At 46.4% G+C, this 205,111-nt stretch overlaps 4 protein-coding genes and 1 long non-coding RNA gene across 7 annotated transcripts; 2 read left to right on the top strand and 3 right to left on the bottom strand.

The window, feature by feature from the left end:
- Positions 1–1,911: 1,911 nt before the first annotated feature.
- VILL (villin like) lies at positions 1,912–61,156 on the top strand. The gene is made up of 20 exons (XM_081163561.1): positions 1,912–2,070; positions 24,071–24,150; positions 34,155–34,229; positions 37,099–37,295; positions 38,841–38,949; positions 39,783–39,893; positions 40,230–40,429; positions 41,513–41,591; positions 41,757–41,855; positions 43,418–43,571; positions 43,879–43,979; positions 45,890–46,027; positions 47,847–48,005; positions 48,918–49,097; positions 50,984–51,129; positions 52,408–52,552; positions 54,555–54,743; positions 56,035–56,106; positions 58,736–58,987; positions 60,483–61,156. Exons 2-20 carry the CDS (start codon positions 24,073–24,075, stop codon positions 60,594–60,596), a joined length of 2,598 nt encoding a protein of 865 aa, XP_081019687.1. The 5' UTR covers positions 1,912–2,070; positions 24,071–24,072; the 3' UTR covers positions 60,597–61,156.
- Positions 61,157–63,390: 2,234 nt separating this feature from the next.
- PLCD1 (phospholipase C delta 1) lies at positions 63,391–124,242 on the bottom strand. 2 transcript variants are annotated; one of them, XM_081163608.1, is made up of 15 exons: positions 123,898–124,242; positions 94,024–94,188; positions 83,515–83,743; positions 81,291–81,420; positions 79,916–80,147; positions 78,900–79,101; positions 77,389–77,533; positions 75,978–76,127; positions 75,534–75,662; positions 74,842–74,986; positions 72,755–72,871; positions 70,743–70,921; positions 70,464–70,596; positions 68,712–68,861; positions 63,391–67,318 (listed from the first exon to the last, which is right to left on the bottom strand). In XM_081163608.1, exons 1-15 carry the CDS (start codon positions 123,929–123,931, stop codon positions 67,227–67,229), a joined length of 2,232 nt encoding a protein of 743 aa, XP_081019734.1. In that variant the 5' UTR covers positions 123,932–124,242; the 3' UTR covers positions 63,391–67,226. The 2 variants fall into 2 exon arrangements, with proteins under 2 accessions (XP_081019734.1, XP_081019733.1); XM_081163607.1 differs by lacking the exon at positions 123,898–124,242 and adding an exon at positions 104,660–104,975.
- Positions 124,243–127,597: 3,355 nt separating this feature from the next.
- Positions 127,598–175,956, top strand: DLEC1 (DLEC1 cilia and flagella associated protein). Of its 2 annotated transcripts, XM_081163464.1 has the most exons (39): positions 127,598–127,688; positions 128,722–128,862; positions 132,021–132,177; positions 133,094–133,204; positions 134,587–134,786; positions 136,502–136,725; positions 138,205–138,286; positions 139,359–139,446; positions 141,503–141,676; positions 144,191–144,327; positions 144,447–144,539; positions 145,689–145,779; positions 147,688–147,850; positions 148,052–148,244; positions 149,275–149,333; positions 150,673–150,844; positions 151,684–151,777; positions 152,520–152,650; positions 152,937–153,095; positions 153,233–153,372; positions 154,623–154,773; positions 154,860–154,970; positions 156,451–156,569; positions 156,826–157,017; positions 157,488–157,555; positions 157,739–157,890; positions 158,827–158,936; positions 159,756–159,826; positions 162,688–162,875; positions 166,630–166,797; positions 168,112–168,234; positions 168,911–169,005; positions 170,261–170,345; positions 171,218–171,412; positions 173,013–173,174; positions 174,204–174,357; positions 174,762–174,882; positions 175,714–175,861; positions 175,900–175,956. In XM_081163464.1, the coding sequence occupies exons 1-38, from the start codon at positions 127,626–127,628 to the stop codon at positions 175,835–175,837; spliced, it is 5,061 nt and encodes a 1,686-aa protein (XP_081019590.1). In that variant the 5' UTR covers positions 127,598–127,625; the 3' UTR covers positions 175,838–175,861; positions 175,900–175,956. The 2 variants fall into 2 exon arrangements, with proteins under 2 accessions (XP_081019590.1, XP_081019589.1); XM_081163463.1 differs by having other exon boundaries at positions 175,714–175,956.
- LOC308569767 lies at positions 171,663–173,015 on the bottom strand. The gene is made up of 2 exons (XR_014000828.1): positions 172,558–173,015; positions 171,663–172,236 (listed from the first exon to the last, which is right to left on the bottom strand). It is a non-coding gene; the product is annotated as an uncharacterized lncRNA (long non-coding RNA).
- Positions 175,957–176,647: 691 nt separating the features above from the next.
- Positions 176,648–192,727, bottom strand: ACAA1 (acetyl-CoA acyltransferase 1). The gene is made up of 12 exons (XM_081163799.1): positions 192,511–192,727; positions 191,515–191,608; positions 191,231–191,288; positions 189,714–189,793; positions 188,686–188,728; positions 185,576–185,674; positions 184,732–184,812; positions 182,407–182,597; positions 180,915–181,094; positions 180,254–180,309; positions 178,872–179,017; positions 176,648–177,129 (listed from the first exon to the last, which is right to left on the bottom strand). Exons 1-12 carry the CDS (start codon positions 192,697–192,699, stop codon positions 177,054–177,056), a joined length of 1,293 nt encoding a protein of 430 aa, XP_081019925.1. The 5' UTR covers positions 192,700–192,727; the 3' UTR covers positions 176,648–177,053.
- Between the last annotated feature and the right edge of the window lie 12,384 nt (positions 192,728–205,111).

Below are 205,111 nucleotides of genomic sequence, written 5' to 3'. Positions count from 1 at the left end.
TATATATATATATATATATACACAAAATGAACAAATTCCTATGCCCCACAAATAACCCAGAGGTGCATCTTACATAAAAGGACACATTCTACTCATGCAAAAACACGCTGATTCCCGGACCATCTGTGGGCCATATTTAGAAGGCGATTGGGCCAGATCCGGCCCCCGGGCCTTAGTTTGCCTACCCATGGTCTAGGCACTGGTGGCTGGTCCATTAGGAGTAAGTCTGCTCTTAGCTACTCCCTCATCTGCCTGCCTTAATCATGGCATTGTAGAGTTGCAAGGGACGCCTGGGGGTCATCCATTCCAACCGCCTGCAATGCAGGGATCTCAACGAAACATCCATGGCAGATGGCCATCGAACCTCTGCTAAAAAATACCACACCGTCCAGTGATGGAGTCGGCTCCACTGTCAAAAACCTCTTCCTGTCCAAAAGTCCAGGATCTTGGAAGCAAATGAGAAGGGGGAAACTGCCCTCGTTTCTCAAATTCACTTGAGCGCTAGAATAATGCACAGGCCTGCTCCCACAAGAGCTGTTTCACACATTACACAGACACAAACGTGGGCACGCTGCTGAGGCAACTCATTGCAGGAATCCAGAGTCACCTACCACCTTGCGATGGACGGATTCTATCCATTTCGGCTCCTCTCTGCTTTCCGATCTTAAGTCCGGCACATCTCCAGATCCTTTTGCAAAACGAAGGCAAAGTCGTTCTTGCAAAAATGGCGAGAAGCCAAGTTACAGGGAACCAGGCAGAGGGCCGTCTCGGTAGTGGCACCCGCCCTGTGAAACGCCCTCCCACCAGATGTCAAAGAGAAAAACAACTACCAGACTTTTAGAAGACATCTGAAAGCAGCCCTGTTTAGGGAAGCTTTTAATGTTTAATAGACTATTGTATTTTAATATTGTGTTGGAAGCCACCCAGAGTGGCTGGGGAAACCCAGCCAGATGGGCGGGCTATAAATAATAAATTGTTGTTGTTGTTGTTGTTGTTGTTGTTGTTGTTGTTGTTTAGTCCTTTAGTCGTGTCTGACTCTTCATGACACCATGGACCAGAGCACGCCAGGCACTCCTGTCTTCCACTGCCTCCCGCAGTTTGGTCAAACTCATGCTGGTAGCTTCGAGAACACTGTCCAACCATCTCGTCCTCTGTCATCCCCTTCTCCTTGTGCCCCCCCAATAATATTTATTGAATTTCATACAAACACATAAGTTCAACAAAACAAAAATAAGAAAAACAATAAGAAAAGAAAAGAAAAAGAGATAACATATTACAAAGTTCACAGATAATACCCAAAAATAACACCACATACACAAGTACAATAGAACTTAATTAATCAGTTAAACTCCAACTTCATAAACATATTACTTGACTTCCTCAAATCTTTTCCATCTGAATTTCCTTGTAATTGGATGTAGCAGTTTCCAATATCATCATTCTCTTAAAAAAAACAATATTCAGGTTATAATCAAATTTCCTAACTTTTCTTATCATTCTATTTCTCATTTATTTATTTAATCCTAGGCCTAATTGGTTCTTTCAAGTAATTACAAATCTTTAATATTAGAATATTTATTCAAATAGTCTTTGAATTTCTTCCACTCTTCTTGATATTCCTCTTCTTTCTGGTCTCGGATTCTCCCAGTGAGAGCAGCCAGCTCCATAAAATCCATCATCTTCATCTGCCACTCTTCTACCTTTGTTAATTCTTGTGTCAGAGAGAGAGAGGGGGGTATGCCTAACTGTTTTGCCCAGTCGAGAGAGCAGCAATAGCCTTGGTTTCATTTGCTTGCTCTGTGGAGTGCTGAAACTTTCCGTCGAAAGCTGTTCCTGGCTGCAGACTGCTGCTCCGCCGATTCTCATGCGAGAGGATGGGTGTGACTCGCTGGGAGGCTGGCCTCCAGCGCCGTGCTTAAATACACTATTGAATTACCTTCCTCTTTGCCATGCCCCCTTCTGCCAGAGGGAGCCCAGGAGGAGAGCGAGTGTGTCAGGAGCCGGCGATCTGCTCAGTGGTGCATTTGGGGTGGCAAGAAAAAAAAAGGAGGAGAGACTCTGGATAAGAAGGTAAGTGGAATCTCCAGAATTTCTTTGGCAAGGGGCAGAGCTGCGTGAGTTTGTGGACCTGTTTGGCAGCCCGTTTGCAGACAAAGCGTAGTTAAAAGTCGCCTACGATTGCCCCCTTTGGAAGAAATGGGGCCTGTTTTAAAGTCCCTGCTGAGGACAGGATGACACAGAAACTCACAAAGTGACTTTAGAAGCAAACCGGTTTATTTGGATCGAATCCAATCCAAGGGAGAAAGGGCTACTTCTTCCCAAGTGTTTGATTTGAAGGCAGCATTTAGATCTGTGCTTTCCCACTGCATTTATCGGGGTTGCCATGTTTCCTCGCCGCAGGGCTCCTATGCTTCTAAGAGTAGCGTGCTGTCAGGCCGAAATACGAGAGGTGCGGCCTGGGACCTTTCCCAGCGTGGCAGGGTGTGTGTGTAGATTTCTTCTTCCCGTGGTGTCGCTAATAAAAGGGGGAAGGGGTCAACTGAATCCCATTCGGAAATATTTGCAGAAATTACTGTTTTTATTACACCATTGGAAATCGCTGTTCTATGGCCTTTTGCTGGGTGGTAGAGGAAAACCTTTTCCAAACCGAATACATACATAACATATTTCCAAGACAATAGCTGGCTTTTTCTTCCAGCGCAGTCTAATTGCTTTGACTTTCACACAACAAGTAATTATCTCTGTTTTGTTCAGCGTCGGTGACTCATCTGACTTGCGGCAGGAGCTGGGTTTAATTTAAAAGTTGTTCTGTGCACTTCTTGTTTCAGCAGGCAGGAAGGGGGAAGAAGAGATTGTCTAGATTTTCTCAATTGATAAAGGATTCCTGTAGCCCAAGCAACAGATCAGCGAAATATCACAGCTTGCCTTGTGTCCATTTTAAAAAAATAATGAAATAATTTGGCTGCATACACACAAATACAAGGACCCCTGTCGCCTGGTTTTTCTACAATGCTTCCTCTTCCCTCATGCGCCCTATTAATTTGAGATGCAAAGCAGCCCCAAGAAGACCTGGAATTTTATGTGACGGTTTACTTCAGAGTAACACTGGATGGTATCTTAGAAGGGGCGCTGGGCTATATTTTTAAGGCACTGCTAGCCGAGAGCGCAAACTGTTTAATGTAGAAAAGAGGAAGTTGAGTGTATTTATTTCCGAACGTGGGAAACTTTGCTAAAGATAATATTGACAAAAGGTGCAATTGAACTTATTTTTCCACGTAGTAACAAAGGCAGAATTGGGCAGGGAATCAGTTGCAGACTGCTGGGGGGCAGGCAATATTTGTTAAGCTGTTGCCCTTCCAGTGCCACTGAATTCCTGGCCAAAATGGCGACCATACATCCATATGCAGTGTTGGGCCTGAGAGCCACACTCATTCTTAGCCAAGCTTCCAGGGGCCTCATCTCTGCCACACCCAGGTAAGCAGCAGGGATGCTGGTGTCAGGTTGACAGCTACACAGCATTGCCTCACCTTGTCAGTCACTCCTGCGAAACTCTGATGGGGAAACCAATCCATTGCACTCTCTCTATGCATTCTCTCTCTCTCTCTCTCTATCTCTCTATCTCTCTCTCTCATTTTGCCTGCCTCCTCCCTAGACCATCTTCATAATATTTCTGGAAGCATTTAAAGTGCTTAAGGGTGTTGTTCTTTTAAAATGAATTTTGTTATAATTTGGGCCAGTTCCAGTGCCTAAGGGGTCCAGTATGATGGCTCTGACAAGAGTGCCGGTGACTGTTGCAGAACCAAAAAGCACTTCCTACTACAGCCAAGTAGGAATTTCATAGAATTGTAGAGTTGGAGGGGGCCGCAAGGGTCATCTAGTCCAACCCCCCTGCAACACAGGAATTTCAGCTAAAGCATTCCTGACAGATGGACATCTAACCTCTGCTTTAAAAAACCCACCAGGAAGGAGGGCCCACCACCTGTTGAGGGAGTCCGTTCCGCTGTTGAACAGCTCTTACTGTCAGAAATTTCTTCCTGAGGTTTAGCTGTAATCTCCTTTCTTGTTACTTCAGGCCATTGGTTTGGATCCTACCTTCTGGAGTGGGAGAAAGCATTGATGATGATGATGATGATGATGATGATGATGATGATGATGATGATAGTAATAATAATTTATTATTTATACCCTGCCCATCTGGCTGGGTCTCCCCAGCCACCCTGGGTGGCTTCCAACAAAGTATTAAAATACAGTGGTCGGTTAAACATTAAAAGCTTCCCTAAACAGGGCTGCCTTCAGATGTCTTCTAAAAGTCTGGTAGTTGTTCTTCTCTTTGACATCTGGTGGGAGGGCGTTCCACAGGGCGGGCGCCACTACCAAGAAGGCCCTCTGCCTGGTTCCCTGTATCTTGGCTTCTTGCAGGGAGGGAACTGCCAGAAGGCCCTCGGCGCTGGGTCTCAGTATCCGGGCAGAATGATGGGAGTGGAGACACTCCTTCAAGTATACTGGGCCAAGGCCATTTAGGGCTTTAAAGGTCAGCACCAACATTTTGAATTGTGCTCGGAAACGTACTGGGAGCCAACGGGAGAAGACATTTCTCTCAGAGAACGCCTGAGAAATTTATTTGCAGACTTTCCCCTGAATATTCTCCATTTCTCTCCACCCCTTCACAACATCCTGGAACATTGTGGAGGATTTGAAATGGGGGCAACACAAGTTGTTGTTGTTGCTGCTGTGTGAGAGAGAAAGAGAGAGAGAGAGAGAGAGAGAGAGAGAGAGAGAGAGAGAGAGAGAGAGAGAGACTGTGGAAGTTCTTGCCACTGTTGATGTGAAGCCCCGTTTCTGAGAATTTCCCCTCTTCTGGAGAAATTTGGTGAAATTGTTCCTCACCACCAGCATCCCTTCTAGTTCCTCTGCCCTCAAGTTGGAGGGTGAGATTTCAAGAAGCCATTGGCACAGAGCTCCCTCTTCCAGCACATGGCCTGCAACACAACCTCCTCCTTTTTCAATAGCAGAATCAGGCTGATTTTTGCTCCGATAAGCCCCAGGGGAGAGAAGTAATTCGCAGGGCCTGTTCTATCCCGTTCCTGCTGGTTCTAGGCAAAGCGAGGTGGACTCCCCTGCCCGCCACAGCTCAAACAAGTGAGCCCTTCTCCTCCCTCTCTTTCTCTGCCTCGCTCCCTCCCTCCCATGACATTCCTCCCCAAGGACTTGGTGGCAACGGTTGCTAAAGCCTTCCCAGGCGGCTGTGTGGAGACGTCTGCAGGTTTCAGAGCAGAGGTGATCCTTTTGCTTCCAGGCTGATTCCTCAAGGAGAAGAAGGGCGGGAGGCATTGCCATGGAAGACAACAGCAGTTTCCAACAGTTGGGAAAACTCTGGCAGCAAGTGATGAGAAAGGCAATCTGATGTTGCAGAAATTCAACACATTTAAGCATAGGAGCCCCTTAAAAATGAATCTAGCAGCCCTACAAGGATACCTTGTTGTTGTTTAGTCATTTAGTTGTGTCCAACTCTTCGTGACCCCCTGGACCAGAGCATGCCAGGCACTCCTGTCTTCCACTGCCTCCCGCAGTTTGGTCAAACTCATCCTGGTAGCTTTGAGAACACTGTTCAACCATCTCGTCCTCTGTCGTCCCTTTCTCTTTGTGCCCTCCATCTTTCCCAACATCAGGGTCTTCTCCAGGGAGTCTTCTCTTCTCATGAGGTGGCCAAACTATTAGAGCCTCAGCTTCAGGATCTATCCTTCCAGTGAGCACTCAGGGCTGATTTCCTTAAGAATGGATCGGTTTGATCTTATTGCCGTCCATGGGACTCTCAAAGGACACCTTACTGGGCAGCAAACAAGTCATTTGTATTTTATTCTCTCTCTCTCTCTCTCTCTCTCTCTCTCTCTCTCTCTCTCTCTCTCTCCTCTCCTCTCCTCTCCTCTCCTCTCCTCTCCTCTCCTACACACACACACACACACACACACATGCATCCATCTCTGTCTTATTCCACCTTTCTCAACAGTTTGCAAACATATTTATTGCTTATTCATTTTTATAGAATCATAGAACTGTTGCAAGGGACTCCGAGAGTCATCTAGTCCAACCCTCTGCAATGCATTGGTGGTCCTCCAACCTCTGCTTTGAAACCTCCAAGGAAGGAGAGTCCACAACCGTCTGAGGGAAACGGTTCCACTATAGAACAGCTCTTACTATCAGAAAGTTCTTCCTGATATTTAATCGGAAACTCCTTTCTTGTAGCTTGAAACCATTAATTTGGATCCTGCCCTCCAGAGCAGGATAAAACATGCTTGCTCCTTCATCCATGTGACAGCCCTTTAAATATTTGAAGATGGTTGTCATATCACCTCTCAGTCTCCTCTTTTCCAGGCCAAACATACCCAGTTCCCTCGACTGTTCCTCATCAGGCTTGGTTTCCAGACCCTTGATCATCTCTGCACACTATCCATTTTGTCAACATCCTTCTTAAATTTTGGTGGCTAGAATTTTTTTGGTGTCTTTTATTCAAATTGGTTCTCAAAGTTGCATACAACTGGTGGTGGTAAAAGGAGTATATGTAGCAATTAATAATAATAAACACAGATAAACTCTCTGCAGCTCCTCCTCATCTGGCCAATGGCTAAGGGCACGCTGCTTATCTTCCGGGGAGGCAGGGGGTGTGACCTTCAGCCCCCTGAAAGATGGCAGAAGCCAACAGCGTTCTTCCCTCTAGTTCTACAGTTCCAGGGCAATTTGCAATTGTAGCTGAGCGCTCTTTATGGTCAGAAGCGGTGGAAGCAAGTTCACCGCAGCTGCTCCTTCTCTGGCCAAGCTGGTGTCCCACTTGTTGAGCTAGTCTTCCTAGGAGATAGAAGGTGCAATCAGGCCGTTGGATGAGGCCACGATGTTCGGCTTTCTGCCCCCAAGGCAAAATGAAAGACAGCAAATCAAACAAACACCCACACCCTCAAATGAATAAAAGTGTGAAACGGTAAATCAAAAAGAAGGAGCTGGAAATCAAAAGGCCAGAGTGTGGAAGGGCATTTGTGACAAGGCAGAATCACAGTAGGCCTGCGGTGGCTACCCTAACTCCCACTGGGTTGCATCGTTGTGATTGTGGGTTCAAATTCCACCCTCCCCCAAACCAGGGAGTGAGGAACCTGTGGACCTATAAAATAAAAAAGAAGGGACATAATTAAAGGTGTCTTCAGAAGTGTCCAATATTGTGATGCAGCAGCCAAAGCCATAATTTCTGCCCCCTTTTCAGATCACAGAATTGTAGAATTGTAGATGTTCTACTGCAGTACCTTTTGTGCTTTGCTGACGTTGTTTTCCATCTTCAAAAGCTGGGGTGGGGTGGGGAAGCCAGGCACCTGCCTCACCTTAACATCGATACCAGGAAAGGTCCTAGAATAGATAATTGAACTGCGAACTCGTAGAAAAGAATGTTGCGATGACTAAGAGCCAGCAAGGGTTTCTCAAAAGCAAGTCATGCCAGACAAAGCTTATTTCTTATTTTGAGAGCGTTACAAGCTTGGTGGATCCGAGGAATGCTGTGGATGTAGTATGTCTTGATTTCAGTAAGGCTTTTGACAAAGTCATCTGTGATCTTCTTGCAGAGAAGCTGATATAATGTGGGCTAGACTATGTTCCTGTTAGGTGACTGACCAAACCCAAAGATGCTCATTTAATGGCTCCTTGTCATCCTGGGAAAAGTGACAAGTGGGGTGCCACAGGGTTCTGTCCAGTGTTGTTCAACATCTTTATAAATGAATTTCATGAAGGAATAGAGGAACTGCTCATAAATTTTGCAGATGACGCTAAACTGGGAGAGGTAACTAATATTACAGAAGAAAGAAAAGAGCATTCAGTAAGTCCTTAACTGATTGGAGAACTGGGCCCAAAGTAGTAAAATGAATTTCAGTTGGGACAGGTGTAAGGTTTGACAATTTGGCAGGAATAATCAGATGCACAGGGATGCGGGTGGCGCTGTGGGTTAAACCACAGAGCCTAGGGCTTGCCGATCAGAAGGTCGGTGGTTCGAATCCCCGTGACGGGGTGAGCTCCCGTTGCTCAGTCCCTGCTCCTGCCAACCTAGCAGTTCCAAAGCACGTCAAAGTGCAAGTAGATAAATAGATATCGCTCCGGTGGGAAGGTAAACGGCGTTTCTGTGCGCTGCTCTGGTTTGCCAGAAGTGGGTTAGTCATGCTGGCCACATGACCCGAAAGCTGTACGCCGGCTCCCTCGGCCAAAAAAGCGAGATGAGTGCCGCAACCCCAGAGTCGGTCATGACTGGACCTAATGGTCAGGGGTCCCTTTACCCTTTACTAATCAGATGCACAAATATAGGATTGTCGTAGTACTGCTCTATTCTACCTTGGTCAGGCCACACCTGGAATACTGTGTCCAGTTCTAGGCACCAAAATTTACGGACGTTGACAAGCTGGAACATGTGCAGAGGAGGGCGACCAAGATGATCAAGGGTCTGGAAACCAAGCCTAATGAAGAACGGTTGAGGGAATTGGCCTGGAAAAGAGGAGAGTGAGAGGAGATAGGATGGCCATCTTCACATATCTAAAGAGCTGTCACATGGATGATGGGGCAAGCATGTTTTGTCCTGCTCTGGAGGGTAGGATCCAAACCAATGGTTTCAAGCTACAAGAAAGGAGATTCTGACTAAATATCAGGAAGAACTTTCTGACAGTAAGAGCTGTTCAGTAGTGGAACGGTCTCCCTCAGGAGGTTGTGGACTCTCCTTCCTTGAAGGTTTCAAAGCAGAGTTTGGATGGCCACCTGTCATGGATACTTCAGCTGAGATTCCTGCATTCCAACTCTCCAATTTTATGATTCTTTGGTACTGCATGTTTCCATTTTAAGTACCGGGGAAACACAGGGAGCCATATAGGTCAGTCGCACCCACCTAGCATGGAATATGTTCACAGGAGAAAGTAATTCCGAGTTCCACCCTATAACTGGTTACATATTAATGTAGATCTTTTCAGTCGCTGCAGGAAGGTGGCGGCTTACTATAGCACGTCAACGATTGATGCCTGGGGTGTGTGCGATAGACTGTGTTGGTGTGACGGCGTCAAAGAAAAGGCGCCAAGGGATGTCTCTGTTCAGGTCATGGATAATTTTTGCCCAATAGCTGCACCAAAACCATGCCTTCCAATTTCTTGAAAGTTCTCTTCCCCAGCAAAGAGGGCTTCTGTTTTCCTTCCTTTTTCTCAAGCCATTTTGGAATTTATTTTCCGTTCTGGCGGCTGTGGGGTCACGCTGACCTTATGGCTTCAAAGTGTCTGAGGGTGATATGTGTGGTTTTCTTCTTCTTTCCACCGAACATTTCTCCAGCGCTTCTCAGCATCCCTGACTACTCATAATCCCTGAACTGGAAAAGCCTTGTGGCAGAATTTACCTCAGGGTGATTTACCCTGAGCTTAACTGAATAGTGGCAGAATTTACCTCAGGGTGTCTTTCCCTGAGCTTAACTGAATGGTTGAGAGCTGGGTTGGAAGGAAAGGGTCCGGCTACTAAGTACCTGAGGTTGGTACGTTGCCTGATTTTGGCCACATCGGCACTGTACACTTAAAACAGTTTTATACTACTTTGAACAGTCGTTCGCTTCTGCCAAACAATCCCGGAAACTGTAATTAGTTAAGGGTGATGAGAGTCGTACTGTTTTAGATGTATCATGCAGGTGAGACCTTTGGGGTTTTTTATGGCAAGTTCTTCTTTCTACCTTTTGAGAAAAGGGATGGGGAACCTCAGGGCCAAGTGTGGCCTTCCAGAACTTTCCATCTGGCCCTCAGAGCACTCTCCTCAGGCAAATCCCAACTCGGCTTCACACCTCCCTTGAGTGTGTTTTCCTGGCTTGAATGCCTCCTTGAACTCTAATAATGCCTCTTGCTCCCCTCAGTGGAGGACAGAGGCGGGTGTGTGGGTTCGTTTAGAAACTAGCCTACTGTACTGAGAAGAAATAGATATCCATTTTTGCCCCTAGCCTGCCTTCCACTGGCGTGTGGCCTGTGGTAAGCTGCCCAGTAGCGAATGCAGACCTCGGGGCTGAGAAAGGTTCCCCACTCCTGTTTATGAAATTAAAATGAACAGCTTCCAGGAGCGCAAGCCTGCCTGGATTCCTCAGGTGGCACCATGGTTTTCTTTGGAACTGGAGCTTGCTGGGAAGGCTGTCGAATGCAGTTTATCAAGAAATGATTTGCAGGCTCTAGCTCTTGTTTATTCACAGGCCCAGAACTGAACTGAAGGGTTCAACCAGCCTGCTTATATAGAGCTCCACTACGATGCAACAGTAATAACTTTCTGTAACTATCCAATCACTGAACGTCACTTTCAATTCCTTATTTGCATATGTGGACCTGAGTGGAAAACTATCTACAGTATCCCCCTGCTGGCCCAGGGTGAGAACTTCAGTACATAACAAGGGCAGTTGCCCTCAGGTCCTACATGTGGGCTTCACTTTGGCCACTGTTCTAGGCTATACGGAGCCCCCTTTGGCCTCATCCAGCTTCCAAGCCCTTGCTTCTCCACTTTCCTAAGCAGGATAGGGGCAAGAGGAGCTGCTTTGTTTACACAGCATTTCCCTGTTGCGTGTTTTCTGGAGGGCTCCGCTGTCCTGTTCTGTTTTCTCTTTCGATGCCAGAGGATGAGCGCTCGTCCCCACAGATTGTGGCGCTCCTCAGTTGGCAAGGCCGTGTACAATTCATCCCAATGTCTGCTGTGCTGTGGATCGGGAGACTGGGGCCGTAAACGTGTAGAAGAATGGATGGGGATGGGGGCTTGAACCCCACTCCCACAAAAGTTTGAGAAATAAGCATGTGAAGACAGGCTCCAGCGGATTGCACAGACGAGATCAATAGTGGGTCCATCGGTCAAGAAGGCAGTTTCTGCGCATGCTCTGCTTTCCTTTTAGGAAGCTGAGGGGGGGGGGTCTTGTTGTCTGGGCAGGCCAGGACCTCCATACACACTGCCCAGGCTTGCACCCCAAGGAGGTCACTAACACAGCAGTTTGACTTCACCCCCAGAGGTGCACTCCATTGTCTCTTGAGACAGACAGGTGCCAGCAACAGAGAATTTCTGCTTGGAAACTCAGCTGTTAAAAGCCCCAGTTAGTGAACCAGGTCTGAAGCCGGTTGAAATTTGTGACATTCTCACTTTCATTGATGCATAGGCAGCAGCCAGGCAGGGCTGGCCAGGGATTGTTTCATGGTGTTTTGGGCTTCCCTTTGTTTATGTCTAAATTCACCGCCCACAGGCACAGCTGAACCAAGGACAAGCAATTGACCTTCTAAGACACTGTGCTAGTCTTTTGGGGCTTATTCGACAGTTCTTTCTACTTGCTTCAGATCCCTACTCTGTAGCATACCAGGGCATCAGGCGCCAACCTTTTTGGACCAAAGGACACATTATGAATTTTGAGAGTGCTGTGGGCTCCAGTCACAAAATGGCTGCCATGGGGGGCATGACATAACACAAAATGGCTGCCATGAGGGCATGCGGTAACACAAGATTGCTGCTTCTCCTCACCCCACCTCTCCCTGGACAACCTCATGTCTTCCTGAGGGTGCCAGTGAAGACCTTTGTGAGTGCCACGGTGCCGACGGGCACTGGGTCGATGACTCCTGAAGCAAGTGTTGTTGAATTGAGCAGGCCTTGGCTCCAGAGCATTTTTGCAGGAGGGATTCATTTACATACCCCAAATGCAGTTTTAAAGGTAAAGGTAAAGGGACCCCTGACTGTTAGGTCCAGTCATGGCCGACTCTGGGGTTGCGGCGCTCATCTCACTTTATTGGCCGAGGGAGCCGGCGTACAGCTTCCGGGTCATGTGGCCAGCATGACTAAGCCACTTCTGGTGAACCAGAGCAGCGCACGGAAATGCCGCTTACCTTCCCGCCAGAGCAGGACATATTTATCTACTTGCACTTTCGAACTGCTAGGTTGGCAGGAGCAGGGACCGAGCAACGGGAGCTCACCCCGTCGTGGGGATTCAAACTGCCGACCTTCTGATCGGCAAGCCCTAGGCTTTGTGGTTTAACCCACAGCGCCAGTAAATGCAGCTTTGCACACTATTAAATTGCTCTGTTGTCCTGCTGCAACAAATCCACATGGGGAAGAGAAAAAAATGGCTTTTGTGGTGCGAGCGGCGAAATGAAAAAGTGAAAAGAAGAACAAATGATTAATGGAACAATGCACACACACCCTACAAGCAAAATCAGGACAAATGCTCATTGTCATATATACTCTCCCCATAAACAAATTAGAACAGATAAACACCAAACACAATCTAACCACCTCATAAGCTTTGTGCAAGCAAATCAGGAAGAATTCTCGATAAACAGGTTGCCTGCAGGAGTCCTGTGTTGATGATCCGGTTCTGAAAAAATCCAGAATGTGCATTTAAGGTTAACTGAGGGAGCAGCATAAGGTCATGGGGTCAAAGGCTGGTTTTTGTAGTGGGATCTGCTGGTAGCCTGGCTGGTTAAAGAATGATGGGATGCCTACAGGAAAAGGTCCAAAGTTCGGTGGATGAGCATGTGGTTTATGCAATGCCCAGCTTCAATCACCAACATATCTGGGGTGGACAACTTGGCGCTCTCAATATATTGTTGGACTATAACTCTCATCAACTCCAAGAGCCTGGCAAATGACCAGGACAGCGGGAATTGCAGTCCAACAACATCTGATGGGGAACCGAGTTTTCCATCCCTGACTTTAACAATCCCAGGTTGGTCAAAAACAAAATGGCCTGTCGTAAATTTGTAACATGTGAGCAACAGATAAATACGGACATGGATATGAACATGTCCAGAAAGGAGCTCAGCTTGTGCTGAATTATTTCCTTTGACTGCTCAAACCGATACTGATGATTATATATGTGCCTGTAGTCTCTTTGATGTTGTATGAAATACAGTGGTGCCCCGCAAGACGAATGCCTCGCAAGACGAAAAACCCGCTAGACGAAAGGGTTTTCCGTTTTTCAATGCACTTCGCAAGACGAATTTCCCTATGGGCTTGCTTCGCAAGACGAAAACATCTTGCGAGTCTTGCGATTTTTTTCGCTCCCCCCCTTTTTCTAAGCCGCTAAGCCGCTAATAGCCTTTTAGCCGCTAAGCCGCTAAGCCTTTAATAGCCGCTAAACCGCTAATAGCGCTAATCTGCTAAACCACTAATAGGGTTGCTTCGCAAGACGAAAAAACCGCTAGACGAAGAGACTCGCGGAACGGATTATTTTCGTCTTGCGAGGCACCACTGTAAGGTTCTCTGTCTGTGAGTGGGGAATCTAATTAGAAGCCGGCTGGTGTCATTTTAACCCGAATGACTGCCCACCAAAACCAGGAAGTGGCAGTTCAAAAAACGTGCCAGTTTTGGTTGTTGTGTAGTAATTGTCCATTTCTTAACATGCCCGTTCCAAACCAAGCCATCAAAGACCACAACTCCCTAGTGTTACAAAGACTTGAAAAGAGAGTTGAGAAGGGAAGACTTTCATTCTCTCTCTCTCTCCAGTTTTAAGAACATTCAGAAGAATTCCTTCCCCACCACCACCCAAAATATATTTTAACTTAGACAATGTCCTAGTCTGGGTTGGACGGGATGCAAATTCTTGTTGCTTTGTGACTTCTCTTTATGCCCATTTTCTTGTCCTGTTTTCCAAAATAATCCTTACTTTGTTTTGACCCAGGCATTGAGAAACTCTCTTGCCCCAAGCGACAAAGTATTCTAGCTGCTTAGAAATGCCTAATTCCTGATATATATAGCAGAGGGAAGGTTAAATAGTAGCTGGAAAGCCTACTTTGTATGGAATGACAACAATTGTATTTCCAGGACCTCCACTCATCTGGGCACTGGGTATGACATTATTGACCCCAATAAAATATTGGTACCAGTTTTTGCACACAGAAAAAAACTAACTTTTAAAAAGTATAGTTAAGGGTGACAGGTTTCCGTCAGTGTGGACTTTCACATGCTCAGAATCTGTGGAATAATCTGGGTAACAAGCAGAGAGTCCTGAAGTATTTTGTAGACAGAAGTAATTAGATCACCATATCTTGGCTTAATGACCCGAAATATGAGCAAGCCTTTAGGTTGTGTGTGAGGCCCCTTCCTTTCTTGCAAGCCACAATTCAGCAAAGTTATCCATTTTATCTGAACTTGGAAACAAACCAGGATCCTAAACCAACTTCAAACCCTGGTTAAGGATATGGGCTTGTTGTGAAGTTGGTTTCTCAGTTAAGATGAAACAGGAAACTGTGGTTGGTTAGAGACTTCATCGTTGCATTGTGGTATTCCACATGGGGGGGACAAAGGGGCTGTGGGCAAAGGACTCATTCATATCTTGGCTTATAAAGCTTAAATAAGATCATCTGAAGCAGGTCAGAGTTTTACCACACCACCATCAATATTGGAGCTGTATAATTTATTTTATTAGATGCAGTAGTTGGATGCTTGAAACCAGTATTGTAAACCAGGGATGAGGATAGAATCATAGAATCATAGAGTTGGAAGAGACCACAAGGGCCATCGAGTCCAACCCCCTGCCAAGCAGGAAACACCATCAGAGCACTCCTGACATATGGTTGTCAAGCCTCTGCTTAAAGACCTCCAAAGTAGGAGACTCCACCACACTCCTTGGCAGCAAATTCCACTGTCAAACAGCTCTTACTGTCAGGAAGTTCTTCCTAATGTTTAGGTGGAATCTTCTTTCTTGTAGTTTGGATCCATTGCTCCGTGTCCGCTTCTCTGGAGCAGCAGAAAGCAACTTTTCTCCCTCCTCCATGTGACATCCTTTTATATATTTGAACATGGCTATCATATCACCCCTTAACCTCCTCTTCTCCAGGCTAAACATGCCCAGCTCCCTTAGCCGTTCCTCATAAGGCATGGTTTCCAGCCTTTGACCATTTTGGTTGCCCTCCTCTGGACACGTTCCAGTTTGTCAGTGTCCTTCTTGAACTGTGGTGCCCAGAACTGGACACAGTACTCTAGGTGAGGTCTGACCAGAGCAGAATGTACTGTTGGCTCATGTCAAGTTTGTGGTCAACCAAGACTCCTAGATCCTTTTCGCATGTACAGCTCTCAAGCCAGGTGTCACCCATCTTGTATTTGTGCCTCTCATTTTTTTTGAACCTGTGGCCCTCCAGATGTGGCTGTACTCTACTTCCCATCAGCCCCAGTCGGCATGGTCAGTGGCCAGGGATGATGGGAGTTGTAGTCCAACAACATCTGAAGAACCACAGGTTCCTCCATCCTACTGTAAACCATTGGAACATAGGAAGCTACCTCAGACCATTGGTCCATCCAGTGCAGTGTCGTCTACACTGACAAGCAGTGACTGTCCATGGTCTCAGGCAGAGGGCATTCCTTGCCCTACCTGGAGATGCTGGGAATTGAACCTACATTCAAGGCAAATGCTCCTCCACTGAGCTATGGCCCTTCAGAGATCAAGGGAAGACTAGGCCACAACCTAACGTATGGCCTTTATTATATTGGAGACTGTTCAGAATTGGCTTCCCCTTCTCCTCTGGTTCTGAAGTGGTATGGCCTCCAGGGAGGACTGTACCACACAATATTGCTGAATGCCTTTCTCCTCAATGGAAAGCCAGTCCTTAAGCAAACAACTCTCTCAGCTCTGGGTTTCGTGAGGGGTTACGGACTCAGACCAGTTTCCTCTCGCCTCTGTTTACTTGCGTCTTGAAATTGCAGGCGTGACTTTCATGTGAGGCAACTCTCTTCCCCGTATCCCTGGGCACAAAGAGCCAGCTTAGGAGAGGAGGGTGGGGAAGGGTGGGGCTTAAGCCGAGGAAATTCTCAGGGATTTTAGTTGACAGAAACCTGACAATAAAACTGTGAAGTCGGCTGCACCTCGCTACACAGTTAATGTCCCGTGGGCAGCCAGAAAGAAAGACTGCAAGGTGTGTTGGCACCTTGAGTCCAGCAAGCCAAGCAGAGCCAGCCACACCTCAGGGTCAAACTAGATGTGAGATTCAAAAATGTTCTACAGCCCCATCTGCACATTTCTAGCAGTATCACTGGGGGCCAATTTTAATCCTCAAGGGCAAGTTTTAATAGGGTAGACTGAAAGCGATAAGCGTGCTTGAGGCTGTTTTACTGGAATAGGGAGGAGAGGGGGAAATAATTAAAAGAGGCATTCCCTGCGGAGTACGGCAGGCAGGCTGTGTCTTCATGTCGTCTAAGGCCACATTCACAGCATACATTTAATGCTCAGCGACAGGGCTTCCCAAACTTGGGTCTCCAGCTGTTGCTGGACTACAGCTCCCATCATCCATAGAGAGCAGGACCAGTGGTCAGGGATGGTGGGAATTGTAGTCCAACAACAGCAGAATTCTCAAGTTTGGGGAAACTGGCTCTCTGATGCCACTTTAAACAAGCATGGCTTTCCCCCAAAGAATTATGGGAGTTGTGGTTGGTTCAGAGTTGCCAGGAGAGCCCCTAATCCCCTCACAGAACTACCAGTTTTAACAGGCAATCCCTTTTCCCAGGGAACTCAGGAAATTGTTGCTCTGTGAGGGCAATAGGGGTCTCCTGAAAACTCCCAGAGCTTGTAACTATCTACAACTCCCATAATTCATGATGGTTTAAAGCAGCATCGTAGTGCTTTAAGTGTATGGTACAAGCGTGGCTGTTTAAAGTGGTGTGATACTGCTTGAAACGCTCTGCGCAGATGCGGCCTAAGTCTCTGAAGAACAGCGCAAGAAGTTGAGGGATTCAGTTGGTTATACAAAGAAGGGGAAGCAGTTTGACCACTCTCTCCCCCTGGGAATCAGAATCACACACGCATTTAAGCTGACGTTTGCCCTATGTTTTTTGTGTGTGTGCAACCGCATCTAATCTTGCCCCTTTCTTAAATTAATTTCCTAGTGTCTGTCCTTCTTTTCTGCAAATCTACCAAAGAACAAAATAAAAATAAAACCCAGGTTAGGGGATTTTCTCAGGACGGTGGAGGGCGGGTGTGCTGTGTTTCATTGGTGAAGCGGTGGTGGCATTCACCCCTCTTCTTCTGCTCAAAAATGGAGGGGATCAAGGGGCATTGGTTGAGGTGGGGTGTGTGAGAAATGTCTCTGTTTTCATCTGAGGAATGGTATGGAGTGTATGATTTGAATGCAGAAGAGCCCAGCTTCAATCCCTTGCAGCTACAAGGGCCAGAGATAGGAAGATAGGAGATAGGAAGGAATCCTGTCTGAAATCCTGCAGAGCACCTCCCAGTCAGCATAGACCAGGCTTCCTCAACCTTGGCCCTCCAAATGTTTTGTGACTACAATTCCCATCATCCCTGACCACTGGTCCTGCTAGCTAGGGTTCATGGGAGTTGTAGGCCAAAAACATCTGGAGGGCCAAGGTTGAGGAAGCCTGGCATAGACCAAGTGCAGCCAATATAGCACCCTCTGGATGTTGTCAGACTACAACTCCCATCATCCCTGACCATTGGCCATGTTGGCTGGGGCCATTGGCGCCATCTCTGGGGAGGGCCCTGGGTGCCAAGGCACCCACAAACTTTTCACTGTGGGTGCCCGGCTGGGCGACCCAATGTGTCTTGCATGTGATGTCAGATGCCAAGGAACGATGGGGCCCGTCACACCATGTGACATCATCAATAATAATATACAATAATAATAATTTATTATTTATACCCCACCCATCTGGCTGAGTTTCCCCAACCACTCTGGGGGGCTCCCAATCGAGTGTTAAAAACAATACAGCATTAAATATTAAAAACGTCCCTAAATAGGGCTGCCTTCAGATGTCTTTTAAAGATATGATAGCTGCTTATTTCCTTCACGTCTGAAGGGAAGGTGTTCCACAGGGTGGGTGCCACTACCAAGAAGGCCCTCTGCCTGGTTCCCTGTAACCTCACTTCTCACAATGAAGGAACCGCCAGAAGGCCCTCAGAGCCGTACCTCAGTGTTCGGACTGAACGATGGGAGTGGAGACGCTCCTTCAGGTATACAGGACTGAGGCCATTTAGGGCTTTAAAGGTCAGCACCAACACGTTGAATTGTGCTCGGAAATGTACTGGGAGCCAATGCAGATCTCTCAGGACCTGTGTTATGTGGTCCCGGCAGCCACTCCCAGTCACCAGTCTAGCTGCCGCATTATGGATTAATTGCAGTTTCCGGGTCACCTTCAAAGGTAGCCCCACGTAGAGCACATTGCAGTAGTCCAAGCGGGAGATAACTAGAGCATGCACCACTCTGGCGAGACAGTCTGCCGGCAGGTAGGGTCTCAGCCTGCATACCAGATGGAGCTGTTAGACAGGTGCCCTGGACACAGAATTGACCTGCGCCTCCATGGACAGATGTGAGTCCAAAATGACTCCCAGGCTGCACACCTGGTCTTTCAGGGGCACAGTTACCCCATTCAGGACCAGGGAATCCCCCACACCAGCTGCATTGTGCTGCATTGGGCCACGTCGCACTATGTGACATCACAGGTCAAAGTGCATGATGTCACACACGCACGCCAGGAACCCCAAATGTGGGGTGGAACCCGGCATGCTTGGCTGGGGCTGGTGGAAGCTGGAGGCATTTGGAAGGCATTGTGTTTGCTGCCCCCTTGGTGCAGTCAATACAGAGATGGATGGTCCACAGATTTGAACTCGGTGCAAGGCAGGTTCCTGTAGGTGGATGCAATGCTTTTTCTGGGGGTACACGGGGGTACACATAGCCCTAAACATTGAGTTGGATTTGTGGTGCTGCAGAGGGGTTATTTTATACTTGTTGGTGCAGCATTTTGACCAACAATTGGGAAACACTGGCCTGCGAGCGCTCCAATTGGAGAACAGCCTTTACCAAAGGTGTCATGAGCTTTGAAGAGACTCGAACTCAGGACACAATGGAGGAACGTGCTAAGAGGAAGGCACACTTGGCAAACCCTGACAGTGATCAACTCCCACCCGGGAACCAATGTCTCCACTGTGGAAGGACGTGTGGATCCAGAATTGGCCTCCACAGTCACTTATGGACTCATTGTTAAAACTGTGTTTATGGAAGACAATCTTACTCGGCTACGAGGGATCGCCAAAGAAGAAGAAGAAGACCCCTAAACATTTTGTGAATCTAAGTTTGGCCTCATTGAAGGGCAGTATTTCAATATGCTTCTTGGGAGAAAAGCAATGACAAACCTAGACAGCATCTTAAAAAGCAGAGACATCACCTTGCCAACAAAGGTCCGTATAGTTCAAGCTATGGTTTTCCCAGTAGTGATGTATAGAAATGAGAGCTGGACCATAAAGAAGGCTGATCGCCGAAGAATGGATGCTTTTGAATTCTGGTGCTGGAGGAGACTCTTGAGAGTCCCATGGACTGCAAGAAAATCAAACCTATCCATTCTGAAGGAAATCAGCCCTGAGTGCTCACTGGAAGGACAGATCCTGAAGCTGAGGCTCCAATCCTTTGGCCACTTCATGAGAAGAGAAGACTCCCTGGAAAAGACCCTGATGTTGGGGAAGATGGAGGGCACAAGGAGAAGGGGACGACAGAGGACGAGATGGTTGGATAGTGTTTTCGAAGCTGCGAACATGAGCTTGACCAAACTGCAGGAGGCAGTGGAAGACAGGAGTGCCTGGCGTGCTCTGGTCCAGGGGGTCACGAAGAGTCGGACACAACTAAACGACTAAACAACAACAACAACAACAACAGCAAAATGAGAATACCCCTAAATATATATTTTTTAGGAAAAAAGCACTGGGTGGATGAAACCTCAAACCACAACAGCTTGTCACTGATGAGTTGATTAGTTCCTCTGAAATAAGGATCAATGTCAATTCCACAGAAAAGGAGAAGTGAAGAAATTGTTTGCAATGATTCAGAGACAGTGTGTCTTCCTCCCACCTATTTCCTGTTGCAGCTCATGCCAGGAAAACGGTTTGACCTTCTGCCTATGCTGTTTGGAACATGGGAGCATTACTGGCTGTCATTTCAAACACCTTAACAAAAAACCAGGAAACAGTGCAAGCAGGAAGGATAGACTCAGATCAATGCCGAATTTAAATGTGCAAAGAATGCTGATGTGAAAATGAAATGCAACGGAGTTTCGTGTGTCTACCTGTTTGTTTGCTTGACGACAAGCAAATCTGAAACAGGTGACAGGATCAACGGAACTGCATTAAAATAGAAGCTTTTAAGGGGAAGGCTATTAGGGAGTCCAACTTTTTAATCTGAAATGCTTCCGGTCTGCCGTGAGGAATTTCAGCTTAGAGAGTTTTCTGGAACTATAAAAATTCAGGATAAATGATTTGCAATGCTACTCACCCTTAGCTGCGGATCCGTTTGCTTCAGGATGTTGTTCTGCATGCTGGCTTTGGGAAAGGCTGACAAAAATCTTGGAGAATCAGTGTGCTGGTGGCTATCGGCTATTCTCTCTAAGTTTGGAGCTTTCAAATGCAATGGCAGTATACCTCTGGCAAAAGGATGGGCAAAAGGATTGCTTCAGCTTACTGTAAAAATGCATGTATCAGGGAAATTGCATTTGAAGGGTGTGTGTTAGGAGAAATTTGCATTAAAATGCTAACGAATTTTCAAGAGGACTTAAAAATAAATAAATCAGCACTTCCGGGTTGGCGCCATCGCCAAATGGCGGACTCCCTCCGAGCTCCGGAGGGAGTCTGCTCGGCAGGGGCTGGGTCCTACCGCGCCGGCGACGCGGGGACCCTTAAAAACCACGGGCCACGGAGCCCGTGGACATGGGTGACTCGGCTGGCACCATTAGCGCCCTCCCGACTCGTGAAGGAGCCTTTTTAAAGGCTTCGGATCGGGTGCCGGGGAGCGGCGTGGTGCTTTGAGTCCTCTGCTTTCCCTGCCGAGCGAAGCCGCATGCCATTCAACGGAGAGCGCTGACTTCTTCCATTGGAAATTCGGACTATTAACAACAACCCGTGAGTAATTGGGAAACCGGGTTCAAAAGGAGAAAAAAAAGGATTTTTTTTCGGATTTGGCACGAGCGGGGGTGATCTAAAAAGGAAGTCAATCCCCCCCCTATTGTAAACATTCTAAAACAAGGACTGGGTAACCAAGGTCGAAAGAGAAGTATATTCTTGATAAAAATCATTAATTCCACGATGGGAAATTATAAGAACTGTGCTGGAGGAGAAGAGTGGAGGGTGAGAAGGAAAATGCAACCCCCCCTGGGAACCGGGGTGATTCGCAGAGCCTGGTGAAGAGAGACGGAGACTTTGACAGCTGTCAAAGTAGCTGTCAAAGCTGGAGAATATAAAGAGGACTTTGTTATGAGGACTTTGCTGGCTAATTTTGTTACAATTTGCTACAATATGGATATAAACTGTCGGAAAATAAGGAACAACAATTTGACTTTTGGACTAGAGGATACAAAGTTATTACAATCCCCCTAGAGGGGTTTCGGGACATTACAAGAACGGTCGTAAGTGGAAAAATACTCCTGGATTCGCGTTATCTTCTGGGAAAGCTGCAAAACTGAAATAGTATTTTGTCTACAGAGGTGTTTACATTAAAGGAGACAATAGAATTCTCTATTGAAGAAAGGAAGGGACTGGACATAAGTTTTTGTTCCTGAACAACAAACCTCTGTAGAGATACCAGATTTCTGAATTAGAACGTTTTAGCAGCTGACCAGGACAAGAAACTTGAGAAAGTGAGGAATAAGAAGAACAAAGGACTGACTACGACACGGAAAGAACAATGGGAGGAGTGGTAAAGATCAAGGAAATTTAAGGCCTCTGTTAGATTGGACGTTTGAAGTTAAATATTATTAAAAATAAATAAATTAGAAGAAAACCGGCAAGATGGAATTGGGGAGAAATTTGGCCATGACTTAAGACCTCCAGGCTGATAACATATAGATTGATGGACATGGGGAATTCAAACCGGGAAAGGGGGGGGGAGATTTGGAATCCAAAGGCTGTGTAACCATCTTTTGAATCTTTTTATATCTTTTACTTTCTATTTCTTTATATAACTTACGTATGTCATTTTATTTTGATTGGACGTGTTTAAAAAAAGGGAATTCGTGGAAGGAACTGGGGTGGATCTTGGGGAAAATCTTTTTTCTTTTTGTTAATGATGTGGGATGGTGGTAAGATTTGTACAATTCAATTTGGATAGTGGGTTAAACAAACTAAGTTTCAAACTGAGAGCTTGTAGAACCAAATTATTGAAAGGGGAATACAGTTGGGAGGGGGAGGGGGGAGTCCCAGAAAGTAGGCAATGAAAGTAAGGTTCTAAGTATCTTTTTTTCTTTTTCTTTTTTCTTTGTATTTCTATATTTCTGGAAACCTTAATAAATATGATTTTTTTAAAAAAATCAGAAACGGATGCAAAAGTTTGGAGAAGGGAATGCTGGAAAAATGACCTTCTAGGAATCTATTCTTGATGTATTGATTAGGGAGGTCAGGTGTTCAACTGGCCCTTGTTCCGGTGTGTTTAACGGTACAGTGGTACCTTGCTTTTAAAGCAGCTTAGTTTATGAACAACTTGGATTAAGAACGCTGCAAACCCAGAAGTAGGTGTTCTGGTTTGTGAACTTTGCCTTAGAAGCAGAATATGTTCTGCTTCCTGTTGAGTGTGTTTCGTTTGTAAATTGAGTCCCCTGCTGCTTATCAGAGGCTTCCTATTGTTTCTGTCGGCTGTTGAGTCCTGAGTAGCCACACAACACAGAGGTGATATTTGGAGCTTTTGTTTTTGCTAAAAAATTTGCATTTTTGTTTGTGTGGCTTTTTTTGTTTATTTGACTGTGACTTGTTTTTGTGACTGTGTGGAACCCAGTTCAGCTACTGATTGATTGTGTGACTGCAGAAATGGATATAAGCCCCAAACAATGACTATAAGTGCACGTAAGGATTTTTTTTTGGTCATCTACAATACTGTCTTATTTATTTTATAGTACAATACATTGATTATTGCTTTCTTTTTATGGATCAATGGTCTTGTTAGATAGTAAAATTCATGTTAAATTGCTGCTTTAGGGGCTGTTTTTAAAAGTCTGGAACGAATTAATCATTTTGCATGACTTTCTATGGGAAAGCAGGCCTTGGTTTTGGAACGCTTTGGTTTTGGAACAGACTTCCGGAACGGATTAAGTTTGGGAACCAAGGTACCACTGTAGTTTGATCCGCAGCAATTTGCAGCTGATCATTCCCCCTGCCGCCTGCTAGAAATGTTGGCAACAGAGCTCATGATACTGTTTGCCATTCCTGCATAAAGGATGCTAAAATAATAAATAATAAATAAATTTTTTTATACCCCGCCCTTCCCGGTTCAGAAAATCAGGCTCAGGGCGTCTAACAACAAATTTAAAACAATCGATGCAACAAAAAACAGCATAAAATACAGTATAAAACGTGAATAACAATAAATTCAGAATTCAAAAATCAACTTAGGGGGGAAATCCATCCAATAAACATTAGATGATCACCAGGGCTAGCTGGCTAAGTTAGTCCTATTTGGGCCAGTGAGGAGACCAGGGGAGAATTAGCTGTGGGATCTTCATAAAAAGGGGAGGGGGAGGGAAGGAAGGGGAACAAAAGATCAGGCTAAGTTCAAATTGAAAGCTAGGCAGAATAGCTCTGTCTTACAGGCCCTGTGGAAGGAAGTTAAATCCTGCAGGGCCCTGGTCTCATGGGACAGAGCATTCCACCAGGTCGGAGCCATCACTGAGAAGACCCTGGCCCTGGTGGAGGATAATCTGACTTCCTTAGGGCCCGGGACCTCTAAACTATGGTTATTCATGGGCCCCTACTAATGGAATAAATTGAACTGGATTTCCCCCCATCATTTATGCATTTATGTAATTATTTTACTGCGTTTATATCTCACCCTTTTTTTCCTCCAAGTTGCTCAAGGTGGCATCCACACTTCTCCCCCTCCTCATTTACTCCCCACAACAACCCTGTGAGGTAGACTAGGCTGAGAGACAGCAAGTGGCCCAAGGTCACCCAGTGAGTGTTGTGGCCAAGTGGGGCTTTGAACCCTGGTCTCCCAGATCCTAGCCCAACACTCCAACCACAACACCTTGCTGCCTTTCATTTCATCAAAATATGTCCTTTTAAAAAAGAAAACCTTCACCTCCTCTTTTTTCTTTTTTTCAGTAATGATGGCTGACGCTGAAGCAGACGTGGGACTCCCCAATATTGAGAGGAAGCCAGGCCTCCAGATATGGACCATAGAGGTATAGTACAGCCAGCATCCTCCGTACACTGCCTGTATTTTTTGCAGGGTGATACAACACGGTGTCTACTCCTCAGGCTGTTAGTATTTTGCAGGAGAGACTGAGACGCATAGCAGAAATTTCAGTTTGTGCAACTGAAGCGGATCTGAGTGCGGGCTTTTTGCGGTTAGGAAAGCGACGGGAGAATGCCCTGAGAAGTGTGGAATGAACAAATGATTTATGGGAAGATGTAGAAACACCTCACAGGCAAATCTGAAGACATCTGAAGGCAGCCGTGTTTAGGGAAGCTTTTAATGTTTGATGGACTATTGTATTTTAATATTTTGTTGGAAGCCGCCCAGAGTGGCTGGGGAAACCCAGCTGGATGGGCGGGGTATAAATATATTATTATTATTATTATTATTATTATTATTATTATTATTATTATTTTATTGAGACGAATGCTCGTTGTCATATATACTCCCCACAGACAAATCAGAACGAAAGCTCAGTAAAGTCTAACTGCCGCGTAAGCTTTGGGCAAGCAAATCAGGATAAATGCTTGATGAAAAGGTCGTGTGGCAGAGCTCCCCTTTTCATTTTAATTGGGTTGTTAAATTATACATTAATTAGCTGCACATACTGTCTTGCCAAAGGCAAGGTGGTTCTTTTAAAATGAAATTCAGAAGCAATACACAAGTGAGTGAGAAGATGAAAGGCTTTATTCTAAAACAGCAAGCAATGTATACATACCAAGCACTTAAGCACTTCAATCTGCCACTTGGAAGCCCTCAAGAAGCGAAGAAGCGGCTTCCCCAGGTAGCCTCCGTTTGCACGGCCAGGCGGCCAACGAGTCTGTGCACAAGCTTTGAAGAAACTCTGCCCAAACCATCCGATTTTATAGATAGCCACCCCCTGCCAATGCCTCACTTTCTCAAAACAATGTCCAACATCAAAGAAGGTACCCAGAATTATCTGCCACAACTGATTAAGGCAACTGTGTGTGGAGTGTCACCTCTTGCCAATGTTCTCAAGACATCTAAGACTGTTCTCACACCATCGAAAAAGTTCACAAGAGTGAGGGAGGTGGAAGGAACAGAGGCAGGAAGGAGTCCTTGTCAGATAGCTAAACTCCTCAATACATTTTGTTTTCTCATACACACATATTGAATAACACAACCGTTGTGATTGCACATGTAATCATACAAAACAGGACTGTTATTATGAGGATTATACTGTCTGCCAATATGCTTTTTACTGTGTTTTCAACTATGTTTTATTGTTGATGTTTCATAATGTGTTTTTAATGTTGTACACTTCCCTGAGATCTTTTGGTAAAGGGCAGTATATAAACTGTAACAACAGCAGCAGCAGCAGCAACAACAACACCTTTGCAACAGGGAAGTGAGAGCTGGACCATAAAGAAGGATTGATGCTTTTGAATTCTGGTGCTGGAGGAGACTCTTGAGAGTCCCATGGACTGCAAGAAGATCAAACCGATCCATTCTGAAGGAAATCAGCCCTGAGTGCTCACTGGAAGGACACATCCTGAAGCTGAGGCTCCAATCCTTTGGCTACCTCATGAGTAGAGAAGACTCCCTGGAAAAGACCCTGATGTTGGGAAAGATGGAGGGCACAAGGAGAAGGGGACGACAGAGAACGAGATGGTGGGACAGTGTTCTCGAAGCTACCAGCATGAGTTTGACTAAACTGTGGGAGGCAGTGGAAGACAGGAGTGCCTGGCGTGCTCTGGTCCATGGGGTCACGAAGAGTCGGACACGACTAAACAACAAAAGTGACCTTTAGGCTAACCTGACTGGTGAACAATGTGTTGTTTTGGTCCTTCTCCAGCTTGTTAATCTGGTGTGGGGAAGCCGCAGGTCACCAGATGTCATTGGAGGAGAAAGCTATTCATGGCCTCTAGCCATGATATAAGGTTGCAAGCGAAGTCAGCCGTGTTGTTTTGGGGCAATTTCTCTCTAAAAAAAAAGCTCACTTATTGAAATATGGCAACCCTATAGGATGGCTCTGCCTCTACAACTGGGGGGAGCAATGCTTCTGAATGCAAGCTGCTGGAAATTTCAAGAAGGTGATGTCTGCCAATTGGTGAGAAAGAAGATGAGCATATTATTACAACTCTTCCAAAAACGTTTTTCTTACGCCTCCGGATAAGGAAACATTTAACATGGACTTCATGACAGCTTCACTCCTTAGCATTCCTGCTTGGCCACAGCCTAGGCATGTGCTGGCTAGTCAAAACCCTGAAATGCATATGAGCTCCATGTGAATTGGCTCCGGGTTCGAAAGCTGCCTCCTGGGAGTCTGTTCCCAAGCTGCCCAGAACAGCAACTTCATTCTTCCCAGATCATCTGACTTCGTTTCCTTGTGCCTTGGTGCAAAGGCTAGCAGCTCCCTAAAGAATTCTGCAAACATGGCCCAGGGGAACAGATGGCTGGAGATGGACCTCAGTCCTCCATCTCTGAAATGGTTTTTTTTTTTAAATGTCCAGCCTCGCAAGTGAGTCCGCAAATTTACTAGTCCTCAATCATTGGCCTAGGTTGGTCAGATTTAGTACATTATTGCACTGAAATTAACTCTCGCCTATAGACTTCCGGGGGCGGCGCGAAACTGTAATGGCGGTCCTCTTCGTTCTCTGAAGAGGGGCTCCGCGGAAAAGGGTCGTTCGCTGCGGCATAGCGACGACCCATCAAGATAAACCACGGGTAGAGTGAGCCCGTGGCCGTGGGACTCGGCGGGCACCAGAAGCTGCTCTGAAAACACAGAAGGGACCCCGTAAGGAGACCCGGAGTGAAGGAGGGGTAGCGGTGCTGTGAGTTCATCGCTCTTTCCGCGGAAGTGAAGCCGCGCGGCTGTTACAGATGAGCGCTGATCCTTCTTCCTAAAATCAACACCAAACTGCAAGTAACATACCCGTGAGTAAAGGGGTTTAAAATTTGGTAAAGAATTTTGTAAATTCGGCTGAAAGCGGGAGACGAGAAAAGGGAAGTCCGTCTTCCGACATTGCTGACAAGATCAAAGCAAAGCTTTAAAAAGCGGAAAGCGCTTGAAACGGGACTGTGGGAAGCTTTAACTTTTTCGTGCTTCCAGACCTGCTTGTTTTTTTAATCTGAAGGTGGAAATGGACATTGACTAAAAGAAGTAGTAAATGGGGACTTTCCTCCTGTCTCTTTTCTTCTTCGGGCTGTATTTTTAAGGAGCCAGATCGTCGGGCTGCCAGAGAGGGAGACTGTGTCAAACTGCGGAAACAGTTGTAAAAACTTTGCTGGAGCGCAACTGTTACATTTGAGCAGAAAAGATTGGATGGGATACTGTTGCAAGCACCTTTTGTGAAACTTTGTTGAATTATAAAAGGTGCTTTGGGAAACTTTGAGTTTCTGAAGGGACTGTTGGACTATTGGATTTACTGATTTGAAATAATTTGGAACTTTAATGGCGGATTACTTCCTTCTTTGTCTTTGAAACCTGGTGGCACTCCCCCTACAGGGCTTTCGGATTATAAAATCCTGGGAACTGACTTTTGTTTTGAATTCCACTTCACTGGTTGTTTACTTCTGAATTTGTCTCTCCCATGGAACAATAGACAATCTGACCTTGAACACTGACAGATGTGTAATGAGTGGTGCAGGGAGAACAAGAGCATCTAAAGCTAAGGAATCTAAAGAGGCTAAGGAAAAAGAAAAAGAAAGAAAACCAACACAATTTGTACAAACAACACTGACCCAAGGACGTCGATCGTCGGTTCCAGCTGTACTGGTGTCTCAGAGGGAAGGGGAAATAACCGAGAAGTCCACTGAAGAAGATATGGCAGCAGGTGGGTCAGATACATTATTAAAACAAATATTGGAGCAACTATCAAGTTTAAACCAGAAAGTGGACGACCAGTCTTTGAAAATAGATAAAGCGACCTCCTCGATTCAAAAATTGACTGAACAAGTTTCCCAGCACACGCAAGCTATAGAGAATTTGCAAGGAGCAACAGCGGAAAACCGGGAATTAGCTGGAGAAGCAATTCAGAAAGTGGGAGCTTTACAAAAAGAAGTTGAAGAAATTAAAGGAGAAGTCAAGCCCCTGCACAAACAGGTGGGTGAACAACAAATTTATCTGTCAATGGTGGAGCTGAAAAATCGCGAGAGCAACATCAAATTGAGAGGCATCCCGGAACTTGAGCAAGGAGACCTGATTGGATACTTGACGCAGGAATTTACGAAATTCTGGGGTTTAAAGGAAGATACAGACTTCAGGATTGTCTCGGCATATAGACTGGGAAGATTGGTAAGGAAAGACAGATCCAGGGACTGCTTGATAATTTTAAGATCAAAGGAAGAGAGAGATAAGATCCTAGGTCTTCACTTCAAAAAAGCAATTGAAATTCAAGATAAAAGGGTGGAAATTTACAGAGATATTCCGAGACAGTTGTTGGACCTCAGAGCCACCTATACAGAACTAGCAAAATTGCTGAGACACAACGCAATTCCCTATAGGTGGGAGTTCCCACAAGGATTATCCTTTACCTACAAAGAAAGGAAGGTCAAAATTAGAACACCTGAAGATAACCAAAAGTTCCTTCACGACCACGGAGAAGATCTCCAAAAAGGAACAGATTGGCTTCCAACCCTACCAACACCAATACTGCCTGGAGGCGGGCTAACGCCTGCACCCTCGGGATCTGAGCAAAAGGAAGGCACCTCACCCTAAGAACATCTTAATTAGAACAGGATGTCTCTGCAGCTACTTAGTTGGAATATAAATGGCGGGAATTCTCCGGAAAAAAGAAGGAGGATATTTCATATCCTAAAAAAAGAACAATTGGACGTAATATGCCTCCAAGAAACACATGTGACTAGGCTCCACAGGAAAGTATTAATCAATAAAAGACTTGGCCAAGAATTTATTTCATCTGACAAAGTTAAAAAAAGAGGCGTTGTAATTTATGCAAAGGAGAACCTGTCACCAAAATTTCTATTTAAAGATGATCATGGAAGAACTCTTGCAATTGAAATTCAAACACAAGGAGAGAAGATTTTGATATTAGGAATTTATGCGCCAAATGATGGAAAATCAGAATTTTACAAGAAGCTGCATGAGACATTGATGGACTATCTGGATTATTCTAACATTATCGTGATGGGAGATATGAATGGGGTGGTGTCAACAAATATGGACAAATCCCAAAATCAAAACTTAACAACAGACGGCAGACTTCCTAAAACCTTTTTTGAAATGACAGACAATATGGACTTGATTGACATCTGGAGGACAAGGAACCCCTTGGGTAAAGAAGGAACCTTCTTTTCTGAGGCCCATCTGTCATGGACACGAATCGACCAAATTTGGATATCTAGAGGGATGGCACCGAAAACAAGAAAAGTGGAAATCTGCCCAAAAACCTGCTCCGACCATAACGCCTTGAAAATGGAATTGAGACTTTTCCCAACTGGATCCTTCAGATGGAGAATGAATGACACCTTGTTGAGAGATCAAGAGATTGTTAAGAAGGCCCAAAAAACCCTAAAGGACTATTTTGAAATAAATTTGAACACTACGGTGGAGAAAAGAATAATCTGGGACGCAAGTAAAGCTGTAATGAGAGGGTTTCTGATACAACAGAATACAATAAAGAGAAAATTTTGGAATGGAAAAAAGGAAAAAATTCTAGAGAAAATAAGTGAAGGAGAGAAAAAGCTGAGAACCAAACCAAAGTCAAAAGAGGTGCTAAGAGAGATCAAATTCCATCAAGCACAATATTCGAAATTGATCAATCAAGAGATTGAATGGAAAATTAAACAAATGAAGCAGAGATCGTTTGAATCAGCAAACAAATGTGGAAAGTTGTTAGCTTGGCAGTTGAAAAAAAGACAAAAGTTAAACACGGTTACAAACTTGGAGATCCAAGGAAAAATAGTTCAGAAACCAGAAGAAATAAGAAAGTGCTTCCACAGATACTTTAAAGAGCTTTATGCACAGGGGCCTCAGAAAGAATCAGAAATAGACCAATTTTTGAGGACAAATGGACTATCTAAAATAAGTCAAGATAAAAGATCAATTCTCAACAGCAAAATAACTCAACAGGAAATTGAAGGTGCCATTCAAAATATGCAACTTGGCAAATCTCCAGGCCCGGATGGACTCACCTCCAAATATTATAAGACTTTGAAGGACTTCTTGATACAACCGTTGTTGGAGGTCTGCAACCAGATTATGGAGGGGAGGAGGGCACCGGAAACGTGGAAAGAAGCATTCATTACTTTGATACCCAAATCAGAAAGGGAAAAGACCCAGCTTAAGAATTACCGTCCCATCTCACTCCTGAATGTGGATTACAAAATATTTGCAGACATTTTAGCGAATAGACTTAAAAATGTATTAAATGAAGTAATTCACAAGGACCAAGCAGGCTTTCTCCCTGGTAGACACATGTCTGACAATACTAGGAACATTATTGATATATTGGAGCTGTTGCGAATTAGAAACACAAGGGCAGCCTTAATCTTCATTGATGCGGAGAAAGCCTTTGACAACATTTCTTGGATGTTTATGAAGAAAAACTTGAAAGGGATGGGAGTGGGACGGGGGTTTGAAAATGGACTAGAAGCAATTTATTCAGAGCAAAAAGCTAAGCTGATAGTGAACAATGTGGTATCGGAGGAACTCCAAATTGAAAAAGGGACACGACAGGGGTGCCCTCTATCCCCTCTGTTATTTATCTCTGTTCTGGAGGTATTGCTGAATATGATCAGGGAGGATCAGTTGGTGCAGGGTATAGTGGTCGGAGCGAAACAATACAAACTGAAAGCTTTCGCAGATGACTTAGTCTTGACAGTACAGGAGCCAGAATCTAGTACAAAAAGAGTTTTGGAACTTATCTTGGAGTTTGGTCGGGTGGCGGGATTTAAGCTAAACAAACAAAAAACTAAGGTTTTGGTCAAAAATCTGACACCTACAGAGATAGAGGGGTACCAGAAAGAGACAGAGCTAAGTGTGGTTAAAAAAGTGAAATACCTGGGGGTATCCTTGTCCACTAAAAACTTAAACCTTTTTAAAGATAATTATGAAAAATGTTGGTTGGAAATTAAAAAAGACTTGGATATTTGGTCAAGATTGAAACTTACCTTGTCAGGCCGAATCGCAGCCATAAAGATGTGTGTTTTGCCAAAAATGTTATTCTTATTTCAAACCCTTCAGGTCGTGGACAGAATGGAATGTTTTGGAAAATGGCAGAAGGACATCTCTAAGTTTGTCTGGCAGGGCAAAAAGCCCCGAATAAAATTTAAAATACTAACTGACTCAAAAGAAAGAGGGGGGTTTGCCCTGCCGGATTTAAGGTTGTACTACGAAGCTGCAGCCTTCTGCTGGCTGAAGGATTGGTTTCTGTTGGAAAACACCGATGTCCTAGATCTGGAAGGGTTTGATAATGTGTATGGTTGGCATGCATACTTGTGGTATGACAAGGCGAAGGTTCACAAACTGTTTAAAAACCATATTGTCAGAAAATCAATTTTTGCCGTCTGGATGAAGTATAAGGACTTATTAGAAAGTAAGACCCCGAGGTGGTTATCACCAGTGGAAGCCAAGATCTCTAAAAAAAGGCCCAATATGGAGGCCTACTGGCCAAAATATTGGGAATTGATTGAAAGAGTTGGAGATAACTGGAAGCTCCAAAGCCAGGACAAACTAAAAAATAAGGTGCGAGATTGGTTACATTATGCTCAAATTCAAGAGGTATTTAAAATGGATAAAAAAGTGGGTTTTCAGTTGGAGAAATCGAAACTGGAGACGGAGTTACTAGAACCAAAGACTAAGGTACTTTCGAGGATGTATGACTTGCTGCTTAAATGGAACACACAGGATGAGACAGTTAAATCTGCTATGATAAAATGGGCACAGGATGTAGGACATAACATTATGTCTGAAGACTGGGAAAGGTTATGGAACACCGGTATGAAATTCACGGCATGTAGTGCCTTGAAAGAGAACATTATGAAAATGGTATACCGGTGGTACATGACTCCAGTCAAGTTGGCTAAAATATATCATCTTTCTGATAATAAGTGTTGGAAATGCAAGGAGGCAGAAGGGACATTCTTTCACCTCTGGTGGACCTGCCCGAAAGTAAAGTCCTTCTGGGAAATGATACATAATGAGCTGAAAAAGGTATTCAAATATACCTTTTCTAAGAAACCAGAGGCCTTTCTTCTGGGCATGGTGGACCGGAAGGTGCCAAAGAAGGATAGAACCTTGTTTATGTATGCAACCACAGCAGCAAGGATCCTTATTGCAAAGTTCTGGAAGACACCAGATTTACCCACACTGGAGGACTGGCAGACGCAGCTGATGGACTACATGGAGTTGGCAGAAATGACTGGCAGAATCCGAGATCTGAGCGAAGAAACAATGGAGGAAGACTGGAAAAAATTTAAGGACTATTTGCAAAAATACTATAAGTTGTGTGAATGTTAAGATTGTGCACGATTAAGAAACGTCAAGCTTCTGCAATTTATCTAAGTAAATGATAAAGTAAGTAATGATGAAAAAACGAGATAAATTAGAAACAAAATATTATGTTTATTAAAAGTCTTGAAAACAAATTACAAACTTTCGAAATTGGTAACATAATAAACTCAAAGGTATAATAAGATGTGAAACAAGATAATAAATTGCTGAACTGGTTAGAATAATGAAAGCAATGTTGAGAGGATGTGAGGAGGTCTAAAAGAAAGTGAATTTGATGATATTTAACTTTTGTCTTCTTTTTTCTTATTTTTCTTCATATATATATATAAAAAAATGTTTCTTGTATATTGCTATGTAAACTAATCTGTTAACCTATGGAAAGAAACGCAATAAAAAATTTTATAAAAAAAAAATAAAAGCTCCCCTGGAGCAGGCTTACAAGTTTGCTTTCCTGACGGCATGATAGCCACCCTTTGGAATGGGAAGGTTTTGGGCGAAGGTTCACCGTTTAGATTTCTGCCTGTCACCCAGCAGTTGAAAGCAGTTGCACTCTGCCAGAAATAAAGATAGGACTCGTTGTTCTGATTCTGGAATCGTTTGCTATGGGATTTTTATTTGCTTTTTTTATTATTACATTTCTATACTGCCCTTCGTCTGAGAATCACAGGGCGGTTTACAACGTAAAACGGCAAAAATGCAGAACGAAAAACAATACTCGCTATGTTTAAAAGGCTGTGGTGTTTCTTTTGTTTATTAAATTTCTAGTTGACTTTAAGTTGTCTTTGGTTAACTTTGGCCCACTATACCAAAGTCTTGCCAGATCAATCCAGAATGCTTTAAAAAAGGGAAGAATCTGGGCTTGCCATTTTACAGGCCCAAATGTACAAGAACACCTGCCTCCACCCTTTCGTGACCTAGGCTGAAGTCGGAGAAGTCAGTGCGTCGTTATTTCCTGCTTCTCTGCCGAACAAGTTTGTCCAGTTTTGCAATTCGGGCTAGAGGTGAAGCGGAAAACTTTTCACGATGAATTAAGCCGAGAAGGATGTGTGAGATCTTCCAATTGTGTATGTTGAGCCTCCATTTGCGGAAACTTTGGCAAGGAGGGAGGGTAGGGTTTGCAGAAAGGTTTGCTTATCTATTTCACAAAAATTATACACCCCTTGATTGTAGGTGGGGGACTTCGAAGCAGATTACAAAAAGATAAAACAATAAAATCCATAAAATTTTACAGCCATACTTTAAAGCATTCAAAAGTTGAAATACTAACACAGTTTAAAGAACTGTCCTTGCACATAAGCTTGAGACTGAAGTATTCTAAAACACAATGAATCACTAAAAACAACCACAACTGCTACTGTTATTTAAACATGTTGGCTTCCTTGTGTTCACATTATTTTATACAAATTCTTTGTGGATTTATTAACCTTTTCTTAGCCATCTCCCCACCTTTTGGCGGTAGAACTGAATCTCCTACAGTGAACGCTGTCATCCCATCTCTGCATATCTTCTTAACTGGATTTTTATGCTTCTGTTGTTTGTTGTTGTTATTTTAGAAAATGAAAATGGTGCCTCTTCCTGAGAAAGCCTACGGGAGCTTTTTTGAAGGGGACTGTTACATCATCTTAAACGTAAGTAGCTCTGCTAATGGTGCCATAGGGTGGGAATGAATCATACAATCACAGAACCCTAGAGTTGCAGGGGATCCCGAAGGCCATCTAGACCAACCCTCTGCAATGCAGTACTTTCATTAAATACATATTTTGTTATGTGCAAATGGCTTTAGATACCTGTTGGGTCCATAAATTACCATATAGCATATGTTCAACACAAAAAACAGTGACAATTTGTTGTTGACAAAGGACAGCTGGACATATAAAGGACCCCGTTGCCTTCAGTAGCTTAGGGCCTCATCAAACCTAAATCCATCCCTGGCTGGTGCTCAGCTTTGAAGCGACTCTGGGGTTGCAGCGCTCATCTCGCTTTAATGGCCAAGAGAGCCAGTGAACAGCTTCCGGGTCATGTGGCCAGCATGACTAAGCCGCTTCTGGTGAACCAGAGCAGCGCACGGAAACGCCGTTTACCTTCCCGCCGGAGTGGTACCTATTTATCTACTTGCACTTTGAGGTGCTTTCGAACTGCTAGGTTGGCAGGAGCAGGGACTGAGCAACAGGAGCTCACCCCGTCGCGGGGATTCGAACTGCCGACCTTCCGATTGGCAAGTCCTAGGCTCTATGGTTTAACCCACAGCGCCACCCGTGTCCCTATATAGAAGTTAATTTTAATATGCTATTATTGAATATGTATGTTATTGAATATTGTATACCCAATGTATTGGAGGGTTTCACTGTTTGTGTTTTGGTGGCTGATAAGCATTCTTTTAAAAAAAGATCCCCCTGGAAACCTTCGCCATGTTTTCATAGTTCCCTGGATCTCACCATAGTCAGAAAACAAGGCTCCATTTCTCAGTTTCTCTGTGTTCACGGCCAAACTGTCTGCGTTCCCCTCCTCCCTCTTGCCCTCTGGACATGAATTTGCTCTCTTGCCATACCAATCGCTATGGTAACCTCGCCGAGGAGGTGTTTGGCAAATGTTTACTTTGTCGGAGAGCAAGAAGGTGCCAGAAAATGGGTTGCCGCGCATGTTGGGGCATGTATTGCGTTTCCACTGCTCCCTCCCCCCCTTCTTCCTGGCAGTGCGCTATCTCTCAAGACCGTCTTAAGGGTGCTGCCAAGGGGGGGGGGTCACCCATGGCGGGGGGGTCACCTTTAATACACAGGCTGGGGAGGGGTTTCACTTGACAAATCACGTATGTTTCATTGTAGCCGCATTCGCACCTTACGTTGAAAGCAGCATGATGGCATTTTATTTTATATTTTCCACAATTGTAACAAATATAACATAGAAAAAAGAAAAGGAAACACACAAAGAAAGAACAATACAATGTTGAACAGAAACAAAAACAAAATGGGTTCTTAAATGCCTGTCCCTTAAAAAAAACCACCCAATTTCTCTTACATTGTTAATTGACTTCCTCAGATCCCTCCCTTCTGAATTTCATTATATCTGCATGTAACAGCTCTCCAAGAACATTCTTAGTTAATTGCTGGAATTAATTTTAGTTATCTTATTCTCATTTCTTACCATTCTAAATCTAACTTACTTACAATCAAATCGTAATTTAATCCTGGTCCTATTTGGTACTTTCAAGTGACTTCTAATTATTTATATTACAATGTTTATTCAAATAGTCCTTAAATTTCTTCCAATCTTCTTGATGCATGGTGGCATTTTAAACAGTTATGATCCACCACCCCCCCCCTGAAAAGTTCTGGGAACTGTAGTTCGCTATGGGTGCTGAGGGTTGTTAGGGGACCCAAACAACCTACAGTTCTCAAAGTGGGTTTAGCACTCAATCCCACATCACAAGGAACTCTGGCCTCTGATCACCTCAAAACCTCTCTCATAACCACCTCCAATATTTTATTGCTAAATGAGATTTGCTTTCTACTCGTTTCCGTGTCAGCTAGGGATGGGCGGGCGAGAGAAGTTCAACGCAGTTTCCCTTCAGAGACGAATCTATCATATTCTCATCTCCCGAAGCAACGTGAGAATCGAAGGCATCCCTTCAAAATTCGCAGCGACGTGAATTTTGCGGTGCTGTTCTTCCAGCCAGCGTTTACAAAAATGCATATATTAAGGGGAAGCGTGTGTAAAGATGAAAATATCCATGACAACAACATACAGAGATGCGCTGCATCAGGAGAAAGCGCTTGCAGAAAAATGCATGCGCCAGACAGAACAGCAAACCAGAATGTGTTTATTAGGGAGGAATTTGCACCAAAATGCTCAAGAATTTTCAGGAAGATTTGGGTGTTTTTTTAAAATAATAATAATCACAAATTCCTGTAAAAATGTGGAAAAATGAATTTAAAACTGGGAAACTGAGAAACTGAGAGAACTGAAATGGACATTTGTTGTTGTTGTTGTTTAGTCGTTTAGTCGTGTCCGACTCTTTGTGACCCCATGGACCAGAGCACGCCAGGCACTCCTGTCTTCCACTGCCTCCTGCAGTTTGGTCAAACTCATGCTGGTAGCTTCGAGAACACTGTCCAACCATCTCGTCCTCTGTCATCCCCTTCTCCTTGTGCCCTCCATCTTTCCCACCATCAGGGTCTTTTCCAGGGAGTCTTCTCTTCTCATGAGGTGGCCAAAGTATTGGAGCCTCAGCTTCAGGATCTGTCCTTCCAGTGAGCACTCAGGGCTGATTTCCTTCAGAATGGAGAGGTTTGATCTTCTTGCAGTCCATGGGACTCTCAAGAGTCTCCTCCAGCACCATAATTCAAAAGCATCCATTCTTCGGCAATCAGCCTTCTTTATGGTCCAGCTCTCACTTCCATACATCACTCCTGGGAAAACCATAGCTTGAACTATACGGACCTTTGTTGGCAAGGTGATGTCTCTACTATGCCCTCTTTAATTCCATTTATTCCATCACAGAACACGAAGACACGTTCCGGATTCGCCACGGACCTGCACTACTGGATTGGGCGCGATTCCTCCCAGGATGAACAAGGCGCGGCTGCTTTCTACGTGACTCAGATGGATGACCTGCTCGGCGGGAACCCCGTCCAGCACAGAGAAGTGCAGGGACACGAGTCGGCAGCCTTTAAAAGTTATTTCAAGAACGGCATCATGTGAGCGCTGGGGAAAGGCTTGGGGAACCCACTCCATTTCAATGGGGCTCCTGTGGGGAAAACGGATAGACTCAGGCAACAGGCTGCCTCCTTTTTAAACCTCTTGTTTAAAAAACAGCCAGTGTGGTGTAGTGGTTAAGAGTGATAGACTCGTAATCTGGTGAGCCAGGTTCGATTCCCCGCTCCTCCACATGCAGCTGCTGGGTGACCTTGAGCTAGTCACACTTCTCTGAAGTCTCTCAGCCCCACTCACCTCACAGAGTGCTTGTTGTGGGGGAGGAAGGGAAAGGAGAACGTTAGCCGCTTTGAGACTCCTTAGGGTAGTGATAAAGCGGGATATCAAATCCAAACTCCTCTTCTCTTCTTCTCTTGCACTATTCCCATATTCAAAAGTCCTATGAGCAACAATAAGGACTAGTAATTTTTATTTTTAAAAGGCAAGATTCTAACAACAGCAGACAGTGTAGAACCGAGGCTCACTTCTTCCTGTCCACAGCTTCAGCCTGCTGTTCTCCCACAGCAGGTTTGGGGAAGCTTTGGCCCTCCAGATGTTGCTGAACTCTCCACCCTAGTTGTTGGCCTTGCTTGCTGGGGCTGCTAGGAGTTGTAGTTCAGCCACATCTGGAGTGCCACAAATTCCCTGTGTCTTGCTAGGACTACTGCAATGTGCTCTACGTGGGGCTATTTTTGAAGGTGACCCGGAAACTACAACTAATCCAGAATGCAGCAGCTAGACTGGTCACTGGAAGTGGCTGCCAAGACCACATAACACCAGTCCTGAAAGACCTACACTGGCTGCCAGTACGTTTTTGAGCACAATTCAAAGTGTTGGTGCTGACCTTTAAAGCCCTAAATGGCCTCAAAGGCCCAGTATACCTGAAGGAGCGTCCACACCCCCATCATTCTGCCCGGACACTGAGGTCCAGCTCCGAGGGCCTTCTGGCGGTTCCCTCACTGTGAGAAGCCAAGTTATAGGGAACTAGGCAGAGGGCCTTCTTGGTAGTGGCACCTGCCCTGTGGAACGCCCTCCCACCAGATGTCAAAGAGAAAAACAATCATCAGACTTTTAGAAGACACCTGAAGGCAGCCCTGTTTAGGGAAGCTTTTAATGTTTAATAGATTTGTGTATTTTAATATTCTGTTGGAAGCCGCCCAGAGTGGCTGGGGAAACCCAGCCAGATGGACGGGGTGTAAATTATTATTATTATTATTATTATTATTATTATTATTATTATTATTATTTAGAAGCTACTGTTCTCTTAAGGCCTTTGGGCACCTGCAGGAATTTTTCCTGGGAGGGTCAAAGTAAAAGTAAAAGACTGGAATAAGGAGCAGGTTAGTTTCACACCTGCAAAAAAGGTGAATAATAGTGCCCTATATATTTTACCTTCCATCTCAGTTTTTACAAGTGCTAGGAACTTACTCTGTAAACTGGGGAGCTGGATATCATGGTTCTCAACTGCCCACTTGCTCCCTACCCCATGGGCACACATGCCCCCATTCCGCCCCCCCCCCCAATTATTAAAACCTCCTTATCCCCAACAGCTATAAGAAGGGAGGAGTTGCTTCCGGGTTCAAGCATGTGGAGACCAACATGTACAATATCAAACGCCTCCTTCATGTCAAGGGGAGGAAACACGTCTCGGCTACAGAGGTAAGGAGCTGAGCAAGAGCCTGGAATTGGTTGCCATTTGGATGGTGGCAGAAATTGCCCCTGTTCGCTTATTCACCCACTTCCAAAACAGATCCAGTGAATGCGATTGCTATTTGCTGCTGTTGTTGTTTTCACTCTGCAAGTCATATGCGATTGGGGGCTGGGGGGGGGGGAGAGAAATCAGCATTGTGCTTCCTTCCCATTAAAATGAAAGGCGCAGAATTCTTTACATTATCCCACACCACTCATTTTGGTGCAAAGAAAGTAGCTGTGTAGAAATTTGCCATAGAATAAGGTAAAGGTAAAGGGACCCCTGACCATTAGGTCCAGACGTGGCCGACTCTGGGGTTGTGGCGCTCATCTCGCTTTATTGGCTGAGGGAGCCGGCGTACAGCTTCCGGGTCATGTGGCCAGCATGACTAAGGCGCTTCTGGCGGACCAGAGCAGCGCACGGAAACGCTGTTTACCTTCCCGCCAGAGCGGTCCCTATTTATCTACTTGCACTTTGAGGTGCTTTCGAACTGCTAGGTGGGCAGGAGCAGGGACCAAGCAACAGGAGCTCACCCCATCGCAGGGATTTGAACCGCCAACCTTCTGATCGGCAAGTCCTAGGCTTAGTGGTTTAACCCACAGTGCCACCCGCATCCCAATTTGCCATAGAATACAATGAGAGAAATGCTTTGTCAGTAGTCAAATTGCAGCAGAACAGAAAGGGCACTGCCTGCGACAGATACAGGAAACCGATGCCTTCTGACACCCCTAATCGCACCACCCTGCGTTCTTTCTTGTGGCTTCTTGTTTTAAAAAATCCCTTTTCTTTTTCCTCCTGACAGGTAGATCTCTCCTGGAACAGCTTCAACAAAGGCGACGTCTTCCTGTTGGACCTCGGCAAAGTCTTGATTCAGTGGAACGGTCCCTCGTGCAACGTTGCAGAGAAATCAAGGGTGAGTGTTGGAAATCAGAGTGGCATTAATTCTGGCGCAGTTTTCGAGAAATGGCAATGCTTAGGTCCACTTGTAGAACATGAGACTCTTAATCTCAGGGCCGTGGGTCGGAGTCCCACGTTGGACAAAAGATTCCTGCATTCCAGGGGGTGATGAGTGTTGAACTACAATTCCCATCAGTCTGTGCTATCTGGGGATGATGGGATTTGTAGTCCAAAACATCCGGACTCCCAACTTCTAGGGGAGGCTGGAGGAAACAATACAATGTTAGATTGACCAACGGTCTGATTCAGCATTATGCATATTGATGCCTCCGTAATTCTCCCCATCTTCTAGGGCATGGTCTTGGCGCGAAGTATCCGGGACGGTGAGAGGGGGGGCCGTGCTCAGATTGGCGTCGTCGACAATGAGAAGGACTGCCCAGACCTCATGCAGATCATGAAAGCGGTGCTGGGGGAAAGGCACGGGGAACTGCGGGAAGCATTGCCTGATGAGAAAGCTGATGAACTTCAGAAAGCCAATGTCCGCCTTTACCAGTAAGTCTTGGGGAGTTATTTCTCAGTTTCTTTCTCCCTCCCTCCCTCTCTCTCTCCAAAAAAAGGCAGATGCCAAAAATTGGCCTGTTTTCTTCAGGCTTGGGAAATTTAAAATGCAACTCCCGTTGAATTTGAACCCCCCCCCCCAAATTCTGTGATGGGAAAAGTGATGTAGATGTCTCGAGGACCTCCTTTATATCACCGTAAATACCAGCTAACGATTAAGGTCACGTTAGTCGCTGATAAAGTGCCTTAAATTTGTCCATGCTGTGTTCAAATATAAGCTTGCAATCTAACAGGGCGCAACACAAAAGGAAAAAGCTGCGGGGAGGGAAGAGGAAAGCAGATGTTGAAGCTGCTGCTCTTTCACTGGCCAATGAGTGGGACCATGCTGGTTTCTCCCTTGTGGTGAGGAGATATGCGACCAGTCGTAGGAAGTCGAATTGGGCTTGGCAAGTCCAATGGAAGGAATCAAGGGCTGGCTTCACCTGGCATAACTGTATAGAGTCACAGGGGCCAGATGGGGAGTGTTGGGGGGCCGCATTAGCCTGAGGATAACTGGATAACTCCCCAAGGAATGGGTGGCATTTAGGCCTTTAGGGCTGAGGGCAAGGACTGTCTCCCAGCTCTCAGGCTCAAACCTTGGACAAGTCCTTAAGGATTCCTCAGTCCAGTATACCTGAAGGAGCAATTACACCCCCATCGTTCTGCCCGGAAACTGAGGTCCAGCTCCAAGGGTCTTCCGGCAGTTCCCTACCTGCGAGAAGCCAAGTTACAGGGAACCAGGCAGAGGGCCTTCTCGGTGGTGGCACCCGCCCTGTGGAACGCCCCACCCACCAGATGTCAAAGAGAAGAACAACCATCAGACTTTTAGAAGACATCCAAAGGCAGCCCTGTTTACGGAAGCTTTTAATGTTTACCCGACCACTATATTTTAATACTTTGTTGGAAGCCGCCCAGAGTGGCTGGGGAGACCCAGCCAGATGGGCGGGGTATAAATAATAAATTATTATTATTATTATTATTATTATTATTATTATTATTATTATTATTATTATTCCTACTGTCCATTTCCTCCTGCAGCGTCTATGAAAACGGGAAGGATTTAGTAGTTCAAGAAATTGCTACCCGTCCCCTGACTCAAGACCTCTTGCAGCATGAGGTAAGGTACTAAATAGTCTGTGTTGAATGGTTGTTGTGACATCCTCTCTCTTTTGGTCCCCCTGTGAGAGTATCTGTCAGTTTAGCAGATATGTGCCCTGGTCTACAAAGTCCTGGGTTCAAATCCAGTGAAGGTTCTTGTCACATACCCCCTTTATTTTAACAGGACTGTCACATTTTGGACCAGGGAGGTTTTAAAATTTACGTCTGGCGTGGAAAAGACTCCAGCAAAGAAGAGAAGAAGGCAGCGTTCAGCCGAGCAGTGGTGAGTTGGGCGTTCAAATAGCAGTGCAAAAAAAAATATGTGGGTTTTTTATTCCGCTTAAAAAGGGGGTGGGTGGGAAACTCAGTCAGATCACGACAGGGACATTCGGACACAAAGCGGGCGGAAACAGCTAATGGAGGTGTCTTGGCATGGACAGAGTGCCAAATCTGAATCAGGGAGAGCTGGGTTCAGGTCTCTGCTCACGAGGCCAATACCTGAACCCACCTTGGAGGGTTCTTGCAAGGAATGTAAATATAATTAGGAAATTATTAACAATGGGCATTATAATTATTGTCATGCCCTAAAGAGAGAAACACAGAGTGAAGTTTTGAACCTGGCACATGTTTGCGTGGCGAGTTCCTGCCCCCCCCCAGTGGAAATAAAGTCACATGACACAATTATTAAGGTTAATGGGCTAATTAAGGCCACAACTTTATTGGTTACAGGTGATGAGCGGTATTAGCTTAGGCATTGGTCATAACAGACTATATCTGGCTTCAGCCCATCCGCTTGAAGTCTGGGAAGGGTTAACCACCAGTAGGGGGAGTCCTGCTGATGCAAATCAACTAGGAACTCCCCCGGGGCCACCGCAAGGGGGCGTGCCTTGGGCCCTCACCTCCATAGGCTTCGGACAGGGCCACGCCCCCTGGAATCCTTTAACGGACTACCCTTCAATATGTGGGGCAGGTGATGGCGCTTCCTCCCCTCTTCCATCTACAAAACAATACCAATGCCTAACCACCAATACCAAGAAAGTTGTGATGATTTGCTACGAGGCAGGTGAAAACGAAGTGGCTGGTGCCAATTTGCCAAGTGGAAAAATTCCTACCAGGCCCCTCAATGGCGACCAACCAAGGTCCATAGCAAGGTCAAGGAATGAAAGCCTTAAAGGGCGGGAGGGTGGGAAACAGGAACAGCTGGTAGGCGGGAAAAGAGGGAGATCCCCAGCCGCACCTGCGTTAAATAGAGCAGGCCATGCCCCCAGAGCCAGCCGATTGGCTGGCTGGGGGGTGAAACGGCCAGGGATTCACCCAATCGCGCAGGGGCTGGGCTCCAGCCCTGCGCACATTGTGGGGCCATGACACCCGCAATGCCACCTCCTCTGCAGGGCGGAAGTGGCTTTGGCAAATTAAAAGTCAATGTGCATATGCTAAATAATAGCTGCATCACTTGTCTTGTTTTTGAGAGTCCGGGCAAAGGGCAAAAAGTTCTATAGGACCTGAAAGCTCCACCCCAAGTCCTTGTTCCAGCCTCCATTGCCCCTTCATTCCTCTGGGGAATGCCCATGCCCTTAGCTGCCCTTAGCAGCCTTGAGGAGTAGAATAGAAGCACTCTTTTTAAAACAACAACAACAACAAGGCAGAATGCTAATATTCCACTAATAATATAAATTCTTCGCCCAGTACCAAACATATGCATCTGCTTTGCAGTAACAGCACTATAGGATATGAATGTTTTCGTGACCATCTCTGCACTCCGCGGGTGACTAAGTTATAGATTTGCAGAATTATTTCCCTTTGGTGATTTGCCAGAATTGCTCACACATTCTCGGGTCCTTCTAGGGTTTCATCCAAGCCAAAGGGTATCCCCCCACCACGAACGTAGAAGTCATGAACGACGGGGCGGAGTCGGCGATGTTTAAGCAACTCTTCCAGAAGTGGTCGGAAAAAGACGAGACTCAGGGACTTGGCAAGACCTACAACGTTGGCAAAATTGGTGAGACAGAAACACCCAAATCTCTTTCCTTCCGGTAAAGGTTGACATGATGTTAAATGCGTTTTTGCACTTAATGAGCCGGGTTTTTTATATTTAAAAAAAATGCTAATTGCTCCAGCCTTTTGGGGGGGAGGACAGTGATAATTAGGTCTGGGTCGCTCAGTTGCTTACAGCATGGTGCCGATAAGGCCAAGGTTGCAGGATTGAGCCCAATAAATAGGCATGTCCCAGTCCTTATGACATATATTGCTTGCAGTGAATGCGGTTCAGTCAGGTGAGATAACATCTCTCTGTGTTCTATACGCAGCCAAAGTGGATCAAGTCAAATTTGACGTCACTCAGTTGCACGCGAGACCGGAGTTGGCTGCTGAACAGCGGATGGCCGATGATGCCTCTGGAAACGTAGAGGTGAGTTCTTCTCCGCCCTACCTTGGTGCCAGCTCCAGATTTTGGAGGATATTGGGCAAGACATCATTGCCATTGATCACCAGCTGCCATTTATCTCATATTTTTGTATTTATTCATCCATTGCATTTATATACCACCTTTATCTTCCGAGGATCTCAGAGTAGTGTCCGTGGTTCCCCTCTTCCCCATTCCATCCTCACAACAACCTTGTGAGGTAGGATAGGCGAAGAGATGGTGACTGGCCCAAAGCCACCCAGCATCCACTCCTAGCCATCTCCTCCCACCATTGTCTGGGCCAGTGCCGGGGAGACAGGACATGCAAGCAAGTTGCGATAGTGTGATGGCCTGGGACTCGGGCTCAGACTCGGAACCAGAGGAGTCTCAGGCCGCAGCAGATCCTTTGCCTCAGGCATCACCTGAACCAAGTCTGGGGCCTGATTCTGAAGAGTCCCAGTCTGCACAGGCTCCCCTGCAACAAACACCAGCTGGGCCGAGTCAGGGGCCTGATCCTGCCCTGGCTCCAGATGCAGGGATGACCTCGTTGCCTTCAGCTGGGCCATCACTTACAGCTGCTCCACTACCGGTTGGGTCAGGGGAGGCTGAGGCAGCCCCTGGGTCTAGTAACCCACCGACGTCTCCCGAGCTGCAGAGACTAAGGTCTGAGAGAAGGAGAGACCTGAGTACTCGCAGGAGGAGCACTCACCTTCAGGCGAGACAGGGAGGTGAGTCACCAGGGGATCAGGACCGGCCGCTACCCCGACAATGATAAAAGGCTGTCGGACCTTGCCCCAGGTTGCGGGAGCAATATTGCTGTATGCTAGATCATGCCTGAGATCCTGTACCTGTCCTTGCCTGGTTTCCTGCCGTGGCCCTGTCGGACTGACTCCTAGCAGAACCTTTGGATTCTGGACCGGTCCTGGACCACGTTTCACTGGTTACCCCCGGGCCCAGCACAAATAGTCACGAAGGAGGAGGGCCAGGGCCAGAGGATATTTGTCCATGGGTCTGTTACTGGGGTGCTGCAACCTCTGCGGGCGCCTGGCTGGGTTAATAGCCTGCCTGCAAATTTCATCCAGTTCTTCCAACGACAACAAAGAAAAACCACCACAACTGTAACGATGCCCAACACAGAGACAAAATCCTGCACCTGTTTGACCAGATAGTAGCAGCTTTCCTTGGGCATGAGAAGAAGCAATAGGCAGGAAGGGACAGCCATTTCGACTCACTGCTGTTTTCACCAGCTGGGCCAAGAGGTCGTCAGTTCTACGTGCTCTGGGACAAGGTGAAGTGTGGCCATCTGCTGGGGGCAAGGGTGAGGTATCAGCTGGGCCCCCATGATGAAGCTGGCATATGGCTGGGATAGCTCAGTTGGTAGAGCATGAGGCTTGTGATCTCAGGGTTGTGGGTTCAAGCCCCACACTGGGCAAAAGATTCCTACATTGCAGGGGTGCATGAGATGACCATCATGGTGTTTTCCAGCTCTACAGTTCTGTGATATTCCTGTTAGGCCTCAGAAAGCCAATGGCCCACTTTGTAAAGTCCACCTGCGTTCTCAGAGCCACCTAGGCCTACTTTGTCAACTGTAAGCAGAACCTCGCAACATTGAGACTTGGATGCCCGAGTTCACTTGTTTTCCTCTTCCCTCCCCACCCTTTTTCCTTTTGTGCCATTTCTTTTTTTCCGATTGTAAGCCCCAGGGACAGAGTCTGTGTAATTTCTACTGGATTGTATGCTGCTGTGGGATGTTTTCAAGCCAAAGAGCAGGGTCCTGATGCTTTAAATAAGAAACAAATAGGCACATTTCTGAGAACGAATGTTGCTTTAAATTAGCCGGCCCAGCCTTTTCTAAGCTGTGCACACCACCTCATCCCCACAACCCTGAATTCTTAACTTTGTGCTTCTCTCCATAGGTGTGGAGGATTGAGGATCTAGAAATGGCCCCGGTTGCCCCCAGGACCTACGGGCAGTTCTATGGCGGAGATTGTTACCTCATCTTGTACACCTACACAAAATTAGGCAGGCCTCATTACATCATCTACATGTGGCTTGTAAGTAATGGCTGAGATCAAGAGGTGTGGTTTCATTATTTGGCAGTGTCCTCTGAAAAGGTGAATTGGGCCCAGTGGAAGGCTGGTGTTTTTACATCTTAAGCCTCCTGTTTTCTTAGTGACTTTCAGAATCAACCTACAGCTTAAACTCAGGAGTGCAGAATGCTGGAGGCTGCTTTGGCTCCAGAGTGTAGCATACAGTTAAGGCTACCAAGCTGCCAGAGAGAGCAGGAATTCCTCAATTTTTCATACTGTTAAACTGTCAGGTCCAATCAAATTATTATTATTATTATTATTATTATTATTATTATTATTATTATTATTACCTCGCCCATCTGGCTGGGTTTCCCCAGCCACTCTGGGCGGCTCCCATCATCATCATCATCATCATCATCATCATCATCATCATCATCATGTAACAAAATTTCAAACATTAAAAACTTCCCTAAACAGGGCTGCCTTCAGATGTCTTCTAAAAGTCAGATAGTTGTTTATTTCCTTGACATCTGATGGGAGGGCATTCCACAGGCTGGGTGCCACAACTGAGAAGGCCCTCTGTCTGGTTCCCTGTAACCTCACTTCTCGCAATGAGGGAACCGCCTGAAGGCCCTCGGACCTGGATCTCAGTGTCCAGGCTGAACAATGGGGGTGGAGATGCTCCTTCAGGTATACTGGGCTGAGGCCGTTTAGGGCTTTACAGGTCAGCACCAACATTTTGAATTGTGCTCACAACGAGTTGCATTTAACATAGCACTAAGCAAATTGTTCCGTTAAGTCCAAATATTTCTCCTTGCATAACAGAATGCTATCCCCCAGCCCCCTAAAGCTGTTCTGGGGGTCCCTCAACCCTCCAGAGCAGACTTGGGGATGTTGCAGTGGGCAGAGGCAAGGGGAGAAAGTCCTGTTGCACTTGTACTAATCTTTGCACTAGCACTTGCAAAATTATTCAGTTGAGTGCGCGTAAAACCAAGTAAATAAAAGCCAGAATCAATTTTCTTTAATGCAGTTAAACCAAGGGATGAACTGTGAAATTGTTCTAACTGTATGCCACAACTTTGCAGCAAATGCTTTCTTAAGACCCACCCAAATTATCCGGGATGCACCCTATGGTACAGAAATGACCTTATATCATCCAGCTCTTCTTCCTGCCTCAAAGACCAAGTCTAGCCCAAGCTAAACCAACTATTAGACACCCCACACTTCCCGGAGTGAGTCCTCTTGCGGTGCTGGGCAGTTTTCTTCCCTCTGGGGTGAGAGTTAAGGGTGTTGGATAATTCTGTTGAGAACTGAAATGGGGACAGTCTTCCTCACTAGGGTGAGATGTGTCCCCCCCAATTTTATTATAGTAATTGTTTCTACATTTGCACCTATTGACACAAATTTCACTGTGCAAATTGATTACCTCTCTTCTTTTTTTAGAGGGGCGGGTGACACATTCCTTCGTTGGTGGCCATGCCTAGGCAGGCCACCACCCTAAAGGTTGTCATCTAGTTCCCTCTAAGTCAGGCTTCCTCAACCTCGGCCCTCCAGATGTTTTGAGACTACAATTCCCATCATCCCTGACCACTGGTCCTGCTAGCTAGGGATCATGGGAGTTGTAGGCCAAAAACATCTGGAGGGCCGAGTTTGAGGAAGCCTGATCTGGAGGGCTGAGGTTGAGGAAGCCTGCTCTAAGTTGTATTCTCCAAGCTTTACAAAGCTCACGAAACAGCCCTCCCTCCCTTCACCTTCTCCGGTTTTGCTAGCCATTTTGGGTGACTCCTCCTCGGGTCTGAACAACACTGCATATCTGAGGGTGTCCCCCCTTGTTCCTCTTCAGGGCCGTCACGCCTCGGCGGATGAAATCACTGCCTGCGCCTTCAACGCTGTGGAGCTGGACAAAAAATACAGGGATGAGCCGGTGCAGGTTCGAGTGACGATGGGGAAGGAGCCGAGACACTTCCTCTCCATCTTCAAGGGGAAACTGATCATCTATGAGGTAGGCTCTCCCGGTCCAAAGCCCACACCCATCAAGGGACCTCAGAGTCTCTTATTTCTCAGCCTCCCTCCATTCCCCCCTTCCTCTCTCTCTAAGGAGAGTAAAACTCCACATCTTTAAAACAAAAGTGGCTATAATACTATTTCCCCACCCAACAGGGCCTTCCTGGGGGTGGCTCCACAGTCGTAGAACTCTCTCCTTTCTCATTTGCTTGGTCCTTTCCAGGAGGCCATAATCTATTTAAAGTTGCCGGTCTTTAACACACTTCAGGCCAGCCTTTCTCAACCTGTGGGTCCCCAGATGTTGTTGAACTGCAGCTCCCATCACCCCTAGCTAGCAAGGGGTGATGGGAGTTGTAGTCCAACAACATCTGGGGACCCACAGGTTGAGAACCGCTGCTTTAGATGATCCAATACAATATTTCCATGTGTTATGTGTTCCTCTTCCAGATCATTGCGGAAAAGCAGTGGCTCAACAAGGAATTGGGCAGATCTGTCCATTTCCATATCTCATTTTTCCAGTCTTCTGTTTCCCCCCATTTCTACATCAGATTATGATACTCTTTTTACAGTGCATTGTGAAAATTTCACCAAAAGTTCATGTTAATTTCTCTTAACGTGCAAAACCTTGCCCAATGTGCACGTTGGTGCAAGGAACCTTTTCTGATACAATCCATTTTTGTACACCTATTTTTACTGATATCTGTATTTGTTGTATGCACTTTCCCCTGGTGTACACACTTTCTTGTGTACCCCTCTTGGCTGGAAGACTGCATCACCAGAAATGGGAGACATGTGGATTTTTTGCACAATGGTTCAGGAAGTGCAAATTTAGAAGAGTTTGCATTAAGATGCAAACCAAATGGATTTCTCTCCTACCCTCCTGCTTCACAGACTGCTTTGTTTCTTCCAGGGAGGCACAAGTCGTGCCCAGAAGAGCGAGCCGGAGCCTGCCGTCCGGCTCTTCCAAGTGAGGGGGACAGATGAATTCAACACCAAGACCGTCGAGGTCCCAGCACGAGCCTCCTCGCTCAACTCCAACGATGTCTTCCTTCTCAGGACCAACCAAATGTGCTACCTGTGGTGTGGAAAGGTAGGTGAATTTTAGGGCGTACGCTCCAGCGTACGCCAATCTTGTGTTCCCATCCCCTAAAACTCCCACCATCCCCAGCAAGCTTGGCCAGTGTCCAGGGATGATGGGAGTTGTAGTCCAACAAAGTCTGGTGGCCCAAGGTTGAAGAACGCTGCTCCAGATGACCTCTTTACTGAGCCTTCCTTGCGCAGTGCTTATGTGAAGACTAGGTTGTATTTGGTCTTCCTTGAGAATTTGTTCCGATTTGTTTGCAGGGAGATTATTCAGACAATGGGCACTCGCAGGATGTTTATGCATTCATTCATCCCACCCTTTCCTGATGCATTTTCCCATTACTTTCCTAACCGCAAAAGGATCAGTTTCCTTTTTTTGAAGTACCGTATTTTTCGCTCTATAAGACGCACCAGACCACAAGACGCACCTAGTTTTTGGAGGAGGAAAACAAGAAAAAAAATATTCCGAATCTCAGAAGCCAGAACAGCAAGAGGGATCGCTGCGCAGTGAAAGCAGCAATCCCTCTTGCTGTTCTGGCTTCTGGGATAGCTGCACAGCCTGCATTCACTCCATAAGACGCACACACATTTCCCCTTACTTTTTAGGAGGGGAAAAGTGAGTCTTATAGAGCAAAAAATACGGTAGATTTCTTGCACTAGGGCAGTGGTTCTCAAACTTGTTTTTTCTCTGGGCCACGCTTTCAGAATAAACATTTGCTCGTGCCACAGCGAATTTTTCTATCAATAAGAAATACGCTGGAAAACAAAAAGAAACAACTTCCAGCAGTGCTTGATTTGTAACATGGAACATAACTACTTTATATTATGATCATGGGTAAAGCAATGCAGCTACATATTCTGCAAATTAAAAAATATGTTGATACTATATTGAAATGTTTGAATGTTTCTGTTATTGTCCTTTAACCTTTCCGCCATTCTCTCCTGCTCCACCTTTACCACTACACTAGAGTGATAGAGTCCTTTAATCCACTTTAATTGCTCAGACCTACATTTCCCAGTACAGTGGACGCTCGGGTTGTGACCGTGATCCATGCGGGATGCACATTCGCGACCTGCAGCATTCGCGACCTGCAGCAGTGCATCTGCACACATGCAGGTTGCAATTCAGCGCTTCTGCACATGCGTGACTGCCGAAACCCAGAAGTAACCTGTTCCAGTACTTCCGGGTTTCAGCCGTCCGTAACCTGAAAAAACGCAACCTGAAGCGTCTGTAACCCGAGGTATGACTGTATACAGAGGCACACTGACTGTCAGGCTTCGGGGAATTGGCTTCCTCCCCCATGGCAGTAAATAAGAAGATCAAACGAAAGGAACGTCTTACCAGTTACAGTAGATTCTTTACTAATCACAGTGAGAGACAAAAGAACACGTCACCCTAGAAATGGCAGTGCTCCCAATTAAGGCTACCTCGCCTCCCGTCCCTTTAAATCTACATCAATCCTATGTCTTGTAATCTGAATTTGTAGCCTCTGTGCTTTCTGTTCTGAGACTTTCTGAGCGCTTCTCAACCTTGGGGAGGGCAGTGGAGGAATGCTGTCCAAAGACTGTGAATCCGTTAACCCTCTCTCCCCCAGTGTTTCTTCTTCTAGCTGTTCCCCATCCAGTATTTCCCAGCTTCTGCCTTCTGAACTATGCCCCTCTGCAAACCACTGCTCCAAATCTATGCTGTCTTCCTGCTCCTGGGAAGATCCATGATTCCTCCTCAGTGCAGACTTCCTCAGGACGGTCCCTGACACTGACTGAGTGCAGAACCCCCAGTTGTGTGGAGCAGGGCCACAGACCCTGTTGGTCCCAGATCCACAAGTGTCCAACCCTCCCTCTGGCATTTTGTGCCGACTCCTCATTTGCTCTGGTTTTGTGCTGCCTCTCCAGGGATGCAGTGGGGACGAGAGAGAGATGGCCAAGAACGTGGCCGACATTATCTCCAAGAGAGACAAGCAGACCGTGCTAGAGGGCCAGGAACCAGCGGAGTTCTGGGTTGCGCTTGGAGGCAAAGCCCCCTACGCCAGCGATAAGAGGTAAGAGATGCCTGGTTCTGTAATCTCTTCAGAGAATGGGTGTGGATAAATCTGAAAAGAACATCAGGTCCGAGGTTCAATTCCCGACATCTCTAGGTAGGAGTGGGAGAGACTCGCTGCCTTAAACCCTGGAAAGCCTCTGCCAGTCAGTGTAGACAACACCAAGCAAGATGGTTGAAGGGTCTGACTCAGCATAAGGCAGGTTTCTGTAGCCGCAAATGCCCACCCACAGACTTGAGGTTAACACAGCTTGCCAGTGGCAAGACAGGAGATAAAAATACATATAAAATAGGAGCGTATGTGTGTTTCGGTGTGTGTTTTTCACAGCTCATAACGCTGGGTATTCAGAGTAATATGCAGTCGTACCTCAGAAGTCGAACGGAATCCGTTCCGGAAGTCCGTTCGACTTCCAAAACATTCAAAACCAAGGTGTGGCTTCTGATTGGTTGTAGGAAGATCCTGCAGCCAATTGGAAGCCTCGGAACCCGCATCAGATGTTCGGGTTCCAAAGAACGTTTGCAAACTGGTACACTCACTTCCGGGTTTGCGGGATTTGGGAGCCAAAGCGTTCGATTCACAAGGCGTTCAACTTCCGAGGTACGGCTGTTCTTTTCCCACCAAGCCCTGACGCCTTTGCAGAAGGAAACGAAAGGAAGTCATTTGAAAGCTCTCATTCCGATATCTAAGTCGATGTGTCAAGGGCATAGATAATTTGGTGGCGGGACACACCCACCCACACCAACTTTGTCACCTCTTATTTTTATTTTATTTTATTTTACAGTGGTACCTCGGGTTACATACGCTTCAGGTTACATACGCTTCAGGTCACAGACTCCGCTAACCCAGAAATATTACCTCGGGTTAAGAACTTTGCTTCAGGATGAGAACAGAAATCGTGCTCTGGCGGTGCGGCAGCAGCGGGAGTCCCCATTAGCTAAAGTGGTGCTTCAGGTTAAGAACAATTTCAGGTTAAGAACGGACCTCCGGAACAAATTAAGTACTTAACCCGAGGTACCACTGTATTTTAAAAAACCCTCATGGGACAAACGCTTCTTTGGATCGCTGAACAACATTAACCTTAAAACATACAAATCTACATCCACCGTTAGGAAGTTGGCATCCTGAATGGTAGCGGTTTAAAAGGCCGACAGCTCACTTTCTTCCCAATTAGGAGTTAGGAGCCTGACCTCTAGTGGTTAGAATCGGCGTCGGGTGTTAGAAAGGGACGCAGCCTCATCTCACGCAGAGTCTCTCCCTCCCCAATGTTGCGTCGTCCAGGTTCCAAGAGCAGTTTGCCCAGTACCAGCCCCGCTTGTTCGAGTGCTCCAATCAGACGGGCCGGTTCATCATGACGGAGATTGTGGATTTTTGCCAGGATGACTTGGACGAGGATGACATCATGCTGCTGGACACCTGGGAGGAGGTCAGTGGAGATGAGCTATTGCTTCCGCAGAGGAGTTTTCCAAGCGTTCTGCTGCCACTGCGGCAGGTTTGCATGCATGCCTTGGGCAAAGCCTCCCTCCAGAAGGAACAGGGTGTTCTTCTCAGTAATAAATACCCGTCGCTCGTTGAATGATATTGTCTAGAACAGGGATGGGCAACCTCATCTGGCTGGAGGGGCCAGATCCTTATCTTCCCTACTCCCTTTGCACCCACCTGTCCATCACTTGGTGTCACAATGATGTCATGCAATGATTGCTGGAACTTCAGGGTATTGCAATGAGACCTGTGGGGTGATTGGAAGCACCGTTATTCAGCAGGCTTGAAGACTCCAGCCATCAGCTGGTGGTGGTAACTTCAAGCCTGCTTTCTGCAGGTGTCGGTTGATCCATGAGGAACTTGGTCCTGCAGCTAATTCTCTTTTTTATATTACATTTTTATTAAATTTTCTATTTTTTTAAAAAAAATAATTTTTATTACATTTTCAATTTTTCGTAATCACAATATCCATACATAAATCAATAGGCTCAAACATTGCTCTATCCACGCATTGACCTCCTCCCGCCCCTCTTTCTGACTTCCATACGTATTTACTTTATTCTTACCATTTCTATAGCCACTTTTTTACCTTCTCTCTTATTTTTATATTTCCCCTCATTAAATGTAAATCAGTTCCTTGTATTGTCATTACAAAACATTTCAACTCAAAATAAAAATCCCGGAGTCGTGGAGGGAGGCCTATATTACCTTAATTCCTAAACAAGGTACAGACTTAACCCAAGTTTATTAAATTTTCTAATTTACATTTCAAAATATTCATTTAAACAACCTTAAATCAATGACTTCCCTTCTTCATTTCCCGGAGTTCATTTTGCATACCATACATCCCTGTATATTTTACATGAACTAAACCATTCGGTAATCCATTGTTACATCCATCAAAACTCATTTACACTGTTGAATTTACCTTAACGCTCCCAGCATTTTTAAATAAACACAATTTTCACCCAAATAAACACAATTTTCACCCAACGTAATTTCGTTGTCCCCGAGAGGGGGCAATGACAATAAAGATATTATTATTATTATTATATATTCAGTAAACATTTTCCAGTCTTCTTTAAACATACATTCTTCTTGCTCTCTTATTCTGTAAATTAAATCTGCAAACTGTGCATATTCCACCAGCTTAAGTTGCCATTTTTCTTTGGATTGGACCTTGCTCGTTTTCCATTTTGGGGCTAACAACACACGGGCCACAGTAGTAGCAGACATAAATAACCTTTTTTGACACCTGGGAATTTCCCTCTGAATTATCCGCAACAGAAAGGTCTCTGGAAAGTTACTTTTAAACATTATTTTTTTCAGTTCATTATATATCATTTCGCTGCAGCTAATTCTCTACCTAGCATCACATACTACATCTAATAATAATAATAAATTTTATTTATACCCCACCCTCCCCGGCCAGAGCCGGGCTCAGGGCGGCTAACACCAATAAAATAAAATCACAGTAAAAACATAATAGGGGGAAAAGAGAGGGGGGGAATTAAAATACAGGTTAAAAAGCATTTTAAAATGCAGCCTCATTTTAAAATAGCTGATAAATCAAGACCATAAGGGGAGGGAAACATAAGGGTCAGACTGAGTCCAAACCAAAGGCCAGGCGGAACAGCTCTGTCTTGCAGGCCCTGCGGAAAGATGTCAAGTCCCGCAGGGCCCTAGTCTCTTGTGACAGAGCGTTCCACCAAGTCGGGGCCAGTGCTGAAAAGGCCCTGGCCCTAGTTGAAACCAATCTAACCTCCTTGAGGCTCGGGACCTCCAAAGTGTTGTTATTTGTGGACCTTTGCAAGACATCAGGTGTGTGGTAAGTGGGCCTGGTTAGGGGGAACAAGCCAAATTGGGGCAGAGTTTCCCCAGCCTTTTTCTAGCGGGGAAAAATGACTCTTCCTCTTTCCTCTCCATCTCCCGTTTTCCGCCTGTAGATTTTCCTTTGGGTTGGCAAAGCCTCCAACGACTATGAGAAGAAGGAGTCCATGACCTCAGCCAAAGAGTACCTGAAGACCCACCCAGCGGGAAGAGACTTGGGGACACCGATTATTGTGGTGAAACAAGGTCACGAACCCGTCAACTTCACGGGCTGGTTCACCGCTTGGGACCCGTACAAGTGGAGTGTAAGTAACCGCAAGTAAAAACATCTCTTCGCTGAGGCCATAGTTTGGTAGCCTGTTTTTAATTCCACAGAAAGTTGCGCATTTCAAGAGCTCTTTCTCGTTCCACCAGGAACTGGGCTGCTCTGCCTCAGCTTCTGTGACACCTGAGCAGGCAAGCCAATGAGAGCCAGCAATTTGGTGACTCCTCCCTCTCAAGCGCCAGACAAGCGCCATGACAGCAGAGCAACACGTCTACCATTTTGCTGCTAAATGATGCTCACTCAATGTGCATGTTCACTAGAACAGGAGTGGGGCAGCTTTTTTGGCCTAGGAGCTTGGTCCAAAATTGGACCGCACACTGCAGGGCAGTTTTAACAGATGGGCAGCGCTACCTGCCTGGTATCATATGGTGCAGTGAAGGCTGGTTCATCAGGGCAAATGGAGCACTGTGCTACCATCTTCTTTGGCGATCACTCGTAGCTGAGTAAGACTTTCTTCCATAAACATGGTCTTAACAGTTAGTCTGTAAGTGACTGTGGAGGCCAATTCTGGATCCATATGTCCTTCCACAGTGGGGACATAGGTTTCCGGGCAGGAGTTGATCATGGTGAGGGTTTGCCAAGCATGCCTTCCTCTGAGCACATTTCTCCCTTTCATCCTGAGTTCGAGTGTCTTCAAAGCCCATGACACCTTTGGTAAAGGCAGTTCTCCAGTTGGAGTGCTCTCAGGCAAGTGTCTTCCAGTTGTTGGTGTTTATACTACGGTTTTTTTTAGATTTCCCTTGAGGCTGTCTATAAACCTCTTCTGTTGTCCTCTGGCATTATGCTTTCCATTCTTAAGTTGGGAATAGAGTAGCTGTTTTTGGAAGACGATAATCAGGCATCCGCACAACATGACCAGTCCAATGAAGTTGATGTTGAAGAAACATTGCTTTGACACTGGTGATCTTTGCTTCTTCCAGTACAACTTCAGCTGCTTCCACCTGCCTGCCTCCTTCCTTACAACCAGCCCAGAAGGTGCCCCTGTCTCTCAACTTCTTCCTCCTTAGTCTGTGTTGCCTTTGCAGAACTCAGCAAGAAGGAAGGGGACAAAACTAGAATTTGTTGGCTCTGCCTGCCATTGACTCTGGTGCCACCTACTGTCGGCCTCCTGCCTTGCACCCCATCTGCCCCAATGAGCACCAGGCACCACTGCTTAAGTGCCGATTTGGAAAACAAGGTCTTGTGTCATAGTTGCAATCGCCTTGCTCTTTGGGTAACTAAGGCTTCCTCGCAGATCTCATAGCAGCAATTTTTCTTTCCTTTCCTCTCAGGATGGCAAGTCGTCCTACGAGGAGATTAAGAGCAGCTTGGGGAAAGTAGCCACCATTTCGGAGATCACCATGGTGAGTAAGCCCAGGGTGGAAGCTGCAGCTTCCTTGTGCAAACGTTGCATCCGTCTCTTTACAGCAGGGGCCGGAAACATTGTCAATCAGTGGGCGGGGCCGGCCACTTGTCAATCACCTGACATCACAACAGTGTCAGGTGACCGGAAGTAAACCTCTTCCTTTGTGGGCACAGCTTGAGTTACGACTACATAGGAAGGTTCTTTGCATGACTGGCTTGCATCAAGTCCAGATCCCAGCTGGCTTGCTGTGAGCACCAATTACCGTATTTTTCGCTCTATAAGATGCACCAGACCACAAGACGCACCTAGTTTTTGGAGGAGGAAAACAAGAAAAAAAATATTCTGAATCTCAGAAGCCAGAACAGCAAGAGGGATTGCTGTGCAGTGAAAGCAGCGATCCCTCTTGCTGTTCTGGCTTCTGTGATAGCTGCGCAGCCTGCATGCGCTCCATAAGGCGCACACACATTTCCCCTTACTTTTTAGGAGGGAAAAAGTGAGCCTTATAGAGCAAAAAATACGGTAGCTGGCCAGCGCTTTGAGCCAACCTGATTCCGTCAGGGTTAGGCTGTGCTAGGGGGTTCCCCATCGACAACTCCACCATTCCGGCTCTCCCAGCAGCCATGTGCCATTTTAGGGGGTGAAACTTAAATTTTTGCAAATTTCTTTTCTTTTTTTCTTTTTTAATTTTTTTTAAAAAAGTTCTTTTTTCTCATTACAAATATACTTATAACATACAATTTACATAACGTCTCTCCCTCCCTTCCTTTGGACTTCCCTCAACTTCCATTTCTGATTTATTATCCTCATTATTATATTCTGCTATTTTCTACAAATATAATATTTTTCCGTTTATTACATTATTTATTCCCTAGCCATAAAGTTGTGAATGTTTATTTAAATCCTACCATCAAGTCAATGTTCTTTCTTTGTTTCTGAAAATATAATATAAAGCGTTCCCACTCTTTTTAAAAAAAAATTGCAAATTTCTTCAGTGAAGGGTCCTTTGCGTGTAAGGAATTCAAATTTGCTATTATTTTTGTGACTGGACAACATTTAGCTCGGTGAGTCTACATTTAATGAAGAAGCCCATAAACTGCCTTTGGAAAACCAAATAATTTTAATTTTACCTTCTGAAAATGTCAGGTAACGCTAAATACTACTACTACTGCTGCTACCAAATATGTAATATACCTGCAAGTACTTGGCACTTTTAATGATTTCTATGCAATTTTTATGCACATTTTACTTACCGAGCAAAACTAAATTGTGCTAATTTAACCGAAATATATTTTGAATCCCTAAGCCGTGTTACTTCTTAGCATGCCTTGTTTTTGGAATTTGAAAGTTGAGAAATTCAGTATGCGGCCCTAACGCTGTACAGCTTGATCAGTGTTAATAGCAATACTCACTTGCCAAGGAACCATCAGAGGCACACTTTAAAGGTTCCCAGTTGTTCATTGGCTGGATGGGACAGGTGGGTGTGGTTCTGAGGAAATGACCTCATTGGCCGAACAGATCCCCTTGCCGGGCTGATTTGGCCCGTGGCCAGCGGTTGCCCACCATTCCTTGACAGCCTGAACTTGTGTAAAGCAAAGGGGGTCTTCATGTAAGTGCCCAGTGGCACTCAGGAAGCAGAAGGTTGCAGGTTCAACCATCATCTCCAGGTAGAGGCTGGGAGAGCTTCCTTGTCTGAAACCCTGGAGAGCTGTTGCCAGTCAGTGTAGACAACACTGCGCTAGGCGTGGCTCAGTACAAGGCTATTTCCTAGGAGCAAAAGGGTGCTGCAAGAAGCTTGAACTTCACTGCCTGCCAAAGGCTGGCCCTCACGTCCTGCCGAAATCTGAGGGCCGGCCGAATGTGGTGTAGCCTTATTAAACTTTACCGATTGGTGGGCTCTGCATTGCTCCCGGACGGGAGGAAGGAAGTCAAATGACACTGAGGGTTGGCTCAGAGAAAGAGTTCTTTATTTCTGCTCTCCGGAGCAGCAGAAAGGCACTTGTGTGGTCAGTCCACAGCAAGTCCAAAGAAATGAGAAATTTCATGCAATATATATATCCTCCAGATACCCTCTCCCCCCTTCCCCAGGAATCCAGCCAAGTCAGCTTGTACACGCAGGTTGACATCACAGATGTTCTTGCTCCAGTACTCTTAACCATAAAAGGGTTTTCCTTCCTGTACTTCTGACCATAAAAGGGTATTCCTGTTCCTATACTCTTATCTTGGAGCAAGAGGTCACTAACTCCAAGAACACACTCTGGCGCTGTTCCCGGACTAGGTCTGTGCATCAGAGTGTGGTAAGATAAGACCCAGACATGTCATCCCTACTCCACTGGAACAGCCAAGGTCGTCCATTGCCGTGACTGATAAAGGATAGAGTTTTGTTTATACAGCTGTGTTCTTGTTAGGCATTTGCTCAACAGCTCAAGTTCATGCATTTTAGAAATGCTCTCTTGGAGAAAGAAGAAAAGGGGGGTTTTGCGTCCCGTTTCAAACTGACTGCATAGAAACCCATTCCTTCAGTGGCAAGGAACTTCTGACTGGCCAATGCTCCTTAGCAAGGTGTGCTTGCCCCATGTGAAATGTGCAGAGTGTCCTCCTGATCACGGGCTTTTCCTATATTTTTGCAGGACCTTAAAAATGCCAACGTGAACAACAGGAATGCCAGCAGTAAGCCTGCCCCCAATTCAGCCATTTCGGAGACTGAAAGGAGGTCACCAGTACACCAGCCGTCCTCCAGTAATGGTGGTGGTGGTGGCAGCTACAGCAACAACAACCCCACCTCCGTGGAGACCAATGGGACTGGCGCATATCACAGAGATGCTTTGATCAACAAGACGGTAGATGACCTTCCAGAGGGAGTGGACCCCACCAAGAAAGAGGTAGGTGAACACACACACACCGAATATTGTTTACCTTGCCGATTGAGCGGCGCACTCCCTTGTCGTTTCTCACACTGTTTTCACCCAACCACTGTGGCTAACATCGCTGGCACAGGAAGCAGCTATGTGAAAAGGGCAGCTCGCATGAACAACACAATGAGGCACTTAAATGACACATTTGAGTGCAGTCAGGAGAGGGTGTTGGGAATAAGTCGCACAGAATAAGGGAGGTTAATGTTTTATTAAAAGGAACAAGGTCTGTTTGGGAGCGCCAGGCCTAAGGAGCACAGCAATCAGGTAGGTCTTGCGCCTATGAGAGCCAGTGTGGTGTAGTGGTTGAGAGCGGTGGACTCGTAATCTGGTGAACTGGGTTCGCTTCCCCGCTCCTCCACCTGCAGCTGCTGGGTGACCTTGGGCTAGTCACACTTCTCTGAAGTCTCTCAGCCCCACTCACCTCACAGAGTGTTTGTTGTGGGGGAGGAAGGGAAAGGAGAATGTTAGCCACTTTGAGACTTCTTCGGGTAGTGATAAAGCGGGATATCAAATCCAAACTCTTCTTCTTCTATGAGTCAGTTTGGAAACCAAAGGTCCCCTGGTCTTGCATGCAAGGGACATTAGGACGTCAGAAGATGCCTTGCTGTACCAAGACAGAGGCCTTTTGAGTCCAGTTTCCTGTTTCCTAAGCAGCCATCCAGTTGCTTAGGGAGTGCACGGTCCTTGTGATTGGTAGCCACGCATAGCTTTATGGCCACATACCTAATCCTCTTTTAAAGGCCCCTGAGCTGGTGTTTAGGACGGTGAATGTGCCACAATCCTTGGTATGCGACAGGCTGAAAATTCCTGCCACCCGCTTGATCTCAAGAGAGGTTAAAAAGTGGTTGGACTGCAGATTGACCCTAATGTTGGTAGTTTCTCACCCCAAATGTACCATATATTGGAGGCAAGTACGGTATGTTAGGAGGACCTGATATGTGTCTCTGCTTTCTTTATCCACTAGGTGGTGCTGTGTGTTATTGTTATTGTTATTATTATTACTACTACTACTACTATTACTACTACTACTATTATTATTTTATCATCATCACCATTATCATCATCAGTGCTTTTTTTCCTAAAAAATGTTTAGGGGTACTCTCATTTTGACTCAAGAAAACCGCCATTTATAGTTCAATTGGGGGAAAATAAATACAGTAAATGGACAAAAGTACAAAGATTCACAAAATGTTTAGGTGTATGCGTACCCCTGCATACCCCCAGAAAAAACCACACTGATTATTATTATTATTATTATTATTATTATTATTATTATTATTATTATTATTATTTCATTCATTCAAGTTGTGTACCACCCTTCCTCTGCAGATCTCGGTACGGTTCACAACATAAAAATACAATATTATTAGAAAATGCATAATAGAAGCAAGAACAGAACAAACCAATAACCCCTCAGGCTTCTCCCCTCACTTGTTTCCCTTTCCTCTCACTCTCTTTGCAGTACTACCTGTCTGATGCAGATTTTTATGACATCTTTGGGAAGACCAAGGATGAGTTCTACCAGATGCCCAGGTGGAAGCAGCAGAATGAGAAGAAACAATTTGGACTCTTTTGAGCGAAGGAGCTTTTGGCATGCACACCTGCCTGCCGGCTGGCTGGCTCCTTAGAACTCATTTTGGGATAACTCCACAGGTGTGGTAGGAAGTGAGCCTGGATAAAAGGTGCTTCCCTCCATCATCGCCCCCACTACCAAAAAGGACTATTTAAAGAAACCTCTCTCTCTCTCTCTCTCTCTCTCTCTCTCTCTCTCTCTCTCACTCACTCTCTCTCTCTCTCTCTCTCTCTCAAGCAGTTTTGTCAAAGAAAGGCTTGGTAGATTATTTCCTTCCCCCTGCACCTGTGCCACTGAAAACGGCAATCTCTTTTGCCTGCCAAGCTTTTTATAATTTATCTGCGCGGGGAGAAAGTTCCTTACATTTGATGAGCTTCGAAATCCAGGGATTCCACATGAAGTTGTAAGCTTCAGGCAATGTTGAAGGGAAAAGAAGGACTGGCCTCTAGGGCTGATTCTGGACTCTTTGGAAGTTTGGAAGGGGGAAAGTCTCATTCTCTCTCTCTCCCTCTCTCTCTCTCTCTCTCTCACACACACACACACACACACACACAGAAATATACTTGGAGTCAAGAGTGACTTTCATGCTCTTTATTCATCTCATAGTGGTGAGGAGGAATGGAGGATCCCCCACAATATCTGCTTTATATACGTATAAGCTTTCGTGTGCATGCACACTTCTTCAGATACACTGAAAAGTGTATCTGAAGAAGTGTGCATGCACACGAAAGCTTATACCAAGAACTAACTTAGTTGGTCTTTAAGGTGCTACAGGAAGGAATTTTTTTATTTTGACTATGGCAGACCAACACGGCTACCCATCTGTAACTGCTTTATATACATTATTTACACAATGGGCTGCACGTGATTGGCTAAGTCCGGGATTCTCCTGTAGGCCAATCAGGTTGTGGATTCACTTCCACCTGGAGCTGGATTGGGTGGCTCCTGCGGACCAATCATACTGCTGCATTGTTCTAGGACCAATCAGACTGCTGCATTCTGAATCCTATTGTTCTAGGACCAATCAGACTGCTGTATTTTGGATCCTATTGTTCTAGGACCAATCAGACTGCTGCATTTTGGATCCTATTGTTCTAGGACCAATCAGACTGCTGCATTTTGGATCCTATTCAACTCAGTACATAACACATATACACACACCCCTTAGTTATGCAGCAACTGGCCTCCAATCTGAAGGCATGGAATTGAATAGCCTGACCCATCCTCTCCTCCTCCTTTGTAAAGCAGTGCTGAGTGCAGTTGCCTCAGGCGGCAGAAGCCGAGGGGCAGGCAGCAACAGGAAGATGTCAGGAGGACAGACCCCCATATGTTGCCCTCTGGTACAGTGGACGACAATTTCCACCCTGTTGCCCCTGTTGAAGTTCATTCTGGTTGGCTTCTATACATGGAATTGAGAGGACAGCGCCATCTTGTCCTTTGCCTCAGGCGGCCATGTTTTGGGCTAGTCCTTGGGCTCGCAAGGACCCCGAAGCATCCGTTTGGGTACCACTGGAAACAATTCTCACTTTTCTTTCTTCTCTCTCTTATGAAGCCAGGATTGGGAAGAAAGGCAGCACACCAGTGGCCTCATCTGGGGCCAGGGGAAATTGTATCGCTCAAGTTTTGTTGTGTTTTTGGAGCAGTTAAGGGATATGAAGAGGAGGGAATCCCACGTGAACTGTCTGGGGTCACAGTCTTGACTATAGTTGCTAAGTTTATCATTGTTATACTGCCAGTCAGGCTAGGATGCTGGTGAAGTAACTGCTCTCATTTCGCAGGCAAATAAGGATGTGGGGTATTTGGGTGAATATCACAATATGACTATCAGGATATGATCAAGCTTCCTAAAGAGTCTTAAATAATGAGAATTGTAGATCTTGGGCTTAACGTTTGTGGTACCCTAGATTGCTCCATGAATGTTTATGGTACCCTAGAAATGTAAGGTTGCGCCCTGAGGGCTGTAACTCCACACAGCTTTTCTCCTCAAGGATTATGGCACCTTTTCTCATCCAAAGGCCTTTCAGAGACTACATCCAGAAAAAACAGCACTGGTAGCAAAGGAATTCACACATTCCCCACAATTTCTATCACACCCACCTGTGGCCATTTCACTTTGTTCATTTCCGTGCCATGATTTCGAAATAAAACGAATCACAGTGACCGGTGGCGTACGTTTTTCATAAATCTACATGCGGTAGCTTCATTCGTGACGAAATCAGCAAGTGAAACTGGGACGCTCCTGTTTTGTCTTCCTTTTTGCCCCCAAGAGGAAGGAATTGTGGTCAATCCCACCATGGTTTATCATGTAGTAGAACTCCTTGAATAGTCATTTCCCAGTCTTGGAACGGGAGAAGGAACCAGTGTCTGGGTAGGAGACAGAAAAGATACATAGAGCCACAGTAGTAGTCGCCTACCTATTTTGGCCAGTGGGCCATTTGGATTCTTAAGACGTTGCGGTGGGTTTCAGTAACAAAATGGCTGCCATCAGGCATAATACAAAATGGCTGTTGTGTCTGAAAGAGCAGAAAATGCTCCCGCCATCACTGGGGGGGAAGACTTCATTGTCCCCTGCCATGCTTGCTCAGAGAGCAGTTTCTTGAACCTCTCCTCTGATCAGAACAGATGGGGAGGGCAGGTGTACAATCCTGCCATTCAAGAAAAAGTGAGCATTTGGGGGTGGCAGAGTTCAAGGTAGGAAGAGCTTGAGCTAATCCAGTTTAGTTGGCCATGTGCATTTACACATCAGGTGAACCCAGTAAGAAAAATAAACGGGAAAAGATGAGGCAGAGAAACACGATTCCTTTTTTCACTTTTCATTTTAATCGCAGTTAAAAAATATATTATTTATATCATACTCTTGTCAACCCTCTAACTCTGTAGCTCTATATGGCATTTTTAAATTTTAAAAAACCGCAGTATAAAAGTCAGTTTTGTTTGCAGAATGATTGGGTTATATCTCGCTAAGCAGTACTCGAAGGCAGATCCGCTGAAATAAAGGGGCTTTCATTAGCTGCGTTCGCCAATTCCAATGGGTCTACTCAACAGTATGACTGACATGGGATATAACCCATTTAGGCAAGATCCACTGTCATGTCAGGGCAAGAAGTGGGAGCATTGGTGTTGTTGGGCAAACTATTTTTGTCGTGTAAACAACAGGAGCGCAACAGTACAAGACTGCAAATGATAGGCTGACATTGTGCATTGCAAGTTGGACTAGATGAATTGGCCTTTTCTATCCAGATGTTTTGGACTTCGGCTCACATCACTGTTGTAGTCTAAAGCACCTGGAAGGCCACAATTGGAGAAGGCTGATTTTTATTTATTTCTTGGATGGCAACTCTATGATTCTATGTCTTACACAAGCCCAAGATCCCCATTGGATTCAGCTATTGCATTATGACACAGTCAGGGCTCCACTTATGGAATATCTGTTAAAAGTCAGCTACAGTTGCATCTCAACCATCAACGTCTCAACCATTATTCAAGTTTACCACCCCGTGATTGTCTTCTACACAAACAGAATAAGGCTGGGGCAGTTATAAGGTCCCAATCCTTTTTTTAAAAAAAGTGCTAGACCAGGACCTTAAAGTTACTGCAATAAGGCATTACGTGGCTTTTCCATTGCAAAATCCCAGATGGAAGTGTTGGGGGGGAAGGGGCGACACCATTCATCATAGCGCCTTGAGAAATGAGATAATGTTCGCCGCAAGAAAGGGAAAATGGAACGGCTTTTAGAAACCACCTTCCCGTTTAATAAATTTGCAGTGCGTTTCATGAAAGTGGCTCTCAGGATTCCACCCCTCCCCCAAATTTTATATATATATATATATATATATATATATATATATATATATATATATATATGGCAAAGCCTAACCCAAAACAAGAGGCTATGTTGGGTTAGAGGCACATGGATTTCCATGACACAGGATGAGTTCCTGTCTCACTGAGGCCCTGCTCTATAACAATGCAGACCCCATTTTGTGGATGAGAGGATTGGGGGTGGTGGCCATTTTGTGAGGAGGCCGGCCAAGTCTTGAAATTCGCACTGAGAGGTAGCGAAAATGGTTGAGGAAAGAAGCCGGTGCCAACTTTGCTGACAAATGAACACCTCGATCCTGACAGGTGATCTACCCTGAGAGAGCAACTCTCCGCAAATCGAGGAATTCAAGTTGAGATCACAGATTCTCTCGGTCGGATCACTTTCAGGCACATCTGCTTTGATGTGGAACTGCAAACTGGCCAGTGCTGTTGACCAATTCTTATGTCTTGAAATGAAATCAGGGGCCTTTGGCATTTGGCAAAGCCCCACAGCATAGGCACCTAAGTCTGAAGCAAGCTTTGGGCCTGTTCTCATGAGATAAGATTGCGTTTAAATGAGCCTTCAGCCTCCGCAGATTGTTTAAAAGGATTCTGCTCAGTGAAAAAGCAAAGGTTCTCCTCTCTTTTCAATCTAAAGTGAGTTTTAGAGGCTGGGACCACATATAAAATAAGAGGATTTGGTACGACATTGTCAGTAGCATAGCATTTTCACAATTTGCTATAGATCACAGTGTAACGTGCAGCAAAGATCCAGAGCCATTTAAAACTCGTAGATATCACTGGGAGAATTAAGTGCATTTTTAATTCTTTCCCACTGAAATCTACAGAACGCTTAAAAAGCATTCGGCTTTAGGTGGGTTGAGGGATTGGATTTTGTAGTGTATCTCACATGTAATGTAAAAGAGGCAGAACGGTGGCACAACAGGACTCTGATTCAAAGCTTTTTGATGTGAGGTTATGTAAACTCTCCAAAAGATTCCATTTCACGGAAAACCTTAGATACAATTGCATCATGTTCAAAAACAGTAGTAATTCAGAACCAGCTGGGGGAAACCCAGTATTTGAAACAACAGAATTATCATATTTTATATCAGTCAGTTTCTTTCAAGCGGCTGAATTTGCTAATGTTGGGATAAATTTCCACAGGCAACAATCATCTTTGGATAATGGCCTATGAGACTGATTAAACCCCAGTCTATATCCTCACCCCCTTCAAATTCAGAACAGTTTCCAAGCTACTAAGAAAAGAGAGGGTGTGACGGTACAATGGACCTGCTCCTTGGCTGCTTTCGCCTAAAAATAATGTAATAATTAATTCTAAAAAGACTGAACAAAATTACAAAATTTACAAAAAAAAAGTAGCATCTAGCAAATTCACAACGTGATGATAGATGCCTCAGCTTCTAAAACTGAAAAAGCCCAATACCCTGACACTGTTTTGGGAAAGTTCAAGGACAGTGCTTACGTCTTAATGTCTAAAAAAATTTAAAAATCACATTTTTACAGTTATGAAATCCGGCTGGGAGTACATTGCTAGTCCACTTTAGCGCAGCAGAAACACAGAATGCAACACTGGCCCCAGAAATCAGCTTCTTGAGAATCTCTTGTTTCAGTCAATGAGTAAATTATGACTTAAAAGGTGAGCGATACCTGGTTAAATTTCAGAGAAGTTGCAAAGGAGGGATTTGGGCTGCTGCTAGAGGTAGAATTAAACATTGCGCAAGTCTGCTTGATTGGAATGATTTACACAGCTTGCAGCACCCAGCAGCGGAATGTGTGCTTTCTTAAAACGATGTGTACATCGTTCAACGGCTTTCCTTAGCTTTCGAAATTGCATCGGAAATCGCCTTTACGCTTTTAAGCTTGCCTTACTTATCATGAGGACTGGAAACTTGAAAAAGTGAAAACCCTGAAAGGTGACGTCGGGAAGAACTGGCGCCTTGCTGCCCGAGAGCACAAAGGAAGTCAGTAACCATCGGACATAAGGGAGGAAACAGAGGCATGGAAACAAGCGGAAAGGACACAGAAGTGCAGAAGCCACATCTCGGATCTGACTCAGAACATGCCTGAAGCCAGTGCTACAGTCCATATGAGGTCTTCAGAGACAACAGAGGGGGGACAGTGGCCAGTGTGTGGACCTCCCAGCCTTAAAGGACTGAAGTAACAATCTCCTGTGCCTGTCCCTGTCTCAATTTTCGTGCTTCTCTCCATGATTGAAAAGCTAGCTCTTTTTCTCCTTTCTCTCAGAAACAGCAGCTAGGATAAGGGGTCAGCAAACTTTTTCAGCAGGGGACCGGCCCACTGTCCCTCAGACCTTGTGAGGGGCTGGACTATATTTTGAAAAGAAAATGAATGAATTCCTATGCCCCACAAATAACCCAGAGATGCATTTTAAATAAAAGCACACATTCTACTCATGTAGAAACATGCTGATTCCCGGAGCGTCTGCGGGCTGGATTGAGAAGACGATTGGGCCGAATCCGGCCCCCGGGCCTTAGTTTGCCTACCCATGATATGGAGGATAGCCCAGCTTCCCAACCACAACAGAACATGGCCTTTTACAGGCACTTGGAGCAGAACTTATCCGTGATGCTTTCTGAACGCAGCAAGGCGGTTTGCGCAACGACCTCTGCGGTGGTTGGCTCGACTCATTTGTCCATTTCCTGCTCTCCGGGGATGTTGTGGGGATTCCACATCGGCTAAAAACCAGGGTAGTGTTTGAGATCTCTCTCTTCCCAGCTTGGTAGGCAAGTTCATTTGGAAAGGGAAAGCAGGGACCGGTCCCTTGAGCGGTCCGAGAAAATTGTCCTTTTAGTAAGCATCCGTAATATTGATGTGTACGAAGAGTGTGGCAGAAGGGTACTGGTCTCCGTTCTTCGTCAAGAGATGAATGTGGCGATAGCCTGGAGGTTATCAGAGAGAAAGAGAGAGAGAGAGAGAGATTATATTGTGGTGTTCTCTTTCAATAGCTGGCACTGGGAGTGGCAACAATCAGACTCACACATGCCAGGGGGACTGGAGGACGCAACGTAGAGATGGGGGAGAAATTCAGTTTTAACGTGGCCTAATTCGCTCTTTCCAAAACACAACAACTTGAAAAAGCAGATAGCCTTTGAAACCTGTACATCCCTGAATTCTGCGCTGCAGTTCTCCAGCAACAAATCTGCATATATTAAGAGAAAGTGTGCTATAAACTGGCTTCTCTGAAGGTGGCCAACTCCTTCTCTTACACGTGTCACCAATAATAAGTCAGAAAAGTGTGTCTTGGAATTATCAGGAATTTGGGAAGCGCTGCCTGATCTGGGCAGTAGAGGGCGCTGTGGTCCTATAAGACACCTGGGAGGTTCGTAAACAGTGTGGTGTATCTGTTGTTGCAGACCCCTTGAAATTAACGAGCCCAAGTTAGTCATGTTAATTAACTTCACTGGGTTTACTCTGAGTGGGACTAGTGTTGGTTACAGCCCTATCCCCTGAATTTCAGCCCACAAGGCAGCCCCCAACAGGGCTTATTAACCAAAAAGGTAAAGGTAAAGGGACCCCTGACCATTAGGTCCAGTCGCGGATGACTCTGGGGTTGCGGCGCTCATCTCGCTTTACTGGCGAGGGAGCCGGCGTACATGTGGCCAGCATGACTAAGCCGCTTCTGGCGAACCAGAGCAGCGCACGGAAACGGCGTTTACCTTCCCGCCGGAGCGGCACCTATTGATCTACTTGCACTTTGACGTGCTTTCGAACTGCTAAGTTGGCAGGAGCAGGGACCGAGCAACGGGAGCTCACCCCATCGCGGGGATTCGAACCGCCGACCTTCTGATCAGCAAGTCCCAGGCTCTGTGATTTAACCCACAGTGCCACCTGCGTCCCCGCTTATTAACTACAAACCCCCAAATTTGGGATTCCTTCCAAACCTGTGTCAAAGTTTTGCAATCATTTTGCAGTGTTTTGCAGCAAAAAATGCCCCACGTTTTGCAGCACGCCCCCCCAACTGAGTAATTGCTACATCAAAGCGGGGTTCAAACCTAAAAATCCAACATTGTTTGATTCACTCCAAACTGGTGCCAAAGTTTTCACTGCAAAATGACTGCAAAACTTTGGCACAGGTTTGGAGAGGATGCAAAATTTTGGGGTTCGTCGTTCATGAAGACCTCCCAACCATATTGAAAGAGACATTACACTTAAAAAGGAGAGAGAACTTTAAAAAAACAACAACACCCAGTTGTTAGCTGGCCCCAGAAACTCCCTGTTACTCTAAGCTTTGAATGAAGAGTTTGTTCTGAAGGTTAAGATGGGAAGACTCACCTTGCTTCAAACTTGTGAAGGGAGCTGTGAATTGCCCAATAAAGTCATTTTTGGTCGACGCGTCAAAGTCTTCCACCATGAAACGAACCAGAGCGAGCTGAGGGATGTCGATGTCAAACTCAAACGCTTCATCCCATCTGGGGTTAAAGCCTGGGGGGGGGGGAGAGTGTTGGATGAGGAAGAAAGAAAAGACAAACACGGGCAACACAGAGATGTACAAGTCTGAACAGCTTTCCAGTAGGCTAGATCCGTACAAGATAGAAAAATCTGGCCTCATCTTTGATTGATAGAAAAGATGTTCAGAGACTCGTTTTTCCTTTCTCTCTCTCTCTCTCTCTCTCTGGGCTGCATCAACAGAAGCAAAGTGAGCCAATCAAGAGAAGTAATAAAAAGATAAAGGGACCCCTGACCATTAGGTCCAGTTGTGGCCGACTCTGGGGTTGCGGCGCTCATCTCGCTTTATTGGCCGAGGGAGCCGGTGTACAACTTTCGGGTCATGTGGCCAGCATGACTAAGCCACTTCTGGAGAACCAGAGCAGTGCACGGAAACGGCGTTTACCTTCCCGCCGGAGCAGTACCTATTTATCTACTTGCACTTTGACGTGCTTTCGAATTGCTAGGTTGGCAGGAGCTGGGACCAAGCAACGGGAGCTCACCCCGTCGTGGGGATTTTAACAGCCGACCTTCTGATCGGTAAGTCCTAGGCTCTATGGTTTAACCCACAGCGCCACCTGCGTGAAGTAATAGTCCCACTCTATTCTGCCTTGGTCAAACCCCACTGGGAGTTCTGTATCCAGTTCTGCGCACCTTTCTTGTAGCTTGAAGCCATTGGTTCGGTTCCCACACTCCGGAGCAGGAGGAAACAAGCTTGTTCATCTTTCACGTGAAAGCCCCTGAGATATTTGTTGACTAACATATCTCCTCTTCTCCCTGGCGTGTAAGCTTTCCACATGCCAAGGAGATCGTGCCATAGTGGGAATTTCCAAAACAGCAATCCCCTTCACCCCAACTCCTTTGCAAGGTGATGTAGCCTTTTGAGAGGACTGTACCACATGCACACTTGAATCGGTTTTCAGTTGGGCTGAAAGCCAAGCAACCCATCGCCCAAAGTTGGGAGACTATACAACCAAGGCTTTTGCCAGCTATTGGTAGTTTTGGATTCAGGCTCCCTCTCCCCTTCCAGGAAGCAATGAAAGGCCCTTTTGTAAGGCGTCCTGGACAAAGAAGAACAGCTTCAGCTTTTTCCTTCACCGGAGAACAAATGAACAAAGCCGCTATTGAATCTCCATTTACTCAGCTACAGCAAGAATAAAGACCCTCTCCAAGCTAGGAGCCAAGGGGTTTGTCAGAGTAGCAGCCCAGAAGGTATGGCGGCCAAAATCTTGGTCCTTTTTCAATCGCTATGCAGCAGAACCACTGGGCTGGACTTTAAGCTCATGGTTTCTAAGTGCCTTGGTGTCAAGGACTGGTTGGATGCAGAATAACGGTGGGAGGAACCAGCTGGGGAACCCCTAATGGAAGAAGGCTCAGAGCCCGGGGAATGGTGGTGGGATGACAATGAGCAGTCAGAGGGAGAAGACTGGGAAGAGGAAGTGTTGGGAATGGAAGAGGTAACAGGGTTTAGTGAGCAGGGAGAGTCTGGGGCAGAGAGAAGTCCAGAATGAGAAGCAGAAGCTGAAGCAGGAGAGAAGGAGGCCAAGAGGCAGTGATGAGTTCAGCTGGTGAAGACTCACAAGTGTCTCCTCCTCTTACCATTGTTGTCAATGACGGTGGTTTGCTTCTTCTCGTTGTCCCTCTGGACGCCGTGGATCTCAACTATCACTCTGGGGTCCACAATGGAGTTTTGGCTCTTGTTCACCTTGGGCAGTTGCTGGCCTGTGATGACCTGTAAGAGAGAAAGAGGGGGACAGTTGTTGGGTCTTGAGTGCCCATTGTGACTTGGAAGCCTTCCAGGGGACAATAAGGAACAGCGCTGGGGCACCAACTTTGGACTTCAGAGAAATGCATGTAATCCTCGTTTCCAATTCCTACCTTCACCTGGAGTTTCTTCTTGGTGCACCACGGCCCTTCTGAGACGGCCTTGGGGTTGAACCTGCACTGCTCATCCCGCAGAAATTCCGGCTTTAGGACGTACCCACAAAAGCCGTTTTCCTGGAACCGGCCTTGGTAGACATCCATATCGGTTCCCTTGGACTGAAAATTCAAGGCAACTGGGGAAGGGGGGGAGAAATACGTACAATTAATTGGCAAATTATTGTTTTACAAGCCAATGCTTCATTTAGGTGTGTATGATCATTAGTAGCTGTCAGGGAACTGACATCGGAGCGAGAGGCGAAGGGGAGGCTCCCAGATGATGCTGGCGAAGGACCCAGCAGCAGGGGGAGAAGCAGCTCAGTAGAAGGGGAAGCCAAACAGCGCAACACCGGGGATAAAGGGGGGCAGATGGGGGAAGTGGAGAGAGGGCTCCAGGACTCTTCCCTGGACATCAGTGAGGAGAGCCCAGGTCCTCCGCTACCCACGCCTTCCCTGCGCAGAAGACTCCCGCGCAGTGAGAGGAGGAGGAGACTGGGTGTCAAACAACTTTTATGTTGGAAGAGGTTCAAGAAACGCCCACTGACGGATTCTGCCAGTGACTGAGGCAGCCATGATGAGAAGGGGCTGTGCAGTCAGAAATTTTTAACAAGGCAAATTAACCAAGAAAGGCACCAGTTTACGCACGAGTAACTCATACCCATTACAGTAGCCCTTAACCCGTTGAATGGGGCACAATAGCAGATTTACAGAACATTGTCATCTTCTGGAAATGGAGTCTTGCTTTTGTTTGCGCCATGGAGAGTTGTTGTACAGCTTCCAGAGAATGCTGAAAACGCACCTGTTTATTCTGGCTTTTGACACTTGAGGTGTACCATATTTTTCGCTCTATAGGACGCACCGGACCATAGGAGGGGGAGAACGGGGGGGGGGGGAATTTCTCTAAAACAAGGCGCGTTCAAGGTGCATTCAAGAGCAGGTCGGGGAACAGCACAAAGGCTGCACACAGCCTTGCCGCTGCCCCCCGAGCTTGTGGGGCTGGTGGGGGGGGAGCGCTGCTTTCCCCCACCGCCAGCCTCAAAAATCCCTGAAGCCTTTAGAGCGCAGCGGGACCTCACGTTGCGCTCCAAAGGCTTCAGGTTCCTTTTGCTGACCCAAAGCCTTTGGAGCGCAGCGTGTGTTCCCACTGCACTCCAAAGGCTTGAGGCTTCGGGGACAGCGTTTGTAGCCTCTGCAGGGCAGTGGGGTGCCTTCACCCCGCTGCCCTGCGGAGACTTTGCACAGCTAACCCCGAAGCTTTTGGAGCGCAGCGCGGTGTCCCGCTGCACTCCAAAGGCTTCAGGCGGCTATCCCTGAAGCCTGGAGAGTGAGAGGGGTCAGTGCGCAAAAGCAACGCGAAGCCTCCGGAGCGCAGCGGGAGCGCTCCCACTGTGCTTCGGAGGCTTCGCGTTGCTATCGCTGAAGCCATGGAGCCGGCATTCGCTCCATAAGACGCACACACATTTCCCCTTAATTTTTGGAGGGGGGAAGTGCGTCTTATAGAGCGAAAAATACGGTGACTATCTGAGAGGTAGTTTAGTGAGCGGAAGTTATAGGTCTGGATATGAATGTAATTGACCAATACCATTTATGAAACCACACGCCTATTAAACTGCAATAAATAAACAGAAGTTTATGTTCCAATTTAACCCTGACTGGACTCTGTATTGTACCAGGTAGGGCCTGGGTGGTGGCAGCAAGAAATAAAGTGATGGCACAGGGATCAATAGATGGTGAAATGTCCAGGGATCCTGTGTGATCGCCACACGCACCTCATTTTTAGGACTGTAATATGTTTTGAACCAATTTTAATATTGTGTTTTAATGCTGTAACCACTCTGGGGACTTAAAGGGAAGGGCAGGTGATAAGACAAACAGACAGAAAGACAGAGATAAGATTACTTCACAGCCCCCTTTCACCCCCAGTTATTCACAACTAAATAAGCCATGTTGATTTTAACAACCCAATTTACCAATTTGGCACCCCACATTCCACATGTCAACAGGGTTGAAGTTAGACGAATCCGTCCTCCATCCTGCAGGGTAGATTCTGCTCAGATGCCTGATGTTGTGATGGATAAAGTCGGTCCCTGGAATGAGAACAGAAAAAAAAATGACAATTTCTTTCTCCTCCTCTAATCATAATGGAACTGCGGGAGAGCTGGGGTGACCCAGAGAGACAGATTAGGGTTGTGAGGGCGGAAAACTCTTCTTCGTACAGTGGTACCTCTGGTTACGTACTTAATTCGTTCCGGAGGTCCGTTCTTAACCTGAAACTGTTCTTAACCTGAAGCACCACTTTAGCTAATGGGGCCTCCTGCTGCTGCCGTGCCGCCGCCGTGCGATTTCTGTTCTCATCCTGAAGCAAAGTTCTTAACCCGAGGTATTATTTCTGGGTTAGCAGAGCCTGTAACCTGAAGCATATGTAACCTGAAGCGTATGTAACCCGAGGTACCACTGTACAACACATAATTAAGGCTATCACACATGAGGCTCCAATAAGTGTTGGGAATGTAAAGAAGGCACTTTTTTCATATGTGGTGGAATTGCAGAATGATTGAAAATTATTGGGATATGAGTTATAATGAAATTAAGAAAATATTTACGATAATGTTTGCTAAAAGACCAGAAGCTTTTTTATTAGGCACTTCGGGTCAAGATCGGACAAGAGGAAAGAAGAAACTTTTTAATGGATGCTACGGCTGCGGCTAGGATGCTAGCGCAAAGATGGAAAAGTGATGAAATACCAACCAAAGAAGAATGGCTACAAAAACTGGTGGCATATGCGGAAATAGTGAAGTTAACAGAAAGCATTAGAAATAAAGACAATAGAGAATTTTTTAAAAGATTGGGAACCATTTATGTTGTATTTACAGAAACAATGTAAAGAAATGGACTCACTAGCAGGGTTTGAGTAAACACTTGCAATTAACAAAAATAAATACAGAAATTTTAAAGATGATGTTAAAATGATAAGAGATAATAACTAATATAAAGAATTTATATGAAGATATAACAAAGCAAGCAGGGGGAATGAATATGTAAAAAACCAGAAGAGGAAGTTGAGGGAAGTCGGGGGTGGGGAATCTGGGGAATGTATTTCTTTGATTCTGATAAATTGAAATGTTGTTTAAAAGGTAAAGGGACCGCTGCCCATTAGGTCCAGTCGTGACCAACTCTGGGGTTGTGGCACTCATCTCGCTTTATTGGCCGAGGGAGCTGGCGTACAGCTTCCGGGTCATGTGGCCAGCATGACTAAGCCGCTTCTGGCAAACCAGAGCAGCGCACGGAAATGCCATTTACCTTCCCACCAGAGTGGTACCTATTTATCTACTTGCACTTTGACATGCTTTCGAACTGCTAGGTTGGCAGGAGCAGGGACCGAGCAACGGGAGCTCACCCCATCGCGGGGATTCGAACCGCCGACCTTCTGATCGGCAAGTCCTAGGCTCTGTGGTTTAACCCACAGCGCCACCCACATCCCTGAAATGTTGTTAGCATGATAAAAATGTAAAATTCAATTAAAAAAATTATTTAAGGCTATCACACGTGAATGTGGCCACCAGGATCTGACAAAACAAATATACCGAGCATTATTAGTGACGCTGGCCAAACAGCTTCCAGATTCAGCAGCGGTATACCTGTGAATGGGTGGTGCCGGAAACGAGAAATAGGGGGAAGGAGTGGTTTGGCATGCCCTCCTTGTAAGCTTATAAGATGGGGGAGTTCAAAAGTAGGGGAGACACCCCCACAAAAAAACAGCCCAGTAAGGACTGAGCATGATCAATAGCCATGGAATGCTGGCTGGTTATTAGCAGGGAATAAATAGAAAATTGGGGGGGTGGGGGGTTTGGAATGGAATTTCCTTGACATGGGCATGGCTAGCTGGCTGGAATGGAGTATCCTGGGAATGGGAATGGCTGGCTAGCATCGTGAATAGCAGCGCACTCCACACTGCAGCGTTTTACTTTAGGTCACATACGCACACCATGTTCTTGGGTTATGTTCAGTCGGTGGATCTCTCTTTTGAGCACACCAGATGTGGCAAGGGGCTACTTACCAGATTCCTGGGCCAGCTTCAAAGCTTTGCTTTCGCTGAAGGATGACATTTCATTGCAATCGGTATTATTGAAACCTTGGAAGTGGACACTTTTGCAGTAGACCACCGTGTCAGATAGCTCCTGGGCAAGCTTCAGTTTTTCACTCTAAAAAGGGACAAGGAACAAGGTAGAAAACTGAGAATTCATCATAGTTTCAGGGGTGGGAGGCAGGAAGTGAAACAACCCACCGGCCTCTCAATCTCCATGGTTGTAGACGGTGCTCGTCTTACTCAGAGTAAGGTAAAGGTAAAGGGACCCCTGACCATTAAGTTCAGTCGTGACCGACTCTGGGGTTGCAGCGCACATCTCGCTTTATTGGCCGAGGGAGCCGGTGGTTGTCTGCAGACAGTTTTTCCAGGTCATGTGGCCAGCATGACTAAGCCGCTTCTGGTGAACCAGAGCAATGCACGGAAACGCCTTTTACCTTCCCACCGGAGTGGTACCTATTTATCTACTTGCACTTTGATGTGCTTTTGAACTGCTAGGTTGGCAGGAGCAGGGACCGAGCAACGGGAGCTCACCCCGTCGCGGGGATTTGAACCGCCAACCTAGGCTCTGTGGTTTAACCCACAGCGCCACCCGCGTCCCTAGCAGTTGCTAAGAACACGCAAAATCAGGGCCTGGAATTGCTAACATGGCCCACGAGGCTCACCGTCCTTTTCCTCTCCACCTCAATCTTCACAGTTTCGTCTTCCATTTCAGCCGCTTCATCCTCATCAGAGACTTCTTCCGTCTCTGGGCTCAACTTCTTCCCTTTCACGAGAATTTTCCCCTTTAATTGCTAGAGGAAAAAGGAAAAGGAAAAGAAGAGATATAACAGCGGCAAAGGGTGCAAATGGTGGAACAGGATCAGTATCTCTGGCCCTCCAGACATGGTGGGACTCCAATTCCCATCAGCCTCAGGAAGCATGGCCAATGGTCTGGGAAGGACCATTCTTCTATCATCCCAAACCATCAGTCAATGCTGTCTGGGGCTGAGGGGAGTTGTAGTCCCACAACAGCTGGAGGGCCACAGGTTCCCCACCCCCAACTTAGTTTGTCAACCAAGATGGCAGCTGCAGCGTTTTACGTGCTGATAAAACGCAGCTGAACTCACCTCCGGCGAAGGGAGCTCGGAAGGATTGGAGTCGACTGGCGCCACCAACAGCATGTCTTCCAAGATGTTGTGCATGTGGTACGCCATCGTTTTCTGCTGCTCAAGACTACAGTGGTTCTCCAGGGATATGATGACAGGATAAGGAGAGGTCTGTAGGGGTGGGTGAGAGGAAAGTGACATTAATACATGAATAACTGCTGTTTTCCTCCCGTACGAGTGACTCCAGCCCTTGAGCTCTTCAAGAAAGGTCCTGCTCTGCTGGGTGCTTGCTTCTGGGGAAGTAAAATTGAGGGGCCCACAGAGCAGGGCCTTCTTTTAAAAAAATAATAATAATTTAAACGTTATTAATTTTCAAGAAACATTATCCAAACATTTGGTCTTCCCCCTCCCCCAGAACACAAGTCTAAGGCAACAGATGTCTTAATATATCTATGGCATGGGTAGGCAAACGAAGGCCCGGGGGCCGGATCCAGCCCAATCGCCTTCTAAATCCGGCCCGCGGACGGTCTGGGAATCAAGGTGTTTCTCCATGAATAGAATGCGTGCTTTTATTTAAAATGCATCTCTGGGTTATTTGTGGGGCATAGGAATTCATTCATTCCCCCCCCCCAAAAAAATATATAGTCTGGCTCCCCACAAGGTCTGAGGGACAGTGGACCGGCCCCTGGACAAAAAGGTTTGCTGACCCCTAATCTACGGTATATGCTTATTTGGTGGTTGCCGGACATCAGGGTTTCCATTTGTCATATTTTAGCAAAATCATCAGGATCAGTTGCACCATTCTGGGTGTGTGCTCTCTCAGTTAGTTTCTCAGAAAAAGCAATTGCCCCAGATTGCAGCAACACCAGTGCCGAAAAGCCTCCCCCAAAAAGCCCATCGGGTTCCTGCATAGCTTGACTTTAGGCATGTAGGTTTTTTAAGCAATAAATTCACCCGGGCATTTTAACTGGGACTTTAAAAAAAAATGTTGCTATTTTCATTTCTTGCTCGCGGCATGTCTCAAAGTGTCTTGCAATGGTAAAGGTAAAGGGACCCCTGACTATTAAGTCCAGTCGCCGTCAACTCTGGAGTTGCAGCGCTCATCTTGCTTTATTGGCCAAGGGAGCCAGCGTACAGCTTCCGGGTCATGTTGCCAGCATGACTAAGCCGCTTCTGGTGAACCAGAGCAGTGCATGGAAACACCGTTTACCTTCCCGCCAGAGTGGTACCTATTTATCTACTTGTACTTTCGAACTGCTAGGTTGGCAGGAGCATGGACCGAGCAACGGGAGCTCACCCCGTCGTGGGCATTCAAACCACCGACCTTCTGATCAGCAAGTCCTAGGCTCAATGGTTTAGACCACAACGGTAGAAAAGGCATAAAGAGATTTAAAGCTAGGGTGCTGGCTGGGGGGAGAGGAGTTGCCCTTACTTTGAAAGCGTAGTTCTTGATGGCTTTGATAGCATCGCAGAAGAGGATCTTGGAGGTGAGCGTGTAGCCGTGGTAAATGACAGGCTCTGAATTAGGCCCGTCCCAGCAATCCAGCTCTATACACCGGCAGCCTTTGGTCAGGGCTCTGCAAAGAAAACATCACAGGATCTGTTGGGAGTTGTTCAAAACCAGATTCCCAGAAACAGTGAAAGGAGGAGGTGCCCATATATGTGGAGCTGCCTTATACAAAGTCAGACCCATGGGCTCCATCTAGCCTACACCCTTTTGCAAATTAATTGAAACAAAGCATGTTTTCTATCTTACTCATCATCCTGTACTCAAAACAAACACAAAAAGTCAATTGATCATTATGGTGCCGGAAGCCAATAGAAGGAATGATGTGCTTGCAACAATATACTGAGGTTCTACGAAGAGAGTTATTCCAGAGCTGGAAAAGAGGTATCCTGACGGTAGTGGGATATTGCAGCAGGACCCAGCCCCATGTCACACATCGAAAGTGGTGAGGAAATTCACGACAGAGCAGCATATACAGGTACTTGATTGGCCAGGGAATTCCCTAGACGTAAATCCCATCGAGAATTTGTGGGCTATATGCAAAATTCGCCTCCGTGCTGTAGACTGTACGACTATGGAGTAGCTCATTCAGGTGCTGATTCAAGTGTGGTACAGGGATCCGAAAATCAACAGTGGCTGTTCGAAACTAGTAGACTCCATGCCAAAATGTGTTCAAATGCTGCTTAAAAATAGCAGCGGTCATATCCGTTACAGATGTATGTATATGTGAGTTTTGTACATGTATATGTGAGTTTTCTACAATAAACTACATTGTGTCTTTCAGTTAATGTGCACAAGGGTGTAATACTGTTGACACTGACTGGCAGTAGCTCTCATCTAGGGTCTCAGGGAGGGAGTCTTTCCCAGACATGTCTGCAGATATTGGCGACTTTCTCCATACAAAGCAAATGTTTTGTCACTGAGCAATGGCCAGAACGATGGCTGCTTCTCTCCCAAGACCTGCGGTTCCCAGAATGGTTTAGCAACCAATCTCTCCTCCCAGGGAACTCTGGGGATTGTAGTTCTAGGCGGGGGAATAGGGATCTCCTGACAACTCTCAGCATCCTTAACAAACTACAGTTCCCATGATTCTTTGCGGGGGAAGCCACGACTATTTAAAGTGATACCGCTTCAAATGTCTTGTGTGTCTAGGACCCAAGGCTGCTCACAAATTCTCCCCTTACCCCAGCCTTTGCTGACCTGATGGCTTCCAGATCTTTCGGACTACAGCTCTGAAACAAATTGTTTGCCCGGCATGCTGAGGAGCACCGAGTTGCTGGGACTGATGAGTGCCGCCCTTTTTAACTTCCCACAATGCCTTGGGTGATGCTGTGCCCTGGGGCACTGTGGGTAATTAAAATGGAAGCACCTCTCCCAGGCCCCTCTGACAACTCTCTTGGCTCTTCCATCAGAAGAGGGGAGATGATGCGCCACACCTGATGTAAGCCTCAGTGCTGCTGGGTCCTCTCAGCTGATCCTCCATGAGGTAGGTGTTGTGCGAAGACGATATGTAATAGTGGCTCAGCGGCTGGGTCATGTCCTGGTACACGGGGATGTGAGCTTGATTGAATACGTTTCCGTGGGGAGACAGCAAATACATCTGGAAGCCATCTTTGGTCATGACATTTTGTCCCTTGACTGTAAAAAAAAAGGGGGGAGTACAATGGGGAGAAGAAAAGGACAAAACTGAGAATGGGGCAGGCTGTGACTAAATGGCTTTTTTTGGGGGGGGGTTGCCAGCTTTTAGACATTGAATATTCAGTTTTAATTCTGATTTTCAGAAATTAAATCGTATTGTTTTCCTTTATTGTATTTATGTGAGCTGCTTTGATAGTGTTGCTGGTGAAAATTGAGAGAGAGAGAGAGAGAGAGAGAGAGAGAGAGAAAGAAAGAAAGAAAGAAAGAAAAAGTATAGCAGGGGTCAGCAAACTTTTTCAGCAGGGGGCCGGTCCACTGTCCCTCTGACCTTGTGGGGGGCCAGACTATATGGGGGGGAATGAACGAATTCTTATGCCCCACAAATAACCCAGAGATGCATTTTAAATAAAAGCACACATTCTACTCGAGTAAAAGCATGCTGATTCCTGGACTTTCCGCGGGCCGGATTTAGAAGGCGATTGGGCCGGATCTGGCCCCCGGGCCTTAGTTTGCCTACCCATGAACTATAACTCAAATTCATTGGTTTCCTATAACTCAAATTCATTGGTTCTGACCCTACCCTCTGGAGCGGGAGAAAGCAAGCTTGTTCCACCTGCCATGTGACAGCCCTTCCTATATTTGAAGATGGCTACCACCTCAGCTCTCAGTCTCCTGTTCTCCATTCTAAACATATACCCAACTCCCTCAACCATTCCTCATAAGGCTTGGTTTCCAGATCCCTCATCGTCCTGGCCTCCCTCCTCTGCAGGCATTCAGTGTAAATATTGTCAAATCCAAAGGGTTACCAACGTACCACTTCCGTTGGGTTCGTATCTCTCTATCAGAGAAAGCGCCAGTTCAGGCCCTGCATTCTCCTCACGCTGTTCTTCTCGAAGGAACCTCACCAGATCCTCCAGCGACATCACGCCCTGACCGTTGGAGTGTTCAGAGAAGATCTCGTCGATCTCGCGCCGTTCGGTCAGTATCTTATAGAATTCCTCGATCTCGTCGTCTTCCAAAGTGTCCGTCTGGGATTTGTCGCATTGCTGTGAACGCAGAGAGAAGAGGTAAAAACCCTTCTTCTTTACGGGTTGAAACCTGAACCAGGGCTAGACAATGCAAAACAGATACGGGTCATTGGAAAAGGTCAACTTTGCAGCCTAGCATGGAGTACATGATTGGCAGATCTCGCCGACGTACCGGGCCTTTTTCTCTCTGTTTTAGGGCTGAATCGGACTTGGCTAAATAAAGTTGGGAAGGAAGAGTGGATTCTGGGAGCTGGAAAAGGGAGCTGCCATTTTGAGGGCTTCAGAATAGAGAAGAGAGATTCTCTCAATTTCGGTTGCCCTCAGTTTCTCATTTTTTCCCAATCTTAAATTCAGTTTCCACATTTCCACATCACTTTGTGCCACTGCTTCTTAAGTCCTCATGAAACTGCACTAGCATTTTAACATACATTTATCCTAAAGTACCTATGCACATTCAATATGTGCGTGACCGCACACACATGCATCATACTGAACCCAGAAGTGACCCAAAAACGTCACAACAAGGGGAGGAATTGAGTGTTCACAGGCTTCTCCAATGATATTTCAAATATACGTGATTTCCCTGACACATGCGATGCCTCAGAATGTAACCCCTGCGTAAATCGGGGAGGGGGTTGCCTGCATTTTTGTATGCAATCTTGCCTAACATACACATTTCTTGCATACTTTTTTGTATTTGTGTGTGTCCTTTTCACTAGCCATATGCATATTTTTTTTGCAAACTGCATTGCAAAATTCAGACAAGTGTGAATTTTGAAGGGCGGCTGTGTCAGTTTGGTTTGTGCATTTTTCTAGAAAGAATTCAGTAGGTTTGGCTTTAAAAGTGAACCAAACTGAATTTCTGCTCCATTGCTATTCGGTGTGCTTTAATCCGCTTTAATTATGCAACCCAAAATTTCCAATATTCAACTGAATCCCTCCTACAAAATTGTGAGAGTCAGGAATACACACACACACACACTGGTCTAATGAATGAAAATCCTACCCTTTCCATATGTTTTACTCAAGAGGAGGTCCCACTGGATCCCATCAGGCTTCCTTCCAGAGAATGTCCATAGGATCGGGTCCCGACCGTTTCATGAAACACCACTGCCTCATAACAAAATAAGCTTGCAAGCGGGCGAATTAAATTCTCCTTACCTCAAAGATATTCCGGGCATAGTTGTCATCGACTTGTATGTTGACTTCTTTCATGAAGTTCTTGAGCTCTTTAAAGCTCATCTTGTTGTCTTTGTTCTTATCTGCCTTCCGCAAGCAGGCGTGGATCCAGCTGTTCAGTCACTTGTTAAGGTGCCTACATCACACACAAAAAAACCCTCCTCTCCCAATATTACATCCTAAGCTTTTTTCTGAGTTAGTGGAGTCTGTAACCTGAAGCGTATGTAACCCGAGGTACCACTGTACAAATTAAAATTTTCATCCATTACAGTGGTACCTTGGTTTACGAACTTAATCCGTTCCGGAAGTCCGTTCTTAAACTGAAACCATTCTTAAACCGAGATGCACTTTCCCTAATGAGGCCTCCCGCTGCCGGTGCCCTTCCACCGTTCGGATTCCATTCTTAGACCAAGGTAAAGTTCGCAAACTGGGACACTACTTCTGGTTTTGAGGAGTTCGTAAACCAAATCGTTCGTAAACAGGGCTGTTCTTAAACCAAGGTACCGCTGTACTCTGCCCCTTTTTTTTGCCTCTGGTACTGCTCAGAATGTGGCCTCCAGAGGGGAATGTGGCCCTTGGTCTGTAAAGGGTTCCCCATCTCTAATTTATATTAATGGTGCATGTGAGACGTTGGCAAAGCAAAATTCAGCATGCTAAATGCACTGGAAGAAGTCATTTAAAGGTTGCAGTGACACACACTCAGATGTGTGTGCGCACACACACACAGAGAGAGAGAGAAGTGTTGTGAATCAGTGCTTGCAGCACATTTCAAACGGACTACTAATCTTTCCCCAAGCGTACCCAAATATTAAAATGCCTAGCTAATTATAATACAGGTAATTGCAGCTTCAAGGAAAACCTCTGACTTGCGCAAAACAGAGTCAGCGGGAGTTGACCTCAGCCAAGCCTCGGCTCAAAAAGGCAGTTGGCTTTCAAAATGTTTGAACTGGATCAAACCCCTGGCCGACGAATATCTAAATTTAGAAGTCCAAGCTGGAACTTCAAAAGCAGCGTCAAACTCATGCTTGTCTTTGAGAAGCCAGGGTTTTCCAAGAAAACGGCCCAAATCAGAAGGCATGGTCACTAAAAGCTGGCGATTATGCCCTATCAAATGGACTGTGTCTATCTCTGCTGCTTATATATAGGGACACCTTTTCACTCTGTTAAGAAGGGGCTTTCTCCAGAAACCAATGTCGTCCTTTGGGGCACTGATTTAGCAAACATAACGGCTGGTTCTCAACCCAGTGGTGGAGCCTGTCACTTTAGAAGAGGAGTAGGGAACCTCGGGCCCAGGGGCCGCCCTCGGAATATCTCTGCCTGGCCTTCAGTATACCTAAAAGAGCAACTCCACCCCCATCGTTCAGCCCGGACACTGAGATCCAGCTCTGAGGGCCTTCGGGTGGTTCCCTCACTGCAAGAAGTGAAGCTACAGGGAACCAGGCAGAGAGCCTTCTTGGTGGTGGCGCCCGCCCTGTTGAATCCCCTCCCATCAGATGTCAAGGAAATAAATAACTACAGTGGTACCTCGGGTTACATACGCTTCAGGTTACAGACTCCACTAACCCAGAAATAGGTTAAGAACTTTGCTTCAGGATGAGAACAGAAATCGTGCTCCGGCGGTGCGGCAGCAGCAGGAGGCCCCATTAGCTAAAGTGGTGCTTCAGGTTAAGAACAGTTTCAGGTTAAGTACGGACCTCCGGAATGAATTAAGTACTTAACCCGAGGTACCACTGTATCTGACTTTTAGACAACATCTGAAGGTAGCCCTGTATCAGAAGGTTTTTAATGTTTGATGCTTTATCATGTTTTCAATATTCTGTTGGGAGTTGCCCAGAGTAATAAATTACTACTACTACTCTCCTCAGGCCACACACCCTACTTGCCCTGCCTCACACCTTCCTTGAGTGTTTGTGCCTGGCCATAACGTCTCCTTGGACTCTGAAAACTCCTCTTGCTTCCCTGATGGAGGCCACAGAGGGTTGTGTGACTCTGTGTAGAAACTAGTCTTCTGTACAAAGGGAACATTTGCATGTGACGCTCCGCCCATTTTGTTCCTGGCCCCACCCACCACCAGCAGGTGTGTCCCTGCCCCACCCAAAAAAAGATTACGTTGAAGGGAATGAGGATCTCAGGTTACAGCTGGATATAAATGCAATAAACAAATGCATGCTAGTGATAATAATTCTGGAACGAAACAAAAGGATACTGTTGTAATTTCTGCCGCTGGCTCATGGAGTTGCTCTTGGCGATGATCTTGGCCAGGCCTGCCACCCAGTGATTGGCATCGGCTTCAGAGCCAGCTATGAGGTCCAGGTTCTTCCTGTGATCTTTGAAGATGATGGAAAAGCAGCGATCCTCGGGTACATCCTTGCAGTATCTTTCCATCCCTTCCGTCCGGTGGCCTGCCCTGACGTCTTGGATATCCTCGATGGAAACTGCAGGAACAAACAGGTCGCTTTTTTATTATCAAGAGTGAGCTAAGAGCCCAGACTTAACTGCATTTTGCAGAGGAACCAAGCAACAATTTCCAGCACTCTAATTCGCTCTTTTCCCACGGCGTCTTAACCCGAGTACCTGCTTTTTTAAAAGGTTCTAAAGGTAAAGGGTTTTCCCAGTAGCGATGTATGGAAGTGAGAGCTGGACCATAAAGAAGGCTGATTGCCGAAGAATTGATGCTTTTGAATTATGGTGCTGGAGGAGACTCTTGGGAGTCCCATGGACTGCAAGAAGATCAAACCGATCCATTCTGAAGGAAATCAGCCCTGAGTGCTCACTGGAAGGACAGATCCTGAAGCTGAGGCTCCAAGGGAGTGATGGGAAAGACTTCTGGCTGAGGCCGTGAAGAGCTGCTGCCAGTTGGGAGTAGGCAATGTTGGCCTAGGTGGACACTTAGTCTCACCGGATGTAAGGCAGATTCCTACGAAATGTACAAAGAGAGGCCCTTATCCCGCTCCCTCGCCAGCTGCAACATTGGCACGAAATTTGCACATGTAGGCCGGGGGAAAACCCTGCTAGATCAGGCTAATGGCCCACCTAGCATCCTGTTTTTGCATTTTCCAAACAAATGCCCCATTGTTAACTCCCATAGCTGGACATGAGGCATAGGAGCACTCTCCACTCCTGTGGTTTCCAGCATCTGGAATTCAGAGGCTTTGCTGCCTCCGCCATTTTAGCCTTCTCCTCCATGAATTCGTCCAATCCTCTTTTTAAAGACTTCCAAATTGGTGGTCCTCGCTGCCTCCCGAGGCAGCCAGCTCCAGAGCTTAACTGTGCGCTGCACAAAGAAGTACTGTCTTTTATCACCACACCTCTCAGCGGTGAATCCCACGCTTTAGCGAGACGTATGAAGCATTTGTTCACGAGACCAAAGTAACAATGCCCCTCAAAAATCACAGCATGATTTGTAACAGCCGGCTGCAGTGAGGGAGATAAGACTACAGCGCAGACTACAGCGCATTATCTCACTAAACCACAGGCCTACAATGACTCCTAAGATATATGTGGGCAGCTGAGATGAGATAGAAACCGCAAAAGGATCTTTTCTCCACAGGCAACTTGTAAAGCCTAAAGGGAGACCCTTATCAGTCATCCTTCTGTGTGAAAAGATTCAGTGAGGGGAAACCACCAGTTCTGGTGTTCTTCTGACCTCCCTGGATTGGAAAGGGGCTGGCTTCACCCCAGTCAGCCTTTCCCAACCTGGTGCCCTTCAGATGTTTTGGACTACAACTCCCATCAGCCCCAGCCTGATGGGAGTTGTAGTCTGAATCATATGAAGGACACCAAGTTGAGAAAGGCTGGCATATAAGGACAAAGGGAAAATACCCATTGGACCTTTCTGAGGCCATATTCAGCCTCTACATTTAAAGCAGTGTCACACCACTTGGCTTCTCCCAAAGCATCCTGGGAAACGTAGTTTGTGAAGAGTGCTAAAGGTTTCTTGCCCCCTTTCTCTCTAATATATTTTGGATCAGATCTTCTACAGCACATCCAAAAAAAATAGAATCACATGCCCCCCAAATCAACCAAAACCCGGTCCCACTTTTACTGTATGCGGATGATGCGACCTTATTATCACTGAGAAGGATAGGTTTGAATTGTCTTCTACTCTCCATGTTTTCTTACTGTGAAGTTAACAAACTCTCTATAACTTAGGAGAAGACAAAAAAATCTGGTCTTCTCTAAATCCCGGAAACGAGACGCTCCTGTAGCCAATCAGAAGCCGTGTCTTGGTTTTCGAACAGTTCCGGAAGTCAAACAGACTCCCGGAACGCATTCTGTTTGAGAACCAAAGTACGACTGTAATAATGCCTAATAAAGGTTTGGGGAACGAAAGGGTGCTGAAGGGACGGCCCCTATTCCCCTCACAGAGCTACAATTCCCAGAGTTCCCTGGGAAGAGAGGTTCCATGTTTAACCACCTATTTGCCCCTTTTGTGGTTTAAACCACACTGGCACACACCTGCCCCACTTTACAGGGAACAAGTGACCTTCCGATTCACAGGCCTGTCAACCTGGAACTTGCAGGGGCGGGGCTTACTCTGGTAGGTGGAGCCAGAGTGAATGCTGGGCGGAGCCTGAGCCTACGCTAGGTGGAGACAACTAATCCTAGTTTTCTCCCCATCCTCTTCCTCCCTGCTGAGTTCCATAAGGGCAACAGTGAGCCTCAGGAAGAGGAAGCTGACAGCACCTTTCAGCCCCTTAGATTGGTTGCAAGGAAGAAGGTGGGCAGGTGGGGGCTGGCTGGGGTTGGTGGAGCAATGCCTCATTCATCCTACTCAACCAGCCTTTGCTGCAGCCAGCCACCATCCTTGTCCGCTTATAGACATTTATACTGTAGATACTGAGCAGTTCTGTCATGGACTGCCTGAATACGGAGGAACAGTGGGAGGGATCTGCTGGGGAACCCCCAATGAAGAAGGTTCAGAGCCCAGGAATTGGTGGTGGGATGATGATGAGTGGTCAGAGGAAGAAGAGGAAGAGGACAGGAAGGAGGAAGTGTCGGAAGCTGAAGAGGCAACAGGGTTTAGTGAGCGGGGAGAGTCTGGGGCAATGAGAAGTCTAGAATCAGAGGCAGTAGCTGAAGCAGGAGAGAAGGAGGCCAAGAGGATGAAGAGATGAGTTCAGCTGGTGAAGACTCACAAGTGTCTCCTCCTCCTGCTGTGACAAGCTCCACTCTCCCCTGATCTCCCAGAAGAGGCATGAAGAGGGAACAGCAAAGACAGGCACACAGGCACAGTGTCAGATTGCTTGGGGAAAGGAAGAGACATAGCCGGCTGTGGGGAGGCGAGAACCTCTAGTCCCAGCAACTGATCCATGGGGCAAGACCTGCCAAGGATAAGTTCCTGTGCTCATTGGGCCTGGCACTCCACCAAGTCTGTGCAGATCCTCTTCTTGCTAATGAAGAGTTAAGGCTACCTTGCACAGTGTGATTTACTGCTGGCTAACTCCTGTCAATGATATTTCTGTTCTTGCTCCAGCTATTGTGTCCCGTCCCCGCTCTGAATTTGATCCGGCAGTGGAAACATGTCATGGCAGGGTGGCATTTGAAACAGAGAAAGGCTTTGCTAGGCAGGACTGAGTGGCGTTGATAAATGCCAGTGATCAGAAAGCTCAGCAGGCAGACAGGTCCTGCATTCACAGATCACTTGAGCTTGGCATAACATGCTTCCATCAGCAAATGTTTTTTGGGAAACAGGGTTGTCAAGCGCTGAGCGAAGAATGGCTGATGGCTGCTCTCCCAGACACATTTACTTCTGTAAGCAAGGGTTGCACTCTGCAGACTCCCCAAGCAGAAAAACATTTCCCCACAGGAATGAACAAGCAGCCTGTTCAAAGGTTCTCACAAAGTTTTGGGCCAAAGTTCTATCAATGCCAATGTACATGGGAACCCAAGAACCTGTCTGTTGGGTCAGGTAGCCACTTCTTAAAGGTAAAGGTAAAGGGACCCCTGACCATTAGGTCCAGTCGTGACCGACTCTGGGGTTGCGGCGCTCATCTCGCTTTATTGGCCAAAGGAGCTGGCGTACAGCTTCCAGGTCATGTGGCCAGCATGACTAAGCCGCTTCTGGCGAACTGGAGCAGCACACGGAAACGCCGTTTACCTTCCCGCCAGAGCGGTACCTATTTATCTACTTGCACTTTGACGTGCTTTCGAACAGGAGCAGGGACCGAGCAATGGGAGCTCACCCCGTCACGGGGATTCAAATGGCCAGCCTTCTGATCGTCAAGTCCTAGGCTCTGTGGTTTAACCCACAGCGCCACCCTCGTCCCTAGCCACTTCTTACATTCTTACAATTGTTGTGACAGTTGTTCTTTAAAACAATGTAAAACTTAAACAGGGGTTGCATCGATTACAATAAATTTCAGATCTGGGGCAGGCCGTTTGCCTAAAAACAGATTTTATTCTTGCGCGTGAGACGTTACGAACGCCAAATACTTTCCCACCTCCGCAGTCCTGATTTGAAGAGAGCCACTTAACGTCTCTGTTCCCCCGTTAATGGATGTGGCAGCGCTGATAAGAACATGCTAAAAACCAGAATGTCTGTGGGTGTTATTTCAATGGGCAGCCCATCCCCACAATCGCTTTCCCATTCAGAGATATCTGTTAGGTCTGCCACTCCGATGGCAACATGGATAGCTCAAACCTCAGAGCTGTTATCTAGCCCACAAGTTAATCTCTCTCAGCCACTTCCTCAGCAAGCGGACGGAGGAATTGAGAAGCAAACTGGATAAGAGATTTTTCTTTATAAAAAAACAAGTTTTCCTACAAAAGAAACCTTTCATCCACTATGATAGTGACAGTCTGTCGGTGCAGATAAGAAGTCTCCAGAAGGGCACTAGGGGAGAGAAGCTACCTCCTGGGGCTTTGGTTTGACGTACTTTGCCTGGGATGGAGTCTTAGACTTGCCCTGCATTTTTGCCGTGGCCCCTTTTTGTGCAATGACCGCTCCCCGCATAAAACAGGGGGCGCCCTTTGCGTGGACGCGCGCAGCCCCTGGATCTGGAGCGGCCCCAACAGCACAGGCTTGGCTTCGCCTTCCTCCAGGTGGGATACCTGGAGGTCTCCGCCTACCTCAGTCAGTTGTCCAATCCCGCCTGGGGGAAGCGTTGCCAAGGAGACCAGGCCAGGTAGGGGAGGGACTACCTGCCCACACTATAGAGGGAGGATCTTACCTGGGAATCCTCACTTGGCTCCAGAGCTTCTCCCACCCTACCCACCCTCAGTTAATGCCTTATTTGCAGGTTAACTTTTCTTCACAGGTATGCAGGCGCTGCTACGTCAAGGTCGCTGTTAAAGGGCCGGAAAGGAATTCCACTGCATTGGCAGATTTTGCCTTTCCCATAGCTAAATGTCACAACTTTGGCGGTATCAGGCCTTGGGCGGAATCCTTTAGTCTATCTTCCCTCTTTGCAGCGGCGATACCAGGGTTCCCCGTTAAAGGGGTTTCTGAAGGGAGGCTTTGACCGTACGCCGAGAGGTCATCATTGCTCTCCCCTGCGACGGCAGCATAACGGGGGTGGCTATCTCTGCTTGAACATATGTTATCCAGAGCTGGCCCATCCCCTACACACACACTGGATAACCCTGATGTTCCCTAGTTCCCCGGCTGGGGACTAGGAGGGATAAGCACCCAATGCCTGAGCCAAGGTCTACCCACATCTGAAATATAATAAAGTTGTGGCCAATTTAATCCCATAGCACGTTATCGTGAGTCGTTATTCCACATGACGGGGGGGCGCCCAGGGTCTGGGGGACTCCGCCTGTCCATGCAAACGTCGGCAGGGAAGCTACCTTGCAGTGCCACAGGGAAAGGTTGCTGCTGCTCGCTGTCCGCACAGGGCGGGACACCCACACAGCTTTATGTGGTGTACACAAAAGGGTCCAACTTGTCTTTTGCCCAAGTCAGATCTCCCTGCCTGTAACAGACCGCTGGCTATTTCCAGTGCGCCCTTAGCTCTACACACACACTGTGGATTCCTGGGTAGGATAAAAAAAAACAGCAGCCAGACATAATCCATTGTTTTCTCTGCATCTAATGAATTAAACTGGACTGCTGCTCCCGCCAAGCTAGCCAGGACATTCTGCACAGCTTTAATCAGGCTGATTTTGTGCCCAACATTTTCCTTATCCTGTCAAGTGTGAAAATCATTCTTTGGGCGTCCTCCTGCTCTCCAGCACTTCCCGGATGAAAACTTGTACCATCCCAAGGGCAACTTTGCGTTGCTATACCTCCTAGCCTATGACACCCTCACTGCAGACACATAGAGCTGGAAGGGACCATAAGAGGTTTTCTAGCCCAACCCCTCTTGCTCACTGCAGGATCTACAATGCATCCCTGTGCCTAGCATGAATTAGTTCAGTTGAACAAAGCTCACTAAACAAGTTAAAAGAAAAAAGCTGAATGACACCTGACAGTAGTTCCCATAATTGCCAAGTAAACGAAAGGTGAATTAAGTTCATTTGGGGTAGGACATTGAATGTTTTCCAGTTCATCTTCATAGTCATTCTGCCCTCAGCAGGAGACCCAGGTTGTTCGCTTTCGTTTTTTAAAAAAGGAAGTCAATTGGGAATCTATCAAGAAAGTTAACAAGGAAACTGTGGAGGCAATTAAGCAGATATGGAGAATGCAAAAATGGGGAAATGGGTGGAGGAAAGTGATGGGGGAGGAAATTGATTCAGGTCATTTAATTTGCACTTTGCAAAACAGTATGATGACTGAAACCCATCCGTCTGTCAAAATTCGCAGTGCAATGTCACTTTCCAGCCAAGCAATGTGTATACTTGGGGAAAATGTGCCTAAGAATTCATAGGGAAAGGTAAAGGGACCCCTGACCGTTAGGTCCAGTCGTGACTGACTCTGGGGCTGCGGCGCTCATCTCGCTTTATTGGCCGAGGGAGCCGGCGTACAGCTTCCAGGTCATGTGGCCAGCATGACTAAGCTGCTTCTGGTGAACCAGAGCAGCGCACGGAAATGCCGTTTACCTTCCCGCTGGAGCAGTACCTATTTATCTACTTGCACTTTGACGTGCTTTTGAACTGCTAGGTTGGCAGGAGAAGGGACCGAGCAATGGGAGCTCACCCCGTCGCGGGGATTTGAACTGCCGACCTTGTGATCGGCAAGTCCTAGGCTCTGTGGTTTAACCCACAGCGCCACCTGTGTCCCAAGAATTCATAGATTAGTGAAAATAACATACAATATACTATTACACTGGGGGAAATTGCTTTGCAGAAATCTGTTCATTAGGCAAAATTGCATACAAAGATGAATATATTAGCCAAAATTTGCACCAAAATGCTGTTGAGGACTCTGAGCAAAATGAAATCCATCTTTAGTAGGGAGGGGGAAAGCAATGGAGTGTTGTGGAGGTGGGCATGGCTGGCTGCCCCCCCCCCCGAAATAGGAGCACTGGCTTTAAAGGGCCTTTAGGCACATTTTTCTGCAGGCCCCACTTCTATGAATAAAATGTAAAAGGCAAGCATGGGAGCAAAACAGAGAATTTACCAAGGATAGCCAAATAAAGATTGTTCCTGGTAGTTGGAACATATGCATCTGTTTTGCTGAGGCTGCACACATGTGAAACTCACTCGGGTTTCCAAACATGTTGTATATGCCAAGTAATCAAAAAGTTTTTGGGATATACAGTATCTTCTGAGAGCTTTGATGGATCAAGTTAAAGTGAGCTGCAGATATTAAACAAATGCCTTTGAGATGCTTTTACACAATCACGAGACTGGCTCACAGATGAGGAGCCTTAAAACTGAATGGAATAAATCCTTATTATCATTCCCTGCCTGAAACTTTGGAGAGATGCTGGCAGTCAGTGTAGACAACACTGAGAGGAGGAGGAGGAGGAGGAGGAGGAGGAGGAGGAGGAGGAGGAGGAGGAGGAGGAGGAGGAGGAAGAAGAAGAAGAAGAAGAAGAAGAAGAAGAAGAAGAAGAAGAAGAAGAAGAAGAAGAAGAATTTTATTATGTGCACCTTGCCCATCTGACTGGTTTGCCCCAGCTACTCTGGGTGGCTTCCAGCATATATAAAAACATAATAAAACATTAAACATTGAAAAAACAACAACTTCCCTATACAGGGATAGATGGATCATTCGTTTGATGCAATATAAGGCAGCTTCCTATGCGATCTTGCCCAGAAAGCCGTGGGAACTAGAAGCTTGAAATACAGAACTATTTTGAAGAGGGAGGAAAAAAACCTTTCTTTTGAAGAAAAGGAGAGCTGGAATCCTTACACTTTGACTGTGAATCACGATTTATTTTTAGACTAAGAAAGCTGCATTTGCATTGTAACATTATGAGGGAATTTGCTTCTCAGGAAGCCCTCCCCTGCCTTGGTGCACCTAACTTTGGCCGGGGCTTCGAAACCGCCAACAAACAGAAACAATTCCAAGCACAAGCAATTCCACAGAATACTTGAAAATCCAGTTTAGGTCGGACTCAAGAAAGCCTTTCATGTACTGTATGTGTCAGATTCCTGTTTCTTGCAACAGAAGATATATTAAGGTTGGTTTCCTTTCCAAAGTCCCACACATACACACACACACCCTTATTTGCTTTTAGCAGCTAGATGTTATCTAGGACTTTGTTTTCGCTTCAAGGCTGGGCGCTAAATGAGCAGAGGGAACTGGGTGTTAACTGGAAAGTTAGCCAAGACTCTGCTGATATTTCTTAAGATGCAGGGCACTTCTGTGTGGCAGTTCGTCGTGGGCTCAGGGCTGCTCCAGACAGGTGTCATTTTGCAGGTGTATTGGGCATTGTGTCACTAATGAAATACAGTGGTACCTCGGGTTACGTATGGTTCAGGTTACAGACTCCGCTAACCCAGAAATAGTGCTTCAGGTTAAGAACTTTGCTTCAGGGTGAGAACTGAAATCAGGCTCCGGTGACGCAGTGGCAGCAGGAGGCCCCATTAGTTAAAGTGGTGCTTCAGGTTAAGAACAGTTTCAGGTTAAGTACGGACCGCTGGAACGAATTAAGTACTTAACCCGAGGTACCACTGTACGTGCGCATTCATAATGGGTTTATACTGGACTGTCCCCACATTAACCTGCTTTATTAGTTGTTCGGCAATGCTTCCCAAATGTTACTGCATCGTTGCCATAACAGGGCACTCTTGCACTAGGTTAGGTCAAGGTCAAGGACCTCTGGACGGTTAAATCCAGTCAAAGGCGACTATGGGGTTGCGGTGCTCATCTCGCTTTCAGGCTGAGGAAGCCGGCGTTTGTCCACAGACAGCTTTCTGGGTAGGTAGCCAGCATGACTAAACCACTTCCGGCGCAACAGAACACCATGACGGAAACCAGAGCTCTCGGAAACACTGTTTACCTTCCCTCCGCAGTGGTACCTATTTATCTACTTGCACTGGTATGCTTTCGAACTGCTAGGTTGGCAGGAGCAGGGACCGAGCAACGGGAGCTCACCTCGTCATGGGGATTCGAACCACCAACCTTCTGATCAGCAAGCCCAAGAGGCTCAGTGGTTTAGACCACAGCGCCACCTGCACCCCAACTCTTGCACTGCAGTGCAATGAAAACAGCAAACCCCCACATCCCGAAAACAGCAGGAAGCTCTAGGACGTGCACTGGTTGGAAACCAAGCAGTGTGACCACCCCGAAACGGTATTGAAAGAGGGATTACAAATAACTGCTCCGTCAAGAGCAAAAATCACACAGTAAATGCACAGTAAAGGTAAAGGGACCCCTGACCATTAGGTCCAGTCGTGGCTGACTCTGGGGTTGCGGCACTCATCTTGCTTTAATGGCCGAGGGAGCCGGCGTACAGCTTCTGGGTCATGTGGCCAGCATGACTAAGCCGCTTCTAGCGAACCAGACCAGCACACAGAAACGCAGTTTACCTTCCTACCGGAGCTGTACCTATTTATCTACTTGCAGTTGACGGGCTTTCGAACTGCTAGGTTGGCAGGAGCAGGGACCGAGCAACGGGAGCTCACCCCGTCACAGGGATTCGAAGCACCGACCTTCCGATTGGCAAGTCCTAGGCTCTATGATTTAACCCACAGTGCCACCCGCATCCCTAAATGCACAGTAAAGAGGATATATTATCCATATGTGGGTATCCGTATGTCTTGAGAGACAATGGAGTGCGCCTCTGGGGGTGAAGCAAAACCGCTGTGTTTGCAGCACCAAAGTGACCTCCCCAGGGCAGAAGTCTGGGCAGCGTGTATGGAGGTCCTGGGCTGCCCAGATAACAAGAGCCCCCTCTTGGCCTGGCTGATGTGGTCCAAAGGAAAGCAGAGCAATACGTTTGGCACCAGCTTGGCTGCAGGAGTTGCCAGAAGGAGGTGTACAAGGCACCATCCAACTGCCTTAGGGACTCCACTCTGGATTTGTGCAGGGTTTACGCTTTAGCTTTAGATATCCTGCAAGGCAGCAGCTGCACATCTAAACTAGCAAGTGCAAATTAGAGGCACATATGTGCCTGATTTCGTCCTCTCTTTTTTGGTGTATGGCGTAGTCAGCTGCCAGCCTGGCACTGTGGGAAATTAAAATGGTAGCTGGACTCACAGCCAAACACTGCTGCTTGGGGTGATGTAACAGTGCAGCCCAAGGGGATCTACTGACAGAGGAGGGGGCTTACCTGAGTTCTTTTCACCTAAGACCCAAATCCCCACCCACCCAGGAACCACCCCCTAACTACGTTTTGTTCATAGGTGGAACACACTGCATTAAAGATGGACGCAGACTTACAGAGCTGCGATTCAGGGGACCTCAGCATCTTCTTGGACTCCTGCCAGATGGTCTTGCAGTCTTCCTGGAGTTTGTAGAACCTCTCTCTCCTCCAGGAGTTGGACTTGACCTTCAGCAGGTGGCCTCCACGCAGGAGAAACTTGAGGTCCTTGTCATCTTGCAGACCTAGGGGGCACCAGAAAGGTAGGATAATTAGTGGGAAGGGCCATAGCTCAGTGGTACAGCACCTGCGTTGCACTCAGGAGGTCCTGGGTTCAATACCCAGCATCTCCAGGAAGGGGTCGGAGTGCCCCCTGTCTGAAACCCTACAGAGCCATTGCCAGTTGATGTAGACAACAAGGAGCTAGATGGCGCTTGGTAAAAGGCAGCATCCAATGTTCTCGTTGCACAAGACTCTTTTGGACCATTGTATGCACATAATCCCTGAGAAGACTCCCTAGAAAAGACCCTGATGTTGAGAAAGATGGAGGGCACAAGGAGAAGGGGACGGCAGAGGACAAGATGGTTGGACAGAGTTCTCGAAGCTACCAGCAGGAGTTTGACCAAACTGCGGGAGGCAGTGGAAGACAGGAGTGCCTGGCGTGCTCTGGTCCATGGGGTCACGAAGAGTTGGACGCGACTAAACGACTAAACAACAACAACATGCACATAATCCCTGATGCTACTGGCCTTTAGCTGTCCTTGAGGCACCCGTAAGAACCTAAGCAGGCATTCTGGTGGATCTGACCCAGCATCCTGAATCTCACGGTGCCCAGGCACTGATGGGAATCCCATGACAAGTGTCCAGGGGTAGAACATCTGGAATCATTACAAAGCTATCCTCATGACTAGCAGCCACGGCTAGTGGACAATTAGTACAGTGGTAGCAATTCCGGGGTGTTGACTACCATATTTGGCCTAAAGCAAAAAGGCTATTCCAGGGTGCCATTTAGAGATCACAAAATCATAAGAGCTGGAAGGCACCACTAGGGTCATCTAGTCCAACCCCCTGCAACGCAGGAAACTTTTGTCCAACCTTGAACCAGAGTTAGGAATCTCATGCTCTACTGAGTTTTCTTGGTTGATGATGGATGGGAGGTCTCCCTCACTCCCCACCCAGAGATTTTATACCAGGGGTCAGCAACGATTAGGCCGTATCTGGCCCACGGGCCTTAGGTTGCCTACCCCTGTTTTATACCATGGGTAGGCAAACTAAGGCCCGGGGGCCGGACCTGGCTCAATCGCCTTCTCAATCCAGCCCGCGGACGGTCCAGGAATCAGCGTGTTTCTACATGAGTAGAATGTGTCCTTTTATTTAAAATGTACCTCTGGGTTATTTGTGGGGCATAGGAATTCGTTCATTCCCCCCCAAAAAAAAATATAGTCTGCCCCCCCACAAGGTCTGAGGGACAGTGGACCGGCCCCCTGCTGAAAAGGTTTGCTGACCCCTGTTTTATACCATACTTGATGGCTTATTCCTTGCATTCACCCCCACCGATGACTGACTCTCGGATTCCACATGTCAAGTGACTATTGTTTTGAATAATTAAATGGGACTGAGTGCTAGATATGCCTGCCAAAGAAACAGACACCCTCCCAATTTGTGTTTTGTTTTTAAGAGTGACTCTTTGACCTGTGCTGATAACATTCCAATTTACTCTCCAAGATCAGGTAGAAGAAACCAGCTTGGAATCTATAAGGGAGAAGCGAGGAGAACCAGCCAGTGAGATGTAGTGGCTGGAGTGTCGAAATAATAAAATAATAATAATAATAATAATAATAATAATAATAATAATAATAATAATGTGTTGGGGGGGAGCTCAACAACTTTTGGGTTTTCCTTAAAGAAGCTCAACAATTTGGAGGGTTTCCTTTAAAAAACTCAACAATTTTGGGGTTGGATATAACTGCCAGACTAAATAAATCTGTGTTGTTCCAGATGTTGTTGGACTACAACTCCCATCATCCCTGGCCATTGGGGCTGATGGCAACTGGAGTCCAACCACACCTGGGGAGCCTTGAGATTCCCACACCTGTACCTGATGAAGTGGAATGCCCTGTCATGTGATGCGTCCATTACTAAACCCCTTCTCGTCACACAGTATGGTGATGTGGTTTCGCATCACTGTGACACAGAGAAGGAGCAGGTAGATCATTCCTGTAATGCACACAGAAGGAATTCAGACCATCTGCCAAACGCAACAGGAATTTGCCTCTGCGCCCAACCTCCTCTTATTGCAATTTAAATGGCGCTTTCTCAGAGTTAGGCTGCTGCTAAGACAGCAGTGCCTGCATGTGTCACTCAGGGCACGTGAAGAGCTATAATTACAGCTGGTACATCTTCTGTGATGCAAGATGAGCAAAACAGGCATGGCAGAAACCAGCGTGACTATGGCCACATTTGCACCTTACGTTGGAAACAGCATGTACTGCTTTGAACCATAGTGTCTTCCCACAAAGGATCCTGGGAACCTGCCCAGAGTCGTTTTGGGACCCCTATTCTCCTCGCAAAGCTGAAATTCCCAAATGACCCTGGAAAGAGGGATTGGTCCGTGCAAGGAATTTTCAGGGACTGGTCAAAGCCCACCTAGTCTAGCGCCCTATTCCCCTCAGTGTTCAACCAGCTGCCCATTATGAGAAGCCCAACTAGAGGAGCTGAGTGCAGCAGCCCACTCCCCACTTGCAATTCCCATCGATTGGCATCAATTCCCAGCAACCGGCTGCCAGGAGTGCGTGCAGGAACCAGGCCCTGTGACAGGTAGGACCTCGCAGGACTGAGGCCTTCCTAAGTTTGGCCCGGAAAGGCAAGGCACGACCGCACAGATGAGGCTTGACAGAAGACTTGTAACACCTGGTGTCAAAGGCCAGGAGGGGTATATAAGACTAGCATTCCTCTGGGTCTTTGTCACAGCAACACACTACCCACCTAGCTGTGCTTTGTCTTCCTGACTCCTGGTATCCTGACTCTTGGACCCTTGGCTTCCTGACTCCTGGTTTCCTGACCCTCGGACTCTTGGCTTCCTGACTCCTGGTTTCCTGATTCGTGGACTCTTGGCTTCCTGGCCCCTGGACTGCTGATTCCTGCTTCCTGACCTCTACCCCGGTCCCGACGTACAGTGGTACCTCGGGTTACAGACGCTTAAGGTTACAGACGCTTCAGGTTACAGACTCCGCTAACCCAGAAATAGTACCTCGGGTTAAGAACTTTGCTTCAGGATGAGAACAGAAATTGCATGGCGGCAGCGGGAGGCCCCATTAGCTAAAGTGGTACCTCAGGTTAAGAACAGTTTCAGGTTAAGAACTGACCTCCAGAACGAATTAAGTTCTTAACCCGAGGTACCACTGTACCAAGCCAGGACTCCGACTGCCTGTAACCCGGACCGTGACACCGGCACTTGGGGCTAGACTCCACTCAACATGGAGGTTCTACTGAGCCATCATCGCTAGTAGACCCTGATGCAATTCCCTTCTGTGAATCCAGCCTTTGTCAACCTGGTGCCCTCCAGCCAATAACTCCCACCAAACAGGAAAAGTAACACAGGCAGGCATTTGGACGCCAGTGATGTTATGTGCGTGCGTGAGAAGCAATTATCCCACAACACTCACCCACCTGAAAGTGCCCTTATTTGCACGCAAATTGTCCTTCCTATAACTGAAGTCGCTGGATCCCGGGTCAAAACTAAATCGGTGAACTGGACTTTCAGTTTCTGTCTAGCTATGCACGCAGGCTAACCCCAAGTTCTGCTTTCCTTTCCATCTCTGCTTATATGTTTCTTATAAACTACAACACAGTAGCCCCTGCTCTCTCTTCCATATGGTGACTTTTCAAATACAGTGGTACCTCAGGTTAAGTACTTAATTTGTTCCGGAGGTCCATTCTTAACCTGAAACTGTTCTTAGCCTGAAGCACCACTTTAGCTAATGGGGACCTCCTGGCGCCGCCGGAGCACAATTTCTGTTCTCATCCTGAAGCAAAGTTCTTAACCCGAGGTAATATTTCTGGGTTAGCGGAGTCTGTGACCTGAAGCGTATGTAACCTGAAGCGTATGTAACCCGAGGTAGCACTGTAACTTCACCCCGCGGCCGGTTTAAACAGAGAGAGCCTTGTGAAGCAAAGAAATTGACCCAGTTTGCACAGAATGCAAACCATGGTTTGTTGACCCTAACTATGGTTTGTCTGACCGTGCAAACCTAGCCCGGGCGATTAACCATAAGGGCTGCTGGGAATCCCAGCAGACAGATAAGTAGCAAGTCAGGGAGAAGTCCAAACCAGAGCCAATGAAGTGCTCTCGGTTCCCAGCAGGAAAGGACTGGGGGAAATGTGTTCTCCAGGCAGTTTTGGAACAGTATCACAAATATCCTTCCAGCTCCCTGCTCTAAGAGGGGAAAGGTGAAAAGAGAAAGAAAAATGGCCGAGTGAGAAGATCACAGCAACCAAAACCACAAAATAATAATAATAATAATCAATGGAGAGGGGGAAGCATGTGTTCACTGTATGGACAGTCCCTGCGCCATGCAACTCACAAGCTGCTGCGTCACTATTGCCATAATAATAATAATAATAATAATAATAATAATAATAATAATAATAATTTATTTATACCCCACCCATCTGGCTGGGTTTCCCAGGCCACCCTAGGCAACTTCCAACAAAAGAGTAAAAATATATTAAAACATCAGTCATTAAAAACTTCCCTATACAGTGGTACCTCGAGTTAAGTAAATTCATTCTGGAGGTCTGTTCTTAACCTGAAACTGTTCTTAACCTGAAGTACAACTTTAGCTAATGGGGCCTCCTGCTGCTGTTGCGCTGCCAGAGCCCGATTTCTGTTCTCATCCTGAAGCAAAGTCCTTAACCCGAGGTACTATTTCTGGGTTAGCGGAGTCTGTAACCTGAAGCGTATGTTACCCAAGGTACCACTGTACAGGGCTGCCTTCAGATGTCTTCTAAAAGTCAGATAGTTGTTTATTTCCTTGACATCTGATGGGAGGGCGTTCCACAGAGTGGGTGCCACCACCGAGAAGGCCCTCTGCCTGGTTCCCTGTAACCTCACTTCTCGCAGGGAGGGAACCACCAGAAGGCCCTCAGAGCTGGACCTCAGTGTCCGGGCTGGACAATGAGGATGGAGACGCTCCTTCAGATACACTGGCCAGACTGCTATTAGCATGCGTGACAATCTCTGTTCTCTGTGTGCCGGTCTTTCTGCAGTCAAAATGGCACAATACACAAACCTTTTGCTTTGCGGAAGTTCAAAACAAAACTTTAGGAAGAGACTGCATCCCTTAGGCTGCAGGTGGTGAAATCAGACATCTGAATGACTCAGCCAAGACACCTGTTCAGAACACCCACTACCTCACCTGGGTCAGATGAAAAAGACAGGTAGAGCTGGGTGTCATCTGCATAGCAATGACAAAGCAGCCCAAACTTGCAGGTGTTAAGTAGCTTGGAGAAGAGGACAGATCCCGTCATACTGAGAGGAATAAATTCCCCAGCACTCCTTCTGCAACTGAGCCGTCAAACAGGAGCAGAAACACTGGATCAGCCAGCCATTTATTCATTTTTTAAAATGCACTGACCACCCTCCATTCAAAAAGGATACAAAGAAATTTAAAATTGCAAGTTGTTCAAATTTGTTTTAATATTGTGCTTTAATATTAATGGTTATTGTTGCAACCCACACTGAGACCTTAGGGTGAAGGGTGGGTCATACATTTTAATAACAATAATATATTGTCATTAAAATAACATAAACAGAGGTTACAACAAACAGCACTGATGAGATGCTACTATAAACTATGTAGCAAACTGCACCAAACTCTATCAACTATTGGTGATAGGTATCTTGTTATTAATGGGACCCCTGCTGCTGATAACCCATTTTTATTTTTATTTTATTAAACAAAATTAAGCAAAGATAAAAGAGCATAAAGAAATGCTATTTCTGCAGGTTGGAAGCAGCATAAGGTTGGGCATAATAATAATAATAATAATAATAATAATAATAATAACAACAACAACAACAATTTATTATCATTGAACTTGTTGTTCCTAAACAATCCATGCCTTTGAGACAGTTGACAAGATCCTTGGCTTTTTGATTAATCAGTAACGTAAACTTTGGCTCTATTCTGCTGTAAATATCCTTCATAAATAAATAAGCAAAGCGTAGAGGAATGAAACCATACCCTCCCAGCATTCCTCTGATGAAAAATAGGGACAGCCTATTCAATAATAATAATAATAATAATAATAATAATAATAATAATAATAAATATCCCACCCATCTGACTGAGCTGCCCAAGCCATGCTGGGCGGCTTCCAACATATATAAAAACATATTATTGAACATTAAAAGAACCTTCCCTATTCAGGATTGCCTGCAAACGGCTCGGCGGTCACATAATTCCATGCCCTCCAACATTTCTCCTGTGAAAATAGGGACTTCCTAAGTAAAAGCAGGACATTCTGGGATCAGATCATAAACCGGGACGGCTTCTGTAAATCAGGGACAGTCTCTGGAAAATAGGGATATTTGGAAGGTCTGGTGAAGCCATACACCCAGCTCAAAACATCATAATCTAAAACAGAGCTGGGTACACTTCATGCTTATGGGATCTCCTGCAACGATGGTGGAGTTTTTGCTAGATTCCCCATCCATTGCCTATTGCAAACAACCAGGCGTTTGTTCCGATCAACAGAAAGGAATGCCACTCATACAGAGAACCCCACTCCTGGTTTCCCTGCCAGCACTATTTATTTCAGCAATATAATTGAGGGCAAGAGGAGTCATATTGTTGCTTCAGTTGTTAAACAATTGGGTATCAGGTTGCTTCCAGGTGGCCTGTCTGCCTAGTATTCATCCTCCTCTGCTTGCACAAAGCATATGGGGAAGTCAGATGACATCACCTATTACTGAGCATTCATCCTGGTTTGTTTGCAGGGAGGTTATACAATAGATGTGCCAAGGAAGCGTTATCCCACTTTTTCTAGTGCACTTTCCCATAGCTTTCCTTACCACAATAAGTCCCAATTTGGGGATGGGAAATGGGTTTGTTGCGGATGATTTCCTCCTACCAAAGAACAACCATCTGTAAGCACCCCAGAAATCATTGCTGATTCCTGAAGAAGAAGAAGAGGAGTTTGGATTTGATATCCCGCTTTATCACTACCCGAAGGAGTCTCAAAGCTGCTAACATTCTCCTTTCCCTTCCTCCCCCACAACAAACACTCTGTGAGGTGAGTGAGGCTGAGAGACTTCAGAAAAGTGTGACTGGCCCAAGGTCACCCAGCAGTTGCATGTGGAGGAGCGGGGAAGCGAACCCGGTTCACCAGATTACAAGTCCACCGCTCTTAACCACTACACCACACTGCAAATCACCCAGAGATCTACCTTCTTTCCACCCCAATCAAAAATGTCTGGGCAAAGAGAGGAATATACGGGTGAGGAATACAGTGTCAGAACCAGACCTAACCCTTTCGGAGAGCATTTCTCACGGCGCCACTACCAAGGCAGCTCCCACTTCTCCAGAAGATGAAACATGGAGAATGGTCTCTTTATATCTAATCTCAAAGGGAAATTCAGGACAACACCGTTATCAATAGCAGCAACAACAGTTAAGTCATTGGAATCGAGGAGGGATCTATTTTAAATGGATTTATACACAGAATTTGGTGGTGGTTCCAACCCAATTGAGCTTTGCTTGTATCTGACGTCTCTTATATTGTCTGATGTCTGAGTCATTCATGCATATAAGTCCAGCTAATAATAATACGCAAAAGAAATCAAGTCCCATGCTGTAACATATTTCCACAGCATAGATTTATAAAATAATGCATATGTTTTTTAATATATTTGTTGATGAATACATCTATTTATGTGATGGTTACTTTAGGAAACCTGGGATGCACAGGGCAAAGTCTATACATAAAATAATGCAGGCATAGGCAAGCTTGGCCCTCCAGATGCTTTGGGACTAAAACTCCCATGATCCCTAGCTAACAGGACCAGTGGTCAGGGATGATGGGAGTTGTAGTCCCAAAACATCTGGAGGGCCGAGTTTGCCTATTCCTGAAATAATGCATATAATTTGCTAGATTTTTTTGCATTTTCAGTAGAACCAGAGAGTGGTGGCGGGGGGAACCTTGATTCTCACTTTGAGACTAAGGAGCAAGGCACGGAATTAGGGAGGGAAATATGTGCAAATAAGCTCAACATTGAGATTTTCAATAAATCCCATCCCTAGACAAGAGGTTTACCAAAATCAGCAGAGTCACACTGGCTCTCCTCTTTCAAGCCAGCAATGTGAGGAGATGTACATGTGTGGGCTCAGCTCAAAACCCAGACTCCATTTTGGAAACTAATTTTGTATTTTGTAATGTAGAAGTATTTTCACCTGCATATGACTTTGATGTATTTGCTGCCTGCATTGAAATGTAAGTAAACCTTTTAAGTTTATCTTAAAAACAAAACAAAGTCACACTACTCCTAACTCTCTCCCAGAAAAAAGTCCTCAGCCAGAGCAACCAAAGCAGTTTTAGTTCCCAAAATGGACCGAAAGCGTCTACATCACAGAAGTCAGCCAGGGATGTGTGGAGGTGAACTATCACCACACACTTGAGAGCACTTGCCAAAACGCAGGATATCTTCTTCAGGAGTGGACTCGCCACCACTTCCTTCAAATGGGGACCACCCCTTCGCTCTTAAAGAGGCATTAGCCCATTCTTGCAACCAGACAGGTAGATTTATAGAAGCTGCCAGGAGCAAGGGTCAAGTGAGGAAGGGTCATAGCTCATCTGAGCAATTGTGACAAATAAGTTCTTGCAGAAACAGGCTGCCGCTGACCTGCATTTTTTCAGGAGTTCAAGTTGAAGTGGGTGCAAGTGATTTTATCTGCCAAATGTTGAACAAACAGGCCACGGTGGCCTTCCAAAAGTTATAACCCAAGGCTCCAAAAAACAAGAGACTTTTCACTCTGCCAAAAATTATTCCCGAGTAGAACTGAGTGGAAGCAGTTATCAGGGGAGAAATCTCTCTTTTTTCACCAGCATCACTGCCACAGAAGAAGGCACTAGCCTGTGTTTGATCAGGTTTGCTTCAAGATTTTCTCCACCTTAAAAAACTAGGATCCAGCCGAGAAGACCCAAGAATTAGCCCTAGAGGCCAATCTTTCATTTCACAGCCCAAAGCAAAGAGGGAGAGAGCATTCAGGTATTTGAGCCACCATCTATAGTACAGTATATCCCAGTGATACAGGTGGTTTTACTTCTGCATTGAGAACTAGACCTAGGTTTATTTTTCCTTTATAAATTTTATTTATTGCATTTCAATTCCACCTTTTCCTTCAAGGAGCTCAAGATGGCATACGCGGTCCTCTTCCTCCCCATTTTATCCTTCCCAAATTATTTTTGCCAGGGGTGGGGGAATATGTAAAGGAGCCTTCCTTGAAACCCACAAGTCAGTCCCCTGAAATTTAACCACGTCTCTCTCACACACCTATTCACACACACCAGAGTCCTTTAAATACAGTAACCAAAGGGGTCAGACCACTTCTTGCCCCGTATAAAATCTGAGTGCTGCTTATTCCTGTGCATTTTCTGGAAATGACATCCCCACTGTTCCATGGAAGAGACACAATCTGAGCTCATCCCTGGACTTTCTAGAAACCATCTCTGTGCCGTTTTCCTTACCATCAAAACATAGACTGCAAGCTTCTTGGAGCACTGGCCTGCTTGTGTCACCTTATTCATGTATTTATTTCCTTATGAAGCATCGTGCACATTGATAGTTCTGTATAAATGAAGAGCAGCAGCAGCAACAACAACTGAACGGCCACCCATCAGTGGGGTTGGGCCAGATGACCTTTGGAGGGCTCCTTCGAGCTCTTATCATTCTAAGAGCCACAATTCTTTTAATACAGTATATGGCTAAGTCTGGAGCCTTAGTGTTACAGCCCCTTGCAAGAGCCATTTACTGAAGCCACAACAACAAGGGAGGGAAGGAAACATAAAGTTCCTGTTTCTTTCTTTTTCAGTTTACAGTATTTCAGAGCAGTAGGTGAGCAGAGCTGAGTTTTGCAGTAGTCATGATAACAACCACCAGCACAACAACATTGCAATCAATAAACTACCACAGGCAGACCGCGGGAAACTCGTTGGGGGGAGCATTTTCTTAAACTTAAAAACAATAACAAAAGGACCCACGCAGTTTCTCAAAATGCTATTCTCAAAATAACATTTCTCCAAGCATTATTTGGCCCAAAACATAACAAAAACTTCCACTGCATCAAGTACATTGAAGCGGAGAAATTGCATAGACACGCAGATTATAAATCACTTCCTATGAACACATCTCAAAGCGATGGACTGTTTTTAAAACGCATGCATCTACGATTTTAAAAAACCCGTTTTTTAAATCCAATCGAGCTACAGATTGAGATAAAGAAGATCTCCACTTTTTGATAAAAATAATACTTGGAAAGGGTAGATCTTCAATAAGTGCTGAACTCAATAGATATAAACACACACGTTTAAAAAGGCACAGAAACAACTTTGGTTTACTTTAAAGGTGCGGCAGAGACTCAAGCATCTGCCACTGCTGTCAGAGAGCTGCCAGGAGCCTAAGGAGGCATTTATTTGGCTGAGACACCAGCCCCTTACCCAGTCTCTTCCCATTCCGAGCTGCCACTTTCCTGCTCTCTTCCAGCAAGAGGTTTTCCTGGGATTTGCTGAGCTTGGGCTGCCTTCGGAAACACTGCATGGCCCGAGAGAGACGCAAGGACAATCATTGGAGAGTCAGTCCCCAGCCCAGCCGGCTCCCTGGTCGCCCTGGGGCTGCCGCTAAGTCCTTGTGGTTAAACAACTGGCGCAAAAGACACTCCGGCAACAGCCGAAACAGAAACACAGGAGGAGGCTGGCTTCAAATGAAAGAGTCCGACGTGAGGCAACCGCTGTTCTCTTGCACTAGTCAGGCCAGCACAGGAGGATGCAACAGACTGAGTTATACTGCACTTGTGTTGCTCCAATCCCCAGGCAAGGGAGGGACGAAGTTCCCCAGCAATTAAAACTTGATTGCCTGGCATGTGACATGGCACTGGAAGGGCATTTATGGCATTGTCTTTTCTTTTCCCTTCTTCTCCTCCTTTCTCCTCAGTGCCCAACTGTTTTGTCTCCTTTAATGCCTCTCACGTGTAATTAGGCTATAAAAGGTTGCCTGTGCCTTCCTGTCTTCGAGACCCATTTCCCTATTGGCCAAACTGCTCTGAGGTCATGGAATGTTCGCCGACATTCGAACTGCTCATACGGGATGTGGGGTTGCTTGTTTATTTATTTATTTATTTAATTTAAAGAATAGAATAGTGACAAGCAGTACAGGTTTTGCAAGGGGAATGAAAATTACTTTGCCTGGGGAAATTCTCTTGCAAAAGCTATGGGGCTGTGGGTAAAGGTGTTGCATAATTCTATCGGGGATGGGAGCAGTATTTCCCGCAATTTGCACGTCCGTCCGAGGTCGGGAACAGAAATCACACAAGCGAGCTTGAGCAATAATAATATAATAATAATTAAAATTTCTTATTTATACCTCGCCCATCTGGCTGAGTTTCCCCAGCCACTCTGGGCAGCTTCCAATCAAGTGTTAAAAACAGTACAGTGTTAAATATTAAAAACTGCCCTGAACAGGGCTGTCTTCAGATGTCTTTTAAAGATAGGATAACTGCTTATTTCCTTCACATCTGAAGGGAGGGTGTTCCACAGGGTGGGTGCCACTACTGAGAAGGCCCTCTGTCTGGTTCCCTGTAACCTCACTTCTCGCAATGAGGGAACCGCCAGAAGGCCCTCGGCGCTGGACCTCAGTGTCCGGGCTGAACGATGGGGGTGGAGACGCTCCTTCAGGTATACAGGACCAAGGCCATTTAGGGCTTGAAAGGTCAGCACCAACACTTTGAATTGTGCTCGGAAACGTACTGGGAGCCAATGCAGATCTCTCAGAACCGGTGCTATGTGGTCCCAGCGGCCACTCCCAGTCACCACTCTAGCTGCCGCATTCTGGATTAATTGCAGTTTCCGGGTCACCTTCAAAGGTAGCCCCACGTAGAGTGCGTTGCAGTAGTCAGAGAGATAACCAGAGCAGTATTTGCTATCCTTTCGTTAGTCTGCTAATGTAAATTATTGTGTTTTTTCCTGCATTCTTTATTATGTTTCCCTTCAACTGAAATAAAATTTATTAAGTAGGTTTCAGCTATAGTGGACAGGGACACGGATGATGTATTTCACAGAAGCCGAACTGCAGCAGAACGAAAACAGAGCTGATTGTGACCCATCCAGGATGGAACGGAAACCGCGGCAGCTAAAAAAGCCAATGCAATTCTGGGCTGCATCAATAGGAGTATAGCATCTTGATCAAGGGAAGTAATAATGCCACTGTATTCTGCTCTGGTCAGACCTCACCTGGAGTACTGTGTCCAGTTCTGGGCACCACAGTTCAAGAAGGACACTGACAAACTGGAACGTGTCCAGAGGAGGGCAACCAAAATGGTCAAAGGCCTGGAAACGATGCCTTATGAGGAACGGCTAAGGGAGCTGGGCATGTTTAGCCTGGAGAAGAGGAGGTTAAGGGGTGATATGATAGCCATGTTCAAATATATAAAAGGATGTCACATAGAGGAGGGAGAAAGGTTGTTTTCTGCTGCTCCAGAGAAGCGGACACGGAGCAATGGATCCAAACTACAAGAAAGAAGATTCCACCTAAACATTAGGAAGAACTTCCTGACAGTAAGAGCTGTTCGACAGTGGAATTTGCTGCCAAGGAGTGTGGTGGAGTCTCCTACTTTGGAGGTCTTTAAGCAGAGGCTTGACAACCATATGTCAGGAGTGCTCTGATGGTGTTTCCTGCTTGGCAGGGGGTTGGACTCGATGGCCCTTGTGGTCTCTTCCAACTCTATGATTCTATGATTCTATGATATCCCTATCTGTGGCTCGTGGGGCCATTCTGGTTGGGGCTGATGGGAGTTGTAGTCCAAAACACCTGGAGGGAGAGCACCAAGTTTGGGAAGGCTGCCGTTGAAGAATCCAGGGCTCCCCAGCACAGTTTGAAAAACCCTTGCCTCATAATAACTCTCTGATTAAACCCAAAGCAGCAGTGGCGGCCTTTAATAACCGATGCTCAGTACTGATACAACACTGACAAATTAAGAACATAAAGAAGAGCCGGCTGGATCAGGCCAATGGCTGATCTAGTCCATAATCCTGTTCTCACAGTGACCAACCAGATGCCTGTAGGAAACCCAGAAGCAGAACCTGTGCAGAAGAGCTCTCTCCCTTCCAGTAACTGGAATTCAGAACCATTACTACCTCTGACCATGAAGGCATTGTGGTCAGTAACCATTGATAGCTGTAAAAGGTAAAGGTAAAGGTACCCCTGACCATTAGGTCCAGTTGTGGCCGACTCTGGGGTTGTGGCGCTCATGTCACTTTATTGGCCAAGGGAGCCAGCGTACAGCTTCCAGGTCATGTGGCCAGCATGACTAAGCCGCTTCTGGTGAACCAGAGCAGCACACGGAAACGCCGTTTACCTTCCCGCCGGAGTGGTACCTATTTATCTATTTGCACTTGACATGCTTTCGAACTGCTAGGTGGGCAGGAGCAGGGACCGAGCAACAGGAGCTCACCCTGTTGCGGGGATTCGAACCGCCAACCTTCTGATCGGCAAGCCCTAGGCTCTGTGGTTTAACCCACAGTGCCACCCGCGTCCCTAATATTGATAGCTGTACCTTCCATAAATTAGCTAAAGTGGTACCTCAGGTTAAGAACAGTTTCAGGTTAAGAACAGACCTCCAGAACGAATTCAGTTCTTAACCCGAGGTACCACTGTACTCTGAATCTCAAGACTTCCCCCCACCCCCTAAATGGGTCCTATTGTCAACATTTACAACTGCATATTATTCTATAATCTATATTTTATATCAGTCCATATTGTCCATAATATATGTTGCATGAAAAGTGAGATTAAAATCCTGCTAATGTTTCCATCTGCTTGCAGTGGTCTCCTAGGTAAATTATAATTTTTCCCCATTCTTTTTTAAAATTTTTGCCCTCAATTCCTGAGCTTTCTAGTCAGCTTTGCCATTTCAATGTACCGTATTTTTCGCCCTATAGGACGCACCGTCCCATAAGACGCACCTAGTTTTTTGGGGGGGAAATAAAGGGGGGGGAATTTTTTCCCCCAGGCGCGGGGCTGGGGCAGCCTGAGCTTCCCCCGACCCCAGCCCCCAAACAGGCAGCTCTCTGCAAGCCGTGGGAGCCCAGCAGTGGCTCCCGCTGCTTGAGGAGAGATCCGCGAAGCCTGGACGCGCTGAGATCAGCGCGCACAGGCTTCGGGATGCCGGCAACTCTCCCCAAGCAGCGGGAGCGTTCCCGCTGCTTGCCGAGAGGTCCGCGAAGCCTGGAGAGCGAGAGGGGTCAGTGCGCACCTACCGCTCTCGCTCTCCAGGCTTCAGCGAAAGCCTGCATTCGCCCCATAGGACGCACCCACATTTCCCCTTCATTTTTGGAGGGGGAAAAGTGCGTCCTATAGGGCGAAAAATACAGTAGTCTATCAGCTTAGTTTGCCATTCCTCTCTGGTAGGGACTCTTTCTTCTTTCCATCCCTGGTCTTCTTTCCATCCCGTGCAGCTGTTGTCGCGTACATAAAAAATCTTTTCTGCTCCTTTGGAACGTCAGTACCTATAATTCCTAATAGAAAAGCTTCTGGTTTTTTAACAAAAGTTATTGTAAACATTTTTTTTTTCATTTCATTATATATCATCTTCCAGAAAGCTTTTATTACCTTACACTACCACCACATGTGGCAAAAGGTACCTTCTTCCTTTTTTTACATTTCCAGCAGGTATTTGTACTCGTTCTATACATTTTTGCTTACGTAAAGGTAAAGGGACCCCTGATCGTTAGGTCCAGTCGCGGACAACTCTGGGGTTGCAGCGCTCATCTCGCTTTATTGGCTGAGGGAGCCGGCGTACAGCTTCCGGGTCATGTGGCCAGCATGACTAAGCCACTTCTGGCAAACCAGAGCAGCGCACAGAAATGCCATTTACCTTCCCGCTGGAGAGGTACCTATTTATCTACTTGCACTTTGACGTGCTTTCGAACTGCTAGGTTGGCAGGAGTATGACTTAGCATTCGTTGGGGTGTGAACGGGTAACATAATATGCCATTTTGATGTCTCAGCATTCTTCCTGCTGACATTCTACGTTACACAGAGATCATATGATGTAGCACATGTGCACTTAAGTGGATATGAAAATGTTCCCTGCGTACACTAAGGGCCTAATCCTCCTCTCTTTACCTCACCTCGCTGAGGAACTCAGGTGAATAACTTTCTGAAAAATCAGAGGGCTTGTAGTGTCAGTGACTCGGTCAGCAATTACTTAACTTTAACGGGAAAAAGACTCACTGATATAACCTCAGCCCTTTCCTTTTTTTAACAGAACGTTTTGTACTGCTGGAGGCTGATCTCCAGTATATTCTTAAAGGCTGCCCACAGGTGTGGGTTTGGGCTTTCATTATTATGTTTTTCCTCAGAGGGGTGAGATCTGCTCGCATCATATTCCATGTTCAAGAACGCAAAGTGGATTATGAATTATTGTGGGTTGTCGACCCTCCCTGCATGTTACAGAGACACTACAGTGCTACCTCGAGTTACAAACACTTTGGGTTACAAATGCTTCAGGATACAGACTCCGCTAACCCAGAAATACTACCTCGGGTTAAGAACTTTCCTTCAGGATGAGAACAGAAATCGTGTGGCGGCAGCAGGAGGCCCCATTAGCTAAAGTGGTACCTCAGGTTAAGAAAGGTTTCAGGTTAAGAATGGACCTCCAGAACGAATTAAGTTCTTAACCAGAGGTACCACTGTACAATGTTTTCCAAGTGTTTCTTATTATGTTTTTCCAGTGTGGTAGATTAGGGTTGCCACATTTTAAAAAGTTGAGTTTTTCTTGGCAAAGCTGTTGAGCTTTTATTGGGGGGAGGGCAAAGTTGTTGAGCTTTTTTCTTTGTGGGGGGAGGGAGAGTTGTTGAGCTTCTTTTTGCAAAATCTCCCCCCCCCAAAAAAAAGAGAGAAGTTTTTCAGCTATCTTTTTAAAAATTTGCCAAAAAAACCACCTCCAACACTTCCGAAACGGCTTGCCATGGGATTTCCTGGACATTTTCTAGCCTAGATGTATGGCAGCCCTATGATAGATAGATAGATGATAGATGATAGATAGATAGATAGATAGATAGATAGATAGATAGATAGACAGATTGTGATAGATAGATGGGTTACATACATTTCAGGTTACATACGCTTCAGATTACAGACTCCACTAACCCAGAATTAGTGCTTCAGGTTAAGAACTTTGCTTCAGGATGAGAACAGAAATCGGGCGGCGGCGGCGCGGCGGCAGCAGCGGGAGGCCCCATTAGCTAAAGTGGTGCTTCAGGTTAAGAACAGTTTCAGGTTAAGTATGGACCTCTGGAACAAATTAAGTACTTAACCCGAGGTACCACTGTAGATAGACAGACAGACAAACAGACAGACAGACATGCTTTTTATAACAATTAAAAGGGGGCAGGAGGTGAATCCATGAGTGACACAAAGCCCGGTCAATCTGCCCCATGCAAATCTGGCCTCTGCTACAAATGGTGGGAACCGGTTTGCCCTGAACTCTACCCAAAAGAGAAGACTGAAATAAGGAGGCTGCTTTCCTTCACCAGGCTCCTTGCCGCAACAGGGTAGCAGTGCAGTTGCTCTGTGTGCAGAAGGCCTCCCTAATGGAGGAGAACAAGGAAAGGAGTCTAAGCAAAACAGGGGAAGAGGGGCAGAAAAGAGATGTGGGGAAGGCTGGACGTGAAGGGTGGCAAAAATGGGGAAGCAAATATGGGGTGGAAGTGAAACAGGGGGAGTAAACAGGCTGTGGCCGTTTCCTGCTTCTAAAAGAAGAAAAAATTGTGCCTAGAGCAGGGGTGGCCAATGTGGGGCCTTTGGGAGCCTGTGGGTCTGCCAGTCCCTCCTATGGCATCCATGAAAGGCCTTGGAAGATGTTGCCCTCAAAAATCCAGTGTGCGAGGGGACACGGCTTCCTGTTCTTGCTCACTCCCTGTCTGCGCTGGCTCAGCCTTTCTCCTACGTTGAACTTGCCCCCTTGAACCTGCCCGCATACACCACCACCCCCTCCGTACGGGAGAGCTGCATATTCCTGCACTGCAAGGGAGCTGGATGATCTTCAGGGACCCCTCCCTTCCAATTCGACAATTCTGTGATTCTAACCAGAAAGAAGGCAAAAGCCTCTCTCTGTGAGTGAGCGGGCACAGAGGTCGTTTCCCCATTTGTCCAGCTGCTGATAGGAAAGGGGAAGGCCTTTCCCACAACATTTTTGGTGTCAGGATGCTGTCAGCGGCTCCCAGATGGATGCCCAGGAAAGTACAGTGGTACCTCAGGTTAAGAACTTAATTCATTCTGGAGGTCCGTTCTTAACCTGAAACTGTTCTTAACCTGAGGTACCACTTTAGATAATGGGGCCTCCCGCTGTCACCGCCACGGGATTTCTGTTCTCATCCTGAAGCAAAGTTCTTAACCCGAGGTACTATTTCTGGGTTAGCGGAGTCTGTAACCTGAAGCATCTGTAACCTGAAGCGTCTGTAAGCCAAGGTACCACTGTACAGTGGTGCCCCGCAAGACAAATGCCTCACAAGACGAAAAACTCACTAGACGAAAGGGTTTTGCGTTTTTTGAGTCGCTTCGCAAGACGAATTTCCCTATGGGCTTGCTTCGCAAGACGAAACGTCTTGCGAGTTCTTGCGAAACGTCTTGCGAGTTTCCTTTTTCTTAAAGCCGCTAAGCCGTTAAGAGCCGCTAAGCCGCTAATAGCCGTGCTTCGCAAAACGAAAAAACCGCAAGACGAAGAGACTCGCGGAACGGATTAATTTCATCTTGCGAGGCACCACTGTATAAAGACAAGGAAAAGTTTCTTACTGTCCTTTTTTATTTCAATCTTCACAGAGAGAGGCTATAGAACCCAGCCTCTTGAATAATGGCGTTGTCCCGAGTGAATCTCCACCCCCCATCTCCCACTTCCTCATTCATCACTTCTATGGGTGCTGCTACGTGCCCTCTGTCTTTGAGGTCTTTGCTCTCCTACTTTCAAGGCTTGCCATCTTCTGGGAGATGGAGGGTCTGGGATGCTTTCTAATGACAACGTGTCAGCCAAGTGTTGTTCCGGCTCTCCCAAGATTTCCCAACTTTTCCGCCCATCTGCCTCTGAGCTGCAACCTCCCTCAAACCCCTGTTGTAAATCTATACTGTCTTCCTCCTCCTCCTGGAAGGGTCAGGATGGGGAGGCGGTCACACTACACCAGTGTGGTGTAGTGGTTAAGAACAATGGACTTGTAATCTGGTGAACCAGGTTCGATTCCCCGCTTCTCCACACGCAGCTGCTGGGTGACCTTGGGCTAGTCACACTTCTCTGAAGTCTCTCAGCTCCACTCACCTCACAGAGTGTTTGTTGTGGGAGTGGAAGGGAAAAGGAGATTGTTAGCTGCTTTGAGACTCCTTAAAGGTAAAGGTAAAGGGACCCCTGACCATTAGGTCCAGTCGTGACCGACTCTAGGGTTGCGGCGCTCATCTCGCTTTATTGGCCGAGGAAGCCGGCGTACAACTTCCAGGTCATGTGGCCAACATGACTAAGCCGCTTCTGGCGAACCAGAGCAGCGCATGGAAACGTCGTTTACCTTCCTGCCAGAGTGGTACCTATTTATCTACTTGCACTTTGACGTGCTTTCAAACTGCTAGGTTGGCAAGGGCAGGGACCGAACAATGGGAGCTCACCCCGTCCTGGGGATTCGAACCGCCAACCTTCTGATCGGCAAGCCCTAGGCTCTGTGGTTTAACCCACAGCACCACCTGCGTCCCTTTTTTGAGACTCCTTAGGGTAGTGATAAAGTGGGATATCAAAGCCAAACTCCTCTTCTTCTTCTTCTTCTTCTCCTCCTCCTCCTCCTCCTCCTCCTCCTCCTCCTCCTCCTCCTCCTCCTCCTCTGCCCAGTCCCTGAAATTCTGCCTCTTTTAGCCAGGGCAGCTGTTTTGTGGTGTGACACATCCCAGAAGCAATCATGTTGTGTCCCATGGCAGCCATTTTGTGACTGGTGCCCACGGCACTTTCTCAAAATTCTAAATGTGACCATTGTCCCAAAAACGTGCCCATTGGTGACCTCCGGCATACAGGATTGCAGCCGTATGGATCTGGCTGTATTCCCAATGACCTCTTTACTGAGCACTCGTCCCCATTTGCTTGCTCTAATCTTGCAGGGAGGTTACGTATATGATGCCTGCTGTTTATTGAGCATTCATTCTTATTTACTTGCGGGGAGAATATAAGATGCTGCATTGAGCACTTGTTATGTCGCGTTTGCCAGTGCGTTTTCTCTGCCACTTTCCTTTCTGAACAACAATAAGAAGACCTTAACTCTGCATTGCGGGACGCGGGTGGCACTGTGGTCTAAACCACTGAGCCTAGGGCTTGCCGATCAGGTGGTCAGCGCTTCGAATCCTACGATGGGGTGAGCTCCTGTTGCTCAGTCCCTGCTCCTGCCAACCTAGCAGTTTGAAAGCACATCAAAGTGCAAGTAGATAAATAGGTACCGCTCCGGTGGGAAGGTAAATGGCTTTTCTGTGCGCTGCTCTGGTTCGCCAGAAGCGGCTTAGTCATGCTGGCCACATGACCCGGAAGCTGTACGCCGGCTCCCTCAGCCAATAAAGCGAGATGAGTGCCACAACCCCAGAGTCGTCCGCGACTGGACCTAATGGTCCCTTTACCTTTACCTTTAACTCTGCATTGCATGAAGAACTATTTTCTTTTTTCTGTCCTGAATCTCCCAACATTCTGCTTCACTGAATGTCCGTGATTTCTAGGGTTGTACACCTCTGTCGTCCCTATCCCCAACTCACCTTTTCTCTAAACTACGATGTCCCAAATGGGGCAACCCTTCCTCGCAGGAGTGTTGCTCTGCAAAATCTGGGTTGTTTTTTGGAAGCAGGTTTGTTCCACCAAATGCACTTCAACTGCACAACCTGAATTCGCTTCAATGAGACTAAATCCCACCTGAAAAATAGCAGTCTATGATAGCTCTGTTTCCCCAAATGCATGGCCCTGCTGATAGTAATTTGAGTGATAATCCTAGGAAGCAACACAACCGGATTAGAGTTATGATCCTTCTGCGATTTGCTTGTGTCACCCGTCGCCCTTGCTTCGTAATCTAAATGTTCCACCTTGTGGAAGCGTTAGGAATCAGCAAGGCAGTTCTGCAGTCGTTGCTTTAGCTCTGTGCCAATGTGCTTTTAACACAAGCTTGGAGTTTGAGGCGGGGTTGCCTCAACTCATCCATTTCTTTTGCCTTCAACCCCTACCCCCACCCCCAATAGCTTGCGACACATCCAGTTAAAGCACAATTGAAAACAACAGCACATTCAGCTTTGATCTGAATGTTGGAGCATAGGAAGCTACCTTAAACTAGGGTTGCCATATTTCAAAAAGTAAAAACCAAGATGGATGCAGGTGGTGCTGTGGGTTAAACCACAGAGCCTAGGACTTGCCGATCAGAAGGTCGGCAGTTCGAATCCTCGCGACGGGATGAGCTCCTGTTGCTCGGTCCCTGCTCCTGCCAACCTAGCAGTTCGAAAGCACGTCAAAGTGCAAGTAGATAAATAGGTACCGCTCCAGCGGGAAGGTAAATGGCATTCATCCATTTTGCATCACTTTCTATGGGAAAGCGTGCCTTGGTTTTGGAACGCTTTGGTTTTGGAACGGACTTCCGGAATGGATTAAGTTTGAGAACCAAGGTGCCACTGTATTTTGAACATTTGGTGTGAATGTCGTCTTAGTCACGCTGAGGCGTTGCAATAGGAAGGATAGCGGTTCTGGACAACTTTGCATGGGCACCATGTTCAACAGTGGAACAGTCTCCTTCAGGAGGTTATGGACTCTCCTTCCTTGGAGGTTTTTAAGCAGAGGTTGGATGGCCATCGGTCATAGATGCTTTAGTTGAGCTTCCTGTATTGCAGGGGGTTGGACTAGATGACTCTGGAGGTCCCTTCCAACTCTGCAATTCCATGATTCTATTTGTTGTTGTTGTTGTTGTTGTTGTTTAGTCGTGTCCGACTCTTCATGACCCCGTGGACCAGAGCACGACATGCACTCCTGTCTTCCACTGCCTCCCGCAGTTTGGTCAAACTAATGTTGGTAGCTTCGAGAACACTATCCAACCATCTCGTCCTCTGTCGTCCCCTTCTCCTTGTGCCCTCCATCTTTCCCAACATCAGGGTCTTTTCCAGGGAGTCTTCTCTTCTCATGAGGTGGCCAAAGTCTTGGAGCCTCAGCTTCAGGATCTGTCCTTCCAGTGAGCACTCAGGGCTGATTTCCTTCAGAATGGATAGGTTTGATCTTCTTGCAGTCCATGGGACTCTCAAGAGTCTCCTCCAGCACCAGAATTCAAAAGCATCCATTCTTCAGCGATCAGCCTTCTTTATGGTCCAGCTCTCACTTCCATACATCACTACTGGGAAAACCAGAGCTTTAACTATACGGACCTTTATCGGCAAGGTGATGTCTCTGCTTTTTAAGATGCTGTCTAGGTTTGTCATCGCCTTTCTCCCAAGAAGCAGGAGTCTTTTAATTTCGCGACTGCTGTCACCATCTGCAGTGGTCACGATTCTATTATTCTGCCCTTAGTCCCACAGTTGGCATGAAGAGGACTCTGATTCCCATGATTCCCCTGTTGCCACACTTGGTGGGGGATCCTCAGCTTCTAAACTACCCTGGCCCTTCCACACTGCCCTGTCAGCCTCAGCCAGAATGGGCAACAGACAAGAAGCATGGGATTTGTATTACTAACACCACCAGGAGGGACATGGCTTCTCCCTTCACCGGCCTACAGGAGTCGTTGCCATCCAGCAGATACGTTGAAACCTGGCCCGTCATAATGACAGACAATGTGTTAATAGGATAATAACCAGCCATCATGGGATCGGAAGCATAGTTTTCATTGTTGTGTGGCTGTTGCACATGAGAAAACCGGTCTTGAGAAGGAGGACAGGCAATGCGTAATTTGAGGGGTGAATCACAGAGAACGGCTGCGTTACTGGAGTTCTCTGGTGAAGGCCGAAAGCAAAAATGTGATTAGTCACACCCGAAGCTCCTCCTGGCGCACATACAGAATTGTGCTTGCTTCAGCATCGCTGCCCAAATGAATTCGGCACCTTGGCTATGTTATTTAAAATGCACTGCTTGCAATGTTTAGAAATACAGTGGTACCTCAGGTTAAGTACTTAATTCGTTCCAGAGGTCTGTTCTTAACCTGAAGTACCATTTTAGCTAATGGGGCCTCCTGCTGCCGCTGCGCCGCCAGATCACGATTTCTGTTCTCATCCTGAAGCAAAGTTCTTAACCCGAGGTACTATTACTGGGTTAGGGGAGTCTGTAACCTGAAGCGTATGTAACCTGAAGCGTATGTAACCCGAGGTACCACTGTACTCTTGATTTGGGAAGCAACCTTGAGTGGCTTTTAAAACCCCAGGCAGATTGCTTATTGATAGTTACCAGGATTAAATGCTGCCTGGATTTTAATTGGGAGAGTCTGACCCGTGTTGTGATTAATTGGATATAACTGCAACAAATAACAAACAAAGAAAAATACAACCGCTGTTGCGCAACAACTTATCAAGGCATTCTCGCTTCCCATGAAATAAGTGCTATGGCTCTAAGTACGTCCTCCTAGTGGTGCGGCAACAAAACTGCTAGCACATTTGCAAAGAGATCATAAATGTTATTATTATTTAGTAATATTCTAATGATTGTTGAATGTTACTTTTTGATGTAGGTTGCCTATTTTAAAGTTATGTTTTATTATCACATTTTTGTATTGCATTAGATTGTTATAAGAGGCACATTTTTTGTTTCTTCAGCTTGAGTATTGTAAGATAGAAAGACAGTATACAAATTTAAAATGATGATAAATTTGATGCCTCCAAATTCATAGATTGCTGAAAAACCACATCCAGAAGAAATGTTAGAAATATTAGGGGAAAAGACTGCTTTACACAAATGTGTCAGCTGGGCACAATCGCACGTGAAGATGTGTGCATTAGAAGAAATGTGCACTTTGATGTTGATGGATTTTCACAAGTACAAAAAAGTGCAAAGCATTGTGGAGTACTGAATTTAATGGCTGAAAAAATGGGAACCAGAAAAATGAGAGAGTTGCAAATTCGCCCATATACTCTTCAATTCCTCTTCATAGTTATTTCCCCCCCCCTTCCTGCTCCCCCTAAACTTCCGCCCGGGTATCCCTCTCTCTCTTCCTCTCATGCCTGGAAAGTTTCTGGCTCGCAGATTTTCAAAGCTTTTCCCAGCTAAGTCAGTGTTTCCATATGAGGCTGCTCAGAGCAAGCTTGTTTCCTCCGAGGTCGCCGCCCTGACCTAAGGGGGGAAACGCCACTTTCCGATGAAAACAAAGAATCTGAACTCTTGGAGACGGGGAAGGGGAGGAGGAGAGAGACTATGAAATCAGGAGGAGGCTGAGTCAAGCCATGTCGGCCTAAAAATCCCCGCTTCAGAGATCATAAAAGAAATTCAAGTTCAGTGGCAGTGAAAAATGAATTGCGCCAAAAGCTGCAGCACGGAAAACAGGAGCGATGCGTCCTCGCAGCAGAGGCGCACCTTGGGTTTTTGTACCCTTGCGTGTTTGCAAACTCCTAAGGCTGTTGACTCAGGAGGAAATCCCTCTGTGTCCCCGCAAATCGGGATTAAACTTTGTTTGGGCCTAAAAGTGCAGTTTCTACATTGCAGTCCAGAGTGCGTTTTGGAAAGAGAAATGGGACCAAACTGTGTGTTGTGTTAATAGCTGTGCCACTTAAATAATTGAAATATACTCAGAGTCGCAAAGTGATTTCATGCTCTTTATTCAGCTCATAGTGGTGAGGAGGAATGAATGAATGTCCCCTCAAAGTATCTGCTTTATATACATTATTTACACAATGGGCTGCACATGATTGGCTAATTTTGGAATTCTACTGTAAGCCAATCAGGTTGTGGATTCACTTATATCTGGAGCATGACTGGGTGGTTCCTGCCAACCAATCATACTGCTGCATTGTTCTAGGACCAATCAGACTGCTGCAATTTGGATCCTATTGTTCTAGGACCAATCAGACTGCTGCAGTTTGGATCCTATTCAACTCGGTACATAACAATAATGATAATAATAAAAGCGACCGGGACGCAATCCTTAACACAAAGTAGCCCAGGGAGGGAGGGAAAGACGCCTGATCCGGATCGGGACCGTGATGTGGGTTTAACCCTTTCCCTCGTGCCGTTTTCCTGCCAGAAATAACCCACCCCATCCTGCGCTTTCTGCTCAAAGGTGAAATTGGCTGGTAGTATGTTGATGGGCAAACAGGAATTTTGTCAGGGTTGAGTGCGAAATTCAGGGGGGCAGGGCAGGAAAACAAGTTTTAACAACTGCCCCCACCTCTTTTTGCAGCACAGCCCGGATCCGGATTTGGCACACAAACATTACATCCCCCCCCCCACGTGGTTGGCTCCCCCCCCCTTTCTTACCAAATAAATGCAAAGTCCTAATTGTGTGTTTTCAATAACATGTACAACATGAAGTGCAAGTTGGCTCCCATAGAGCCATTGCAGGTATGTCTACTCAGAAGTAAGTCCCATTAATTTTGATGGGGCTTTACTCCTGGGTAACTGAATAAATGACAAACCTAGACAGCATCTTAAAAAGCAGAGACATCACCTGAAGCTGAGGCTCCAATACTTTGGCCACCTCATGAGAAGAGAAGACTCCCTGGAAAAGACCCTGATGCTGGGAAAGATGGAGGGCACAAGGAGAAGGGGGCGACAGAGGACGAGATGGTGGGACAGTGTTCTCGAAGCTACAAACATGAGTTTGACCAAACTGCGGGAAGCAGTGGAAGACAGGAGTACCTGGTGTGCTGTGGTCCAGGGGGTCACAAAGAGTCGGACTAAACGACTAACCAACAACTGAATAAAGACTGTAGCCTTTGAATTTGTTTGGAGGTTAGACTGATAGCCAGACTACTATTCTAAATATTGAAGGGGGTGTGAAGGCGACATGGTTGCCTATCTTGTTTGTTGGTTTAAATTTTCATGCAACCTTTCCACCAAATGGTGCTCAAGCAGTAAAAGACAAAATAATCAGCAAGTCCAAGGCAGCTAAAACTGATAAAACAACTCACTACGAAGGCCGAAACCAGCGTATTTCTAGCAGCCATAACAAGGCAGTTTATGAGGTCAAACGTCCTTCTGAATACGTACAATCTAGCTACTGCTTTTCGATAAAAAGGCTGTGCAGGTTTTTGGCATTGTTTCAACACCTGCAAATCCTATTTGAGCTAAGTTCCCAGACGTCCCTGTTTCCCAGGGACAGTCCCCGGATTTGCGATTAGGTCCCTGGACAAATTTCATCCCCGAAATGTCCCCATATTTCATCTAATGTCCCCGGGAAAGGCAGCAGCGGCAGTCTCAGCAGCCTGGAGCAGTTGGCTCTGGCTGGCTTCAGGAGCTGCTTGGAAGTCCCCATATGATGGTGGTGAAGCTTCCGGGCTGCCTCCACCTTCCCTGACTCCAGCAACTAAACTGTGAAGGGAGGCTTCATGCTGCCTATCGGAGCAGCCTCCCAACTCCTACTTGCGTGCAAGCAGGAGCGGGGCAGGGATCTCTCAGCTGTGAAGGGAGCCTTCAAGCTGCCTGTCAGAGCTTGTGTGCAAGCAGGAGGGGGCAGGGATCTCTCAGTTAGGCAACGGGGAGCCTCCCTTCCCAGATGAGGGATCCCCGCCCTCTCCTGCTTGCACCAAGTAGGAATGGGATTGGAGCTGCTCCGATCCGATGGGAAGGGAGGCATTGCACTGCCCGAGCCTTGCTGCTGCCACCCAGTCCTCCTTCTCCACTTTCCATGCCTGACCCACCACACACCGCTTCCCCACCACCACCACCACCAAAGAACCAACACCTCAGGGGCTGCCCAGGCTCATGGAGAAAGGAGATAGAAGCCTCGGAGGAAGGGGAAACGTGGTGGTTGAGGTCAAAGTGGCGGCCGCCCCTCTGCCACCGCCATCGCTGCAGCATCAACGTCCCGAACATGTATTTATTTATTTATTCAAAATAAAAAAATTCCTTCCAGTAGCACCTTAAAGACCAACTAAGTTAGTTCTTGGTATGAGCTTTCGTGTGCATGCACACTTCTTCAGATACACTGAAACAGAAGTTGCCAGATCCTTCTATATAGTGAGAAGGTGGGGAGGGGTATTACTCAGAAGGGTGGTGGGAATGGGAGATTGGCAGGTAGCTGAGATGAACGTGTCCCTGGATTCATTTTAAAAAATCTGGTAACCTTAATTTGAGCAGGTATGGAACACTTCAGAACAACCCTAAAATGTGTGTACACAAGGTAATATTAGTGACTCCTACTAATTATATTCTTCTAATGATCCCAGCTAAAAGCGGAATTGCATCAGAGTTTCCACACTATTGGGGGTGTTGTGCTTTTTGTGTGTGTGCATCCTGCGATGTTCTTTCCATATCAGTGGGAGCGTCACCGTTGCTGCAGCTGGGGGAAGTCTAGTTCACTGAGGAAGTCATTTAAAAACAACAACCAAGTGATCCTTAATAAAAAAATTAAAAAATCAATTATTTAATTACAAACTACCGGTATGCACTTATTGATTTAAGCGTACATAATTGGGAACATAGGAAGATGACGTTTACTGAATCAAACCATTGATTGCTCCATCAAGGTCAGCATTGTCTATTCTAGATGGTTTTAAAGGGTGTGTTTGTTTTTATTTGCTTATGACATCCTTCTGGACTCTCAAAGAAGCAACAAACTTATTTTACTCTCTCTCTCTGGAGGAAGTGGAAACATTGAAAGGAAGTTGGTGGGGAGACACACCTTCATTTTCGGAACAGTTTCATCTTCAGTGGTTCCGGCTGTAAGATCGTATCTCCACGCTGCTGAAAAACCATACGCATATATAACGATAGTTTTTATTGGACCAGCCTGTGTTGGTGTGGGAGAGAGAGGCCTGCAAGCTTCACAGGTCTCTAGCAGTGATGTTGCTTGACATACAGTTCTGCAGAATCTGGAAGCCTGCGTGGGTTGTCCCAATGAAAGATATCCCTTTATCTATTTACTTAACCTCCTGCCCCTGTCCCTTTTCAGCTATTACACAGTATGAAACTTGGGGGGGGGGGGAATCATTTCACTCAGAGCCGCAGAATCCACACACAGCAAATTCCATTTTTGCAACTATTTAAGAATGAAACAACCTAACACTCCTCCATTCGTGTGTTGAAAGAATCTGATAATGTGCTTGGTGGTGCGTGTATTTTCTATCACTTCTTTTCAATCCTTCAGTACAAATTCTTTACATACAGTGGTACCTCGGGTTACATACACTTCAGGTTACATACGCTTCAGGTTACAGATTCCGCTAACCCAGAAATAGTGCTTCAGGTTAAGAACTTTGCTTCAGGATGAGAACAGAAATCGTGCTCGGGCGGCGCGGTGGCAGGAGGAGGCCCCATTAGCTAAAGTGGTGCTTCAGGTTAAGAACAGTTTCAGGTTAAGAACGGACCTCTGGAACGAATTAAGTACTTAACCCGAGGTACCACTGTACTTATAACTACATCCTCATATATTCAGCAGGCAGGAATAATTAGACTAAGGCTGCAATCCTATGCATGCTTCCCTGGGAGTAAGTCCCATGGAACTAAATGGGACTTACTTCCCAGTAGTACCGGACCATTATGAGAGCTAGGAGAATGACTGAGAATATGAGGCAGGAGAAGACCCCAGTTCAAATCCTACCACCCATAAACTCCCCAGGTGGTTTCAGAGAAGCCCCACTTTGCCAACCTCAGACAACACAGTTGCAAAATGGAGTCTTCTATTATTATTATTATTATTATTATTATTATTATTATTATTATTATTATTATTACCCAGCCCATCTGGCTGGGTTTCCCCACTCACTCTGGGCAGCTCCCAACAGAATATTAATAATAATAAAGCAATAAAACATCAAATATTTAAACTTCCCTAAACAGGACTGCCTACCTTATACAAGCCTACCTTACAGAAATGTTTTAAGGATCGCTTAAGCTGGTGTTTGCAAAGGCCGTAGAGTGCAGGGGTGGAATGCTACACAAATATTTAGTGTCCCCATTCTAATTTTAGACTGTACTTCTGGTCAATATGGCACTGAGGCAGGCAGCCAGTCACAGAGCTCCCAGATAGCAGAGTTTTAATTTAGTCTTCATTGGGCTTAACTCGTTTTCATCAATTGTTTTTGTGTGGAGGACGGATGACTCTGGAGCTTTGGCACAAAATTGCAAAGAACTGGCCTTGAGTGGAGGTGTTTTACCCACCTCCTTCTACTGAATTTCAGACTGCCGAGCCCTCAAGGAAGAAACCTGTTTTCTTGTATTTTGTAAAATACCATGCACGATGATGACATAATAGCGTGCGGTGTAACAACAAAAGTAATTTACCTTAAGTGAAAAACAAGAGCAAGTATGGTGATTAACAAATCTTAAAAAGAAGCCTTTTCTACGCCTTGGGCTCAGCCTGCTCTGAGTATGACCAATCCTGGCTGTCAACTGGTGCCATTGCCAGTCAAAACTTTGAAAACACAAAATAAAAAACTTCACTTCAGCACTGAGGGCTGTAGCTCAGTGCCAGAACATCTGCTCTGCATGCAAAAGGTCCCACATTCATCCACCAGTGTCTGGGGAGGCAGGACCACAAAAGACAACTTCATATAGAAACACAGAATTGTAGCGTGTGAAGGGACCACAAAGGTCATCTAGTCCAACCCCCTGCAATGCAGGAATCTTTTGTCTAATGTGAGACTCGAACTCACAACCCTGAGATTAAGAGTCTCGTGGTCTACCGATTGAGCTGTTCTTACACATTCCAAATAAATACAGATTTGCCTACAATCCATAAAACACATTTTCAGAGTTGGCTTTGTAAATCATGCTTTGATTGTGTTATCCCAGAAATTGTACTCTCCAATTAGTTGCTTTTTTTTAAAAAAAAAAGGTATAGCAATTAACCAACATTTGCAAAGTTGCGATGGTCCAAATCCCAAACAGTTCCCAGGTTTCGGTGAAACAGATACAATGACCCTGTATTAGTGCTAATTTTAGGTCTCCATTCATTACACGCCAAGATACTGTTGAGTACACAAAGAATAAAAACACTTCCCCTGTGAAAGAGGTTATACAGAGTTGTGGACTAAAAGAACGGCAGAGAGCCAGTGTACCAAATTGCAATCTAGCTTCACGAAATATCAGATGGTATTTCAATACCGTAACAAAGAATTACTTTTTCTTTGCCAAAAATGCAATTAAAAAGTTGCTGGTTTAGAAGAGGTTCAATTGGAGCGGTCTCTTTTACTATCCTTAAATAAACGTTTCTCCAAAGCGGAGCCACAAACGGGAACAAATAAAATATTCTGCTGGGATGAACTATTTTTCTTCCCGCAGCAAAAACACTGATCAATAAGTGGCGCGATGCCTGGGCAACACATCGCCCAGATCTGCCTTTGCCAACCTGGTGCCCTCAAAAGTGTTTTGGACCACAACGGCCATGCTGGTTGTGGACAGTCCGAAACATCTGGAGCATGCCGCACTAGCAATGGCCGACTCAAAAATTCAGCGTGGCTGCGCATGGGGACTTTGTGCACCCTGAAGCCAGAGGCAAGGGAGCATTTCTCAGCAGCGTTCAACCATACGCACGCCTGCCATAAATCACTGCAAGTCTCGACTCACCATTAGAGGCCAAGGGGCTGCCGTTGTGCTCCATTCTCTAGGAAAGCCCACCGGAAAAGGCACTTCTGCAGCTGCGGCAGATGTGGTTGCCCAGATGTTGGAAGCGAGCCGAGCGGACCGGTTCCTGCAAATAATTCTGCAATCCAGGCACAGCCTTGGCTCCTCGTCTCTTCTGTCCAGTGACTCGCTCTTTTTGCAGCACCATAGGTTTCTTGGAGCGCAGAGAAGGGTTCTCCGAAGGAGGAGTCCAGGCCACAGCAGCGTGTCTCTCTTTTTCAGGCAAAGAAGGCCCTCCTCTGATACTGACGTCTCTGCTGGCAGCTGTGCAGGGGAAAGCAAACCGGGCCTCCGCCCAATTGCTCATCACAACCCTGTCATTTGGCAGCTGGAATGAAAGTCTCTGCTAGTTGGGCCTTTTGGCATTGACAGGGATATTTAAAGGCCATGGGGCGGGGAGGGACAAAAAGGAGCGAGACAGTAGAGAAGAGGGTCAAAGGGCAATGTTCCCAAACTGAGAGGGTGGGGGGGAGAGTCCCAAACTATATGCATGTGTGGAAATCTCTAAAAACAGAAACAGAATTGCTATCTCGCTTGCTTTTCTAGACAGGCCAGCAGTTCCAAAATGTTCTATAGTCGATCGCCCTTCCCTATGAAAAACACGGGGTGCTATTTCCTTTTTTTATGTATGTAAATTTTTATTAGTTTTTTAACATACCATTTTCAACAGTAATGAAATGTACTTTTACATCTTATACAATTTTTTTACATCAATCCTGTCTGGAAATTTTCCAATCTAAGATCTTAGTATACATTTCTTACTTTCCCTATTAAATTTAAATCTCATAACTGATATCTCTATTCTTTATCTACTTTGTATCGTTTCATATATTTCTCCTTACAAAACTTGCAAAACTTGTAGTCCTACTTGCGTAATATGTTGATTACAATTGCTCTTCAGATAGTTTGACACGGGGTGCTATTTCCAGCTGAGTCCTACCAGACCAGACTTGAAATCAATGCTGTCTTAGTTCTTAATTACTAAAGAGGTACAACATCTCTCACTCACTGTATCTTCAAGCTGGTAAAAAGAAAAACGACCAGCAAGCAGATTTATGCCATGCAGCTGAGAAAAATGTAGGAGCCTTGCCAGAAAAAAACCCCAGAGCTTCAGAAATAGACATGAAACACACTCAGATTAGAGACTTGAAACTTCAAAGATTTGAGGGTGTCTAAACAAGGACACAAAAATAATCCTGATCTCAGCTTTGTAATTTTGGAGATTTGCAATGGAAGAGAGGGTGGGAATTTGAGAAGGCAAGCCACATTCCAAAGGTTGGCAGAATAGGATAATGTCACAACCCATCCATCAAAGCCATTATGCTAGCTCCCTCCCCGGGTTCCATCGCCCTCCTTGCTTTCCTCTTTGTGCAGAGAAAGCCAGTGAAAAATTGCAACATTTAAGAGTTTTCTTTGCAATTAGAGAAATGTTGACAATCTTGTTCTTGAAGGGTGTGTGGAAGTTCACCCAGCAGGGAACATCTTCTGGGGAGGAATTCCCCCCAGGATCCTGAACAGTGACATTCCTTTGAGATGACGGAACAATGTGCTCCCTTGGGTTTTATTGGACCAATGGAACGGATGATTTAAAAGCAGTTTAGTGGGTGCGTCTGTGCATTAATCAGGACCGATTGCTTTTCAAAAGTAAAATTGCAAGGTTGTTGTTATATTAAGCCCACAACCAAATAACTGGCTGGATAGTGTAAAGTCCTAGCAGACTCAAACAAAGGGAATCGGATGCTAAGGTCCCAAGTATCTTATTCTCTGCAACACTATGTGCAACAACAGGGAACTGAGGAGGTGGAGGCATGAATTTCCAGCTGCACAACTGCTGAGTGATGAGCAACGCTTTATTGCATGGGTAGGCAAACTAAGGCCCCAGGGCCGGATCCGGCCCAATCGCCTTCTCAATCCGGCCCACGGGTCTGGGAATCAGCATGTTTTTACATGAGTAGAATGTGCCCTTTTATTTAAAATACATCTCTGGGTTATTTGCGGGGCATAGGAATTCGTTCATTCGCCCCCCCCCCAAAAAAAAATTATTGTCTGGCCCCCCGCAAGATCTGAGGGACAGTGCTGAAAAAGTTTGCCAACCCCTGAATTGCAGTGGCAGCCCATGTTGCAATTGCACTGTTTATTTTTTTAAAAATGCATGCCGCTGTTTCCTAAAACATATCAAAGCAATGTACAATGTGTGCATACAATACAAGCTACAGATCACTGCCAACCATAACAGATTTTTCTTTTCTTTAATTGTCTGCATAAACTGGTGGCACAGAAAGGTTTCCAGCAAACATTTGTTGCTATTCTTTTGTTTTTGTTTTTTTAAAAAAACACTTAAAAATTAATACAAAAACGCCTACTGGATTTCCATCGGGAGAGCATGCCACAAGACCGGGCGGCTGACATTGAAAGTTCAGTTTTGTGTTGACCGTCACATCAGCTATGCCAACTTAGGATACAACCAAAGAAGCTTCTGTGGATAATTTCAGTGATGGAACTGGCATTTAACAGCTCAGAGTAGTAGGCACAGAGACCAGATTTGTTTTGGATTGAGGACCTTGCACTTGCATTTAAAATTAAATCAAAATAAACAAAGGGCATGATCTCTGAGGGTTTTTTCCTACAATCAAGTGGTATATATATTTTATGAAATTTCACACACACACACACACATATACCGATACATATAACTGCTACCACATTTGCAAAGCTAAGCAAGGTCTGGTATGGTTTCGAACTGAATGTGGGACTGAGTGTTAACAATAATAATAATTATTAATATTATTATTTATATCCCGCCCTCCCCAGCTGAAACTGGCCTCAGAGCAGCTAACAACAGTAAAAATAAAAAAAATTCCTTCCAGTAGCACCTTAAAGACCAACTAAGTTAGTTCTTGGTATGAGCTTTCGTGTGCATGCACACTTCTTCAGATACACAGATTGTATCTGAAGAAGTGTGCATGCACACGAAAGCTCAAACCAAGAACTAACTTAGTTGGTCTTTAAGGTGCTACTGGAAGGAATTTTTTTATTTTAACAGTAAAAATAACAGTTTACATAGAATCATAATCATTTAATTGAAATACATTCTAAAATCAATTCATTCTAAAATCAATTCAGAGTCCAATTAATGGCAACCATTGGGCTAGAGTTCTATGAGGATTACAAAAGGTGTGTTGATATTCTTGTGTTGCAAGGGTTGGACTAGACGACCCTCAGGGACTATATATCCTCCTTGTGTGCACTGAAAGGCTCATAGGGGCGGCTAATTCTTTCCCTTCTCGCCACCCACCCTCTGCTCCTCAGCCTAAAAATGGAAAAAAGAAGCGCACAGCCCCGTGCACATTCACCTAGGGGACGAAGCCCCCTAGATCAGATCCGGGCTGAGTACTCATTGCAAAGCGCTGGGCTGAACCGTTTAAGATAAAACCGCGGAGGGCGGTGCAGCGGGGAGACGAAAGGCACTCTGCCCATGTTCAGAGGCATTCCCGCTGCAGAGGAACAAACGATGACTCCGGGAGAGAACGTTGGGGAGCCTGCTCGGCCACGCCCCTCTCTGGGTGGGAGGGGGAGGAGGCAGAGGCGGAAGTGAGGCCGGAAGCCGCCGTTGCTAAGGGCCGAGGGAAGCGGGCCCTTAGCAACGGGGAGAAGCTTCGCCAGGAGGCGCCATGGCTCGCCAGAGCCCCGAGCCCTCCATGGGCAGGCACAGGCCGGCCTCGGAGCTGACTCAGGTGAGCCTCCCGGGGTCGCGGGTTCGAGACCCCTCGTTGGGTCAGAAGTTTCCGCCTTGCAGAGGGGCTCGGCTGGATGACCCTCGGGGGTCCCTTCCGAGCCCCTTCGACAAAACCCGCGCGTCATAGGCTAGAGCTTCTCTGGGCACGTGCAGAGAGCCCTTCTTTCTCATATTTGAGGAGTTTGGGTTTTTTGAGGGCGGGGAGGAAGTTTCAACTGCGCTCGCATGGGGGGGAAAGGTGTGCAGAGGCTTCTCTGAGCATGTGCAGAGCGCCTTTCTTTCTCGCTCTCACCCACAGCGCCGCTGATGTTTGGTTTTTGGAGGGAGCTTCGCATGCGATTCTGACTCCTCTGAGCGCGTGCAGAGTGCCTTTCCTTCCGCAACACACCCGAGATTTAATTTTGAGGGCGGGGAAGGGTTATCCCTTGCGCTTTTTTATTCTGGTGTATTTGCAGGTGAAAAGCCTTGTGTAAATCAAGATGTATTCAATCTGAAAATCATTACTGACACCTGCTTTCCAGAGTAAACAGTGTGAGCAGAGTGCTTTGGGAGCTGTTTTGTTTGCAGCAGATTTTGATACGGAGCTTTATGTTGTTTTATGTATTGCATGTTGTTTTTTTAAATTTTGTGCACTGCTTTGGATTTAAAAATAAAATAAAATAAAATGGTTTAAACATATACTGTACCTAAATAAACTTTTTCATTCCATCCAGCAATTTTTAAATTCCGCATTGACCCTCCAAACAGTTGTTTTTAGCTGAATCTCAACTTTTAATGGAAGTTTGCTATACATCCCGTTTATCAAGGTTATCATTGCAGACTGTGGTATTGTTTGGCCTTTGGGTTAACCTCTTCTGAGTCAGCTGATATTATGGTGATGAGATAAAGTCTTTAGTAATTATTTTCCCATTTTTATTACATTTTATTGAAATGCCTAGTCCTCCTCACTCTGGGACCCTTCTGAGATATTCTCAAAATCACATCCAGTCTCCAAAGCTTTAAAAAAAAATCTTCATTTTCTTTCTCTGTAGGACATTTCCCATCTGCTGGCAAGTGTCTTTAAGCAGATGTATACTTCAGAGTTCATATCAGCGAACACAGTCGAAAATATGATCAAATCTCGTGGTGGAGACAATTCCCACCATGAGCAGTTTGTGAAAGAGTTGCAAAAGGTAATCTCTCCATTCAGTCCTGTAGACTCGCTGCTATGATTTGAACCAGGAAAATGGGTTGTTTTGTGCCTGTTCAAAATGGAAGTATCTCAAAGAAATATATACAGTGGTACCTCGCAAGACGAATGCCTCGCAAGACAAAAAACTCGCTAGACGAAAGGTTTTTCCGTTTTCGATTTGCCTCGCAAGACGAAATTTCCCTATGGGCTTGCTTCGCAAGACGAAAACGTCTCGCGGCTTTGTTTCCTTTGTCTAAAAACAAAGACATGTTTTGTTTATAAAGTTAATTTATTTTCCCTTCAATTTTTGAACTGCTCTTTACAGTATGTGTGACTTTAAAGAGCAGTTAATAAACTGTTGTTGTACCAAATTTGGCTTTGTTTGGACTTTTTTTGACCATAGGAACGCATTAATTGATTTTCAATGCATTCCTATGGGATTTCGTGATTCGCAAGACGAAAAATTCGTTAGACGACAAAACTTGCGGAACGAATTAATTTCGTCTTGCGGGGCACCACTGTAAAGGTAAAGGGGCCCCTGACCATTAGGTCCATTCGTGACCGACTCTGGGGTTGCGACGCTCATCTCGCTTTATTGGCCGAGGGAGCCAGCGTATAGCTTCCGGGTCATGTGGCCAGCATGACTAAGTCGCTTCTGCTGAACCAGATTATCTCATGGAAACGCCGTTTACCTTCTCACCGGAGCGGTACCTATTTATCTACTTGCACTTTGACGTGCTTTCGAACTGCTAGGTTGGCAGGAGCAGGGACTGAGCAACAGGAGCTCACCCCGTCACGGGGATTCGAACCGCCGACCTTCTGATTGGCAAGTCCTAGGCTCTGTGGTTTAACTCATCGCCACTATATATATATATATATATATATATATATATATCTGTACCCGTGAAAATCTACGAAAGCAAATATATATATATATATATATATATAATTTATTACTTTCATCACACCTGACCTACCTTATCTTGTGAAGATAAAATGGAGGGGAATCATGTATTCTGACTGGAACTCCTTGGAAGAAAGGCTGGATATAAAAGTGATAAACAAAAGCCTCACTCAGCCACAAAGCAAGGCTCTTTCCCAGCCCTAGCTGGAGATGCGGGGAATGGAACCAGTGAATTCTGCAAGCAAAGATGCTTTGCCACTGAGCTATGGTGGCAGAATGGATCTTTAGCTGGCAGCAAAAACTCAGTACCTTGGAAGGAAACTCATATGCCAGGGTTGGAAATTGTACATATTTGAGTTTGCTCTGAGCATGTTGTCATCAGCAAAGGGCACTCACTGCCTCTTGAAATGGAGCTTCAGTCTATTCCTTTCATTTCATCTATTGAATTTCTATGCCACGAAGGGGCTTACAAACAATCAGTGGCATAGCGTGGGGGGTGCAGGGGGGGCCGGCCGCACCGGGCGCAACATCTGGGGGGGCGCACTCGCAGCTCTCTGCCCCTACCTGGCTCACTCATTCTCTCTCACTGCAGTGCTGGCTGTGCGAATCCGATCCAAGCCGCTGGGTTGCCGCCCACTGTGGAGGGGGTGGGTGCCAGGTGTGCGGTGTGGAGAGAGAGCGAGGGACTATCTGGGGGAGGGACAGTGCAGCGGCCGCTCAGTGCAGCGCTGAGTGCGGGAGGGAACCACACCAGACCAGGCAGCAGCAAGAAGAAGCTGGCAGCGGCGGCAGGTTAGGGGTTAGGGGGCGCAAATTACTTGCCTTGCCCCGGGTTAGGGGGCACAAATTACTTGCCTTGCCCTGGGTGCTTACAACCCACACTACGCCGCTGCAAACAATAAAGGACAATGTGCTAGGGCATCACAGCATAAATCATACGGAATAATTAACAAATCGCCAGTAAAACAACCACCTTCTATAAAACACTATTAACAAAACAACTTAAAAAATAAGCTAAACAGCGCAGCTACGACAAAAGTCATATCCACAAAGTGTTACAGCACTCATAATCCACAAAAACAATACAGTGGTATCTCTGTTTACAAACGCCTCTGGTTACGCATGCTTCGGGTTACGAACTCCACTAACCCAGAAGTAGCTGCTCCTGGTTGCGAACTTTGCCCTGGGATGCAAACAGAAATTGCACGCTGAGGCCCCATTAGCGAAAGTGTGCCTCAGGATAAGAATGGTTTCAGCTTAAGAACGGACTTCTGGAATGAATTAAGTTTGTAACCAGAGGTACGACTGTATTAACATCATTAATAAACTAACAGCTGAAAACAAACCTAGCAACACTGTGGAACTCTCTCTCTCTCTCTCTCTCTCTCTCACACACACACACACACACACAGACATATACTTCACCCCCATGACTTAAATTTCCCCTCAGTTCATCAAAAGACACACGTAATAATGCTTTTGGCAGCAACTCCATTCTGAAGGCTGCTAGGGCTGGAGGGTGGAGCAAGGAAGGTGGAAAAAGCCACTGTCTAGTTGTCTGCACAAAGTCTCATTCCCCTCACAGTCTATAGCTATTATGTTCTTTCATGGACCTATCCTCCATTAACCCTTTTAAAAAGCTGTTGAAGCTAGTGGCTGTGAGATCATCTTGTGGCAATAAGTCCCACAGGTTAAATGTTTGGTGCATAGCACTTATTTCTGTTTGCTCTCAGTCTGTTTCCTGATTGAAAAGGGCCTGAATTCTAGTAATGAAAGAGTAATGTCTTGCGATTCCCTCTTTCCACTTTGATCATAATTTAACAAGCCTCATTTAAAAAAGAAGAAGAAATAACTTAGCAAGCCTCTACACATGCACACACTCAGTAATCTTTTCTTCTTCAGATTGGCTGTTAGTGCAGACTTACATGAACATTGCAAAGCTCTTCCCATCCCATCCACCCACTGCCACCAATTTTGTACAACAGGTGTTTGCCTCTATTGCCTCCATCAAGGCAAATTACGATTGAGCCCAATTTTTTTAAAAATGCTTTGATTGCTTTACAGATGCCTCTGGGAACCTGTTGAAGGTTTATGCCCACCTTCTGCAGTTCTCCAAACATTTTGGACTACAGTTCCCATCAGGCTGTGCTGGCTGAGGTTGACGGGAGCTGTAGCCCAACACATCTGTAGTGCCACTGGGCAGAGGAAGGCTGCTTTACATTAGTAAATCAGCAATTATCTGGTTGCCGCTTCAGGTCCACAAGGAATATAATGGCCGGCTGACGGAAGCAGACATGCTAGAAAGGCACATCATCCAGGCAAGGGCCAGAGCCGCAGCGGAAGAAGAAAGGATTGTGAACTTATGTCAAATGGAGGTTCCAGAGAACTACTCTCATATTAAAATGCCACCAGGTGAGGGAAGTGACAGTTTGAGATCTTCTGGGGAGGCCTTTGCCTTGGTCCTGCCACCTCCACAGGCATCTCTGGTGAGAGCACAAGAGAAAGCCTTCTTGGTGACTGTTTCCGGTTATAGAAATCCCTTCCCTGGGAGGCTAGGCTGGACCCTTCTTGGCTTTGCATTCTCCAGAAAGCAAAGACATTTTTTTGTCTCTGGCAGGCCTTTGGCCATTAACTGGCTGTTGTGGCAGGGACGTCTAAGGGTCAGGGGTTGTGTGCTTTTAGAATCATAGAGTTGGAAGGGACACCGGGGTCGTCCAGTCCAACCCCCTGAAATGCAGGAATCTCAACTAGAGCATCCATGACAGATGGCCGTTCAACCTCTGCTTAAAAACCTCCAGTATTTTCGGTGCTATTTTTAATAGGATTGCTTACTTGTTTTTTAATATTTGTATTTATTGCGTTTTTCGTTGTGTCTGTTTTAGTTTGTGCTGTGAGCCACTTTGTGTCCTGCACTGCATAAAAAGATAGGAATATGAAATCAATCATTATGCAGCCTCCTATTTTATGTCAACAGGCAAAAGGAAAATCTTCCTTCTGGTTCACAGGGAAAGGGTTAATTTAATCAGCAAAGTTACGGATTTGAGACAAATTTAGAGTGCAGCATTACAAACTACTTATTTGACCCAAAATAGCGCTAAGGGGATTTTCAAGTTAATGATATGGGGAGCTTTACCATTTTAAGTGTTGAACAATCTGCATTTCTGAATATTTACATATTAACGGCTTCCTGGATTGATAGTCCTTTTTGTGTGTGTGTGTGTGTTCGTGTGAGTTATATTGAAATGGTCACTGTAAACGATAAACAACTGTCTGATGGACTGCTGTCTTTTCTCTAACATTAACCTCTCTTTAAATGTGCATGCCATAGTGAGATCTACCTTCAGATGGTGTGTGGATAGCAAGCTTCTTAAAGACCATAACTTAATCTGCCCTGAAGATTATATAACGGACCCAGAAATAATTTCCCGAGCACCTAAAGGTAAGCTTTCCAAGCGAGGCTAATACAGCTTGCCAAGAATAGGATTTAGGAATCACATGAAATAACTACACTGTATGAGATTTCTGTTTGTACTTCCCTGTTCCCTCCAAGCATCACAGAGTGACTTGTGTGGCGTTACCCCTCTCAGGTTATATTATATTAACCTATAACCATTTTATAGCTGTTTTACTGTTGCCCAAAGAATCCTGGGAATTGTGGTTTGCTGAGGGTGTTGATAATTCTTAGGAATCTCAACCTCCGCTCATTGAGTTTTCAAATTTCCTTGAGGAGAGAGGCTGTTCTATGCCTGTGATGGAGAGCAAGATAATAGAATTGTAGAGTTGGAAGAGACCACGAGGGTCATGTAGTCCAACCACCTGCAATGCAGGAATCTTCTGTCCATTCATGATCCTGAGATTCTTTTGCCCAATGTGACACTTGAACCCACAACCCTGAGTGGGGCCGCCTTGCTGCAAAGCTTTAGCTGTAACCTATCTATATCTATCTGAACGTATCTATATATTTATCTACACTCAGGGTAGATCTCTTGGGCCAGAGAGGAGAGAAATGGCCAGGTTCAAAACTCTTTTTTCCCCTTAAGAAGAATGTGCTCAAATTTTTATTTGCATTTTTTAACCTTCTAGGTGCTTGATGGGGCATGCTGACAAAGGTAGGGGGAAATGCATGCTCTGTGTCCTTATTTATTAATTAAAGCATTCCCTGCCTTTTTATCCAAAACTTAGACCCTCAAGGCAAGTAATAACCATTATAAAACAACAGTGAGTGGGCTAAGATGAAAAGCCCAAGAACGAACAGCTGCAGTAATAATAAACAGGCTGAACACCATGCTGACAAGCACATCTAGATATAATGGTTTTCAGCTGCCACCTAGAGACACAAAGACACAGGTTTGCAACAGATAGTTCTGAGGCTTAGATGCCACCACCAAGAAGGCCCTATCTGACACATCAAGACTCTCTCTAAATATTGTGGGCAGGTACATATGACTGGAGATGGCCTTTTAGGTATCTAAGCTCCAAATGTAGTGTTGGCTGCTTTTAAAACTTTCGGGTTTTTTAAGGGAGCACTCAGCTCCCCGCCCAAAGAAGCAAAAATTAAAAAATAAAAAGGGTCACAAAATAGTACATGGGTACTAGTTTAGTATTTCCTATGCAATATTCCTTGGCTGCCCTACAGAAAGCCAGAACTGGCCATTTGGAGAGCAATCACATTTTACAAGTCTGAGCTAGCCCTCTTTGTGGTGAAAAATGAAGAGGCATGACCTGGAAGGGTCTTCCAAATCACAGCGGAATTTGCAAGAAAAAGATTGACCAGACCACTGCCTCTTTTCAGTGCTTTCAGACCTTCCCTTTTAACTGCAGATTCCTCGGAACCTGGCTACTTGCAAGAGATACTTAGCTTCAAGCAGCATATTTCTGACAAACCAAATTCTCCTGGAGTTGGGGAAAGCCAGCGTGTTAACAAGATTCTGGAAAATTTACCAGAAGTATCATTATCCAGCATTACGTTTGAGTCTTCACCTTCTGCTATTCCGGATAAATTGAAGAAAACACTTTCTAAGGTATCTGTATGTGTTTCATTGCCTTATTGCACATGTAGACAAGCTGAAAACCTCACCCTCATTTTTGTATCTCTCTCCCTCCCACCACTAAAGGCTCCTTAAACAGCCCCAGTCTTCCATCCTGTCAGAGTTCTTTCTATCCTGTTTGTTTCTTCCTTATTTGCCTTGACTTTTAAAACTGTTTCCACCTGCCGTTTTCTATCTAGTTTCAGAACAACAGGAAAGAGCAGTGTTTTATTTGAATTTTGGGTATACATCAGTTTATTTGTATGCTGCCTTTCCATAGTTGAAACTGTGCTCATGGCGGCTTACAACATGAAAAAATTACATAATTACAATAATCATGAACAATAAATTAAACATCGAAAAGTACACAACCAAACTGAAACAATTTCCACACAAATCACAATAAGGTCTGAAATAAAGATTTTAATAAAATCTCAATAACTGCAACAACCCCCCTGCAACAAACCCCCCTAAAACAGTACCCCAGCCTAAGTGTCTGTTCAGCAGCTTCAGCTTCTGCAGCTGGAGTCAGTCCTGGCCTCGCCCTCCCAGGCCAGGTGGGAAAAGGCCTGTAAGGCAAGGAGCAGGTCTTCCAGGACTCACAGCCAAGATTTTCTCTGGCCTCAGCTTTTGTAGCTGAAGTAAAGGTATGTAGCCAGTGGGACAAGGGTCTCTTTCTTTTAATATTGCAAGTGTAACAGATATTTGTAGCAGGAAAAGCAAATTCTGTAACCATAAGGGGCATAGTTCTGCTAATTAGATAAATATGTGTATAAGTTATATAATCTAAACAGTTGTTTACTTAAAAAAAACCAACTCCAACCATTTTGATTTGGGATATTAAGTGGTTGTGAACTGTCTATATGTATCTATATGGATACATTGCAGTATACAATTTTTAATAATAATAATAATGGTCCCTGATTAAATGGATTGTAGAATTGATGCATATAAAGGAATATACATAGAATGTTTAAAGCAATAGGTTTATAAGATTTATAAGAACCGGAGTGATCAGTCAGGGAGAAGAGGTTCTGGGATTTAAAGAGCCAACCAGCTGAACTCGAGCCCTACCCAACCCCAACTATAAACTCTGGAACTTGATCCTATGCATGTCTTCACAATATGTCCCGTTCAGTTCTATGGATTGAAGAGTACTCGTAGGATTACAGCTTTTACCAGAAACTTCCTGTCCGTTCCATTTCCATGTCTTTCTTGGCATTCATGAGCACCAGAGACTTGCTCTGTTGGGTGTAAACGTCTAAAGCAAAAGTAGTGATCTTCCTCTTTCCGACAGAGAATGCGGTGCTTCCCTCTGCAAAACGAGGTCAGCATATATTGTATTTTTCACTCTATAAGACGCACCAGACCACAAGACGCACCTAGTTTTTGAAGGAGGAAAACAATAAAAAAAAAATATTCTGAATCTCAGAAGCCAGAACAGCAAGAGGGATCGCTGCGCAGTGAAAGCAGCAATCCCTCTTGCGGTTCTGGCTTCTGGGATAGCTGCGCAGCCTGCACTCACTCCATAAGACGCACACACATTTCCCCTTACTTTTTAGGAGGGGGAAAAGTGAGTCTTATAGAGCAAAAAATACGGTATGTTGTGATTTGGGGTGTTTATGATCAGTCTTAATGAATGTGAGCGAATCCATCGTAAACCTGTATCTGAAAGCGGGTTTTTTCTTTTCCCTCACGCCTGCTGCCAGAAGAAGGATCGTCCCTCGCAAAAATCAGCTTGGAAGAATGACATGTCCCGATCCCAAAGACAAAAAGACCGCGCTTACCTCCAGAGGCTGGAGGACCGCCACAACTTCCTGAAGAACCCCCGCTTTTTCCCGCCTAACTCTCTTTGTGGCGGCAAGTCCTTGATCTTGCCTCAGAAGAAGGTGCAGCGAATGATCGCAGGAAAGAAAAGGACCACGGTGGAAAGGTAACTCTGCTTTTCCTTTCAGAACAGATAAAAACAAATCAAAGCATTCCCAACAGCGATAATTATACTGAGCATTTACATCACCCTTTCAAGCATTCAAAGCCATCGTCTTCATTCCCCCTACAGCTCTTAAACAGTTCGGGTAATGTCAGGTAATGTTATCGTCGTTGTGTTGCAGGTGGAGGCTTGGGGGATAAATCATTTGCTCTGAGGGCTGAGTTTGCAGTTGAGGGCCAAACTGAATGTGACGCACAACACAGGCCTACTGCGGAAAATGACACCCGTGTGCCTGCCTCACTTTTACTTTGCCTTCAATTATGGTGGTACCCCGCAAGACGAACACCTCGGAAGACGAAAAACTCGCTAGACGAAGGAGTTTTTTGTTTTCTTAGCTGCTTCACAAGACGCATTTCCCTATGGGCTTGCTTCGCAAAACGAAGCTTGCCCCGCAAGCTCCGGGGATAGCGGGGAAGCGCAGCGCGTCTTCCCCACTGTCCCCGGACCCCTTTTGAACCAAGGGGCGGCAACGGGGAAAAGCGATCTTCTCCCCTCCGCCCCTTGCTTCAAAAGAGGGGACAGAGGGGAAGGCGCGCGCCTTCCCCTCTGTCCCCGGAGATTAAGGGGCAGGCAACAGGGAAAAGCAATCTTCTCCCCACCGCCCCTTGCTCTAAACAGGTCCGGGGACAGAGGGGAAGGCGCGCGGCGCTTCCCCTCTGTCCCCGGACGGTCTCCATAGGAACGCATTGATTGATTTTCAATTCCTTCCTATGGGAAACCGTGCTTCGCAAGACGAAAAACTCGCAAGAAGAAAAAACTTGCGGAACGAATTAATTTCGTCTTGCGAGGCACCACTGTATATACAGTAGAATTTTATCTGTGCCCATGTGTCAAGGGCCTTAGCCAGTGCTTCTTGTCAGCTGGAGTGTGCCAGAGCACAGTTCCGACACCTCTCAGTGGGTGCCATTGTGGGCTGGAGCTTCTTGCTTTTACATACTTCTGAGAAGCCCAAAACAAATATTTCAGGACAAAACTGAAACTGGCCAGTGTGTGCAAGTCTCCACTTTTTATTTTTTAAGTTCTATGACTCCAACTAGTTCCTAGCTGCAATGGGTCAAGCTACAGGGTGGAGTCAATTCGTATTTTCTTTTCTTTAATCCGTCTCCATGTAGTGGCAGCGGGCTTTAAGCTTTTCAGCCAGGCTTCTACAGTTGCATGTGTCTGCATTTATTTCACCTGCACCAGAACCAGGGGTGACCCCCCCCCAAACCAACTAAGGAGATAGTTTGCTGTAGTTTTTAACACCTTCGTGGACAGTGAATACAGCTGTTGTCGAACCGGTATCTGTTCTGGGTGTGATGGAAAGGACTTTGCAGCTCCATGCCTCTCAAAGAAAAGGAATCGGCACCACCACTGTTCTTACCTGCTATGTGCAGGCTGTAATCAGTCCCTGGTTTTTCTTATTGTCTCATTTCATTTCAGCGACTCCCAGTCTGTGCCCGTCTTTCTAGCAAACCCACCGGCTGTTGTGTTTTCTTATTATGAAGTTGGGCAGGTTTATGAGGTAAGAGCTTCTCGCTGTTCAGGACATGAGTTTTGCTCTGCAAAAGTGCTAATTCTCTCTATCTCTCCCCCTCCCCCAATCCCCAGTCTCTGTTATTTCCTTTGCCTCTTAAGGCTCTGCATGTAACTCTTCCCACTCTTGTATGTTGGAGCCTCAATAATAAGCTTCCATTTTCTATTAAACATTTCATAAAATGTGGAACCTGCAACAAAATGTTGCAGTGTGGAGTTTGGGATTCCAGCCACTCTGTTCTGTTCACCCTTTCCTCCAGGTATCCCCCCCCCCCACCTCCCAGAAACCGTTAGTCAACATTGAGTGGAAACTGAGCACACTTAGTAGTCATGGCGTTGTTGTTTGGTCCTTCCTCCCTTAATCTTTTTCTTTCTAATGTCGAGAACCTGCTCGACATCCGAAATAATCAGTCTCACACCAAGATGACTTGAAGAAAAAGCTTTGGCTTTAGCCGTGCAATGTTTATTGTGTCCAGTGAAAATAATTCATCCTCTCTCCTCCAGCACAGCGCTTGTTGTGTCTTGTACTCAACAAAGTAACAATCAAAAGGAATGCAACCTTGCCCCTGCCCACAGACAAAGAGAGTCCTATGCTACGTGAGCCAATCATTTAGTCTAGCATGAGGTGTTCACGTGCTCATCATGCTCTTAGCAATATCTCGTGCTGTAAAATCACTCTGCAATAATAAGAACTCTGTACATGCTCTTATGTACAAGCAATCATTTTCCCACATTCTAAAGCGTCTATGTACTTCTGCAACCTTTGGGCTACCCCACACCTGCTGATACTTTGCATCTTGTGTGGGGGATGATGCCGTTTTTACCATATCAGGAACATCACTTACAGCCCAAACTCTGGAAATAGTGGGAACGATTCGTTGTTGATTGAATAATGCCCAGTTCCACCGTGTTTAGGAAAACCTTCAGGGGCAGGTTGTTACAATTACTATTATTTATTCATTTTATTGCCTGGAATAATAATAACATCATTTCCAAAGGCTAGAAATGCCTCACAGGATGTATATATGCTGCCATATTTTTTGACCTTTCTCTCTTTGCAGATGACTGTAGAGTTACAGAACATGACTTCAACGTCTCAGTGTCTTAGAATAATTCCTCCAGCTACCGATGCCTTTTCCATTGGGCTGGGTGAGGTTCAGGGATGCAAGTTTACTTGTTGGTTGCTTTTCTGCAGAAATTGGCACTTTTAAAATGCCTCCTGATGGCTAGAAATTTGCTTCATTTCCTGAAAGAACAGGAAAACACTTGTCCTGAGAACTGCAAATATTGAGTGAGCCATGCTGCTGATCCCCATATTTTAAATTATTCACAGACATAATTTGGCTGTCATTTGGACAAGCTCAGGGCACCCAGGCCCCACTTTGAGAGGCTCATTATCAGAAATATCAGTTATCAAAGTGCAAAGAATTATGCCCAAACTTTGCTACAGGAATGGCTAATTCAGATATCCAAACAGCCAGAGTTTGCCCAATACGTCCTTACTTGGTTGTGTTTTGCTGGTCAGTTGCAGCCATTTCTGGCAAAAATTATGGAGGAAAGTCAGATAAATCACTTGTTAGTGGGACATGGGTGGCACTGTGGTCTAAACCAGTGTTTCCCAACCACTGTTCCGCGGCACACTAGTGTGCCGCGAGATGTTGCCTGGTGTGCCGCGAGATGTTGCCTGGAGGGAGGCGGGCGAGTCGGGCGGTGAGAGGCGGGGCGGCGGCGGCGAGGAGAGGCCGCCCAGCGCGGGGCTCTCGCCGTCTGCCTGCCTGGCTGCCTGCGAGCTCGGCGGGCAGCGCCTCCGTCCGCAGCGCCCGCCTCGCGGCTCTCATTCCTTGCCAAAGCTCACCCAGCCAAGCCGCGCTCTCCTTCCTGCCTCGCTTTGCTGCCTCCTCCCCCCCCCACCCCCAAAGCTTGGAGGTTCCCCGACAAGGGGGAGGGAAAAAATTGAAACTTACACTTTCGTGCGTCCCTCCCGGCGTGACGCTGCGTGCTGACATCACGGGGCTGTAATGGTGGTGTGCCTCGAGATTTTTTTCATCAAACAAGTGCGCCTTTGCCCAAAAAAGGTTGGGAAACACTGGTCTAAACCACTGAGCCTATTGGGTTTGCTGATCAGAAGGTCAGCGGTTTGAATCCCCACGATGGAGTGAGCTCCTGTTGCTCGGTCCCAGTTCCTGCCAACCTAGCAGTTCGAAAGCATGCCAGTGTGAGTAGATAAATAGGTACTGCTCCAGCGGGAAGGTAAATGGCATTTCTGTGCACTCTGGCACTTGTCATGGTCCTCCATGTGCCAGTAGCTATTTAGTCATGCTGGCCACATGACCCAGAAAACTGTCTGTGGACAAACGCCAGCCCCCTCGGCCTGAAAGCAAGAGGAACGTCACAACCCCATAGTCTCCTTTGACTGGACTTAACCGTCCAGGGGTCCTTTACCTTTGCCTTTTTAAATCACTTGTTCCTTTGCTCGGTTTTTGCTGAGTGGCTGCAGCAGTTGCAAGCAGAAAGCAGGGAGGAAGGGAGAACAGGCAATTATTAATGAGAAATGATCCCATCGGAAATAATGGAAACCACCAGCTCATTATGCAAATGTTTGCCTAATAAACAATTTCCTGGGAGCGTTCAGAAAGCAGGACCTGCATGTAGGTGCCAAGGCAGTGCTGGTTGCCAAATTCCTATGAAAATCTTATGATGGAAGTGTAATCCTAAAGTTGCAAACCTAGGAGAAAACCTATTGAAATCAGTGGAGCTTTATTTCCAATAAACGTGTATAATCAGGCAGTTCAGGAGCTGAGGAGGACCTGGATTGGAATGCTCCAGGGGTGAGGATGATAGAATTAATGACAATTTAAATGGAGAGGCATAGAAATAGGCATTGTGAGTGCAGGAGCACAAGATAGCAATTCAGAGAGGCCAAAGCACTGTGGGTCAAAATGCAATTTGTCCTGGTTTTTTGTTTTAACCTCTGGGTGCATATCGCTCCTCTCCTGGTTTCTGATTTATGGTGAATTTAGACTGGTTGCTCAGTGGGGCAGCAGCCTGTCCACTAGTACTCTCAAAAGTACCTTTGCACATTGCTGGCACTATCTTATTATCAACAACAACATGCTCAGGGCAGAATTCTTTTGCAACCTGCTTGCGGCACCAGATGCATCTGTGATAACGAATTAATCAAAGGACGCCCGTGTTCCTTCTCTAGGACACTTTCCAGGCGAAGGAGGACTTGTCGCCCCCGGAATGAGTTGCTACTACGTGGTCCAGTTTATTCCAGAATACCTGTCAGATTACAAGGATTACATACTAGTAGAGTCGCAAACCACCTACCCACTGCTGGTCCCTTTGGAAGGCCGAAGGCCACCTCCCATCCTAACGTGTGAGTTTTCTTTTTTAAAAAAGCACTGACTATTTGTGGGGCAAGTATGTGAGCTTCTGGGACATTCTTAGGATGTCATAGATCCATCCCGTTCAGCCTCGCATTTCTCAGCAGCTGATGCTGTGGAGTGGAAGCTGGAAAACAATGGAATTTGCCCCAAACCAAGATTTTGCCAAAGATGTATAACTTGCTGTTGAAATGGAATACTCAGGATGAAACGGTGAAATCTGCTATGATTAAATGGGCACAAGATGTTGGACATAACATAATGATGGCTGACTGGGAACAGTTATGGACCACAGGTATGAAGTTTACAGCATGTAATGCCTTAAGAGAGAATATTATGAAAATGATATACAGGTGGTACATGACACCAGTCAAGCTTGAAAAAATCTATCATTTGCCCGATAACAAATGTTGGAAATGTAAAGAAACTGAAGGTACATTCTTTCACCTTTGGTGGACGTGCCCAAGGATTAAGGCTTTCTGGGAGATGATTTATAATGAAATGAAAAAGGTATTTACCGTATTTTTCGCCCTATAGGACGCACCGTCCCATAAGACGCACCTAGTTTTTTTGGGGGGAAATAAAGGGGGGGAAATTATTTTCCCCCCCAGGCGCGGGGCTGGGGCAGCCCGAGCTTCCCCCGACCCCAGCCCCCAAACAGGCAGCTCTCTGCAAGCCGTGGGAGCCCAGCGGTGGCTCCCGCTGCTTGAGGAGAGATCCGCGAAGCCTGGACGCGCTGAGATCAGCGCGCGCAGGCTTCGGGATGCCGGCAACTCTCCCCAAGCAGCGGGAGCGTTCCCGCTGCTTGGGGAGAGATCCGCGAAGCCTGGACGCGCTGAGATCAGCGCGCGCAGGCTTTGGGATGCCGGCAACTCTCCCCAAGCAGCGGGAGCGTTCCCGCTGCATGGGGAGAGATCCGCGAAGCCTGGACGCGCTGAGATCAGCGCGCACAGGCTTCGGGATGCCGGCAACTCTCCCCAAGCAGCGGGAGCGTTCCCGCTGCTTGGGGAGAGATCCGCGAAGCCTGGACGCGCTGAGATCAGCGCGCGCAGGCTTTGGGATGCCGGCAACTCTCCCCAAGCAGCGGGAGCGTTCCCGCTGCATGGGGAGAGATCCGCGAAGCCTGGACGCGCTGAGATCAGCGCGCGCAGGCTTCGGGATGCCGGCAACTCTCCCCAAGCAGCGGGAGCGTTCCCGCTGCTTGAGGAGAGATCCGCGAAGCCTGGACGCTCTGAGATCAGCGCACGCAGGCTTCGGGATGCCGGCAACTCTCCCCAAGCAGCAGGAGTGTTCCCGCTGCTTGAGGAGAGATCCGCGAAGCCTGGACGCGCTGAGATCAGCGCACGCAGGCTTCGGGATGCCGGCAACTCTCCCCAAGCAGCGGGAACGTTCCCGCTGCTTGAGGAGAGGTCCGCGAAGCCTGGAGAGCGAGAGGGGTCGGTGCGCATCTACCGCTCTCGCTCTCCAGGCTTCAGCGAAAGCCTGCATTCGCCCCATAGGACGCACCCACATTTCCCCTTCATTTTTGGAGGGGGAAAAGTGCGTCTTATAGGGCGAAAAATACGGTAAATATACCTTCCTGAAGAAACCAGAGGCCTTTCTCCTGGGCATGGTTGGCCAATTGGTGCTAAAGAAGGATAGAACTTTCTTTATGTATGCTACAACGGCAGCAAGAATACTTATTGCAAAGTATTGGAAGACGCAAGATTTACCCACTCTGGAAGAATGGCAGATGAAGGTGATGGACTATATGGAACTGGCGGAAATGACTGGCAGAATCCGAGACCAGGGAGAAGAGTCGGTGGAAGAAGATTGGAAGAAATTTAAAGACTATCTACAGAAATATTGTAAAATTAATAAATGTTAGAATGATGTTGGATTGAAGTTAAGTGGTTTTTAGTAGCAATGTTATAAAGGAATATGTAAAAATGGATTGTTAACAGGTGATAATCTAAAGTTATAATATATTAAGATAAAAGATTAAGATAAAATCAAAGAGGGAAAGGATTTGCTGAATTAACAAATTGAACTGGAATACAAAAAAAGGGAGGCGTGAGGAGGTCAGGGAAACAAGCAAATGAAGGACAAGATATGGAAAGACTGATTTGTTTTTAATTGTTTTTACCTTGTATTTTCATTTTTTTCTTTTTTCCCCTCTCTTTTTTCTCTTATTTTTGTAATATGTTGAAACTTTAATAAATATCTTTTTTTTTTAAAAAAGGAAAACAATGGAATTGGGAGCATAGAAAGGTGTCTTGTGGCGTATCAGACCATTGGTCCTTCTAGCTCCATTCTCGGATGAAGGGTGGTATATAGATTTAATGGAGTAGGAGAAGGAGAAGAAGAAGAATTTCACACCATGCCAACTGCAGAACACAGTGAACCCCCATCCCTGACTACTTCCTCTAGACATAATAGAATGTATTGTCCTGGATTGAGAGTGCTTTTTTTAAAAAGCCCCTTTCCTGCCCTTGCTTCCCCCGCTCCCTTTTCTTCTTTTATTATAGTGCCTCACATTTTGGACTGCGGACCTTGCCTTGTGGGCGGAGTGAAATTTACAGAATTCCTGTGCAAAAATGAAGGGTCCAGCGTTGGGAAGTTCTGCATAATGCCAAAGCAAACCTGGCCACCTCCTCACTTCCGGGTAAGTAAGAAGAGGAAGTCCCGCCCCCACTGCCATGCCCTCAATCCCATCTGGAATGTTCGGTTGCGGCACAGATTGCATGCAGCCATGCAGTGACCATTCTCTTTTCTTACACGAAGGCCGTTGCCACTTTAGGTTACGTGGAGCAAGAGCCGTTCGGGATCAGACCTGCCATTTTTGAGCTAGCTCCAGGCCAGTCTACTCTAATTGAGGTCAGTTGTTGCCGCTCTAGCTCACATTTCAAGCATACACTCAAAATAGATGCACAATTATTAGGAAATCCGAAGCAGGATTCAGTGGGTAGTTCATTCATTTGAGAAAAAAATGAAAGCAGGGGTAGCAACGTAATGCCCTAAGAACTTTAGCTCCTGTTGTTTTCTTCCGTTTCTGTGGCGGCCCCCAAACGTTGGCATTCGCTTCTCTGCAACAGATTCCCAGCCCCAGCATTGGGGATGATCAGAAAACACACAAAGGCAGACTTCAGACATGGAATTCTGCAATTATTCCTTGCTTTCTGCATGTGATTTTATCAGTGATTGCTGTTTTAATTGTTTATGATCTGCTGTGTTTTATAGTTTTTACTGTGCCGTAACCTGCCCTGGGATCCTTAGCGATGGGCTGGTAACAAATATGCCAACTAAATAAATCATCCTTTCCCATGGGCCTTGCTTGCTGGGCCTAATAACTGCATCCCTCTCCTGAACAGCCCCACATGGACTACTACTGATACATAAGATTGGGTTGTTGTGACACTGAGGACAGATTTAGAATGATATGGCGATCAGAGTCAGTGTTTTGCTTGTGATGCGAATCTGTCTTCTCCACTGATCTTGAAGACAGATGTAACATTAAAAGGAGGTGTTTGTTGCCACTTGTTGTTTTATACAGTGGTACCTTGGTTCTTGAACTTAATCCGTTTTGGGAGTCCGTTCGACTCCCGAAACAGTTTGAAAACCAAGGCGCGGCTTCCAATTGGCTGCAGGAGCTTCCTGCACTCAATCGGTAGCCGCAGAAGCCGCGTCGGACATTCGGCTTCTCAAAAACGTTCGCAAACTGGAACACTCAATTCCGGGTTTGCAGCATTCAGGAGTCAATTTGTTCGGGAGCCAAGCCGTTCGAGTACCAAGGTACCATTGTATTTTGTTCTCTGTGGATTGCTGGTCTGTGTTTGAACTGTTTTAGGTTTTAGACATCATTAAGACCTTTTGGAGAATTATCAGCAGTCCCCTCATTGTGCAAAACTTCCCAAGATTCTTTTGGAAGGCAATGATGAAGCTGTAACTTAGCACAACACTCATGCCCATTTGTAGTGTAGCCTGCGAAACATTGTTCTTTTCATGATGCAGAAACTTCTCTTACAGATTGTGTTCATGCCCACTGTGCCCGAAGTGGTGTCAGTGAAGTATATCCTCATTTGCGACAATTGCCAAATCAACGACCTTACAGTGACAGGTTTGCCACGTTCGCCTCTTTAGCATTCAAATGCAAACGAGTTTAGCGCCAGGATTTGGGGACCGTGCAGGCAAGCTCTCATAAGCAGGACCTCTTAACTAGGGATGGGGGTCAAATTCAATCCAGTGTTCAGCAACAACTGGATCTACCTAATTCACGCTGCCTGAAATTGTGCCCCAACTGAAACGAAACCATCCTTTTCAAAACCACACTTTTCTCTGTATTTTGCAGTGTGGTTCTCCAACCAAGCTGTGCGTCCAAAAAAACAACAACATATACTGAGGTTAAGTGTGTGTGGAAATACATATAATCAGTGAAGGCAATGCATTATATTGGGTGAAATTGCATAGAAAAAATGTGTGTTGGGAGACAGTCAAACTAAAGCACTGGTGATTTTTCACTAGGACTTATATATATATAAAAAAAATCACAAACTGAAGTGGAAAAGTGAAGAACTGAGCAAGAGAAATGAAAATTGACAGATTTGCCCATCCCTAATGGTCCTCTTGGAGGGTCCTCTTAATTCACAGTGATTGGAGGGCAGTTGTGCAGTCCTTTGTCAGCTTAGATGACACCTGAATGCAAATCAAGCCTCCTGGAAAATCCAGTATCTCCATGGCATAGCACGTGCTACGAATGCAGTTTAGCATTTGCTGTTGCCAACAAGATTCTCAGGTGGTAGCTCTGGCAAAAGACCTTGATCTGTCATGACTCTGGAGACAGGCACCACTTATTCGGAGATGAAGTTGGGGTTTCGAGGTAGGGCAGGAAATGGCCCTTCTAGCCATCCCCAGATGTGCATACAGACCCTAAGCTATTGGTGGACGGGTAGCCTGTTGTACAGCGCCTCTCGGGCCCAAGGAAGTTGTGTTGCTGTCCTCTGAGGGTCGTAGCTTTGATCCCCTGTTGGAATCATAACCTTCTCTGTTCCATCGGAACCAACAGCTGCCAAAGCAGGCTGGGTCCCTGTTGAATCAGGAGATTAGGGAGCTAACAGCTGAGATACGTATGGCCCAATTTAAGGATTCCTGCTCCTGAAACAGCTTTGAACTCCGCTGTTGGCGTCCATTGAAATCTTGCCTCACCTCCGTGTGGCGAGCCTGTTCATTTATTTCTTATAGAGTTGGAAGGGCCCCCGAGGATCCTCTAGTCCAGTGGTTCTCAACCTGTGGGTCCCCAGATGATGTTGGACTACAACTCCCATCATCCCTGACCACTGGTCATGCTGGCTAGGAATGATGGGAGTTGTAGTCCAACAACATCTGGGGACCCACAGGTTGAGAACTACCGCTCTAGTCCAACCCCCTGCAATGCAGGAATATGCAGCTTCCCCATGCGGGGATTAAACCTGCAGCCTTGGTGTTGTCAGCACCATGCTCTGACAGAGCTGTTCCGTCTTTCTTCCCAAGGTGGCATGCATAGTTTCCCTCCTCCCCATTTCCTCCTCCCCATAACCCTGTGAGGTAGATGAGGCTAAGAGACAATGACAGGCCCGGGTCACCCAGTGAGCTTCATGGCCAAGTAGGCATTCGAACCCTGGTCTCCTAGGTCCCTGGTGTGATGCTCCAGCTGCTACCCCACAGTAGCTTTCAAAACAGATCACGTTCTGAGACTTTGGAGAGCTGCCGCCAACTAGGGTGGGATGGGGGAAATCTATGACTTTGCAGATGTAGCTGGACTACAGCTCCCATCAGCCCTGATTATTGGTCATTTGGCTTGGGCTGGAGTCCAACCACATCTGGAGAGCCACAGGCTCCTTCTCTCTGGGAGAGACACTACTGGCAGATTCCTATGGTCTGATGGGGGTTGTGTGTTATACCCATAATGCAACTGGGTAGTCGCATTGGAAGGGCATAACTCAGTCATGTGCATTTGCCGCAGGATGTTTGCATTCACTTTTGTTTCCAGGACTTGGGCAGCTGATATCTCTGAAGCTTTTGTCTGTTACTGGAGGAGAAAGCAGCCCTATGTCCGGCGAGCTTGTCGATGTGACAGCACAACACTTTGTGCGCTTTGGTTCTTTGAACCCCAAATCTAAGGCAGAGAAAACTCTGGTTCTAAGAAATCTGACGTATGTATGATGCTAAAACTGTATGGGGGGCATTTTTCTGGGCAGAAGCCAGTTGTCTTTGCACTGAACAATATTTATTTTAGAATAATACATTACAATTATTGCGTACACAGCGCTTTAATGACAAGTTTCTTAGAGGTTTAGTTCACCTCCCATAGGGCTAGCTGCTGAATGCCTTCTTTTTCCCTTCTCTTTGCTCAGCCACGTGGATTTCCCTTTTTTCTGGCAGATAATAAAGCCTAATCTGCAGGCATCAATGTTGGAAGGAAAAGCGGACCTGACAAAGATAAAGTACCACTTGGAGACAGAGTCTGCTTTCTCTGTGACTCCGGCCATGGGGGTTCTGCACCCCCATAGCAATCACTCGTTTACTCTCTCTTACCATCCAAAGGAGGTACAGTCTTGCTTGTACTTGGTTGATTCAATATTTGCCATCTATACTGTGAAATTTGTTGGACAAAAGTTTAACCAGCAGCTACTAAAGGGTCTGAATGAAACTCAAAAGCAAATGAGTTTATTGCTTTCCACGCTAAAAGTCATTCTTAGATTACATTATGTATGTGCTCAGTAAAGGTAAAGATACCCCTGACCATTAGGTCCAGTCGCGGACGACTCTGGGGTTCTTCACTCATCTCGCTCTATAGGCTGAGGGAGCCAGTGTTTGTCCGCAACATGACTAAGACGCTTCTGGCAAACCAGAGCAGCGCATGGAAACGCCGTTTGCTTTCCCACCGGAGCCGTACCTATTCATCTACTTGCAGTTTGACGTGCTTTCAAACTGCTAGGTGGGCAGGAGCAGGGACCGAGCAATGGGAGCTCACCCCGTCGCGGGGATTTGAACCACCGACCTTCTGGTCATCAAGCCCTAGGCTCTGTGGTTTAGACCACAGTGCCACCGCGTCCCATATGTCCTCTGTAGGCTGGTATGAATCAGGCCTGGCTAACGACTTCTTCTTCTTCCAAACTTCATTGAAAATTTGCCTTCCAAACTTGTTACCGGCGAAGCCAAGCTCTTTCTACCCATTTGCTGTGGCCAGACACATTCTTGGCACCGGTTTTGGTGTGAGACAATTAGCAAAACCAAGAAATCCCTTGCATTCCTGGTGGGCTTCCACACTTGGCTACTGATCTGAGATTGGCTTCTGTGGGTCTGGGGTGGCTGTTTGGGGCCCAAGCCCACCTTCAGCCTTGACTTGGGGGCACATGCCAGGGTGGGTGTGGCTGCTTCCAGCTCCATGGTGAGAGAACATTTGGTGCAAAATGGCTCTCAGTCTTACCTGAAGCCTCAGCTGTTTAAACTACAAGAGGCTTTGATCTCTTGCAGCCCAGAGGCAAATGCACTTAACGTAAGCCGTAGATTATTTTGGGAGTTAATTTGATGTACATTAGTTGATTGCCGTTCTGGGTTTTCGTTCTCCTTGCAGCCAAAGTCGTATCACAGCGTGCTTCAGATTCTGCTGGAAGATATCCCAGAGCTACCGGAGTAAGTGATGCATCAGGGGCACGTGAAAATGTTCTTAAATTGTGCCGGAGATGGTTGGCATTCGTGTTGCTGTGTTGGTCCGAGAGACAAATTTATTGTCTTAATGGCACCTTCCTCCTTTGCCTGATTTAGCAACTTATTGCTGAACTGTGTGCGCGCTGCCACGCAAACACAAGCATGGATGCGCACGTGTTGCATTTGTTTCCCACTCAACCCTGGTCCCACTCCACCCCCACCTAATAGCAGATTTGGGGGCTTGGGTGGGAATGAGACCCGAGAACCAAAGGTGAACACACATCCTTTGCAGCACAATTTCCCTGGTCTCATGGCGACTTTAGCCCTTTAGCTGTGCTTAATTTCGGTGGATTGTGCTGGGAGTGCCAGGCACCTCACAGGTCCTTTGCATTCATGGCAAAAGGTGTGAGGCAGGTTTACTTCCTTACAGGGTAGATTTGATTTAAATGAAATTGATTGAAATCACGATTTAAATCAGTAGTCAGTAAGGCTTGATTTAAATCGTGGGTTTTTTTTACAGAAAGACTCATTCTTGCTTGTATAATCTTAATATTTACAACCAGATGAAGGTTTCATTTTTGGAATAATAAATATTTTCAGAGTAATTTTTTACAGTTATATCAAAAATTGCTGATTTGGTTATACTATCAGAAATACATAGATAATTATGAAATTATTGTGAGGTTTAATTTATTTGGACAACTTTTCTTCTCTACTTTATTGGAAGGTGAAAAATAATCATTTCCTTAATAACAACTTAAACAATTTATTTAACTAAAACAATAACATTTTAGCATATGTATCCATGTTTGTTAACTGATGTTGTTAAACAACTAAAAAAAAAACTTTGACTGAGTTTTAGCACACATGAAAAACCTAAAACAAATCCTTATTTGCAGATGAATAGCCTTTGGACTATAATCTTAACTTATAAGAGAAACTATCTTTAGAAAGATTTTTCCTCCAAAAGCATTTTATTTTAAAAATCCAATTTAAATTTAAAAAATCTAATTAAATAAAAAAATCTGATTTAAATTTTAAAAATCTGGGTTTTTTTAATTAAAAAAAAATACTGATTTTTATCCACCCTGCTTCCTGAATCCTGTTCCTCTGCATGTTTAGTCAGTCTCTATCCCATCACATTCAGAGGGGTTTTCTCCCAAGCGAGGGGGCAAGGCATAAGAAACAGAGAGGCGTAGACCTGAATGTGCCAAGAGAAGGAAGAGCAGTCTTTTGTTTTTCCCCTGCTGGGATGGGAATCACATCCTTTATGCTATTCTAAATATCCACAACAGCAGCAATTCTAACGCCGTCCCTCACACAGCCCTCAAAAACGGGAGCAGTATGAAAGCGGAGAAAGGCGTCAAGAAAAGGTGATTGCTTTGGAAATAGACGTCAAAGGCAATACGGAACCCTTCCAGATCCTTTTGGAGCCCTATGCCATGATCATCCCAGGAGAAAACTACATTGGTGTAAATGTTAGGAGAACATTTAGCGTAAGTCTAATTTTACTTCAGCCAGTATATGTATGCGTTGCTCAATTGCCGAAAAGTATTTCTGTATTGCTGTGTATCAATAGAGTGGTGTACAACATAAGAACATAAAACACCACTCAGGATTAAAAATGCATTTAAACCTTAAAATGACAGGCTAATGAAAAATAACCGGCTGCAAAGTCCTGTTGGCATAGATAAGGTCTTCAAAAGACACCTGCCAAATCTCTGCTCTGTGTCCTCTCAGGTGGGGGACCAGTGACACTAAATCCCCAATTTCGAGTTGAGGCAGTCAGGCCTCTGTAACCTGGAAGGCAGCAAACAGCCCTCCTGGTTGGTTGTGCTGCTTGGAGGCCTCCTATACAAGTGTGAAATCTATTTCTTTTGTAGTCTGGAAGAAGCCCCAGTGCCTGGGAAGGAAGCTTGACGCTTGTCCACGGTCTTCTGTGTCTTCCTTCATCTTCACACATGTCAGAAAATAATTCTAAACTCTGCAAATTGAACAATGCAAGCAGATTAAATTGCTCTTGTGCAGAGCTAGGCTTTGGCTTTATATTTCTAGGTGTAAGAACCCACTTTTATGTTATCGTGGGTAGGATCACCGCCCCTTACACCCTGTATATAAGAAAAATGTATTACTTTTTCTTACCCCTTTAATCTCCACTACCACCATTCAATTCAAAATAGTCTCATATTCATATATGAATACTAATGAAGTATTAATCTGTGGGTCTGTGTTTCGTATCTACCTGACACACCTGCCGTGGGTTACTCCAGAAGTCTGGAAATGGTGATTTGGTCATATAACGGCATTGACTGTCTGTTCATTTATGAATCTCCAGATGTACAATTACAGCAAATCATCCATCAGCTTTACATGGGAGAAAATAAGTGATTGCGACATAGTTGAAGTTGAACCTTATTCCGGAAAATTAGGTAACACTTTTCCTGTCTGTTGCATCTGTGTTACGCACACTGCATTAATCTGGGCATAGGGGCTTCTGGCGAGAAAGGGGAAGCCCAGTGCTGTGCTGAGAACCTGGACAGACACAGCTGGGCCATTCAAACCCCACCCATCTCACCTGCCCAGGTCTCAGGAATATGCACCTGGGCATTATCTCCCCATCCGTGATCAAAGCATAAATGAGTGAGGACTGGCCTGGCATTAAAAAGCAGCAGCACCAGGCTAGAAAGCTTGTTGCCAGGGTTTCTTACATATCATTGGATATGTATGTTCTTGATACTCCCTAGGCCCATCATAAGACCTTGGAGAACAGGGTGGGGAGGAAAGATTATACAGTGGTACCTCGGGTTACAGACGCTTCAGGTTACAGATGCTTCAGGTTACAGACTCCGCTAACCCAGAAATAGTACCTCGGGTTAAAAACTTTGCTTCAGGATGAGAACAGAAATTGTGCGGCGGCAGCAGGAGGCCCCATTAGCTAAAATGGTACCTCAGGTTAAGAACAGTTTCAGGTTAAGAATGGTCCTCCAGAACAAATTAAGTTCTTAACCCGAGGTACCACTGTACGCATAAGTGCATATGCCACTATCATGAGAAGGCCATGATAGATGTTTTGGATAATGATGTTGGGTTTGGGAAACCATTCGGCTTTGAAAAAGCAACACCTATGCCTATTTTTTTCCCAGATGGAAGTAACAGATTTGTCTTCTCTAGGGGTAAATGAATTCCAAGAGTTTGAGTTCACCATTACCGGAGGGAAACCTGGGCATTCCTGCCATGATCTGCAGTGCAAAATCACTCACTCCAAAGACCCTGTGGTATTGCACGTGGAAGCTGACTTTAAGGTGGGAATATCTGAACCTACGAAGCTGCTTTATTGTCTTGGCCCTTGGGGTGAGTGGAGCCATGTGTTTTGTGCCAGAGGGATGCCCCCCTCCCCACACAGTGCTTGCGGCCTTCCATCAGACTCGGCTGCCCCCCAGCAGAGAGTTCCACAGTCCCCACCCCAGTGTTTCACTCAGTGCTGTTGTGTTAGTCAGTTTGAGCATGCATAACCTTGTCTTTTGGATGCTTTTCACTGAGACTTCTGTGGTGGTAGCTGACCTGCTTTGTGTGGTTCGCTTTTCTCAGGGACCTGTTCTTTCCATCGACGTCCCATCCTTTGACCTGGGCCTGCTTAAACTGGGAGAAAAAGTGCGGTTCACGTTTCAGATAGAAAATCTAAGTCAGCTGCCAGGGAAGTGGAAAATTCAGGAAAGCCCTGCTTGCTTAACTGAAAGAAATGAAGAGGTGTGTTGCTCAGAGATCAGAATTTGGCCATTTCCCTTCCTGTGCCTTGTCCAAAGGCAGGGCATTGAATGGAAGACTTTTGATGCCCAGACCTCTGTTCATGGAATTACAATGGCTCTTGGGTTTCCCCCCTGCAGACCTCTCCATTCAAATTTCAGCCACGTAGTGGAGAATTGTATCCTCTCGGCAAGTGCAAGGTCTCTGTTTTGTTTACATCATACATGTGTCAACGTCTTAAGACCGTGTTAGAGATGGAGGTGGAAAATGGAGTTGGAAGGTGAGGACATGAAATAGGTTAGAGACTAATCTGGTAATCTCTCCTCAGTCTCCCAGAGGGCATTTCAAGAGAACATTTCCATCTCTGCTGCAGAAAGGGTCCTATAGCGTTGGTCATGTGGCAGTTGGTCATGTGGCGCCAGGCAGAAACCGTCCTATTTACCCAGGCCTTTGGCCATTAAATAATCTATGGTTTGTTAAAGCTGGGGGTGGGGGTGGGACTGTTATTATGATTATTATATTATTACGCTGTCTGTTGTGCTTTTATTATGTTTTTATTATTGTGCTCCTTAAACTGTGATCTTAATGTTATGCACTGCCCTGGGATCTTTTGATAAAGGGAGGTATATGAATTGAAATAATAATAATAATAATAATAATAATAATAATAATAATAATAATAATAATAATAATAATAGGAGTATGGGTGGCCCAACGGGAGGGGCTGCCCTGTCTCCCCTCTCCCCCAGACCAGCCCTGTCACATAGCAGGGTGCCTGCTGTTTTGCAGTAGAATCAGCAGTGTTGCTGCTCCTTTTAGAACTGGGCAGTCCGACTATTCATACCGAGTGGGCCACAAGAGTACTTCGTTTGATACAGACCCCACAGACTGCACATTGCTTCGTTGCGCAGGGGTGTGGGGGTTTAGGTCAGAATTGGAGGGCACCCCAGCCCTCATGCTGCCTTCCAAAAGCCAGATAAGCAAGGTACCAGGCTTTGGGAAGGAGGCACGAGGCTCTGGCAGAGTCCTAGATCCCTCCCAAAGCTGGCTAAGTGCTAACTAGGCTTTGGGAAGGAGGTTGGAGGGCTCTAGGACCTTGTCAGAGCCCTCATGCCTCCTTTCCAAAGCCCAGCGCCTCGCTTTCCCGGCTCTGGGAAGGCAGCGCAAGGACTGCAGGGCGTCAGATGTTGTCATGGACCGCCAAAAAGACCTTGAGGGCCACATGTGGCCATTGGGACACGTGTTGGACCTGTTGAGAAAAATACTTACTGTAGTGGAGAACTTCACCCCCTCTTCCCTGTATCAAAAGGAGTTAGGAACAGGAAAGGTTGTGTGCTCTCAAAAGAGGGACTCCTGTACCTTTGGATGAATAATGCCCAGGCTGCCATCATTGCAGCCTTGGCAATCTTAAAGGGACACTTACAGCAGAGAGGGGGCTGAATTTCACATGCTAATCCAAACTGCCCTTCTATGGAAGATAAGTGTTTATTCACTGCCTGCTGCTGGAGCTGTACTTTTTTCTGTTTTCAGTCACATCTTAGTTTTTGTGGAGGTCCAGACTCCCCACGTCTGCCTGCTGTCGAGTCATTTGCATTTTGACCTCTCAGTTGGAATCCCTGCGGAAGCAACCGTTCATCTTTTTAACCAGACGCTGCTCCCATCACGCTTCCAGTGGGGCGAGGTCAGTGGTGCTCCTACTCCTGATTAGTCAGAAGAGCGCCTCACTGCCTCCTGTTAACTGACCAGCCTTCCTGATTTGTCCGACAGCTCCTTGGAAGCCAAGCTTCTTCCTGCGAGCTCAGCATCTCTCCGGAAAGTGGTACTTTGGGTCCCAACGAAACGAAGGAATTGCGTGTGGTGATAACTACTAATGTTAAGGTTAGGGTTTTTCTTTTAGAAGTACTTGGCTTTCAAAATGCAGAATAACATTGCGATTGCTGCTTCATTTGTTTGTAGACAACCCCCTTGTCTACAACCCCCACAATGGGGTGGGATGTTGATGTTGATGACCCCTGGGACCATCACTGTGGTGTAGCGGTTAGAGTGCTGGACTAGGACTCGGGAGACCAGGGTTCGAATCCTCACTTGGCCACAAAGCTCACCAGTCACTGTCTCTCTGCCTAACCTACCTCACAGGGTTCTTGTGAGGAGGAAATGGAGAGGAGGAAAGCCGGAAAGGGGGCTATTGTTTTGTTTTTGTTTTTACTATTTTGTGCTTTTATCCTATATTTTTACCCTGAGATATTCAGATAAAGGACGGTGTATGTATTTTTAAAATAATAATAATGATAATAATGATACTAATCATAATAATAATAATTGCACCATACCAACTTTGCCTCCCCCTCCACGCAACCACCTGCAGGGAAGCAATGAGGCAGCCAAAGAAACAGGAGCTCCTTCTTTCCTACAACTGATTTTATCTGCTGCTTCTGTATTTTAACTGCTGTCCTATTAATTTTTCTGCTATTGTTGATTGTTCAAATAATCTTCGTTGGGTTTTTACTGTGTGCGTTTAAACAATTAAAAGCTGCCGTGAGCTCTGCAGATGTCATGGGGGGGGGAGAGGCAGATAAGGGTGTTGAATAATAGTCGCCCTAATCTCAAAACAGTGCAAGATTCCAAGCACTCACCCATCTTTCCTTTTGGGGATGAGGCACAGTGGAGGCTGTAGTGTCTCTATGGTATATTTACATACACATACAACCTAAGCCTGCAACAGAGGGGTTCACAGCATCAACACCCCAAAAGGCCCTTGTTTCTCCCATAACAGTAGCTTTGGATTCAGACAGACGTCAAACCTTGCCTCTCTCTCTTCTCCCACCTTGCTGCTTTTTCCTCCGGCTCACGTCACTGCCACTCTCTGCTCTCAACTCTGGCTCTGTCTTTCTAAGGATCCCTGAGTTGAGAGAAGGTCCTCTTCCATTTCCCACGTCCCACAGAGCCCCTTCCTTCGTTCTCCTTACATTTCACCAGGAGGCTAACCTGGCTATTCCAGGAATTAGAGACTTGGTTAGATTTTAACACTTACTGGACACATGGATTAGAAGTGTCTGGCACACAGGTTAACGTCCCAAACTCATAACAGTAGCCAAATAAACTACAATTCATTTTCTTTTCTACGGCAAAATTGGTTTTGGTATTTGTGTAGATGTTTCCCACCCACCCCCCATCAAAAACCTTTCTCCCTTTTTCTTCTCCTTTCATTGCATTCCAATATGTCTGTCATATTAAATGGGTGTGTCTTTTTACTTCTGACTTGGAAGTGTTCCCTCCAGATTTAGGCCTCCTGATGACATTTGCTCTCTGGCCTGCTGTTGATGATTCTTACACGAAGGTCTAATTCTTTTTCTGCCAGGAGAAACTGAGTGACCTTGCCCTGTGCTGTAGCATCGAAGACATGTTGGACCCCCTATTTCTGGCAATTTCTGGTGAAGTTAAGGGGCTCAGAATCACCTACTCCATACCTTCTGACAGGTGAAGGAAACTTAGTTAATAGCTTAGTAAAATATAGCTATTAATTGCTAGTGGCTCAAAATGACGCTTTCTTCAGATTATATTAGCTAGGGTATAAAGAAGCATTTTACTTGTATTTCCACTAAACTGTTCATGGAAGCCCAATATAATCACTCATTTTCACATTCATCTTTCTTTTGACAACCGTTATGTCTCTGAAAGCGTCTCGCTGGCAAACGAGGGAGTCCATTTAGCGCCTGTTGCTGTTTCTCTGCAGTGTTGAGGAGCATAATTTGGAATCTTCTCAAGATCTGATGCTAGACTTCGGCTCGGAAGTGGCATTGAAAAGTGTTATAAAACACCAGCTAATAATTACCAATCACTCTGAGTTAGCTGCTCTGTTCTCAGTAGGGGTTGAGTATTTCAGCCAACCAGGTCCACGTCCCTCAGATGAACAGGGACAAGATGGGTAAGTCTTAGATCCTATATACAAGAGTCTGTTTGCGGGGGATTGTTTTTTGATGGAGAAATATTTTCTGTTGTAAGTGTAAGCCTCCTTTTCTTCCATTTCACCCTGATTAGCGGTGAGTAGAAAGAATGCTCTGGTTCGCCAGAAGCGGCTTAGTCATGCTGGCCACATGACCCGGGAGCTGTACGCCGGCTCCCTCGGCCAATAAAGCGAGATGAGTGCCCCAACCCCAGAGTCGGTCACGACTGGACCTAATGGTCAGGGGTCCCTTTACCTTTAGCTAAGTCTGAACGATAATCATTTTCAGTAGTAAATATTGATTCACCCGGCTGGCCTCAGGCAAGTGTCTAACACAGCTGTGCTGGTTGGGGCAAGCTATGGAGGGCACCGGGCTCTTGAAAACTTAAAGCATGACATTTTAAGAAATCCCTGCACCCTTCAGAGTTCTCACTGAGACGTCTTTTTCCAAGCTCCTCCAAAGCTGCCGTGGAAACCACAAGGCGAATAACGAGGCAGGCTGAAAAGAGGAAACAATCAGGTGGGCAGAGTCTGCCATTTCTATATTTTCAGATGCATTGTGGGTAAGTGGCGGTGGGGGGGGGGGGCGGAATGCAGGGATAAATTGAAAAAAGTGCCGCTGGATGTGATCCGACAAGAGGCTCTCTCCTGTTCCAGTCCCATTGCCTTGCTGTCAAACTGTTCATCTGCTCTGGTCTTACAGCCTTCAGAGCTGCCATGCTATCTCACGGAAAGGGAGCGACTTTCCACGTACAGCCCTCTGAGGGGATCCTGAAGGCCTTCGAGGAGCTTGTGGTCAATATAACGGCTTATAACAACATGTGGGGGCAGTATCAGGACACCCTCATCTGTAAGGTGCGTGGTCCAGGGGTTGCAGCTCTGACCTGGAGGTTGGGAAGACCGAAGCTTAACTGAGAGTTCAGCAGAGTGGGGCTTGCTTTCGAGTAAGCATGCATAGGAATGCGCAGAAAGTCTGTGCCCCCCACTTAATAATAAATAATAATAATAATTTTTTATTTGTATCCCGCCCTCCCTGGCCAAAACTGGGCTCAGGGCGGCTAACATCAAATATCTAACATTGGTATAAAATCAAACAATAATTAAATTACCTCCTAAAAACAAGTCAGGATCAAATTAAAATCTAATTAGATGGCTTTCCGCAGGATTGGGTTTGGGAACAGTACGGTAAATGCTCATCTGGCCCAACTGTTTACGCTATTCTTATATGGGCCTGTGAGAATGCTAGGAGGCCTCTTTCATACTATTCTTCTACAAAAAGAGAAGGGGAGTCAGGCTGAGCCCTGACCAAAGGCCTGGAGGAACAACTCCGTCTTGTAGGCCCTGCGGAAAGATGTCAAATCCCGCAGGGCCCTGTTCTCTTGTGGCAGAGTGTTCCACTTACTAGAGGATGAGCCCCCCACTGTACTAAGAGGAGCTTAACTTCCAAGGAAATGGGTGTATGAGTCGCTGATGGGTGGCATAGTTCGCACCCAGGGAGTTTGGAGCTCAGAATGACGGACACTTTGTGGTTTGCTTGGGCTTTGTCTGGATGTGGGAAGAGGAGCCGTACACTGAGCCTTGTTCACAAGGTTGTGACAAGCGGCAGACCAGCTGTGCCGCATCTGAAGGTGCGCACATTCCCTTCAGCGCAGTCAGTTATCTGCAATAAGCAAGTCTTTTCTTGCGTGTAAAAGGAAAGAATGCCTGTGAATCATTTGTCTCCCAGGAGGCCTCAGCATTTAGCAGCTGGGTTCCATTGCTTACATGCAAAATATTTCTTTCTCTGTACAGGTGGGGGAATCGGAGCCGATGTTGATCCCCATCCAAATGACTGTGAAGGGCTGCCCAATCTTCTTGCAGATGACAGGACCCAGCCATCCAATGCCAACGCCTGTAATCAGGTATAATAATAATAGTAATATATTACTTACACTCCACCCATCTAACTGGGTTGCCCCAGCCCCTCTAGAAGGCTTCCAACATAATATAAAAACACATCAAATGTTAAAAACTTCCCGATACCAGGCTGCCTTCAGATGTCTATGAAAGTCGAGCAGTTGTTTATCTGTTTGACATCCGGGGGAAGGGGATTCCACAGGGTGGGTACCACTACCAAGAAGACTCTGCCTCATAAAAACCTACCTGCTCTTCGCAAGGCAGTTGAGGCTGTGTCTGCATTCAGGATGGGCAAAACCCTGTTCAGTTTCTCATTTTCAGATCTTAAGTATAGTTCTCCACATTGGTTTTTCTAAATTGTCAAAAGTATGAAAATTCACCAGCATTCTGTGAATTTTCCCCTAGTATGCACATTTTTCTGTGCCTAGCATACTTTTTTTTAATATCGATTCTCCCTAATGTAATGCATTTTTTGTATGTAATTTTCAGTAACGTGCATTTTGATTCACACTTTGCCCTAGCATTTGAATTTTGTACACATTACTTGGCTAAAGAACCATATTGCAAAATTTGGAGCAGGGATTATTTTGAAGAACAGCTGCATTTTCTATTTGCATTCTGTTTCCAGAAGTGCGACTTAAGGAGGTTCACCTTTAAAGGGGATTCTCTGTCAGGATTCCCAAGCCCTTCTGACCCAGTGGCAGCTCCCAGCTGCCCCGGAGGAGAGCAGAGCCTTGTGGCAGAGGCATGTCCCCTTCAACAGAAAGACCCAGAACGTAGACTTAAGTGATGCATACCCAGATGACCCCATTTTTCTTCTCCAGGTTTGGGGCCCACATCTCCGGAGGGGATACAGTCTCGCGGTACGTCCGACTCAACAACCCCACTCCCTTTGGTAAGCGAAGAGGAAGTTTGCCCTTTGTGAGAAGCGTTATGGCAAAAGCAGGCGTCCTGTTTCCAACCCAGCACCGAGTGGGGCCCGAGTGGGGCCAGAGGCAGAGCAATAAATGTACATTACCGTATTATTCGCTCTATAAGACACACTTTCCCCCCTCCAAAAATTAAGGGGAAATGTGTGTGTGTCTTATGGAGCGAATGCAGGCTCCTTGGCTTCAGCAATAGCAACCACAAAACCTCTGAAGCGCAGAGGGAGCGCTCCCTCCGTGCTCCGGAGGCTTCGGGTTGCTTTCACTGAAGCCAGGAGAGCAAGACTCTACTGGATTCAGCGAAAGGAACCTGAAGCCCCTGGAGCGCAGCGGAAAGTCCCGCTGCACTCCGAAGGCTTTGGGTTGCCTTCACTGAAGCCTGGAGAGCGAGAGGGGTCAGTGTTCACCGACCCCTCTTGCTCTCCAGGCTTCAGGGATAGCCGCCTGAAGCCGGAGGCTTTGGGTTGCTTCGCTGAAGCCAGGAGAGCGAGACGGATCGGTGCACACCGACCCCTCTTGCTCTCCTGGCTTTGCTTCGCTGGAGAGGCGCTGCACAGCTTTCCCTCTCTGTGCAGCGCCCCTTCAGCGAAGTGAGAGGAGAAATGGAAGGGGCTCTGTTTCTCCTGCCACTTCGCTGAAGGGGTGCTGAGCAGAGGGGGAGATTTTTTTTTCTTGTTCTCCCCCTATAAAACAAGGTGCATCCTATGGTCGGGCGTGTCCTATAGAGCAGTGTTCCCCAACCTTGGGCCTCCAGCTGTTTTTGGACTACAATTCCCATCATCCTTGACCACTGGTCTTGCTAGCGAGGGATGATGGGAGTTGTAGTCCAAAAACAGCTGGAGGCCCAAGGTTGGGGAACACTGCTATAGAGTGAAAAATACGGTGGTTCCTTTGCACAGCAGGCTGCTTTTTGCTGTGCAGATATTAATGCACCCCTCTCTTTTCATCTAGCCAAGCAAGGAGCATTATCAGAGTCCAAGGACACTTTTCAGCAAAACACTTGGGCAAGGGAGGGGAGTTCCAGGCACCAGGCAGACACCTGGAGCAGGTCATATTTGTCTCATGGGTCTGAGTTTCCCCACTTCTGCATTACAGTGTTTTTGTTGCTGCGACAATGGCAAAGGCCCAGTAGCAACCAGTTCCAGTAGGAAGCTTTTGAGCATCTTTCACTGAGCTCTCCTTGCCTTTGTGGGGATACTGAATGAGCTACAATCCCAGCAGTTTTGGAATTTCCATGTTAACCGACAGCGGTTCAAGGCTCCATGTGGTCCCATAGGCTAAGGTTTTGTGGTGAATGTCCCAAGGGCATTTCTGTGGTCTGAGAACTTTCCCCTGCTCGCCTGCTTCCAATGTTGTCTTTGCAACATTGCCACTCTGGGTAGCTTCCAGCAAAATATTAATAACACAATAAAACCTCAAATATTAAAAGCTTCCCTAAACAGGGCTGCCTTCAGATGTCTTCTAAAAGTCAGATAGTTGATTATTTCTTTGACATCTGGTGGAAGGACGTTCCACAGGGCGGGTGCCACTACCGAGAAAGCTCTCTGCCTGGTTCACTGTAACTTCACTTCTTGCAAGGAGGGAACCACCAGAAGGCCCTTGGAGCTGGACCTCAGTGTCCGGGCTGAACAATGGGGGTGGAGACGCTCCTTCAGGGATACTGGGCCGAGGCTGTTTAGGGCTTGAAAGGTCAGCACCAACACTTTGAATTGTGCTCGGAAACATACTGGGAGACAATGTAGGTCTTTCAAGACCAGTGTTATATGGTCTCGGCGGCCGCTCCCAGTCACCAGTCTAGCTGCCGCATTCTGGATTATTTGCAGTTTCCTAGTCACCTTCAAAGGTAGCCCCACATAGAGCGCATTGCAGTAGTCCGAGCAGGAGATAACCAGAGCATGCACCAGAGCATGTACTCTGGCAAGACAATCGGGTAGATAGGGTCTCAGCCTGCATTCCAGATGGAGCTGATAAACAGCTGCCCTGGACACAGAATTGACCTGTGCCTCCATGGACAGCTGCGAGTCCAAAATGACTCCCAGGCTGCGCACCTGCTCCTTCAGGGGCACAGTTGCCCCATTCAGGACCAGGGAGTCCCCAACATCTACCCACCCCGTCCCCCCAAAACAGTACTTCTGTCTTGTCAGGATTCAACCTCAATCTGTTAGCTGCCATCCATCCTCCAACTGCCTCCAGACACTCAAACAGAACCTTCACCGTGTTCACTGGTTCCAATTTAAAAGAGAGGTAGAGCTGGGTATCATCCGCATATTGATGGACACCCAGCCCAAACCCCCTGATGAAAAGGAAAGAAAGCTGAGGTTTTTAGGTCACTGTGTTCTACACCAGTCCCAGTGCATTGTAGCATTGAAGAAGAAGAAGAGTTTGGATTTGATATCCCGCCTTTCACTCCCTTTAAGGAGTCTCAAAGCGGCTAACATTCTCCTTTCCCTTCCTCCCCCACAACAAACACTCTGTGAGGTGAGTGGGGCTGAGAGACTTCAAAGAAGTGTGACTGGCCCAAGGTCACCCAGCAGCTGCATGTGGAGGAGCGGAGACACGAACCCGGTTTCCCAGATTACGTGACTACCGCTCTTAACCACTACACCACACTGGCATTGCACACAGCTTTGACTGAGACATGATGTTGAGCAGTATGCAAGTTTTCTTGTCTGTGGCGCTTGCCTGGTCACAGTTATTTCACGCGTGCAAGACATCTTCTGACGTTGCCGTTGCTGAAGGATGAACATGCAAATACAAGCTCAACCTTGGTTATAAAACCTTAGCAACTCTGAGTTTCTTTCTGCATCCCCCCCCCCCCTTCTCAATCCAGAGATTCGAATGGACTGGGAAAGTTATAACCAGGATAAAGATGACGACAAGCTGGTGGACCTCTTGGTCTTCTACGGAGCTCCTTTTCCTGTTAGAGACCTTGATGGCAATGAGATTGAAGTCCTCTGGGAGACTGAAACACCCCCAGAGAAAGTGCCTTACACTGCAGGATCTCTCAAGGAGAACCCGGTAGGGATCTATTGCGCTGTGTTTTCCTTAAAGGCAGGAAGGCGCCTTGCATGCAGCTCTTGGGTATGAATGTCAAACAAGCAAGAATGCTCGCATGAGTGCATGCAATTTAACACAAATGTTCTTTACAACTCTCCTTCCTTCCAGTCACATTATTTTTCAGTGGTGTTAGAATCATAGAATCATAGAGTTGGAAGAGACCACAAGGGCCATCGAGTCCAACCCCCTGCCAAGCAGGAAACACCATCAGAGCACTCCTGACATATGGTTGTCAAGCCTCTGCTTAAAGACCTCCAAAGTAGGAGACTCCACCACACTCCTTGGCAGCAAATTCCACTGTCAAACAGCTCTTACTGTCAGGAAGTTCTTCCTAATGTTTAGGTGGAATCTTCTTTCTTGTAGTTTGGATCCATTGCTCCGTGTCCGCTTCTCTGGAGCAGCAGAAAACAACTTTTCTCCCTCCTCTATGTGACATCCTTTTATATATTTGAACATGGCTATCATATCACCCCTTAACCTCCTCTTCTCCAGGCTAAACATGCCCAGCTCCCTTAGCCGTTCCTCATAAGGCATCGTTTCCAGGCCTTTGACCATTTTGGTTGCCCTCCTCTGGACACGTTCCAGTTTGTCAGTGTCCTTCTTGAACTGTGGTGCCCAGAACTGGACACAGTACTCCAGGTGAGGTCTGACCAGAGCAGAATACAGTAGCACTATTACTTCCCTTGATCTAGATGCTATGCTCCTATTGATGCAGCCCAGAATTGCATTGGCTTTTTTAGCTGCCGCGTCACACTGTTGGCTCATGTCAAGTTTGTGGTCAACCAAGACTCCTAGATCCTTTTCACATGTACTGCTCTCAAGCCAGGTGTCCCCAGGTGTTGCTTTCCAGGCTTGAAACTAGAGCAGGCTTCTCCATCCTAGTGAGCATTAGATGTTGTTGTGATTAGATTATTTGATTTCTATACTGCTTGATATATTAAAAATATATCTAAGCGGTGGACAAAAAACTGAAGCAACAACAGACAGACTTAAAATATTACAAAAAGACACAGCTACGTATAAAAATGCTATATTAATACAAAGTTACTAATATATACAATGTGTGACCAGAAAGTTCGGTGAATGGTCACAGAAATCAGACAGCAAGAAATATTTGAATATACAATCAGCATCAGAAACCCACAAAATGCTCACAATTGTGTATGGAGATGAAGCTGTAAGCGTTTCCGTGAAGGGCGGCAAACCATCGAAGATGACCCTCGGTCTGGCAGGCCGCCACTGAGCAGAATAACGGCAAATGTCGACAGAGTTTGTGAGTTATTGATGTGGGATCGGCGTTTGTCCATCCGAATGATGGTGGAAGAATTGCATATTTGAAATCGTTACTGAGGTTACTGGATTGTCCCACCCTCCATATTCTCCTGATCTGGCCCCACCAGATTTATTTCTTTTTCAAAAATGGAAATCTGCACTGAAAGGGCACAGATTTTCCAATATTTCACACGTCCAAGCTGCTGTGACAAGGGAACTAAAAGCAGTACGAAGAGGACTTCTCCAGAAGTTTCCAACAATTCTACGAACGTTGTCAATGGTGCGTTGTATCAGAGGGGGCCTACTTTGAAAGCCTGTAAGGCATGTGTGTTCGAATATTTCTCAATGTCCAATTTCTGCGACCACCAGATTTTCTGGTCACACCTTGTATGAATCATTCTCAATTCAATTTCCCTTCTGGCACACTCTCAGCCTCTGGGTTCTCCTTGCTGGTTAGGGCTCAGAGGAATGTTGCAGCTGAAAACATCCGGAGGGAAACCAGGTTGGGAAATGCCGGACCTTGAGAGTTTTGCATAGGGCTGGGGTTGCACTTCCAACTGTAGTTTTGCTTTAAGAGGAGCAAACCAGAAGCCCAGGTTCAGACATCCTGGAGGTGCAGCAAGAGCAGCAGATACCATAGGAGCAAAGGAGACACCATAGCTTGTTTTGAGCTGTAGTTTAATGTTCCATGCAGACCGGGCCAACCTGGGTGGAATTGCAGAGAATCAACTTTTTCTCCTGGGATGAAGGCCCATTGTGTGGGTTTTGGCTCCATCTGTCGTCCAGAGGCAGACCATGCACCTGAAGGCAGTTGGCATGACTCGGTCCTCCTCAGCCCCAGCCCATTTCCTGCCTTCGTTTGAGGTGGTTCATCTTGGTCTTGACGTCTGTGTCTCTTCACGAGTTTAGCTTTCCCTCTGAACATAAGAAGAGCCTGCTGGGTCAGGTCAGTGGCCCATCTAGTCCAGCTTCCTGTTCTCACAGTGGCCGGTGGGAAAACAGCAAGCAGGAGCTGAGCTCAAGAGCAACTCTTATCTCCTGTGGCTTCCAGAAACTGGTGTTCAGAAGCATTGCTGCCTCCAGGATGGAGGCAGAGCACAGCCATCCTTTGAAGGTGACCCGGAAACTACAACTAAGCCAGAATGCAGCAGCTAGACTGGTGACTGGGAGCGGCCGCCGAGACCACATAACACCGGTCTTGAAAGACCTACATTGGCTCCCAGTACGTTTCCGAGCACAATTCAAAGTGTTGGTGCTGACCTTTAAAGCCCTAAACGGCCTCGGCCCAGTATATCTGAAGGAGCGTCTCCACCCCCATCGTTCTGCCCAGACACTGAGGTCCAGCACCGAGGGCCTTCTGGCAGTTCCCTCATTGCAAGAAGCAAAGCTACAGGGAACCAGGCAGAGGGTCTTCTCGGTAGTGGCGCCCGCCCTGTGGAACGCCCTCCCATCAGATGTCAAAGCGATAAATAACTACCTGACATTTAGAAGACATCTTAAGGCAGCCCTGTTCAGGGAAGTTTTTAATCTGTGATATTTTACTGTATTTTTTGTTTCTATGGAAGCCGCCCAGAGTGGCTGGGGAAACCCAGCCAGATGGGCGGGGTACAAATAATAAATTATTATTATTATTACTAGTAGCCATCAATCGCCGTCCGTGAATTTGTCCAATCCTCTTTTAAAGCCATCCAAGTTGGTGAGCATCACTGCCTCCTGGAGGACCAAGTTCCCTAGTGAAGAAGTCCTTTCCTTTATCTATCTTGAACCTTCACTGGATGTCCTCATGCTCTAGGGCAGCCTTTCTCAACCTGTGGGTCCCCAGATGTTGTTGGACTACAACTCCCATCATCCCTGAGTTCTGGCCTTGCTAGCTAGGGGTGATGGGAGTTGTAGTCCAACATCATCTGGGGACCCACAGGTTGAGAACCACTGCTCTAGGGCCTTCTTTCCGTCCTAGATTTCCATTCTGTTTAAAAAGTAGTAGAAGAAGAAGCCCCTTTTGCCATTATGAATAACATGCCACTCTGGTGGCTACTGGCCTTCTATCGTCACACTTAATGGTGTGGTTCTGAATACCAGTTGGCCACTATGAGAACAGGATGATGGGCTGCATGGGCCACTGGCCGGTTCCAGCAAGCTATTCTTATGTACAGTGGTACCTCGCGTTAAGAACTTAATTCGTTCCGGAGGTCCGTTCTTAACCTGAAACTGTTCTTAAGCTGAAGCACCACTTTAGCTAATGGGGCCTCCTGCTGCTGCTGCACCGCCGGAGCACGATTTCTATTCTCATCCTGAAGCAAAGTTCTTAACCCAAGGTACTATTTCTGAGTTAGTGGAGTCTGTAACCTGAAGCATATGTAACCTGCAGCGTATGAAACCCGAGGTACTATTGTAGTTTCCTCCCTCTCTGATCCTTCACAACCCATGTTTTTCATTGCCGTAGAGTCTAGATGCAATTTTGGAGGACGATGAAGGAGGAGGAGGAAGCAGCAGCAGCAGTGATGATGACTCTTGGCAACCGAGCGTCCTCAAGAAAATAATCTCGGTGGTCATCCGGCCCCACGAGGGGGTCCCCTCCGACTACCCTTTCTGCATCACCCCCAAGCAAGTGGTATGTCTAGCTGCCCTCCTGTGACCTTGGAAGCCAAGGGGTGAAAAGATGGGAGAGAGGGAGGGAAGAGAGGCTTTCGACACGAGAAAGGACTAAACTGGGGGGGGGGGGAGTTTCATGTATTTATGAATCCTGCCCTGTGTTCTCCAAATAGAATAGAATAATAGTAGTAAATAATAATGATAATATGCTACCCATCTGACTGGGTCCCCCAGCTACTCTGGGCAGCTCCCAACAGAATATAAAAACATAACCAAACGTCAAACCTTAAAAGCTTCCCTAAACAGGGCTGCCTTCAGATGTCTTCTAAAAGTCAGGTAGTTGTTTATTTCCTTGAAATCTGATGGGAGAGCGTTCCACAGGGCTGGCTTTTTGTTTATTATTATATTATTCAAAACAAGGTGATGGACTGAAGTGGTTGGATTCTGAATTACCGTATTTTTCACCCCATAGGACGCACCGGCCCATAGGACGCACCTAGTTTTTTGGGGGGGAAATAAAGGAAAACATTTTTATTCCCACCCCCAGGTGCGCTGGGAGAGCTCAGCGCGCCCCAAGCTCCTGGGTGCCAGCAAGGTCTCCGCTAGCCGTGGGAGAGCCGCGCAGCTCTCCCAGGGCTAGCGGAGCGCTGCACTAATCCCAAAGCTTGGGGAGTGCGGAGCTCAGCGCACCCCAAGCTTCTGGGTGCCAGCAAGGTCTCCGCTAGCCGTGGGAGAGCTGGGTCTCCCACGGCTAGTGGATAGCTTCCTGAAGCCTGGAGAGCGAGAGGGGTCGGTGCGCACCGACCCCCCTCGCTCTCCAGGCTTCAGCGAAAGCCTGCATTCGCCCCATAGGACACACACACATTTCCCCTTCATTTTTGGAGGGGGGAAGTGCGTCTTATAGGGTGAAAAATACGGTACAATGCGGGTCCAGGATATCACAAGTGTGGGGGAGAGTTATTTGTTTTGAATGCTTCTCCGTATAAAACACTCCCCATAATAGTCTACTTCACACTATGTGGCGGAGCATTTAAGAATGCGGTCCCTCCACCTCCTACAATCTCAGCTCTGAGGGCTCCATATATTTAGAAAACTGGCTCTCATCAGGAACAGGACACGAGGTTGATCCTAGGCAGCTGGGGTTCAAAACACAACCTTTCCTCTCTCCCCAAAAATCAGAATATTTTTGAAGCCTCCCTAGCTTTGCAAGTTGTTTGTCACATGTGGGGGGTGGAGGAGGGGACGGCTGTTTCCGAAATACAAACCTCAAGCCCCCCTGGATATGCAGAACCACCTGCCCTCTCGGTGTTCCTAATCAGCTGTTTGTGCCCAGGTGGTCCCTGCGGGTGGTTCTGCTGCCATCAACATTTCCTTCACTCCGCTGATGCTGCCAGAGATCATCAATAAGTTTGAATGCGATGGTTTTGCCCTTGGCTTCATGAGCCTGGATAGCAGGGTATGGATAAGAGAATAATACCTTTCCTTTCCCTCCTTATCCATCCCATCCCATCTGACTTCTCTCTTTTCCAGCTTTGTTGTGTTCCTTAGGCTTTGTCCAGCACCCTGCTCTCACCGCCCTACCCAAACTAACACCCACTTGCCACCACCATGTGTCATCCTACCTAGTCCTCCCGAAGTAGAGAGAAGCTGTGCTGAGGAATGGTGCTGTTTTTCAGGACAGCCCATGAGCATAAGCCAGATTCATTCCCTGAGTCTTCCCCAGCGGGTGGCCCAACCAGATACGCAGGTTAGACTCATGGTGACACAGCCCCATCACCTCCTATCAGGTCAGAAGCCTCGCATGGGTCCAGTTTCTTGCATCGCTGCTCCACGGCCAGCTCTTTGCACAAACTGAGATGGTAACCTAGGATCCCTGGCAACCTTGCAGTGCAAACAAAGCCATTTTCTTTCAAATGGAAACCATCTTGGGAAGCCACACCTCACCATCCAAAGTGCTCTGGTCGTGGCAGGTCCTGCCTGTCCCCCGCTCCCGAGAATGGCCTTAACACAAATTGAGCTGCAACCCAAATTAAGCCCAGCCCCGTCCCATCCCATCACTCGGAGGAGGCTCAGCACGGCTCTAAGTGCCCACAACGGACCCCTGTTGATACATTTTTATTCCCCTCCACCAGATGGTTCAGAACGTCCCTGGGAAAGTGACTCGTGGAGACGGCTATGCCGTCGCGCCTCTGCGGATTGACCTGCAGGCGTTTGTCAAGCCGGCTTTGTAAGTGCCATATCTGAAGCGATGGGGTGGCTTTTGGGACAGAGTGAGGGCTGGGTGCTCACAGCTGCACAAGCAGATGTTGGGTGGCGAAGAAGAAGAGTTTGGATTTGATATCCCGCTTTATCACTCCCCTTAAGGAGTCTCAAAGCGGCTAACATTCTCCTTTCCCTTCCTCCCCCACAACAAACACTCTGTGAGGTGAGTGAGGCTGAGAGACTTCAGAGAAGTGTGACTGGCCCAAGGTCACCCAGCAGCTGCATGTGGAGGAGCGGGGAAGTGATCCCGGTTCACCAGATTACGAGTCCACCGCTCTTAACCACTACACCACGCTGGCTCTCTTCCAGAAGGGCACTGGAATGGCCACTATGCCTCATGACCGGGATGATACTCTGATCATCCAGAAACAGAGAAGGAACTCTCTTCTCACCGTTTTTGGATTAATTCTACCCCCAAACCCAAATGTGTTGGACGAGTCCGGAAGAGAGTGCTTGCTTGGGCTCCTTCAGGGACTGGAAACCTGGTTTCGTGCTTCCATTTCCTGATAGAGAGTGGCGTTAGCTCACCTTGAACCCTGGGAATCTAGAGGTGATAGGCCAGAGGGAACTTGAGCAGAGCCCAAAGCTTTCCCAAAATGGAGGTGGGGTTCTTTCTGCTAGGCAAATACCTTTTTTAAAAACAACAATAAAATCTCAGTCCTATTTTGTCTTTTATGAACTCCTTTGCTACTTTACGCAGCTTTGAGTTTTACTGCTTTATTCATTTTACAATTGCTTTAGCTAAAGGAGAAATGAACTGCGTTTCATTCATAAACTGCTCTGCTGCTATTATTATTAAAACGTGGCAAACAAATGACTGTCATAAAATAACACCCGTACTAAATACAAGCAATGAATAAAATTATGGCTACAGTAGAAAGGCAGGGATGATGGGAATTGTAGTCCAAGAGAGGGACAGACTGGACAGTCTGTTTCAACCCCAGGCCAGGTTAACTTTAAAACCTCAAGTAGAAGATACACAAAAGTTGGCTCTTTCTTCCTCTTATAGGCTGCAATGACTGAGACAGCTGTGCGTGGGGTTGCAGCCTAGTGCAAAGTTTATGAACTTGTTCATAATTCCGCTCTAAGAGCTTGTTGAAAGCAGTCCAGAGCCAAGCTCGGTGGGCATGCTCTACACTGAATGTGCCACATATAATCCCATTAGTGGGTTATGCTCCTGCTTAGACAAGACTGAAAGGCCTTTGGTTTTCTTCCTGCAGGCTAACTGCTGAGATGGATCATGAGAGCGGATTGGTGTTTCACGCTCTGGCCAGCGCCCTTATCCCAGACGAGCCCCTCATGGGCGTAAGTAGTCCCGATTCCTTTCCTACTTTTGAGATTGTTAAAAAGTTGTGTCTTTCCTCCACACGGAACAAGGCTCTGAAAGTGCACCACGAAACAGTCTCTCACACACAGGGATGCACTGGGGATGTGAAGCGGGTTTGATTTTGATCATTTGTTTCTCAACACTTCCCTGCAAATCACTAAGCGACTGGCAACAATTAAGCACTGCCACGCAACAAGAAAAAATGCTTTTGGGCTGTTTTTGCCATGTATGAGCTGAATGCACATATGTGGGGAATCACCTGTGTTTAATATTATTAATTAATTAATTTTAATTTTATTATGTATTTTGTGATTTTATATATGAACATGAAATTTATTACGGTCAGAGACCAGCTTGAGAAACACAAATGGAACTACAATCCCAATAGCAAAACAAACATTTAAAACAATATGCAATATAAGGCAAAGAGCACAAGATGACCCGGATTGTCGCCAGATTCTGCGCACAGATCTGTAGTTGCAGACCATCCCCTGATTCAATCTAGTTTGTTAAGAAAATTCCCAAACCCTGATCCACGGGTGACTTTGTGTCATTTTTCTAAGGTAGTCTATTTTAAAGTTTTTATATGTTTATATACCTATCACACTTTTAAACTTAAAATCCATTGCTGATTTTATATATTGATTATATATTGATTTTATTTAATTAATTAACTGCCCTATATCCTGGGGCCTCAGGGCGGTTCACAGAATAAAATCAATTTATAAAATCACAAAATACATAATAAAAATAAAAACCCAATAGACCCCCCCCCAAAAAACCCACCTTTTAAAAGAGCATAGATAGGATGTATGCCCTTTTATGTATATGCTCTCTCTCAATCCTTTAGGTACTGACACAGTCAGCCACAACCCTTAACCTGAAACTCACCAACAACACAGAGACTCCTCTGTCCTTCAAGCTGGTTTTGACAACGCCCTTCTCTGTGTCTGGCGTAGACCCCAAGAAGAACCTGAAGATACCCCACAGTGACAGTGAAAATGGGGAGCAGCACCTTTTACTCTATCCTCTGGAAAATATGCTGGTAGGTTCATCTTCAAGCCTTAACCGGCAATTTATAGGTACCGTGGATTGGATATGGACTAAGTTAAACTTACGCCCCATTGCTTTCACTGGTACCGAAGTTCTCGTATAAAGAAATAAAGTGACACAGACCAGGGAGGGAGACCAGGGCTTCGGATTAGAAGCATAAGCCATTTTGCAAGGAAGTTTTGCCATTTAAACTACTAGCTTGAAGTAGGAACCCCGTCAAAGAAAAGGAGAGAACTACCCAATGTCTATTTAAGTCATTATTATTACTTAATACTATTTTTATTAGTTAAAACAATTGTATAGATAAAAACAGTTTAAAACAGAAGCAGCACACACATAGAATCAGTTCAAATTCAAGATCCCGACTGGGATAACGTCTTTAGGTGGTGTGTTGAAAGAGGAACGTCTTTAGCAGGCATCAGAAAGGCAACAGAGAAGGCGCATGTCTGATATGCAGTGGCAGGGAGTGCTAAAAGATAAATGCCACCACACTGAAGCACCCTCCTTCTCATTTTCTGCATTACAATTTTTAAATTGCATTTAGTCCCTTCAGTTCAAACTCACTAAGAGAAATGGTGTTGCAGGTCAAAAGAGGGCCCCTTTTTTTAAAAGTAGGAACCTGTTTGTACTGGTTGATTAGCATCAATATGGTAACTGAGCAAGCTATTCCCCTATGCAGAACGACTGGCTTGGCTTCTTCTGTTGTCTTCTATGTGATGAAGAGTTCTGTGTAATTCAAGAGCCTGCTCATCTGTTCACAGAGGGAAGTTGGTCCAGTAAAAGATAACGACATTGTGTTTTACTGGACTGGAATACCTCATATTCTAATTAAGGAATGTTGAATGATGTTGGATTGAACTTAAGCGGTTTCAAGCTGTAATTATGATAAAATGACTTTCTTTTTGTAAGTAAGACTTTAAAGCTACAGCAATTTAAGATGTTGAGATAAGGATTTGCTGTATAAACAACTCAAACTGGGTATACAAGAAGGGGAGGTATGAGGTGGTCAGGGAAACAAGTTACAAGAAAATAAGTTGTGAAATTTATGTGTTTTTAATATTTTTATGTTTGTTTTTTCTTTTTGTTTGTTAAAAATTGGAAACTTTAATAAATATCTTTTTTTAAAAAATGGAATACCTCATATTCTATATGAACCTACCCAAACCCTGAGATCATCCTCTGAGGCCCTTTATTCGTGTGCCTCCTCCATGAGAGGTCTGGAGGGCAGCAACACGAGAACGGGGCCTTCTCTGCAGTGGCTCCCTGTCTGTGGAATATTCCCCCCAGGGAGGTTTGCCGGGCACCTTCATTATACACCTTTAGGCACCAGGCAAAAATGTGCCTCTTTAACCAGGCCTTTGATTGATTGACATCCAATACCCTTTTAAAATGTTTTTTGGGGGGGTTATTGGGTTGTTTGTTTTTATTTTTATTATGTATTTTGTGTTTTTATATTGTGATTTTATTCTGTGAACCACTCTGAGATCTGCAGGTATAGGGCAGTATACAAATTTTAATAATAATGTACAGCACATCGTTTTTCCTGCAAACGTGGTTCTGTCATTAACATATTTGGCCTGGCTTATACGTAGGTAAAGGTGTCATTCCACACATCTCTGGAGTTACTAACCTACCAACATCTCCCGGAAGACCAGTTCCTGCCTGGGCTTCAAGTGCTACAGCTTGAAAACGGAGACAAAATACTAGAGTTTAAGCAAAATCTCGTCATTGAATACAGTAACAAAGCAACCCAGGTATGCAGATTGATGTCAGTGAGCCAAAAGTCCAGAAAAGAAGACTCGCAAGGGCTTCACAATGGCATATGAGAGCTACCCCATTCAACAGCTGTTGGGCAGGAAGCTGCATTTACTGCAGTGAGGCTGCCCACTTAAACACATTTTACTTACGGGCCCAGAACATTGACCCCTACATAAGTCGGGAATCCCCTGTACTTTTAAATAAATCAATATATCCCCATACTTGCACTGATATATCACCTCTAACTGCATAAGCCCACTTTACCACATATTGTTTCAACCTTCTTTCATATTTTAAAATTATTTTATACACAACCTTTGGCAGGACAGGTTTACTACCCCCAGACCAGTTACTAGTCTTCCGAAGCTTAATAGTTCTTAGGTACAAGTTTGATCTTTAAGTGGGTGGCTGAGCAGACGTACCTGCCTTGCCATACCTACTTCTTTTTTTGGCCAGAAATATGGACTGCCAAACCGAATTGCGTGCAAAAGCAACAATGTCTCCCTGACTGCAGCAGTGTCTGGTTGTGCGTAGAGCAGATTGGCAGTTAGGAAGCTGTTGCCCGGAAAAGCAGTCTTAAGATTTCTGCTCTTACCCTGCAGCAGAAAGAAACAAAACCCCAGAAAACACTGTCTCCCGTGTGGAGGTCCATCTGAATGTACTTTATGGTTAGGTTGGATCCTGGTTAACCACTGGCGCTGGCAGAAATGCTTACCCAGCTTGGGAGAGTTATGCTTGGACAGGGGAGGGAGTGTGTAATCCCACAACTCACCCCCAGAATTTTAGCGGTTATTTTTTAAGCATCCATTTATTTGGCATTGGCCCTCAAAGAGAGCTGGTGTCCACACCTAGAAGCTGCACTAGAAATGCTGTGGGATGCTTGCACCAAGCTAGCTGCACATCTTACGTATAAGGGCAATTACCATAGATCAGCTCTGGCCTACCATCTTCCTAGTCTGCCTTGCCTTGTCAGTGCAGAATTCCTCCTTTATCAAAGGCTCTTGCCCTGTTTTATACCTTTGCAGGCACTGCCCATGGCTGCATACCTCACTGTCCCAGTACTTGGGCTCTCTTGTGACACGATTGATTTTGAAGTCTGCCTTGTTAATCAAACAAGGTCCGAAGCTGTCCTTGTGATGAATACAAGTGGATGCAGGAGCTACTGGACAGCTTTGCTAGGTAAGAGAAATCGGGAGGTTGACATCTCCCACTCTGTTAAGAAGGCTCCTATGCTTGGAAGCTGGACGGTGAGAATGTCCATTTATTTTTTAACAAAATCATAGAATCTGTTTAATTTAGAACATGTGTAGATCTCCTTTCTGCCAAAAAAAGGTGGGAGCTCATTGTGTTAATGGTGCATTAGAATGAAGGACACACATTTGCAAACTGCAGTGTATTTTTGAAACAATTTTGGATAAATTAGAGTAATGAATTCAGTAGACTGGAAGCCAGGACAACTGTTAACAACTTTATCAGAAGCAGAGTGGTCATTTTATTCAACTGGTAAAGATGCGAGTAGACGTTAGTGAGGCTTTCTTTTCATTAACAATGTCAATATACCTGTTGCTCTTTCACTCTTACAGATAAAAATGAGCGGCACAAAGAACCTGAAGTGTTTTCCATCTCCCCAAATAACGGCGTTCTTGAAGCACATCAAAGTAGCGTGCCTACCAAAACACTTCTGGTGGTTCGCTTCACCCCAAGGTAGGACATGAAGCGAGTTAATGTTCTGCATGGCTTTTGTAGGGTTACCACCAAAGCTGCCAAACTGTTGGTAAATTAGGGGGGCTTTATGAAACCATGTTTCCTTGTGTATTGGCTGCAGTGACTGCATTCCTAAGCGCTTCCTCTGATAACTTCTGCAGTTCATGCTGACAGTGAGGAGTAGCTGGAGCAGAACTGTTTTCCATACAAAAGGGTAACCTATGAGTCTTCAGTGTACAAGAAAGCAGTAGCTGCAGAAGTATCTTAGGGCAGATGGGCTCCCTAGCTCAGAGAGCAATACTTGCGTATTAAATATAAATTGTGTCAAGGAGCTAGAATTAGGGCACATTATAAAGCTAAATTCACCACTTCTAGCAACCCCCCAAAACAAGGGTTACTAACCTTTGTCCCTTCCAGATGTTGGATTCTGAAGTCCAGTTTCCAGCAACCTCTGGAAGGCTGGAGGGTGAGTTAGCGCTGCCCTAAAAGACTTGAGGCAGATACAGCAGCAAGTTTTCTTTATCCTCTTGGGGGGGGGGGTTAAAATCAGGAGTGCAACACAGCTAGCATACAGTTGCGAGATTTTAACTGGCAGAGTACCACATAAATTAAATAAGCAAGAGCTTAATCCTGCTACTTCTACCTTCCATAATATAGAGTAACTGCATACATTCAGGGCTTGCTCGCATGCTACATCAGTGTCTGTGGCTGGAGATCCCTCTGGGAGAGGAATTTAAATGTACGTGGCGTGACATCGCCACTAGTAGGCAGCTCTAAGACTAGCGGGCTTCCACCCGCCTTCCAGGATTGTGTTTCTTTCCCTATAAACAGGGAGGATGTGGAATATCAAACCATAATCACAGTTGTTGGGATGCTGGGAGAAGCACCCTGCCTGCTCTACGTCCGGGGGAAAGGATCTTACGATGAGAAGTATGAAGAAATGCGCAAAACGTAAAGCGCCCAACCAATTTCCCAGCAGGTGCAGCTAAAGCTGCTGCCGCAGGTGGCTGTAAGTAGGTTTACCTGGTTTTTGGTGATGTATAGTAGAAAATAAAAGGCCGTTATTTCTGTTGACTTGAGTGCGGAGGCTTGATTTCTGAATTAAGAAGCCTTCCAATTTAAGATCCTAAGAGAGGCAAGCTGTTGCTTTTTTATAAATCAGGACTAGAAAACAGTAGTTATTAGAAAAGTTTATTATTTAGTTGCTATTAAAGGCTCAGGTGTCTCGCAAAGGAAGCCATACTGAGGTTTTCATTAATGAAATTTCATTAATTGGTTAAAATCCTTAATGATCAGTGTAAACTTCTGACCTGGCATAATATTGGCAGGAATGTTTTAGGGGTTATTAGCATATTGGAGGGGGGCACTTGGAGCCACCAAAGGTAAGCTTTTGAACTCCATTTATTAAGTCACCTTCCCATATACGTTCCCTAAGCAAAGCAAAGCCACAGCCCTCCTCTGTTTCAACAGCGCTACATCAACCTGTACAGTGGTGCCCCGCAAGACGAAAGAGTTTTCCGTTTTGGAGGTGCTTCGCAAAACAAATTTCCTATGGGCTTGCTTCGCAAGATGACAATGTCTTGCGAGTTCCTGCTGGTTTTTTTCCCTCCCCCCCTTTTTCTAAGCCGCTTATCAGCTGATCCGATCAGCAGATAAGCCGCTAATAGCGCTAATCCGTCAATGGGCTTGCTTCGCAAGACGAAAAAACCGCTAAACGAAGAGAATCACAGAACGGATTCTTTTCATCTTGCAAGGCACCACTGTACCTTTTATCAGACGGTCCTAAGAGGACCTCTATTGACTGACTCTTGTCTCGTAGAGTTAGGCTGGCTAAATGAAGAAGCCAGTGCTACTGGAACCTGCTCCCAAATACACGATTAGTCCCTTTAGGCAGAATTCCCCTCAGGAACGGGTACTCAACTGGCTCTGCCCCACAGGCCAAGATTTATGACACTCGTCCCATCCTCCCTACCCAAAGCCTCTCTTGTAGGAGCATGCCATCTCTGTGCAAGATTTAGCTGGAGGGCTGCAAAGAGGGACAACTGAACTAAAGTGCTGTGGCGTGTATCCCACCTGCAGGCTACCTCAGCATCTTTTCATTGGACCGATTCATGAATCATTTGGGGGGAGGTGCTGGAACCTTCCAGCCGTTAAGCAGGCCAGAGTTCTGTTCACTTTCCAGGGTACTCGAACACCGCAGCTGCTCCCATCCCTGTTCCAATGCACATGGAGACCACGCCATATCCTCTGAAAGAAGGACACAAGTTAGTGCCTAACTCTTGTTTGCATTCTCTAGTTTCATCTGACATGGTTTTAGAAACCGACTACTTTTGAACTCATACTCCATGGTCACACAGGTCAGAATTTGCAACACAGACTAAAACCAGCTAACTCTTCTGCCCTATGTGACAACTGGAATAAGTGGCACAATGGCAGCTGAATGCAGTTCCTGCCACCTGAGATACTTCAGCCCAATATTCCTAAACTGTGTGCTGCAAGAGCTAGATTTATTCAGAAGTACTCAGCCCAGAGGCTGCCTGATGTGTCTCTGTATGATTTACTGCTTGGACATACCCAAAGCAGTGTATGAGAGAAAACAAGAGCATGCACATCTTGGCTATCCAAAGATCGGGGGAAGTTGCTTTCAAAATCATTTCAGTTACTGAGATTGGGGAGGGAGAGAGAAATAGGTGTTTACTGCAGTAGAACCTAACAGTACACTTGGATTGCAAGTTTAAGGAGAAGTGGCAGGGACCAATCAAAAAGTCTGCCCCAAAAGGCACTAACACCAACGGCTCCACAAACTGTTGAATTATTGCCACATGCAATAACAAAGTCCTTTGATGTGTCTTGCATTTCTTTCTGCCAGTTAGAACTTGCGTAAGAAAGCTTTGAGATAGTTGTAACTCCTGAACAAGCTTCTCCAGTTGGGAAACCACCTACACAAACCCCTCCAGCACCAGGGGCATAAAAAAGTACGTCTTTTTTTATAATAATAATAATAATAATTTTTTATTTATACCCTGCCCTCCCCAGCCAAGGCCGGGCTCAGAGCGGCTTACAAGCAATAATAAAAACAAGATGAGTGATTACAACTTAAAAACAAAAATAAAATACAACATTAAAATAATGGAACATTAAAATATTAAAATGGAGCCTCATTGCAGGAGAAGGAAAAGAAAAAAGAAAAAGGGGGCGGAGGGAATCAAATTGGCTCCAATCCAAAGGCCAGGCGGAACAACTCTGTCTTACAGGCCCTGCGGAAAGAGATCAGATCCTGCAGGGCCCTGGTCTCATGAGACAGAGCGTTCCACCAAGTTGGGGCCAGTGCTGAAAAGGCCCTGGCTCTGGTTGAAGCCAATCTAACTTCCTTAGGGCCTGGGACCACTAGGGTGTTGTTATTTATGGACCTTGAGGCTCTCCGTGGGGCATACCAGGCGAGGCGGTCCCGTAGGTACGAGGGTCCTAGGCCGTGAAGGGCTTTAAAGGTCAAAAGCAGCACCTTAAATCTGACCCTGTACTCCACCGGGAGCCAGTGCAGCTTGAAAAGCACTGGATGAATATGCTCCCATGGCAGAGACCCTGTGAGGAGCCTCGCTGCAGCATTCTGTACCCGCTGGAGTTTCTGGGACAGCTTCAAGGGCAGCCCCGCGTAGAGCGAGTTACAGTAGTCAAGCCTGGAGATGACTGTCGCATGGATCACTGTGGCCAGGTCGGGGCGGGAAAGGTAAGGGACCAACTGCTTGATGCGGCGAAGGTGGAAAAATGTCGCCTTGGCTGTTGCTGTGACTTGCGCCTCCATGGAAAGGGAGGCGTCAAGGATTACACCCAAACTCTTAACGGAAGGCAATGGCACTAATTGGGCCCCCGCAAGAGAAGGGAGTTGGTCCCTCATCCCCATGCTATCCCGACCTAGCCGACCTTTAGCAACATGCAGCATCAATACATACTTCAAAGTTAAGAGTTAATGCAAGTGACTCCACACTCACCTCTTCCCCCTACGCTTCAGCTCGTTGAGCAGAGTGACCACCTGCCGCGCCCCAGTGCAGCCCAGAGGGTGCCCCAAAGCAATGGCCCCACCAAGGGGATTGACCTTCTCCATGGGGATGCCAAGCTTCTCCACACAGTAGACAGCCTGCAGAAACACCACAGTCAGTGTTACCTCCACTTAGCCAGGGGTCTCAACACCTGAATCTCCCACCTTTGACTTCTTAAGGAGATTCAACATTTTAAAGCAACCAAATAGAGTTACGCAAGTCGCCTCTTCCTGTTTTCTTCGTCTCTGCATGTAATGAAGCAAGCTAGGTGAACCCGAGAATTACCTGAATAAAGGCATGGCCAAGGAATATGAGTACCCCCACTGTATGCACTAGATTTCTACTACTCACACCACATTATAAATATCGAAGCTTTGGGAGGGATGTGCAAGGAGTGGTGAGGAAGGAACGCTCTAACCCTATTCCTCCAGCCCGACTAGAAGAAACATCCCTGGAGTGGCAAAAATAAATGCAGTTCCAAGAAGTTCCCGACTTAGAGGACCAGCTGCTACTAAGCCATTCCACAGTCTCCTCAAAACAGAAAGCTGGGAGAAGGGGAATGTGGGTTCTGTCCACCTTTCATTTGCCGAGTGAACACCACAGGGAATGGTATTCTACTTCTTGCAAGTCCTGGTGCAAATTAACAATATTAAAAGCAGGGAGCATGTTTAATTGGAAGTAGGATGTTCAGTTCCCAATGCTGAGGGTGGACCTTCAATTAAAACTCTGACGGCAGCAAAGAGCTCTTGCGTGAAACCCATTCTTGCACCTCATCACAGTGCTGCTGCTGCTGCTGCCTCTGCCACTTCCAGTGCCCTGAAAGGGGTTCCATGGGGAAGGGTGGATGAATTGCAGCAACGCTGTGCAAACTGGTTTCACACAGCACTGAAATGCCACTGCTTAAAGCCCCGTAGTCCAATTCAAGCCAAATCGGTTGGGTAAGATCAAGGGAGACTATGGCAGGGGAGGCTGCAAGGAAGAACAAATAGCCTGATAAAGGATAGGTGCACACGTTTTCAGCCCAGGCTGTGTGTAGAATGGGGCATACAGGAACTGTTATGTGTGGGCCTGAGGGACTGGACGCCCATTATCCAGGGGCTACAAGAACCTTAAATGCGGTCTACCTCTTAATTATTGCGACTAGAAAGCCCTTATTTTTTGGAATTTTTCATCTATCCAAGATGCTTTTAATACACATGCATTGCAAGAGAAGTGATGAGCTTTTTGCTTTCACCTAAGCCCATCACCTCCGGAAGAGACCTAAATCCATTTGGTCCCAATACAGAGAAAACCCCACCCTAAAAATGAAGTGCAACAAAATGCGCAAATCTCACCTGACTAGCAAAGGCCTCGTTGATTTCAAATATGTCAATATCTTTCACAGTCAAACCTGCAGGTTAGAGCGAGAGAAGATGCCAAAGTAAGCCTTTCCAGTTAATATTCGTAACACCGCTGTTGCAATTCATTGTGAAATTAGCCTGCTCCACCCTTTCAGTGTTTGACTCATCCCCCCAAAAAGATATGGGAGGGAAATATGAATATGGGGTGGGAGAGAGAGAGAGAGAAAATGAACTTGGGCAGAAAGAGGGAGAAATATCTGAAGTGTGTGTGCAAGAGTTAGAGATGCTTGTGTGTCCATGGTTTGTTTGTGTGAGGTGTGTGCACGAGAGTGAGTGAAGTACAGTCACCTTCTGTATTTTTCCTGCTACTGGTAAATTCTCCCTGTTACTAGATATCAGTGGCATCACAGTTTGTGTTGATGAAATTAATATTCGTGATCCCCACCAGCAGGACATAGTGGACTTCCTACCGTAAGCCTCAGGTTTTCTGGGTGGGGGGTGGACAGCGGCAAAGACCATGCCCTCTCCATTTTGTTTATCATGTCATGCTCCACAGCAGCCCTTTTGTGACTGGTACCCACAGCACTTACTCAATGTCCAAAATGTGCCCACTGGCCCCAAAACGCTGGCAACCCCTGGCCCGAGGTTAACTTACCAGCCTTTTCCAACGCCACCGGAATGGCATAGGCTGGTCCTATGCCCATGACATCAGGTGGAACTCCAACGATTGCACACGACCTCAGCACCCCGAGGATGGGAAGGCCCAGCTGGGACGCTCTGGAACGTCTGGCCAGGAGAACCGCAGCAGCGCCGTCACTAACTTGGCTGGAATTACCTGTGGCAAGAGATTTCCCACGCCAGGGCAAGGTTTCAGCATTGTGAGGCAGGTTTAGTTACACAGAATGCTGGCAAGCCCAGCACAAACCTGTTAATTATGACACAACTCTACCAAAGGGGGCGGGGGGAAGATTCAGACTATGTCTGTTCCCAGCCATTTGCAGGCCTAAGTTAATGTGGTCACAGGAGTTTCTGTTGCCTGTAGTGGTGATCTTTGACACAGAAATCCAGCAACATCAGGATTCGTTTGCAGCTACTGTGACCAGTGCTGCTGGCAGCTATTCAGAGCAGGACTAACCAACAGCCTTCAGAGAGGATCAATATACTGTTTACTTCTTTTTTTGCTGGCCTCCAAATGTGGGAATCATAGAATCTGATACAGGTAGGTAGCCGTGTTGGTCTGCCGTAGTCTAAACAAAATAAAAAAAATCCTTCCAGTAGCACCTTACAGACCAACAAAGTTTGTTATTGGAGCTTTCGTGTGCATGCACACTTCTTCAGAAGTGTGAAGAAGTGTGCATGCACACGAAAGCTCCAATAACAAACTTAGTTGGTCTCTAAGGTGCTACTGGAAGGATTTTTTTTATTTTGTATAGAATCTGACACTGACTGAGAATTGCATTGACTGCAAAACTCTGCAATGTTCAGGAATTGTTGCCTATGCCTTCCCATCTAATATATTTCTATTTCTTTCCCACAATCCCGCTTCAAACATGCACACAAACTTCCTCCATTAATAACCTGTTTAAGAGCAATTTTATCTGTTTCCTTAAACACAATAAAAGAAACAACCTAGTCCAGGTTATGGGTAGAAAGATGCCTTATACCAGGTCAGATGATCTTCCCACAGAACCCAGTATTGTCTACTCTGACTGGCAGTGGCCTTTCTATTAAGATGGAGATGCTAGGGTCTTCAGCTATTTTGAGCTACAATTCCCATCATCCCTGACCACTGGTCCGGCTAACTAGGGATGATGGGAGTTGTAGCCCCAAAACAGCTGGAAACCCATTTGGGAATGCCTGCTCTGGAGTGTAAATTATGCATTCCACCACTGAGCTATGCCTCCTTCCAAACGCAAGTCACCACTGGCTTCATTATTTCAAACTGGTTTTTCTTCCTCTGCTGTTAACAGCACTTTGCATCTTGCGGCTACTAAGCATTACGTAAATAACAGCCAAACCAACGAGACTGAACTGGCACGTTTCACCGACGTGCATAACTGCAAATAGAAAAGACTCCTTGGCACAAGTTACAAATGCCTCCAGTTGCTTCCTCTCCTGTTAATTCGGCCTCTGCTCCTGGTACTTACCAGCAGTCGTGGTGCCATTCTCCTTGAAGGCCGGCTTTAGCTTCGCCAACCCCTCCAGCGTGGTGCTTGGCCTGACCCCTTCATCTTGGAGCACAGTGATCGTCTTCTCTTGGCCCTGGTCATCCGTGAAGGTGGTGGTGACAGGGACAATCTCATCTTTGAACCACCCCATCTGCTGGGCTCGAGCTGCTCTGGAAGCACAAATGTACTTTTTTGCACAAGGTTTTTCAGAACGTTGCTGTGTACTAAGCACAGGGGGAAGCCACAAAATAAAGAGTGTGTGTTCCACAAGCTGTATGAAAGACATTTAAATGACATCACCTATGTTAGCACAGGAAGGGGGCAGAAGGAGTTGTCCATGCTTGCTCTAAGAGGAGCCTAAGCAATGTTTGCTGCTCTGGGTCCCCCTTCCATTTGAAAGCAATGTTTCCGCTCATTTCAATGGTGTTTTGTGAGGATCTTTATGTGAGACGGAGGTAGATCTGACTTTACACAAACACTCTATTCCTAGTCTCAAACACTGGCACTTGAGATGCTAAACTATGGCAATTTAGTAGATGATCCTTGACCATTCGAGCCTGCACAGGTTCCACAAAGCTCTTCCATCGGACAGGATGACAAACACAAACCTAAGACAAACACAAACAGGTCTACAAACTTTTACAGCCCTAGGGACGTGGGTGGCGCTGTGGGCTAAAGCCTCAGCGCCTAGGGCTTGCCGATCGAAAGGTCGGCGGTTCGAATCCCCGCGGCGGGGTGCGCTCCCGCTGCTCGGTCCCAGCGCCTGCCAACCTAGCAGTTCGAAAGCACCCCCGGGTGCAAGTAGATAAATAGGTACCGCTTACCAGCGGGAAGGTAAACGGCGTTCCGTGTGCTGCGCTGGCTCGCCAGATGCAGCTTTGTCACGCTGGCCACGTGACCCGGAAGTGTCTCCGGACAGCGCTGGCCCCCGGCCAATAGATGTGAGATGGGCGCACAAACCCCAGAGTCTGTCAAGACTGGCCCGTTCGGGCAGGGGTACCTTTACCTTTACCTTTACACTGCAGCAAAAACTGATCCGTTAAGATTACTGCCTTCCATGTTCTGCATACAAGCCAAAACTAGCACCATAGCGTCTGCTCATGCCAGGCAAAATACAAAACATTTGTCTTCCTAAGCAGAACTGAAAGACTTCAATTAACTGGCTCAAAGGCACAGTCAGATCAAGCTGCATAACCCAAGCGACAATATCTTACATTTGGAAAGTAGGTGCACTGCATTCCTGTGCCTGCAGAGCTAGCAGCACCGCATGAATCAAGCCAGCTAAGCCACACAACGTTTGACACACACCAGAAAAGGCCATAGATCAGAAGCAAAGCCCAGGTATGGGACAGTTGGGAAAGAGCTATGCTTGAAGCCCGAGAGAGTCAGATTCAGTGTAGCTATTACTCAGCTGGCAGGACCAATGGAATGAATTGGTGTGAATGCAGTTTCTGGAGTTCCTAGGAGAACACAAGTCAAACTGAGGAGAAAGGGGTGAGCAGGAAGACATTATTTCCCCTCCATGCATATCAGGACCCACCCCACCCCCCCGGCGCAAGCAAGCAAGAGGGAGGGTGTGAATGCACGAACTGCTATGATTGGTGGTGCCATCGCAATGGCAAGGAGAAAGGCTTGAACCTTGAATTCCCTGGGAGGAAGGCCAAGTTCTAAAGGGCATCTGGCTTGGAAGCGACTTCCCTAACTATACACTAGGCACACAACCAACAAGCAAAGTCCCTGCTGTGAGCCACTATGTTATATAATCAGGCAGGAAGGCAACCTGGATAAACCACTGAACCAAGCAGGTCATTTCGCAGGAATGACACAGCATGATTTAATGCTGTATTAGCCAAAACATAGTATAACCGTACCTTGGTTTTTGAACAGCTTAGTTCTCGAAAGTTCTGGCCCCCGAATGTCGCAAACATTTGGCCCCTGAATGTCGCAAACAGAAGTGAGTGGTTCCGGTTTGTGAACAATTTTTGGAAGCCAAATGTCCGACGGGGCTTCCACAGCTTCCAATGGGCTGCAGGAGCTCCCTGCAGCCAATCAGAAGCCACGCATTGGTTTCTGAACGGAAGTTGAATGGACTTCCGGAACGGATTCTGTTTGACGTCCAAGGTACGACTGTACTAAGAAATGCTGGATTCAATAAGCTGCTCTGGGATGCTGGTGTTTGCATAGACGCAGGTGAACCGTAAGCAGTGGCTGTGGCAAGCAGGACACAGAAAGCAGGCAGCTTCTAAGTGGGAAAGAACCAAAGTCCATTTCTTTGGGGGCTGGAGGAGAAAAGCAACCACTTACTTTTGCTGAGAAGCCAAGGCAAAGGCATCTTGCTTTTTCCGGGTGACGTTAAACCTTTCGGCTACATTCTCTGAGGTTATTCTGAAAAACAAGATTAGTTATCAGGTGGATTAATCCACTGGTTCAGAGCATATTTGTCTCTCTAAGAAACATGAAGGAACAGTGGAACCAATGTGACTTTCAAAAGAACCAGGGGGTCCAGGATCTGCCACCCCAAAAATCACAACTTTCATTACTAAAAAAGCAAGTTTCCAGTTCACATTACTGCAAGACTAAGCTTATAAATATGTCAGTGATGCCCAATGAAAAACATCAAAAGTGGCGAGGGAAAATAGACCAACTGGCTGAAGAGGACATATTTATTAAACACTTTTATAGTACTGCTTTCTGTAACAAAGTGACCTCAAAACAGTCTGCATAAAGCAATGAAAACAATACAAATTCTTAAATTGCAAGTGAAAATCACAGTAATAAAATAATTATAGTCAACAAAACAATAGCAAAAAGAAGAACTGGAGTAGCCTAAACATAGTTGCCAAAATGTTGGAAAAATACCAACCATGTCTTTGCTTTCTTTAAACAACTTACTCCAGTGGCAAGCACATACAAAACAGATGAGTTTGCTCAACTTATTATACAAAATGCATAACTTCCATGCAAACTTTGACTTTTTATTGTACACAAGTTGCTGTTATGTTTGCTATATGCCTTTTACTTGCCTCTTTCATCATTCATCAGCTTTACCAGGAACCTGACAATTAACAATTTCTCAGAAACTCACTTAAATGGAAAGTAGCATCAAGAAAGCCCCCCTAAAACCATAAGAAGAGATAAAAACGCCTACCCCATTGGGATAAGACAATCTCTGGCGTTGCTGTTGTCCATCATACGAGAACTGACGTCCCCAGGATTGCCGACGGTACGCAGAGACATGCTTTCTACTCTGGAGGGAAAACAGAGAGACAGAAATGCTTTTGCAAATATCATATGTATGAAAGAACCATATAGGGATCAGTAAAAGAGACAAGTACCTAACTGCTTTCATAGGAACGCTAAAAAAGAATTAGCGTATTTTTCGCTCTGCAAGACACACCCGACCATAAGACGCTCCTAGTTTTAGAGGAGAAGAATAAGAAAAACAAAATTTCTCTCCCTCTCTGCGCAGCGGCTCTCCAGTAAAGTGGGAGGAGAAATGGAAGGGGCTCTGTTTCCGCTCCCGCTTTGCTGAAGGGGCACTGCACAGCTTTCCCTCTCTGTGCAGCACCTCTCCAGCAAAGTGGTCAGAACAGCAAGAGGTATCGCTGCGCACCGATCCCTGCGCTCCGGAGGCTTTCAGTGGCTATCCCTGAAGCCAGGAGAGCGAGAGAGATTGGTATGCACCGATCCCTCTCACTCTCCTGACTCTCCTGACTTCAGAGATAGCTGCACAGCCCGCATTTGCTCCATAAGACGCACACACATTTCCCCTTACTATTTAGGAGGGGGAAAGTGCGTCTTATAGAGCGAAAAATACAGTAAATAAAGAGAGCACATAACCAAAATATAAACGCGCTGCCTGCATATATTTTTCCTGTTGGAAAAAATCACTTGAAGCAGCAATCTTATACCCACTTACCAGAGAGTAAACCCCACTGAACTCAACTGGACTACTTCCAGGTAGACATGTATAAGATGCTACTTCTCCACTCTAACGGTATCAATTTCTGCCAGCCTTCCTTGGATTGGTGCCCCCTAAACATTTTGGACTATAACTCATAACTTCCCTGACTCATTAAACATGCTTGCTGGACCCGATGAGAGCCAAAGTCCAAAACATTAGGGGAGCAACCAGGTTGAGGAAAGCTGTCCTGTGCTATCAGGTCAGAACTCTGAAAAAGACTGACGCCTCAGTTATATTTATATTAACTCTGAAGGATCCTATTGAAATCATTCTCAAGCAACAGTGTGTTGAAGGATAGCATTAAAGATCTTAGGTGCCTTCAGATCTTACTCTGTAGCAGCTGGGGTACAGACTGTTCGCGTTATTTTCTGAAACGCTCCTACATGCAGTCTTAAAATATGTGTTTAGCAAGAGAAGCTGTGCATGTCACCATACCCTGATTTTATGAAGCCATCAGCCCAAAGTCTTAGCAGTCAGACTGAATAGTCCATGGCTCAAGGTTGGTTGCCAAACAGCCTCCACAAAACTAATAAGCCACCCGATGAAGCCATGGATTTTCCAAAGAGCAGGTTTTTAATGTCTGCAGTGTCAGTTTTCAGCCCCAGACCAGAAGATACCAAAAGGTTTACAGCTCACAAGAATCAACTACCACTTTTTATTTGTAAGGGCAGCATATCTGCCAAGTCAACAGGTCTGAAATCTGTACTGATACAAGAGCAGATCTTGGCTACACTTTAAACTCTTGATAGCATTAAACAACAGATCAATGTTGCCAGGGAGGCTGGTAGGTTAACTACAGCAATTCTCTACATAGTTTTTAAAAGTGGGCTTAGCGAGTCTTTCCTGGAGAAATCAATACAAAGCCACTCACAAGTGGCAACACTTGGCCTGCATTGCTCAACAGGAACTGAAGGTCAGAGCACTCGGTTTCGGAATCCCAGATCAGCCTGTTCTACATTTTTCTTGGCTAGCATTTGCAAGCTATGCTTTCGCAACACATGTCATTGCAAAATTAAGACCAAGCTATGAAGCCTAGATTATAACAAGGGTGTGATCCTAAGCAGTATAAAGCTGAAACATGTAAACATCCTCCTACAGGAATGGCTTTTACTCTATAATCAGGAAATTGTGTGTGGCAGCCCTTGGACCTCCAAAGAATGCAAGCAGCCCACTTAGTAAAACCTAAGAAGCTTGAGTACAGCACTTCGTGGGTTCATCTCTTACACTAGCATAAGGTCCATTTTGACCCTGTAACAACCAGTCATCCTGTGAGGCCTGCCATTTCACAGAAGTGGAACTAAAGAAGAGTTATTCGCCAAAGACCTCTTAGGGGTTTACAGCTGAAGTAGAAGTTTAAGCTAAGCCCAAGCCCCACAATGAAACTGCACCACCCTGCCTTCATAAAACCAACTTTAAAACTAAATGTTTCAGAATATTCACGGTGCACAATAGAGATGCACTCAGTTCAAGAGCACGCAAGTTTATTGCAGTCTGACTTAAATGTTTTTTTTACAGAGGTTATAAAACCACATGGACTTAAAACGTCTGCCTGTTACTGCTCAAAAACTTCAGCCACACCACATGTGGAATGAGTGGAGGCTGGAAGGATACACAGATACCTCGAGCTTTCTGGAAGACTCTCTCTGTAGGCTACCATTGTGGGACTGTTTGAACAGGTAGTCACAGAAATAACGGGAGAGGAAAGAGGTGCTGCAAGTTGACTGTCTCACAAACTACTACTGGTAGCCACATGACTTGGAAGACGACACAGACTCATTATCCCTGCTATGAACTGCTACAGGTACTTGAGAGCCAATGAATAGCAACCTGTGCTCTACAACATCCTGGAAAAACCTAGGACTTAATCCTAGGAACAGGATTAGCAGATGGAAGATATCTGTGCTACTGACTATCCTACTGATTTTCATAAGACACACAGTGAAACTTAACACCTATAAGGCCAGGCTTCAAATCACAAGTTTCAATGGGGAAGAATGTCAATTGGATTAAGTAGAACCGCCCTAAATAAATTATAAATCAAATTTAAGTGGAAGTTGCATCAGACCCACAAGTTTCCATAATGGATTCGGGTGTTTTATTCTAGTGCAAACATTGCTTTGCCATTGCTAGCATGAAACACGGAGGGTGTTTTTACATTCCTAAAATGCCAGAATGGAAAAAGCCCCCCCTTCTGTACCAGCTGCCTCACTCGATAAAATACTATATGATCTGTGAAGAGAACGTGACTGAGGTTACAGACTAGCAAGGGAAGTTCGTGCAAAGACTCGCCTTACCCACAGGCCAAGCCCATGTCGTAAGCTCCATTTCTGATGCCACCTACAAATAAAACAAGCAATAATTTAAGATCAACCTTGGTGAGCACCCCTCTCACCAATATTGCACAGACAGAGGGGATTACATATTCTGGGAACTAAAACACTTCACTTATTCTCCAACCTGGTTAATATTATTAAGAATTTACAAATCTCAGTAAAGTTAATTCCTTTAGCTACTAACTACAAGGAGCCTCTTCTGTTGCCTTCATTACATATCTTTAGGCACCAGGCAAAAACATTCCTCTTCTCCCAGGCCTTTGGCTAATTACACAATCTATATCCTTTTAAACGGGGGGGGGGGGGTTGTTTTTATGGTATGTATTTTTGTGTTTGTATTCTAAACTGCCCCGTGAAGGGCAGTATAGAAATGTAAAAAATAATAATGAACACGCCCAGATCTTCATGGAAAGAAACTTATTGGTCTAGGAATATTAACTCCATCTAGCAACACGAGTCAATATACAAACTGCACAGGAAGTTCAGCTCCAGGAATTTAAGTCTTCACATGCCAAGCTGACACTTGCTTTGATCAGGATTTTCAAAAGCACTAAGATTAACCAGGCCTCTGAAAAGCCACAAGTGCAGAATTTTGAGGCAAGCTCCTTATGTGCTACAATATACACATTCCTGAGAATCGGGGGGGGGGGGTGGTGTCTTAAGTTCTTAAATGTGAAATTGTATTTGAAAGTGTGCATGCAATGCCTGCAAAAACATTTGTGGGGGAAGGAGGCAACTTCTCTATCCTGTATCGCTACCTGTGCCTCTCCTCCCAGCCTCAATATATTCCTATTCCTTTATACACATCAATCACATTACACCACACATCCAGACTCTGCAATACTTAAACTATTAATCAAAGATACAAAATAGGCATACCCCATGCTTAACAGGAATATATCAGAATTACTGAAATGCAGAATTTACTTTGAATGCAGAATTTTCATGAGCTTTTTGCCATCAAGCCCAGTCACCAGCTACCTTCTTACCAGCTATATTGATCAGAGCTTGCAACCCAGATGAGCACTGCCTGTTAACGCATGATATTGGTACAGTCTCTGGAATGCCACTGAAACAAGACACAAGCAAGATGATTCATTAGCACAGAAACAAAGTTGGAAGCCCATCTCAGAGATGTCAATTTAGAGGGATGGAGTCATTCTTTTGAGGGTCTGTTTATGCTGAGAGTAAGATAATGCAAGATACATAAGCTATTCTAGCCACTTAAGACTCCTTATTCTCAATGAAGATAGTAGGACTAAGGATCTGGTGTAGTTTTGGGGATTACAGTCTATACGTTATAGTTCAAGAAAGCTGACATAATAAATCAGACTACTGGACCATCTAGCTTTGGGTCGTCTATGCCAGATGTGTAGAACCTTTAGCCTTCCAGATGTTGCTGAAATACAATTCCCACCATCCCTGGCCATTACCCATGCTTGCTGGCATTTATGTGTGACACCTGGAGGGCCAAATGCTCCCCACATCTGATGGGCAGCAGATTTTCAGGGTGACAGGTGTCTTTTCCAGCCCTATCTAGAGTTGTGTAGGACTGAACCTTTGGCATGCAATGCACATGGTCTGCTGCTGAGCTCTTTCTCAAACTGCTACAGCTGAAAGACTCAAAAGCCCCTAGAAAGTGAAGAGCACTGATCCACCACAAACTGCCTTCGGGAGGTGGGGAAGCATAGCAAACCAGCTTGCAGAATGTGATTCTGACTTACTCACCATGTCCTGACTGAACCAATTTGCAAAGTATTTTCCAAAATATTACCAAACGCCTTTCTGCACACATGCACAATTCTTTTATTCTAGTGATGTGTTGAATTTTAATGTACTGTTGTTTGCTGGGAACCTCTGCATTGAAGGACGAGTTACAAACTTAATTGTGATGCATAAGCTTTCATCAAGACCAGGGGCAAAAAAACTCTGATGGAGACACAGGACAGTGAGAGCCACATTATCAGACTGTGAGATGCCAAAAGAGATGCTTGTTGCCACTCATAAAGAGTAAGCACTCAATTATCTGTAAGTGAAAAGCCATTTGCTCGTATCTTTCTAAAGTACAACCTCAGTTTCATAGCCCAACCTCTTAAAGACAGGTGAAGTACACAATAAAGGCCTCACCTGTGGTGGGGGGGGGGTGGCAAAACAGAGAACAGCACATCCCTAAACCATTACACCACTTTTCCTTGGCCTCTTTCAAGCCAGCTTGGAATTACTTAAGTTACTAACACTTGTTCCTTAGCCAGTGGAGTGACTATCAAGTTTCATCTCACCCAGTATTCCTCCTCCCCTGCCTTGCTATTTTCCTCTTGGTGTGTGGAGAACCTGAGATAGTTATCACCACACCTCCTATCTGCCCCACAATGCATGACAAAGTTCACAAAAGTAGGACAAACCAGCAATACTCCTTCTGCGCACTCAAACATTAGCCAAAGCTGGCAGCCCGAATCTCTATCCTGTTTCTTATCTGGTATCAAGAGTGTTAAATAGCAAAGTTCACCTTAGAAATTGTCCAATCCTCGCCACTAAAGCTCCAGCTCCAGGTTGAAGAACATTTCCTAGGTGCAAAGAGATTAATCTGCTTTTGTTATCTGCAGTTCAAATGCCATCTCCAGATTTATTTTTTAAGAAGGCGCAATTCAGCATTTAAGAAGAAGATGACAGCCCATTTCCCAGACAGGAAGTCTCAATCATTCCATAGCACAAGGTTAGCAAATTTACAGTTACAACTGGGGCAGAAACAGAAATATGTACAGCGATGCAACTTCAAAATAAATTACTCACCTACACAGATATCTCCCAGCTTCTCAGGGCTTAGATTTAGGTCTTTAAGGACAGCTGTCATGACCACAGCAAGAAGTTCATCAGGTGTAGTTTCCTAGATGGGGAAGAAACAGAAAACTGTTCTCTTGCATGTTTCCCACACTAAGGACTTTGCTATGTAACTATGTACTTAAACCTTTATTCTTTTTTTAAAATTACTTTTCGTAGCATTGAATTCATTCGGCATCTGCCAAATTGCTAATTTTTGCCACTTTTGAGTTTACTGGCATGTCATGTACTTTGCACAACTGTATTTCCAGTGCTCTGTATTCTGTTGTTTGGGCATAGTTCGTTGCGGAAAAGCAGCATATAAGTACACCAAATCTGTCAAATGTTTATTTATATCCCACCTGCACCCCTGAACCAGGCCTCAAGGTGGCTTGCAACAAATTAATCTGTAATCTGTTGGGTAGCTTAATAAAGAGAAAGCCAGTCAAGGAACCACTTCGGACACTGTGTTTGCTCTGGGAGTTAGTTCATTTTTGCTGGGATAGCTCAGTCATTAAGAATAAGAATGTGAAACTCTTAACCTTAGGGCTGTGGGTTCGAGCCCCACACTGGAGAAAAAAGGGTTGGACTAGAGGACCCTCGTGGCCCCTTCTACCTCTACAATTCTATTTCTCTTTTTTCCACACACCCCTCCCAATCTCCTTTTCCCAGCCACAAAAAGTAGTTTACGCCTATCACGTCTGATCTAGTTGAGGTTCCTGCATTGCAGTACTAGATGACCCTACCACCTCTATTTTATGCTTCTAAGATAAAAGGCAAAAAAAAACCCTAAAAAGGTAATGGTTTTTGAACTAATAATATTAATTAATGAACTGAACTGTAAACGATTTAAAAAGGAAAAATAGGTTTTGAAAATGCAGAGAACTTGAAAGCATCGCAGCATTGCCTCAGCCGCCCCCACCTGCAACTCCCTCTCCCCCCCCCCCAACACCTGCTCGCTTCCACTACCTTGAAGCCGCCCCTCTTGGCCTTGGCGATGGGCGTCCTCCGCCCGTGGACCACCACCACATCCTCCGGGGCAGCCGCCGTCGAGAGGGCGGCCCCAGAGAAGCCCAGGCAAGGGCTGGGCCGCAACGAGGCAGGCCGGCCGCCCCCGGCCCCGGACAGGTGCCCGATAACCACCTGTAGGCGCTGCATCCTCCTCCGAACTGCGCCGCCCCTCGACTGGGCAGGTGAGGCAGCCCCAGAGAGCCACGCCCCCCTGCGCGCTGCATGCCGGGAAGCGTCTTGTTCCTCCCCTCAGCTGGGAGGGCAAGATGAGAGGCAGAGAACACCACGCCCCCTGCGCGCTGCATGCCGGGAGGCGCCTCGCTGCTCCTCCTCTGAGGCAGCCCCGCGTAGCCACGCCCCCTGCGCGATGCATGCCGGGAGGCGCCTCTTTCCTCCTCTCAGCTGAGCGGGCTTGTGAGAGAGGCAGAGATGCAACGCCCCCTTTGCGCACGTATTGCATGCCGGGAGGAGCCTCGCGGCTTCCCAATCACCCGCCGGCTCTGGGCGCCATCTTGCCACAGGCAGCGTGAGAGCAGCGCTATAGAAGTAGGAAAACGTCAAGAGTCGCGCGGGGACCTGAACCGTTCACTCAATCTACGTCGCTGAAGGCAGAATCGGGAGCTTGACAGATTGGAGGACTGGGCTGAAGTTAACCAAAATGAGTTTCAGTAGGGGCGGATGCAAGGGTCAGGGAGAAGCAGATGCACAAATATAGGATGGGGGACACCTGGCATGCGCAGTACATGTGAAAAGGATCTAGAGGTCTTGATGGACCACAGGCTTAACATAAGTCAACAGTGTGATGCAGAAGCAAAAAAAACCACCCTAATTGTATTTGAGGCTGCATCAACAGAAGTCTAAGTGTCCAGAACAAGGGAAGTCATAGGACCACTCTATTCTGCCTTGCTCAGACCACACCTGGAATACTGTGTACAATTCTAGGCGCCACAGTTTAAGAAGGATGTTGACAAGCTGGAATGTGTGCAGATGCGGGACCAGGGAGAAGAGTCGGTGAAAGAAGACTGGAAGAAATTTAAAGACTATTTAAAGAAATATTGAAAAATTAATGAATGTTAGAAGGATGTTGGATAGAAACTAAGTGGTTTCCAGCTGTAATGCTTTAGGAGACATGAAAAAAAAGATCCACAAATGGGTAAAGGTTTAATGGTAAGGATTTGCTGAACTAACAAACTGAATTGGAATACAGGGAGGGGAGGTCTGAGGAAATAAGTGTATGGAAGTTATGTTATTGAAAATTAATGTGTGTTTTTAATTGTTTTTTATTTTGTATGTTTATTTTTCATTTTTTGTTATATTTTAAAAACTTTCAATAAATATCTTCTTTAAAAAAAAGAGGAATGTGTGCAGATGAGCAAGGTGATCAAGGGTCTGCAAACCAAGCCTTACAAGGAACGGTTGAAGGATCTGGGTATGTTTTGCCTGGAAAAGAGGCAACTGAGAGGAACTATGAGAACCATTTTCAAATATCTCAAGCGCTGTCACATGGAAGATGGAGCAAGCTTACTTCCTCCTGCTCTGGAGGGTAGGACTCGAACCCATGGCTTCAAGTTGCAAGAAAGGAGATTCCGACTAAACATTTGGAAAAGCTTTCTGACAGTAAGAGCTGTTTGACAGTGGAACAGACTCCCGCAAGAGGTGGACTCTCCTTCCTTGGAGGTTTTTAAGCAGAGGTTGGGTGGCCATCTGTCATGCTTTAGCCGAATATATCCTGCACTGCAGGGGTTTGGACTGGACGATCCTCATGGTCCATTTGGCTCTGTGTAGAAGACCTCTGACCTACCATAACCCATTGCGTTCCACAGTTTTCAGCATCCCACTGCTTGCATCCAGAACGTATATTGTGTGTAGACCTCTGTGGACTTGTGGATGATCTGCCATGTATCTTGACAAATTGAACTCCAGTCTACAAAGGCTTATACATACCACAGAAAACTTCCAGAAAGGCAGCTGTGTTAGTCTGCTGCAGCAAAGGCAACAGGTACTGTCAGAGCTGCTTGAAGATCCTAGCTCACAGAGGATCACGCTAGCCAGCGATCATTAAGTAAAAGTCTTTATTGAATTACAGTTTCCATTCTCACGCTGCTGCGCGCAAACTCTACGTCTAGTAGCTAGATCGGCGAAGCTCCGTCTGAGTCTCCGCCCCGTGAGCACCAACTTAATATCCTAGCCTTGCTCCACCTTTTCCGCCTGACTGTCCTCCTCTGGGTCCCTCTGCCCCCCGGGGCTTCTTCCTTCCGGGATTCTTCTGACGCTGACCCGGACCCTCCTGCCTCCTTGCGCCTGGCTTTAGGACCTGGTTCCCTTTCGGGGCTGCTTACTGCGCCGCCTTCCTCTGCATTTGAACTTGGCGCGCGCGCCCAACCTTCCACCTTCCTCTTAACCGTTTCTTCGCTCCCCGATGGAGGTGTGGCCACTCCTGACTCATGCCCTCCCTCCTGTGGTGAGCTGCCAGCGCTTCCCCCCTGGCTCCCTTCCTCTTCCCTGCTTCCTGGCGGTGACGCTGGTCCCGATTTCCAGCTGCTCTCCCCTGAGTCCCTTCTGGCTCTATCTTCCTGGGGTGCCCCCCTTGACTCCCCCCTTGCCCTGGCCACTGGTGCTCCTTTCTGTGAATCCTCTGATTCACTGGAAAGACTAGGAGATCTCGGGTCGTCGTCATCACTCATCTTTTCTTCTGCCTCCTCCCCTTCGCTCTCTGTTTCCTCCCTTGCCCGTGCCTCTGCTCCTAAACCCCTGACATCCATCCCCCCCTCGAAGCCCCCCATTCCCCCCTCCCCTCCTTCCGGTGCTGGAGCTGGGGGCTGCTGTTGCAAAGGGACGAACGTCGGATATCGGTCGCTTCCCGTGGCGGGCCTCCATCTGAAGTCTTCCGGTTCTTCCTCCCTGCTCTCGTCGACAACGGTCACCTCCGCTTCCATCTCTGTGCCGCCGTGCTCGAAACCAGGGTCGTCCCCGAAAATGTCCATGTCCGTCTCTCCCTCACTTCCTCCCGGCGGCGTTGCTCGTCCTGAGCATTCCAGCCACCTTCTGCGGAACTGCTCCTCTGGCCTATCGTCCCACCAATACGAGGGTTCTGAGGCGGATCCCGAGGGTGACCCCTCCGGGGAACGGACGTCTCGTGTCGGTTCCTCGTCCGAGTCGAACCCCCGGAACGTGCTGGCCGAAAGCGTGGGCGTGAAAAGCCAGTCGTCGAAAAAGTCTGCTGGCATAGGTCTATGTGGGAAGAGGGCATGAAACTCGTCTTTGAGCAGAGGTTCGTCTAAGGCGTAGCCCGGCACCCAGCTGTTCGCACTGGCCGGGGTGCCCTCCTTGGCGAGAAAGTATTCTACCCCCTCTTCCCCCCATCTGGAGTCCAAAATCTCCGTGACTTCGTTGATGCGCTCCTTCTGTGCCACTCCCGCGTGCCCTGTTCTGTCTCTGGCCGGACTCGGCGCCGTTCCGGGTTCCTGGAACCTGTGCGGTGCCTTGTAGGGAGTGAGCACCGATCTGTGGAATACCGGATGCATTCTGGAACCCTCCGGAAGTGCCAGTCTGAAAGCTACCGGGTTGACCCGCTCTTCGACTTGGTAGGGCCCCAGTTGCTTATGCCCTAGTTTCTTCTTGGCCAACGACCTGGCCGGCACTGCGTGGGCTGCTAACCAAACCCAGTCTCCCACGTGGAGCTCTTCTCCAACCCTTCTGTGCTTGTCTGCTTGTACCTTGTATGCGTGCTTGGCCAGCTCCAGGTGGCGCCTCAGCTGATCGTGGACTTCCTGCAGCTCCGACGCGAACGCATCTGCTGTCTGCGGCTCCCCCTCCCCCATTCTTTCCAGTCCCGGGAAGGTTCTGGGGTGCCTCCCGTTGTTGGCGAAGAACGGCGTGACCCCCGTGGACACGTGCTTCGTGTTGTTGTAGGCGAACTCGGCAAGCGGCAGGTAATCCACCCACGTCGCAGGCTGTTGATTTGCATAACATCTCAGGTACTGCTGCATGATGGCATTGACCCGCTCCGCTTGCCCGTTGGTCTGCGGGTGTCTCGCCGACGCCAGGTTGATCTTGACGTTCAGGAAGCCCATCAGCCTCTGCCAGAAATTCGAGATGAACTGCCGCCCCCGGTCGGACAGAATAGACCGTGGCAGACCGTGAACCTTGAACACGTGGTCTATGAACAGTTTGGCGGTTTGCTCCGCCGTGGCCACCTTAGCACACGGAATGAAATGGGCCATCTTGGAAAACAGGTCCACCACCACCAGCACTGCCGTCTTGCCCCTTGAGCTGGGCAGATCCGTGACAAAGTCCAGGGCCACCCTTTCCCAAGGTTCGACCGGAGTTTGCAGCGGTTCCAACAGTCCGGCCGGCGGTTTGTGCACTGGTTTGGCCCTCTGGCAGGTGTCACACCTCGCCACGTAGTCTGCGACCTCCCCTCTCATTCCAGGCCACCAGAAATCCCTGGCTACTAATTCCACCGTCTTCTCCTTGCCAAAGTGCCCGGCCGTGGGCGCGTCGTGCAGCTGCTGCAGCACCTTGGCTCGAAGTTCGTCTCCCGGCACGTAGATGGCCCCTTTACGGATGAGCAATCCATCTCTTAGCTGGAAACCGTCGGCCGCTGCCTTGCCCCTTTGCACCTCTGCCATCTTTGCTTGTGCGAAGGAGTCCCCCTGCAACGCTCGTCGCACCGCCTCTAGGTCCACGGTCGCCGCGGCGCACGCCCACACTGCCGGTGCGAAGATGTGCATGGCGGCCGCTGGTGTTGCGTCCTCCAGATACTGTGGCTTACGGGAGAGAGCGTCTGCCATGATGTTGGTGTCCCCCGGGACATACTCTATTCGGAAGTCGAAGTTCGCAAAGAACTCAGCCCAACGTATCTGCCTCTGATTCAGGAACTGTGCCGTGCGCCAGTGCTCTAGATTCTTGTGGTCCGTGCAAACCTGCACCATATGCTTGGCGCCGATCAGAAAGTGCCTCCACGCCTTGAACGCTGCGTGAATGGCCAGCAACTCCCTGTCCCATATGGTGTAGTTCTGCTCGGACTTGCTGAGCTTCCTGGAGTAAAACGCTCCCGGTCGCCACACCCCCTGCGGGTCTTTCTGCAGCAGGACCGCCCCCACGGCTCTGTCCGAAGCGTCTGTCTCCACCCTCATCGGCTTGCTGGGGTTGACATGAAGCAGCTGCTCTTCCGACGCGAAGAGACGCTTGAGTGCCTGAAAGGACTGCTCCGCCTGCTCTGTCCAAATGAACTTCTTTTTCTTGGAGCTAAGCGTGTCAGTGATGGCCGCCGTCTGCATCGCGAAGCCCTTGATAAACTTGCGATAGAAGTTCGCAAAGCCGACAAACCGTTGGACCTCCTTCCGGTTGCGCGGGCTCTTCCAATCCAACACCGCTCGAACCTTGGCGCTGTCCATGGCGAGCCCCTTGTCAGACAGCTTGTAGCCCAGAAAATCCACCTCCGGCACGTCAAATTGGCACTTCTCCAGCTTGGCGTAGAGCCTATGTTGCTTTAGCCTGCTCAGCACTTCCTTGACGTGTGTGTCATGCTCCTGCTGCGACTCCGAAAAGATCAGGATGTCATCTAAGAAACAGACGCACGTCTTGTAGAGAAGTCCCGCCAACACGTGATGCATAAATGCTTGAAAAACGTGGGAGCCATTTTGCAATCCAAAAGGCATAACTCTATATTCGTAGGTCCCCAGTGGCGTGAACATGGCTGTCTTCCACTCATCACCCTCCCGCATGCGAATGAGGTTGTACGCCCCCCGCAGGTCCAACTTGGTGAACACTCTGCCCTTCCGTACCTTTGCGAGGAGGTCGTCAATTCGGGGCATGGGGAAGTCCGATGGCCTAGTCACACTGTTCAAAATCCTGTAATCTACTACAAGTCTCTTTTGGGGCGTGTCCCGCTTCTTAACAAAGAATACGGGACTGCCCCCCACTGCCTTGGACTCCCGGATGAAGCCGCGCTGCAAATTATGATCAATGAACTCCTTGAGTTCTTGCAGTTCGTCCTCTGACATGGAATACAGTCTCCCTTTAGGCAGCGCCGCCCCCGGCAGCAGGTCAATTTTGCAGTCATATGGTCTGTGAGGGGGTAGCCTGTCTGCCTCCTTCTCGCAGAAAACTTCCAAAAATGCAGCGTACTTGTGGGGAATCGCTTGCAGCGTGCCTAGCAGCAGCTGTGACTCCTCTTCCTCTCCTTCCTGCCTGGGCACGATGCAGTGTTCAGCACAAAAGGAAGAGCCGAAGGTCAGCTGCCTCTGGTACCAAGCCATCGTTGGGCTGTGCTTGTCCAGCCAACTCATGCCCAATACAACGGGCGTGTCAGATAGTTGAGTGACGTTGAAGCTGATGATTTCTCTGTGATTCCCAAGTCGCATCACCATTGGTGGCGTCTGCTTCACCACTTGCCCCCCGAGCAGCTCCCTGCCATCCACCGTGACAACCTGCAGGGGCAGTGTGGCCGGCAGCAACTGCACAGCGTGCCTGTCGACAAAGTCCTGCCCTATAAAGTCCGCATTGCTGCCTGAGTCAATGGTGATTGGCACGTCTATGGTGATTCCATTGGGCAGCTGGAGAGATGCTGTGAGCCTCACTACTGGTTTGGGCGGGAGGGGGTTCACGGGCTGTAAGATCTCTGGGGACTGCGTCACTAACACGTCTGGCTGGGCCCCAGTGCCTCTTCCTCCAGCCAGACTGCGTCGTTTCCCTGCTGTGGTCCTCCTTGCTGCGTTGCTGCAGTCACCATTGCTGAGGCTGCAGTGAGCTTGTGGGGCCTCTGGGGACACTCTTTTGCCATATGTCCTGGTTCCTCACAGACGTAACACTTCCTGTTCCCTCTAGGAGGCTTCGCTTTCACTGCTGCCGGTGCTAGGGCTCTGGTTGCTGACTGAGCCCTTGCACCTCCAACCTCCATAGGTTCGGCTCCTCCTCCTGGCGGAGGCGTGGATTGCGCCCGCGCTGCTTCTCTGGGAAGGAAGGAGGGGCCCCCGGCTGGTTCGCGCCCTCCACGCCCTTCATCCTTGCTCCACGGACGTCCTTCCAGCCTCACCCCCACTGCCAGTGCCCTCTGAACGACCTCCTGGGTGGTTCGGGGTCTCTCCCCCCTCGCGATCTCATCTTTAATCGAGTTGTGCAGCCCCTCCCAAAAGAGGTCTCTTACAGGAGCCGAATCTCTGTCCCATTCCAGGGCACTGACCAAGGCGAAAAAGCGGGCATGATACTGCCTGACGCTGGCCCTCCCTTGTCTCAGCCCATGCACCTCCTTCCGTGCAAGATCCACGTCAATACTTGATAAAAAGCACCCATCCATCGCTTTAATAAAGGCATCCGCATTCTGGAGCGCCGGATCCTTATCTCTCCATAAATTGCGTAGCCATGCTTTTGCATCCCCATGCAGATGGGACATGATGAACCCCACTCTCTCTTGTTCATCTCTAAAGTCTTTATGCAGCAGTTGCAGTGCGCACAGTACGTCGGCTCTAAAGTTGGGATACTGTTGCAGGTTCCCATCGAAGTGAGAGACCAGCCCGCCTGTCCGTCTCGCCAACCCAATTCCCTCCTGCCGGGGTGTCTGCTTTGTCAGCACGTCTAACCTGACCTGGAGATCCCTGCAGGCGGCAGCTGCCTCCTCCTCTCTCTTCCTGGATGCGAGAACCTCGGCGTTCAGTTGTGCCACTGCTTTTCTGAGGTCCTCTATCTGCTGCTCAGCCGTCATGTCGTCTGCCGTTCGTGAGCTCGCTAGTAGGCACCTGTTTCTCTCCCCTCCTCGAGGCTGTAGATGCCCACAATGGTGAGACGGAGCTTACTGTCAGAGCTGCTTGAAGATCCTAGCTCACAGAGGATCACGCTAGCCAGCGATCATTAAGTAAAAGTCTTTATTGAATTACAGTTTCCATTCTCACGCTGCTGCGCGCAAACTCTACGTCTAGTAGCTAGATCGGCGAAGCTCCGTCTGAGTCTCCGCCCCGTGAGCACCAACTTAATATCCTAGCCTTGCTCCACCTTTTCCGCCTGACTGTCCTCCTCTGGGTCCCTCTGCCCCCCGGGGCTTCTTCCTTCCGGGATTCTTCTGACGCTGACCCGGACCCTCCTGCCTCCTTGCGCCTGGCTTTAGGACCTGGTTCCCTTTCGGGGCTGCTTACTGCGCCGCCTTCCTCTGCATTTGAACTTGGCGCGCGCGCCCAACCTTCCACCTTCCTCTTAACCGTTTCTTCGCTCCCCGATGGAGGTGTGGCCACTCCTGACTCATGCCCTCCCTCCTGTGGTGAGCTGCCAGCGCTTCCCCCCTGGCTCCCTTCCTCTTCCCTGCTTCCTGGCGGTGACGCTGGTCCCGATTTCCAGCTGCTCTCCCCTGAGTCCCTTCTGGCTCTATCTTCCTGGGGTGCCCCCCTTGACTCCCCCCTTGCCCTGGCCACTGGTGCTCCTTTCTGTGAATCCTCTGATTCACTGGAAAGACTAGGAGATCTCGGGTCGTCGTCATCACTCATCTTTTCTTCTGCCTCCTCCCCTTCGCTCTCTGTTTCCTCCCTTGCCCGTGCCTCTGCTCCTAAACCCCTGACAGGTACCTTAACAGCTAGCAAATTTAGTTTGATTTTGTTGAGATTCCTGCACTGCAAAGGGTTGGACTAGATGACTCTGGGGTCCCTCCGAACTCTATGATTAGATTCATCATGGCACAAGCTTAAATAGGCTACGGTCAGCTTCATCAGACACATTGTGCTTATGACGTAATATATTTGTTAGTGTTTGCTTAAGGTGCCACAGAATCTTTTTTGTAATAAATATTTAAGGGACCACGAGACTCTTGGTCATTCTTCCTGAAATAAATTATCATGGGCTATCATGACCACACACAAAAAAGACCACAAGCTACTGATCTGACAGTCAGTGCATCATCCAAGAATGCCAACTGGCAGACTTGAAACACCAAACACCTACAGCCTTTGCTGGTATAAAGGGGTATCTTTGTTATGTACTGAAGCTCTCACCCTGGGCCAGCAGGGGGATACTGTAGATAGTTATGCAAACAAGGGATCGAAAGTGACGTTCAGTGATTGGATAGTTTTAGAAAGTTGTTACAGTTACGTTGTACTGGAGCTCTATATAAGCAGGCTGACTGAACCCTTCAGTTCTGTTCTGGCCTGTGAATAAACAAGAGCTGTTTGAAGAGTCGCTGCGTCGTCTGATATGTTCACCCACAACTTAACAATCTTTATGTTCCTTACTAAATAAATAAAATTAAGCATCTCCGCTCTGATTTTTCCAAGTGTGGTTGAAAATATATGATCAGACGTGTGATGCTTTTCCAGAATGAAACATTTCACCAGACTGCAATCAGTGTGTTTCTTATTCCCTCCCCTATTTTAAAAAAAATCAGAAATCTGCCCTCCTGTTACCACAAAATTTAAAAATATTTTATTTCATGCATTTGGGGAGGGAGAGAAGATAACAGCATTTACAGCATTTAACAAAGTACATTCAACAATGTGCCCCACATGCCAAAACAGCAGTATCTCTTTTTTCTTCCTATCAACAAATCCTTCTAGAACTAATAATTTACAATATTTAAAATCATCCATACCATGTAGAGTATGAACACATCTCGAGGATAAAGCGCTTTAACAGTGGTATTTATACTATGATAAAGGTTTGCAAAGTGGGCAGTTTTACAACCAGGATTCAGCACGCAGCCCATGCCTCGTTCACGCTACGGTTTGGCAGTGTGTGGTGCCCCATTGCTTTGTGGGACAATGTGACCCTTCTTATGTGCAGACGGATCTGGATGCGATTGGATCTTTTGAACTGGGATCCACCTGCTGAGTGCATGAACAGCGCAAAGGGGATATTGGCATTCTGCAAGCTAATTTCTCTTCAAGAAGAAGAAGAAGAAGAAGAAGAGTTTGGATTTGATATCCCGCCTTTCACTCCCCTTCAGGAGTCTCAAAGCGGCTCACATTCTCCTTTCCCTTCCTCCCCCACAACAAACACTCTGTGAGGTGAGTGGGGCTGAGAGACTTCAAAGAAGTGTGACTGGCCCAAGGTCACCCAGCAGCTGCATGCGGAGGAGCGGAGACACGAACCCAGTTTCCCAGATTACGTGACTACCGCTCTTAACCACTACACCACACAAGTGCTTGCGACCCTTTAAAAGCCTCTTCTCTCCCCTTATCTCAGACGCAAACAAATGGAAATGGATGGATACTTCATTTTTCCCCTCAACTTGAGTCCAAAAATTAACCTCATAACTGTCTCACTCGTCCAGTTTTCAACTCTGAAGTTCGAGAACACTTGTTTCTAGAAATGAGTGCATATCCCTATATTGCATATCCATATATTACACGAGCAATCATGTTCTGAAAGGCATTTGTTCACATTTCAAGCTTCAGAACTGAATACATTGTTTTCCCTTTTAATTAAACCTCATTCCTAACAGGCTTTAATATTCCCCCGCTCCCCACAAAATAATGGGTAAGATTTGGTGTTGGTCATACTGCAAACCCACTGAAGTCAATGGAACTAAGCAATCACGAGTTAAGTTGGATTTCACCCAGTACAATTCTTTATAGGTGTCTTAGAAGAGGCCATCTTGTTCTGGTTATGTGGCAGCCGAGGTGAGGAATATCAGGCCAAATGCGGCCCCTGGGCTTTTCAGGTCTGGCCCTCGGAACTCTCCATTATGCCTCTTGCTTGTCTGAATAGTAGAGAGGGAGGGGGTGTGTGTTGTGTAGAGAAACTAACCTAATATATAACGTACAAAATAAAATGTATGCTCTGCTCACTTTTGCCTGTGGCCCCCGTCGCCGCTGCCATGTGGCCCTTGGAAGGTTTCCCAGGAGGGAATGTGGCCCTCGGGCTCACAAAAAGGTCCACCAGCCCTGTATTCTAGCCTCAGAATGCAAAGAAGACACTTTTGTACCCAAAGCTATTGGTTTCCCTATGCACCATGTGGACAACAGGATAAAAAAGGACCCCAGAACTTGTCTCTTACTATCTATGTTTGGGGGGGATGAGAGGGGGAGCGAGAGCACTCATTTTGCAAAGTAAGAGAGTCACAGCCTCAGCAGTAGCTGGGCAGCAAAATAATAATTATAATAATGCACCAAGAAAGATTCTGAGCGTGGCCTGTAGTGGAAAGTCTGGTGGCTTTTCCTTTTGGGTGCAGCAAGACACTAAATGGCTCTTTGGTCCCTTCTAGCTGTTAGATCTGTGAGCATGTCTGCATTGTGAATTTAAACAACTTTCAATATGGGTTCCCCCCCCCTGCCCTGGCTGCAGTAGCCTGGGAACTGTAGTTGTGTGGACAATTAAGGATCTGTAATTTTAGGTTTCCCAGATATGCAAAATCGCCACTTCCCCAACTTCTTGGCAGGAAGGTGCAACTGTTAATCCAGTTTCACACCAGCTTCAGAGATCTGCTTGAGGGCTGGATCTGTAAAGTTAGATATACAGTTTCACTCCTAACCCTTTTTTTCCTGTGCAAGGACAGACAACAAACAACAACACCACAATCTATCTACATGATGATGTAGTCTTTGGGATGAGATTGCAGTGCTTTCAAAAGCAGCGACCCCACGATACACCTGGAACTTACCTCCTGATAGGCTATGCGCCTTTTGAACGAATCGAACAATTTGCTTCCCACCTCCCCTGCCTCAAACTTCTGTCTTATTCTCCCTTCTGAACCTGAATCGCTGCAAGAGATTTTGATGATGAGGAAGCGAAGGTACTTGAGGAGGAAGGACTTCACAACTCTGTACGTATAAACATGGAAGGGGAAAGGGTGACATCAGTATATTGGTGACAAAGTCTGTGTATGCTGTGGCAAGAGCCGCCAAAATAAGCAGGGGTGATCAATGCACCAACTGGGGTAAAATCCTGTGTCATGAAATCCAGGTCAGCCCAGTGAAGACCATAAAAAAAAAAGAATTACCGTATTTTTTGCTCTATAAGACTCACTTTTTCCCTCCTAAAAAGTAAGGGGAAATGTGTGTGCGTCTTATGGAGCGAATGCAGGCTGCGCAGCTATCCCAGAAGCCAGAACAGCAAGAGGGATTGCTGCTTTCACTGCGCAGCGATCCCTCTTGCTGTTCTGGCTTCTGAGATTCAGAATATTTTTTTTCTTGTTTTCCTCCTCCAAAATCTAGGTGCGTCTTGTGGTCTGGTGCGTCTTATAGAGCGAAAAATACGGTAGATTCCGCAAATGTGGAACAAGATAAAACTGCCTGGAGAGCAAATGGCTCTGTCAGAATCAGAGATGGAAAACCTGTGGCTCTCCGGATACTGTTGGACTCCGAATCCCATCATCTCTGACCAGGTTCACGTGGGGAGATGGGGAGTCCAAGAGCAAGTGGAGAGTCACGGGTTCCCATTCTCTGATTCAGAGCATCCGATATTCTGGCTCAACACTCCTTCAACTCATTTTAACCCATGGATCTGCTCACACTTTTCAGAGGGTGAACTGAAGGCAAGAAGCAAGGCTAAGAAACCTTTGGTAAAATGAGCCACGTTTGGGTTCTCTGCCCTTCTTCATCCTTGGATAAGCAATCTCATACACAGGAAGAGGGTTGTT

The sequence above is a fragment of the Podarcis bocagei genome (genome assembly GCF_964188305.1).
Source record: "Podarcis bocagei genome assembly, chromosome: 12".
Classification (NCBI taxonomy): domain Eukaryota; kingdom Metazoa; phylum Chordata; class Lepidosauria; order Squamata; family Lacertidae; genus Podarcis; species Podarcis bocagei.
Note: the sequence above shows the minus strand (reverse complement) of the source record. Positions and strands in the feature narration are given on the sequence as shown.

Excerpts from the sequence above, each read along its gene's own strand:
- VILL (XM_081163561.1), top strand. The coding sequence starts at position 24,073 with ATGATGGCTGACGCTGAAGCAGACGTGGGACTCCCCAATATTGAGAGG. Across the intron at positions 46,028-47,846 it reads ACATCATCTACATGTGGCTT|GGCCGTCACGCCTCGGCGGA; the intron begins GTAAGTAATGGC and ends GTTCCTCTTCAG. Across the intron at positions 56,107-58,735 it reads CCATTTCGGAGATCACCATG|GACCTTAAAAATGCCAACGT; the intron begins GTGAGTAAGCCC and ends ATATTTTTGCAG.
- PLCD1 (XM_081163607.1), bottom strand. The coding sequence starts at position 104,759 with ATGCAGTGTTTCCGAAGGCAGCCCAAGCTCAGCAAATCCCAGGAAAAC. Across the intron at positions 70,597-70,742 it reads AGAAGAAACTCCAGGTGAAG|GTCATCACAGGCCAGCAACT; the intron begins GTAGGAATTGGA and ends TCTCTCTTACAG. Across the intron at positions 67,319-68,711 it reads CTTCACAAGTTTGAAGCAAG|GCTATCGCCACATTCATCTC; the intron begins GTGAGTCTTCCC and ends GATAACCTCCAG.
- DLEC1 (XM_081163464.1), top strand. The coding sequence starts at position 127,626 with ATGGCTCGCCAGAGCCCCGAGCCCTCCATGGGCAGGCACAGGCCGGCC. Across the intron at positions 159,827-162,687 it reads CAACAACCCCACTCCCTTTG|AGATTCGAATGGACTGGGAA; the intron begins GTAAGCGAAGAG and ends TTCTCAATCCAG. Across the intron at positions 173,175-174,203 it reads ACAGTAACAAAGCAACCCAG|GCACTGCCCATGGCTGCATA; the intron begins GTATGCAGATTG and ends ATACCTTTGCAG.
- ACAA1 (XM_081163799.1), bottom strand. The coding sequence starts at position 192,699 with ATGCAGCGCCTACAGGTGGTTATCGGGCACCTGTCCGGGGCCGGGGGC. Across the intron at positions 182,598-184,731 it reads GCCTTGGCTTCTCAGCAAAA|AGCAGCTCGAGCCCAGCAGA; the intron begins GTAAGTGGTTGC and ends TTGTGCTTCCAG. Across the intron at positions 177,130-178,871 it reads CTGAAGCGTAGGGGGAAGAG|AGGATATGGCGTGGTCTCCA; the intron begins GTGAGTGTGGAG and ends TCCTTCTTTCAG.